Source organism: Chiloscyllium plagiosum, unplaced genomic scaffold (assembly GCF_037043375.1).
Source record: "Chiloscyllium plagiosum isolate Xiang-an unplaced genomic scaffold, Cpla_swu_hap1 HiC_scaffold_31, whole genome shotgun sequence".
NCBI classification, from domain to species: Eukaryota; Metazoa; Chordata; class Chondrichthyes; order Orectolobiformes; family Hemiscylliidae; genus Chiloscyllium; species Chiloscyllium plagiosum.
The window spans coordinates 47,217,457-47,505,814 of NW_028270169.1; the positions used below are offsets into that span (position 1 = coordinate 47,217,457).

Below are 288,358 nucleotides of genomic sequence, written 5' to 3' on the forward strand. Positions count from 1 at the left end.
AGACACAATCCCAATCAACTAATGTAGATCCTCGAGGCTACATCAAAAGGAGTCCTCTCCCGAGTTTCTGTTCTAGTTCCACCCAGCTCTCCCTGACATTAAGAGTATTTGCTGAAACCGGGAAAGGACAGCATTAGATATTAGCTTCAGGAACACGGCTAGGCCATTCAGGCCCCCTTAAGCCTAACTCCGCCAATCAACATAATCAGCTGATCTGATTGGAACCTCAAATCCACATTCCCATCTACTGCCTTACTGAAAGGGAATCAATCTACCTCTGCCTTCAAAATAATCAAGGAGTCTGCTTCCATCACCTTTTCAGGAAGAAAGTTCCAAAGGCGCCTGACCTTCTGAGAGAAAAATAATCACATTGCCATTTTAAAAGGTAACCTCTGACCTTTGAGGCAGTGACCTCTAGATGTGGGATTGTTTTAGATCACCATTGTCAAAAACAAACTGAGGGCCAATGGTGACTTGACTAACATTGGATGGGAGCACACCATTATACTGGGGACGGGCTTAGGACAACAGCCATGAAAACCGATCGTTATTTATAAAGTCCATTACTGCTTATTAAGGTTCTGCCTTAAACCATTCCAGTTTTGACTTTGCCTGTGCATCTGCTCCAGCCAGTTTGGTCAGAAACCAATGCTTGGATTTACAAGTTTTCCTTACAGGACCGCAGCTGGGCACCTCCCTGTGTCGGGGTTCAGTTCATCCAATTTAGGAATACTGAACAAAGTAATAAAATGGAAGCTTGACACTTGAAAAGGATCAGATCCAGTGGTGCTACTTAAAGGGACATTCTCCACGTCCTGCTTCAATGTTTTGGAAGTGGTCATTCAAATTAGCAGCAACGAAAAACTGCAGACGGAGCTGGGAATTTTCCACTCACCTACCTGTTCATTTCTGTTCTTTAAAACAAACAAGCAGGAATTTGAGCCACTGACAGAGCATTGAATTGGGATCCCACCACCCCAAACACCATCTCATGCAGAGCCACAAATTGGCTAGATATCGTGGTGTCAGAGGCTGAGGCGGTGACCTTTTCGATGTTTATATGAGGAGCATGGATAGGGCGAACAGCCAAGAGTACAGGACTTCAAAACTAGAGGGCAAAGGTTGAAGGTGAGAAGGGAAAGATTTAAAAGGGACTCAAGGGGCATCTTTTTCATGCAGAGGTTGGCGAGTGTATAGATTGAGCTGCCAGAGGAAGTGGTTGAGGCTGGTACAATTACAACATTTAAAAGGCATCTGAATGGGTATATGAATAGGAAGGGTTTAGAGGGTTATGGCCAAATGGGACTAAATTAGGTTAGCATATCCGGTTGGCATGGACGAGTTGGACCAAAGGGTCAATTCCCATGCTGTACAACTCTATGACTCTGAATATATGCAGTTATATTCTATCTTACACTACCCCAGGGTATCATAGTGCACTGTTTAGCCAATGATGTAATGCAGTCACTATTGCAATGTAGAAAGCGTTGCATGTACAGATTAGATAACTAAATAATCCCTATTTATGATTTGGAGGACTCATGCTGTCTTCTTTCAGATAGTCCCATTGGGCTAATTTATATTTGACTAGGGCCAAATGAGACAGAGGCTTAACTCAAAAGTTGGCACCTCAGCCAGTGCGGCACTCCCTCCATGTTACATGGGACTGTTAGTCTCGATGGTGAGGCCTGGATTGAAGCTTAAACCCCTATCCTCTGGCTCAGCCAGGCCACCATTACTACTCAGCCAGTGCTGACACTTTGTAGCAAGAATGTAGCTCTGTATGTAGGGTAGTGTAAAACACCAGAATAGTTGTGAAGAGGGTAGCAAGTCATTGCTGAGAAAACACAGGTCCACAGTTTGCTGACACACTCCGCTCTCTAACACAGTCAAGGGAAGAAGTGGATGCAGAGTTGGCCAAAGGTTAACTTTGTGCTGTATTCAAGCACAGAATCAGTGTTTACAAAATGATAAGTTATGAAATACTCTACGACGCTGACAGCAATGAGTCAGTGTATTTACAGGAAATCAAGAGGCAAACAGCAGGTGGTGAGTGTGCCAGGAGACACCATGGTCATTTTGACTAACTTTCCTAAAGTTGGGCCCAAAGGCAGAAAATGAACTCTGATCAAATCACAGACAGTCCTATTTCATTAAAGAGAGTGAATAAATGCCTTGTGTTGAAGCAGTGTCTCTCTGGCAATGAATCTCTGACCAGGTCTGTGTCATTCAGACAAGGCTCTCTGAATTACATACTCTCACCACGAGAAGTGAATTTTCCAAACCATCACGGACCCAAAATGTTCTTCTAATCCTGCGCATGACATTACATTTCTTAAAAACAATGTTTTTATAATTTTTAAAAAATCAACACACTCCACCTTGTGGCCGTTGCAAGAACCTCACACTGTCAGGCTGCTTTTTAAAGCTGGGGTGGAGAGCCATTCTCGACATCTAACAACTAATCCTGCCTGGAAATCCCAAAATTCAGGATTTATGTCGGGTTTCTTCATAATACAAACATGGAAAGCAAGATCAATGCCCAACTAAAGAGGTTAACACAACTAATCAGATTTATTTACACTTCGATTATACAGAAACAGCAGCACACACAGCGAAATGGAGGATGAAACTGTTTAGCAATTTGACCTTTTAGCCTTAAAGGAACATACTCCACCTAATAGAACTTATTGTATATTGCATAGAGTAACACAACTATTGGTTATAGTTCTTTAATAATCATCATGTTGTTCTGACAATATGATGGGGGTGGGTTGGGGGGGGAAAGATCATTGATGAAGCAGCTGAAGGTGATTGGGCTTAGGACACTCACATGGATGCACCAGGCTGAGATGACTGACCTCCAGAAGCCACAACCATCTTCCTGTGTGCTCCCTGATCCTGAATGATTTCAGTTTTGCCCAGGCTCTTTGATGCCACACTCCAGCCTTATCTCAAGGGCTGTCACTCTCAATTCACCTCTGGAATTCAGCTCTTTTGTGGTATCAGGCACTGAGTGGCCCTGGCGGAACTCAAACTGGGCATCAGTGAGCAGGTTGTTGCTAAGTATGTGTAACTTGACAGCACCAATGGAGACACCTTCTGTCGTTTTACTGATGATTGAGAGTAGACTGATTGGGGAGATAATTGGCTGTGTTGGATATTCCAGTTTATTTGTGGACAGGATATACTTGGGCAACATCACATATCGTCAGGTAGATGCGAGTGTTGTGCTAAGTTCTAGAGCATAAATATCCCGTACTATTCAGTATTTCAACATCTCATGGATGCCCATCTTGAGCTGCTTGATCTGTCTGAAGTCTCTTCCACTTATTGTGGTGTTAGTGTGACACGTGTTGGAGGGTAGTCTGTGTGAAGGCTCCACAAGGTCAGTGCGGTGGTCACTCTTACCGAAACCATCATGGATCGATGCATCTTCAGCAAGCAACTTTTTGAGAATGAGGTCATGTATTTTTTCCAATAAATTGAGGAAATTCAGTGCATTTTAAGAGAACGATTGCGATTAGGAAGGCCCTGACAAAGCTATAGGCTGTGAAGGTAAGATGGTATGTAATAAATATGGCATTGAAACCATTAACTTCATGATTAACAGGACTTGAAACATTTTGCACTGTGAACAGCAAATGGAAGGATCTCAATTGCTCATGTGGTTTTTAATAACATTCGGCAGTACAGATATAGTACAGGTTAAGGTGAAAGCACTGGTCAAAGTAATCACGATGCATTTACAGAACAAGGGTTTCTTGGCCAGATTGGGTACTTGAGATTAGATTAGATTAGATTATCTACAGTATGGAAACAGGCCCTTCGGCCCAACAAGTCCACACCGACCCTCTGAAGAGTAACCACCCCAACCCATTTCCCTCTGAACCATGGGAAATTTAGCATGGCCAATTCACCCAACCTGCACATCTTTGGACTGTGAGGAAACCCACACAGACACAGGGAGAATGTGCAAACTCCACACAGACAGTCGCCTGTTCTTCTCTGGCATATTTTTAAGGTGAGAGGAGAAAGATTTAAAAAGGACATGAGGGGTATCTTTTTTCACACAGGGTGGCTCGTATGTGGAATGAGCTGCCAGAGAAAGTGGTGGATTCAGGTACATTTACAAAGTTTAAAAAGACATTTGGATAAGTACATGAATAGAACATAGAACATTACAGTGCAGTACAGGCCCTTCAGCCCTCGATGTTGCGCCGACCTGTTATACCAATCTGAAGCCCATCTAACCTACACTATTCCATGTACATCCATATGCTTGTCCAATGACGACTTAAATGTACTTAAAGTTGGCGAATCTACTACCGTTGCAGGCAAAGCATTCCATACCCTAACTACTCTCTGAGTAAAGAAACTACCTCTGACATCTGTCCTATATCTATCACCCCTCAATTTAAAGCTATGCCCCCTCGTGCTCGCCGTCACCATTCTTGGAAAAAGGCTCTCCCTGTCCACCCTATCTAACCCTCTGATTATCTTATATGTCTCTATTAAGTCACCTCTCAACCTTCTTCTCTCTAATGAAAACAGTCTCAAGTCCCTCAGCCTTTCCTCGTAAGACCTTCCCTCCATACCAGGCAACATCCTAGTAAATCTCCTCTGCACCTTTTCCAACACTTCCACATCCTTCTTATAATGCGGTGACCAGAACTGTACACAATACTCCAAATGCAGCTGCACCAGAGTTTTGTCCAGCTGCAGCATAACCTCATGGTTCCGGAACTCGATCCCTCTGTTAATAAAAGCTAAAACACTATTTGCCTTCTTAACAACCCTGTCAACCCGGGTGGCAACTTTCAAGGATCTGTGTACTTGGACACCGAGATCTCTCTGCTCATTTACACTACCAAGAATCTTACCATTAGCCCAGTACTTTGCATTCCGGTTACTCCGACCAAAGTGAATCACCTCACACTTGTCCGCATTAAACTCCATTTGCCACGTCTCAGCCCAGCTCTGCAGCTTATCTATGTCTCTCTGTAATCTACTACATCCTTCGTCACTATCCACAACTCCACTGACCTTAGTGTCGTCTGCAAATTTACTAACCCACCCTTCTACACCCTCATCCAGGTCGTTTATAAAAATGACGAACAGCAGTGGACCCAACATCGACCCTTGCGGTACACCACTGGTAATGGACTCCAGGATGAACATTTCCCATCAACCACCACCCTCTGTCTTCTTTCAGCAAGCCAATTACTGATCCAAACTGCTATGTCTCCCACAATCCCATTCCTCCACATTTTGTAAAATGGCCTACTGTGGGGAACCTTATCGAACGCCTTGCTGAAATCCATATACACCACATCAACCGATTTACTCTCATCTACCTGTTTGGTCACCTTCTCAAAGAACTCAATAAGGTTTGTGAGGCACGACTTACCCTTCACAAAACCGTGCTGACTATCCCTAATCAAATTATTCTTTTCTAGATGTTTATAAATCCTATCTCTTGTAAACTTTTCCAACACTTTACCAACAACGGAAGTAAGGCTCTCTGGTCTATAATTACCAGGATTGTCTCTACTCCCCTTCTTGAACAGAGGAACCACATTTGCTATCCTCCAGTCTTCTGGCACTATTCCTGTAGACAATGACAATTTAATGATCAATGCCAAAGGCTTGGTAATCTGTTCCCTGGCTTCCCAGAGGATCCTAGGGTAAATCCCATCCCGCCCAGGGGACTTATCTATTTTCACACTCTGCAGGATTTCTAATACCTCTTCCTTGTGAACCTCAATCCCACCTAGTCTAGTAGCCTGTATTCTCCTCGACATCATTGTCGTTTTCTCGAGTGAATACTGTCGAAAAATATTCAATTAGTGCTTCCCCTATCTCCTCTGACTCCACACACAACTTCCCACTACTATCCTTGATTGGACCTAATCTTACTCTGGTCATTCTTTTATTCCTTAAATACCTATAGAAAGCCTTAGGGTTTACCCTGATCCTATCCGCCAACAACTTCTCATGTCTCCTCCTGGCTCTTCTGAGCTCTCTCTTTGGGTCTTTCCTGGCTACCTGGTAACCCTCAAGTGCCTGTACTGAGCCTTCACATCTCATTCTAACTTAAGCCTGCTTCTTCCTCTTGAAGAGAAATTCCACTTCCTTCATAAACCACGGCTCCCGCGCTGTACAGCTTCCTCCCTGCCTGACAGGTACATACGTATCTAGGACACTCAGGAGCTTTTCTTTGAATAAGTTCCATATTTCTAATGTGCATATCTCCTGCAATTTCCTTTCCCATCCTATGCTTCCTAAATCTTGCCTAATCGCATCGTAATTACCTTTCCCCCAGCTGTAACTCTTGCCCAGTGGTATACACCTATCCCTTTCTATCACTAAAGTAAACATAACAGAATTGTGGTCGCTATCACCAAAGTGCTCACCTACTTCCAAGTCTAACATCTGGCCGGGCTCATTACCCAGTACCAAATCTAAAGTGGCTTCGCCCCGTGTTGGCCAGTTTACATACTGTGTCAGGAAGCCCTCCTGCACACACTGGACAAAAACTGACCCATCTATAATACTCGTACTATAGTGCTCCCAGTCAATATTTGGAAAGTTGAAGTCCCCCATGACAACTGCCCTGTCTCTCTCAATCCTATCGAGAATCATCTTTGCTATCCTTTCCTCTACATCTCTGGAACTATTCGGAGGCCTATAGAAAACTCCCAACAGGGTGACCTCTCCTTTCCTGTCTCTAACTTCAGCCCATACTACCTCAGTTGACAAGTCCCCAAACAAGTCCCTTTCTGCAACTGTAATACTGTCCTTGACCAACAATGCCACACCTCCCCCTCTTTTACTATCTTCTCTGTTCCTACTGAAACATCTAAATCCTGGAACCTGCAACAACCATTCCTGTCCCTGCTCTAACCATATCTCTGAAATGGCCACAACATCGAATTCCCAGGTACCAACCCATGCTGCAAGTTCACCCAACTTATTCCGGATGCTCCTGACGTTGAAGTAGACACACTTCAAACCAACTTCTTGCTTGCCGGTGTCATCTTGCGTCCCTGAAACTTGATTTTGGACTTCCCTACTCTCAACCTTTTCTATACTCGAACTACAATTTTGGTTCCCATCCCCCTGCTGGATTAGTTTAAACCCACCCCAATAGCCTTAGCGAATTTCCCCCCCAGGATATTGGTACCCCTCTGGTTCAGATGAAGACCATCCTGCTTGTAGAGGTCCCACCTACCTCAGAAAGAGCCCCAATTATCCAAGAATCCAAAGCCCTCCCTCCTGCGCCATCCCTGTAGCCACGTGTTCAATTCCACAGGCAACAAACTAGAGACAACAACTCTGTTCATCCTAGCTCTAAGCTTCCATCCTCGCTCCCTGAATTTCTTCCTTAAATCCCCATCTCTCTTCCTACCTATGTCGTTGGTGCCTATGTGGACCACGACTTGGGGCTGCACTCCCTCCCCCTTAAGGATCCCAAAAACACGATCAGAGACATCACGAACCCTGGCACCTGGGAGGCAACACACCAACTATGAGTCTCTCTCGTCCCCACAGAACCTCCTATCTTACCCCCTAACAATGGAGTCCCCAATGACTACTGCTCTGCTCCTCTTCCCCTTCTGAGCAGCAGGGACAGACTCTGTGCCAGAGTCCTGTACCACACTACTTTCCCCTGGTAAGTAATCCCCCCCCCCCCCCCCCCCAACAGTATCCAAAACGGTATACTTATTGTTGAGGGGAATGGCCACAGGGGATCCCTGCACTGCAGGTTTGGAGGGATATGGGCCAGGAGCAGGCAGGTGGGACTACTTTAGTTTGGGATTATGTTTGGCATGGACTGGCTGTTTCTGTGCTGTATGACTGGCATTGCTAATGTGGTTTCAGCTCCAGCTACAGGGGAGTTGGCCTGTTCAATGTTCCAGTCCACCCATTCCCAAGGTTTGAAAGGCAGATTGTGCAGTTACTGAATGTCAACAGCACCTTTTTAGTGCACAAGGGTGATTTATTTATCCAAAAAATGTGCCAGGATTAGACTGCCCACCAACTCCCTATGATGGGATGATGGGGCAAAGGACGCAGCCTTTAAACTGGAACCTCACACTAGTTACATAAATGAATGCAAGTTGTTGGTTGTAGCTGCATAAAGACATCTGGCCAACCATACACAGCCATTCACCGTTTAACATCCCCTTGAAAACCACAACTTCATCCATAGCCAAGTCTATAAAGCTTAAACTGAAAACAACAAAATCCAAGGGTCTGATGCACCTGCTTCTGTACAGGCTGTTAAAATTTCCAAGATCTCTCCATCCTGCTACCTCTCTACAAGGAGGGAGGCTGACTCTAACACAGCAGCCACAACATAAAGAGTGGGCTTTGCACATGGACAATGCACTGCCATGTAACTGCTCCTCCGCAATCTTCATCAACGCCATCAAATACATTCACTGCAATAAAACAAAATTCACACACAGCTCTTCTGTTGACAGAAAGTCCAGCCAGGCTTTAATCTGCGTTGTCAAGGTCACCAGTAGAATGCTGGGAGGAAGCAGTTTGAGTGGTCAGTATTCCACAGGAAGTGATGTCAAACTCTGTGCTTATTCTGGTGGGCTGAGGGAAATAAAACACACATATACACACTTGAGATCAGGTTTTGAGATGCTTATGAGACAGAGAGTGAAAGGAGGGGATTGATAATGGAGAAGGGAAAAGCTAAGCTCACACCAATAGCATTTACTTAATGTTAACAATGCTGCTGAGACACCCCTTCCTCTCCAGACGGCAAGCCAGAAGATGCTGAATGGAGGCAGCTCTGGATCATGCAAAGTTTGAGTAGATGTCTGGATCGAGTTATTATCAGGAACAACTCCCCTCCATCCTAATTACACCATCAGGAAATAATCACTCCCTCAATGTTTCTGATAGGGTGTGGTGTCAGTACCATCATCCCTTCCAATCTCGTTCTCCTCATCTAGATCAATGCAGGCCTGTATAGCAAGGTGATCAGAGTCTACCTTCAGCTTCAGTGAATTATAAGGTGGGAGGGAATAACACAGCAGTCGTTTTCATAGTTTGGAGCAGACAATCTTACTAATGTACTGAACACACCCTACTTACTAATGTACAGTGAGCCAATGTCACAAGGGGTTAGTGCACAACTGGAAAAGGAGGCAAAGTGCCACCCATTACCCCAGCTCCCCACACCCATGGATTACTGGCACCCCCTACCTGCCGAGATGACTTCAGTATAGTTGCTGTGCGCTTCGCTGGCTGCACAGCAGCTCCTTCTGTCCCACGCTGGAGCAGGACACGAACGTTAGGAACGTAACTCCATGAGCGTCCCAGAGCTGGCTTCACTCCACCACCACCAGAGTCCTGGACCACACTATTGGTCACCTGGCAAGTGTGGAAAAGTCAATAAAAATCAGTGAACACAATCAGGTCAACAGCTCTTTGCTGTTCACAGAGCTCGCTGTGTGGAAATCAATTGCCACATTTCCCAGGTCAAGTAACTGCATTTCGAAAGTTGTAAAATGCTCTGTACTGTGATTGTGAAAGGTGAAATGATGGGGAACTCTCTCTCTCCCCACCCCCTCTCCTTAGCATAAATCTATGCCTGCAGGAAAGGAACAAATCTAACAACACAAGACTGGATAAGAAATCAATAAGAATCATAATAATTAAGGAACAATGTGTTTCACAGGAGTGTTATACAACAACTCAGGAGACTAAGCGACAAACAGAGATGTATGTGATCAGCTGGCCATCAAAGAGGTAGGTTTTAAGGAATATTCCAGAGGAGGAAAGTGAGGTGGATGGGACGGAAGGCCAGAGTTTAGGGTCGTGACAACCACCATTTGTGGAGGGTTTAAGCTCAGAGTAGGTTCACAATATCAGAATAGGAGGAATGTTGATATGTGGCTGAAGGAGATTGGAGAAAGAGGGAGGGATTTGAAAACAAGGTTGAGATTATTTTTTAATTATGCGCATTGCTTGACCATGATCCACAAAGTTGGGGGCAAGCTTGACAGGCGATCTGAACTCAGTGCGAGTTAAACCAGGGGTTTGGGACCTCCAGCCTAAAGGTTGGAATGTGGGAAATGGAGAAAGTTGTCAACAACAGGGCGGCACAGTGGTTAGCACTGCTGCCTCACAGCTCCAGAGACCCGGGTTCAATTCCCGCCTCAGGCGACTGACTGTGTGGAGTTTGCACGTTCTCCCCGTGTCTGCGTGGGTTTCCTCCGGGTGCTCCGGTTCCTCCCATCATCCAAAGATGTGCAGGTTAGGTGAATTGGCCAAGCTAAATTGTCCGTAGTGTTAGGTAAGGGGTAAATGTAGGGGTATGGGTGGGTTGCGCTTCGGCGGGTCGGTGTGGACTTGTTGGGCCGAAGGGCCTGTTTCCACACTGTAATCTAATCTAATCTAATCTAAACAGGTTGAGGTAGGGGAAGAGAGCACCCAACTGCCTGGCTCTCTTCTGTGGAAACACCTGCACTCGAATATCCATGAGGTGAAGGTGTGGGGTCCACCACCACGAATGAGGTCTTCAGTGATCAGTGGGTACCACACAGGCTGGAGTGTGTCGTCACATCCAGAAAGGACCATAAAATGTTTCCCTTACACATGTCTGTCAACCGTTTTTTGTTCTTAGAAGGCCCTTACAAGGCGGTGTCTAACCTGGTCCATATGTATTTTAATCAAATTAGAATGTGGGAAGCTAGCCTGAAGAGCTTTGGAATGGTCAAGTCTACAAGTAAGAAAGACATAAACCATGGCTTCAGCAGCTGTTGAGGTTAGCAAAGAGTGGAGCCAGGCAATGTTAGTGAGATGGAATCAGACAATCTTTTTGATGGTGTTGATGCACAGATGGATACGCATCTTGGGCTCAAATATGACACGAAGTCGTGTCAGACTGGTTTAATCTCAGATGGTTGTTATGGAGTCAGTCACGAGGGAACGGAGGGGACTAAAAAACAACGGTTTCAGTTATTCCAACATTTAACCGAGAAATTTTCTTCTCATCCAACACTGGTCTGTCCAAACAGCATTGGAGGAGGCCATTTTGCCCAATGTGACAATGCAATCTCTCTGAAAAAGCTATCTAATTCAGCTCAGTGTTCAGCTTTTTTTACCTGTAAAAGAGGATTTTCAGGTACTTATCCAATTGGAAATCGCTGTTAAATATGCTTATATCATCCTTCCAGATAAAGCATTGCAGACCACACTAACTGATTGCAAAAAATAAGTTCCCTTCCTTCTGGTTTTTATATCTGTGCTCCCTCATTACTGAACAAGCTGCCTGTGAAAACAGTTCATTTTCATTTACTCCAACAAAACCATTCATAATTCTGGTCACTTCCATTAAATCTCCACATTAACATTCTCTGGTCAGAGTAACTGAAGTTGCTCATCGTTTGTATCATTCTGATAAATCCTCATACTTTAACAATCAAAGTTTTGTATTAGGCCTTTTTTCCTGTTACACTACAATCCAAATCTATCCACATGTCAGCGGTTCCATTACTCACAATTACAGCAACATTTAGTTCTCTGGCAATTGTCTTCAGTTCCCTCGCAAGTTGCATCATGAGAGACATACCTAACAAAACAAAAATGACAAAGGCACACAAGTTGATTATTCAAAATCGAGGAGGTGCCTTCAGCGTTGAGAGAGAAAGCCGGTCGTGCAGATGTTGAGGGACAATGAATTTGTGCTGCAAAATAGCACCTCCTTACTTGGTAACCTCTCTAAAATAACTCGCTTCCTAAATCCCAGGTGGAATTAGCTCTGTTCAGCACAATTGTTGCAAAACCCCTATGTAGGACCACTGCTGCTGGCTCACATGAAGATTGTTTAATTGAAGCATGGATGGGAACATGCCATTGGACATGTGGCCAAATCTGAGACCCAGGGAGATATGGGGACTCGGTCTCCAGGAAGACAAACCCCAGCTCTTCTTGGTTCTCAATATTAGGAGGACCCAGTCATTATAGTTCGGGGTCTTTTCTCCACTGAAGGGTTTTACTCAAATTCAGTTTATATAAGTCATTTCTTGTTATGAGACATGAATGATCAGATTTTAATGAATTCAATTTTACAACTTGCCACAGCTGAAGTCAAACTCATGAGCTCCAAATTGCTAATTCAGTATTTGAGGAGGTAATGGCCTTGTGGTATTATCGTTGGACTATTAATCCAGAAACTCAGCTAATGTTTTGGAGACCTGGGCTCGAATCCCACCACAGCAGATGGCAAAATTTGAATTCAATTTTTAAAAAAATTTGTAATTAAGAATTGAGCACGAAACTAATGTTGTTTGTCAGAAAACCCATCTGGCTCAATAACGTCCCTCAGGGAAGGAAATTTGCCATCCTCGCCTGGTCTGGCCGACATGTGACTCCAGACCCACAGCAATGTGGCTGACTCTCAACTGCTCTCTGAAATGGCCCAGCAGGACACTCAGTTCAAGGGCAGCTAGAGACTGACCAGCCAGCGATACCCACATCCCAGGAGTGGGGGAAAAACAAAATCTAGGCCTTCTTATTGAACTTCTGACATCTCTGGACCAGATGGGCCAATGGGCTGACGAGTGGCAGAAGACGTTTAATTCAGATAAAATGAGAGGTGCTGCATTTTGGAAAAGGAAATCAGAGCAGGACTTATACACTTAATGGTCAGGTCCTAGGGAGTGTTGCTGAACAAAGAAACCTTGGAGTGCAGGTTCATAGCTCCTTGAAATTGGTGTTCCAGGTAGATAGGATAGTGAAGAAGGCATTTGGTATGCTTTCCTTTATTGGTCAGAGTATTGAGTACAGGAGTTGGGAGGTCATGTTGCGGCTGTACAGGACATTGGTTAGGCCACTGTTGGAATATTGCGTGCAATTCTGGTCTCCTTCCTATCGGAAAGATATTGTGAAACTTGAAAGGGTTCAGGAAAGATTTACAATAATATGCCAAGGTTGGAGGATATGAGCTACAGGGAGAGGCTGAACAGGCTGGGGCTGTTTTCCCTGGAGCGTCGGAGGCTGAGGGGTGACCTTACAGAAATTTAAAAAATAGGGTAGGGCATGGTTAAATAGACAGTCTTTTCCCTGGGGTCGGGGAGTCCAGAATTAGAGGGCATAGGTTTTGGGTGAGAGGGTAAAATTTAAAAGGGACCTAAGGGGAAATTCTTTTCACACAGGTGGTGGCGTGTATATGGAATGAGCTGCCAGAGGAAGTAGTGGAGGCTGGTACAATTACAACATTTAAAAGGCATCTGGATGGGTATATGAATAGGAAGGATTTAGAGGGATAGGGGCTAATTGCTGACAAATGGGACTAAATTAAGTTAGCTGAAAATGTGTTGCTGGAAAAGCGCAGCAGGTCAGGCAGCATCCAGGGAACAGGAGAATCGACGTTTCGGGCATAAGCCCTTCTTCAGGAATCCACTAAATTAAGTTAGGATATCAGGTTGGCATGGACGATTTGGACTGAAGGGTGTGTTTCTGTGCTGTACATCTCTATGACTGACTACAGGATGTCAGTATCACTGGCAATGCCAGCATTTGCTGCACATTCCCCAATTTCCTGAATAGCCTATTTCAGAGGACAATTAAGAGTCAACCCCATTGCTGTGAGCCTTGAGTCACAGGTAGGCCAGGATAGAGGATCTACATCCCCACACGACGTTAGTGAACCAGATGGGCTTTGAACTATCAGTGATAGTTTTGTAGTTGTCCTGACTAACTTTCAATTGCAGATTCCTTTTTATTGCTTGAATTACTTGAGGGTAAATTCCACAAGCTCCCACATTGGGAACTGAACCCATATCCCCAGAATAATTCCTTTCATCTCTGAATCAGTAGTCTAGTGACATTACCATTATGCTGCCACCTCCTCCTGGTTTTCTTCGACTTGTCCACTCAGGGAAAGGTGGAGTATGTAGGCAGCTGGTTACTGAATAGCAATAACCACAATCCTGGCTACTTTACATATACATCAGATTTCTGATTCCAGGCAGAGCATTAAGTGATTTGCAGCCATATTCCCATCATTGGTGTGCCAACTAGGAAGTATATATCCGCCCTCAACAATCACAGAAAGACACACATGACCTAATTGAGTGATCCTTCACTGTCAATTATATATACCTACACTCCTGTCCCGTCAGCAATTAAGAAATGATTAGAAGTGCAATTTATTTAACATTGCTCTGATTTTTCTCACCCCACTATCACTCAAGAATAACCTGGAAACTAATTTGTGACTCCTGGTGACCGCTGGAGTGACAGTAACATTAAATCAGGTCATTCATGGCTAACCATGGGCCCCCTGGCCTCAGCTCACTGCCAGTGCTGTCCCTCACTGTATCTCAACTCCTCCCTACTCCCTTCACCCAAATTCGGAGGAAACAACCTCTTGCTGCCATCACCTCAATTAGCTCGAGGGGCTGCTACCACTTTCCTGGCCAGCATTGTGTGTCCCGTTCACAATCCCGACCGGAAGGGCTCAGTGGCTGACCTGCTCCCGGACTGATGCTGCACCTAACACAGCTGCTAAATACCTGGGAAAGGGGCAGCACAGTGGTTAGCACTGCTGCCTCACAGCACCAGGGACACTGGTTCGATTCCCGCCTCAGGCGACTGTCTGTGTGGAGTTTGCACCTTCTCCCCGTGTCTGTGTGGGTTTCCTCCGGGTGCTCCGGTTTCCTCCCACAATCCAAACATGTGCAGGTCAGGTGAATTGGCCAGGCTAAATTGCCCATAGTTTAGGTCTATTAGTCAGGGGTAAATGTCGGGGAATGGGTCTGGGTGAATTACTCTTCGGAGGGGCAGTGTGGACTTCCTGGGCCGAAGGGCCTGTTTCCACACTTAGGGAATCTAATCTAATCTGGGAGTCGGCCATCCAGCCTATTCGCCAATTTTTCATTTAAGATCTTGACAGCTTTGTATCTCAGTCTCACTTACCTACCATGGATTCATACCCTTGAACAATTGTCGCAAATAAAAATGTATCAGTCTCAGCTTTGAAGTTTCAATGAACTCAGCCCAGCAGCTTTTGAGGAAAAATGTTCCTACTTCCTTCTGAAGTGACACTACACATCACCCCCAATATTAATTTTGAGGTTTTGACACCTTGCTCTGGAAAATAATGGTTCTCTCTCTCTCCCTCTCTTCTAATGATCCCAAACACCTCAAATTTGTGGCTTCTTCAATCTTTTGTACTTGAAAGGATTGTAAGCCAAGTCCAGTCAACCTATTCTCAAGACCCTTTCAGTCCTGGTACATAGGAGCTGTCTCTCCAAACACCCTGGCCCCTGGTGGTGAGTTTGGGAGTGAGCTGCAGGCACAAACCAAGCTCATTTGCCGAGCTTAAACTCATCGAAGCCGGACCCAGCCGAACTTTCGGAGCCTTTGATACGGCATCTCACCTTCGAGTTGATGACCTCCCAAGATGGAGGAGAGCAGAGCAGAGACCGAATCGATCACTACAGCTTTCACTGAGCAGCAAGCACCAGTCACCTGCAGAAACAATAGGAGTGAGCAGTATGGAGTCAGTGGGGTGGGTGGGGAAAGGGGATCTCGGGAATGGCCACCCATGAACGGAAGGGAAACGAGCCTTGGGGAGCTGACGGGGAGATATGTAAAGTTCAATACCCTGATATCCATCCCCCAGCCCTCACCTCTGTTCCCCACCACCTCCAGTACCCTTCCTGCTCCCTACCTGATGTGTGAAGCCTGTCCTGAAGTCCTGCAGTACATCCAGCAGGCGGTACACTTCAAACACACGCACCACTTCAATCCGCTGGAGCGCTTCACTCTGTGAAACAGGGAGGGAGGACAGAGAGGGAGAGGGACACAATTGTCACAAAGGAGAGGTGATGGCAAGGAGGGGAAGGAAGGGGGAAAACCAAACGCTTTGCAATTAAAAAGCACCCACCATGTCCCCAATGTTGTGCCCAGACAACGACATACTTTCTAACTAGAATTAAACATGACGTGGAGGTGAAGGTGCCGGTGTTGGACTGGGATGTACAAAGTTAAAAATCACACAACACCAGGTTATACTCCAACAGGTTTATTTGGAAGCACTAGCTTTCAGAGCGCTGCTCCTTTGTCAGGTAGCTGTGGAGCAGGATCAGAATACACAGAATTTATAGCAAAAGATCCCAGTATCATGCAACTGAAACAAAATCTGGACCAAACCTCAACTGTTGTTAAGTCTTTCATCTTTTAGAATGGGTTGCAGGTTTCACTTCATAAATATGCAAATCCCAGAACTTCCAGTCTCAGTCACAAAATAACTTAAGGTTCTATCATCAGTTCTAAAAAAAGTGTTATCTCAGTTCAGACAATACATTAAAGGCGTGAGTTTAGAGTCTGTCCTTTTTTAATTAAAGAGACTTTTTTTGGAAGGTAAGGGAATGCAGACTCGAACCTGAGTGGAAGTGGAGCCTTCTCCTACCTGTCCTTCCAAGGTGGTCACCTGCTCTTGGATCAGATGCAGAAGGCGAGAGGCACTAAGTCCCCCAGTTGAATCAATGTAGAGCACTCTCTGCTTCAGTTCACACACTATGTTCACCGCCAAGCTGAGGCATACCTTTAACAGTAAGTGACACGAGGGGTGAGGCTGCTGAAACACAAACTCAGTCCCTAAAGCCCAGCTCCCACAAACATTCACTGACATAAGCTCGCAGAGGACTGTGTTCACAAGATACGGTGAACAGGGACCCAGGTTCGATTCTGGTCTCAGGCGACTGACTGTGTGGAGTTTGTACATTCTCCGTGTCTGCGTGGGTTCCTCTGGGTGCTCCAGGTTCCCCCCACAGTCCAAAGATGTGCAGGTCAGGTGAATTGGCCATAGTGTCCAGGGATCAGTTAGGTGGGTTAGTCATGGGAAATGCAGGGTTATAGGGAGAGGGTCAGGGGATTGGGTCTGGATGGCTAGGTCTCTTCGAAGAGTCAGTGTGGACTCGATGGGCCGAATAGCTTCTTTCTGCACTCTATGGATTCTATGACATAGGCTGAAAAGCCATCACACAACCAAGAGATGGCAGGAATCATGAATTATTTTGAAACACTTGCCCGGTTTACCCTCCAATGGAATGGGCATGGTAGGAGGCTAATGTGGAAGGTCATACTGCCAACTGGCAGTGCCAGTTTCTCCAGCTCCATCACACTGCCCTGGGCCATTCTCTCCCCGCTGCTCAGTAGCAGAGGGTGGAGGCAGCTGGGTACTCGGTTTGGCTGGTCACAGTATAATTGGTCCCTGGAAATAAACAGTGTAAGTCTCTGGATCAATATCCGGCCAGCAGAGTGGGGTTGGGGTGACTCCCACAAACAGCTCACCAGGGCCAGATTTTTATTTCAATTTCCAAGATAGTAGAGAGAGAGAGCACCTATGCTTGAAGGGCGCCCTCTCAATCACTCTCCTGCTGCAGAAACCCGCCTGCTCTAGCGCCTTATTAGCCTTCCAAATTCGTGAGCCCAGCAACCTGCCCTTGTCTGAGATGGCAAGCCCACAGTCTGGACCGCTGAACCCTCATTCAAGGTCAACAGTGGGAAGGGTTGGGGGGGGGGGGGGGGGGGGGGGTGGGGAGAACAGGCACTGAAGTCCACAGAGACCATCCCCCCACTTCGGTATGGGCTGGTTGCCAGGGCAACACCTGGCAGTGGGTAATATGGATGGTGGACAGGTCAGCCTCTCTCCCACTCCCACTTACACATGGCTGTACCTCTGGCAGAGACCCCTCACAGAGTAACCTCTCACATATATGAACAGATTTTTGATTCCACAATTGAGATGGTCTGCTCCCTAGGTACAAAGTGGTATCAACAAAAGATGTCAAAAAACTATCTGGAATATCTATCAGTTGTGTCTGTCCACACCTCCCTCTGCCTCCCTTTGAGGCCTACCCTGGGCCATGCCTTGCCCACCAGAAGAAAACAACATAAGAAATACTATTAGGAGAGGAGGGTATTCCAGCTCCCTGACAACAATGATACATTGTGCTAGGGTCTGCACTCAGTCTAGCGTACATTTCAGGGCCAGCCCAGTGGTGGCTACAGCAGGCTGTGATCTTTGCTGGCATTGGCTGTGGAGGTTCAGGGGCAGGTTGGTTTTTAGAGGCCATTGCTGTGTAAGCTGACCCGCAATCACAGCGAGACATCAGTCACACCTTACAGCACGTTTGCTGTTAAAGATTAAATGGTCCTTACCTGTGTCTTACCGCTGCCTGGTGCTCCGACAAACTCCGTTAGCTCTCCAGTGTAAAGGCCCGAGTCCAGGAATGCATCCAGGCTGCAGTCAGCACAGAAAACAAATCACAAGCAGCACTGAACAAAACCAGCCAGAATCACAGCCTTCTTACAGGAGGCCATTCAACCCACCGCATTAGTGCCAGCTTTCCAATGAATATCTCACTTATTTTCCCCACATCACTTTTGCTTCTTTTATTAATTAAAATTAAATCTGTGCCATCTTGTTCTTAATTCTTTCAGGAATTGGAACACCTTATTTACTGAGTTCCAGGCTCTCATGAGTCTGAATTCTTCAGCCAGGAATCCTCTCAGGTTAGAGAAAACCATCTTCATGAAATAAAATTCCTCATTCCTGGACCGTTCTCACGAACCACCCCTGCACTCCCTCCAATCCTCCTCAAATGCAGTGCCAATGAACGGACACAATACTCTAGCTGGGGATCACACGACAGTGTTGCGTTATTCTAACAGAGTGAGTGAGTGAAAGGGAGTTCAATCCAAACTTCTCAATGCAACAGAAAAACAAAGTGGTGCAGGCAAAGCTCTTGTTCAACATGGAGGTGAGGAGTGAACTTACCTAAATTCCATTAGTGCGCAATCTTTTGGCACGGGGTCAGAAAATGAGACCCCAATAGCTGCTAAATCCAGCACCCTGCCCCTCTTCACCTTGCCAAATCCAGCACCCCACCCTGCCAAATCCAGCACCACACCCCGCCCTGCCAAATATAGCACCCTGCCCTCCTCACCCTGCCAAATCCAGCACCCGCCCCTCCTCACCCTGCCAAATCCACCACCCTACCCCGCTTCACCCTGCCAAATCCAGCATTCCATCCCAACCCCTCCCAAACCCGTCCTCAACATGGCCAAGTCATGACCCATTGCTCCAATTGCCTGACCACTTTTGGAAGCTGGCTGAAGCTACTGGACTCCCAGTATTCAAACCTGGCAAAGCCCAGAGGTTCAGCCCGACCATCCCCTGTTCTCTTGGTGTGACTTGTACAGATCAGAGTTAGTTACAGAAGATGGAGACTTTATTCAACTAAAATCAAAATGAAAACCATCTAGATTTCAAGTCCCAATGCGAAAGAAAAAATCCAAAAACCAGAGCCACAGAAAGAGGGGTGCTTAGCTTTGCATTATATCTTGAAAGACAGAGTCAAACGTGAAGCAGAAAGTTACTCAGGTATTAAATTGCGATTTCGCCAAGAACCACACTGTACACACTGAGGTCAGGTAGGTACACATGGGAGGGAAGGAAGGTCATTGGTAGCCTGTGATTGTGGAGTAAATGCAGGGTACATAAGGAACATATAAACAGAATGCTCAATAACTTGTTACCCAGATCCTATACTCTACCTCAGTCCCTCCCAGTCTCAGATCAACACTGCTCACTGACCTAGCTGTACTCTTACATCTCACGATAAATCTGTGCAAAATGACCAGGAGTACCTGGACATTAGCAAGGTAAACCCTAGACTGCCTGTACTGTTGTTTGCTGCTCCTTCGTGCGCCTTTGTGAGAATGAGCAGAAAACAGGATGGGGTTTGCAGTACGTATAGCACAAATGATCCCAGGATTTAAGGAGTTAAATTAGGAGCGCCTGTTACATAAATTTGGCCTAGATTTCCTTCAGAATTTAGCAGCTTGAAGGGTCACCTTATTGCTAATTAAGGATTCAATAGGACATATATGCAGGATAGCTGTTCCCTTTGGTGGTAGAATTCAGTAAGGGGGCATATATTGCTAAAATGGAAGGTAGGTAATTGAAGTGAAACAGGAAGATTTCACAGAATGATTACAGAGCTGAAGGAGACCATTCAGCCCGCTGCATCGGCACTAGCTTTTATTCACAGAAAGGGGCTTTTGTTCACAGAAAAAGGTAGCTGTCTGGAACACCCTTCCAAAGAGATTTTCATGGGACAGGTGAACATTTTGGGACTGAAACTGAAAGCTGTTGGTCAGGTAGAGATTTTAAAGACTATGGAATGAAGACAGATAACCAGAGTTGATCAGCCACAATCTTACTGAATGATGGGACATGCTCAAGGAATCGAGATGGCTCACTCCTGTTCCTAACATACGTCAGTCCAGCTTTCCTTTAAGGTGTGTCGTATCATATCTAACAGTATTTTATGTCTCACAGTCATATACCTTTAAGAAACATGCCATTGCATTATCACTGTATCACAGCAAGTGACCTGATGGCAGATATAAAGGCCCCAGATTCCATCTTATCTTGGATCACTTGAAGCTTGATAGACTACTGAATGCATGTTGTAACTGTACAGCTTAGATATGAGCTCAGACACTATATGCCTGGGATAGTAATGTTTATGTACAAAAGATGGCTGTAGCAAAACATCTGTTGGATTTTTCAACACCACAGTATCTGCACCCAGTTTCTGATATTATGAAAGATTACAAAATATTAGCACATCATGTAAAGTACCCTACTGGAAGCAAATTACATTACCTGCATAGATGTGAACATGTGAATTAGGAGAAGGCCATTCGGGCCTTCAATCCTGCTCTGCTATACAATAAGATGATGGTTGATAGGATCGTTGCCTCGATCCACATTCCTGCTGAACCCACTATACACTTTGCTGCCCTCGTTTGTCAAGAATCTCTCTCCCTCTGTCTTAAAAATATCCAATGACCCACCTCCACCGCTCTCTGGGGAAGAGAGTTTCACAGCCTCTCTGTTAAATAGAAAGCGACTATTTTTAAATTGTATCCTCTAGTTCTAGTCTTTCCCTCAAGCAGAAAGATTATTTCAGCACCCACCAAGCCTAGTCCCCTCAGGATGTGGTACGTCTGAAACCCGTACCTCCGGTTACCAGTTGACAAGATGGCCGTGGAAGCCAGCAGCTCCTCATAGAGATCTGCCCCATTGGAAGGGAAGGGGGAATACTGGGCAAGCAGCACCCGCCTCACAGCGACCAATGTCTGGGAAGACAAAACGTTTCAGTATTAGCAAACACACCACGAGCAGATATCCAGAAACAGCACTGAAAACAAACAACACAACAGTCCACATTCAAACTCCATCCTGGCGGTTAAAGAATTCGATTTCAGTTAAAAACAAACTCTGGGAAGCTCCAAACGACAGGTTGACAGATTGTTGACAACCAAATGACTGCAATAACAACTTATACAGAGCAGTCTCGATTATCCAAACGACACGGACGGGGCGTATTTTGTTCGGATAATTGAATGTTTGGATAATCGAAGGTTCGGATAACAAATCTTTGCCAAGCGTCCGGACCTTGCAGCCGTGTCCGGATAATCCAAAACTCGGATAATCGAGGTTCCTCCTTATTTATATAGTGCCTTTAATGTCTCAATGCGTTTCACAGGAGTATTATAAACAAAGTACTTTTTTGTTTTTACTTCAAAAATATACCTTATGCATAAAAAAATCTTTTATATTATACACACACACACACACACACACACACAGTCACACACAGTCACAAACACACACACAGTCACAAACACACACACAGTCACAAACACACACACAGTCACAAACACAGTTTGGTTTTGTACAGAAGAATAACAAGGAAACAAACAAACATTTGAGTTTGACTCTATCCAAACGACCCAAAGATATCTCTTAATTGAACACATTTACATATATTTGAGGCACTGGAAAGGTCCGATAGCCAAACAGATCCCCATTTAATTTCGCAGAAGGACCTCAGACAGTGGTCCTTGCCCACTGTGCCTTGGCGGCAGTTACCCCAAACTTTACTGTATCGCTCAGCACATAGTCCTGGACCTTGCAATGAGCCAGTCTGCAAAATTCAGTCAAGGTCATCAACTCCTTGTTCTGGAAGACCAACAAGTTTCGGGTAGACCAAAGAACATCTTTCAGAGTTGAATGTTGTCCAAGTACAGTTGATGTTTATCTCAGTGTGTATTAGAAAACAAAGTATGATGTGACACCAAGTCATTGAAGGAGATAGGTCACTGCTATCCTTTGGAGAAGGAAACCTGCACTGTACATGATTATTTTCCCATATCAATGTGGATGATTCTTAACTGCTCTCTGAAAACCTCTACTAATCCACTCAATTCTATCAAGCCCTGACTCAGGGAAACTGAGAGTCAGCAATAAATGCTGGCCTTGCCAGTGATGCCTCAATTGGAAAACCCTTTAAAATGCCAACCTGCTCTAAGCTAGTGCAGTGCTCATTAACTCCAGGTGACAATTCCTTGGTAACTATCAATAAATTATAAGGATTTAACATACGCAGATCTCAAATATTAAACTGGGTGTCTTTATACTATCAAGCTGGTATCAACATTTAAAACAGTGCCCACGGTGACTTGGTACAATGAAAACAACTTTTCTCTCAACACTGGCAAAACTAAATAATTCATCATTGACTTCAGAAAGAAAGAAGGAGAACGCGCCCCTAACTACATCAACAGAGCGGAGGTTGAGTGGACGGAGAGCATCAAGTCCCTCAGAGTGATGATAACCGATGATCTGTCCTGGACTTCCCACGTAGATGCGACGGCCGAGAAGGTATTACACCTCTTCAGGCAGCTCAGGGAATTCAGCATGTCCATAAGGAATCTCACCAACTTCCACAGGTGCACCACTGAAAGCATTCTGACCGGGTTCAGAACGGCCCAGTATGGCAACTGCACTGCCCAGGGCCGTAAGAAACTACAGAAGGTTGTGTGCACAGCCCAGACCATCCACGGACTCTACTCACATGGCTCGTTGCCATGGAAATGCTGCCAACATCATCTAAGACCCATCACATACCGGTAATGCTCTCCTACAACCTCTTCCATCAGGCAGAAGATACAGAAGCCTGAACACATGCACCAACAGGATCTGGAACAGCCTTTTCCCAGCCGTTATTAGACTGATGAATGGACTCTCTAGCCTTGAATAATACCGATCTTGCTAACATTGGTCTCTGTACAATATAATCTATATGACTCTGCCTAAGTCTTTCTACAACCTCTGATCTATACATCTTGCTTACCATGAACTGCCTGTATTGCACATAAACAAAGCTTTTCACTGTACTTCAGAACACATGACAACAAATCAATCAATTACCTTGTAGGAAACAGAACATTTCTGCGCCAGGTCTTCAATATCTGCAGATGCCAATTGCACAACTGAAAAAGATTGAAGTGAGCATGAGTCTCGATTAGAGGGTATCACATCCTTAACCCCAAACTCAGCAGCACCAGTGAGGTACCTTCATGAAGTTAATATACTATTCTTGTCCCCGATCAGCACGAGACAGATCGTGCACTGCTCATTTGTGTGGTCCAGAAGTCATGTGATGGCACACAGTACATCAAAGGGTGGGTGGAGTAGGTCACATCACTCAGCTAATAATCCAGAGAGTCGGCCTAATGTTCTGGGGACATGGTTCAAATCCCATTGTGATCAACAGTGAAATTTCAATCCATTAAAATAAATCTGGAATTAAAAGCTAGTTTAGCAGTGACCATGTATTGAGTATAGGAGTTGGGAGGTTGTGTTGTGGTAGTAGACGACATTGATTAGATTCCCTACAGCGTGGAAACAAGTCAATACCAACCCTCCGAACAGTAACCCACCCAGACCCATTTCCCTCTGACTAATGCACCTAACACTATGGGCAATTTAGCATGGCCAATTCACCTGACCTGCACATCCTTCAATTGTGGGAGGAAACCGGAACACTCGGAGGAAACCCATAGGGAGAATGTGCAAACTCCACACAGGCAGTCGCCTGAGGCTGGAATCGATCCCAGGCCCCTGGCGCTGTAGGCTGCAGTGCTAATCACTGAGCCACAGTGTTGCTCTAAACAGATTGGTTATGCTACACTGAGAACGCTGTGTGCAATTCTAGTCGTTCTTCCAGAGGAAGAATATTGTGAAACTTGAAAGGGTTCAGTAAAGAATTTACATGCATGTGGCCAGGTTGGAAGGATTGAGTTATAGGGAGAGACTGATTAGGCTGGGGCTTTATTCCCTGGAGTGTCAGAGGCTGAAGGGTGACCTTATAATGGTTTATAAAATCATAAGAGGCATGGTTAGGGTAAATAGGCAAGAACTTTTCCCAGTTGGGGGAGTCCAAAACTAGAGTGCAAATGTTTAAGGTGAGAGGGGGAAGATTTAAAACGGATCCAAGGAGCAACTTTGTCACACAGAAGTGGTGGAGGCTGGTACAATTACAACATTTAAAAGGTATTCAGATGGGTATATGAATAGGATGGGTTTAGAGGGATATGGGTCAAATGTTGGCAAAATGGGACTAGATTTGTTTAGGATATCTGGTCGGCATGGACGAGTTGCATCGAAGGGTCTGTGTCTATACTGCACAGCTATATGTAACCACCGGTGACTGTAAAACCCATCTGGTTTATTAATGTCATTTAGGGAGGGAAATCTGCAGTCCTCATCTGATCTACATGTGGCTTCAGACCCACAGCCATGTGGAATCAGGTAGCAGTAATAAATGCTGGCCTAGCTAGTGAGACCTTCATCCTGTGAATCTGAAAAAAAAAACTCAGGTCCTTGAAACTAAAAGAGGTGGACGACTTAATTAACATAATTAAACCAGAACTGAATTGGAAACCAAGCCATGGGATAAACCCTGTTCACGCTCATATTGCATCTTTAAAGAGGATATCGTCCTAAGGCACTGAACGATTAGAAGTCAGGGGCAGGTGAAGATTTCTGTATTTTTACTGGGGGTGGTCTACCTACCTCTGTTCAGGCATATTCCTAAAGTTTTAATTAAATTTTTAATCACCCGCGTTCCCTCATGTCAAACAGCCCTTTCCCGTCCCCGACAAAATGATAAAAGAGAACAGTTTCTTCTGGGTTGCTAACACCGACGGGAAACGGGAAAAAAAGCAACATTGGAGCGCGTCCAATCCTTACTGTCACCAACTGAATTGCAGCGAGCTAAAAGGCTGGCGAGATTCAGCTTGCATGGGGAGTTAAGTTGCAATTCAAGTTGAGGCGTGACAGTCCTTCTACAAAAACACTCCGTGCAGTGTTTATGCTTCAACAGGCCTGTGAGCGGCAAGAGTCTTCCTGAGGCTGTGAAAAGCAACTTAATGTAAGTCTACCTTTGCGTGTATCAGGGATGGGTGGAGAGGGGACATGGTTTCCCGCTCTCCCCTTACCTGTTACTACATTCTGGTCCCTCAAAGCCTGGATGAGTTGAGGGGTGGCTCCAGGACAAATCCCCTCCCGGAGGAGCACCATGAGGGAGGGATCTGTAAAACCAGCAGCACTCCGCTTTCTCGCCACACCCGGTTGAATATCTCTCCTTCCTTCCAGATGTCTCTCCCTCTCACCCCGCTTCCCTCCTATCTATCTATTTCTCTCTCTTCCTCCCAGTTATATTTATCTGTCTTCCCCTCCACCGGGTGTGTGTATCTCTCCCCCCCCCAGTCAGCGCTGGGTGTATGTACCTGTCTCCCGGGGGTGTATGTACCTGTCTCCCAGTCTCCCGGTGGGTGTATGTACCTGTCTCCCGGGTGGGTGTGTATCTATCTCCCGTGTGGGTGTATGTACCAGTCTCCCAGGTGGGTGTATGTACCTGTCTCCAGGTCTCCCGGGTGGGTGTATGTACCAGTCTCCCGGGTGGGTGTGTATCTATCTCCCGTGTGGGTGTATGTACCAGTCTCCCAGGTGGGTGTATGTACCTGTCTCCAGGTCTCCCGGTGGGTGTATGTACCTGTCTCCAGGTCTCCCGGTGGGTGTATGTCCCAGTCTCCCGGTGGGTGTATGTCCCAGTCTCCCGGTGGGTGTATGTATCTATCTCCGGCACTCGCTACATTTTCCCGCCAGAAATTGGCACCGTGTCGAGTTAAGTCACCGAGTGATGTCATCGGTGTAAACAGAAATGAGCCGACTCCGTAAATACTCGCATAAACCGGCCCGCAAAACAAACCACCCACCGTAAATACCCATCACATCCCGCCTCGCAAACTCGTGCTCATTGAAACTTGGCAACAACTGGGGCAGGGGCCAAGCCCAGGGAGTGCAGAACCCAGGGGCAAATCACAGAGTGAATCACCGCCCCCTTCCCGTGGGGTGGGTACATAGCACAGGGTCCACTCCTCCCCAGGGGCAAATAACACTGTGCTGCACCCCCCTCGCAAGGGGCAAATAACACTGTGCTGTAACCCATCTCCGCAGGGGCAAATGACACTGTGCTGCAACCCCCCCTCCTCAGGGGCAAATAACACTGTCCTGCACCCCCCCAGGGGCAAATAACACTGTGCTGCACCCCCCTCCCCAGGGGCAAATAATACTGTGCTGCACCCCCCTCGCAAGGGGCAAATAACACTGTGCTGTAACCCCCCCTCCCCAGGGGCAAATGACACTGTGCTGCAACCCCCCCTCCTCAGGGACAAATAACACTGTCCTGCACCCCCCCAGGGGCAAATAACACTGTGCTGCACACCCCCTCCCCAGGGGCAAATAACACTGTCCTGCAACCCCCCCCCCTCCCCAGGGGCAAATAACACTGTGCTGCACCCCCTTCCCCAGGGGCAAATAACACTGTGCTGCAGCCCCCCTCCCCAGGGGCAAATGACACTGTGCTGCAACCCCCCCTCCTCAGGAGCAAATAACACTGTGCTGCACCCCCCTCCTCAGGGGCAAATAACACTGTCCTGCACCCCCCAGGGGCAAATAACACTGTGCTGCACACCCCCTCCCCAGGGGCAAATAACACTGTCCTGCAACCCTCCCCAGGGGCAAATAACACTGTCCTGCAACCCTCCCCAGGGGCAAATAACACTGTGCTGCACCCCCCTCCCCAGGGGCAAATAATACTGTGCTGCACCCCCCTCGCAAGGGGCAAATAACACTGTGCTGTAACCCCCCCTCCCCAGGGGCAAATGACACTGTGCTGCAAACCCCCCTCCCCAGGGGCAAATGACACTGTGCTGCACACCCCCTCCCCAGGGGCAAATAACACTGTCCTGCAACCCCCCCCCCTCCCCAGGGGCAAATAACACTGTGCTGCACCCCCTTCCCCAGGGGCAAATAACACTGTGCTGCAGCCCCCCTCCCCAGGGGCAAATAACACTGTGCTGCAACCCCCCTCCCCGGGGCAAATAACACTGTCCTGCAACCCCCCCTCCCCAGGGGCAAATAACACTGTGCTGCACCCCCCTCCTCAGGGGCAAATAACACTGTCCTGCACCCCCCAGGGGCAAATAACACTGTGCTGCACCACCTCCCCAGGGGCAAATAACACTGTCCTGCAACACCCTCCCTGGGACAAAGAACACTGTGCTGCACCACCCTCCCCAGGGGCAAATAACACTGTGTTGCAGCCCACCTCCCCAGGGGCAAATAACACTCTGCTGCTCCCCCTCCCCAGGGCAAATAACACTGTCCTGCAACACCCTCCCCAGGGGCAAATAAAACTGTCCTGCAACACCCTCTGGGGCAAATAACACTGTGCTGCACTCCCTCCACAGGGGCAAATAACACTGTGTTGCAGCCCCCCTCCCCAGGGGCAAATAACACTGTGCTGCACCCCCCTCCCCAGGGGCAAATAACACTGTGTGGCAGAACCCTCTGCAGGGGCAATTAACACTATGCTGCACCCCCCTCAACAGGGGCAATTAACACTGTGTGGCAGAACCCTCTGCAGGGGCAAATAACACTGTGCTGCACCCCCCTCCCCAGGGGCAAATAACACTGTGTGGCAGAACCCTCTGCAGGGGCAATTAACACTGTGCTGTAACCCCCCTCCCCAGGGGCAAATAACACCATGCTGCAACCCTTCCCTGGGGCAAATGACACCATGCTGCAAACCCCTCCCCAGGGACAAATAATACTGTGCTGCATCCCCCCCCAGGGGCAAATAACACTGTGCTGCACCCCCTCCCCAGGGGCAAATAACACTGTGCTGCACCCCCTCCCCAGGGGCAAATAACACCATGCTGCAAACCCCTTCCCAGGGACAAATAATACTGTGCTGCATCCTCCCCCCAGGGGCAAATAACACTGTGCTGCAACCCCCCTCCCCGGGGCAAAAAACACTGTGCTGTAACCCCCCCCAGGGGCAAATAACACTGTGCTGCAACCCCCCTCCCCGGGGCAAAAAACACTGTGCTGCAACCCCCCTCCCAGGGGCAAAAAACACTGTGCTGCAACCCCCTCCCCAGGGGCAAAAAACACTGTGCTGCAACCCCCCCTCCCCAGGGGCAAATAACACTGTGCTGCAGCCCCCTCCCCAGGGGCAAAAAACACTGTGCTGTAACCCCCCCCAGGGGCAAATAACACTGTGCTGCAACCCCCCTCCCAGGGGCAAAAAACACTGTGCTGCAACCCCCCCTCCCCAGGGGCAAATAACACTGTGCTGCAGCCCCCTCCCCAGGGGCAAATAACACTGTGCTGCAGCCCCCCTCCCCATGGGCAAATAACACTGTGCTGCAACCCCCCTCCCCAGGGGCAAATAACACTGTGCTGAAACACCCTCCCTGGGGCAAATAAAACTGTCCTGCAACCGCCTTCCCCAGGGGCAAATAAAACTGTCCTGCAACCGCCTTCCCCAGGGGCAAATAACACTGTGCTGCAACCCCCCTCCCCAGGGCAAATAACACTGTCGTGCAAACCCCCCTCCCCAGGGGCAAATAACACTGTGCTGCAACCCCCCTCCCCAGGGCAAATAACACTGTCGTGCAAACCCCCCTCCCCAAGGGCAAATAACACTGTGCTGCACCCCCTCCCCAGGGGCAAATAACACTGTCCTGCAACACCCTCCCAGGGGCAAATAACACTGTCCTGCAACACCCTCCCCAGGGGCAAATAATACTGTGCTGCATTCCCCCCCCCCAGGGGCAAATAACACTGTGCTGCACCCCCTCCCCAGGGGCAAATAACACCATGCTGCAACCCTTCCCTGGGGCAAATGACACCATGCTGCAAACCCCTCCCCAGGGACAAATAATACTGTGCTGCATTCCCCCCCCCCAGGGGCAAATAACACTGTGCTGCACCCCCTCCCCAGGGGCAAATAACACCATGCTGCAACCCTTCCCTGGGGCAAATGACACCATGCTGCAAACCCCTCCCCAGGGACAAATAATACTGTGCTGCATCCTCCCCCCAGGGGCAAATAACACTGTGCTGCAACCCCCCTCCCCGGGGCAAAAAACACTGTGCTGTAACCCCCCCCCAGGGGCAAATAACACTGTGCTGCAACCCCCCTCCCCGGGGCAAAAAACACTGTGCTGCAACCCCCCCTCCCCAGGGGCAAATAACACTGTGCTGCAGCCCCCTCCCCAGGGGCAAATAACACTGTGCTGCAGCCCCCCTCCCCATGGGCAAATAACACTGTGCTGCAACCCCCCTCCCCAGGGGCAAATAACACTGTGCTGAAACACCCTCCCTGGGGCAAATAAAACTGTCCTGCAACCGCCTTCCCCAGGGGCAAATAAAACTGTCCTGCAACCGCCTTCCCCAGGGGCAAATAACACTGTGCTGCAACCCCCCTCCCCAGGGCAAATAACACTGTCGTGCAAACCCCCCTCCCCAGGGGCAAATAACACTGTGCTGCACCCCCTCCCCAGGGGCAAATAACACTGTCCTGCAACACCCTCCCAGGGGCAAATAACACTGTCCTGCAACACCCTCCCCAAGGGCAAATAACACTGTGCTGCAAAAGCCTTCCCCAGGGGCAAATAGCACTGTGCTGCAACCCCCTCCCTGGGGCAACTAACACCATGCTGCACCCCCCTCCCCAGGGGCAAATAACACTGTGCTGCAACCCCCTCCCTGGGGCAACTAACACCATGCTGCACTCCCCTCCCCTGGGGTGAATAACACTGTGCTGCACCCCCCTCCCCAGGGGCAAATAACACCGTGCTGCACTCCCCTCCCCTGGGGCAAACAACATCATGCTGCACCTCCACCTCCCCAGGGGTGAATAACACTGTGCTGCATCCCCTCCCCAGGGGCAAATAACACCATGCTGCAACCCCCCTCCCCACGAGCAATAACACTGTGCTGCACCCCTCTCTGGGGCAAATAACAGCATACTGCAACCCCTTCCCCAGGGGCAAATAACACCGTGCTGCACCCCCTCCCCGGAGTAAATAACACTGTGCTGCAGTCCCCTCCCCAGGGGCAAATAACACTGTGCTGCACCCCCTCCCCTGGGGAAAATAACACCATGCTGCACCCCCACCTTCCTAGGGCAAATAACACTGTGCTGCAACCCCCCTCCCTGGGGCTAATAACACTGTGCTGCAACCCCGCTCCCCAGGGGCAAATAACACCGTGCTATACTCCCCTCCCCAGGGGCAAAGAACACCATGCTGCACCCCCCCTCCCCAGGGGTGAATAACACTGTGCTGCAGCCCCCCTCCCCAGGGGCAATTAAAGCTATGCTGCACCCCCTCCCTGGGTCAAATAACACCATGCTGAAACACTTACCTGGGGCAAATAAAACTATGCTGCACTCCCCACCCCAGTGGCCAATAATACCGTGCTGCACTCCCCTCCCTTGGGGCAAATAACACTGTGCTGTACTCCCCTCCCCTGGGGCAAATAACACCATGCTGCACCTCCCCCTCCCCAGGGGTGAGTAACACTGTACTGCACCCTCTCCCCAGGGGAAAATGACACTGTGCTGCACCCCCCCTCCCCAGGGGCAAATAACCCTGTGCTGCACCCCCCATCCCCTGGGGCAAATAACACTACGCTGCACTCCCACCCCAGGGGCAAATAACACCGTGCTGCAACCCCCTCCCCAGGGGCAAATAACACCATGCTGTAACCCCCCTCCCCAGGGGCAAATAACACTGTGCTGCACCCCTTCCCTGTGGCAAATAACACTATGCTGCAACCCCTCTTCACCGGGGCCAATAACACTGTGCTGCAACCCCACCCTGGGGCAAATAACACTATGCTGCAACCCCTCTTCACCGGGGCCAATAACACTGTGCTGCAACCCCACCCTGGGGCAAATTACACTGTGCTGCACTCCCCTCCCCAGGGGCAAATTACACTGTGCTGCACTCCCCTCCCCAGGTGCAAATAACACTATGCTGCACTCCACTCCCCAGGGGCAAATAACACCATGCTGTAAACCCCTTCCCCAGGTGCAAATAACACCATGCTGCAACCCCCCTCCCCAGGGGTGAATAACACTGTGCTGCACCCCCTCCCCAGGGGCAAATAACACTGTGCTGCACCCCCATCCCCAGGGGCAAATAACACTATGCTGCCCTCCCCTCCCCAGGGGCAAATAACACCGTGCTGCACCCCCTCCCCAGGGGCAAATAACACTGTGCTGCAACCCCTCCCCAGGGGCAAATAACACCATGCTGCAACCCCCTCCTCAGAGGCAAATAACACCGTGCTGCAACCCCCCTCCCCAGGGGCAAATAACACTGTGCTGCACCCCCATCCCCAGGGGCAAATAACACTATGCTGCCCTCCCCTCCCCAGGGGCAAATAACACCGTGCTGCACCCCCTCCCCAGGGGCAAATAACACTGTGCTGCAACCCCTCCCCAGGGGCAAATAACACCGTGCTGCAACCCCCCTCCCCAGGGGCAAATAACACCATGCTGCAACCCCCTCCTCAGAGGCAAATAACACTGTGCTGCAACCCCCCTCCCCAGGGGCAAATAACACCATGCTGCAACCCCCTCCTCAGAGGCAAATAACACCATGCTGCAAACCCCCCCTCCCCAGGGGCAAATAACACTGTGCTGCACCCCCTCCTGGGGCAAATAACACCATACTGCAACCCCCCTCCCCAGGGGCAAATAACACCGTGCTGCACTCCCCTCCCCAGGGGTGAATAACACTGTGCTGCACCCCCCCCCCCTCCCCAGGGGTGAATAACACTGTGCTGCAACCCCCCTCCCTGGGGCAAATAACACTGTGCTGCAACTGCCCTCCCCAGGGGCAAATAACACCATGCTGCACCCCCCTCCCCAGGGGCAAATAACACCGTGCTGCACTCCCCTCCCTTGGGGCAAATAACACCATGCTGCACCCCCCTCCCCAGGGGTGAATAACACTGTGCTGCAACCCCCCTCCCTGGGGCAAATAACACTGTGCTGCAACTCCCCTCCCCAGGGGCAAATAACACCATGCTGCACCATCCCCTCCCCAGAGGTGAATAACACTGTGCTGTACTGCCCTCCCCAGGGGCAAATAACACTGTGCTGCATCCCCCCTCCCCAGGGGTGAATAACACCATGTTGCACCCTCCCCCCTCCCCAGGGGTGAATAACACTGTGCTGCACTCCCCTCCCCAGGGGTGAATAACACTGTGCTGTACCCGCTCCCAGGGGCAAATATTGGCCCACCCCTTCCCCTGTGGCCAATCACACAACTCAGCACTCCTTCCCTGGAGGCAAATCAAGCAGTGGACCCCTTCCCTGCAGCAAATCATATAGTGTGCCGCCCGTTCCCAGGGAAAATCACACTGTGCAATATCTCCTTCCTGAGGGCAAATCACACAGTGCAATACCACCTCCCTGGGGGCAAATCAAACTGTGCCTTCATTTCCTGTGGCAAATGTGGCTCCGTATATATCTTCCTCCAGCACCATCCTCTCCTGATTTCCCTCCATCAATGATGGTCTGATTATCCTTCACCATTTTCTCTGACATTTATCGTAAAAGGTGCTGCCTTCAAACGAAACCTGAAACTAAACAAATGGTCAAATTGTGCCACTTTCGCCAATCCCAATGTCTGCTTTTTCCTAGGTATCGGGTTTGACCTATCCTGGGGCACAGCTCCGACTGCCTCATCTGTTCCCTGTACCTTTCCAAAATCAATCTCATAATTTCTGTGTAATCCCTGTTCCCATTTTTGAAAATAAAACGCTGCTATTGTCCTGTCAACAATCCAGTGTAATACTATGAGAGGATTATTTTTTATCAGATCTTTCCTTTCTGCTAATTTAAATATGGTGTTTCTTCTGATTAGTGATGTTGGTCTTGTTGACCATTCCATTTCTGAACCTCCTGCTTATACTATGTACATCTTAAACCTTACTTGTGACACCTTCGTAATTATTTTCCAATTCAGACTGATTCCTGAGATGGCAGGTTTATTGTATAAGGAGAGGTTGGATTATTGGGACTGTATTCACTGGAGTTTAGAAAGATGAGAGGGGGATCACATTGAAACATATAAAGTTCTGGCAAAGCTGGGAATGTTGGATGCAGGGATAATGTTCTTCCTGTCTTCGGTGGGGCGGGGGGAGTGATCCAGAGCTGAGGAAAGAAGGTCTCAGGATCTCGGGCAGATCATTTCAGAATGAAATGAGGATACATTTCTTCACTGAGAGGGTGATGAACCTGTGGAAATCTCTACCATATAAGACTGTGGTGTCCAAATCATCGAATGAATAAATAGATTTCTAGTCACTAAAGGCATAAAGGGGTATGGGGAAGAATGGCATTGAGACAGTAGATCATTCATGAAATAACGAGAATCCAGAGAAAGCATATTCCTGTCAGGGTGAAAGGAAAGGCTGGTAGGTATAGGGAATGTTGGATGACTAAAGAAATTGAGGGTTTGGTTAAGAAAAAGAAGGAAGCACATGTCAGGTATAGACAGGATAGATTGAGTGAATCCTTGGAAGAGTATAAAGGAAGTAGGAGTATACTTAAGAGGGAAATCAGGAGGGCAAAAAGGGGACATGAAATAGCTTTGGCAAATAGAATTAAGGAGAATCCAAAGAATGTTTACAAATACATTAAGGACAAAAGGGTAACTAGGGAGAGAATAGGGCCCTTCAAAGATCAGCAAGGCGGCCTTTGTGTGGAGCCGCAGGAAATGGGGGAGATACTAAATAAGTGTTTTGCATCAGTATTTAATGTGGAATTGGATATGGAAGATATAGACTGTAGGGAAATAGATGGTGACACCTTGCAAAATGCCCAGATTACAGAGGAGGAAGTGCTGGATGTCTTGAAACGCATCAAGGTGGATAAATCCCCAGGACCTGATCAGGAGTACCCTAGAACTCTGTGGGAAGCTTGGGAAGTGATTGCTGGGCCTCTTGCTGAGATATTTGTATCATTGATAGTCACAGGTGAGGTGCTGGAAGACTAGATGACTCTATTACTCTATCATGTTAAATGGCAGAGTGGGCTTGATGGGTCAAATGGCTTGCTCCTGCTCCTGTTTTTGATGTTTCTAAGGTATTTGACTGTGTCCAGAAGCATTTAGTGAGAACCAAATTAACGTCAACAGCATATTCACACTGTTGCTGTTGCAATCCTTTCACCTTTACTATCCGAAATTGCCAACGCTCTCCCAGTGTGACCCCTTTTCAAATGCATCTCGTGCATAGTTTATGATGAATACTTTTACGTTCATCAACTCAATTCTGTTTGCATCTCTCAGCAATTAGTATGGTCTGGAAAATTAGTGGGCAGAACACACTGGATCAAACACATCATCCTTTGACCTGTTTTGCCTGTTGATATTCCTGGTCCCACAATCACTTCTGCACTCACCAGGCATTCCCACAATTATATATTACTGACGCATTTCCAAGAATTTTGTATTGTATCCAGTGCTTCTCTTCTCAGAAATGAACTGAGCAATAAGATGATCCTCCTCAAGTTTATGTTACGTAGAAACATAGAAGATAGGAGGCCATTTGGCCCTTCGAGCCTGCTCTGCCATTCATCGCAATCATGACTGATTATCCAACTCAGTAACCTAATCCTGTTTTCTCCCCATTATCTTTGATCCTATTCACCCCAAGTGCTATACCTAGCCGCCTCTTGAATACATTCAATGTTTTCCTGTGGTAATGAACTCCACAGACAGGTTCATGTGTTGCCACATCTGGTTCATGTGGGCAGGGACCATTCCATCTGGGACACCCTATTCCAGTCTTCCTTCACTCCCAACAACCCCCCGCAGCCCACGGCACCTTTCCCTGCAACCGCCAAAGGTGTAACACCTGCCCATTTACCTCCTCCCTTCTCAGTATCTAAGGCCCCAAACATAACTTCCAAGTGAAGCAGCACTTTACCTGCGCTTCTCACGATTTTCTCTACTACATTCACTGCTCACAATACGGTCTCTTCTACATTGGGAAAATGAAGCGTAGACTTGGTGACCATTTCGCCGAACATCTACGTGCTCCCTGCAGAAAAGACACTGAGCTCCCAGTTGCCTGCCACTTTAACATGCCACCCTGTTCCCTGGTCTCAGGCTTGCTGCAGTGTTCCAGCGAAACTTAGCACAAGCTGGATGAACACCACCTCATTTTCTGCTTGGGGACCCTGCAGCCCTCCATACTCAATATCAAATTCAATAATTTTAAGGCTTGAACTCTCCCATGTCTTAGCCTCCAACCCCACTCAGCAGACCTTGTTATCACATGGGGTGCCATTGCATACTACCTAATGTTAGCCACTAACAGTCTCCAGATATGCACCTTCCTAGCCAGATCGTTATGTACTCCATTGTCTGTCCAACTGTTCTTCTCTCTCTTTGGGTTTATTCCCAACTATTGTCTACTCCTTAACCTCTTCCCCACCCTATCTTCCTCATATAAACTGACATTTTCCTAGCTACCATCAGTTGTGAGGAAGATCACCACACCCGAAACGTTAACTCTGATTTCTCTTTAGAGATGCTGCCAGACCGGTTGAGCTTTTCCAGCAACTTCTGTTTTTTGTTTCTGATCTACAGCATCCGCAGTTCTTTCGGCTTTTATGGGTCATGTGTGATTGAACTCCACAAATGATTTCTGCCACATATCTCCGAACAACTTTTGGCTTAAATAATATCGTGGAGGAGAAAGTGAGGACTGCAGATGTTGGAGATCAGAGCTGAAAATGTGTTGCTGGAAAAGCGCAGCAGGTCAGGTAGCATCCAAACAGCAGGAGAATCGATGTTTCGGGCATGAGCCCTTCTTCAGGAATCTGCCCATTCCGCCTGTTTCTACCTCCTGCCCCTCCACTCCCTCTGTTCCAACCCCAACCTCACTATCAAACCGGCAGACAAGGGAGTCGCGGTAGTAGTTTGGCGCACCGACCTTTACACTGCTGAGGCTAAACGTCAGCTCGCGGACACCTCCTCCAACTGCCCCCTTGATCATGACCCCACCTCCCACCACCAAACCATCATCTCCCAGACCTTCCATAACCTCATCACCTCAGGGGATCTCCCATCCACCGCCTCCAACCTCATAGTCCCACAACCCCGCACCGCCCGTTTCTACCTCCTGCCCAGTTCTTCAACCAAGATTCTCGCCCACCCTCTGACGACCCCTTCTCCCGCCTCCAAAACACCCCATCCATCTGGACACCCCGTGCTGGCCTCTTACCCGCCCTCGATCTCTTCATAGCCAACTGCCGCCGCGACATTAACTGCCTCAACCTCTCCACCCCTCTCACCAACTCCAATCTCTCACCCTCGGAACGTGCAGCCCTCCACTCCCTCTGTTCCAACCCCAACCTCACTATCAAACCGGCAGACAAGGGAGGCGCGGTACTAGTTTGGCGCACCAACCTTTACACCGCTGAGGCTAAACGCCAGCTCGCGGACACCTCCTCCTACTGCCCCCTTGACCATGACCCCACCTCCCACCACCAAACCATCATCTCCCAGACCATCCATAACCTCATCACCTCAGGGGATCTCCCATCCACCGCCTCCAACCTCATAGTCCCACAACCCCGCACCACCCGTTTCTACCTCCTGCCCATTCCTGAAGAAGGGCTCATGCCCGAAACATCGATTCTCCTGCTCCTTGGATGCTGCCTGACCTGCTGCCCTTTTCCAGCAACACATTTTCAGCTTAAACAATATCGGTCAATCTCAAATAAACAATTGACCTGACATCAAATGTCATTAGTGAAAGAGTTCCAGACCTCTACCACCTTCTGTGTTTAAATTGTTTTTTCACTGAAAGCTTACAGCCTGTGATCCCTAATCCTGGACTCCTCAGCCAGCGGAGTTGGTTTCTCCATAGCTATGTTCCACATGAAACTACATCAGTTGTTGTAAAAACCTGTCTGGTTCACTAATGTTCTTTCAGGAAGGAAATCTGTCATGCTTACCCTCTCTGGCCAAAATGTGATCCCAGTCCCACAGCAATATGGTTGACTTTTAACTGCTCTCTGGATTGGCCTAGCTTGCCACACAGTTCAAGATTCTCATTAAGGATAGGCAACAAATGCTGGCTTTCCTGAGCCCCACTCTGATGAAAGAATTTAAAAAAATGTTATCCCTATGCGATTGAAAGCTTTGAAGAAAACACCCCTTTGCCTTCTGGTTCAAGGAAAGATAAACTTTGACCCTTTCAATTCAGCCACATTTTTAAGCTGAGAAGGAAGATTAAGTGTTGCTGAGATATTAAGAAGATCGAGCGACACAGATATTAATGTGATTTTTGAGAAGATTTGTAGCTCAGGTTGAGGTTCTGGATGTAAGTTTGCTCACTGAGCTGGAAGGCTAGTTTTCAGACGTTTCGTTACCATACTAAGTAACATCATCAGTGAGCCTCTGGTGAAGCATTGGTGGCATGGCCAAGTTTTTATTTATGTGTCTGGGTTTGTTAAGGTGGGTGATATCATTTCCGGTTCTTTTTCTTAGAGGTTGGTAATTGGGGTCCAAATAGATGCATTTATTGATGGAGCTCCTGTGCATGTCTCTTTAATTAGGGGAATTCCTAGAGGCCTGGCATTCAACTCCATCAATGAACACATCAATTTGGACCCATTTACCAACCTCTGAAAAAAACCCAGTAAATGATATCACCCACCTTAATAGACCCAGACACAAAAATAGAAAGCGGGACATAACCCCAGCACTTCACCGGAGACTCACTGATGGATGATGTTACCTAGTATGGTGATGAAATGTCTGAGAACATACCTACCAGCTCAGTGAGCAAACTTACAACCTGAACAGATATTAATAACAGAGTTTTACAGTGATATACTTTTTTTGGAAGCAGTCCAGAGAAGGTTCACTAGATTGGTCACAGTATTGAGGGACTTTCTAACAAGGAGAAGTTGAGTAGGTTGGGCCTGTACTCATTGGAATATAGAAGAATGAGAGGCGACCTTACTTAAACATCCAAGATTCTGCAGACTTGACAGAGTAGAAATGGAAAGATTGTTTCTCCTTGTGGAAGAGTCTAGGACCAGAGGACATATCTCTGAGCACAGGCCACCAATTAAGATGGAGATAAGGAGGAATGTTTTGTCTCTGAGGGAGGTGAATCTGTGGAATTCTTTACTGCAGCGGGCTGTTGGGCTCAGTTGATTCATAGCTGAGATAGATAGATTTTCTAATCAAGGGAAGCAAAGCTTATGGGATAAAGCAGAAAGGTAGACTTGAGGATTATCACATTAGCCATGATCTCATTGAATGGAAGAGCACACATGATGGACCGAATAGTCTATTTGTACTCCTATATCTTATAGAGTCATAGAGTCCGACAGCACCGAGACAGGACCTTTGCCCAAACTGGTCTATGCTGACCAATTATATTAGCAACACACAAGTTTACGGTGATGTTGATTTTATTAGCAATTAGGATGATAAAGATATTAATAAAGTACTGTTAGAGATATTATTAATATGGAATAATAAAGATACTAACACTGAAGGCAATACTGATATTTAGACATAGATTGTTAAACAGTGTTAAAAGTACTGAGGGTGACAGAAATATTAATAAAGATTTGTTTCCTGTTGACAAAGTAGAGAAAGAATTTAGAATTTGACCTGGGATCTTCCAGGGGCATATCACTGAATGGACTCACAAACTCTTAACATTCGCCTGTACCTGTGTTTTAGTTTTTGCCGCTGATTATCTATTATTTACCTATCTATGCTACTTAACTTTGTGATCTGCCTGTATTGCTCGCAAGACAAAGCTTTTCACTGTGCCTCGGTACACGTGACAATAAATTCAGTTCAATTCAATATTGTTGGGAACTGTACCAGTAGAGCCAAAGTGAAATGGGTTTAGTTAACCTCAGTATCATTACTAAGGGGACCAGATTTCAGGTCTAAAACACCTAGAATACAGCATGAACTGGCAGTTAGCATTCTGTGGGCCCATGAGGATTGGAATTAGACTGGTCAAGCTCAGTGAGGTTCCACACAGTGAGGAGATGTTGAATCATCACCCTGCGCTGGGCTGAATTGGATCTCAAGTCTCAGAAGGGATTTTCCATTACCACTATCCAGTGTGGCACCCAGCAGCTCAAACATGTCTCGGTGCTGTAGGATCGCACCTGACAAACTCTGGCAGATATTCGACTGCAGGTTGCATCACAGCTTGAGCCTGAAGTTTGTTGGATGAGACATTAAACCAAAACCCTGCCTGCCCTCTCCAGTGGATGTTGACCCCCCCCAGTGATGCAGTAATAGTTACCCTGCAGTCAGGTGATCTGTTGGTGGGAGCTTGCTTTGTGCAAATTGGCTCCTGGACATGACAGCAGTGACCACACCTCAGCACTACCTGATCTGGGACATCCCCTAGTGGTGAAGGTTTTTTTGGATAGTATAAATGTAAATCTTTCTTTAACATTATAATTCTCGCTGAATGTCTGTTTGTTTACACTTTCCAGCAGGGGTCAGGGTTCGGAGTGAGCAGGAACAAGGACTTTGCCTGATTTCCTCTTCCCAGTTTGGTCACAATTTGAAAGGAAAACGCAAACGTCGGGGGGGCGGTTTACAAATAACAGCAACAACAAAAAAAGGAGGGGTTTGTTTGAAGGGGATCTGGTGTATTCCTTGTGGCTGGAATGTCAGAGTCCCACATGGCAGCTGCCACCAGCCAGACCCTTTGGCACTCCTACCCTCTCTCTCACCACACGATTGCTGTCCTTCTAAGCTGAGGGTCGGCGGTGCTTTCACCAGATTCAAGCTTCCGTCTTTGTTTGCCATTCATTTCCTGCCCCAGCTGCTGCTTCCACACCACACCCCCCACCCCCTCCCTCCCTCCCCACTCTATCACTCCCTTTTGTTCATTTCCTCAGCAGAGAGTCAATCACAGTTGTAAGTAAGTGCCTCCCCGGCTCCTCTGACCGGCGTTTGGGAACATTGCAATCCCGGGGAGCTCTTCCACACAGCGGCTGCTGGCTTGTACCAACCCAGCGTTTGGTTTTGCTCTTTTGTTTTTGCAGAAAGCTGCATTGGACAGCTCCCTGGCATCTCTCCCGTCCTTCCAGTGAAGGGGACTGTGTGTGTGTGTGAACTCCATGTGACCAGGGTTTGCTGTCAGCTCTTTCTCAGCATCTTTCCATCCGAGCAAGGCACAGAGAGAGAGAGAGCTGCAAGAAGACTCCAGTGCAGGGGCCAGGACACTGAACAGCAGGGAGAGAGCTGCAGGAGAGGACAGAGACGGGTAAGGGGGCTGCTGACGCTGCAGTACTGACTCCAAAACACTCCATGCAGATTGCTCCAGACTGTGATGCATTTTCGTCTCATCTTTGTGTATTTTTTTTGTTTCAGATGAGCAGTCGGTTTCTGCAAGGAAGGCAGCAATGATAATCTGGAGGGATGTGTGATCTCCACTCCCAGTCCACTTGAAGAAAGAGCCGTGTCGACTGGTGAGAGAGGAAGAGGCAGCCTGTGGGGAGATGAGCCTGCTGAAACCCAGCGGGTTAAAAGCCCCAGGTCGGGGCAACAAGCACGCTAGCCCAATGGGCCGTGGCTCTGCAGCAGTCGCTGGGCCTAAAGAAGGTAAGGCACAGACAGTGAGAATGAGCTGGGAGGGAAGGAGTCAGTGCGAGACCAGCAGCTCCATTCCCAGATCACTGCAGTGCTCGGGGTTTTTTTGAGACGCACAGATTCTTTGCCTTTGCACCTGCTGAAGGGATGACACACAAGAGCCTTCTTTCTGGGGAAAGGGAAAAATCACGCGAGGCCCTATTGTGTGAGGCATAATTGTAATTATCATTGGAGCATTCTAAACTGCTGTGAAAATTAATTTACCTGTCTTCACACAGTCTTGTGGCGTTCAGCCTCCAATTTTAGTTGATAACATTCCTGTGAAGCTCATTAAGACTTTATGCTATGTAAATGCAAATTGATATTATGAATTAAACATTGTAATAGAGAGGTCTACAGCACAATAAAAACCTTTCAGCTCATGGTGTCTGTGCAGGTCAAAACCAACCACCTAATTATTCTAAGCCCTTTTTCCACCTCAGCCCATAGTCTTGGCGTTGCACATCTAAATGCTTTATAAATGTTATGAGGGTTTCTGCATCTCCCACCCTCACAGGCAGTGAGTTCCAAATTCCCAGACCCCCTGGGTGGAGGATCTTTTGGCATATCCCCTCAAAACCTCCTGCCTCTTATCCATGTCACTGATCCCTCAACTAAGGGGAAAAGTTTCTTCCATAGCTACGCTATCTATATCCTTAGTAATTGTATATATCTCATTCATGTCCCCTCTCAGTCTAAAATGTTCCAAGGAAAATATTCCCAGTCTGTCTAATCTGTCCCCAGAACTATAACTCTCCAGCCCAGGCAGTACCCCAGTAAATTCTTGTATTCTTCACGTTAAATGCTCAGAGACTATCTTTTAATTTTCAAATCCCATTCCTTTTTTAGCGTTCCTTAGAGAATGTGGTGAAAACCACCTTCCCTCAAAGTTGACCTTTTCCTTTTGATGGCTACATTTCTTCAGAGTGTTTTGAATACTTTGAACAATTACTGAATTTACTCCTGTCCCTAAAATTAAGCTTCTGCATTAGCTTCAGTCCTCCAGAAAATGAGCAGAATGACACAGGTTGGGTTGAAAAAAAAGTATATTTATTTCTTGTGAGACTCCCCGGTAATTTGGGAGGTGTCACAGCCTCCCAAAGATTCATAGAAGAAGAAGAATCTGTACAGTATGGAAACAGGTCATTCAGCCCAACAAGTCCACACTGACTCTCCGAAGTCATAGAGATGTACAGCATGGAAACAGACCCTTCAGTCCAACTCGTCCGTGCCAAGCAGATATCCAAACCTAATCCATTTGCAACACTTGGTCCATATCCCTCTAAATCCTTCTGGAGCATCCCACCCAGACTTACGCCCCTACCCTAATCCTGTATTTCCCATGGCTAGTCCACCTAATGTACACAGCCCTGAACACTATGGGCAATTTAGCATGGCCAATCCACCTAACCTGCACACCTTTGGACTCTGGGAGGAAACTGGAACACCCAGAGGAAACCCACGCAGACACAGGGAGATGTACAAACTCCACACAGACAGTCACCCCAGGCTAGAATTGAACCTGGGATCCTGGTGCTATGGAGCAGCAGTGCTGACCACTGTGCTGCCCTAATGTGCCCATCTTTCCTGGAGCTCCATGTTTGAACCTCTCCAATAAGGCCTGCATCCCTTCACAGTATCAAAATGATCCTTAGCCAAAAGAAAGGCATCTTATACGACTGTGCAAAAAGTAAACTGTTTATCTTCTTTCTCAATCTGACTACAGCCTCTTTCGTCACATCACCTTCCTTTATCATCTCTCCACATTTATCTAGCGAGTTGGATGACACCCAGCTGATTCCAGCCTTCTCTCTCACACAAAGCTAGTGAATCACCCGCAATGGATTTTCTTCCCATTTTTTCACTGTTTAAATAATGTTTTCATGATTTCATAGAATCAATATTGGCATGGCACATTTGGCCATGAAGGCCATTTGGTCCATCATTTCAATGCTGGCATTTTGAAGGAGCAATCCACCTCTCACTATCCTCCAATCTCTGTATGCATCCCTGACATTACACCTTTTTGATTATAGAATATTTAGAACGTGTGGAAAAGTTATGGCACAGAAGGAGGCCATAATGCCATTTTGTCGGCACCTGCCAAAAAATGAGCCGCTCCACCTAATCTCATTTTCCAGTATGTGGTGCGCTCCCTGGAATTTATCGGACTTTGGGTGAAGATCCAGTCACCGTTTAAGTGACTTGAGGACTTCTGCCTCCATGACATTTTCAAACAGTGAGTTGCAGACCCCAAGGATTCCCTGTCTGAAAAAGCTTTTCTTCATGTCTGAATAGGGAAGATTTGGAGGGATATGGGCCAAACACAAGCAAGTGGGGCTAGGGTGTTTTGGGAACGTGGTCGATATGGACTAGTTGGACTGAAGGGTCTGTTATCATGCTGTATGACTCTATGACTGTGAATCTCCTCTCTGTGCCTCCCGTTTCTTATCCACATGCTTTCCCCCGGTCATCCCAAAGCACAGAATCTACTTCAACCTGCGTGCTGACCACACCCAATCTTATCACACCACCAGACAAAAGGAACAGAAAGCACTAGAGAAACTCAGTAAGTCTCTTTGGAGAGAAAGCAAAGTCAACATTTTGAGTCCTGTGATGCTGCTTCAGAACAAGTAGTAACTAAGAAAAGTGGCTATGTATTCTGAAGATCAGGGAGAGTTCTTTTGTACTATCGTGCCACTCTCTGGACCCCTCCCACTTAAATCCAGTACTGGATGTGCAGCAATTTCCTCCAAATAATTATTGGGAAGATGAAAGGTGTTCCAAAGGCTATTCCCTAGCCACCGACACCATCCCACAACAGTCACAAATGTCTGAGGCTGAACTGGACTCTCATAGCTGGAGTGTTATAATTGACACAGAAGTGAATTCCCAAGCACCTATCTGTGCCATCAGTACTAACCCTATCCAACTCTGTTGTTGAAATGCTCAGCAATAATTGGAAACATGGAAGTGTCTTTTATTTGTCTTCAAAGTAGAAGACTCAAAATATATCTCAAGAATAGTGGAAAATCAAGAGGATAAAGGGTGGGAAGAATACAAAATGCTTATTGGAGAAAATTTATAGAAAATTAATGGGACCAAGGATTGGGGAGTGTAAGGATGGTCTAAGGCCATGACAAATGTGATTTAAATGCAAGTATTTCTTTCTTCTTACTTGTTTAATATGTAATCAAAGCTGATAATTATTTGATACCAGTAAAAAACTGCAGAAAATTTCCAGTTCCAGCACAGTGGAGAGAAAGACTTTTAAAATGCTTTTTAGATTAAGTGGATAATGTGATGAGGCAAATTAAACAATGACCCTAAATCATGAGATTTAACTGGTTTGAAGTTGGTGTGTTTTCTGGAAATGTTACTATCTCCACCTGGGATTGTCAACACCAATGTAGAGTTGTTTGTTTGTGAGCATGCTGGTGCACTTGATCAGTCTGAGTAAGTTAGAGGGCCTATTATATACAGATTGAAAAGTGTGTGATCTGCTTCATTCAGCAGACACTTGCATTTACTGAGTGGTGCCTGTCTTCCATTACGAGGAAGATTGGAAATTGCATTCCTAAGTAATATATTGATTTTCTTTGTGTGTGTAATGATGGTGAAAGGTTGACTGGTTGCAGACATGTCAGGCTGCAGCGTTGACAATGTTGTCTAGCAACAAGCTACTGACTTGGTAAAATGTCATGCAGTAGAGTTTGCATTCAAAAAATTGGGCAGCATTTGCTATGTGTTACGGAGTCTTGCATGTTAAATTTCCCCTTCCATGCCTCCCTTTTGTAAACTGTTCAACTATTAACGATACTGTTACTTTGCTGTTACTCAGTCTGTAGTATATAATGATATGCTGATACAGTTTGGTGATTATATGAGGGAACGAGACTGGTGGGGAGCAGAAAGGCCAACTTTGAGCAATCGAGCCACTTAATCTGTTTCTTTACAGGAAACGCCACATGCCAACAAGACTTTTGACCACATGGAACATCACAATTTTATCCACTTCTATCTTTATTTAGTGTCTACAAATGCAAACATTTCAGCACAGAAAGCTTAACAGCCATTGAGAGGGGCATCTGATTTCAATTCCTCTTCCTAGCACAGAGTCCATCCATACCCTCCCTTCCAATCTGGCCAAGTTATCGACTTGAGTGCCTGCGGTGTGTTGCATTTACCCATTGATCTGTTGGGGGATCCTTCTTATTGAAGAAAGTGTAGGCATGGAGTAGACTTCACTGAGTCATTGAGACAAGAAAGCGTTCGGTGGTTCATGTTTGTGGAAAGTTACATAGAATGCACTGAGTGACATTTTGTACTTGACAGAAAATGATTAGGGGCAGATGCCCTCTGCGCCAAAGGGCAGTTTCTATAATACATCTCGGCACTGGAAGCATTAATACATGAATGCAAACATTGGTGTCCTTGTATTCATCCAGATGGAGGGGCAGCATTTAATGTAGTGATGGGGATATTGAACTTTGGTTGGAGAGCCAGCGAGAGTCTGGCATCACCTCTTTAAGAAGGCATGGTGGATTGAGTGCCTACTGGGTTCTTAACTGGTCGGTGGTCTATCTTTGTCAGGGTCAGGGAGACTCTGGGGAAGTGGCCCCACCTACTGATGGCCAGAGGGCCACATGAGAGCTGGTGGCTGGTGCTGGTATTACACCCACATGAGTCTCAGCAGCATGAGAGACCAGTGATGGTGTGAGGTTCATTGAAGGGGTGCAGCCAGTGGGGAGAATAGGGTGAAGGGGCTAAGCAGCGAGGGTGGGATGTGGATAGAAGCTGCCGAGCTTCTCTATTAGCCTCAGAGAGCCTTTGAATGAGGATCCTACTCCCACTAGAAGCCCACAAATACCCCCAAGGTTTGCTTTTCATGCTGCCTGTGTGGTGAGACCCCTTTCAATGCCCTTTTAAGAACCTCAGTTAGTGATGGGGCGAGAATGCTGTCCACCAGCCTTTCCACTATGTACATAAGCAACTTCTCAACTCTCTCTTGTTTAAGTGTCCATCCTCCAGCCTGAATAAATAAGAGAATCCATTTTTTCCTACTGTCTCCACAGACAGTACTCAATCAATTCATGTTGTAATCCTCTTGTTGAGACTGGGTTGATTACCATGAGGGCATAGTGCTGGGCACTGCTGCTCTCCAGTTAACCCCAAGGTATTAGTAACTGGCACTACAGTATTAGAAAGCTAACAACCGGGCTTAAATTGGAGTACACAAGACCTTTGAGCTTGTGTTCGGAGAGGGATAGATTCCAACCAGTTTTATATCATATTACAGTTATACAGGGACACTACTGAAGCTTTTGAAGTGATTTTTGAAGTGAGATAAAACTGGCTTTGCATTGGTGCATCTATATTTTGAGAGGATTTTGATTTTCTGGAACATTATGAGGCAGAATTGTCTGAGAGACAAATCACCATTTTAACCCCTTTGAAAAAGGTAAATGGTGAATTTGCCCAGCAATTCCTGAGTTTTGATGAGTTTACCCAGCTGCCTGACATTGGCTGCTAATACAAGCCATTGTCACAGCCACAAATGGACATTCTGTGCTAAATTCAGGCCGTGCAGAAATTATTGCACCTGCTTCCAATTTTCCCTCTTCAGAGTGGCTGGGGTGAGAACAGCCAGCAAGTTATCATCGTCTCTTAGTGAGTACCTCTTGTCCGTCACACCCCTCTATCACACTTCCAAGTGGTGCACTCAACATTCTGTACCACACTTTGATACGGAGCACAGCAACTTGTATTTATTTAGCATCTTTAATGGAATAAAACAGACTGCGGTGCTTCAAGGGGTCATTAGAAAACACAATCTGACACTTAGCTGCAGAAGGCAATATTAAAACAGAGACTAAAAGGTTGGTCAGAGAGGTCAGTTTTAAGAGGGGGAGATGATGGCCTAGAGGTATTATTGCTAGATTGTTAATCCAGAGACCCAGTAAATGTTCCGGGGACCCGTGTTCAAATCTTGCCACGGCAGAGGGGTGGAATTTGAATTCAATAAAAAAAATCTGGAATTAAGCATCTAATGACCATGAATTGATTGTTGGGGGTGAACCCCATCTGGTTCACTAATTACAAGGGAAACTGCCAAGTAACCATCTGCAATTAGATTCACTCTTGGAGAATAAATGCTGGCCTGGCCAGTGATGCCCTCACCAATGAATTTTTAAAAAAATCTCTTAAAGGAGGACAGAGAGAGATTTAGGAAGGAATGCCAGGGCTTCATGTCCAGCCATTGAAAGCATGGCTACCAACGGTGCGGTGATTTTTAAACTTGGGGGTGTTCGAGTCCAGAAATGGACGTAGACCAATATCTTGGAGGTTTGCGGGTCTGGAGGAGATTATAAGGATATGAATGAGGATTTTAAAGTCTGTTTCACCAGGAGCTGGTGCCATTCAGCAAGTGCAGGGGACAAGGGGGAAATGGGATTTGATTTGAGTAAGGGTGCTGTATTTCACATGTACACCCATGGACAATACCAGTGGAAGATTAGCAACGGAAGGATAAGGGGTTGGATTTTCACTAACCAGGCGGTTAGTTTGCACTGACCAATTTCCTAACTCGAGAAGACCTGATGAGTTTAAAGGGTCCCATCACATGCTATTGTTGGACCCTGGGAGGAAGGGGCACGATTGAGCCTATCCTGCAGCCTCTGGAGGCAAATCAGAGAATGCCATGGAGGCAGGTAAGTGCAGGGGTAAGCTGAGTAGAAGACATGCCTCAGACCTTTAAGACTTTGGCCCAGCTGTTGGGTCCTTTAATCCTCTCTCTGTGCCCCTCACCATTCCACCTCAATGGCCACTTTGGTCAGGGGGAGGGGAGGAGGCCTCAGGAGATGAAAAAAAACGTTAGAACATGGTTCAGAAGAAAGCCTCTCACTTGTGGAAACCCATTCAATGAGGTTAACTGCCCTCTAATGGCCAATCAGTTATAAAAGCAAAAATGTCTATTCAGTAATCACTGCAAAAATGACTAATCCTTTAATATATTCTTAAAACTGTCAATTTTAAAAACATTGATGTCAGTACTGTAAACTAATGATATAGAAGTTATGAATTACATGATTTGGAAATTGAGTCATTTTAAACTTGGGGTTACTGTATTTTCAAATTGCATAGCACATTTGCATTTTGCTGCCTATATTTTGCTAAGGAAATCTGTAGCAGCAGATTTAAGTATTGAGGATTGGATGTTTCCATCTGGTTCCCATCCGCCATTTTTAAAGATGGCTGGAGTCACTTGGATGTTAATTTTTCCTGTTTGTTTGTTTAAATTAGTTAATCTGGTTGTGGATTTTCATTTTAAAAAAAAAAAGACTGAGATCAATAATACAAGTCAGGTCCGTGTATCCAGGGACTTCAGCATATAGATGGAGTTGGGATGGAATCAGTAATGACTGAACTGAAGGGCTGATTGGCCTACGCTATTTTTATAATCCTAAAGTGTGGAATGAGTTGAACTTTCACCTGCTTTCTCAACTCAACCTATCAAATTGCAAGCACAAAATGTATTAAAATTGCATCCTGACTCTAAATATAATTTCACATGCCAGAGCTACTCCTAGCCAATAGTATTCATGAAATTCATTTGGTCCACTTGCCTTCCTTTGGCATACCACTCCCAGATCCTCAAATAGTGATCTTTTAAAATTTATTCCAAGTTTAAAATCAAAGTTATCAGCTCTGATTGAAAATATTGAACAACAGGACACAGAGTGGTTTAAGTTGAGAGGCTGTTGCATACCCTTCTTTGGGAGGGGTAAGGAACAGAGAGTTCTATGATTTCAAATCTCATTTAACCAGTGTTAACTTTCCAACATAAGCCCTTGTGAATCATTTCATCAACATTGATGATTTCACACAGCAGTTTAAATCCTTAACGGATCCCCTTCTTGGAACAAAAGTTCTGCAGGTCACATCGCACAACTTCTGTTCTGAAGTTGTTCCTCTTTTAAATCCTCCCAAACATCAACTCCTGTTTAAAATGCCCAGCAAAATCTTCAGTGTCCATCTCTTTATAGACACAGATTGCAACTCCATGTCAGATGCGATCTATCAATCTTGTCAATTTTAGGAGTTTTTGTTTAATAGTTTATATAGTTGCTTACAAAGGAGCAATGTTTTTCTAAAAAAGATTCAGCAAGATGTTGTTAGAAAGGCTACGTTTGACATGTTTGACATTTTATACGGTTGTTTACATCAATAACATTTCCATTTATTTGTCAAGAAGACAACATCACTTGATGAAGATGGTGAATGACCCTTTTAAAGACTCTGTGTATTGAAGTTTCTCCTCTTAAAATGGAGTCAGTATGACGGAGACATGTTTAAAAAAAGTTTTATTTAGTTTGTACTACTTTGGAATGAAACCCTTTCCAAAACATTAATTTCTTCAACCGTACATGCCAAGTGGATGATTCATCCTCCCCTTCTCCCGAGCTCTGCAGCATCATGGATATGCTAGTCTTCACCCAATTTGCTTTACTCCATCTGATGTCAGGAAGCAGCTGAAAGCACAGGATACAGCAAAAGCTATGGTGCCTGAGAATATCCCGGCTGTAGTATTGAAGACTTCTGTACCAGAATTAGCTACAACCCTAGCCAGGCTGTGCAAGCTGCAACATAGGTATCTACTCTGCTCCTGACATTTTTAAAGATTTGGTCAAAACATAGAGAATTACTGAAAGATGACTGTCGTTATGTGAAGGAGCCCTACCAAAACAGAGCTTAATGGGAATCAGATGGGCAACTCTCTATCTGGTTATTGGAGATGAGTCACCTCAGCCCTGGCACATTATTCATTGAAGTCGTGGCCCCAGATGTTGGATTGTATTATCAATAACCTTCCCCTCTTCAAGAGATCAGAAATGGGGGTGTTTGCTGATTGGATAATGTTTAATACCATTTGTGCTTCCTCAAATATTGAAGCAGTCCACAGCTGCACTTGCTGAGGCGTGGACAATATTCAGGATTGGGCTGACAAGTGGATAGAGGATTCACCAACTAATAGACGATAGAGAGATTTGGGATAAAGAGAAACAGTTTCAGGGTAGCAATCTGCAACTTTTGTGCCACAAGGATCAGTGTTGAGGCCATAGTTATTGACAATGTATATTAATGGTTTGGCTGAGGGAAAGGAATATATTATTACTAAGTTTTGGATGAAAACAGGTTGTAAGGCAAATGGTTAAGATAACAGAGTCGGCAGGGGGAAATAGACGGGTAAGCGAGTGGGCAAAACTTGGCAGCTGTGATATAATGTGGGAAAATGTGAGATGTATGTTTGGCAGGAAGAATAGAGAGGCTGAATTACTTATATGAAGAACAAGGTAAAAACAATAACTGCAGATGCTGGAAACCAGATTCTGGATTAGTGGTGCTGGTAACTATAGCAAGCTACAGCACAGAGGGATTTTGGGGTCTTTGTACGTGAATCACAAAAACCTCGGATCCAGGTTTGATCCAAGGGGCAAATTAAAGGCATAGTATTTATATGGCGAGTATAGTTAGGCAATGGTAATCCCGGGATCCTGTTAGTGAGCGATTCAGTGAGGACAACGGCATTGAATATTAAGGGGTGAAGATTAAATTCTTGTTGTAAATGGTCCTGCTTCACATATGTGGTGTGAATGACCAGATCTTGTTGCATTTGAAATGGACTCCTTCAGTATCTGAGGAGTCGTGAATGGTGCTGAACATTGTGCAATCATCAGCAAACATCCCCATTTCAGACCTTGTGGTGGAGGGAAGGTCATTGAATCAGCTGAAGATGGTTGGGTCTTGGACACTATCCTGAAGAACTCCTGCAGAGATGTCCTGGAGCTGAAATGACAGATAATAACAACAATCACAACCATCTTCCTTTCTGCCAGGTATGACTCAAACCAACAGAGAGTTTTGTCTCTGATTCCCATTGACTCCCTTTTTGCAGAGCTCCTTGATGCCACACTTGGTTGAATGTTGCCTTGATGTCAATGGCTGTCACTCTCGCCTCACCTCACCTCATCCCTGGAATTCATCTGGTTTCTCCATGTTTGAACCAAGTTGAGAGTGTGGTGCTGGGAAAGCACAGCCGGTCAGGCAGCATCTGAGGAGCAGGAGAATCAACGTTTCGAACATAAGCCCTTCATCTTTCCTGATGAAGGGCTTATTCCCGAAACGTCAATTCTCCTGCTCCTCAGATGCTGCCTGACCGGCTGTGCTTTTCCAGCACCACACTCTCGACTTCGATCTCCAGCATCTGCAATCCTCACTTTCTCCATGTTTGAACCAAAGCTGGAATGAGGTCAGAAGCTGAGTGCACCTGGTTAAACCCAAACTGGGTGTCACTGGGCAAGTTATTGCTGAGCAGATATTGCTCAATAGCACTGTTTGATGACAACTTCCTTCACTTTACGATTGATTGAGAGTATATTGATAGTGTGGTAATCGGCCAGGTTGGATTTGTCCTGCTTTTTGTGTACATGGCATACAATTTTCCACATTGTCGGATAGTTGTAACTGTACTGGAAGAGCTTGGCAAGTTCTGGAGCATAAGTCCTCAGTGCTATTGCTGAAATGTTGTCAGGGCCCATAGCCTTTGTCATGTCCAGTGCCTCCAACCGTTTCTTGATATCACGTGGAGTGAATGGAATTAGCTAAAAGCTGACATCTGTTATTCTGGGGACCACTACAGGAGGCCAAGATGGATCATCCACTCAGCGGTTCTGGCTGAAGGTTTTTGCAAATGTTGAAGTCAGGACTGTTTTCCTTAAAGAGCATAAAGTGAAAAGAGACTCGATAGAGAGACTGAAAATCATGAGTGGTCAACACAGAGTACAGACTGAAACCATTCCCACTTGAGAGGTTGGAGAATGAGCAGAACCATATATGAAGTATTTTATTTTATAGAAAGCACCAATGAAGTAGGGGAGAAACTGTTCATATAGCAAGTGGTTAAGGTTTGGAATATTCTGCCTGGGAGTGTGGTGGAGTATTTAAAACAGAATTAGACTTAAGTGTGGAGAAGAAGAGTATACAGAATAGTAGGAGAGAAGGCAGGAGAATGGCACTGAGTGCATAATTCATTTGGAGAGCCATCACAGACACAGTGGGATATCTCTGCATTGTAACCATTTTGTCATTCTTCATCGACAAGATGTACCACAGCATTTCACCACGGTTCCTGGGATCTCTACCATGTAGGAGGACAGGGGCAGCAGATACACGGAGATCCCACCATCTGCAAGTTCCCCTCTGAATCCTGACTTGGAAATATATCACCATTTCTTTACAGTTAGTGGAGCAAAAGCTGAAACACTTTTTGCAACAACACTGCAGAGTGCAGTGATGCAAAAAGATAGCTCTTCACCATTACAAGGGAAGTTAGGGATGGGCAACAAGGGTGACATGGTGGCTCAGTGGTTAGCACTGCTGCCTCACAGCGCCAGGGACCCGGATTCGATTCCGGCCTCAGGTGACTATCTGTGTGGAGTTTGCATATTCTCCCCGTGTCTGCGTGGGTTTCCTCCGGGTGCTCCGGTTTCATCCCACAGTCCAAAGATGTGCAGGTTAGGTGAATTAGCCATGCTAAATTGCCCATAGTGTCCAGGGATGTGCAGGTGAGGTGGATTAGCCATGGGAAATGCAAGGTTTACAGGGATAGGGTAAGGGTCTGGGGCTGAGTGGGATGCTCTTTAGAGAGTCAGTACAGACTTGATCTGCTTCTGCATGGTTGGGAATCTGTGAATCATTGGCTTTGCTGGGGTTCCCTTTATCCTGTTAAGTAATTTTCAAAAACGCTTTGAGAGCTTTACATACTTTGCAGCAAAGTGTCTTTGGTTGGATCATTTCCCAAATGTCAGCACAATTTGGAACCATTGGCCTGCAAACAGTCCTTTTTAAAATGTTAGATTTCAGATCAGGCTCTGGACACATTTGGGGCCTCAAGGTATTGTTGAGTTCATTCTTGTCCCTTTTCTACAGCAGCTGTTAGCACTGGTTCAAGGCTGGAACTGCAGCTGCTCACAGTTGTAATGGAGAACCAGTGAGTTTGAGTGTAAACCAATCCCGACCAACAAAAAATACAGTATATGTGCCCTCGGAGTTCAAAACTGTGTCAAAAATACTCTGCGTGATGTTATCGTGTGGGTGTCTAGTGGAGGCAGTTTTCCTTCCAGTTTAATTTTATCATCATTCAGAAAGGACGAAAACTTTCCTTCAAATGATAGAGTAAAGGCTTTGAAAGAAAAGCACTCATTAGTGCCAGAATGTCACTAACAGTCATTTCCTATGCAATGAAGCCTCCGAACAACTCACTGAATCGACATCCCACACTCTTGCCATGCGACAGTAAACTAAGTGAAAACAAATCTGTCTTATTCGGGTCTTTCAACATCTATTATTGTCTGTGCTTTGTTTAACTCCACGTCAGTTAACAAACAGCAAAAAATACTTCGCTAAAATACACCAATTGAGTTGTATGTATCCATCACTAGAGTAAAATCCTTTTCATAAAAAAAACTGAAATAACAAAGTATAAAAATATTGCAACTGCCGATGGAAGAGTATTGACATAATCTACTCAAATGCCTGACTACGCTGCATGACATAATGATAAGTGATGCCTGTGTTGGGATGTCAATGCTGAGGAATTGGAGACTCAGCACTCCCATCTAAGTGGACCGCTGCTGTGATAGATGTTTCCCTGGGCGATTTCAGCATTTCACAAGTGATTTTGCCTGATACCACACAACAACACTCTCTACCCCAAACCCCCAACCTCACTACCTCACTGTGTATTTTGAATGCTGGCCTCATGTCTGTATGTTCAAACTGAAATTAATGTCAGGTCCGTAGCAAGATATTAGTGGGCACAGCCCCAAAACTTGGTCAGAAAGATAGGTTTTAAGAAGGGCCTTAAGAGGAAGGGAAAGCAGCTTAAGGAGGATATTCCAGGGGTTAGGGTCTTGGGAGCTGAGCGCAGAAATACTGATTAAAACCAGAGATAAGCAGGGGGCCTCAATTTGCAGAGATCTGAGGTTTTCAGGGCTGGAGGATTTACTTGACATCTTTGTGCACATTCACTCAAAAAGTGTTTACAAATATAATTAGAATCTCTTTATTTGACTTCCTATTTCTATTTTATCAATGTGTTCATGGGTGTCACAGTGGCTCCATGGTGGCTCAGTGGTTAGCACTGCTGCCTCACAGCACCAGGGACCCAGGTTCAATTCCAGTCTCAGTCTGTGTAGTGTTTACACATTCTCCCCTTGTCTGTGTGGGTTTCCTCCGGGTGCTCCGGTGTCCTCCCACAATCCAAAGATGTGCAGATTTGGTGAATTGGCCATGCTAAATTGCCCATAGTATTCAGGGATGTGTAATCAGTCAGGAGTTAAATGTTGAGTAATAGGGTAGGGAAATAGGTCTGGGTGGGTGATTCTTCCGAGGTTCAGTATGAACTTGTTGGGCCTAAGGGCCTCTTTCCGCAGGGATTCTATGAAGACTGTACGTTTGAGGGTACAGAGGACTTTACAGATCCAAAGATTGATTTAGCTGAGTATATGGACAGAACCCAGCTGAGATAATGGGGCATCAACAGTGGAGAGACGGTGACCATCTCCTGTTGCCTCTTTCTAGAAAGTTCTGTGAAGCCCCAGCTTGAGAGTGTTAGGCTGTTCCCAAGGCCTACCTTCAGCCTTGCTCCCCATGATCCACAATCAGCATTGTAAAATGAATATTTTGTATTAGAATGATTACAGACTTACATACATGGGTAAAGGAGAATGTTCCAACACTGGTTCTGTATTCTCATTGTTCTATACTTTACGCAGGATCTGTACAAGAAGGAATGTGCGTTAGGATATGTTTTGTGAGTCACATGGTCAAATCAGTGTGGCTCCTGCATCAACGATTTAGATGACTTTAATGTGCAATTTACACAATTGATATTCAGGACAATAGAATGGGCTGGATTAAATTATATGCCTTGATTTTATTTAATGGCTCTCAGTTTAGGAATATTCATGAAGATGTACAATTTAAAAAAAAAAAAACTGCTGTATAAATGGACTGCCGTATATAATAAAGTTTTGGGAAGACTACAGTGTAAATACCCGAAAATTTATTTGGCTGTCAGTATATGTGAATGTATGTCTGTGGATTTAGACATTTCATTCTCACTTCATTTGCTTATGTTTTGTTTTCCAAATAGTTCATCCAACTTCTTTCCACCACTCTAATTTTGCCATTGTTGGCACTGCCCCACCCACACCATCTTGTCGCATGCAGGCACTGGGCAAGCCAGCTATATACTATCCCCCAGGATCAAGGACCCCTGGGCTGGAAGGGTGGGGGTTTACCAAGAGCTGAAAGCCAATCAAAAGGTGGGAGTGAAGATGGAAGCCATCTTCCCCCGATTAAATGGCGTAAATCTGAGACAAGTGAGGGCTTTGAGGTTTCAGCCATGTTTGCAGTTGAAGATTTACTTTGTCAGTTGTTTACATCAGGAATTCAGTTTGCTGTTTTCGTATACACTGTCAGCTCAGATACAGTATGGTTAAGGCTATCGCTCCTGGTCATAACCTTGGTAAACCATCCTTCACTTTATTAGTTCATTTCCCCAGTGATCAGAAAATCATTGACCTGATAGAGAATGTAAGCTTAGATTCACTTTATCATTAATTATAGGCGATTCTTTGGGCCAACACCTTTTATACAGTTAATTTATCCATCACTTCTCAGTGCAGTCACAATGATCCTTCCCTCAGTCTGACCTGGGAATCAGAAGCAGCTCTTACAGTGTGCTAGCCAGTGTTAAACGTGGGCTGGAATATTCTGGAATGTTGCACTGCTTCTTGGCAGCGAGACAGAGAGCAAGGCTGGCTGAGAATTTCACTTTCTCAGCTTTTGGCATATGAACAGTGTGAACGTGATCAAATTACATTGAAGCTGCAGCACAGACATGGGCCATTCTGCCCCGCTGGCCTGAACTAGCATTTGCGCTCCACACAAAGCTCCTCCTTCCAGTCTTTAATTGGTGTTCAGATGGCACTGTGGGAAACAACTTTGACCCACTCTTTCAGGCTGATTGGTGGAGTATATACGTCAGGTCTTCATTTTCATCATTTCCACTGAGAATGTAAGCAATTCAGGTCTGCACTTGTACCTGTGGGCTGTTCTCGGATAGAGGGGTGGAAGATGGGAACCTGTCTCCATATTTCCCATTCTTTCACCTCCTGTTCTTCACCTGCTTAGGGGAGACTTGCCACATTTTCATAGAGCAGTTAGGCATGAACCTATAGCACCAATAGCTGTCATATCAGAATGGGTAATGGGTGTATGAATGGACAGTTGGAAATTGCACCCAGCACAGCCTAGGATCAGGCCTGTCTATATTGTATATCTGCTGACATCCCAGTCCACCCCCTCCATTCAATGTGTATATTCTTCAACTTGATTGTCATGTAATGCCTAGAGGATACTTGTCTATTGCATTAAATCTGAGAGCAGTCTTTCACAGAGGAGGAAATTGAAACATAGAATTCCTAGACAGTGGAAAGAGGCCATTCAGCCCATTGGGTCCTCACTGACTCTGTGAGGAGCATCTAATCTTGACCCAGCCTCCTGACCTATCCCTGTTACCCTTCATTTCCCATGGTTAATCCATCTAACCTGCACAATTTCACACTGTTGGTGGAAAGTGGAGCACCTGGAGGAAACCTACACGGACAAGGGGAGAATGTCTGTGTGGAGTTTGCACAATCGTCCAAGGCTGGAATCGAACCCAGTTTCCTGGCACTGTGAGGTAGCAGTGCTAACCACTGAACCACTGTGCCGCCCTAATACTGTTCATGTTGAGTCGAGGTGCCCATGTAAGGGGGCACCCAGATTTGAACCGAAGTCTTCTTGATCTGCAGTCAGTTGTGCTACCATTGAGCCATGGTCCCTGAATATAATGTATAACCCATTGCCCAGATGTTGCTGTTCTTCTCCGTTCCTGTTATTTGAAGAATGGACATGACAGGGTGAACCATCCATTCGCCAAAGTCTCCCTGTGTTGGTGGCGTGTAAAAGGAGTTTCACTCATTCAGCACAACCAAGCCAATCAGCATTCCCTTCACTCCCAGTTATCCAGCCTCACTGAAAGCAGACCCGGAGAAAGAAAAGGGGACAGGAGAAAGGAAGGAAAAAGTACTGAAAACAGAAAAAGGGGAAAGAAACACAAGTGAAGCAAAGGCACAACAGAGCTGCCATATAAAGGAAGCGATGATGTAAGAAGAGAAAGTAGAAAAGAACAGAAAGGAAGAAGCAAACAAACAGAGGGGGTGTAAATTATAACGGTTTGGGAATGCAAATAAAGGAGAAGAGATGGGTTATCAAATAGAAAGGTATGAGTGGGAGAGTAAAGTAAGAAAGAAAACTTACACTCTTTTCACTCCTTGCTGCTTTGTGTTAACTTCATCCCAACATGAGGAGATTTTGGATTGTGTGAGTGTGTCCATGGGCTTTTCTTTGTGCCTTTCTTTATGTTTGACCTTGTGTAGTGACCTTGCAACTTTCTGACACTCCACCCCAATGTTTGCTGTATATGATGAAAGGTGAGGTTTCATAGAAGGAGTTAATTGTCTCTCCCATTTACTCCTGTAGTTGCTGTCTGTAAAGCCTCCTCCTTTTAATTTTGCATTGGTCACAATAAATAGAAACCACAGCTCTATAAAACGCAGTAATCAAACCAAAATAAGTATGTTATTGAGCAGTCGTCAGTCATAGATTTCTATGTCTTGTGCAACGGAGGTATATCAGTGAGGTTCAAAGGTGTGTTTCATGATTTAAAACTCTTACAATAGCATGATTTTCACATCTACCATTGAGCAAAAGGTTTGTTTAGAGATCCAGGCCTTTGCTTTGTGTCTAGTTTCCCATTCAGTATTGTTTAAGTAACTCCTTCGAAATTATCTTTGAAACCAACAAATCTGACTTTACGTAAGATGTAATTTGACAGTTCACAAACATCTCTCTGAAGATCCCACTGCGCACACTTACTGCATGGGTGACATCTTCAGCAGTTTCACTAGAGGCTACTCTATCAGTGCCTCTTATGGGAAAGACAGAAAAGACCAGCAGGTGATGCAGGTGAGATGGAAACCAAGTACTATTCAGAAGAGATTGTTCCTGTACTCTCACCCTGTCCTGAGTCGGCTATGTCATTGTGTTCTGTGCCAGGTAGTTGAAGGGCATTTTGAATAGAATGGTCAATTAAAATCACATGAGGCACGTACCCACTGATATCTCACTGTTTTGCACTGTCATCAAGTTTAACAAGCTTTCCAATGCATGCAGGAAGACATTTGTCAAAACCCCTAGGGTGTCCTCCCTGGTATATCTGATTGTAATGGTGTGGTCTGGGCCTGTTTGCCAATGTAATAACAGACCGGAATGAGCAATCCATTGTGGATTTTCCAGTAGGTCATCCCGGTGGGAAGAGGAACCCAGGGTCAGCAGGTTCTCTGTGGACCCACATGGATAGTCAGTCCCCTTCCCAGAGCTCGATGATTACCTTGTGCTATCAGACATTGGCTTCTGCCTGTTGGCCAGTTTTGGACTAGTAACTAGGTGGTGGTATTGGTGGATGTTCTACCTTCAGCTTTGCCAATCTGACTTCCACCTTGATTTGAAATCATGGCCCTAGTGCTTGGTCAGATAGCCTGATGATCAGCATTGCCTGTCACCTCTCGAAAAATTGAGAGTAATGTTGGAGATTGGGTATAATCCAAATGTCCAGTCAGTGTCTCTTCGTATATTTCCATTGTTTCATTCAGGGTACAGTAATTCAATGTAGATGTAAAAGTACAGTCAGAATCCCCTTTCCCAGAGGGTAACTGCAATGTCTGAATAAGCCCTGAGACAGGCCCCAAGTCTCCAGTCCGTATTGATTTAGTTGACTTTTACCAGAGTTTCAGGAGGGACACTTTGGCTGTCCCTGGTAAAATGAGGAAAGCAGCCAATTAGAATATTCTCAGCTTAATTATCATCATGCAACTTATCTGGAAAGTTCACATTGAAATACTGAGTGCGAAATAAAAGAATAAACTAGCAAGAAACTAAAAATGAAATGTAAAAGCGTCTACAGGTCTGTAAAAGGAGAATATCAATAAAAACGAATGTGGGTCTATTTCAAGTAGAGTCAGGAGAATCTATATTGGGGAATGAGGAAATGGCAGATAAGCTAAACAAAACCTTTGTGTCAGTCTTCATAGAGTAACATATCAAATACTCCTTTGAATTAGTGGAGGCTCCCAGAACTAGTATAAATTAGACACTGCAAGACATTAATGGTACTAGAGAAATTAATGGGACTGAAAGTAGATAAAACCCAACCCCTCAAGCTAATGATCTGCATCCCAGAATGGATGAAAGAGGTGGTTGTAAAGGTGATAAATGCATTAATTGTCATCGAGCGGAACTGTATAGACTAGAATAGTCTTGGAGGATGGGAAGATGGCAAATGTCACCCCAGCATTCAAGAAAGGAGGGAGAGAGAAAACTATTCATCTGTTATCTTGTCAAAAAGACAGAAAATGCTAGGCACTCAAATTCAGGATGTAATGACATGCCAGTTAGAAACCCAAAGTTTAATTGGATGGTTCGATGGATTTAAATCATGTTTGACCAATCTGTTAGAGTTTTCTCATGGAGGAACGAGCAGAGTAGATGTGGTATATTTAGATTTTCAGAAGGCTTTGAAATAGTCCCACACAAGAAGTTGGCAAAAAAATAAATTGGAACACATGGGAGAGGCAAGAATGTACTGGCATGGATTGAGGACTGGTTAACAAACAGAATAGGAATGAGTGTAACATTTTCAAGTTGATTGAGCTGTGACTAGTGAGGTACCATAAGCTTCAGTGCTTGGGCCCCAGCTGGTCACATATATTGATGATTTGAATGTGGGGACTGAATGAATTATGTCTAAGTTTGCAGATAAGACAAAACTGGATGGGCAAATGAGTTGTGAGGAGATTGATTTGATTTATTGTCAGATGTACCAAGATACAGTGAAAAGTTTTGTTTTACGTGCTCTCCAGGCAGATCATACCATGCAAAGTGCATCAGGGTAGCGAACAGAGTGCAGGATACAGCGTTACAGCTGCAGAGAGAGTGATCGGAATTAACATTTGAGAGATCCTTTCAAAAGTCTTATAACAGCGGGGAAGAAGCTGTTCCTGAATCTCTACATGTTTCCAAACTTTTGTATTTTCTGTCCAACGGAAGATGGTGGAAGAGAGTATAACCGGGGTGGGAGGGGACTTTGATTATGTTGGTTGCTTTCCCAAGATGGCGGATAGTATAAATGGAGTCAATGGATGGAAGGCTGGGCTGAGCAGAATGATTATATGATATATAAGAATAAGACCTACTGTAGGTTGAGGGGGATTTGGCGAGGCTAAGTGAGTGGGCCAAAATATGGCAGATGGAATGCAATATGGAGAAATGGGAGCTTCTGTACTTTAGTAGAAAAATGGAAATAAAGAGTATTTCTCAAATGGCGAGAGGCTGGGCAGTGTTGAACCTCAAAGGAGTTGGATGTTCCTGTTCATGAGTCACTGAAAATTAAGACACAGGTAGAGGAAGCAATTAAGATAAATAGAATATTGGCCTTTATTACAAGAAGACTTGAGCACAATAATAAAGGTGCCTTACTGCCATTGTAGAGCATACCTGGAGCATTATGTGTAGTTTTGGTCTCTTTACCTAATAAAAAATCTACTTGCCATATAGGGATTGCAGTAAAAGATCATCAAACCAATATGTGCAATGATGGGATGGTCCTTTGAGGAAATATTAAATAGACTTAGTAATATTCTCTGGAGTTTAGTAGAATGAGAGATGATCTCATTCACACATACAGGGATTGACAAGCAGGAAGGAAGTTCCCCATGGCTGTGAAGTTCAGAACTAGGGATCTCAGCTTCAGAATAATGGACAGGCTGTTTCGGACTGAGATAGAGAGGAATCTCTTCACTTGGGAATCGTGAGCCTTTGGCATTGCCCACTTCAGAGGCCTGTGGAGACGCAGGCTCTGAATAAGTTCAAGACTGAGATCAATAGATTTCTACATCTTAAAAACATAAATGGATATGGGGATTGTGTAGAAAAATGGTGTCGGCGTAGAAAATCAGTTTGAATTTCATGGAATGATAGAGCAATCTTGAAGGTTTGAGTGACCTACGCCTGATCCTAGTTGTTATGTAATGTTCTCAGGGGGACATGTTGGGTTCAGTTTCTTCTACTTTCCCCTTGGGATGTGAATATCACAGGCTGGGCAGCATGAATTGTCCACCCCTAATTGCCCTCAGAAGGTGATAGTGAGGCCCTGCTTTGAAAAACATGCAATCTCTGTGGTGTAGGTACATTCATAGTGTTGATGGAAAAGGAACGCCAGGAGTTTGATTCAGCAACACTGAAGAAATGGCAATGTAACTCCAAGTTAGGATGATCTAGAGCTTGGGGAGGGTGACACGTAAGGATGATGGTGGTCCCATGCATTCACTGACCTTGTCATTCTAGATAGTAGAGCTAATGGGTTTTGAAGATGCTGTTGAAAGAGCCTTTGTGAGTTTCTACAGTGTGTCTTGTAGATGGTACACATTTTCGCCACTACTTCATTGCTGGGTGAGGTAACCATTCAGAGCGATGGTGTCAAGTTTCTTGAGTGTTTTTGGAACTGCTGTCATTCCAGGCAAGTGGGGAGTATTCAATCACACACCTAACTTGTGCCTTGTTGATGGTATATAGGCTTTGGCGAGTTAGGGGATGAATTACTCGCTGCAGTATACCTAGCCTCTGAATACTGATTAGATTCTCTGGTATTGGAGACAGTCATTGTCAGGATCTTGTGTACGTGGATTTGACTTGTCATTAATCAGAGTCGAGAGTGAGGCGCTGGAAAAGCACAGCAGGTCAGGCAGCATCCAAGGAGCAGGAGAATTGACATTTTGGGCATAAGCCCTTCATTAGGAATCTCTTGCTCCTTTTCCAGTACCACGCCCTTGACTGATACTCCAGCACCTGCAGTCCTCACTTTCTCCTCCTTGTCCCTAATCAGCCCAACCCTGAATGTCAGCTTGTTGTTTACAGACATGGACTGCTTCAGCATATCAGAAGTTGCAAATGATACTAAACACACTGTAAATAGTATCCCCACTGCTGACGTTACCATGGAGGGAAAATCACTGAAGAAGTAGCTGGCTCTGAGGCATTGCTCTGAGGAACTCCTGCAGCTATATCCTGGGGTTGAAGTAATTGGTCTCCCTTAACCAGAGCCATCATCCTGTGACCAGTACACCTTGATGTGGTGAAGACAGACTGCTGACATTCACCATCTATTCCAGATTCATCCAGGAGGAATGAGTTCTGACTTGAGGCACCTATATTGTTGCACGATTCTTTGTAATCAAAGAGAAAGATGATTTTGCTTTTAGAAAACAGAACTCCAATGCCTTTTGAGCCATTCAGAGATTGACTGTCTTATCTGCTCTCTTTGATCAATAGAGGTACAAAGAACATGGTTGTATATCTACCTTGCCTTTAAGAGAGCCTACATTCAAGGACTCCATGTGTGGTGTGTTGGCAGTGTCACGACTGCCTACCAGTTAGTGTAGAGGGTTTGTAAGCTCCACATGTAAAACTCCATTCGTTTTCTATAATGTCTGCTTTATAACTTATCAAGCTTTTGACAGTGTTAAATAAATTAACGCACAATGTTAGTAAATCCCTAACCAGTAATTTATTATCAGACCATTTATCATTAACATTACAGAGACCACAGTTTTAGAATTAAGGTTTATTTGAAGAGTAGTGCACTGTGGAGATTGCCTCAACTATTCTGATATCCTGATAGTTGATATCTGAAATGTTGTATTGCAGTTGGGGCTTGTTGGGAATTGGCAATAACTGCATTACTCAAGAAGCTGCAGAACACAGAGTTTACTATTGTTCCACCCATCATCTGTAATTATAGACTATTTGTATTCTGGGTTCTTGTAAGTCACTCACAGCTCCCTAGATCCTCACAGTTTGCCAAGATAGCTCCATAAAATTCCTAGAGCGATCTCAAATCAAACAACCAATTATTAAACTATTCTTAAAGCTGTTGGGTCATTCTCCGATCTTCACAGGAGTTTCCTTGTCTTCAGAATAATGCTTCACTGAGCAGGAATAATTTGAGGCTTTAGCTACCAAATAATTAATTTTATTCAGAGTAATAATAATGCAATAGCCAAGTGTAACAGTTCCTTTGATTGGGTTGCCTGAACACGCAATTGTAATATTTTACATATTAAAGTTAGTCTGCACAGTCTGTATAACTGTAAGAATGTCATGTGGGAGCCAGATTTTGTCGCTCCTATTGTGCAGTCTCTCACTGGGAGCGCACCTCAGAAGTGTGAAACAATGGAGGGAAGGGATGGAAACAAAATTCATCCCATCATAGCCATCACTTAGGATTAATCGGGGAAGGATTTCTACCACATTCCTGGCATATGCTGGAAGAACACATCAGGATGTCTCACATTCCCAATCTGTTAGCTACTGTCTGATTCCTTTTCTCAAGTAGAAACTCTACCCTGACAGTATAGGTACCTCATAGGACTGTGTGACATTGTGCTGTTTCCCAATAGGAATCCTGGCTAAACACATGTATCAAAAACAGATGGGGGTCGAATCTCTGCTGGAACAGCTCCTAACTGTTGGATGCAACTTTGGCAGGATGTCAGTGGAAAGCCAAAGTGCTCTTTCCCCAGTGTTTTTGTGGATCTTAACCTGATATTACACCAGATGATTGAGGGATCCCTTGTTTATTTCTCACAACTCCAGTTTTAGCCAAATGCCAGGGATGTTAATGATTGAAATTCCTTTCTCAACAATATTACATCTGAGATGTTAACTGTTCCCTAGCAAGGGGACAGCTGCTTTCGTTGAAAGAGTGGTTAAGGAGAACATTACACGTTTGCGTAAAACAGTCGTAATTTTTAGTCTGTGCAGAATCTCTGTCACCTGATTGTAAACCTCATCTCTACTCATTCACTTTTTTGTAAAATAGATATTTTTATTGAACTCATTCACTCTTTAATAATTGATAATTCAGTTTCAGAGGTTATCTCTCTATACACTCACTTATATCTGTCCCATCAATTATTCCCTGAATTTTTTTGAAACAATGTGTATTTTTATTGAGTTTTGAGAAGATTTGCAGCTCAGGTTGAGGTTCTGGATGTAGGTTTGCTCGCTGAGCTGGAAGGTTCATTTTCAGACATTTTGTCACCATACTAGATAATATCTTCAGTGAGCCTCCAGTGAAGCACCGATGGCATGGCTCACTTTCTATTTATACATTTGAGTTTTTTTGGGTTGGTGATGTCATTTCATGTGGTGATATCATTTCCTGTTTTTTTTTTCTCAGGGGGTGGTAAATTGCCTTGGATCCCATGTGTTTGTTGATAGAGTTCCGGTAGGAATGCCATGCTTCTAGAAATTCCCGTGCATGTCTCTGTTTGGCTTGTCCTAGGATAGATGTGTTGTCCCAGTCAAAGTGGTAAAGATACTACTGAGAGTGGGTCATGTCTTTTTGTGGCTAGTTGATGTTCATGTGTCCTGGTGGCTAGTTTTCTGCCTGTTTATCCAATGTAGTATTTGTTACAGTTCTTCCAAGGTATTTTGTAAATTACATTAGTTTTGCTTGTTGTCTGTGTAGGGTCTTTCAAGTTCATTAGCTGCTGTTTTAGTGTGTTGGTGGGTTTGTGGGCTACCACAATGCCAAGGGGTCTGAGTAGTCTGGCAGTCATTTCCGAGATGTCTTTGATGTAGAGGAGAGCGGCTAGGGTTTCTGGATGTGTTTTGTCTACTTGTTTGGGTTTGTTGCTGAGAAATTGGCAGATTGTGTTCATTGGGTACCCAATGTATTCAAAAAGACATGACCCACTCTCACTGGTATCCTTACATGCGGAGGAGGAAGGACACCACTTCGACTGGGGCAACGCATCCATCCTAGGACAAGCCAAACAGTGACATGCATGAGAATTCCTAGAAGCATGGCATTCAAACCAGAACTCTACCAACAAACACATTGACTTGGATCCCATTCACCACCCCCTGAGAAAAAGAACAGGAAATTACATCACCATAGGAAATGATGTCACCACAGGAAATGGCATCACCAATCCAAACATATAAATAGAAAGTGGGCTACACCACCAGTGTTTCATTTGGAGACTCACTGAAGATGTTGCCTAGTATGGTGATGAAACGTCTGAAAGCGAACCTTCCAGCTCAGCGAGCAAACCTACATCCAGAAGATATTTTTATGCCAGCTTTATTCCTGACTCTCTTGGAAATGTTGACTGTTGAGGTACAGTTCCATTGATGCCCTCCCCCCATATCCCAACAAGTGCATTGTCTTGGTGTTAGATTCAGTCGTAAATACTGTATTGTCTGTACCAAGCAGAATGGCGCAATCGAATTCTGTGGCCAATTGCCCAAAGGGGCCACTAATTAGTGAGGGGGAGGTGGGTGTGAGGAGGGGAATGCTGGCACTGAAGACAATTGTGGTGTCTCAGCTGTCTCCTCACCGACCAAGAGAGACCAAGGATCAAACTGGGAATTTCCTCATTTGTACGGATCTGTGTACATCGTCTACTGGTTCTTTGGATTCCCTGTGCTGTTCCTGATGTGCTCTGTACCCTAACACAGGAGAGAAACCTGCCAGTGCTTTACCCTAAATCTGTCTCAGGAATCCAACATTAAATCTGATGTAGATGCCAATAAAATCTATTTCAATATCAATACTGTCAGTGAATTAAATGGGACAAGACGTAAATCTCCCAACATTCCTGTCTTCCTCTGTAATATTCTTTCTCCCTCTCAGAGTGCACCTTGTCAGCATGGGCTGCATTATCTCTCTCACTAACTTGGACAATGTAGCAGCCCCCACCCTCTAAGTTTCGAACACCATTCTGCTGCTTGAGTTTAAACTTTCATTCACTCGTCGCCCCTGTGCCCCCTGATCTACCCGAGGCCCCAATTAAGCCACACTAGGACTTGAAAAGTCTCATGTTTAATCTTGGTCTCATCACTCCCTGTCTCTGTTATCCTCTTCAGTCCTAAAGCCTTCCTGCATCTTTGTATTCTCCTCTTCTAATTCCGATCTCCTGTGCCTCCCTGAATTTTACAGCGTCCACTGGTGCCATTTCTTCAATTGCCCGTGCACAAAGTACTTGGAACTTATTCCTTGAACCTCTACACCTCCCACCATTTCTTAAAACTCCTCTTTCTCACCAAGATTTTGGTAACTTGTATTAATAGTTCCTGATGTAGTTTGGTGCCAGTTTCTCTCGATTTGCGTGCCCAATATGATCATCAAATGCACCTTCAGGTTTAGTAAATTCCCTCCATTCAACCCAAATTACACATCTCTCCATAAGTTTGCGAGTAGACCTCCAGAAATCTCTACAAAAGGAAATGCAGCACACTTATGTGCCCCACCCCCCTATCCCTCCCTGCTCCCATGGCTTGTGGAGACAGGGGGGAATTACTTTGATTGAAAATGGCTTTCAGGTAGCTCGGGTTAGAATCAAAGGCTCACTAATAACATGAACCTGAATCTATGTATTTTACCTCCATTTCCACCTGACTAGCCAGTGGTATTCTGAAAGTGGGCAGAAGGGATAGCCAGTCAGTCACTGATGTTGGGAAATGGTCAACTCCAAGGCATGCTGCTAAATTATGGGGAATGGCCCTCTTTAGGATGCTGTCTGTTGTGGTTGTGAGGAAAGCTGAGGCAACAAAGACCCAGGCTTCCTCCTTCAGAGACAATCAATAGGCCATTTGCGGAGTGGGGATGAGATAACTGGGCTCAGGATGAGCTGGTTCAGTGCGCCCCATAGTTTAAAGGCATGCAGTCTGCCATCTTTTATTTAAATTTTGATCTGAACTTGAAAAGGTTCAGAAAAGATTTACAAGAATGTTGCCAGGGTTTGAGCTTTAGGGAGAGGCTGAATAGGCTGGGACTGTTTTCCCTGGAGTGTCGGAGACTGGGGGGTGACCTGATAGAGGTTTATAAAATCATGAGGGGCATGGATAGGATAAATAGACAAAAGTCTTTCCCCAGGGTAGGGGATTCCAAACCTAGAGGGCATAGGTTTAAGATGAGAGGGGCAAGATTTAAAAGGGACCTAAGGGACAATCTTCTCACACACAGCTTGGTGCGTGTATGGAATGAGCTGCCAGAGGAAGTGGTGGAGGCTGGTACAATTACAACATTTAAAAGACATTTGGATGGAAATATGAATAGGAGGTTGTTGAGATGGATATGGGCCAAATGCTAGCAAATGGGACTAGATCAAATTAAGATATCTGGTCACCATGGACGAGTTGGATCGAAGAATCTGTTTCTGTGCTGTACATCTCTGGCTGTATGATCATCTTTTAAATGAACTTTTACTCCCTAAACCCTTGAATCTGTCTTTTCTCTTTATTTCAATTTATTTCCTAATTTTTCAGTTTTAAAACTACCCAGCAGTGCATGTACACATTTTGTCTGAAGTTCAGACTCTGAATGATTGAGAGTTGTGCAATTCCAAGTGGGATTAATTAACTTGACAATGGAAGATTTTTCTTCAAGCTTCTACCAGTACAAGATTCCAGATGAAGATGGACTATACCACCCCAGCATTTTGTCAAATGTCACTCGACCCTTTATTCATTCACTGATCAATACATCAATCGAAGAGAGTTTCCCCACGAGAGGAATCTCTCTGTGAAAGAAATAAAATGCACTTCTGTCGCTGAATGTTGCGGAGGGACTGGGCCTGGAGAATTTAATCAGCTGGGTGTTTGTGAGGAATTGAACTGCGAGCCTGGAAATAAGCAGTCATTGTTCAGCTGAATCCGGGTTCTTGTCTGAATCCTTGCTGTTGTTGAACTGAGATGGAGTGCTGAATTCTACAACCCCCCTTTCTCCGTCACCATGGAAACCTGGCAGGAGCTTTGACAGTAAAAGCGCTTGTCAGCTGCGGTTTTGTTCTTGTCCTACCAATCAGTCCACTTCCACAGTTCTGCAGTGAGAGGGTTGGAATTGAAAAGGATTACATCGAGCAGTAAAACTGCTTCATTTAGCTGGGACACTCGCTGTCTAGCGACGGTTATTAATAAATGATCGAGGCCTAGTTTACACAGGGCTTTAGATTCCAAAGCCACTTACATTTGTTAAATAGGGACCCTGAACCTTGTCTGACCCCAACTAAACTTTCTGGAACATATCACATGAGCTATATATGTTGTGAGGTCCGTTTTTGGGTGTCACACTTGTGTGACATTGCTTTGGAAGCACAGAACAATAACAGTATAGGATGAGCCCATGTAGCTTGTCTATACCGAATATCTGCATAAGCTACTTAGCTAGTCGCATTTGAGTGCAACCATGCAAATTTCTTATCTCCACAAAATTTATCCCATTCCCTTTTGAAGGTCATAATTCAATCTATTACACCATTGGACAGACTGTTCCAAATCTGAGAATTGATCCAAAGAATCTGGAATTAAGTGTCTCCTGATGACCACAGTTGATTGTCAGGAAAAAGCCATCTGGTCCTTAAAGGAAGGAAACTGCCATCCTTATCTGCTCTGGCCTACACGTGGCTCCAGACGCAAGGCAATGTAGCTGATTCTTAACAACCCTCTGGGCAATGAGGGATGGGCAATAACTACTGACCTAGCCCTCATCCTGTGAGTAAAATAAAAAAAAAACCCAAGCATTTCCCCAGAAAAAAACAGTTTCGATGTGTGGCCTCTGATTTTTGCTTTGCCAGTCACCTTAAACTGGTACACTCCAGTTCTCGCACTCCGACCAATGGGATAGTGTCTCCTGAGCTGCTTTGTCTGGACTCCTGGTGATTTTGAGAGCACTCCATTATGAGGCACCAGGTGACACGCTTTTGTAAGAGGAAGCTCTCTGAAGTTTCCCGACATTGCGTAAAATTGTCAGCAAACCTGAGCAGTAAGAGCAAGAAAAAGCTGATGTTTCATGAGGGTTGCTGATGAGCAGTTCATGCAGGTCCAGCAGCTGCAGAGTTAAACTGAAAAGTGAGCAAATATTTTAGTATTAGTCACCTGTAGGACTCGAGTGTCACTGGCTGGGTCAGCATTTATTGCCCGTTCCTAGTTGCTGTTGAGAAAATGGTGGTGAGCTGCCTTCTTGAACCGCTGCAGTTCACACAGAGCCATAGAGTAATAGAGATGTACAGCATGGAACCTGACCCTTTGGCCCATGCCGACCAAATATCCAAAAGAAATCGAGTCGCATTTGCCAGCATTTGGCCCATATCCCTCTAAACCATTCCTGTTCACATACCCATCCAAATGCCTTTTAAATGTTGCAATTGTACCAGCCTCTACCACTTCCTCTGGCAGCTCATTCCATACACGTACCACCCTCTGTTTGAAAAAATTGTCCCTTACGTCTCTTCTATATCTTTCCCCTCCCACTCTAAACCAATGTCTTCTAGTTCTGGACTCTCCAGTCCCAGGGAAAAGACCTTGTCTATTTATCCTATCCATGCCCCTCATAATTTTGTAAACCTCTATAATGTCACCCCTCAGCCTCTGACACTCCAGGGAAAACAGCCCCAGCCTGTTCAGCCTCTCCCTGTAGCTCAAACCCTGGCAACATCCTTGTAAATCTTTTCTGAACCCTTCCAAATTTCACACAATCCTGTAGCATGCAATATTCCAAAGATGGCCTAACCAATGTCCTGTACAGCCGTGACATGACCTCCCAACTCTTATTCTCAGTGCTCTGATCAATAAAGGAAAGCATACCAAACGCCACCTTCAGAATCCTATCTATCTGTCCACTTTTAACATGCTGTAGTTTGGAGCTCACATAAGAGAGTTTAATGATTGGGATTACAGTAATGTGCTTGAGCAATGACAAAGGTGGGAGGGAAGATGTACTGGCTATTGATGTACATGTTAAAGTAAACATCCATCTCTCTCTCTCTCTCTCTTTCTCTCTCTCTCTCTCTCTCTACATCTCTTTCCATCTCTTTCCTCCTTTATGACGGTCCTGAAAATCTCTCCATTTCTCTGGGCTTTTGGATTCCCTGGTCTGTACAGCTCCATTCATGTTAAATTAGTCTGACTGTGTTCCGGTACAGTACCTTGGGATATTTGTTTGCTAAAGGCTTTTCAGAAATACAAGTTGTTGGCTAGTAAATTAAGCCATCAACATCAGTAATCACTCACTAATAAGTATGATTGTCCACCAAGGAAACTCCATATCAATCGCCACAGATTCTGTGGGTCATTGTGTGGCTGATGATCCTAATCCTAGAGTCACACCTCACATTTGGCATTCCTTTCTCCGGTTTCTTTTCCCATGCTTCCTCTTGCTGCCAGGTGTTCTGAAGGAATTGCGTCCCTCTTGCAGGATTTTACTCCAAGTCGATGTCTTCTGAGTGAGAATCTCCCCTTCATTGACATCAGTGTTAGATCGCTAGAGGGAAGCTTCCTGGACGCTTCCTTTGTCCAACTCTTGCTCGAGTTGGGTGGTTTGTTTTGGAAATCGGAAATTCAGCATCCTGAGCAATTGGCCGGCCCAGTGGAGTTGGTTTCAGATGGTCACGGCCTCAATACTGGTGCTACTGACTCCTTCAGGAACGCTGATGTTAATATGGCTGACCTCCCAACTGATGTGGAGAATCCATTTCAAACAGCATTGATGGTACTTTTCAAGGCCCCTGAAGTGGTGTCCATACATACTCCACGTTTCAGAGCCGTATAGAAGAGCCTGAAGAATGACTATCTTAACCACGAGGATGTTGGTATCATGGCCATTGAAAGAAAGTGAGGGCTGGATGCTGGAGATCAGAGCTGAAAATGTGTTGCTGGAAAAGCGCAGCAGGTCAGGCAGCATCCAAGGAACAGGAGAATCAACATTTCGGGCATAAGCCCTTCTTCAGGAATCAGGGCTGAAGAAGGGCTTATGCCCGAAACGTCGATTCTCCTGTTCCTTGGATGCTGCCTGACCTGCTACGCTTTTCCACCAACACATTTTCATCATGGCCATTGAAGTGGGTGGCACGGTGGCACAGTGGTTAGCACTGCTGCCTCACAGCGCCTGAGACCCAGGTTCAATTCCCGCCTCAGGCGACTGACTGTGTGGAGTTTGCACGTTCTCCCCGTGTCTGCGTGGGTTTCCTCCGGGTGCTCCGGTTTCCTCCCACAGTCCAAAGATGTGCAGGTTAGGTGAATTGGCCATGCTAAATTGCCCGCAGCCTTAGGTAAGGGGTAAATGTAGGGGCATGGGTGGGTTGCGCTTCGGCGGGTCGGTGTGGACTTGTTGGGCCGAAGGGCCTGTTTCCACACTGTAATGTAATCTAATGTAATGTAATCTAATCTAAGACCCTCATCCTTAGGCCTCCGAGGGAGGAGCTCGCAGATTGGGTCTGATGTTGACTCTCTCCTTCAATGAGACGTAGCTTCCCAAGTAAGGGAAACATTCCATGTTTGGCAGGTTTTCTCCATTGATTTAAATGGACATATGGACCAAACCTTGACCTGGGATGGCTTGGTAATGGATTGAAGTTGTCTTGAGGTTGAGACTGAACCTTTGAGATAGTGAGGACTGTAGTCGCTGGAATTCAGAGTCTATAAAATTTGGACCTGGAAAAGGCACAGCAAGTCAAACAGCACCAGAGGAGCAGGAGAGTTGACATTTTGGGAAGGGCCCTTCATCAGGATTGGGAAGGGGCTGAGAAATAAGTCGGGATGGGTTGGGGCTGGGGGATGGCGATAGGTGGATCTAGGTAGAAGGTGATTATGATTGGTCAGTGGGAAGGGTGGAGTGGATAGGTGGGAAAGAAGATGGACAGGTCAGGTCAGGTCAAGGGGTGGGGCTGAGTGGGAGGGATGAGGTGGAGGGGGTGGGGAGATTTGAAAGCTGGTGAATTCTATGTTAAGGCTGTATGGTTGTAAGCTCCTCAGATGGAAGATGAGGTGTTCTTCCTCCAGTTTGCATGTGGCCTTGTTTTGATGGTGGAGGAGACCCAGGATAGATACGTCGGGGGAGTGGGAGTGGGAATTGAAATGGCTGGCAACGGGAAGGTTTGGTTGATTGGAGCGTATGGATCACAGATGTTCCCTGAACTGTTTCCCAAGTTTGTGCTCAGTCTCGTTGATATATAGGAGACCACATCGGGAGCAATGGATGCAATAAATCAGATTAGACAAAATGCAGGTGAATCTCTGCTGTACTTGGATTGATTCTTTGGAGCCTTGGACAGAGGGAAGAGAGGAGGTATGAGGGCAGGTTTTGCACGTCCTGCTGCTGCAGGGAAAGGTGCCAGATGTGGAGGAGAGGTTGGTGGGGAGTGTGGACCTAACGAGGGAAATATCATTATGGCAATGGGGTCAGACCGCAGGTAGCAGAAATAGAGGAGGATGATGTGCTGGATTTGGAGATTAGTGGGTTGGAATGTGAGAACCAGGAAGACTCTATCCTTGTTGCGGTTGGGGAAGGGGGGTTTGAGGGCAGAGGTGTGACACACAGAGGAGATGCGATTGAGGGCATTGTTGATCGCGGGGAAGAGGAAATTACAGTCCTTGAAGTAGGAGGACTTCTGGGATGCCCTGGAGTGGAATTTCTCATCCTGGGAGCAGATACAGCAGAAGCAGAGGAATTGGGAGTATGGAATCACATTTTTGCAGAAGATGGGTTGGGAGGAGGTGTAGTCAAGGTAGCTGTGGGAGTCGGTGACTTTGAAAGAGATGGCGATGCCGGAGCTGGAGATGGAGAGGTCCAGAAAAGGGAGGGAGGTGTCAAAGATGGTCCAGGTGAATTTGAGGTCAGGGTGGAAGGTGTGGGTGAACTAGATGAACTGATCGAGCTCCTTGTGAGAGCATAAGGTGGTGCTGATATAGCAGCGGTAAAGGTGGGGGATGGTGCCGGTGTAGCTGCGGAAGAGGGACTGTTCTATGTGTCCTACGAAGAGGCAGGCATATCTGGGACCCATGCAGGTACCCATAGCCACTGCTCTGGTTTGTAAGAAATGGAAGGATTCGAAGGAGAGGTTGTTAAGGGTGAGGACCAGTTCCGCCAAGCGAATGTGTGTCGGTGGAGGGGGACTAGTTGGGTCTGCGGGAGAGAAAGAAGGGGAGGGCTTTTTCAATTCTTTGGTGTGGACTCTGTGAAGGATTAGGCAAGGTTTGACGATTCCCATCTGAGAGAACAGAGATGACATTGTCCTTCACATACTGAAGTTCCACAAACGAGCTCAGTGTTGTTTTCCTCTTTGATTTCAACTGGCTGAGATTGAGAAGTGTTCTGTCCATCCTGTAGACAATGACCAGCTCCATGGAAAACTTGTTAATGACAAGACAAGAGTGGAGAAAAGGACAGGGCCAATGACTTGCAGCAGAATAGTGGGTACGTGCACACAGCAGAGGAGCTGCACACGAGGAGACTGTGATATTCAGGCTTGGACTGAAAATCCTGGAAGGACACCCTGCCAACTGCAATGCAATCCAAATGACCATGCAAGTAAACATAGTCTTCATTTATCCCCACCAGCCAACTTGTAGGTCACCCGCTGGTTTTGCCTCCCCAGTTGACTGGTGTGCTGGATTCTAGGCAGACTCTTCCAGTGTTGTACTGAGGAGGTGCTGTGTTGTTGGAGGTGTTGTGTTTCAGATGAGCTGTTAGGATCCCCCATCAGTAAATCAGCTCTAAATTACCCATGGCACTTTGGAGACGAGGAGCAGATTCTCCCTGGTGTGCAGAGTAATGCTTACCCTTCATCAATATCTGTTTAAACATGATCAGGTTATCATTGCATTGAGTTTGTGGGAACTTGCTGTGTGCAAATTGGCTTCATAAAATGTAACAGAGGCTACACGTCAAAACATTTTGCAATGACTAGATTACTTTGGGACATTCAGTGGCTTGAAAAGCACAAGAGAAACTCAGAAAATCAGCTCTTAACTGGTAATCAAGAGAGAGTACAAAGACTCATAACCATCCTGTTTAATGTAATGCTGATTGATCTGTGTCAGTGACAGCCACTTTCCCTTGCTGCAGTCATTCAACAGCAACAAACTGACATTGATACAGTCCTTTGATTCAGTGAAACATGGCAAGATTTTCACAGAACATAATGAAAATTAACACTGCGCCAAAGATTCAGGGTGCTGTCTTACTGCATTGCCATTTGGATTTAGTGAGACCACTGAGGCATCTACCCGAACCCCGTGCTACTCTCAAAGGCATCTTTCACAAAGTTCGCCAGACCATTTCAGCATTGACCTGTCTAATCCATGACCCCTTCTGGATCTGGAGATCTCTTGCTCACGATTTGCTGGATCCATTCTCCATGTGAACTGAAGCTGACCGTGACTGGCTCCCCAGATTCACAAAAGATGATCTGACGGTGTCTATGGATCACTTGCTGCAGATGGACAGCATTACCTAGGCTAACTCACGATGAACAAACATCGATGCAAGAACATTGCTTCACTCACATGGGGACAGGGTGCACAAATCTATGAGTGGTCTCTTCCGACGCAACCCGAACCACTTTCCAATCTGAATCACAAAGTATCAGCCTCTGTGTGACAGCATATCACTGAGACCAGTGCACGACGTATCTATGAAGAGCTGCATCTCCTGATAATCTGCCAGATTTACCTATCAAGCAGATACTGGAATGGACACTACTGTACTGTCCATGCAAATTCTATTTTATTGTGTATTCTCTACCATTTCTAATATATTTGCATATATTTGCCTCCACTGTCTTGATTACGACATCCTTGTTAATAACTGCCCTTTAGATGTATGCGCCCTTTGTCTTATAATCTCTTACATCTTCAGGTCTCCACCCTTCATACACTATTGAAACACATGGAATCAGGTCATCAGTGGCATTATCTTGCACATTCAGAAGCAAAATACTGCAGAGTTTGGAGACCTGACTTGACAAATCGACCAGAAATGTTAGAGGTACTCAGCAGGTCAGACAGCACCTGTGGAGGGAGGAAACCAGTTCATGTTTAAGATTGACGACCTTTTGGCAGAAATGGAAAAGGTCAGAGAAGGAACAAGCACAGAGAATGCTGGAGGAACTCAACCAGTCTGGGAGCATCTGAGGAAAGAGAAACCCAGTTAACGTTTCGAGTCTGATATGATGACAAATCTTTCAGTTCAGAAGAGTCTCACTGAACTGGAGATAGTAACTCTATTTCTCTCTCCACAGAAGCTGAGATTCTCCAGCATTCCGTGTTTGTTTCAGATTTCCATCATCCACTGTATTTTGCTTTTAATTGAAGGTTAGAGAAGAAGCAGGATTGCAGCCAGTGTATGGGGGAGCGGGGGAAGGGGGTGGAGGTGGGGTTGGTGGGGGAGCGGGGGACGGAGGGGAGAACAGACTTCTCTGTGTCGATGGAACACAACACCAACTTATCATGTCTCTCTTCATAGTTGAGTCGCTCCAACTGTGATAGGCTGGACTGTTTAAAGAATAAAAGGGGTGATGGTACCAGCCAATGGGACAAGATAAATTTTTCTTTACTTGGCGAGGTGTGACAGACAACAGCAGAATCATTACCAACAGCAACTATCTGACATGAGGGGAGCGGTGATTACAATCAGAAATTGTCAAATTCAATACTAAGCCTGACTTTATTGTCAACATTTATTCAGTTTCTCTCTCAACCACAGCAACATATCTATAGAGCGTCTTTGACAGAATGAAACATCCCAAGGTCTTGCATTGGAGCATTGTGACCCTGGATGATATGTGGTGATATGAGGTCACATAAGGTCAAAGGAGTTAATTAAAGAAGGAAACGTAGGAGCAGCAGTAGGCCATTCAGCCCCTCGAGTCTGTTATGCTATTCAATGAGATTATGGCTGATCTGTGGCCTAACTCCATATGCCTGCCTTTGGCCCATATCCCTACAAAGGTTTGCTTAACAAAACTTTATCTCAAATTTAAAATTCACAACTGATCCAGGACCCACTGCCATTTGTAGAAGAGGGTTCCAAACCTGCACTACTGTGTGTGTGTAAAAGTGCTTCCTAATATTAGTCCTGAACAGTCTATCCCCAATTCTCAGACTAGGTTCGAGGTAATGAAGTAAGGAGACTGAGGGGTGTTCCCAAGCTTAAGGCCTTGATAACTTAAGGCACAGCCACCAATGGGGCGTGAGTAAGTCAGGGATGTTCGAGAGATCAGAGTTAGAGGAAAGCAGAGATCTGAGGGTTGTAGTCTGGAGGGGGTCACAGAGCCAAGGAGACCGTGGAATGATTTTAAAATAAGGAAGAACGTTTCAGATTTCTATCATCCACTGTATTTTGCTTTTAATTGAAGATTAGAGAAGGAGCAGGATTGCAGCCATTGTTTGGGGGAGCAGGGGAAGGGGGTGGGGGTGGGGTTGGGGGTGTGGTGGGGTGGGGGAGGGAGGGGAGAACAGACTTCTCTGTGTCGATGGAACACAACCCCAACTTATCATGTCTCTCTTCATAGTAGGTCTCACCAATGTAGGTCTTCGAGTCGGGAGGAGAATTAGAGTTGGTGTGAGTTAGGAGATTGCAGCAGAGTTTTCAATAGGCTCAAACCTCTTCAGTGTGTAGGAGATTCGCCAGAGTGTTGCCCTGGTTGGAGCGATTAAACTATGAGGAGAGACTTGATAGGTGGGGGTTGTTTTCCTTTGAGCAGAGAAGGCTGAGGTTGGGGTGGGAGTGATTGAGGTGTATAAGTTCTGAAGAGCAGAGACAGGGCGGATGATGTGGATGTTTGCCCCTTAGTTAGAGAGGTTATTTCCAGACAGCACAATTTCAAGGCCAGGAGTAGGAGGTTTAGAGTGGTTTTGAGTAAAATGGTTTCTTCACCCAGAGCGTAGCAAGTATCTGGAAGTTGCTGCCTAAAAGAGGGGCAGAGGCAGTAACCACCAGCAAGACATTTGAGAAGTAGTTAGATGCCACTTGAAATGCCACAAGGCGAAGGGCCAACTGCTGGAAAATTGGGTTAAAATAGATGGATGCTGAAAGACTCGCATGGACGCAATGGGCTGAAGGGTGTCAATCATCCATTTGACCCCCTTCCCTATCCCCACCCTCCCATCATGAAGGCTTTTACAGATAGGATAGCCTGGTGGACATTATCCTTGCCAGTGTGCAGCCTGGCACAGAGATACATGCCCTAATTTATCGTGTAAATTTGGGGTGCGCATTCTCCATAAACTCATTATAATTTTCTATTTACATCCTCGCAAGGAAAAAAAAAAGAAACCTCCATTCAGGATTAAGGAGTGACAGAGAATGACACTCAGTAACCTTAATATTTGCCTGACAATTTAGCTTAGCAACAGAAGCAGCAAGAATTCAAATGAACAAGATTGGCTACATGAACCTCACCTAAAATTAACCTTCCTTTGTAAAGTAATTGTCTGCATCTTTTGTCTTGAGGAAAACTGTTTTTAATAAGAAGGACTCTTTGGGGCCCATTTGTCTCTTTATGTTTGAATGAATGTGCAGGAGATTTAGTGCCTCTAATGGCAGCATTTTGTTATCTTGCTGAATCCTCTCAACACTGCACATCACTGATCACTCATCTTGTGCATTGTTTTATCATTGGAGAGTACGCTGAAGGCGGGTGGAGGGGGGGTGTTGGTCACTGGGGTTGGCTACAATTGAAGCTTTGCTACTGAGTTAGCAATATGCAGCTGTTTGGGGCGTTCCAGTTCAGTTCCATGGGACTGGGAGCTACTATTAGATGCAGATTAGTTGTTCTGCACAAAGCCCTACTCTCGCAAAGGACTGACCTGATGATGTTCACTTGTTCGGTTGGACTGTTGCAGGATTCAGTTCCCCTAAAGGGAACACAATTCTGTGGCCGCACTACTGCATATTCCTGCCATATCACACTGCTTCCCTCTCAATGGAACCTCCCTGCCTGGTCCTTGCATCTGATGACATAGAAAGGGAACGGAGAGGATTCCCTGCACGGAATTGTTAACGCAGTCGGAAATGCCCCTCATACAGTTAGAGACAAAAATACTGCAGATGCTGGAATCCAAAGTGGATGCCACTGTTTTGGCAAATGAGAATTCAACATTTTTCTTGAGGAGGGTCAATTTCCAGTGTGAGACAGAGCCCAGGAGGCTACAGAACAAAGCCGAAATAAAGGACAAAGTAATTGTGTGGCAATGCCAAGCGTGGGCAGAGCGCAGACTAACCGAGAGAAAATGTGATGATGCTGTTAGCTAGAACACTGGCACGCTGTGAAGGGATTCCGTTCAGTTTTTAACTGTGAAAATTTAACATTTGTCACTCACTTTAGGTCAATCATCGAAGTGATATTGCTATGGGGAGCAGGATTCCACAAACCATTAATGCATTGCTGTGAGTGCTAGTGATGTGTTGCTGGGTCACCTGGTGCAGGAGGCAACACTGCAGGATGATCGGTGGAGGCAGCATGGCTGAGTGATCTGGTGGAGGGGGTGCTGTCGGTGATCTGGTGGAAGGGTGTATGGCTGCAGGGTGATCTGATTGAGGGGTATATGGCTTCAGGGTAATCTGACAGAGATGTGGCTGCTGAGTGATCTTGTGGAGGAGCTGCTGCTGGGTGATCTGGTGGAAGGGATGTGTGGCTGCAGGGTGATCTGGTGGAAGGGATGTGTGGCTGCAGGGTGATCTGGTGGAAGGGGTGTGTGGCTGCAGGGTGATCTGGTGGAAGGGGTGTGTGGCTGCAGGGTGATGTGGTGGAAGGGGTGTGTGACTGCAGGGTGATCTGGTGGTAGGGTGTATGGCTACAGGGTGATCTGGTGGAAGGGGGGGGCTGCTGGGTGATCTGGTGGCAGGGGGTTGGATGCTGGTTGATCTGGTGGAAAGGGTGTGTGGTTGCAGGGTGATCTCTTGGAAGGGGTGTGTGGCTGCATGGTGATCTGGTGGAAGGGGTGTGTGGCTGCAGGGTGATCTGGTGGAAGGGGTGTGTGGCTGCTGGGTGATCTGGTGGAAGGGGTGTGTGGCTGCATGGTGATCTGGTGGAAGGGGTGTGTGGCTGCAGGGTGATCTAGTGGAAGGGGTGTGTGGCTGCTGGGTGATCTGGTGGAAGGGGTGTGTGGCTGCAGGATGATCTGGTGGAAGGGTGTGTGGCTGACAGCGTGATCTGGTGGAAGGGGGTGTGGCTGTGGGTGATCTGGTGGAAGGGTGTATGGTTGTAGGGTGATCTGGTGGAAGGGTGCATGGCTGCAGGGTGATCTGGCAGAGATGTGGCTGCTGAGTGATCTCGTGGTGGAGGAGATGCAACTGGGTGATCTGGTGGAAGGGGGTGTGGCTGCAGGGTGATCTGGTGGAAGCGGGGTTGCTGGGTGATCTGGTGGAAGGGGGTGTGGCTGCAGGGTGATCTGGTGGAGGCGGGGGTGCTGGGTGATCTGGTGGAAGCAGGGTTGCAGGGTGATCTGGTGGAAGGAGGTGTGGCTGCAGGGTGATCTGACAGATGTGGCTGCTGAGTGATCTTGTGGAGGAGCTGCTGCTGGGTGATCTGGTGGAAGAGGGTGTGGCTGCTGGGTGATCTGGTGGAAGCGGGGCTGCAGGGTGATCTGGTGGAAGGAGGTGTGGCTTCAGGGTGATCTGACAGAGATGTGGCTGCTGAGTGATCTTGTGGAGGAGCTGCTGCTGGGTGATCTGGTGGAAGGGGGTGTGGCTGCTGGGTGATCTGGTGGAAAGGGTGTGTGGTTGCAGGGTGACCTGGTGGAAGGGGTGTGTGGGTGCATGGTGATCTGGTGGAAGGGGTGTGTGGCTGCAGGGTGATCTGGTGGAAGGGGTTTATGGCTGCAGGGTGATCTGGTGGTAGGGTGTATGGCTACAGGGTGATCTGGTGGAAGGGGTGGCTGCTGGGTGATCTGGTGGAAGGGGGGCTGCTAGGTGATCTGGTGGAAGCGGGGTTGCTGGGTGATCTGGTGGAAGGGGGTGTGGCTGCAGGGTGATCTGGTGGAGGCGGGGGTGCTGGGTGATCTGGTGGAAGCAGGGTTGCAGGGTGATCTGGTGGAAGGAGGTGTGGCTGCAGGGTGATCTGACAGATGTGGCTGCTGAGTGATCTTGTGGAGGAGCTGCTGCTGGGTGATCTGGTGGAAGAGGGTGTGGCTGCTGGGTGATCTGGTGGAAGCGGGGCTGCAGGGTGATCTGGTGGAAGGAGGTGTGGCTTCAGGGTGATCTGACAGAGATGTGGCTGCTGAGTGATCTTGTGGAGGAGCTGCTGCTGGGTGATCTGGTGGAAGGGGGTGTGGCTGCTGGGTGATCTGGTGGAAAGGGTGTGTGGTTGCAGGGTGACCTGGTGGAAGGGGTGTGTGGCTGCATGGTGATCTGGTGGAAGGGGTGTGTGGCTGCATGGTGATCTGGTGGAAGGGGTGTGTGGCTGCAGGGTGATCTGGTGGAAGGGGTGTATGGCTACAGGGTGATCTGGTGGAAGGGGGGCTGCTGGGTGATCTGGTGGAAGGGGGGCTGCTAGGTGATCTGGTGGAAGGGTGTGTGGATGCTGGGTGATCTGGTGGAAAGGGTGTGTGGTTGCAGGGTGACCTGGTGGAAAGGGTGTGTGGCTGCAGGTTGATCTGGTGGAAGGGGTGTGTGGCTGCAGGATGATCTGGTGGAAGGGGTGTGTGGCTGACAGCGTGATCTGGTGGAAGGGGGTGTGGCTGTGGGTGATCTGGTGGAAGGGGGTGTGGCTGCAGGGTGATCTGGTGGAAGCGGGGCTGCAGGGTGATCTGGTGGAAGGGGGTGTGGCTGACAGCATGATCTGGTGGAAGGGGATGTGGCTGTGGGTGATATGGTGGAAGGGGGTGTGGCTGCAGGGTGATCTGCTGGAAGGGTGTATGGCTGTAGGGTGATCTGGCAGAGATGTGGCTGCTGAGTGATCTCATGGTGGAGGAGCTGCAACTGGGTGATCTGGTGGAAGGGTGTGTGACTGCAGGGTGATCTGGTGGAAGCGGGGCTGCAGGGTGATCTGGTGGAAGCGGGGCTGCAGGGTGATCTGGTGGAAGGAGGTGTGGCTTCAGGGTGATCTGACAGAAATGTGGCTGCTGAGTGATCTTGTGGAGGAGCTGCTGCTGGGTGATCTGTTGGAAGGGGGTGTGGCTGCTGGGTGATCTGGTGGAAAGGGTGTGTGGTTGCAGGGTGACCTGGTGGAAGGGATGTGTGGCTGCAGGATGATCTGTTGGAAGGGGTGTGTGGCTGCAGGGTGATCTGGTGGAAGGGGGTGTGGCTGACAGCATGATCTGGTGGAAGGGGGTGTGGCAGTGGGTGATCTGGTGGAAGGGGGTGTGGCTGCAGGGTGATCTGTTGGAAGGGTGTATGGCTGCAGGGTGATCTGGCAGAGATGTGGCTGCTGAGTGATCTCATGGTGGAGGAGCTGCAACCGGGTGATCTGGTGGAAGGGGGTGTGACTGCAGGGTGATCTGGTGGAAGCGGGGCTGCAGGGTGATCTGGTGGAAGGGGGTGTGGCTGCAGGGTGATCTGGTGGAAGCGGGGCTGCAGGGTGATCTGGTGGAAGGAGGTGTGGCTTCAGGGTGATCTGACAGAGATGTGGCTGCTGAGTGATCTTGTGGAGGAGCTGCTGCTGGGTGATCTGGTGGAAGGGGGTGTGGCTGCTGGGTGATCTGGTGGAAAGGGTGTGTGGTTGCAGGGTGACCTGGTGGAAGGGGTGTGTGGCTGCATGGTGATCTGGTGGAAGGGGTGTGTGGCTGCAGGGTGATCTGGTGGAAGGGGTGTGTGGCTGCAGGGTGATCTGGTGGTAGGGTGTATGGCTACAGGGTGATCTGGTGGAAGGGGGGCTGCTGGGTGATCTGGTGGAAGGGGGGCTGCTAGGTGATCTGGTGGAAGGGTGTGTGGCTGCAGGTTGATCTGGTGGAAGGGGTGTGTGGCTGCAGGATGATCTGGTGGAAGGTGTGTGGCTGCAGGATGATCTGGTGGAAGGGGTGTGTGGCTGACAGCGTGATCTGGTGGAAGGGGGTGTGGCTGTGGGTGATCTGGTGGAAGGGGGTGTGGCTGCTGGGTGATCTGGTGGAAGGGGGTGTGGCTGCAGGGTGATCTGTTGGAAGGGGTGTGTGGCTGCAGGGTGATCTGGTGGAAGGGGGTGTGGCTGCTGGGTGATCTGGTGGAAGGGGTGTGTGGCTGCAGGATGATATGTTGGAAGGGGTGTGTGGCTGCAGGGTGATCTGGTGGAAGCGGGGCAGCAGGGTGATCTGGTGGAAGGGGGTGTGGCTGACAGCATGATCTGGTGGAAGGGGATGTGTCTGTGGGTGATATGGTGGAAGGGGGTGTGGCTGCAGGGTGATCTGACAGAGATGTGGCTGCTGAGTGATCTTGTGGAGGAGCTGCTGCTGGGTGATCTGGTGGAAGAGGGTGTGGCTGCTGGGTGATCTGCTGGAAGGGTGTATGGCTGTAGGGTGATCTGGTGGAAGGGTGCATGACTGCAGGGAGATCTGGCAGAGATGTGGCTGCTGAGTGATCTCATGGTGGAGGAGCTGCAACCGGGTGATCTGGTGGAAGGGTGTGTGACTGCAGGGTGATCTGGTGGAAGCAGGGCTGCAGGGTGATCTGGTGGAAGGGGGTGTGGCTGCAGGGTGATCTGGTGGAAGCGGGGCTGCAGGGTGATCTGGTGGAAGGAGGTGTGGCTTCAGGGTGATCTGACAGAAATGTGGCTGCTGAGTGATCTTGTGGAGGAGCTGCTGCTGGGTGATCTGGTGGAAGGGGGTGTGGCTGCTGGGTGATCTGGTGGAAAGGGTGTGTGGTTGCAGGGTGACCTGGTGGAAGGGGTGTGTGGCTGCAGGATGATCTGTTGGAAGGGGTGTGTGGCTGCAGGGTGATCTGGTGGAAGGGGGTGTGGCTGACAGCATGATCTGGTGGAAGGGGGTGTGGCTGTGGGTGATCTGGTGGAAGGGGGTGTGGCTGCAGGTTGATCTGTTGGAAGGGTGTATGGCTGCAGGGTGATCTGGCAGAGATGTGGCTGCTGAGTGATCTCATGGTGGAGGAGCTGCAACTGGGTGATCTGGTGGAAGGGTGCATGGCTGCAGGGTGATCTGGCAGAGATGTGGCTGCAGGTTGATCTCATGGTGGAGGAGCTGCAACCGGGTGATCTGGTGGAAGGGGGTGTGACTGCAGGGTGATCTGGTCGAAGCGGGGCTGCAGGGTGATCTGGTGGAAGGGGGTGTGGTTGCAGGGTGATCTGGTGGAAGCGGGGCTGCAGGGTGATCTGGTGGAAGGAGGTGTGGCTTCAGGGTGATCTGACAGAAATGTGGCTGCTGAGTGATCTTGTGGAGGAGCTGCTGCTGGGTGATCTGGTGGAAGGGGGTGTGGCTGCTGGGTGATCTGGTGGAAAGGGTGTGTGGTTGCAGGGTGACCTGGTGGAAGGGGTGTGTGGCTGCAGGATGATCTGTTGGAAGGGGTGTGTGGCTGCAGGGTGATCTGGTGGAAGGGGGTGTGGCTGCTGGGTGATCTGGTGGAAGGGGTGTGTGGCTGCAGGATGATCTGTTGGAAGGGGTGTGTGGCTGCAGGGTGATCTGGTGGAAGGGGGTGTGGCTGACAGCATGATCTGGTGGAAGGGGGTGTGGCTGTGGGTGATCTGGTGGAAGGGGGTGTGGCTGCAGGGTGATCTGTTGAAAGGGTCTATGGCTGCAGGGTGATCTGGCAGAGATGTGGCTGCTGAGTGATCTCATGGTGGAGGAGCTGCAACTGGGTGATCTGGTGGAAGGGTGCATGGCTGCAGGGAGATCTGGCAGAGATGTGGCTGCTGAGTGATCTCATGGTGGAGGAGCTGCAACCAGGGTGACCTGGTGGAAGGGGTGTGTGGCTGCAGGATGATCTGTTGGAAGGGGTGTGTGGCTGCAGGGTGATCTGGTGGAAGGGGGTGTGGCTGCTGGGTGATCTGGTGGAAGGGGGTGTGGCTGCTGGGTGATCTGGTGGAAGGGGTGTGTGGCTGCAGGGTGATCTGGTGGAAGGGGGTGTGGCTGCAGGATGATCTGGTGGAAGGGGGTGTGGCTGACAGCGTGATGTGTTGGAAGGGGGTGTGGCTGTGAGGTGGTCTGGTGGAAGGGGGTGTGGCTGCAGGGTGATCTGGTGGAAGAGGGTGTGGCTGCAGGGTGATCTGGTGATGCCTGGAGAAGTGTGTTCTGCCATACCTGGGCACCATTACCCAATTCATTTCAGTTCCAGAAAAGATGCCCCACTGTAGCGAGGAGGAATTGTCTGCCCTGCTTTATTCACCTGCCCACATGGTTAGTTGTCACAAAATCAGTTTTTAAAAATCTCTACCCTTATGGATACCTTTTCTCCCAGAACAAATTAACTTGCGTTTAAAAGGAGTCAATTTAATCAGGCTTTCTTTAGTTAATGAAACCAAAAGTTTTTTTTCTGTTACTAAGTGTGAGATGGAACAATAACACATTACCCAGATTAGAAATTAGAAGCAAATTCAGAAAAAGATAAAAGTGCAGTCTGGGTATCAGCCTCTGGGTTATTCACAAACATAGATAATTGAGCATTGAAAGCCAAGCAGTTGATTTTGAGGTTATTGGCTTTCCAGGCTAGCTGTAATTCCTTTGTCCTATTTCCTATTGTTGGCTGGCTTCCAGCAATGAGTGAGAGTGTCCTTTACCTGCAGTGCAGTGATGCTTTTAAATGTGACCTTCACAGCACGCTTGCACTGAAACCCAGGCTAGCACATACAAGTACTGCAGCCCACTCGTACGTACAGACCAGGTTTTGAACTTGGTCCCTGTATATTCTTGAAGGAGAAAACACAAACATACTTCTTGCCCAGACTGCTGTCTTTTATTCCATCCTGTCAGTAATCTGAGATGCTCACAGAGGTTACTGTTTAGTTTATAGTCTTTTCTCCCATTGACGCTTTCTCGACACTTTTGGGTACAATATTCCAAGGTTCCTTCCCAGAGAGCTACTGAACTAACATCCATAGTTGTCATATGGTTATATTTCCTCTTTTAATTGCAACATTTAAAGCACAGTTTGTCTAAACACGATACGGGGTTCTGATCAATAGTCATGAGAATACTGAGCGATGCACTAACATAGGTAGCTTCATCTGATATTCCGAGTGAACAGGATGCTCTTCCGAAAGAAACTCTCTGAATGAGCAAAAGAAAGTTGTCCTGCCTCTCTGCTCAATGGCACAAAGGGGCCAGAGGTTGGTAATACCCAAGGACTCGGGCACAGGGTGGGGGCAATATTCCTGCTCCTTTTCTATAAAAGGTATTTTTAAAAAAAAATGTGCATTTGCTTGGCAGCCAAATGAACGTTGGAATGTACAGAGCCATCAACATTGTGTGTTGTGCAGCGTTTCTTCAGCATGATTCATGCTGCTAGCTAACAATTGCAAGGAGCCCAGCACATGCTTTACCTCATTGTCTGCCTTGATGGGTCTGACAGCTTTATCTGTGGGCCCCAATACCTGCCATTCCCTGCTTTTTGCAGAGGACATAGCCATCTCACTGTTACATTGTTCTGCTCTGTCCATGTTTTGTACCCCAACTGGGTATAATGCCCTCCAATCTGTAACTCTGCAAGATGGTGAACATTCTGAGGAGAGAGCTGATGAGTTTGTCTCTCTATTTCCAAGCCAACTCCAGTAGTCAGATTCAATCACCGGTGTATCCGGCTGAATGGAACTTAGCGGAGTTCATTTGTTCCTCCTAGCTTAACCCTCTCTCCCCCCTTATTGTTTTACAGCCTTACCTACCACACGAGTTTTCAGGATGTTGGCTCCTCCCTAGTCTAAATGGATTTCATCACAAAGAAGAGTCCCCTCTTTATCCAGTGTCCCATGAAGTGATGCCAGATCACTGTGTTAGCCATATTCGTAAACCTCCAGCCTGTCTGGCCTTTGCCAGTTTGTGCTCCCGACATTAGGTCTGAGGTTTTGTCGGATCTTCAGGCTCCCTCAGCAGAACTTCAATCCTTGTTTCCTCTGTTAACCAGAGCCACAGGGTCACCCATTTCCTTCTCCATACTCTCTTCAGGAGGTAATACCTGTCACCAGCAGTGTACCTCGCCTTAACTGAATGATCATAGTTGGTTATAGCCCAAGGTTAGTCCTCTTTCCTCTGCTATTTTCCTCGACTTTCAACTACTTAAAGGGGGAAGAGGGCTTAGCAAAGTTTATTAAAGTTTCCAGAACAAGTAATAGGACAGGGAGTGTGGAAAGGATCAGGAATCTAACTTCAGGCCCAGCCAATAAGGGGACAACTATGAGAAGGGAGGTGAGGTCAATACAGGACTGAGGGTGTTTTACTTAAATGCATGCAGCATATGAAACAAGGTAAATGAGCTCGTAGTGTAAATTGAAATTGGCATGTATGATATTGTGATATCAAGAGGGCTAGAATACAATAGCAGGGATGTACTGCTGAGGCTATAAGAGGCTCTGGTCAGATTGCATTTCGAATACTGAGGGCAAATTTGGGTCCCACATCCAAGGAAGGATGTGCTGCCCTTGAGGGGGTCCAGAGAAGATTTACAGGAATGATTCTAGTGATCAAAGGCTTGTCATATGAGGAGCGATTGAGGACTCTGGATCTGTACTTGAAGGATGAGGGGGCTTCTGATTGAAGCTTACAGAATGCTGAGAGGTCTGACTAGAGTGGACGTGGGGAAGATGTTTCCACGAGTGGAAGAGACTAGGATCTGAGGGCACAGTCTCAGAGTGAAGAGACGACCTTTTAGAACTGAGATGAGGAGGAATTTCTACAGCCAGAGGATGGTTAATCTGTGGAACTCATTGCTACCAAAGGCTGTGGAGGTTGGGTTATGGAGTGCATCTGATAGATTGATAGATTCTTGATTTGGAAGGGGATCAAGGGTTACAGGGAGAAGGCAGGAGAATGGGGTTGAGAAACATTTGAATCATGGTTGAATAGCGGGACAGTCTTGAATGGCCAAATGGCCTAATGTTGCTCCTATATCATATGGTCTACTTCTCCCAATACGCACTCACTTCTTTCACTCTTGCTGGTAGGATATTCCATGGCCTAACATTTTGCCTCATTGCAAAAAATGTTGTTAAACTCTTTTATGCATTTGGCGATGATTTGAAATCCTGATGAATTGTTATTGATTAATGGAAATAGTTTTTCATGATTTACCGTATCAAAAATCTCTCTTTGTTTTGAACACAATTATAAGCTATCCCCTCAAAATGAGAAATGTCCCAGGATCTCAGGACTCCAGTCTCTGATCACTATGCGTTAGCTCAATGCAACTTCTCCATGGAAGATACCCTGGATATGGGACTCTAGCTGCCAGTTATCTAGAGACAGAGTTTTTACAGCATGGAAAGAGACACTTTGGCCCATCATGTCTGTGCCAGTCACCAAACATCCATCCACTCTAATCCCATTTCCAGCACTTGGTCTGTAGCCTTGTATTCTATGATATTCCATGTGCTCATTGAAATATTTAAATGCCTTGAAGGTTCCTGCTTCCACTATCCTTTTTTTAGTCAAGATACTCATCTGGGGAAAAAATGTTTTCTCAGATCCCCTCTACATCTCCTGCTCCTTACCTTCAGGTCGGATCTGTATTCTTCATTTGTAGGTATTTCACCATTTCTGACAGGACCTTGTATGTTTCTTCCCCCATTTCAAGATTTGTGTATCTGAATCCTAGAACTTCTTTAATACCTAACTTCAGTCCTTGTTCATTCTGTAGCATAATGTCTCATTGTGTAACTCTTTACATTAAATTTCATCTGGTATTTATCTGATGGGCTTGTTAGTGGGTGAACATTTTGGTGATGGTGACCACAATTCTGTGACTTTCACCTTGGTTATGGAGAGAGATAGGTGCGTGCAACAGGGTAGGTTTTACAATTGGGGGAAGGGTAATTACGATGCTGTAAGACAGGATCTGAGGAGCATAAGTTGGGAGCATAGGCTGTCAGGGAAGGATGTCGTGGAAATGTGGAACTTTTTCAAGGAACAGATACGACGTGTCCTTAATATGTATGTACCAGTCAGGCAGGAAAGAGATGGTCGTGTGAGGGAACCTTGGTTGATGAGGGAGGTTGAATGTCTTGTAAAGAGGAAGAAGGAGGCTTACATAAGGTTGAGGAAACAGGGTTCAGACAGAGCAGTGGAGGGATACAGGATAGCCAGAAGGGACCTGAAGAAAGGGATGAGGAGAGCTAAGAGAGGGCATGAAAAATCTTTGGCGGATAGGATCAAGGATAACCCAAAGGCATTTTATGCGTATGTGAGAAACATGAGAATGACAAGAACGAGGGTAGGTCCGATCATGCACAGTAGTGGGAGAGTGTGTATTGAGTCGGAAGAGATAGGAGAGGTCTTGAATGAGTACTTTTCTTCAGTATTTACGACTGAGAGGGACCGTATTGTTGAGGAGGAGAGTGTGAAACGGACTGGTAAGCTAGAGGAGATACTTGTTAGGAAGGAAGATGTGTTGGACATTTTGAACAACTTGAGGATAGACAAGTCCCCCGGGCCTGACGGGATATATCCTAGGATTATGTGGGAAGCAAGAGAGAAAATTGCAGTACCGTTGGCAATGATCTTTTCGTCTTCACTGTCAACGGGAGTGGTACCAGGGGACTGGAGAGTGGCGAATGTTGTGCCCCTGGTCAAAAAAGGGAATAGGGCTAACCCCGGGAATTACAGGCCAGTTAGTCTTACTTCGGTGGTAGGCAAAGTAATGGAAAGGGTACTGAGGGATAGGATTTATGAGTATCTGCTTGATTAGGGACAGCCAGCATGGATTTGTGAAGGGTAGGTCTTGCCTTACAAGTCTTATTGAATTCTTTGAGGAGGTGACCAAGCATGTGGATGAGGGTAGAGCAGTGGATGTAGTATACATGGATTTTAGTAAGGCATTTGATAAGGTTCCCCATGGTAGGCTTATGCGGAAAGTCAGGAGGCATGGGATAGCGGGAAATTTGGCCAATTGGATAGAAAACTGGCTAACCGGTCAAAGTCAGAGAGTGGTGGTAGATGGTAAATATTCAGCCTGGAGCCCAGTTACAAGTGGAGTTCCGCAGGGATCAGTTCTGGGTCCTCTGCTGTTTGTAATTTTTATTAATGACTTGGATGAGGGAGTCGAAGGGTGGGTCAGTAAATTTGCAGATGATACGAAGATTGGTGGAATTGTGGATAGTGAGGAGGGCTGTTGTCGGCTGCAAAGGGACTTAGATATGATGCAGAGCTGGGCTGAGGAGTGGCAGATGGAGTTCAACCCTGCCAAGTGTGAGGTTGTCCATTTTGGAAAGACAAATAAGAATGCGGAATACAGGGTTAACGGTAGGGTTCTGAGTGAGGTGGAGGAACAGAGGGATCTTGGGGTCTATGCTCATAGATCTTTGAAAGTTGCCACTCAGGTGGATAGAGCTTGTAAGAAGGCCTATGGTGTATTAGCGTTCATTAGCAGAGTGATTGAATTCAAGAGTCGTGAAGTGATGTTGCAACTGTACAGGACTTTGGTTAGGCCACATTTGGAGTACTGTGTGCAGTTCTGGTCGCCTCACTTTAGGAAAGATGTGGAAGCTTTGGAGAGGGTACAGAGAAGATTTACCAGGATGTTGCCTGGAATGGAGAATAGGTCGTACGAGGATAGGTTGAGAGTGCTAGGCCTTTTCTCGTTGGAACGGCGAAGGATGAGGGGTGACTTTATAGAGGTTTATAAGATGATCAGGGGAATAGATAGAGTAGACAGTCAGAAACTTTTTCCCCGGGTACAACAGAGTGTTACAAGGGGACATAAATTTAAGGTGAAGGGTGGAAGGTATAGGGGAGATGTCAGGGGTGGGTTCTTTACCCAGAGAGTGGTAGGGGCATGGAATGCGCTGCCTGTGGGAGTGGTAGAGTCAGAATCTTTGGTGACCTTTAAGCGGTAATTGGATAGGTACATGGATGGGTGCTTAAGCTAGGACAAATGTTCGGCACAACATCGTGGGCCGAAGGGCCTGTTCTGTGCTGTATTGTTCTATGTTCTATAATATATGAACCTGTTGAGATCCGGAGTGGATCAAACAAAGGTTGTCTTCTTGCACTGACACATGTTGGCATACTCGTCTCTCTCTGCTGCTGTCACAGGGCCTCAGGTCATGACAGAAGTGTATCTGCTTACATTCCAGAACTGACAGAAAACTGTTCATCCTTGCTCACATCCTTTATCCAAGATAAAAATACACCAAGTCCTTATCAGAAAGCTTCTTTATGTTGAGGATATTGCGCTGAGGCACCCTCGCAGTGGTCAATGGATTGACACTCTCCCATCCATAAAGAGTTGATTTGATTGTCATAGCCCATAAGACACTGGACATTATCAGCATTAACAAGGTGAGTGTTCACAGAGATTCACATACCTAGGCTGCACAATCACCAGCAATCTATTATTTGATGTTGACATCAACATACATCACAAAAACTGCCATGTGCCAAATTGAGTGAGAGAGTGGGAGACCTCAGTAACCTGACTGTGAACACCAAACTCAGATCCTACTGAGTTTGTGATGGCAGCACACCCCTCAACAGTAGGCCCTCAACAACCGTCTACAATTAACACTACAGCAATTCAGCCATGTTCCTTCGACAGCATCTTCCAAACTCATGACCCCTACCACCCAAAGGACAAGAGCAGCGGTTACCATAGGAAACCACCACCTGCAAGTTCCTCCCCAACTCTCACACCCATCCAGACTTGGAAATTTATCACTGTTGCTGGGTCAAGGTCCTGGAACTCCCTCTTTAACAGTACCTTGGGCGTGCCCAGACCAGAGAGACTGTCGCAGTTCCAGAATGCAGTTCACCATCACTTTCTCCAAGGAAATTAAGGATGGGCCATAAATGCTGGCTTCATCATCAACCCCCCGCATCCTTTCAACAAATATGAGGAATCATCGACTGGGCAAGAGAAAATGCTGAACAATTTCCACCTTCATCATCTCATACTTATCCACAGCAGATCATAATCACCAACTTGGGAGTACAAATTCCATAAGTGCATACTCACTGCTATTGTCAATGATGTCTTTGTGAGTTTGCCTCATGTTCATTTTATGGATGATTGCCATATTTCCAAATAGCTTCTATACAGTGAACTGTACATTGGGTTGCAACCTCCTGACTGTCCACAGCTCTGATTCAGGGGCATCAACTAGTGGGTTATGAAAATGGTGGACAATGACAAGTGGGGAGATGGTTGCTGGGGGTTATGTCCTTGGATTTTGGAAAAGGCAAGAAGAAACAAAAAGCTGTGGTCAAGAAGAAGGCCCAGAGAAACTGAAGCAAAGAAAATCCTGCACCTACTCAGCCCACTGTCTGTTGTGGAGAGAATGTGGCAGAGACTGTCACAGCTGAGTGGACTTCAGAGCCAAACTGGGTGATGCCAAAGTGCAAACCCATCGTCTTATGAAGTAGAAGGATGAATTACTAACCGATTAGAATTTACTAACTGGAGTTAGATCTTGGGAGTTTGTGAATACTTAATATAGGCAGTCACCATTTGTAAGAAATGTTCAGATGGTTTTATAAACTTTATTAAGAATCAGCAGTTTAGATATGATGCATTCGTTAATTAGACAAAGTAAATGGCCCATGATGATTGAGCACGGTTCACTGATACCAGAGGACAAACAGGCAGTTGGCATAGAGTGTGTCGAGCTCATTAAAGTTGTGAAGGCAGTGTTCTGCAGTGTTAGAGAGCTTTCCCTTGGGTCTCGAATCAATCTGTACAGACCCACCTTCCATCTGAAGAACACAGCTTCCTAAAACCTGTTGGAATATTGCGTACAATTCTGATCTCCTTCGAATCAAAAGATGTGAAACTTGAAAGGGTTCAGAAAAAATTTACAAGGATGTTGCCAGAGTTGGAGGATTTGAGCTACAGGGAGAGGCTGAACAGGCTGGGGCTGTTTTCTCTGGAGCGTCAGAGGCTGAGGGGTGACCTTGTAGAGGTTTATAAAATCATGATGGGAATGGATAGGATAAATAGACAAAGTCTTTTCCCTGGGGTGGGGGAGTCCAGAACTAGAGGGCATAGGTTTAGGGTGAGAGGGGAAAGATATAAAAGAGACCTAAGGGGCAACTTTTTCACACAGAGGGTGGTATGTGTATGGAATGAGCTGCCAGAGGATGTGGTGGAGGCTGGTACAATTGCAACATTTAAAAGGCATTTGAATGGGTATATGAATAGGAAGGGTTTGGAGGGATATGGGCCTGTGTGCTGGCAGGTGGGACTAGATTTGGTTGGGATATCTGGTCGGCATGGACGGGTTGGACCGAAGGGTCTGTTTCCGTGCTGGACATCTCTGTGACTCTAAGTGGACTGTACTCTACAAGGACTCAACTTACCATGTCAAAATAATGGTACGTGCCCCATTTCCAGTGTACATTCAGTTTTCATTCTTCCTAAATAACTTGAACGCCAAGTGTCATTGGTCTGGTAGCCTTTGTAATCATTATCTTTTAAGTTGCCTTTGCCATTGTTTAAGGAAGGAAAGACTAGAAAATATCCATTTTAAAGGGACTTCAATGTCTAACACCCATTGACTGTATTTTACAATATTCACTTTTATTGTGTAAATGAGATGTGACTGGGCCAGCAAGTATTGCCCTTGAAAAGGTGATGATGACCTGTCTTCGTGAACTGCTGTTGTCCTTGTTTTCTGGAGTACACACTGTGACTTTAAGAAGGCATTTTCAGCATTTTGACCCAGAAACAACCAAAGAAAGGTGTAACAGTTCAATCTGATGTTATTACTCGACAAGGCAATCCCAGACTGAAGTCTGGCTTGATAGATCATAATTTGTGCCTTTTGTTTTTAACAGGTGGTCTCATAGAGATGTACAGCACAGAAACAGACCCTTCAGTCCAACCTGTCCATGCCGACCAGATATCCTAATCTAATCTAGTCCCATTTGCCAGCACTTGGCCCATATCCCTGTAAACCCTTCCTATTCATATATCCATCCAGATGCCTTTAAATGCTGTAATTGTACCAGCCTCCACCACATCCTCTGGCAGCTCATTCCATACACACGTACCACCCTCTGCGTGAAAAGGTTGCCCCTGAGGTCCATTGTAAATCTTTCCCCTCTCACACTAAAGCTATGCTTTCTAATTCTGGATTCCCTCACCCCATGGAAAAGACCTTGTCTATTTACTCTATCCATGCCCCTCATGATCTTATAAACCTCCATAAGGTCACCCCTCAGCCTCTAATGCTCCAGGGAAAACAGCCCCATCCTGTTCAGCCTCTCCCTATAGCTCAAACCCTCCAACCCTGGCAACATCCTTGTAAATCCTTTCTGAACCCTTTCAAGTTTCACATCCTTCCTATAGCAGGGAGACCAGAGTTGCACACAATATTCCAAAAGTGGCCTATACCAATGTCCTGTACATACGGCACCTGTGAAGTCAAACTCTTTCAATACCTGCTTCTGAGAATCTGGTAGCCTCTTCCTTGAGTCATCATATAACTGAACATGGATTTTCTCGGCTTCAAATAACATTTCAGGGTTTTAACCAAACACTTCTGATTTTTCAAACGTTCAAACTAAATTCCTGACACTAAGGTAGCCTATTTCTTAACCACTCTAAACCATTTTTTTTCAGGAACAACTGTGTTGCTCATCTGGCTTCTGCCCAGACTTCTGCAAAATTTGAAATTAAGAGCTATGGGTATTTCTCCAGGCCAAAAATAAAGCAATTCCTTTCTGGAAAGTTCTGCCTAAAACATTAATGCACAACTGCTCTATTTGCTCATAAAACTTACTCAATGAAAAGAATACCCCATTACTGTCTAGGAGACCTTTCTCTTCTATTGTGTTTTAAAAGAAATCATGTAGCTACAGAATTACTTACAAGTTCATCATGAAACCCCTTCATCCTCACAGATGAAACTCACTTGTCACTAGTTCAAAATCCAAATTCTAAAATAAATAGTATTAAAATCTATTCAAATCATACACCTTGCATCACAAAAGTGATATGTTTCCAAGTCAAGGTGGTGAGTGACTTGAAGGGGAACTTGTAGGGGTAGTGTTCCCATTTATCTGCTGCCCTTGTCCTTCTAGATGGAAGTGGTCATGAGTTTGGAAGGTTCTGTCAGAGGAGACTTGCTGAGTACCTGCAGTGCATTTTGTAGGTGGTACACACACTGATGCCACTGAAGGTCATTGGTGGAGGGAGTGGATGTCTGTGAATGTGCCAGTCAAAACGGTGGCTTTGGGTGTTGAGCTTCTTAAGCATTGTCAAAGCCTCATTCATCCAAGCAAGAGTAGAATATTCCTTCACAGTCCTGACTTGTGCCTTATAAATGATCAACAGGCTTTGGGACTCAGGTGAGTTACTCAGTCCAGAATTTCCAGCTTCTCGTTCATTGTATAGCCGGTGTATTTTTATGGCTGGTTCAGTACAGTTTCTGATGTTATAATGGTAACCCCCATGATGTAGATAGTAGGAGATTCAGTGAGGGTAATGCCATTGAATATCAAGGGATGATGCATACCTTGCCTCTGGACCCATATCCCAAAATCATTTTTAAAAATTTAAAAAGAAATAGACTTGAATTATATAGCACCTTTCACATTCTCAGGATGTCTCAAAATCAGTGGATTCATTTTGAAGTTTAGTTATATTGGTAACAGTTGAGCATTGCTGTCTGGGTGACACCTACATTGTTTATTCTTGCAATTCCATACAAAACCATTAACAACTACACTGAGTCCTGTCTTATACACAACTTTCTACACATAGTCACAGAGCTCTACAGCATGGAAACAGGCCCTTCAGCCCAACTTCCCCATGCTGCTCAGTTTTCACAATTTAAACTAATCCCATTTTCCTGCATTTAGTCCATATCCCTTCCATACCTATCCCATCCATGTACCTGTCTAAATATTTCTTAAATGAGAAAATTGTACACGTTTCCACCACTACCTCTGGCAGCCTATTTCAGACATTGTCACTGTATGAAAAAATTGCCCCTCTGGAACTTTTTGTATCTTACACCTTACACCTATGCCGTCTAGTTTTAGACTCCACTACCATGTGGAAAAGCTGTCGGCTATCTACCTTATCTATGCCTCTCATGGTCTCTCTAAGGTCACTCCTCAGTCCCCTATGCTCCAGGGAAAAAGGTCTCAGCTTATCCAACACATTACCATGCTCCCTTCAATATCCACGAGCAATATCTGTCAGACCTATTAGCAGGTTATTATTGTTGAATGATGTCAGTAACCCTGGGTGAGAGACACCAGTAGACAGTTGTCCACAGTGAGTGACACCAGAAAACAATAGTCTTTAGCATGTGACTCCCGCTGATGATAGCCTTGAGTCCCAGTAAATGATACAGCACAAGAGGGACCACAGTCTGACTTCACCAAGCACAAACCTGCCTCTAACAGTGTTAAATATGTCAGATGAGTCATGTCTCACTCTTGGTGTATTCAGTGCTCGTGGGTGACCGTGTCACGTGATGGGACTAGAAAGTGAGGTGATGGACAGCCTGGATACTGGCAGGGATGGACAGTACTGCCTGAAACTTTCGCCACGGAAATGTCCTGGTGCTCATCTTCAGGCAGCTTGAAACATCCGGAAAAAAAGTGTTGCACTCGACCTCACGTTGTCACTGGCAAGTGAACAGAGGGAGTTCTGGGAATCTTAGCTGCTGACTGACCCGTGCACCGCAGACTCCTTGTGGGCACTTTGACATTCTGTGGTCTTTCAGAAATTTGATCACTGTGGGTGAGTTTGCTGCGATTGTTGCCAATGTCTCACTTCCTCTGAGATCCTTTTGAACTACCAATGCTGTCCACTTGGTTGTTGCCCTTGGACTCGGTGGTGGTCACTTAATCCTTTAATGTGTTCTGGTTGCCTCCTTTTAACTGGAGGTTGCCTCCCATTGCCTGTCTCTGGTAACACCGGAGCGTAGCTGTAAATATCTCTCTGTTTTGGGGATTAGCTAATTGTGTCTCACATGTACACTGATGTAATATGTCCAACTGCAGAGAGAAGTAGCGTGAGATGAAATTGTTCTTGATTCGGTTTGTAATTAACTTTAGTCCACAAAAGTATCTTGGTCATGCATGGGCAGGCACACGTGTGGGGTTAAACACCAAAGCAGGCTCTCTGTGAACGACCACAGCATGCGCAGGAATTGACCCCGCGCCAGTGGCCTCATTCGTCAGTGGTTCCAAATCTGCCCCCCCCCCCCCCCCAGTCAACCCCCCTGGTTAGTTTGTAAGATGCTTTATTTCACAGAAGGCAAAACGCTAGAGACAATCGGTGCAGTTAGTATAACTTCTCCTTTCTTTTCAGTTGATGTTGAGACATGAACTCTCCCTCACTGCACTTTGGTGTCTCTGTTCTGATTCTCTTTCAGTCATTTGTCTCCCTGGCCAACAAAAGGTCAAAGCAATTTGTTGACACCAAGATAGTGATGGCTTGAACAGCCAGATATTGCTGGCGAATGGGCCATTGTTCAAGATCTCTGCAAAATGACATCGCAGTCCACATGCAAATGAAGTCGCTCTTTGTGTGTGTACTGTATACTGTATGTGTGGATGTGTATGCGGGTGTGTGCGTGTGTTAGTTACTGATTTTAAGGGCAAGGCTACACATAAGATCTTGCTTCAGTTCCCTGCTTGTGTCTGCCGGCCATAGTTGGGCTGGGCTGGGCTGTGTTGTACTGAGAAGTCAGGCTGGAGGTAATGGGTGGAGAGCAGTTATTACTGAGGAAGGGAGAGAGAGCCCATGTTTGGCAGCATGGACGCTGAAGGCTTCCTGGACAGGCTGAGGGAGCACTTTTGTTCCACGCTGAAGGACTTGTATTTCTTAAAACAAAAACACCAGAGATTGCTATGAATACTGAGCAGGTCCAGCAGCATCTACGGAGGGAGAAACTGTCAGTGTTTCAGGTCATTGACCTTATTTCTAGAACTGATCAGAATCTTACATTCTTGAATTTTTCTCCCTTTGAGTGCCAAGATTTTGGAGAGACCTGTATTGCAGACAGTACATTTTTCAATCAAGTTCCCAATTACACAGTGGCCATCTGATTTGAATGTGACAATAATAATCATAGAATCCTAGAGCACAGAGACAGGCCCTTTAGCCCTAACTGGTCCATACCAACCAAATATCCATCCATGCTAACCCCGTTTCCCTGCACTTGGCCCATATCCTTCTAATCCTTTCCTGTCCATGTATTTGTCCAAATGCCTTTCAAATGTTGTTCATGTACCCACCTCAACCATTTCCACTGACAGCTTATTCAATATGTGTACCACCCTTTGTGTTAAAAAAAAGTTGCCCCTCAGGTCCCTTTCATTCTTTTCCCTCTAACCTTAAACTGATACCCTCTCGTCCTCAAGTTCCTAACCCTGGGGAAAAAACTGAGTGTTTTCACCCTCTCCATGCCTCTCATGATCTAATACACCTGTATAAGGTGCCCCCTCAGTCTCCTACAGTCTTAAAGAAAGGTCCTAGCTTGTCCAACTTCTCCCTACAACTCAGACCATTGAGTCCAGGCAACATCCTTGTGACTTTCTCCTGCACTCTTTCCAGTTTAATAACATCCTTCCTAGAACAAGGTGACCAAATTGTCCAGGTGCAGCTTCACCAACATCCTGTATAACTGCAAGATAACTTCCCAAGTTCTATACTCAGTGCCCTGACTGATGAAGGCCAGTGTGCCAAAAGCCTTCTTCATTGCCCTGTCTACCTGTGACTCCACTTTCAGAGAACTATGCACCTGAACTCCAAGGTCCCTCTGTTCCGTTACACTCCATCAGGCTCTGCCATTCACCATGAAACTCCTACCTTGATTTGGCTTTCCCAAATGCAAGACCTCACACTTATCTGTATTAAACTGCATTTGCCATTTCTTGGCCCAGTTCTCCAGCTGATCAAGGCCCTGCTGCAGTTTCTGACAACCTTCCTCACTGTCCATGATACCGCCAATTTTCGTGTCATCAGAAACTTACTAATTATGCCTTGTACATTCTCATCCAAATCATGGATATAGATAACAAACAGCAATGGGCCCAGCACTGACGCCTGAAGCAGTCCACTAGTTACAGGCCTCCTGTCCAACAAGCATCCTTCCACTATTACTCTCTATTTCTACCATCAAGCCAATTTTGTATTCAGTTTGCCAGCTCCTCCTGGATATGATAATGCTTTGCCTCTTAAAGTCGCACACTCACCCAGTGTGATATCAGGCACTGTAAGGACATCTGTAGGGTGAGTGGGATGTGAGACCCTCACTTTTAAATCTATTTTAAAATCCCCTTGACTCTCCTCCTCTCTCCCATTGTCCAGGGGTTACTGTTAGGCCATTAGGGCAGTTTATTTTGCTCCTGTTCCCCGTGTGAAATGATTGAAATGTGATGTACAGTGAGCGATGCTTGGGATGTCTGTGCTTCTGGTTGACCTACATGTTTGCCCTGGACAATTAGGACTAACAGGAAAAAGCACTTCCTTTCTGTTCCAGGATCTGACCTAACCCACTGTCCATAGATCCCTGCATACCATGGGGAGAACATGTCTAACTGCTTGTCCCTGTTCCAATCATTGATATGTGCCAAGGTAGGCAGGAGTGTCCAGCTTACATGAAGCCTTTATCTCCACCAGTACATTTTCACTGGTAGGCTGGATGTGGAACTCACTGGCATGTCCTCTTAGTTTGTATGAGTTGGCTGTTCTTGCTGATATCATCGTTTTCCAGGTGGTCTAGCAAGATTAGATTTTTTAGATTAGATTAGATTCCCTACAGTGTGAAATCAGCCCCTTCGGCCCAACAAGTCCACACTGACCCTCCAAAGAGTAAACCACTCCCCTCTTACTGCTTGCAGTTTGTTTCCTGAAAGTATCAGGTCACTCAGTGAGTCATTAAACCCCATGGTATAGAAGAGGAAAGTGGATGCCCACAAGCAGTGAAACCAGTCTCTACAGAGCTGCCTAATTCCATATCTTTCCCTGGATCAGGTCCGTTCTGTTAAATAACTGCGGTTTGACTTTACTATTCATTTCCTGCTAATAATTACCACTGGTGGATCACAATGCATCAGTTTTCCATTTATTGCACTCCCTTTCTCAGTTTTGTTAAAGGAAGTCACATGACACACCGAAATGAGTAATAAAGCTTTCAGGCTGCAAGGTTGAAGATTGTCGCTGGTTAAGAACAATGTTCACTCTGTGATCATCCCCCTTTTTAGATTGCACGCAAGACAGCACTGCCTATTACTGAACTCAGTGAAAGCGATTCAAATGGCTGCCTATAAATTCAGGGTTATAGTGACCAGCTGACAGCTTTAATAAAGAGCATTCAATTGCTTTTTAAAGACAGTTAGACATTGTTAAATTCCAAAGCCTCTTTATAATAATTTATAGTGGCTTAGACAGGTCTGTCCCTTTGATGTAAGGCAACAGACCTGGATGATGCTGTGGATTGGAAGGAATTATTTCAGCCTTGTGATCCTGTCTGATTTGAGCCCAGACTACAGAGTTGGAAATCACTACTGTCTGCTCATTCCAACAGCAATGTGAGATGAGTACAGGAAATTGTTTCAAATGGCCCACATCCCTACTTTGACACAATTGTCAATCTCCGAGAGATCACCAAGCTGTAATGACCAAATTAATGTAATAGATGGCCACTATGATGAGCAGGCAGATGCATCTTTGAAATGAGTGGTTCCAGAAACTGGGGAGGTGGGGGTGGGGGGGAGGGCGCGAATGGGCGTGGAATTGCTACATAATGTAGAGTTGCGCGGGCAGCACTCTGACTAATCTCCCACTCATTGATGGGAGACAGTGTTCCTCTAACCAAAACTGTACTTGAGCTGAGGGAGCTTGATGCTAATGTGGGATACCTCCAAAAAAAAAAGGCTCCTTTCCCAGACCTAATATTCCACAAGCGAGAAATCAGAAAATTTGCCAAAAGAAACTTGATTTGTAAAACAAGGAATTCTGTGGAGCTGTAATATAAGTCAGTGTTGTGTGGTTTACAGCCAAGTTCAGTGTGAAGGAGGAACGGTGAAGTGTGCTGTACCCTGGGTGATGCCAGTCAAACTGAGGCCCCACTTGCTTGCTTGGATAGATGGCAAGATCCCATGATGTTCTTTTGAAGAAGTGGGGAATTCTCACAATGTCCCGGCCAATATTTGTCCCTCAATCAATATCACAGTGAGCAAAAATAAATAACAGATTATCTGCTCATTATCACATTGCTGATGTGGGAGTGCCAATTGGTTGCTGTTTCCCACATTTCCAACAGCGACTGCTGGTGAAAGGCGCTACATAAATGCAAATCTTTCATGTGAGCACTCCACTCTTTGATCTTCCTGTTTAACTTAACTGAGTTTTGTAATCCTTTTGAATCCTTCTATAAGAAGCAAGTTGCTTGACTTTTTTTCTTCTTCCTCCCCCACATGTTTTGCTTCTAACATTGAACGATTTCCAATATGACACAAGGCAGTGGAATCTGAAAAAGGAACTGGCGCGGTGTCTTGGAATATTTTGTTTTGATATGAAATTACAGCCGAGTAATGAGTAGGTTTTCTTTGTGGCATTTGAGTGCGGGATGTTGAACTTAACTCTTGTTCGTGTACCCTGTGGAACGAGTCACAGACGCAGCCTCACGGCACAATGCACAGCAAGACCAACTTACCACTTGCTGCAGGTAAGGCCTTTCTGTTAGCTCAGCTTTCCTCAGGGCTACACTGAGTATTGTGTGCACAGCTTATAGAGAAGTAATCTGAAAGTTAGTTATTGTCGAGGGAAGGAGGTGGGTAAATATCACTGGATTTCTACACACTTGGAAACTTGAATTCTGCTGATTTCATTTACTCTTGTGATGCTTTCTCATTAGAGAGGAGTTTACCATGCCTCAGGCAAGGTTGAGGAGAGTCCTCCCTGGTAACCTCAGCTAGTGATGGAATCGAACCCACGCTGCTGGTATCGCTCTGGCTCATAAATCAACCGTTCAGGCCACTGAGCTAACCGACCTGGATTGGTGGAGAGTGGAACTGCTCCCCTCCCTATCACTTCCCGATGACAAAAGATGAGAACTGGAGTCAGTCTGGCTCTGACCCCTGTCTGGATTGAGCCTCCCAGTGCCCATGGCAAGAGTTAGCACTGTAGAAAGTGCTGGGGCAGGGGCAACTTAAGAAGTAAGACAGGAGCTGCCTGTTTTAAACCTGAAAGCCGGCGCAGTGAATATTCCACTTGAATAAAACCAGTTTCTGCAGCTCGATTCAGTACTACAGCCAGGGGGCGGGAGGAGCCCTAATGCAGACATTGAGGAATGGAGTTCCATCAGACAGGAAGTGTCTTTTTTTTAAAAAAAAAATTTGAATCAGGATTTGGTGCTGGGCGAACAGTAGAAACCCATTTGAAATTCTTCCCTTTCAGCCAAAGAGATGGATACTGAGGAATGATTCTCAGAACTGCTGTTTCTCCTCAGTGACTCAGTCCTGAGAGAATAAGCAGCAGTTTTCTGATTCAGATGTTTTGCTCTGCCCCAGCCCCTGACGTTGCTGTGGTTACCAAGTCGGGGAGAGATGCTATTTTTAGAAGCTAGTTCGACATCCTCAATGACCGCCTGTCTGTCTGCTTCAGGCTGCACGACTTATTCAATTCTTTTGCCTCAGCTGAGGTGCTCCAGATCAAGAAGACTGGTTCTGCCATTCTCCCAAAGGGTTGACCGTTTGCTGCTGCTGTTGTTGAAGAGTTGGCAGCAGGGCAGGTGAAGTGGGGGCTCAGTGATAACTGATGTTGCTTTCCACTAGGGTCTGTGCTGACGTGCACACTGGACAGGAAGTGATTAGCAGCTCCCAGTGAGTTGTAAGCCTGAAATGCTTCAGAAGTTCCAGATGTGATTACGTAAGCCTCAGAAGCAACACTCAATGGATTTATTATCTAGAGGAAAATCATGAGTGGTGACTGTTGGAAACAGATTTCAATGTGTACGTGTGTAGACAGGAAAAGGATTTTCCCTCTCTTACAAATAGAACAGAGGAGGAGGAAATGAATTTGATTGTGGTAAGTAATTCAGTGGTGATATTAGTGTAGTACAAGGTATGTAGTGCCTCTCTAAAACCCCTCAACCTCCCCACCTAGATCTCCTTCCCTGACACTCATCTCTTAGGCTGAGAGTCTGACCGTTCCTCCTGATCAATTATCCTATATTTCCTCTCATTAAGCCCCTAGGGATATTGCTCAAAGTTAAAACCCTCCTGGAAAGAATTTAGAGAAGCAAAAGATCCTTGATATTTCCTCATGTTTCCTAAGATTGAAGAGAAGGGGACAATGAGGCGGCAGTTCTACTTGCTTGGTGCAAGACCATCTAGTATCATTACCCCCTCAGCAGGCCAATATCCATTTTCCCCTTCCAACTATCATTTTATTGCCACCATCTCTTTCATCTAATGTGTCCTCGATTCCCAAATATACACCCCATTTCTTCCATTTGAATTTCATTTGTGTGACTGTCACTGTTGCCCAAATTAAATTGAATGGGTTTCCTCCATGTTGTAACTGTCCCTCTATGATTTTTGTTCTTTACTTTGTTGTGGACCAGGCCAGACCCCCTCAAAATATTCCAAGGAAGTAGCCCAGACCCTCACTTTGCTAGTTGTTTTAAGCAGATGGAAAGTGGATATTCCAGGAGAGATGCAGCTGGTCAAAGCAGTTAGTTTTAAACAAAACAGAATTTATTTGCAAGATTACCAAATGAAACACAAACAAAAGAAAACAGAATACCAAATAACTTATCCGAAAACCGACATATTATCCCGACTTAAGGATGCTGTTCCAAATTCCTGCCAACAGTCTTCTTAAATACTCCTTGGCAAAAAAAAGGAAAAATCAAACATAGGAGAGATGTCAGAGAGAGGATCAATGTGGAGCTGCCTCTTTGGGTTCAGCAACTTCACAACTGACTGATTGCTAAAACCGAACTGGAGAAAAGCTGAGCTGGGAGAAATAGCCACTCCCCCTTCATTGTCCAAGTTTTGTTTGAACTTGAAAGCCTTTTTGCCTGATGCAGTATCTTTTAGCTATAATCAAACTGGCTCTAGAACCTATTCAAGCCAGACTTTTTGGAATTGTTGCTTTTACAACCTCTCTGGAAAAAAAAGCCAAGGAGAACCTAACCTTGTTAAAGGAGCAGCATCATCACAACTTCACCTGATGAAGGGGCAGTGCTCCGAAAGCTTGTGATTTCAAATAAACCTGTTGGACTATACCCTGGTGTCATGTCACTTCTGATTTTTGTTCTTGCATGCCATGCCACCATCCTCCAACACCTCCCTGTTGTGGTGCTCCACTGAATGTTTCCACTCCTACCTCCACCTCCTCAGGCAGTGAGTTTCTCACACTCTCTTTGTGGTCCATCTCTGGAATGATCCAGGGCTCTGTTCTTGGCTGTTTCTCTCCCTCATCAAGACATTTCTGTTCATGAAGATACTTGCACTTGCTTTTCCTGTCAGCACCAGGACTCTTCGCCATGTCTCTTGATGTTTGGATTGCCACCACTGATGGACTGCTCAACCAGCATCAAGTTATGGATGAGATGCTGCTTACAGTAGCACATCGTTGAATAACCATTGTCTGTGTTCCTTGTATGATGCCCTAATCATTCCCTCAGGTTGGAGCCATTGACAATTTTGGCATTTTGTTTGGCCATAAACTTACTTTAAACCTTGCCCATTGCCAAAACTATTTGTTTATTTGTAGCTATAGAGATTTGATCCCTTGAAGCTCACATACATGTCAGCATTCATTCCAGCTCCGCTGTCCAATCAAAGACCTGCTTACCCATTTGGAATCGAAGTCTCGGCTCCATAATAGTGACCATGAAACTAACGTCAATTGTTGTAAAATATCATCTGGTCCTCTAATGTGCCTTAAGGAAGGAAATCTGTCACTCTTCTCTGGCCTACATGTGACTCCAGACCCACAGCAATGTTGTTGACTCATAACTGCCCTCAGAAATGGTCTTAGCAAGTCTCTCCATTGAAGGGACACTCAGGATGGACAATACATGTCAGTCTTACTGAGACACCCACATCACATAAAAGAATAAAGAAAACTTTCTCCCTGAGTTTGCTATCAGTATTGGCTTCCTGTGAGCCAATTCTCTCTGTCTCCACATCTCTATCTCAAGCACTGTAATGTCTTACTCCCCTCCTAAATACTCTTATTCTGCCCCCTTAGGGGTTTTGCCCTACTCGTGCTGCTGTTCTCTGCCAGCCCTGTCAGGGGAATATCCTCCAGACTACTCTCAGGAATTCCCTTCTTCCAATTCTCATTGGACATCAGTGGATCTTGATTTTGAAGGCAAGGTTAAAACCTGAGGCAGATCACTGCATGTACACTGATAGATAGATAGGTTCATTGTGCACTGTCAAAAGGGCAAGAAATGGAATCAGTTTGGATGGAGCTAAGAAATAGTAAAGATTAAAAAGCCACTTGTGCAAGTTGTTTAGCAGCATCCTCAGTAGTTACACTATAGGACAAAATCTATAGGACAAAATCTACAGGAAGGGATAGATGGGACAGGTAAGAAATGTATCACAATAATCATGAGTGACTTGATGTGGATGGGCAAATCAGATTGACAAAGTCAATATGGAAAATAAGTTCATGGACTGTGTTCAGGACAGTTTCTTCAAATAGGAAAGGTTTAGAAGGATATGGGCCAAACTCGGGCAAATGGGGCTAGTATAGTTTGGGAAACTTGCATAGGTGAGTTGGACAAAGAGTCTGTTTCCATCGGTAACTATTACTCAATGTGCTGGAGTTAACTGGGGAGCAGACTACTTTAGACTGGTAATGAATGGGATTGAGGAATAACCTCCTGGCAAAGGAATCACTAAATGATAATGATTACAACATGGTAGATTGTTGCATTCAGTTTGTAGGGGGGGGGGGGGGGGGAGTGCAGGCATCAGACAAGTGTTTAAACCTGAACTAAATCATGATAACAGCATGAAGGCAGAGTTAGTGAAACTAAACTGGAAAATTAGGTAGAACAGTAGTGTTACAGTGGTAGACCTTCGAGGAGACACTTAATAACTGTTGGCAAAAATTTATTCCAGCAAGAAAGAAAGATAAATTGAGAGGAATGCATTGGAAGAAACACTGCACAAATTAGAAAACACTAGCGGCAAGTCAGAGGATTGGTCAGGTTTTAATAACCAGCAAAAAAAAGAGAACAAGTAGAGTATGAGAGAAAGCTAGTAAATTATAGGAAAATGTATAATAATACATTTACATAAATATTTAAAGTGGAAATGTGTATCTAAAGTTCAGTCCTCTGGAGAACGAGTCAGGGGAATAGACAATGGAAAATACCTGGGTGTTGATCAGATATTTTACTCTCTTCACTGGGGAAGACTTGGAAAATTTCCCAAATGTACTTGGTGGATAATAGAAAGGAACTTAAATAAGGTGCTTGAAAAATCTATCAGACCCAGAACTGTACGGCCTGTGTCCTGAGGGGCCATGGAACAGAGAACTTTCCAAAATTCCTTAGTTTCTGGAATTAGTCCCAGTGACCAGGAAAATTGCCAAAGCAATTCAAGAAAGGAAGAAGAAAGCAGAAAACTAAAGGCAAGTCAGCCTAACATCTGTTATTGAGAAATTGCTAGAATCCATTAGTAAGGAGGACACTTAGCGAATTATAATGTTATCAGGCAGAGTCAACATGGCTTTGTGAAAGAAGAATTATGTTTAACTAATTTATTTTTTGAGGAAGTAACACACTAAGTTAGCGAGAACAGAGGAAAATCACCTCTACCGTGTATTCAACAAGAACGGGTACCCAATGGACACAGTCTGCGGATTTCTGAGGAACAAACCCAAACAAGCAGACAAAAGATGCCCAGAAACTCTAGCCACTCTCCCCTACAGCAAAGACATCTCGGAAATGACTGCCAGCCTACTCAGACCTCTTGGCATTATGGTAGCCCACAAACCCACCAACACACTAAAACAGCAGCCAATGAACTTGAAAGACCCTATACAGACAACAAAAAAACTAAAATCATCTACAAAATACCTTGCAAGAACTGTAACAAACACTACATTGGACAAACAGGCAGAAAGCTAGCCACCAGGATGCATGAACATCAACTAGCCACAAAATGACATGACCCTCTCTCACTAGTATCCTTACATAAAGAGGAGGAAGAACACCACTTCAACTGGGACAACACATCCATCCTTGGACAATTCAAACAGAGACACACGCGAGAATTCCTAGAACCATAGCATTCCAACTGAAAAATCTATCAACAGGCACATTGACTTGGATCCCATTTACCACCCTCTAAGAAAAAGAACAGGAAATTACATCACCATAGGGAATGATGTCACCACAGGAAATGACATCACTAACCCACGGAAAACCAAACATATAAATAGAAAGCGGGCTACACCACCAATGCTTCATTCGGAGGCTCACTGAAGATGTTACCTAGTATGGCGATGTAACGTCTGGAAACGAACCTTCCAGCTTAGCAAACAAACCTACATCTATAACACACTAAGTGATAAAGAAGAAATGTTCTTCATTTGGATTTCTAAAAAAGCATTTGATAAACTGATCCAAGATTGCTGTACCAGCTGCTTTATGTGCTATCATATTAGTATGGAAAAAGAATTGGCAAACAGGGTAGGATGGGGATAAATGGGTCTTTTTCAGATTGACAAGCTGTATTTAATGGCGTGTCAAAAGGATCACTGCACTATTTGCAATCTACATTGATTACATTGATGCAGGGCCTGATTGTGTGGTAGCTAAATTTGCTGATGATGCTAAGATAGGTAGGAAAGTAAGTTGTCAAGAGGAGGTAAATCATCTCCAAAGGGGTATGGATAGGTTAAGTAAATCAGCAAAAAATTTGGGAGGAAGTATAATGTAGAAAAAGATGACCTGTCCATTTTGGCAGGAAAAACAGAAACATTATTACATTATTTAAATGGAGAGGGAGAGAGATTGCAAAAGTCTGAGGTAAAGGTCATGGGAACAAATTCCTAAACATTACTTCGCAAGTACAGCAATTTAAATGCAAATGGCATTTAGCACAAGGGGAATAATATGTAAAAATAGAGAAGTTACACTACAGCTGTAAAAAGCCTTGGCGAGACCAATATTGTGTATGGGTTTAGTCTCTGTATTTAAAAAAAAATGGAATTGTGTTAGAAACAGTTCAGAGAAGATACATTTGACTCGTTCCCTGGAAGAGGGAGTTATCCTATAAACAAGGGTTGGACAGACTAGACCTGTAACCATTGGAGTTTAGAGTAATCAGGTGATCTTATTAGAACATAAAAGTATGATAATAAGAGTGTGGTTTATATAAACTTTACTATAATTTAGTTTGAGTTTGGATTTTGAATTTGTAGTAAGTGGGTTTTGGTCTAGATGTATAAGGGGTTTTAAATGGTTGAATTGTCAGTATTTTTGTGGCCACTTTTTTTAAATCCAGTGTGAGTGAGAATCCTTCTGGAGAGCAATGGGAGTTTGTTTGCAGTTTGCATTGGGAAATCTTTAAGATTTGACAGAATAAACATTGAAGGGTATTAGCTAGCTTTTAGTTAGAAGGATTGGGAATGGATTCTTTTTATCGTTAAAGAAAAGCCTAGAACTTAGAAAGTTTCTGGCTTCAGTTCTCAGATGTTCCGGTTGAAGTTAGATATATGAAACAGTCATCCAGGAACTTTATTTCAGAAGAGTTAGAAATAGGTCACCGCAGTTACAAAGATTTAATTTGAAATTCCAGAACAGAAGTGTTGTTTGGGTTGTTTGAAGCGGGGGCAAAGTCTAAGCTCAGTTGTTTGAAAAGTCACGGAACAGATTATCTAACATTCAAGACAGGGAATTGAAAGCAATAGGAGAAAGTGAGGTCTGCAGATGCTGGAGATCAGAGCTGAAAATGTGTTGCTGGAGAAGCGCAGCAGGTCAGGCAGCATCCAGGGAGCAGGAGAATCGACGTGTCGGGCATAAGCCCTTCTTCAGGAATGAGGAAAGTTTGTCCAGCAGGCTAAGATAAAAGGTAGGGAGGAGGGACCTGGGGGAGGGGTGTCGGAAATGCGATAGGTGGAAAAAGGTCAAGGTGAGGGTGATAGGTCAGACTGGGGTGGGGGCGGAGAGGTCAGGAAGAAGATTGCAGATTAGGAAGGTGGTGCTGAGTTTGATGGATTTGACTGAGACAAGAATAGTTAATTTAAACTTATAGATGGAATAGAATAGGGAATTCTCTCAGCTGTTTGAGTATTGTAAAGCATTACTGTTGGGATAAGCGGAATATTGTATCCTTACTGTGTCTTTCATATTGTGTTATATGTAAATAGCTTGGTTTATTCTAATTTATCTTAATTTTATTTGCATAACAAACTTCTGTTTTATTATTAAAAGCAAACCTGATGCATCATATGCCTGTTCTCCAGTGGAAGACCAACTTGTTTAAATAATTTTAAAAAATCTATCAAGCCAGTTTTCAGCTTGAGATCTGTAAAAACACCCAAAAACATCTGGCATCAGAACATAAGATGGCTGAAGGAACTTGATTGGGAGGATACTGGGAAGAAAATTACTCAAGTGTGAGGGAGATTTGAACTAGAAGGCACAACTAAGATTAAGAGATTTTTCATTAAAATGGGAATGTTTTTGCTCGTCTATGGAATTCTCTTCCCCAGAAAGTAGTGGAGGCTCTGTCACTGAATTTATTCAAGGCTGAATTGGTAGGTTTTCAATAGACAAGGAAGTTAAGGATTATGGACAGCAGATAGGAAAATGAGGTCAAGATCATCACCAGATCGGCCATCATGTTATTGAATGGTACAGCAGGCTCATCTGGCTGAATGGCCTGATCATTCTCCAAAGTGCCATGCTCCTATTACATTATCAAGATGTGTCATGGATGTTGAAATCATGTCCTCTAGATTCTAGTTCTCTTGTCTTTTGTGCTATTGCATTAAATGAAACAAAGTAAATTAGACTTTCCATTTAAAATGAGCAGGATATTCCCACACAGCTCCTGAAAATACAGTTGAGAAGTTGCTATCCAAACACTAAGGATGTTTGGATGAGCATTTACACTTCACATTTATCCCACTCGCTTCAGAAGAGGCAAACATATGTCGACACAAGCTACAAGAAAATCTAGTCCAAAATTCACCCCTGAAAAGTTTTTAAATTGGGGTCTAGAGAGATATAAATAGTCAGTTACACTTGAGGACATTTATCTCCAGTATTCTCCATCAGAGAATAATGCCAAGAGCACCATCTGTGAGGGAAAGATGGCACCTTAGAAGAGACCTGATAAAAGTTACGAGAGGCGGAGATAGGGTGGATAGTCAGAAGCTTTTTCCCAGGGTTGAAGTTTCGATTACAAGGAGGAACAGGTTCAAGGTGAGAGGGGAAAAGTTTAAGGGAGATGTGCGAGGAAACATTTTCACGCAGAAAGTGGTAGGAGCCTGGAACACACTGCCAGAAGACCTGGTGGAAGCAGGCACATTGGCAACATTCGAGAGGCATCTGAGTGGTTACATGAACAGGGAGGGAACAGAGAGATACAGACCAAATAAGGGTAGAAGGTTTGTTTTTTTTAGTTTAGATAGGGCGTGATGATCGGCACAGGCTTGGAGGGCCGAAGAGCCTGCCCCTGTGCTGTAGTTTACTTTTGTTCTTTTAATCAGCGTACATTGTGATTATCCCTGAAATATTTCACAAAGCAAATGTTATGAAATCAATGAGGTGACATGTTCGACATAAGGTGTTTTGTGCAAGAAATCCTTTATAAATTGAGATGATGTGTCTTTCTATTTCAGTATTGCAGAATTATAGAATAGAAGGCTGCTATTCTGACTGCTTCATTTGTCCTGGTGAGAGTCAGCAACCCGGTTTTGCATATTTCCTTCTATTAACTGCTTGCAAATCTCCAACTGTCGCCTAATCCGTGTACATTTGGACATCAGTTGCCTTCTTTACTCTTGTGCTTCCATCCAAATCATTTCTCCATAAATGAACAATGAAAGAACTTCACGAAAGCACAGATTGTAGATCATTATGCACACATTGTCTGTGTGAAAAGTTGCTGACTTACCCCAACTGTCTGCTTTTTGCTCACCAGCTATTCACTTAAAATCCACACAGTTCTGCCAATATAATCTGCATCAAGCTCAATAAAAAGTTACATGGAACTTAAACACTTCTTGAATATCCACATTAGCAACATCCACTGCATTCTCTCAATTTGCCAATTTTCTGATGTCCTTAAAGAGTTGAATTATATTAGTCAAATATGACTTGCCCTTTTCCAAAGTCATGATGACAGAAGATGCATGAGGCACTAAGTGTTGAGGATTTTAGAGGTTAATGGTTCGACTGCTATTACGTTAAGAAATTTCAAACACAAATTAAATCCAGTGTAGTTTCCAAGGTCTTTGCTCGTCCAGAAAGTATTGTGTATTCTAGTATGTTGTAAATTATCAATGTATATCATAGAATATTTTAATGCAAAAATAAAAAGTATTTTCTGAAATGCTGCCCTGTATTTCATGAAGGATATTATGGTGGACAATAAGCAATGTGGTAATTATTTTGTTTGTGGAATCTTGCTGCGAACAATTTGCTGCCATGTTTCCAACTTCACAACAGTAACTATACTTTGAAGGCACTTTATTGGCTTTGGAACACTGTGTAATTTGTGACAGATCTATCTTTGGATATGTATCTCCAGTTGTGTTATTTCTCTATCCTCCTTGAGTACCTCAGTCACCTTCCATAAATATTGATTCAAAATACTAAACAAAGATCTTTTTATATTCCTTCATTCTCATTCATTCTTGTCATTCTATCTGCTCTTTGCTATTTCCTTTTATTTCAACTTCTTTCTTGCTCACATGTAGGTTTCCTAGCCTCCGATTTTTATTTATCTTCTATCTACGTTTTTCTAACTCACTCTTTTGCATCATTGTCTTTTTATCCACTGCAACCTAGTTTTAGCAGCTTTCTACTCTTGTAAACCCAAGGTCACTGCAGTCCAGATGTTTTTATTGGAGCGTTTTCAGCACGCTATAAGCTTGCTGGTAATTCACTCCCTACCTATTGAACAGCTTGGAGAGTCTGGCCTGGATTGATCCACTATTCTGGCTCCCTAGCAATTGGCAAAACGTGAGTCTCCAAAACTTAGTCCTAACCTCGAGTGACTTTCCCTTCCTGAATGTCATCTGCAACTTGCCTCTTCCTTAGTGCTCTGCTTTATACTTCTTCAAGCTTCTCTTAGTCCTTCTCTTTTGTGCTTCTCTGTCATTTATCTCTTCATGTCCTTGGCACCTTTAATGTTGCGTTGGTAGTATAATACTGTGGGAGTGAATCCATTATTGGAATCCAGCACATTGGGACTTCTATTTACTGTTTGTTGTTCGGTGCATGTTGTGCAATAATGGGGAAATAAAGATATCAGCTGCACTTAACCATTTCCTAATTTTAAGTGATTGCTATTGACCTTTTTGTATATGAATTCTGAAATGGAACTGGCTCGGCCCTCAAATTGATCAGCATTTTCCCTCTGTTGGTTTTCAGGTTCTCCATTGCACAAGCAAGCTGCAATCCCTGTACCTAGTGACAAATTGCCCTCGAAGAGTGCTGAGGTGGGCGATGACTGCATCGGAGATTTTGCCATCGGGGATCGTATCTGGGTGAATGGTGTGAAGCCTGGCGTCATACAGTTTCTTGGGGAAACGCAATTTGCTCCCGGAAAATGGGCAGGAGTTGTCCTCGATGAACCTGTGGGGAAAAACGATGGGTCTGTCGGGGGCGTGCGGTACTTTGAATGTGGAGCTTTACAAGGCATTTTCACTAGGCCCTCGAAGCTGGCACTCCGTCCCTCGAGTGATGGCGCTGGGAGTGATGCCCATTCTGGGGACTCTGTTACATTTCCAGCCCCAGCCTCACATCATGGTACTGCCACCCCGCCACCCTCAAGCCAACGCATCAACTGCACAATCCCACTGAGGGAAAGCATCTTGAACAGTTCCATGAAGACGGGGAATGAGTCTGGATCAAACCTGTCTGATAGCGGATCTGTAAAGAAAGGGGACAAGGATTTGAGATGTGGGGATCGTGTTCTGGTAAGTTCCTTCATTCCTGAGGGGGTTTTTATTGATGGACCCCACAGTGTGGATTGTGTACGTTGTTGAACACAGCTTTGGCCACCAGGCTGAGTTTAACTGTGCAGTGTGGAGATTTAAAGCAAGTCCTCCAGTGTCAAAACCAGGCAGAAAAATCTCCAATTCTAAAGCTGTGCTGATTTCTTTCTCAAAGCAAAATCTGCTTTCATTTCCTTTTACTTTTATTTCTAACCCCACTGCAATGTAATCATTTACATTGATTGTCCAAACTGTAGGAAGCTATTTAGCCCTAATTGAATGAGATCGTGATTAGTTCATGATGCTGTCCATTGTCCCATTTCCCTTTTAATACCTTGGGATAGCAAACATCTATCTCTGTTTAAAATGGCCAGTCAACTTAGCCTCAGTGGTTACTTGCAGAACAGCGTATCAAATCTCTCCATCTTCGTGTGTGTAGAAGTGGTTCCAAATTTCACTTCTACTGTTTTGTTTTGTAAGCCCAACAAGGCCACGTGGTTTACATCAGACATTGACAGGAATTGATAAGTGGTTTGGTTGATTGCTTTCTAACTGATAAAGATTGAGACACAATGGATGTGCAAAGTTATTTAGGGGCTCGCGCGCCTGGATGATGAGGGAAGGTTGTTTGTTACATGGTGAGGAATGGAATATCCAACAGGCCTGTCTTCAGTTTTTGTACACCGTCCTTTAGTTCCACACTGCTCAAAGAGCAAAGTCTCTCTGTTCCTCTAATATCTTGGAAATTTCGATCAAGTCATGCCTTGAGCTTGTAAATTCCAACCAACACAACCCTAGTGTGTGTAATCCCTCCTCTTACCTTGACCCTTGGAGATTAGATTTCATTTTAGTAAATGGTAGCTGACTTTTCTCCACTATGTCCCTCCTAAAATTGTGGGGTCCAGAAGTGAACACAGTCCTCCAGGTAGACATAGAGTCATAGAGATATGCAGCGCGGAAACAGACCCTTCGGTCTAACACATCCATGCCGACCAGATATCCCAACCTAATCTAGTCTCATTTGCCAGCAGTTGGTGCATAGCCCTCTAAATCCTTCTTATTCATAGCCCATCCATTGATAAGCCAGGCTTTGAGTCGCTATGACATGATTTCACTCCCATTGTATTCCACTCCTCAATGTAATCATTTACATGTTTCTCATTACTTTCTAAATGATAAAAAAATCAGCCAAAAGAACACTACCTGACAATTCCCTTCAATGACTGGTGTAAACCACAGGACTTCGTTAGGGAATAAACAATCATTTTTGTTCACATTTGGTTTAATGGGCATATTATTTCACTAGTACCCTCCGCCTACAGAAACAAATGTTTCAGTGACGTTGATCAAAGTGAACGTTGTGTCAGGCAGGATCCCAGATATAATTTGCAAATTGTGATCCTATCACACAATTGGCACCAGGACACACATTTGAGGTATGCAGTACTCATTGGCACCACATGAAAGGATTGTGCATTGGTAATTCGCTCAACATCGTTATCAAGACTTTTAAAATATTTGTTCATGGGATACAGGTATCAATGGCTGGGCAAGCATTTACTGGCCATCTGTAGTTACCCTGGAGATGATGGTGTAGAGCTATCTTCTTGAATTTGGGCTGCTGCAGTACTTGGGGTGTAGGGACCCTTAGTTTTGTAAGGGTGGGAGTTCCAGGATTTTGACCCAGCAACAATGAAGGGACAGCGATACATTTCCAAGTCAGGATGGTGATTAGTTTGAAGAAGGAAATGTACAGGAGGTGGTGTTCCCATGTATCTGCTGCTCTTGTCCCTGGTGGTAAAGATACTGGGTTCAGAAGCTGCTGTTGAGGAGCCTTGTAGAGGCTATGGTTTATATTGTCAATGATTCATATTTTTAGCACTGAGCATCAGTGCTGAAGGGAGTGAATATTGAAGGTAGTGGATGGCGTGCCAATCAAATGGGCTGCTTTGTCACTAATGTGTTAACCAGTTTTTGATGATTTAATTGCACTGGATAATGTCAAGCTACTTGAGCACTGTTCAAGTTGTGCTAATCTAGGAAAGTGTGGAACGTCCTAGCACAGTCCTGATTTGTGCTTTGTACATAGCGGACAGGCTTTGGGGAGACGGGAGTTAATCACTGAAGGAATCTTGGCTGCTGATCTGTTCTTGTAGCCTCTGTATTTATGTAGCTGGTCTAGTTCAGTTTCAATGGTAACAACACCCACAGTTTAGATTAGGTACAAAGCATTCTTTATTTAGACAGTGAAAGGAAATGTATGACCTGTGATAATTGAGATGTTTCACTGATGCCATAGGCTGAGCAGTTGGCACAGAACGTCATAGAGTCATACAGCAGGGAAACAGGCCCTTTGGCTCACTATGTCTATGCCTACAGAAACAACAGAAAAATGTGAACTTGATTTAACCGTGTGACCATTCTGTGGAATATGAGGTCGGCATGAATTTGTGGACTGATGGGAATGGTGTCCCCTTTCCCTAAACAAATGAGAAGTTCTCTCTATGGATGGGTGATGGGTGACTTCACATCCTGGGTTGGTCAAGGAAGCCAGCACATTATTCCAGTAATGGGCACAAGACTGAGAAAAGCTGAACTAACCTGAAACCTCTTAAATACAACCACTCAGACACAGCAAAACCTGACCCTGAAGATTGCCAACATCATCAAGGACCCCTCCCACTCTCTTCCAACCCCTCCCATCAGGCAGAAGATACAGAAGCCTGAACACATGCACCAATAGATTCAAGAACAGCTTCTTCACTGCCGTTATTAGTCTGCTGAGTGGACCTCTCTGACATCAAATAATGTTGACCTTGCTTTGCATATCCCCAGTGCTGTTGTAACCTTGTATGCCTCGTTCTGTTTAAACCCCCTCTGATCTGTACGTACTTGTTTGCTGTGATCTGCCTGCACTGCTCGCAGAACAAAACTTTTCACTGTACTTAGAGACATATGACTACAATAAATCAAATCAAATCACTTTTAACAGCTTGTCAAAAATCTCCTTCCCTATGTTTGCAGCACGGACTTTTACCAGAGAAAGAAAGCTAATGCCTGAGATTGCAGATGCCACACAGAGCATTAATACACAACGTAAGGACTTCTAGACTTTGCGGGTGATATATAGAAATTAAAGAGGGTACTTGTGGCACAATATCCCTGCCTCTGGACCAGGAGGCCCGGGTTCAAGTCTCACCTGCTGTGAAGATGTGTAACGTCCCTGAACAGGTTGATCAGAAAATATCTATCGAAGTTAGTGGATAGAAAGCGGTTGTAGGGATAAATGGATATTTTCAAATCAGCAGGCTGTAACTAATGACGTGCCACAAGGGCCTTGGTTATTTATAAACTGTATCAGTGACTGAGACAGAGAATAATATATTCAAGTTTGCTGATGGACCATCCTCTCAGGAGGATGCAGTGAGGCCGCAAAGAAATATAGACAGGTTACATAAATTAAAACAAGGAACTGGAGATCTGAAACAAAACAGAAATTGCTGGAGAAACCCGACAAGTCTAGCAGCATCTATGGGGACAAAGCAGAATTAATGTTCTGAGGGCCTTCTGAAGTTCGGACATAAACATTACCTCTGCTTTCGCCCCACAGATGCTACCAAACCTGCTGTGTTTAGCCAGTAATTTCCATTTTTGTTGTAGACAGGTTACCTGACCAGATAAGAAGGTGACAGATGGATAATGTGGGGTGGTGTGTTATTATTCACTTTGGTTTGTAAAAATAGAAAAACATAAAATTTCATACTTTTTTTTAACAAAACGTTTAAATGTTGATGTTCCTTGGATAAAGACAGCGGAGAACCAAAGGGTTAGCAAACAGATGCAGCAAGCAGTAAGAGCAGTTAGGGTGGCACGGTGTCCTAGTGGTTAGCACTGCTGTCTCACAGCACCAGGGACCTGGGTTTGATTCCTGCCTTGGGTGACTGTGTGGAGTTTGCACATTCTCCCTGTGTCTGCGTGGGTTTCCTCTGGGTGTTCTGGTTTCATCCCATAATCCAAAGATGTGCAGGTTAGGTGGCTTGGCCATGCTAAATTGCCCCTAGTGTTTAGGGATGTGTAGGGTAGGTGTGTTAGTCAGGGGAAATTTAGAGCAATAGGTTCAGGGAATGGGTCTGGGTGGGATACTCTTTGGAGGGTTGGTGTGGACTTGTTGGGCTGAAGGTCCGGTTTCCACACTGTAGGGATTCTATTCTAAGTGACTTGTTGGTCATTATTGCAGTAGGATTGGAGTACAAGACTAAATAAATCTTGCTTTAATAGTACAGACTGTTGGTGTAGTTTGGGTCTCCATATTTTAGGAAATTGACACTCACTTTGGAGACGGCGTGGAAAGGTTTATTAACTTTAGTCCCAGGGATGAAAGAGTTGTGCCAAGATGGATTTCAAAACTAGGGGGCACATGTTTAAGGTAAGGGGAGAGAGATTTTAAAAAAGACATGGGGGCAAATTTTTTTTTACACAGAGTGGTTCACATGTGGAATCATGTAGGCACAATTACAACTTTTAAGAGACATTTGAATAAGTACATGAGTAGGAAAAGTTTGGAGGGATATGGGCCGGGAGCAGGCAGGTGGGACTAGTTTAATTTGGGATTGTGGTTGACATGGACTAGTTGGACCGAAGGGTCTGTTTACATGCTGCTTGACTCTATGAGAATAAGTTGCACCTATATCCTCTGCAATTTAGAAGAAATTGAGAATGGCAGTTATGATGAAAGATTTGGGATTCTGCAGTCTTCGGCAGAGTAGGCGCAGAAAAATTCTATAACATGGAAACAATCAACACAAGAAAGATCGAGGAAACTCTGTATTCTCCAGAGTTTTGAAGAATGAGAGGTGACCTGATTGAAACTGACAGAATTCCTACAGGATGTGATGGGTTAGATCTAGATCCACGTAGAAACATAGCCTGTGGACCTCTTGAGCGTGCTCCACCATTCAATAGACCACGGCTGATCATTGAGCTCAATACCCTAATCCCACCCTCTCCATATCCCTTGATCCCTTTCGCCACAAAAACTATATGCACCTCCCTCTTGAAAATACATGATGTCTTGACCTCAACTCCGTCTTGTGGCAGTGAGTTCCATCGGCTCACCACTCTCTGAGTGAAGAAATTTCTCCTCATCTCATGCCTTAAAAGACTTGCCCTTTTTTAACTATTACCTTTAGTTCTGGACTCCCCCACTATTGGGATCATCCGTCCTGCATCAAACCTGTCTAGTCCTGTTAGAAGTTTATAGGTTTTGATGAGATCACACCCCCCCCCCCATTCTTCTAAACTCCAGTGACTATAATCCTAACTGACTCAATCTCTCCTCATATATCAGACCTGCCATCCCAGGAATTAACTTGGTAAACCTTTTGTTGCATCCACTTTCCAACAAGCTCATCCTCCCTCAGATAAGGAGACCAAAACTGCAAGCAGCATTGCAGAGGGGGCCTCACCAATACCCTATATAACTGCAGCAAGACGTCCTTGTTCCTGTACTCGAAGCCTCTCACTCTGAAGGCCAACATACTGTTTGGCTTCTTTACTGCCTGCTGCACCTGCACACTTACTTTCAGCAACTGGTGCGCAAGGACACCCAGATTTCCCTGAACATTTCCCATCTCTCAATTTACTGCCATTCATATAATAATCTGCCTTCATATTTTTGCTGCCAAAATGGATAACCTAATATTTATCCACATTACACTGCATCTTCCATGTATTTGCCGACTCACACAGCCTATCTAAATCACACTGCAACATCTCCGCATCCTCATAGCTCACACCCTTCCACCCTGTCACCTGCAAAGTTGAAAATATTACATTGAGTTCCCTGATCTATAACATTAACATGTAAATGTGAATAGGTGGGAATGTAATACTGATCCCTGCAGTACCCCACTAGTCACTGCCTGCCATTCAAACAAAGACCCATTTATATCTACTTTGTTTCCTGTCTGCTCTCCAATCTTCTGCCCATCTCAATGTAAAAGCCCCTATCCCATATGCTTTAATGTTACACATTAATCTCTTCTGTGAGACTTTGTCAAAAACCTTCTGAAAGTCCAAATAAAGCACATCCACTGGCTTCGCCTGATCAACTCTACTTGTTGCATCCTGGAAGAATTCCAGTGCATTTGTCAAGCTTGATTTCCCTATTTTAAATCCACGCTGACTGTCTCTGATACTGCCGCTGCTTAATAATGTTGGGGGCCGGCCCGGAAAGTGGGCTCTCCTCCCAGAGGGCAGTTGATGCGATGTCTGCATTCTGGACCAACGAGCAGCTGGAAAACCCCAGTCCGTTTTCAATTGCAAAAGCTTGGGCCAGAATCAGGGCAGAGTACCTGTTCTGGAAAAGGGATGGCGAGATGGAAAACGTAATCGCTGAAAGGAAAGTTTGGAATGGATGGCACGAGAATGTCCCTCCCTCGTTGATGGGCAGAAAGGAATGCACGGCTCTCGAGTTGCTGTACATCATGGTGACTTCTACATATTCGTCGTTATTCTTTAAAACTGCAGATACTTTTTGGTTTCTGCATTACTCTTGCGGGTGATGGCCAGAAATAACGAAGACTGAAGCTCCAGTTGTTCAACTTTCCAATAGGTTCCTTAATTTCCCTTCCCTTCATTGTAGTAAGTTGTTCTGTCTCAAATGAGCCCTGAGTTTTTTTTTAATCTCCTTTAACTAATTATGGAAATGCATTCCATGCATTGATCACCATTGGAGTGATTCACATAAATATTATCTTTTACCACTTTGGACATGGGTATCTCCTCTCACAGTTTATTGGCTGTATTTACCCATTCTAACACTGGCACCATGTATCATGTGCCAATTGCTTGCCCACAAGTGGAGCTTTACTTTCTTGTCCCAGGTCCTGCCCCACCCCACATCTGCCCAAGCTGTCACTCAACCTCTATCTGAAGTTAGATTGTTTTCCCACCAGTCAACTATTATAAAACTGCAAGGTATGTGCTTTACCACAGATTACATTCACTTTTGAACCACAGCCAAAGGGCTGCAGTCTTTGACGTACAGATACAGCCACAATGCTTCTGGGGAGGGAATTCCAAATCTTTGGGCCAACCGGTGGTGTGTGGACAGGAGAGTAACTTGCAGGTTGGGTTGTCCCATACATCTGCTCTTTCTGCTTGTGCTGCTTGTAAAGGTTGTGGGTGTAGTAAAATCAGACTTGTGAACATGTACGGAATTTAGTAAACAAAATATTTACATTAGAGAGGGTAGGACAAAGTCTGTCTGAGACTCTGCACACTTAGGTTCTGATTCTATCGTGTTCAGACATTGCTAAGGCATTCCACCTTATTAGTGACTATTTGAGTGAAGGATAGTTAATCCTTTACTCCACAGTGCTGTCAAAGGTGCCATGGTGAGTTGCTGCAGTGCATCTTGTAGATGGTAGACAGTGCTGTGGACCCTGGTAATGGGTGGGCTGCTGATCAAGTGGACTACTTTGTCCTGGATGGTGTTGAACATCCCGAGTGTTGGAGCTTGACGGAAAGCTTTGGACCTGAAATGTTTACCTTGCTTCAGTCTCCATAGACCCTGCAGAGCTTTTCTTGGGTGCTTTCAGCTTATGTTTGAGTTTGGCCTGTATTGATGTACAAGTGCAAAAATGAATTCTGCACCATATCAGCTGTTGTGAGTTCTGTTCCACTGTGTGCTGCATGGACTTGTTTACTGCATTAAAATTGACTCTGTTCAGTTTTATTCTTCCCAGATAACTGAGCAAGGCGATCGTTCAATACGCAATCCTTATCCTTTAACCTGCCATTTACCTGACAGGGCCACTATTAGCAGCAGTGCCTTGCCAAAGTGTTGGCCATCACTCATGGCCCTCAGAAATCTGTGCCAAGGAAAATAAAATTTGAGAGAACATAGGACACTCCCACTGTCACAAGCCCCCCCCCCCCTCACCATAACTGAGTTGTATGTCCAAACGCCTCCTTAAAATACCTCCTCTCCATAAAGCCCACAATTTCATTATTCTTTGTGATAGCATTGTTTCACGTTCTCGCCTTAACTTTAACCTTGAGCCAGTTTTTTTCAATCCCAACACCTAATCATTGAAATTTCAATTTACTCACTTCAACAGACTCAACCTCTTGATCTTCGTCACTTCTCTTCCACTGTAAATGACCTGAAGGATTGGTTTTGGAGGTTGTTCACCATTGTTCGTAACGGCAGGGGAAATCAAAGGTTATTGAATGAGATGGGAAAGTGGAGACACAAACAGATCCTATCGAATGGTAGAACAGCCGGGGAGGGTCAGAATGTCTACTCCTGCTAATTCATCTGTTCACCGCCTGCTCAGGACAGCTCGGGGCATGTGACTCTTCCCAGAAATGTTCAGCTCCTGGGAAAGAAAGAAGGAAAGACCAGGTCGTAAGAACATTGCAAAGTGGTCATTGATGTGTTACCCCAGCAAACCTGACAATGGCGCCCTCTGTTCCTGCCAAATGGGAGTGGGCAAGTGGCAGGTTGAACCTTCATTCCTGCTGTTAACTTGCTGAACTCCTGATCGTAGCCACTCTGCTGCAGTCCCTTTCAAATCAGGCGAAGGCAACGCCAGGGAGGCCACTGTTCACCTGAACATTCTGATAGCTGGCCTCAGAGTCACATTTCTGAAAGGAAGCCCATAGATTTCTCACAAAGTGCTCACAGCCGGTGCGGAAATAAGGTAGTGGCCACGTCTGGGCCTCCACTTGGGATTCTAGGTAGCTGGAGTCTGAGCTCAGCATGGTAAATGGTCTGTCTTTTCAAGGACAATCCTGAAATTACCAGCTCAGCAGCTGGACAGCAGTCCCCTCCCAGGCTGCCTTGGCAGCTCAGGCTAATCCAACTATCCATGTCTGGCTAACCAAGACAATAGGAAGTGCAGTGAAGATCTACAGCTTAATCCGTCATATTGGGATCCAGGTAAAGAGGAAAGGTGAGAGAAAGGCAGGCATTTAGGCTTGGAATGGAGGTCCTGCACGGTGGTTAAGGAAACAGGAACAGTAAATTCCGAATATTGTTTTGAATTGAACTGAGGGGGCAAAACAAAGGAATTCTCATATGCACAAGTGAAAAGGAAATCGAAGACTTGTTTTGCAAGGATGAGGACTCAATGTACGGAGTGGTCTTTGAGAGTGAGTAGTGGAGCAGAAGAAATCTTTTAGGTAATTGAGGAAATGATTAACTGCTCTGGCGGCTGGCAATGGAGGACTGTTCTGGATGGATGGGTCACTGAGATTGACCGAATGCCCTTTCAGATCAGTGATTATCAGGTCATCTTGTGAGCATGTGTGCACAGATAACCAGGCACTAAATCTTAACCTGTTTCGAACAGCCCTTGTCGGCTGCAGGGCTTCTGCCTGGTCTGACCTGTCAGCTGCGATTTATTAAAAATACCCTGTTCCCTCACAAATCATCTGCTAATGGGGTTAATTAAATTCGTGACCCTGTTGAGAGGGCATGGATCAGCTATTTTTTTAAAAAGTGGTCTGGTTGGAGCATTTCCTATGTCAAATATACTTGATTTTTTCCAAGTCTTATTCAACCTACAACAGCAACCTGGGGTTATCACAGAATCCCTACAGTGTGGAAGCAGGCTATTTAGCCTATCAAGTCCACACTGACCCTCTGGTGCAGCCAGAGGGAATTGGTGGGGTGTTGAACCAATACTTTACATCCGTTTTCACTCAAAAGAATGAGGATGGAAGTATGGAGCCCAGTGGGAGATACTATGGGGTGCTTGGGCAAATTGGCATAGGGAAGGACGAGGCATTGAGGGTGTGGTTGGCTTAAAGTGGACAAATCTCCAGGTCTGGATGAATTGTATTCCAGGCTGCTGTGGGAGGCAAGGAAGAAGATTGCAGAGGGGCACCGACCCAAATTTTTAATTCTTGTCGGACCACAGGGGAGGTGACAAAGGACTGGAGAATAGCTCATGTAGTCCCAATATTTAGAAGAGGGTTGTAGAGTTAAGCCCAAGAACTACAAAGCAGTGATTCTGTTGTCAGTGGTGGGGAAACTATTGGAGAAAATTCTGAAGGAGAGCATCTATCTCCATTTGTCGAGGCAAGGCTTAATCAGGGATAGTCAGCATGGCTTTGGCAGAGAGAGGTCTTGCCTAACAAATTTGAAGTTTTTGAGAAGCTGATTAGGCATGTAGATGAGGTTAGTGCAGTTGATGTATGTAATTTGTATGGATTTCAGCAAAGCCTTTGACAGGGTCCCGTGTAGGAGACTTATCAAGAAGGCAAATGCACATGGGATACAGGGTAACTTGATAAAGTGGATTCAGAATTGGCTCAGTTGGAGGAGACAGAGGGTGATGACTGAGGGCTGCTTTACTGACTGGAAAGCAATGTCCAGTGACATGCCCCAGGGAACTGTGCTGGATCGCCTGTTATTCATCATTTATATCAATGACATAGAAGACTATGGGAGGAGTTGGATTAGTAAATCTGCAGATGACACAACGATTGGTTGGCTGATTTACAGTGAGGTTGAGTCTCTTGGGCTACAGAAAGATATAACAAGATATAACAAGATGGTCAATGGCCGATGGAATTTAACCCTGAAATGTGTGAGATGATACACTTTCAATGAAGTAATTGGACAAGAAAGTATTCAGTGAACAGCCTAATACTTGGAATTCTGCGGAACGAGGGGACCTTGGAGCGTTTGTCCATGGATCTCTGAAGGTGCAAGAGCATGTTAGGGTGGTGAAAAAGGCCTTTGGGACACAGCTTTATTAATCAAGGCATAGATTTCAAAAGCAGGGAAGTCATGTTGGAGCTGTCCAGAACTTTGGTGAGACCACAGCTGGAGTACTGTGGGTCATTCTGGTCACCACATCACGGGAAGGATGAGATTGCACTGGAGGGAGTGCAGAGGAGATTCACCAGGATGGGATGGAAAATTGAAGTTATAAAGGAAGGTTGGATAGGCTTGGGTTGTTTTTATTGGAGCAGAGAAGACTGAGGGATGGTCTGATTGAGGTGAACAAGATTCTGAGGGGCATGGACAGAGTGGGTAAGGAGCAGCTGCTCCTCTGAGTTGGAGGGTCAGTCATGAGGGGTCACAGGTTAAAGGTGAGGGGAAGAGGTTTAGGGGAATGTGAGGAAAAACCTCTAACCAGAGTGTGGTCATTAACTGGAATGTGCTGCATGGGAGGGTGTTAGAGGCAAGTTGCCTCACCTCCTGGATAAGGCACTTGGCACATCATAACATTCAAGGCTATGGGCCAAGCTGGTCAATGGGATTAGGTTGAAGGCCAGGTATCTTCACGTATCAATGCAGTCTCGATGGGCTGAAGCACCTCTTCTGCACTGTATGATTCTATAATAAGCAGCACAGGTAATTGGTACTGAGCAGGAAGGCGAAAGGAAATAGATAATTAAGATATGAGGAAATACAAGGGTTTTTGAAATAACTTCAGAGGCTGGTGTCCCGTCACCCAGCCACCCTTCATTCACACATGGAAAGTCCTTGATTCTGGTTCAGTCTTGACAGAGTCAACTCTGAGAGTCAGGATATCTGACACTAGTGACTTTTGAGAAGATTTGTAGCTCAGCTTGAGTTCTGGATGTAGGTTTGCTCGCTGATGGACCTTCCAGCTCAGCGAGCAAACCTACATTAATGTCTGACACTCCTGTTTATGTCTGTCAGCCAGGGCTCCCTGATCAGACCAGATTAATGGCCCCAATCAGTGAACTCATATTAGTTTGAGGTGAAAGTGAGGACTGCAGATGCTGGAGATTAGAATCAAGAATGTGGTGCTGGAAAAGCACAGCAGGTTTCTGCTGAAGGGTTTTTGCCCAAAACATCAAGTCCCCTGCTTCTCGGATGCTGCCTGACCTGCCGTGCTTTTCCAGCATCACACTCTCAACTCATATTCTTTGGAACAAGCTCAGCCAGATGGACCCCAATCACTAGAGCCTTGAGAACATTTCTTTTAAGGGCAGCAAAAGTGATGGCAGAACAGAGAGCACTGGAAGGAGATTCCAGAAGACAGGAATGTAGCATTCCTTCACATATGTGTGTGTGTGTACGTACAATTTAAATAACATTTCATTCAATGCTGACTATAATGACTCAATGTAACGTGCTTCATCATATTTCCAGGCAGTGCATTCTAGACCTTAACTACTTGCTCATGAAAAGGTTTCTCTCTCCATTTCGCTATTGCTTCTTTTGCACATCACTTTATATTTGTAAGCTCTTGTTCCTTTTACAAGTGAGAACAGTTTCTCCCTCTCTACTTTGTCCAGCTCACTGATGACTTTGAAACCCTCTAACAGATCCCTCTATCTTAACCTCCTTCTCTCCAGGGAGAAGCGTCCCATCTTTCTCCAGTCTATCCTCATTTGTGAAGTTCCTTGTCCTTTAGACCATTCTCAGAAACTGCCTCTGTACTCTCTCCAATGTGTTCACAACCTTCCTATAATCTGGCACCCAGAATAGTCAGTACACAGTACCCCAGCTGAGGTCTAACCAGTGTTGTATATGAGTTCAACATCACCTCTTAGCTCCTTGAAAATGGAGACAGGATAGTGAAGAAGGCCTTTGGTATGGTTGCCTTTATTGGTCAGTGCATTGAGTATAGAAGTTGGGAGGTCATATTGTGACAGTACAGGACATTGGTTAGGCAACTTTTGGAATACTGTGCACAATTCTGGTCTACCTCCTACAGGAAGGATGTTGTGAAACTTTGAACGGGTTCAGAAAAGACCGGAGAGTTTGAGATATTGGGAGAGGCTGAATAAGCTGGAGTTATTTTCTCTGGGGTGTCGGAGGCTGAGGGGTGACCTTACAGAGGTTTATAAAATCATAAGGGGCATGGATAGGGTAAATAGACAAGGTCTTTTCCCTGGTGTGGAAGAGTCCAAAACTAAAGGGCGTAGCTTTAAGGTCAGAGGGGAAAGCTTTGAAAGGGACTTAAGGGGCAACTTTTTCATGCAGAGGGTGGAGTGTGTATGGAATGAGCTGCCAGAGGAAGTGGTGGAGGCTGATACAATTACAACATTTAAAAGGCATTCGGATGGGTATATGAATAGGAAGGGTTCAGAGGGATTATGGGCCATAAGCTGGCAAATGGAACAAAATTCACTTAGGATATCTGGTCAGCATGGACGAGTTGGACCGAAGGGTCTATTTCCGTGCTGTACATCACTATGACTCTTGCTCCTGTATACTTCTCCTAATAAAGCTGAGGATTCTGTATGCTTCATTTACTGCTGTCTGCAGCCATCTAGCCACCTTCAGTAACCTGTGTGCCGATACACTGTGCTCCTACCTCCCCGTTCGATTTGCACACCCTATTTTACATTGTCTTTCAGTGTTCTTCCTAACAAAATGCCTCGCCTCACTTCACTGAACAACTCAGGAATGTGTTGCTCATTCTTTTCTGTGTCACTGTATTTAAAAGAAGTCTGAGAGGGTTGCCAGTGTTGACTGGATGTACTGCGATTCTCTAGTTCCTGTGGGAGATGCTGGGCTTCAGTGATCCTAGGAGGAGAAAGTGAGGTCTGCAGATGCTGGAGATCAGAGCTGGAAATGTGTTGCTGGAAAAGCGCAGCAGGTCAGGCAGCATCCAGGGAACAGGAGAATCGACGTTTCGGGCATAAGCCCTTCCTGAAGAAGGGCTTATGCCCGAAACGTCGATTCTCCTGTTCCCTGGATGCTGCCTGACCTGCTGCGCTTTTCCAGCAACACATTTCCAGCTTCAGTGATCCTAAAACAGCAGTCTAGGTGGGAGTTTTAATTTGTTTCAAAGGTTGGGAAGAGTCATTCCTGAAAGAAGTCGGTGTTAATCCTGTTTTTATTAGAGTTATTGAACATAATTTATCATAGTGGGCTGTGAACTTGTGATCTCTTCATTGTGAGTCTGTGGTGATAATTATGGTATCACTGCACCCTGTCATTGCCACTTCCCATTGGCTCAGTTCCATTGCAGTTGTACAGTCTGAAGCTTTTACTACTGAGTCTTCCAACATTGAATCGACCTGGTTTTCCAAAGGAAGAAAAATCAACTTTGAATAAACAAATTACCTGATGCTGCACATTATGGTCTGTGTAAACTGCATGTTACAGTCTGTATAAATTGCATGTTACAGTCTGTGTAAACTGCATGTTACAGTCTGTATAAACTGCGTGTTATGGTCTGTGTAAACTGCATGTTACAGTCTGTATAAACTGCATGTTACAGTCTGTATAAACTGCGTGTTATGGTCTGTGTAAACTGCATGTTACAGTCTGTATAAACTGCATGTTACAGTCTGTATAAACTGCGTGTTATGGTCTGTGTAAACTGCATGTTACAGTCTGTATAAACTGCATGTTACAGTCTGTATAAACTGCGTGTTATGGTCTGTGTAAACTGCATGTTACAGTCTGTATAAACTGCGTGTTATGGTCTGTGTAAACTGCATGTTATGGTCTGTGTAAACTGCATGTTACAGTCTGTATAAACTGCGTGTTATGGTCTGTGTAAACTGAGTGTTATGGTCCATGTAAACTGTATGTTACAGTCTGTGTAAACTGTATATTACGATCTGTATAAACTGCATGTTATGGTCTGTGCAAACTGCATGTTATAGTGTGTGGCCCAATTTTCAAAGCCTTTGCACACCTTATAATGAAATCATTATCATTTTGGACAGTCACATGAACAGGCAGGAAATTGAGAGCTCGGGACCGTGTGCAGGCAGGTGGGATTAGTTTAGAATGGCATCATGTTTGGCACAGACATAGTGGGCAGACATCCTGTGCCATACTGTTCCATATTTATGTTTTGTTTCTGTGAATTTACAGTATACAAGTTGGCAGGTATGCTTTTGTCATTGCAACAATGACAGTACTGTACTTTGGATGTGCTGCATTGGCTGTAACACACCTTAGGACACATGGTAGTCATGAAGGGCACTATATCAATGCAAATCAACACAGTATTTGGCATCTATTTCAGTTGCATTTTTATTCTTTTGTGGCTTGTTCTCCTTGCTGGGAAGATTGGATTAGATTAGATTCCCTACAGTGTAGAAACAGCCCAACAAGTCCACACCAACCCTCCGAAGAGCAACCCACCCAGACCCATTCCCCTATATTCACCCCTGACTAATTCACCTAACACTACGGGCAATTTAGCATGGCCAGTTCACCTGAACTGCACATTTTTGGATTGTGGGAGGAAACCTGGAGGAAACCCACGCAGATACGGGGAGAATGTGCAAACTCCGCACAGACAGTTGCCCGAGGGGGGAATTGAACCCGGGTCTCTGGCGCTGTGAGACAGCAGTGCTAACCACTGTGCCACCGTGCCGCCCCTATCATCAATATTGTTAACCTTGATTAGCATCAAGTTGCTGGATCAATTAGCTTTGAGGAATTCTAAATAATATATCATAGTGTTCACATACAAAACACCTTTGCACGCGTGTGTGTGTGTGTGTGTGTGTAATAGAAGTATATTTTCATGGCTGTACTCACTTCTCAATTTCAGTAACTTTTCTTGGATAAACTCCGAGTTTATGTTGGCGTGTGACTGGTCACAGCTAGGGACAGTGGCTTTCCCATGCTCTGGTTAACAACCCTCTGGTTATTAGTGAGTTGCTCCTTTGTACCATACAGAGCAGAACTGCTTGTTCTCACACCCTTGATTTATGGTCTGCTAGTCTTTGATACTCTTTACACTGACCCTGCTGGTCCTTCATTTCTCCAGGAATTTGTTTTCTGCAAGGCTGAATTGGTCCACAGGATACTAATGCTACTTTGTCAAATATTTCATGAATTAAGCTGCAATCTTGACTCTGAAAGAATGATTTGGTTGCTCAGCTCTGTTTTGGTTTGCCCTGACACTTCAGAACCTTCTAGAAAGTTCATTGAGCAGAGTTCTGCAGTTCTGTTGGGCACAAGGAAAACTGCTAATGAATGTGATATCTGCACGCTAGGCAGTTTCACCGCCCTTCAGTGAGCTCTGCTTTCCTTGTTATAAACCACTGAGCCTACACTGCGCAGCTTGAGGGTGAGGCAAGTGTTGCTCAGCAGTTCATTGCCCTTTCCTCTCTGTGATGGGGGATCTCAAAGCAGTTTCTCAGAGATGCAGCTGTGTTGTTTATCTGTCAACTCTCTGAGCAGCTCCCTGCCCTCCAGGTTCCCATTTTTGCCAGCAAGCATCAACACATTGAGTATTTTACCATTTTCAGACTCTATTCCGTTTTTCTGATCACTCACCAAACAATCTGGGCCACTGAGAGTCATAGCATAAGTGATACCACTCTCTGAATCATCTCAAGTTCAGTGGGTTGGCTATGCTAAATTGTGCGTAGTGTCCAGGGATGTGCAGACTAGGTAGATTAGCCATGGGAAATGCAGGGTTCCAAGGATAAAGTAGCGGGGGCTGGGTCTGTGTGGGATGTTCTTCGGTGGGGCAGAGCGGACTTGATCGGCTGAATGGCATGCTTCCATACTGTATGATCTCATGATTTAAAGCCCCTCTCCAAAGACACAGGGATGTCATCTAGATTCACAAATCAGCACATGTTTGAGGGAGTGTTGCACTGGGAGCAGTGATATTGTCTTTAGCATAAGAATTCTACAACAGGAGTGACCTTGATTTAAGAACAGCAGAGGAGATCTCTGCTCCAGCTTGGTGTTTTACCTGCTGTGGCAAAGCTTGCATTATCTCCTGCAAAGTAAGAAACCGGGTGTGGATATTGAAGAATCTAATAGATGGTTATTACACCTGCCATTACGTACAAACATTACATTTCTCACACTCTTAGTAGTACGTTGATAGGTTATAACAGGGCAATGTGGTTTCAATAGCATGTCATGCTTCAGGTGATCCTGGGGTAAGATGGAGTATGAGACTTCAGAACCCACAGTTCATATGATAACATCAACACGTTTCCTAAACAGAGACATAACTCTGTTTGAGGTGAGTAGAGAAATTCTCCCTGGTTTACTGGTCAGTATCTATCTTTTAAGCAACATCACTAAACCATGTTACTTGTTGGTTGTCACACTCCTGTTTGTATGAGTTTGCTGTGCACAAATGGCAGCCTACATTGCAACATGTCTGTACCTCACGACTACTCCACTGGTGGTAAAACACATTCGGATGCTGTAGTGGCATGAAAGGTGCTAGATAAATGTAAGTCTTTAAAGAGATTATTTCAAGAAAAACAACCATCCAGGACTTTAACAGTCTTCATTAGTTACTTTGATAAAGCAATGGAAGAGAGGTTTTATTTGGCTCTGTGAATTTGATGTGAATAGATTAATTCAATCATTGTCATTGGTGGGAGAGAGACATGGAGTTTTGTTCATTCCACCATTAAGGGAGGGAGTGGAATGGTGAGGATGTCAACATTAACACCAATGCTATTGGTGCTGGGTACGAGGGCATAGCTGCTCCCTTTATCCTTCTGCCAGTATGTGGCTGCTAAGCAATTCCTGTCAGATTGAAAGACTTGTGGATAAATTATTACTTTAACTGATTTCCATGGATTAGCTGACAGCAACAGAGTATATGCTGCTTTTAAGAGGCACCCTGATAGATGTTAAAAAAAAAATGCATTTTTGTTTCATTTGTAATCTAGCCTGATCCTTTACGGTATAAATTTACAAATGGGTGCCACCCTATTCACTTTCTAAACTAAACTTGACACATTAAAACAACCTCTTTTCAATCCAAAAGGCATATGCCAGCGCCATCACTGTTGGGAGGGTGTAATTACAGTGTAAACTGTTTGTAGGCAGTTTTCATTATAAATGTGAACATAGGATCCTTTTTATAAATTTATGCTTGTGACATGGGTAGCTCTGATAAGGCAGTATTTATTACCTATTACTTGGAGAGTATTGAGTCAATTACAGGGTCAGAATTTGCTGTCAAAATAACTGCAGAGCTAATGGTGCGAGTTGCTATTAATCAGTAAATAGGTGCAGCAATGTCAGAGCGGCGCTGATGTACCGATAATTGTGGTTGTCCAAAAGTTTCTGTCTGTGTTGTGCTGCTTCATTGTTAGCCTCATTAAAATCCACATCTGGCCCTGAGCTTCCCTATTTGTTTTAAGAAATGTATTTGCCAATTTATTGCTCCTTAATCTCATCATACAGTTAAGATATACACGAGTACCCTTTTAATAACTAATGTCAATGACTGGTAATTAACCTTTTATACCAAAAGAAAATTTCTGTAGCTATGGAGTTTTATTCCATATATTTTAAACTCCTAAGGGAGATTGTTCAAAACAGTTTTGGTTTTTCTATTTGTTTTTCTTTTCTCCCACTTACTCACATTTCTCTTTCTGTCTATTTCCCTTTCTGCACCTGACTTGACATTGAATTCACTCCCTTTAATTTATCCCTTTCTCAGTGCTGCCTTGATTTATTTCTCAAATTCTGAATCTGATTGTTAGGGGGGTGTCTTGCTAGGTTTCCTGTTTCCTTTGCTCCCTGCAGTTTAGTGAGCAAGCTTTTTTGAGCTGCAAGGTTTAGAGCCAAGAGTTGAAGGGTGTGACGCTGAAAAAACTCAGCAGGTCAGGCAGCATCCGAGGAGCAGGAGAGTCGACATTCTTGGCCTGATGAAGGGCTTATGCCCAAAACGTCGATTCTCCTGCTTCTTCGATGCTGCCTGACCTGCTGTGCTTTTCCAGCGCCACATTTTTCAACCCAGTTCTCCAGCATCCACAATGTTCACTAGGTGTCCTGGCACAAACTATTCTATGTCGTGCTATAGCAGTACCTGACTTACGATGAGATGCCAGGGTCACTTGAGCCAAGCCAGGTCAGGGCTTGAAAAAGATTAGTGAACACTGTTTAAGAAGGGTGGTAAGGACAAGCCAGGGGACTATAGACCAGTGAGCCTGACCTCGGTGGTGGGCAAGTTGTTGGAGGGAACAGGATATACATGCATTTGAAAAGGCAAGGACTCATTAGGGATAGTCAACATGGCTTTGTGCGTGGGAAATAATGTCTCTCAAACATTATTTGAGTTTTTTGATGAAGTAACAAAGAGGATTGATGAGGGCAGAGTGGTAGATGTGATCTATATGGACTTCAGTAAGGCGTTCGACAAGGTTCCCGATGGGAGACTGATTAGCAAGCTCAGATCTCACGGAATACAGGGAGAACTAGCTATTTGGATACAGAACTGGCTCAAAGGTAGAAGACAGAGGGTGGTGGTAGAGGGTTGTTTTTCAGACTGGAGGCCTGTGACCAGTGGAGTGCCACAAGGATCGGTGCTGGGTCCTCTACTTTTTGTCATTTACAAAAATGATTGTGATGCGAGCATAAGAGGTACAGTTAGTAAGTTTGCAGATGACACTAAAATTGGAGGAGTAGTGGTCAGGGAAGAGGGTTACCTCAGATTACAACAGGATTTTGACCAGATGGGCCAATGGGCTGAGAAGTGGCAGATGGAGTTTAATTCAGATAAATGCGAGGTGCTGCATTTTGGGAAAGCAAATCTTAGCAGGACTTATACAGTTAATGGTAAGGTCCTAGGGAGTGTTGCTGAACAAAGAGACCTTGGAGTGCAGGTTAATAGTTCCTTGAAAGTGGAGTTGCAGGTAGACCGGATAGTGAAGGCGGCGTTTGGTATGCTTTCCTTTATTGGTCAGAGTATTGAGTACAGGAGTTGGGAGGTCATGTTGCGGCTGTACAGGACATTGGTTAGGCCACTGTTGGAATATTGCGTACAATTCTGGTCTTCCTATCGGAAAGATTTTGCGAAACTTGAAAGGGTTCAGAAAAGATTCACAAGGATGTTGCCAGGGTTGGAGGATTTGAGCTATAGGGGCTGAACAGGCTGGAGCTGTTTTCCCTGGAGCATTGGAGGCTGAGGGGTGACCTTATAGAGGTTTACAAAATTATGAGGGGCATAGATAGGGTAAATAGACAAAGTCTTTTCCCTGGGGTTGGGGAGTCCAGAACTAGAGGGCATAGGTTTAGGGTGAGAGGGGAAAGATATAAAAGAGACCTAAGGGGCAACTTTTTCATGTAGAGGGTGGTACGAGTATGGAATGAGCTGCCAGAGGAAGTGGTGGAGGCTGGTACAATTGCAACATTTATGAGGCATTTGAATGGGTATATGAATAGGAAGGGTTTGGAGGGATATGGGCCGGGTGCTGGCAGCTGGGACTAGATTGGGTTGGGATATCTGGTCGGCATGGACGGGTTGGACTGAAGGGTCTGTTTCCATGCTGTACATCTCTATGACTCTATACTCCACCCTGACCTGCACATCTTTGGACCATGGGAAGAAACTAGGAGGTAACCTTACTGAAACATGTAGGATTCTGAGGGGACTTGTCCAGTAAATGTGGAAAGTGGTTTCCCCTTGTGGGAGAGTCTAGGACAAGAGGGCATTATCTCAGAATAAAGGATCTCCCTTTTAAGATTTGATTCAGAGGGTTGTGAATCTGTGCAATTCTTTACCACAGACGGCTGTCAAGGCTCAGTCATCACGTATATTCAGGGCTGAGATGGACCCATTTTTAATCAGCTAGAGAATCCCAGGCTAGGAGGGGAAAAGGCAGGAAAGTGGAGTTGAGGTATATCAAATCGGCCATGATCTCATTGAATGGTGGAACAGACTCGATGGGCTGAACAATCTACTTCTGCTTTGACATCTGATTGCCTTACTGTCTGTGGTGAAGATGATGCACAATGCTCACCTTCTGTCAGGCCAGCTCTCACTTTATTAACTTTGTTTAAAAAATCTACAGAAATCCTTACTATCGCTTTTTATATTTCTAGGTTGCTTTCTCTCATACTGTAATTTTCCACCTTTATATGTATTTAGTCAGCCTGTGCTGATGTTCATATTGTATCCAGTCTTCTGACCTGCCACCCTTCTTTATGCATTCATTGGGCCTTTAAATCTGATTTAGTCTGTAACGTTTCTCATTGACCATGGAGGGTAGGTCCATCTCTTGGAACTTTTCTTTCTCATTGGAATGTATCTATTCCTGTATTCAAAGATATTAAATATTTCAATGTTTGACCCTTAAATGGTTACTCTTCTGACCACTTCCTTAACCTAATTTGCAAGTTCAGTTCTGCTTTCAGGCCCTTATTTAAGTTGAAAACACTAGATTGTTCAACAGTCGCCTTTCTTAATATTTATCAAATTGAGGTTTCCCTGTGCTGCTACATTTTCCTGTCCAGGACAAGAACTAACTGGGTCAGTGGGGTCTGCAAATGCCACCATTTCCTTCTGTCCCTCCCACCTACAAACCAAGCTTTACAACACAGTGATGGTGTACGGAGAGCCCAGTAATGCTCCCTTGAAGCTGCCCTCACTCCCTGCCTCAGAGGGTCCCTCTCATTGTTGAGCTCTGGAGTCAGGCCAGGACCAGGCACTGGAGTTTAACAGGTTCGGTGGTGAGCAGAAATCAAACTACAGCAACAAGATAAATGAGAGGTTACATTGCCAAGTGTTATAGGCGACTGCTAGATTTCAGCTACTGAATGTTCTCTAGGAGTTGGCTTATGTGCAGGAACCTAGTCTTGAGAAGGCTCTGAAGGGCAAAGGGAATCTGTGCAAATAGGATCTAGCCCCATCCTTCAGAGGCCTTTGCCCAGTATACCCTGCCAGGGTGACCACTCGGTGCCAGTCTTTTCTGTCACTAGTGGCTATACATTGGTTGAATGATGGGGCAGACATTGGGACCTGTGCCAGGATGGGACATGTGCCAGGATGGGACACCCATTTGGCAGACACATTGATGCTGTGATGACTGAGATCATACTGACACAGCATTTTACTTATACCTAGGTTCCTTTTATCTTTTGTTTTACAGGTGGGTGGCACTAAAACTGGAGTTGTAAAGTATGTCGGAGAGACGGATTTTGCAAAGGGCGAGTGGTGTGGAGTTGAACTGGATGAACCACTGGGAAAAAATGATGGTGCTGTCGCTGGCACAAGGTAATGAATCCCCTCATTAACCTCACGACTCGCATGAGTGGGTACGTTGGGCCTTTGACATTACCCTGGCGCCCCAGCCCCACCTAATGTCAGTGCCCCACCACTCGGGTGAGAGGGGAGAAATTTAAAAGGGACCTAAGGGCAAGGTTTTCACGCAGAGGGTGATGCGTGTACGGAATGAGCTGCCAGAGGAAGTGGTGGAGGTGGATACAATTACAACATTTAAAAGGCATCTGGATGGGTATATGAATAGGAAGGGTTTAGAGGGAGATAGGTCAAGTATAGGGGAGGCCAATGCCTAGTGGTATTATCACTGGACTGTCGATCCAGAGACCCAGGTAATGTTCTGGGGACTCAGGTTGAAATCCTGCCATGGCAGATGGTGGAATTTGAATTCAATAAAAATATCTGGAATTAATAATCTAATGATGACCACAAGACCATTGCCAATTGTTGGGAAAAACCCATCTGGTTCACTAATGTGCTTTAGGGAAGGAATCTGCCATCCTTTCCTGGTCTGGCTTACAGTGACTCCAGATCTACAGCAATGTGCTTGATTCTTAACTGCCCTCTGAGCAATTAGGGATGGGCAATAAATTCTGCCTAGTCAGTGATGCCCTCATCCCATGAATAAATAAACAAAAGAGTGCTGGCAGGTGGGACTAGATTGGGTTGGGATATCTGGTCGGCATGGACAAGTTGGACCGAAGGGTCTGTTTCTGTGCTGTATATCTCTATGCCCCTATGACTAATTAAGGTATGCTTGAACAAATAAGTGGTTGATCTTATAACATACCTCTTTACAAATACAATCACACCTTTATCATGAGGATGATGCCAAAGGGATGGAGGACACTGGCTGGATAGGTAATGGAGAAAAGAACAGGATAGTGCAGAAGGTAGCTCATCTCAAGCATAAACCATAGCTGCTACCAGTTTGATGAAAGGCTGTACATTTGATCGAATTCTTTTTAATTATTTGTCCCATTATATTTGAACCTGTCTCCCATTGTTGAGATCCGACAGTGGGTTAGTTTCTCTGATGGTTTAATTTTGTTAAGATTGAATTATTTTGTTAATCAAGGAAGTGTTTTAATTTTGTAAATAAGTCAAGACCTCACTGGTCCCATGAACTTCAGTTCCACCTTCAAGTTGAACTGCAGCATCCAATTCATGTTGAGATGTCCAAAGCAAAGACATTGGAGTCTAGACTCATGGATCACTTTTCTGCACCTCTCCAAGGACAACCACAGGAATTGTTAGTTGGACTGTTTACAGTTCATGGGAGCTTTTGATCTCTAAAATGATCACTGAGTGACCTATCTGATTCTTAGTGATCACATTGGATCACACTTAGTGATCTCCCTCCTGATTCGAAGGTGGTGAGCAGCGTTTTTTGTGCCTTACTCCTCAGGAGGTCAAGTCTTTCTAAAGGATTGAAAGTACATAATAGTGAAGATATCCTTAGGAAAAGGCTGCCTTTGGCTGGAATTCCCTGAGTTTTGGCCTGAAGATGTGTGGATACCCCCTGTGTGTGACGCTTTGTATCAGGTCAGTTTCCTGGGCTTTTGAACAGAGAATTGTTGAAATCCACCCCAGTAGTAGCTCCTCCACAACAGGTTAACCTTATCACTCCTGCAGGTGGGGAGTGCAGTACGCCAATGGCTGCATTTCAGCCGTGTTCCTGACACATTTCCTCTGACCACACCCCACCCTTGTTTCTATCTCTCGCAGATACTTCCAGTGCCCACCCAAGTTTGGTCTCTTTGCTCCCATTCACAAGGTGATGAGGATTGGCTTCCCGTCGACCACACCAGCCAAAACCAAGAAGAGTAAAAGGATGGCCATGGGGGTCTCTGCCTTGACTCAGAGTCCGAGCAGCTCCTCGATAAGTTCAGTCAGCTCCGTGGCTTCATCTGTCGGGGGGAGACCAAGCCGCACCGGACTGGTAAGGAAACAAAATACCAAGAACTGTGGATGCTGCTAATACAGAAACTGCAGGAAAAATCCAGCAGGTCTGGCAGCATCTGTAGAGAAACAGCAGAGCTTACGCTTCAGGTCCAGTGACCATTCCGTTCTGCAGAAGGTTTACCAGACTCTAGACTGAGATAACACCACAGAGGCCGGTATCCCATCACCAAGTCACTCTTTATTTGCAGGTGAACAGTCCTTGACTCTGGCATTGCCTAATTCAGAGTCAGGTACCAAAGAATCAGTACCTCTGACACTCCTGTTTTTCTCTGTCAGCCAGGGCTCCCTAATTGGACTAGATTAACAGCCCCAATCAGGGAGCTCCTATGAGGGCCACCTGGCTGACCCTGTTACAATCACTAGATAAATGTTATCTCTGCTTTCTCTCTACAGATGTTTCTGGTTTCAGCACTGTTAAAATCTTGCTTACATTTGGTGTCTAAAATTTTGGAGCAGGTAGCTCTTGCTTTTAGTGAAGTTTAGCCTTCCACTGCTGCCTGTGCTGCTGCTTTCTCTGTGTTTGAGTGCTCCATTGAGACGTCCTGACACATGTCAGAATGGTGTTGGTCTTTCACCAGATGGCTCTAGGCTTATCCCAGCCTTCATCATGACCTGATCTGCATTTAATGGGCCTCCTTCCCCATCATCACTACCCTCCATTGGATGCCTGTCACTCCCTCCTCCAACTCCAGATGCACAACCTTCCACTCCCAGCCCTCCCACACCTGCTATCCCAAGGTATGTGCGCGTGTGCACACACAGCACACCCCTACCATGCCCCCAAACACACAGCTCCCCCTCCCCACCCTCTGACAGAAACACCCTCCGCCCCCAGGCACACACAGGTATGTGACCCTCCCTATGACACACCAACCTGTTGCTGTCTGTCTGATTTTGGATCTTCAGGCGTTGATCCCCAGTTACTAGATGAGTGACTATCACACAGCCTGAGAGTGTGTACAACCGCCATTAATGTCTCTCTCTCTCTCTCTCTCTCTCTCTCTCTGTGTCTCTCTCTCCCTCTGTCTCTCTCTGTCTGTCTCTCTCTGTATCAGCTGACCGAGACATCCTCTCGCTACGCCCGGAAGATCTCAGGCACCACCGCCCTGCAGGAAGCCCTGAAGGAGAAGCAGCAGCACATTGAACAGCTGCTGGCCGAGCGAGACCTGGAGCGAGCCGAGGTCGCCAAGGCAACTAGCCATATCTGTGAGGTGGAGAAAGAGCTGGCTCTTCTGAAGGCCACACATGCACAGGTACAGACTGAGGCAAAAGTGTAACAAAAAGGACAGGACCCTTTGAAACCAACATCTTTCATAACACTGGCCTGGACTTCATGGAGTGACACAGGCTGCTGTCACCAGGGCAACAGGAACATGAGCAATAGGAGCTTGAGTGGCCATTCAGTCCCTTCAGCCCTACTATATCATTCAACATGATCATGGTTCATTCACATTCCTGCATTACCTCGATATCCCTTTGTTCCAATAGTACCCTGGTATTTATCTGTCTTGAATATCACGGGATTACAGAATTGTTACACTGCAAAAGGAGGCCCATTCAGTCCATCGTGCCTGCAACTGTTCATTATATGAGCATCATTAACTTATCTATAGCTCTCTGAGAATTCCAAAAATGCACCACTCTTTAGCCAAAGCAAAAGTAGAACAACCATGCAGTTTTATTTTTGTTAGAGATTTCGATTAACACACTAGTTTTGCAAAGCACCTCTTCATTTTGAGTTAAATTCACTGTTTCTAAAATAGGATTTGCAAAATCATTAACTGGTTTGTATTTCGAATCATAGTTTATGTCAGTATTGAGCATTTTCAGCTGTTTCTGCCAGAGTTCTTTCTTTTTTTCTACTGTTTCAGTGAAGATTTTAATCCATTTTAAATTGGTTGCAATCTCTTCTCACCAGTGTAGTCATTTTGTACCTGTCATTGAAATGTTATTGAAGAGTTCTATTCAAATTCTTTTAACACTGAAAATCAATCATTTCCATGTCATAGTTGATGAGGTTTGTTTGAAGTTTTAAGAAGAACTTCATTGATTTGAAGTTAATTTTAACTGACCTGTATTTACACAAGTGAACCACCAACAAAGTGACTAACTGATCGTGTGGGTTCGACATGGCTATGGTTTTTAGTTGAAAAATGGGATTGACCATTTTTGAGGTGAAATAGTTGGCAAAATAGTCTAAATATCCAGCTGGAGAAAGTGAGGACTGCAGATGCTGGAGATCAGACCTGAAAATGTGTTGCTGGAAAAGCGCAGCAGGTCAGGCAGCATCCAAGGAGCAGGAGAATCGACGTTTCGGGCATGAGCCCTTCTTCAGGAATGAGGCCTCATTCCTGAAGAAGGGCTCATGTCCGAAACGTTGATTCTCCTGCTCCTTGGATGCTGCCTGACCTGCTGCGCTTTTCCAGCAACACATTTTCAGTAAATATCCAGCTAGTTACATTACTTTGAGCTCAATCACAAGACTGTTTTTTTATTCATTCATGGGATGTGGGTGCTACTAGCTGGGCCAGCATTTAATCCCCATCCTTATTTTCCCAGCTGGTAGTTAGAGTCAGTCACACTGGGAGTCACATGTAGGCCACAGGCCTGCTAAGGATGGCAGACTTTCTTCCTTAAATGACATTTAATGGAAACCCCTAAAGTGAATCGGATAGATTTTTACAAAAATCGAGAATGATGTCGTGGTGTTATGGACCAGACCAAACCTCCTCAAAATATATTAAGAAGGTAGTTTAGATCCTAACTTTTTCTTATTTTAAAGGTAAGTGTAAGGGGTTGCATTCCAGGTGCAATTCGATTGTTCAAACTACTCAACACACTTTATTCACACACTATAGTTAAAATACAACAAAAGAAAGAAGAATTTGGAATAACTTAACTCTATTGGAAAACTTAACAGAATAGTAGATTATTTAATGACTGAACAGTAACTGTTCCAATATAGTAACAGCGTTGGCAAAAGGCAAATTCAATATAACAGATTGTCTCACTGGCAGTTCTAGCAGCTGGAAGAGAACCTGAGCTTTTAGCTGGAACAGACAGAGGAAACCCAGCTTTCACATCCAGCTTCAGGATCCCAGCAGCAGCTGCTACTGAAAAACTAAAGCTACAAATCCTGGTTCTGTGGGAGCTCGACCCACCTATTCAGGCTGCTTCTGTTGTACCTACATTAAAAAGGAAATCCCCAAGGCTCTGTCTTATAACCTCCTTCAAAATAAAATCTAATGTCAAGAAAGTGGTTACCATTAGACCAACTTTTTAATCCAAGAATTTTATTGAATTCAGATTTCATTCACCATTATTTGAACCCACATCCTCAGAATGTCTGCCTAGGGCTCTGACTTCCTAGTGCCGTGACCTTACCGCAGACTGCTCCTTGTCAATCCTCACAGATTTACAGCTCCAGAATGGGATGGAATGGCTCACTCTCTTTGTTATGTAACTAACACAGTATGACTACAGGAGAATGACCAACCAATGCTAATAGACTTTCCTAGACGTGACTTCTTTGTGTCGTGGATTAGATTTGCATTATCAGCTATTTTCTCATTTACCACCAGTTCAGTATGTTGGCTGTTTGACTGAACAGAGTACCAGACATTGCTTGTTCGAGTTTAGTTAGACTGTGCACGTTCTGTTGAGATCAATGACAGAGGACTCTCCCAAAACTAAACTCCAGGAATGGATAAGGGAACCTTTAAGAGCAGCTGAGATGGGAGTGGCGTGTTTGGAGAGGCACTGTTTGCATTCCCAACACTTTGGAATTCTAGAGATTTCCTAAGCAACATTTTCAGAGATGTTATTTTACACCTCAGGGGAAGGTGGGACTTGAGCCTGGGCATCCTGGCCCAGAGGGAGCGACACTACCATGGTGCTGCAAGAGTTCTATTTTGAGGAATGGAGTGTGAAGGATGGTCTTTCCATTCAGAAGCCATTTAAGTGCCTTCTCCTACTACGGTGAGCATTCTGCCAGCAGCAGGTGAACCCTCTGACGTGTCTCCAGTGATACCTGGTGGCCACCATGCAAGTTCACTCTGTAGGAGATGGAAAGTCAATCAAAACAATGTCATCCCCTGCAGAAACCTCCTTCCCTCCCCAGCATCCTGACTAGCCTCAGTGATATCAATCCCCACTTTCCTTCTTCAGAGAATACCGTCCATGCTGCTTTCCCCTAAATTGGATGCAGTTCCAGCGGTGGCCACCACTCCCAGTGGTGCTGTTTCAGTTGGAGGAACTGCTGGCACACAATCAGTCTTTGATCTTGGATCTCCCCTTAAAGGGACTGAAGTCTTGAAGGCAACTCATTAGCAATTGGGTGGCTACGTGATCCCGCCGGAGGTTCCTAAAAGCTGTTGAAGTGATTTGACCCTAACTTTCCAGCCTCTCTACCATCCCAATAAAATCAGCTCCATTGCATCTCCTGTTTATGTCAGACAGTAACACGGCACAGGGTTTACTGCAATGAACCCTGAGAGCACGCAGGACATCTCCATCCCAGTGAAAATCCAGTAGGTTAAAAGCTGTTCAGATAAGGAGTGACCACCTGCCTTTTCTCCCTGCAGTACGCGACAGAGGCTGAGATGAACCTCCAGCTTGTACGAACCAGGCTGAACAATGCTGAGAAACAAAAACTGGAACTGTTAAACACACTGGAAGAGGAGAAAAGGTAATGGGAATTTTAAAATCGGGGGGGAGGAAAAGAGAAAAGGGGAAGGGGAAGGAGAAAGGGGAAGGAGACTTGGTAAGTCCAGGAAGCAGCAGGAATGAAGAAAATGGAGAGTTTAGAGTTAGTGAGTCCATTATAAGTCCTGAAACCTCTCGTCCAAATAGGGTGGTGTCTCATCAGCCTCCATTCAAAGGTAAGGATTTATGTGAATATCGGTTCAAAGAACCAGGTAGAAGAAGAGATACTTGACTAAGGAGTGGGAGATATGTTCCATGTTGAAATGGTGCTGTAAGGGCGGCACGGTGGCTCAGTGGTTAGCACTGCTGCTTCACAGCGCAAGGGATCTGGGGTTTGACTCCCGCCTCAGGTGACTGTCTGTGTGGAGTTTGCACATTCTCCCTGTGTCTGTGTGGATTTCCTCCGGGTGCTCCGGTTTCCTCCCACTGTCCAAAGATGTGCAGGTCAGGTGAATTGGCCACGCTAAATTGTCCATAATATTAGGTGCATTAGTTAGGATAGGATAGGGGAATGGGTGTGGGTGGGCTACTCTTCGGAGGGTCGGTGTGGACTTGTTAGGCCGAAGGGCCTGTTTCCATACTGTAGGGAATCTAATATATGACAGCCACTGAATCCCAACAGAGTGCATTTGTTTAGAGATGAATAACAAAGTGGAAATACCTTCCCAGACTTGATCTGGATGTCATTTGTTCTGATGAGCACATTAAGATCAAAGAATTGATGATCAACCTGTCTAGTTTGGTGCTGCTTTAATACAGTTTCTGGTTTCACCACATTAATTCCAGAGTTGAAAAATGTGGTGCTGGAAAAACACAGCAGGCCAGGCAGCATCCGAGGAGCAGGAGAATCGACGTTTCCGGCATAAACCCTTCTTATGCCCGAAACGTCGATTCTCCTGCTCCTCGGATGCTGCCTGGCCTGCTGTGTTTTTCCAGCACCACATTTTTCAACTCTGGTACTCCAGCACCTGCAGTCCTCACTTTCTCCACATTAATTCCAGTCAGGATGACTTGTGCTTATACAGTGGGTTTATAGAATGTCTTCCAATTAATACATCCACTTTAATGAGGTGTAAAAAAGCTGAGAAAGAAATTTTAAAAAGAGTTTGTAGAGAAGTTCGAAGTAGACAGAGATGACTTTAAAAGTTGTGAAGAAAGTTTTGGTGAGGGTGTAGGGCTCAGTGTATTCAGGAGATTAGAGGGACAAGAAACCAGAACTGGCAAATCAAAGCACGAGAATCAAAATGGTGGGTCAAAAAGAGTCGGTGGATCTTGCAGCTACTCCTGAGATTGCAAGTTTACTTCGAGATTTCTTTCAGTTATTACATTTCAGTAGTATAAGATTTTTATTTTGATTATTTTTTGATTCAGTTTTGGAAGCAGGCCATTCAGCCGATCCACACTGACCCTCTGCAGAGCACCCCACCCAGCCCCAGCCCCATACCCTATCCCTGTAACTCTACATTTCCCAAGGCTAACCCAGCTAGCCTGCACATCCTTGGACACTATGGGCAATTTAGCATATCAAATTCACCTGACCTGCACATCTTTCTACTGTGGGGGGAAACCGGAGCACCCGGAGGAAATCCGTGCAGACATTGGGAGAATGTGCAGATTCCACACTGACAATCATTTAAGGCTGGAATGGAACCCAGGTCCTTTGATGGTGTGAGGCAGCAGCGCTAACCACTGAGTCAGTGTGGGTTTTTTTATAATCAAGGATGACATTTGGATAAGTACATGAATAGGAAAGATTGGGAGGGATATGGGCCAAGTGCAGGCAGGTGGGACTAGTTTGGGTTGGGAACATCAATGGCATGGACTGGTTGGACTGGAGGTTCTGTTTCTGTGTTGTTTAACTCTATGAATCTGTAAGACCTGGATTTGGGCCTACAGTGAGGCTGAAAAGGATTCAGACGTAGCTCTTTCAGTCCCTCTCGCCATTTCTGCCATTTGATTAAATCATCTTTGGTCTGTACCTCAGCTCCATCTATTGCCTTATCTCAGTATCACTGATTCATTGACATCCTTGCCCAGCAAAACCCTATTGATCTCACACTTTAAAAAATTCAATTGATTCTTGACATCTACAGCTATTTCACATCTCAAAGCCAAGGTCTTATCTCTTCAGTTTTTCCAGAATAAAATGCCACTCATTTCTAGAAAATCAAATCAAAATATTGGGACCTATGTTCCTATAGCAGGCGTAATGTCTCTGAAGATTTAACGTTCATTTTTATACCTTTGCTTTTATGGTTCAACAGGAAAATCGAGGATCTCCAGTTCCGAGTGGAAGAAGAATCAATTACCAAAGGAGATTTAGAGGTAAAAGTATTGAATGCAGATAATGTGATCAGTACCTCTATTGATGAAACACATTGGGCTCATCAACAATACACCCAAGCTGAGATACACGCCTTTTCCAGCATTGTGTTCCCACAGTTTTCTTGGCACTACAGACAGTGCTGCTTGTCAGGAGCACGTCGGTCAAGCAAACTGTTGGTGTTTCAGAAAATGTCTTCAGGTGAACGTATTCTGCTCTTCCCTCCACAGAAATTGCTCCAAGCCTGGCCACCGAGACATATAGAAAGATTCTTGTTTTTATTACCGGACAGTTTCTGAGTTCCCCTCTATGGCCTTTCAGTGCCAAACAGTTTGAAAAACAAACTGTTAAACGAGGGATCCATCACCATGGAACTTTCAATACCAAAGCCAGTCATTCAGAAATAACATGACTGAGAAACCACTGTTTCTCATTCGTTTTCACATGCTTTCAACAAAAATGCTTAACTCATTGTAATATGATGGACCTGCAAATGGTTTTGTCACTCGGTAGGTTATAGCTTTTGTTGCTGAGTTTGGAAAGGAACAGCCTTCCCAGTTTTCACCATGGGACAGAGGACTTCCACGCAAGGCCAGAATTATTAATTATCACTGTCTTGCTGTGGCAGGGTGGATTGGAAAGAATAAAGATAACCATGTACACACACGTGACCGCTTGGATTTGGAGCAAGAGTAGGCTCCTCAAGCCTGTTCCATGATTCCAACAAAATCATGGCGGTTCTGAACACTTCACATTCCAAAACCCTTTCAGCCGCTTGCTTTAAAATGCCTCAAAGGCTCCACTTCCATTGCCTTTTCAGGAGGAAAGACTTATCCTCTGTGAGAAAAAAACTCTCCTCATCCCCGTCTTAAATGGATAACCCATTATTTCTAAACAGTGATCCCTAGTTCTGGATTCTCGCACTGGAGAAAACCTACTTTCCACATCCCACCCTGTCAAGTCCACTCAGGTTCAGTCAGGTCACCTCTTACTCAACCTGTCCAGCTCAACCTGACCAGTTTTCTTCAGAAGGCAGCCCAGTTATTCCTCTTCAGTGGGCTGCTTCTAATGCATTTACATCCTTCCATAAGTAATGAGACCGGTGCTACTAACCAGCCAATCTTCTATGCATTACCAGCAAGTTACTGCCTGCACCAGTTTTTAAATCTTCTGCAATAATCTTTGATGTGACACCTTATCAAATGCTTACTAGAAGTTTATGTCCAGTACACTGTTTCCTCTTTATCCACATCACATATTACTGACTCAAAGAATTCCAATAAATTGTAATTTCCATTTCACAAAGCCATGGTAACTCTTCCTGATGACCTTGAATATCTTCAAGTGCCCTATTGTTACAGCTTTAATAATGGCTTCCAACATTTTCCCAAACAGATGTTAAGTTATCCTGACTTATTTTTAATCTCCTTTCCTCTCCTTTTTGAATAAAGGAGTTATATTCACTATTTTCCAATCAAAGGGAATCTTCCCTGAATCTGTGAATTTTGGAAATCTAGGACCAATGCCTCAACTATCTCACTAGCCATTTCTTAAGATAAAGTCTAGCAGGGTCTGGTGACATGTCACCCCAAAGCTCCAAGAATTTGCTGAGTCCCACTTCCCTGGTGATTGTAATTTGTTTGAGTTCCTCCTTCCCTTCCGATTGCTGATGTACAGCTATTTCTGGGGTGTTACTTGTTTCCTGTGAAGTGAAAATTGATGCAAAGTACCTGTTCTACTCATCCAATTTATTTCCCATTACTAATTTTCCAAGCTCACTTTCCATAGGAACAAAACACATTTTGTTACTTGTAAAAAAAAATTTAGAAATCTTTACTGTCTGTTTTTATAAGTAAATTAGTTTTCTCTGTACTTTCATTTCCCCTCTTTGTTACCTCTTTCAGTCATTCTTTACTTTATATCAAAATATATCTAATCTTCTAATATGCCATTCATTTGTGTGCAATGATATGTTTTTCCTTTAAATTTTACAGTATCTATAACTTTTCTACCAACTATGGTACGTGGGTACTCTGCTTTGAATTTTTCGTGCTCATTACAATGTATCCATTTTCTGTATTCTAACACATCCCCTTCAGTATCTTCCACTGTGTCTCTATTGACCTTGAGCTACATTGCAAGTTCACTTAACTCTGCTTTCATATCCTAATAATTTTCTTTATTTAAATTTAAAATACTGGTCTTAGATTCACCCTTCTCTCCCTCAAACCAAATGTAAAGTTCAGTAATATTATGATCACTGCTACTTAGGAGTGTCTTTCAGTATGATATCATTAGTTCGTCCTATCTCATTTTGTGGTACCAGGTTTAGTATAAATTGCTGTCTGGTTGGCTTCAGAACATGGTGTTCAAAGGAACCTTCCAAAAGCAATCTATGAACTCCTCATCTGGGCTCCTTTTCCCTGTCTGATTTTTCCAGTGTATACGTAGATTAGAGCCCTTCACAATTATTGGCATACATTTCTGACAAATTCTTCCTTTCTGCTCTGTTGTACTCCTACAAGTAACTTCTTGCATTTATCATTTCTCTATTTTCACCCAAATTGCTTGTACGTCCTGCTTTCCTGAACTTAGGTCACTCCTGTCTATTGAGCTAATACTGTTGTTGCTTAACAGAGCCATCCTTCACCTTTTCCTCACTCTTGTCCTTCCTACCTGTCATATACTCTTCAATATGAGCTCCCAATCAATGTCATCCTGCAGCTATGTCTTTCCCTTTTTTTAACAAATGTGATCTTGACCATAGTGCTTCAATGACATTTGCAATTATAAACTTGTCAATCTTGTATTTTGTTTCCTATGTAGCATGCACTTTTGCCACATGCTTCTTTTGTCTGTAGATGCATGAAGTTCCTCTTGATTGTCTATTTGAGCTATTTCTTTTTCCATTGTCAAAGTGTATTACAGAAGATTCCTGTGTTTAATAACCTGTTGAGTACAATGAGCAACCTGTTAAATACAATGAGTTCATGCTGTTGAGTTCAGTTTCTATAGAAGTAGCTAATTGGCTTCTATTTGAGGACCTTCATTGAATGAGCTTGTCTGGAACAGGCACTCACTTATTAAAATGAAACTCAATCGTGAAGTCTGATAAAACACAACCCAAGGTCTTTCCTGCTGGAGTTTTGTTCATCAACCAGCACAGAATGACCATCTCAGGACATTCTAAATGAATCAGGCAGTGAAGAAAATGTTTCTCATTGTGGGCTTGATTTTATTTTTAAACATCCACTTTGCGCATTTCTCTCTGGCTTGCTGCCAGTTCCTTATTTAAGTCATTGGGTCATGCAGTTTCAGGGGCACTTTAATATCCAAGCTACATTTTTGATTTTGCCCATTTGGATAACAAAGTTCTACAGTGTAAATAAGCCAAGGACTTGCGATGGTATGGGGAAAACTCTTGCCTTATCCAAGGTGAGATTCCTTACTCTTAATACACTCCTCACATCCCTGATACTAAAAGTGCGGGAGTAGTGGATTTGTGTTGTCCATGCAGACACAATGGGCCGAAGGGCCTATTCTGTGCTGTACAGTTGTATGAACTGCGCTCGAAATCGAAGGTCTAACGTCACAGTCTTTTTGTTGAAAATGATGCTCCAACACCCCCACCACCATTTTGAATTTGATGACACTGATCCCTCTTGAGAGTCCAAGTATGATATAACTGCCTTTTTTAATGATCCATTGCAATGAGCTGCCCTGGATCCAGCAGTATTGAGGCTGTGCCCCATCATTGCAAAGAAACAAAGTTTTAAAATATTTAAGATAAAAATCTACTGGAGAGTGAAGATTTTCCAAGGAGCTGAGAGCCAGCCAGTTTGACTCAGAAGTAATTCAAGATGAAAAGCTCAGCCAGAAGTATAGGTGATTAGTCCTTTATCGGATAGTATTGTACTAGCAGAAAATATAAGACTGTCTGCGTAAAAAGTTTTAAAACTGTCACTTGGGCCAAATGTGAAATAATGTGGACAGTGCAAAAGATGACCATTAACTGTGGAACGTCAGTTCATCGGTAATAAAATTCTCCAGGTAATCTCATTTTCATTTTACCATAAAGAGATAAGCATTTTTCATTTGCGTAGATTTGTAGTTCTGGTCACTATTTCTCCCCACTTCCATTATTTTCTGAAACTTACAAGAACAGTGTGCAAAAACACACCCTGTTTTAATCCAAGCAACCCATGAGCCTGAAGGCTATAGGGAACGGATGCAACACAGTCCATGATTCGGGGTCTTTTGAAAAGAATTCCGCTGCTTTTGTTACTCCTGCAACAGAGGAAAGCAGGAGGGCTCTCCTCTGAGTGTTCCTTCTCGATGTAATGACGTGGTACTGTCTTATAAACTGTTAGCCCGAATCGTGGCCTTGCTACTGTGAGAAACTGCAGAATGCAAGTCCATCCCCTGCCAAAGATGGGAAGATGAGTAAGCTTTGTGTGCTGCCCTCGTATGCATGACTAACCTGGAAGCTCAACCCTTAGTGTTGAGCTGCTCGACATGAAATGTAATAGCCTCTTTGGATTTGCTCTGAATGCTTGATGCACAAAGTGTAAAATCAGCAGGTTCATTCAGGAGAAATCTTGCCATCAGTCTGAATGTTTGACTTTGTAAACTTTTTTGTATTTGCCTCCCTCCTTATGATTTTATTGTGCTGAGCTGTTACAGTGTCTTTGTGTCTCTTTTTTCTCTCTCTCTCTCTCTTTCTCTCTCCCTCTCTCTGTTACTTTCTCATCTTCTTCCCTCGGGACTAACAGACACAGACAAAGTTAGAGCATGCCCGTATTCGGGAGCTAGAGCACAGCCTGCTGTTTGAAAGGACTAAAGCTGGAAAACTCCAGAAGGAGTTTGAAGACACTCGGGTAAAACGATGTGCCAACCCCTCCCCAACCCTCCTCAGTGCTTTTCCCTCAGTCAGTCTCATAGCTTGCCTGAGAATGGCTTGGCATCACAAAAGCTTTGTTTCATTTGCAAGCACATTGGCTTTGTTCATGATCTCGCTCCTCATGTCAGAAAGGAGAACACGGTGGGACTGATTTTCTTTTGACATTTGTGTTTTTAAAGCCCTTTTTTTTCTGCTTGGTGTATTGGTCTGCTAAACATTGCTTGGCACATCATCTAATCCATCGAGTGTGTCTCAGGAAGCTGAGCTTTCTGGTGAATGCACAGAAAAACAGCTTTCTGATACGCCCTCTCCTCATCTCCCATCCCCCCTCTCCTCTCCCCTTGCTCTATCTGTGCCATCAGCTGCATGTGAAGCAACTGGCCAGACTATTTTGTGCTGAATTACTGGAAATGCTGGGCAGTGACCATGGACTCGAATCTTAAATCAGATTAAAATAATACTAAATGATGAATTTGTATTAATAATATGGTATTTCAGGCTCATTGGCCACTGTCCCCTCAACTCTTGTTCTCAATATTAACTGCAGCTATGACTAAACATGGTAGCAGAGATGAAAACAACAAATGCTGGAGATCACAGTGGGTCAGACAGCATCCATGGAGAGACAGCAAGCTAATGTTTCATCAGAGCTGAAGAGCTCTGATGAAGAGTCATCTGGATTCAAAACATTAGCTTGCTGTCTCTCCAAGGATGCTGTCTGACCTAGTGTGATCTCCAGCATTTGTTGTTTTCAGTACACATTCCAGCATCTTGCAGTAATTTGCTCTTACATGGTAGCAGAGATAGTTGGTCAACTCTCTCTCTCTCTGGCATGACAGGTAGCACTACTGGCATTTATTGCTGGTTAGTGGGTGCTGGTGAGAACGTGGTGGTGAGGGTAATTCCATCATGCCGCTTGGTGGAAAGTACCAAGATTTTAACATAGTGATAATGAATGATGATGTATGTCCAAATCAGGATGGTGTGTAACTTGGAAGAAATCCGGTCCCCTTATCTTGCTAAATGGAAGTGTTGTTTTAGATGTTATAAAGGAAATGTTGCAAAGGGGCATTATGATGAATACAATGGGACAGGAAGATAAAAGTTGGCAGAAGTTGGAATGAAAGCTCCCTTCAGACATTAAACTATAAATCTGCTCTCATTTGTAAAACGTAAGAACATAAGAACCAGGAGCAGGACTAGGCCGTCTGGCCCCTCCAACCTGCTCCGCCATTCAATAAGATCATGGCTGATCTTTTCATGGACTCGCCTCCATTTACCTGCCCTCTCACCGTAACCCTTAATTCATTTTCTGTTCAAAAAAACTATCTATCTTTGCCTTAAAAATCATTCAATCAGGTCGCCTCAAATACTTCACTGGGCAGGGAATTCCACAGATTCACAACCCTCTGGGTGGAGAGCTTCCTCCTCAACTCCGTCCTAAATCTGCTTCCCCTTACTTTGAGGCTATGTTCCCTAGTTTTAGTTTCACCCGCCATAAGATCCCCTCTCATTCTTCTGAATTCCAGTGAATATAATCCCAGTCTACTCAGTCTGTCCTCAAGCCAACCCCCCAACCCCGAAATCAACCTTTTCTGCACCCCCTCTAGTGGCAGTACATCCTTTCTCAAGTAAGGAGACCAAAACTGCACACAGTACTCCAGGTGCGCCTCAGCAGCACCCTATACTGCTGCAGCATAACCTCTCTGTTTTTAAACTCCATCCCTCTCGCAATGAAGGACAATATTCCATTTGCCTTTTTAATTACTTGCTGAACCTGCAAACCACCTTTTTGTGAAAATGTTGAAGCATTGATGATGTCCAAAGTGGCAGATGATCAGCTTGCTTATTCTTCCAACGCTTCCCCATTGTTCTCCAAAGGGAAAAATCTAATGAAAATATGAAACAATGCAACAAAAATGGCCAATTATTAAGATAAAATGGCATAAAAGTTATGGGGAAGAGATTACTTAGATAGATTACTTACAGTATGGAAACAGGCCCTTCAGCCCAACAAGTCCACACCGACCCGCAACCCACCCAGACCCATTCCCTACATTTACCCCTTCACCTAACACTATGGCCAATTTAGCATGGCCAATTTAGCATGGCCAATTCACCTGCACATTTTTGGATTGTGGGAGGAAACCGGAGCACCCGGAGGAAACCCACGCAGACACGGGGAGAATGTGCAAACTCCACACAGAGAGTCGCCTGAGGATGCAGATGTCTGCAGGATGTAGTATGAAGGATCAAGTTTATCTGAATAGAACTAAATGCCACATGTTGAAATTGTCCAGGAAAATTATAGTTTTAACATGCATAAATATAGAATATAGTCATCATTTTTCTTCAGTCATGGGACGCAGGATTGGCTGGCTAAGCCAGCGTTTATTATTCACCTCTAATCGGTTTGGGTCTAGATTCATATTTAGGCTAGACCAGGTAGAGATGGCAAATTAGTAATGCATTGGAGTTTTTACAAGAACCATCAGTGGTTACATGGCCTCAATTTGGTTACCTTTTAATTCCCAAACTTTTTATTTATTTTAAGTTTCACACACCCATGGTGGGATTTATGTCCCAGGTCACATTAGCTTGGGACTTTGGTTTATTAGTCCAATGACATTACCACTACACCATCGTCATCTCCCCTCAATCAGTGGACTGTATAACAGTTTCCTGACAAGGGATTAGTGAATCGGACATAGACTCAGGATAATGATAATGAAGTGGGACTACGTTGTTGGAACAAATACCCTTTTGTTACTCCTCTCAAATGCACCCCTTCGCTGACTGAGTGGGAACCAAAAACAAAAGACTCCTCCATGTCATCATTTTAATGTGAATGGACAGGAATTTATAACCTTAGATTTCCCGAGGTTAGGTCCAGTGTGAAAGTTTTGAGAATGTTTGAGAAATGGCAGTATCATGTAAATGTTGAAAGCAGTGTTGTGCCTTGGTTGGAGTGATTTTCAGCACTTTCCCATCATGGTTCTAACTTCGAATGAGTTCCAATCCCAGTCTACTCAGTCTCTTCTCATAAGCCAACCCCCTCAACTCCGGAATCAACCTCGTGAACCTCCTCTGCACCCCCTGCAGTGCCAGTACACCCTTTCCCAAGTAAGGACACCACATCTGAGGGTTCCATGAAGCATGGCACAGACTAGGCTTCATATACAAAGCAAATTGACTTGCTGTTGTGACACCATGATGTTGTAGGTGTGCTTTTGTTTTGTCAGCCAGACTGAATCTGAATGAAAATTGTATTTCTGCTGCATCTTAAAATTAAAGATATGGAACAGCAACTTTGCAACAAATAATGTAGAGGAGCTATTATGTCCCACTGGCATTCTATTAATAGGAACCATCTGAGCAGCAAATCATTGAGTACTAACTGCGTTTTCTTTGATTTTCTGACTGCAGCTCACGACGGTAGCTGAAAAGTCCAGGATTGTCCAGCTGGAGGATGAACTGAATTTGAAGACCAGCGAAATTGAGGAACTGCAGCAGAGATTGAGAAACTCGGACAAATCAGACACACCTGAGCAGAGCCTCAGTCTGCAGTCAGAGGTCCTCAAGTTACGAGAACAGCTGTCAGCGGTCAACAAAGAGCATCAAAGTGAGAATGTCTTACTGAAGGAGAAATATGAGGCCAGGTTGCAGGAGTATCAAGAGGAAATGGAAAAGTTGAAGACCACCAATGAGAAGTACTCGCAGGATATCAGTGACCTTCGACAGAAACTGCACCAAGCAACTAAGGAAAACATGGAGATGATGGACAATTGGAAGAACAAACTGGACACTTTAGTATCTGACCATCAGAAGTCTCTAGAGGAACTTAAAGTCTCATTGATTGCAGGTAGTGATGTTCAGAACAGTGAGCTAGTGGAGCTAAGAGCCACCTTAGAAAGCCTGAAGATGGAGCACCAACTCGAATGGGAGAATCTGAAAGCCAAGCACGAGATTGAGATGGCACTGCACATCAAGGAGAAAGAGGACTTCAGAGTTAAGCTGCAGGAAGCCAAATACGAACTGGAGGAGTGCAATGCAAACTGGCGGAACAAGTTGGAGGTTACAACCTGTCAGCACAGGGAAGAGCTCCAGGTGACCATCGATCAGCTCCGAAACGCTGAGCTGAGACTCAGTGAGCAGGAGAAACTTCATGCTGATTACAAAGACCAAGCGCAGGCCATCAGCTTCTTAAAGGAGCAGATAGCTGCAGCTGAGAGAAAAATGACAGACTACGAGGCGCTCCAGAAATCTGAGATCCAACACAAGCAGGAGTTCAGGAACCTACAGGAGAAGCTTCAGGCACTGGAAGCTCGTCATTCTTCTGAAGTATGAGAATACACACTAAAAAACCCATTAAATATATCTCTGGTCTGTCTGTGGTAGGAGAAATCATGTTAGTCTTACTGTGCTCTGGTTAAAATCAACTTCAACAATATAGAACAAAAATAAATAACAATTTTAATAAGTTGGAAATAATTTGATCATAATTAAATGTTAAATAGGCAATGTCATGGGTATAACTTTATGTGCTATTATATACATTGAGTTTAAGACCAATGTTACTGTTCCACTGAAGGGCAGGGGAATATAATGTATTTGCTTATGTGGAATGTAATTTAATGGTTCAATAATTTTGAGCACAGCTGCTGCATATTTGAGTTCTTATTGCTGCAAATCACAGCCAAATACACAGGAGGCAAGGGCCAACAAAACTGCAGGAGGTTTAACCAGGTGTTTTCCAGGGTCTGTCCATGTCTCAGAAAATGTACGCAGTGAGTATTGGAGCCAAGACTCCGCCTTCACTCTGAGGAAGAGTTAACACTTTAGCAGGCAGTGAGAGGACTTTCTGTCCTTGCCCCGGGTGACCGTGTTTGAGGGAGGACATTGGCCAGAGTTCCTATTTCTAATCACAGTCCGATGGAGGTCCCTGTGCCAGATTCTGATGGCAGTCAGTGATCTAGGATTATACCCCAACAGATAGTAGACAGCTTCACAGGAATTAAGCAATGAATATGCTAGCAGCCCATTTAATATCCAAGTGAGAAAGACAAAGAAGGGGTTTTAATTTTAAACAGAGACATAGGGCCTGGTTATCAGCTGGAAACATACGTCCTCCCCACTCTGACCTCCCCCACCCACATCCTTACCTTTCCCCAACCTCACCTCCCCCATATCTCACCTTCCCCCACCCTCACCTCCCCCATACCCTCACCTTCCCCCACCCTCACTCCCCCCACACCCTCCCACATCCCCACCACCCTCATACCCTCACCTTCCCCCACCCTCACCTCTCCACACACCCTCACCACCCCCATACTCTCACCTTCCCCCACCCTCACTCCCCCCACACCCTCCCACATCCCCACCACCCCATACCCTCACCTTCCCCATCCTCACTCCCCCCACACCCTTCCACATCCTCACCTCCCCTATACACTCACCTTCCCCCATCCTCACCTCACATCCTCCCACATCCCCAACACCCCCATAACCTCACCTTCCCCCACCCTCACTCCCCCCACACCCTCCCACATCCCCACCACCCCATAACCTCACCTTCTCCCATCCTCACTCCCCCCATACCCTCCCACATCCTCACCTCCCCCATCCACTCACCTTCCCCCATCCTCACCTCACCACACACCCTCCCACATCCCCACCACCCCCATACCCTCACCTTCCCCCACCCTCACCTCTCCACACACCCTTCCACATCCCCACCACCCCCATACCCTCACCTTCCCCCACCCTCACTTCCCCATACCCTCACCTTCCCCCACCCTCACTTTCCTCACCTCCCCCATACACTCACCTTCCTCCATCCTCACCTCACCACACACCCTCCCACATCCCCACCACCGCCATACCCTCACCTTCCCCCACCCTCACCTCTCCACACACCCTTCCACATCCCCACCACCCCCATACCCTCACCTTCCCCCACCCTCACTTCCCCATACCCTCATCTTCCCCCACCATCCCCTTCCCCCCCCCTCACCTCCCCATACCCTCACCTTCCCCTACCCTCACCTCTCCACACTCTCTCCCACATCTCCACCTTCCCTCACCATCCCCTTCCCACACCCTCACCTCCCCATACCCTCACCTTCTACCCTCACCTCTCCGCCCTCCCTCCCACATCCTCACCTCCCCATACCCTCACCTTCCCCCACTCTCACCTCCCCCACTCCCTCCCACATCCCTCACCTTTCCCCACTCTCACCTCTCCACACACCCTCCCATGTCCTTACCACCCCATACCCTCCCCTTCCACCACCCCTACCTCTCCTCACCCCTTCCCAAATTCTCACCTCCCCCAAAGCCTCACCTTCCCCCACCCTCATCTCTCCACACCTCCTCCCATACCCTCAGCTCTCCCCAGCATCCCCTTCCTCCACCCCCACTTCCCCATTCCCGTACCCTGGTTGGCTGAAATCCAGGCTACTGCCCCCATGAGGGTAGATGTCCACCTCCAAGAATTCTTGCCCGTTGACAGTGGTGAGCAAGCCAGGCTGGCAGTAAGCCCCTCGGTAAGCAGCCGCGGAGTAGGCCAGGCTGGATGAGTTGATTGCAAAGGTCTCACTGGAGCTGGCTAGGTAGGCCTGACGAAGTCGAGGTGAGGTGTTGAGGGGGTGGGGGGAGAGTGGGGCAACGTTTCCATGCTGGTGGGGGGAGGGAACCACTGTGGGAGACTGTCTGCCCAGCATCAGGGGGAAGCTTGAATGTGCCCTACCCCAGAACCCTCAGCCAGCTGCCAGGGTATATCTGGTAGCCTTGATGAGTGACCAAACTCTGCAGGTAAAGTATCAGTGGCAGCAGGAATTATCCCATGGGTTGGAGGCCTGGCATCTACTGGTATGGCCAAAGTGATTCACAACCTATCAATAGTTTTGATGGTGCAGCCAATTTGCAAATTGTAAGATGCCTTGAGCTGCAAATAAGGAATTTTCAGTCTTGTTGACCAGGAAGATATATGACGTTAATGTCTCACTTGTATCGATTGTCATGAACACACCGTGATGCCTAAGAAAGGGTCTGACCATCAGCTGAATCCCACTGTGGCCTGGACTTGGTCGGCTAAATTGCCAACTCATTCCAGATGCATTGTGGTCCCTGTTTATTGCAGCCTGCTCTTAATGACGTCAGTGCTTGAAAGTTATAGCCACCACTTTGCTGCAGTCCCAGGCCAACAGCTCGAGAGCCAAACGTAAAGCATGAGGCTTTTATCAATGTAGCGAGCCTGTGATCCTGCAGTGAAGTGTCATTGTGGATTACACTGCTTACATTTGCAGTGAGCTTTGAACCCAGATCTCAGTGGCCCTTCCCCAAGCCAGCACTGACCTACCAGACAATGGAGAATACCAGCAGCAACTTGGAGGTTCTCCATCAGTTACAGATTGGAGCAGGAATCTTTGTCCTGGAAATGATAGTACCTTCTGGTTAAGAAAGTTTGAAAGGTCTTGATATAAAGTTGCGAGCTTGGTTGGTGCACAGTGGCACTGAGCTGGGGTTAAACAAGTTTAGGCTTCTTTCAATAGACTGTCTCCCAAGGTGTGCTGTCTAACCATGCTGCCTATGCCAGGCTGTGCTGCACATTGAAGGTGTGATGCCAGCTGCAACATCCTCCCTATTTATGCCAAAGATTCTTGTGGCATTACCCCTAAGCTTTACAACAGTCTGGATGAATGGGTATTTGTCGGGCTATTCTAGCTTTCTTCCCTAACATTGCCTGAAGACCATGATTATTTGTTCACCATGAGAGCAGAGGAGTACTCTCTGAAACCAAGGGTCTACATTAAAGTGTTTCAGAATCTTAAAGTTATCTCATTTCCAGGCCTACTTGGTAGGAAGGTCAGAGTGGAGGAGAGGGTATGCGTCGTGCAACGTGCTGCATTATACACAAAGAAGCATCAACTCACAGGCTATACTTGCCTTCCTCTCCCCTTCACCTATTAACCCTCGGCAAACTAAGACACTGATCTCTTACTTACAATCACCAACTTGGACCCACGTATTTGTTTCATAAGTTTCAGTGCTGCAAAGTCTCTTCTTTTTCAATGAGAAAATGAATGCACTCAATTTTAACACGATTGTTTGATTTGTTTTGGACTGAGCTGGATTTGGAGATGAGGCAGATTTCTTCATGTGGATGGCGAAAAGAATGCACAGGCCCAAATCAGTCAAGGGAAAAGCATGTATTCACATGAAGAAACATTGTCGAGAAGTTGCAGCTTGCATACTAACTTTATTAGGCTTCTGGAACTTTCCTTTCTTGATGTCGGTTTCAGATTCTTTCAATGTATCACTGATGCTGCCACTCGTTTTTTTTTATTTAAGCCCCTCACTGTCTTATCGTTAACTGTGGCAGGAGGGGACAAGAAGCACAATGGTGAGATTCCACACGCTTGCCAAATAACACTGCATGTTATATTGTGTGCATGGCTTTGCTGCAGTGCTCCTGCCTTTGGACAGTTCTGGGGTGCATTGCTGACAGCGTGTTCCTCTTGGTCAGTGTAGCAGTGAGGCTGCCTCACAGTTGAGTGGGGCTGATGGTTTCGCTCGTGCTATACAACAGGCTGCGACCTTGTTTAACTCTGCAGCAGCACTGATGGTGTTATCTCTTGCTTGCTTTTAGAAAACTAACCGTCTTCCTCACTGTAAGGATCTACATGTGCCAGGAACAGTATAGCACACAATGCTGACTATAGAGGACATGCAGGTGGGAATGTGTGCCAAGGTGAGGGGTACTTAATGAGAAATGTATTAATATTACCTTGTGCTTTCCTTCTTTGGCTTCCACTCCTCCTTGAAGTCACTGCTTTGCCTCTATCACGATGGAGCTCCCCAGCCCAAGTGTGTAATTGTCACATTATCTACAAGCTGAGCGCTGCTTAATGAAGACAGTTAATGACTTTAATGTACAAACAAGCCTGAAGACTTTAGACATTCTTGACCACAGAGGATGCAGTGATTCAGAGTTCTGTCATTAAGCCTCTTATCATCTCATTGGCTGCCCAGGAACCTAGTCTTCAGGAGGGCCAGTTGTTACATCCTGCGTATGAACACGAGTCGTAAATTAGAAGCCTCCTGCAAATAGTTGGATGTGTATCAACAGAGACCTTTACAATTGAATATGCTCCCTCAGACTAGACTGAATGGTTTCCTGCAATCTAGTAACCAAAACACCCAGTATAATTAGGCTGGGGCTCAGGCTCCACATATTACAGCCCTGTGCCCTCCAAGATTCATGGTGCTCCATTGTTTTGGCCATTTGGCTTCTATTGGTGAGTGCGAGAGTGATGCATTCCTGCAGTGCATGCAGACATCCATAATTACTGCCCTCAAAGGATCTGCCAAACAGTCTTCAATAGTCAGAAACACAGGATTGACAACAATGGAAAGAACCTCCTGCCCTCCCTAATAACTGTGCTGGATGACTTCTTGTGCGCTTTGCTAGGCCTCTGTGTTGTTACTGTGAAAATGGGTCCTTGAGGAATACTTGGTGGTCCGAGAGAACGATTATGTTGCAGGCTTCCTGTGCCAATCATGAACGGCCTTTATCTGTGGAGGGGGCATCAGGATACACGTTGTCTGATTGGGGCCTACAAACTCTGCCAACCACATGATGGATCCAAAACACCAGGATATCTTGCTTCATTGATTCTTTCCAGAATACGACATATTTTTCAAACCGGTATTATCCCTGACAACAAGAATACGATAAAATGTAATTTTACAGCAATCGAGCAGAGCAATTTATTCAGTAACCAAATAGAGGAAAGACCAGAGACAACAGGATATTGTCTTTCTCGATGGAAGGTAACATTTGTTGAAAGAACTTCTAAAAAGGATTTGGGATTCCTTCAGAAATTTACTTGGTGAGAGGCTGTCAGACCAGGTACACCTGAGTGAACGATTTCATTTTTTTTGGTTCACCTCATTTAACTCTTTTGTTAGGTGTCTTCTGAGCATCAAGATGTGCAATTGCATAAAATATAGATGCTTTCTAAAGACTCTTAAGTTGGCTGTGTTATGGTTACAGAAGAAGATTACAGTATCGAGTTAGAGTATTGCTTCCCATGTACATTACATTCTTCCAATAAACAACTCCTAGTTTAGCCGTAAACACCTGGTCTGTCTGCATGATGTTTTCTGATCAATGTATAAACAGAAATCCAGCAGTGCGTCACTCACTGGGTCTAGCTCAGAGGGATGGTGGAGAGTCAGCACTGCATGTTCTTACAGAGCCATGCCTGGCCTTTGCTCATTGGAGTGGGGCTCCCTTGGTGAAAGCATTAGATCTACTCTGGGCATTTACAATAGGATTGATATTCTCTTCAATTTATTCAAGCAGCGATAGCTGAGGTTGTTAAAATGTCAGGTATGTGAATCCCATTCACCATGCCCGCAAAGTTACATCGCGAGATATAAATCTATTTATGGAAATTAGATCTCACAAACCTTTTCCTGGGATTGTAGTCCTCTGAAGAAATTCGAATCCAAGTGGCTCTTCCTCCACTTTTTGACAGCAGCCATGAGATGGGGTCATAATTAGCAGTATTTTAAGGGTTACTATGTTGCCCACCTAGTGCTGGCTAAAATATATAGGACGTGTTTGAGAGAAGCAGATGATTCATAACTGGATCTGCAATAAAAGGAGTTGAGGCTGGAACAACTTATTGATGTTGTTCTACTCTGAATGCTTATGGAATTTCTCTGTGGTTCATACCCGTGCTAAATTAATGCAGAGGAATTTCACATGAGTGGCAAGTGTTTGCATGAAGAACACCAGTTGTAATTTCCACTCTATAATCAGGACCGAGTGAGCATTGAGGGAATACTGAGAGTTCGAATCTCGACCATTACACCTCAATAATATTACTGATATGTTTACAGGCCATTGACAGCAATAACATCCTGAAAGAGAAAATGAAGATGAAACAGTCAATAGAAGGTAATTTCCAAAGTAACTTGAAGTTTTACTTGACGATATTTTTATACAACCTATGAGCTCAATTCTTACTTGTTTTGCCACCTTTTAGACTTAATAGACAAACTTGGTAAAAGGGAAAAGGATGTTTCTTCAATGTCTTCACAGATTGAGTTATTAAAGACACAGATTGTCGGTAAGTCAGTTGAAGACAGAAGTCATTTTGTATCACTGTAATGAAAAAATGCAGAGATCTGCTTTCTACATTACGTAAAAAATGAGCAAACTTTGGGAAGGGATGTCTAAAATTTTGATAAAAAGCAATGTCTTCCTCTCTCCTTTTTACATCATATTCTCCAGTACAGAAAGAATGACAATTCATGAAAATGAAGAGATATAAATATTGAATAAGAGCTTGTTATGCACTCTTTTGTGTGTAGAATATACTTGCTGAACTTATTTAGGTAGAAGCGGCCAGTTTGTTTCTCAAGGCACAGTGGCTCAGTAGTTAGCACTGCTGCCTCATAATGCCAGGGACTTGGGTTCAATTCTAGCCTTGGGTGACTGTGTGTGTGGAGTCTGCATGTTCTCCCTGTGTCTGTGTGGATTTCCTCTGGGGGCTCTGCTTTCCTCCTGTATTCCAAACATGTGAAGGTTAGGTGGATTGGTCATGTGAAATTGTCTTTAGTTTTGCAGGCTAGATGGATTAGCTATCAGGAAGGCAGGCTGACAGGGATAGAGTGGGTGTGGGTGGGAAGCTCTTTGGAGGACCAGTGTGGATTTGATGGGCTGAATGGCCTGCTTCCACACTGTCAGGATTCTATGATTCACAATAAGTTTGAAGTGATTTCATATTAAAATCCTTTCATGGTCTCATTATTCTGTGTCTCTGTAATCTTCTTCAGCCCTATAACCATCTGAGATCTGTGTTCCTGCTCTTGTACACCATACATTTTTTTTGCCCAATCATTGATGGTTGTGCCTAAATGGCAACACGCTCTTTGACCCACCCAGAACCCACTCCCCAAATCCCCTTAACTCTCCACCTTCCTCTTGCTGCCTTTTAAGGTACCATTGCCACATTCCACTGAATACCTGTGGTTGAAATAGAACTTTGCATTCGGGAATGACCTAGCTGAGCTAGTGGAAAATAATGAAAGATAAGGGAAACTGGAACTGTATTTATTTGCAAACCCTCGATTATAATCAGCTAATAACTTGTCGGGGTTTCGCACGGTGGATTTGACTGGGTGTGTAGTTTCCCAGATATAGAACTTTCTACATTCTGTCAGATTAGTAACCACACCTTTTACTTCCGCAGCTCTAGAACACAAGTCAAAATCTTCCGAGAGAAAAGCCGATGCAACAACAAAGGAGAAAGCCAAGCTGGAAATGGAGCTGGAGGCCCTGACCCGTAAATCCCATGATGCTTCAGGACAGCTGGTCATCATTAGTCAAGAGCTGCTGAAGAAGGAACGGTGAGAATTCCCCGTCTTTTAAAGGCTGGAGATGCCATCCTTAAAGTCTGTACGTGGTGGGGAGGGGCAGCAAGTAACCTTAAGGACCAGAGAGGCACGATTGAAAATGGGGCTAGAGAGGCAGACAGCTGTGAGAATTTTTACAAATGTGATTCAGTAACCAGGGAAGGAATAATACATCTGTATAAATACCGGTCCCGCTAATTACTCAGCAAAGAGTTCACACCAGATGTCGGAAAATTGTCTTGTGTTTGAGGCAGGTTGTTTTGGCGGATTATAAAACAAATGCTATTTTTGGATCCTGTTGAGCAGTTTATATCAACAATGAAGTGAAATATTGCCTTAGGCTGAACAACGTGGCTTGAAGTTAGACTCATTCTGTGAAGCTGAATTTAAAAGCTGTTTCACCTTCCCTCTGACTGATCTGAACTCTTTAAATAGCTGCACCTAACTTACTGTCACCAATCAAAGCAGAGTCCTAAAATCTCTGGCTAGTGTGATAATTAAACATTACAACTGTGTTGGACCCAACCAAATAATGTGTGATGGCCAACAGTTTTCACACTGTTTATAAACCATTCGCTGTTTTTTTTTTATTCTCAGTAATAGCGAAGCAGTTCTTCCAAAGAGCAGCAGCATTCACATCTGCAAACTCAACGCTGGCCTTTAAAACATTGCACCCTGCAAAATGCATCTGGTCCTTGGATATCCTGCATGATTGTCCTTAAGAAAGTGAAGAGTTAGGTTTGAATTGTTCTGGGTTAGCCACAGGCTGACTGGTCCTGTTCAGTAATTGTTGTGTACACAATCACTCACACAAACATTGGCTATCCCTCTGTTCAAGGCTGATGTCTGTTCAAGGATACGGGTTTACATGTGACTGAACATGTGGCTGCAGACCTTTGACCAGAGTGCCTCTCAGGTAATTGAGCATGCAGTGCAGGATTCAGTCACCCACTTTATAAAGTTCACACTTTAACACACTTTCATTATTACTCCTCAGCTTTGCCATCTCCAGTTTAAATCATAACAATAAAATGGTCTCCAATTTCCAAACATCCGACTTACAAACATTTGTACTTGTGAACACGATTCCATACAGGGGTGTAATTTCAAAGATCTGACATATGAACATTTCCTGTATTTACAGCTGCTGTATGTTGGCCTGCATTGTTTTCCAACTTGTGCACATATCGACTTGCTAATGGACTCAGGAACTGTCACAACCCGGGCACTGCGTGGATGTGTAATGGCACGGGTCTGATTGGTTACAAATGCCCTAAACACCTACCCATTGGGACAGCCTTCGCCTTTCTCTAATCTCTTTGCTATTCCATACCTTTATCTCATCTTCTCTTCTGCCCTGTTTGCCTCTGTTACTTATTGGCTTTCTTGTTCCTTTTTCAGCCAAAGGACTCCCTCTCCTATGTGTCGACTAATAAATATTTTAATACAGTCAAGAATAGCTTCTTCCCCGCTGATACCAGACTTTTGAATAGATCTCTTTACTATTAATGTTGATCTCTCTCTCTGCACCTTTTGGGCAGCTGTAACACTGTGTTCTGTTACTCTGATGTATTTGTAAAGTGTGATCTGCCTGTAAAGTGTATAAGACAATACTTTTCACTGTACCTCAATAAATCAAATCAAATCAAATCAAACACCTACCAAGGTCCCATTTCCAAGAGCCCCTGGGAATGCTGAAATTCACAAATGTGGAGCTCATCAAAACTATGGTTAAAAATATCATGTGATTTTTTTGTACGCGGATATTGATTTTTGTTACTTATTTTTTGACGCAGATCGGTGTATTCACGGTTTGGACACGGGATTTACTGTACAGTGTTTTTACTGTTTAAATCGATCCTGCTCAATTTGGCTGGGATCTACTCAATTAATATGGAACAAGCTCATACCATACTCTATAAACTATTAATATTGATACCAACCAATGAATTATAGCATTTTTCTCCAGGAGAATTTTGTAAAGGTTAATTAAAAATTTAACAAACCCTTTTCTGTAAAATTACTAAGTCTTAGCAGCAAGGTCCCAGAATAATTTGGTTATTTTTGAGATGTTGGCTGAATTCTAATAGTTTCCTAATGGAAGAAAAACCCATTTATTTCATTCCGTTTGCTGTTTATAAGACAACGTTGCAGACAACAAATATTTGACTTTTATTGATGAAATATGCCCTCCCCTCTCATACAAAAATCAATCCTGCTTCAAATAAAAAGATATTAAGAAAGATGATTGGGGATTTATGAGGAACTGGAGGTGGCAGGATTTTAGAATAGAATTCCAGAGCTGAGTGACATAGGGAGGGAATATCCAACAGACTAGATTCCAAGAAATACCAGGATTAGGGAGGGTGTAGAGCTTGTGATGTTATAGGAATTGAGAGGGACGAGATCCTAAAGGTATTTAGAATTAGAATTATGTTTTATTGTCATGTGTACTGCAGTACAAAAGTACAGGAGTACAGTGGAAAGTGTACAATGTTGCCATATGCAGCATCACCTTAGGTACGAACTACCTAGTTAGACATCTTAGGTATTAAAATAGAGAAATAAAGAAAGAAACTAAAAGTTCAAGTACTGGGATGAGTATTTTGAATTTGATGTGTTTGGTAAGCAGGAGCTCATGTAGAGCACCAGGGAGAACAGCAAGTGGGACATGGTGCAGGTTATGACACAATTGGAAGGACTTCTGCTGAACTGAAGCAAACAGGAAATTCAAAGCCAGTCAACAGTTAATTTGAATGAAGTCCAAAGCTGAAATATGCCGATGTATGAACCAAATGAGAGTGTTGTGGAGGTGAAAGGAGGTCTTGAAGGAGGAAAAGGACATGGAATTGGACATAAAGTTATGGTTAAATAGGGTGACTGAGATGCGTATAGTCTGGATTGACCTATCACAGACTAGGAAGGGAGAAGCAATTGGAGATGAGGAAGAGGAAGATGGAGCAGAGGCCAAAGAGGAAAGTATCTCTTATCCCAAACAAGCTGTTGAATAAGCTATCTGAACATGGAGGCAGTGCACAGTTTGCGAGGTTCTGATGAGGCAAAATTGAATCCATGATGAACCAAGATTTCTGCTACACTCCGACGAAGTTATAGTAGATGGAGGGACAGAAGGTCTGAGGAACTCTGGGGCACTTGTTTTTCGATGAGATTGTAACATCTAGGTCAGAAATAGAAGAGTAGATGATTGAAGAACTCCAAAGGACCTCTGTGCAGGGAGCAAAGAGCTGCTCAGATGCTGCAGCTATGATGGGAGAGATAGGAAGGAAACCAGCTGAAGGCAGTTGGACTGAACTGGATAATGGTACAGAGGAATGAAAGGCAAGTATTATGATGAGCCATAACAAAGTCAAAATAGAAAAGGCCATGTCAAGAAAGCCTGACTGGATAGAGTGAACCTCAGAGCTGTGAGAAAAATGGGTTCAAATTTGGAAAATAATAATCTTCAAGGAATAAAAACAGACTGGAAATGTTAGCAGAGAGATAAACAGGATTAACCTTCCGGATCGATGGTCTGTGCTGCTGAATGTTCCTGTTTTAATATCAAATTTCCAGTATGTTGCATTCATTCTCTGCACTGGAGCACTGAGGAGAGAAGAGAGCAATAAACAGGAGGCTAGTGTTTCACAAGTACAGAAGGGTTTTGGTCAGGATTTAAGAAGGGGAAATGTGAGGCTAAAGAGGGAAGGCATAATAGCTGAAGAGAGGGAAAACGTTTACAATATCAAGTAGCATGGGGACCAGGAAAGACAATCTATGACTGAAACGAGGGGATTGAAGGTATGGTAGTTACATTTGTAAATGACACAAAGCTAGGTGGGAAAGCTAGAAGGAAAGCAGAGTTCACATTTCGGGTCCAGACAGACATAGATAGGTTGAGTGAGTGGGCAAAAGTCTGGAAAATATCAAGTTGCCTTTACAGGAAGAATAAAAAAAAGCAAAATATAATGAATGGAAAACAACCGCAGAATTCACATTCTCCCCGTGTCTGCGTGGGTTCCCTCCGGGTGATCTGGTTTCCTCCCACAGTCTAAAGATGTGCAGGTCAGGTGCATTGGCCATGCTAAATTGCCCGTAGTGTTAGGTGCATTAGTCAGGGGTGAATATAGGGTAGGGGAATGGGTCTGGGTGGGCTACACTTCAGAGGGTCAGTGTGGACTTGTTGGGCCAAAGGGCCTGTTCCCATACTGTAGGGAATCTAATCTAATCTAATTCCAAGGTGCAGCAGGATCTAGCTGTTTGTGTCCATGAGTCGCAAAAGTTAGTGTACGGGTGCAGCAAGTAATTAAGGAGGTAATGGCATACTACCCTTTATTAAAGGAGGAATTGAACAGGTATACATGGTTTTGATGGGAGTATATTTTGAATGTTTTGCAGTAATTGGGTCTCATTTAAGGAAGAAAATAATGCACTGGAAGTGGTTCAGAGGAGGTTTACCAGATTAATGTTCAAAATGAGCAAGTTGTCTTATGAGGATGGACTGGGCTGACTGGGTTTGTGTCCTCTGGAGTGGAGGAGAGTGAGGGCTGATTGGCTGATCTTTATAAGATACAGTGCACTCTTGGGACAAGGTGGATGTGGGAAGAATGTTTCCTCTTCTGGGCAAATCCAAAAACATGGTGTTTAAGAGTTAAAGGCCACCCTTTTAGAATGAAGATAATAATTTTTCTTTTCTCTGAGAGGATCATGTGACTTTGGAACTCACTGCCTCAGAACACATGAAGGTGGAATCATTGAATATTTTTAAGGTAGAGAGAGAGAGAGATTCTTGGTGGGTACAGGATCAAAAGTTATTGGTGGGGTGGCAAGTTTTGAGTTTAGTTTAGTAAATGGAATTAATTTTCCAATAGCTGTTCATTTCATAATGAATCAATTGGATTTATCAGCATGGATGAATGTTTATTTGAATCAATTATAGTTTATAATGGGCAGCACGGTGGCTCAGTGGCTAGCAGTGCTGCCTCACAGAGCTAGGGACCTAGGTTCGATTCCAGCCTCTGGTGACTATCTGTGTGGAGTTTGCACATTCTCCCCTGTGTCTGCGTGGGTTTCCTCCAGGTGCTCCACTTTCCTTCCACAATCCAAAGATGTGCAGGTTAGGTGAATTGGCCATGGTAGATTGCCTATAGTGTCCAGGGATGTGCAGGCTATGTGGGTTAGGGTAGGGGAGGTGGGTCTGGGTGGGATGCTGTTCAGAGGGTCAGCATGGACATGATGGGTTGAGCAGTCTGCTTCCACATTGTAGGGATACTATTTGACATATTTTCAGGGAATTTTCTCAGTAATACTCTCACCTGCATCCATAATTTCAGCAGACGTCCCAGAGAAAGCAAATGGACAGAATTATAGTCGGCCTTCCCTCATTACAGAGACCCTTTGTTGAAAATCCACATGAAGTTTCTAGCCACGTTCTTTTCAAGTGAGACATCTTTTGAGATGTGACACTTTAGGTGTGTTGCTATAAGTGTTGTAATGTTAGAAAAATGCAAGACTTCTAGTGAGATGATGAGGAATTTTCCTCAACGATAAATGTTTGGAAGAACACAGTGGTCGTGGTTGCGAGTGTGTCGGGGGTGGGGGGGCTTTCGGTTGGTCAGTCCTCCCTCCGGGATAACCTGGTGCTGTGGCTGCATTGAGCCAGGCTTGGAGAGCAACTTCTCAAGCACCAGGCCTCTCAGTCTGGCTTTGAGCTCTCATAAAGGAAATTACAGTCCGCCTCCTTAAATTAACCTTAAGCAGTCCTTGTAGAGCCAACTCAGCTACCGATTGCCCCCATCCTGCCTCAATGGAATTGGCCTGGGGTCTTGCTGGAGCCAGAAATCTAGCTGATTGGGATGCTGTTAGACCAAGCACAAACCTACCTGGGGCTTCAAATCAAACTATTTCTCTTCGATTTCAAAATTCAGTCGAACTAACAATATCATGGTCACTAAGCATTCGATCTGCACTGGATTGAGATACTTGCACATGATGATCATTTGTACTTCTCCCTTCCTCCCACTCCCACTGGTTTGCGTCTGACTCATTACCAAATCTTTCAATTATTCATGAAACCAGGAACCTCAATGAACTGCGCTCTTTGCTGTTGGAGACCAATCGTCACCCCTGCGGAGGGGAAAAGGACCTCAGCCGGGAAGTTCACAAAGCTGAGTGGAGAATGAAGGAGCAGAAACTACAGGAAGACATCAAAGTTCTCCGAGAGAAACTGTATGGTCTGGTAAGTAAAGAGCAGCTCTTTTAACCATTGCATATTTTGCACAATTTGACAGCAGCATAAGTGAACTGAGCAGTTGATTAAGTTTACCTTCATAGATTCACAGAGACATAGAGATGTACAGCACAGAAACAGACCCTTTGGTCCAACTCGTCCATGCCTACCAGATATTCCAATCCAATCTAGTCCCATTTACCAACACTTGGCCCATCTCCCTCTAAACCCTTCCTATTTCTATACCCATCCAGATGCCTTTTGAATGCTGTAATTGTATCAGCCTCAACCATTTCTTCTGGCAGCTCTTTCCATACATGCACCACCCTCTGTGTGAAAAAGTTGCCCCTTAGCTCCCTTTTTTTCCCCCTCTCATCCTAAACCTATGCCCTCTTGTTCTGGACTCCCCCACCCCAGGGAAAAGAATTTGTCTATTTACCCTATCCATGCCCGTCATGATTTTATAAACCTCTATAAAGTCACCCCTCAGTCTCCGACGCTCCAGGGAAAACAGCCCCAGCTTATTCAGCCTCTCCCTGTAGCTCAAACCCTCCAACCCTGGCCATCACATTAAGTTAATTATCTTTTGACGAAAATGTTCAGATTAACTTTTCTGTAATTTCTATAGTCTGAATCTGGCTCTATTTTTGTTGGATGTTAGTGAGCTATAAAAGAGAAAGAATCAGTCATAGTTTGATTGTGAAGCCTGGTCAATGACTATTGGGTGTCATTATACAGGTTTGTTATTGACAGACTATAGACTGTTTTGTTAAACCTTGGAATGCAAGAGTACAACAGAACTGACATAGAGAGGAAAGCACAGTTATTCAAGGTTTAGATCCAAGCTAATCAGCGAGAGAGAACCAAAACCACTTTCTTTCTCAGTAGTTTATTTGTGACGCAGTGTCACAGCTCCTTATACATCTCAGTCCTATCAGTTTCCCCTCTGCAAGGACCCAGTTAATCAATTAATCATTGACTTTTGACTTCCATTTTGACTTTGTTGGGAATTGTCAATGATGTTGCCTGAAACTTTTAAGTTGATGTTGTTGTATCAAATCAGGTGGCTGCTGCATTGCAAGGACACAGGCAGTGACTAAAGGTCCTCTTTGCAGTTTATACAGACTGTATGATATTGAACAGTTAAAAATAAGAAATCAATCCATAGTTTGTTGAATGTATAATTACTGATTATTTAAATCAACGTTTGTGCAGTTCGAGAGACAGCACTGTCGATACAAGTCCTTTCCAGTTTATGCTTATGACTGGAGTCTTTTGGAGGTGATGGACCTGAGCTCATGGCTGGAAAGCCCATCGGGAGCCCCTTGTTACCTCTTTCCAGGAAGGCCTTCCCCTGTTAGGTGCCACTCCAGCATTTCATTGGCCGGGATCAAGGAGTTTGGGATCAGAAGCCCCATCCTCTCAGCTGCTGGCCAATTAGGGGTCAGCAGCTGAATTGAATCAGCAGCGCCACTGGGAGACAGTGGCTACTCCCAATATAACACCCACTTGAGACCAAGGTTCATTGCTGGATCCCAGGCCTCAGGAGGGCGATGGTGAGAGGTGAGTATGTGAGCGATTGATAAAGGGACAAGGGAAAGGTTCTCAGAAGGCACTTTCCTTCTACTGCCAGGTCCCAGGGATCCAAATCCTCTCAGCCTCCTCTGTCCCTGACCAGACCATAATGCCCTATGCACCAGTTTGTTTGGCATGTAGTGAGCCTTTCTCCCGCCCCTTGGTTAATAGGAGCATTTAGTCTCCAGTGGCCTGCATGCCTTGGACTTAATTGAGGTGGAAGCCACTATCCATCCACATTGAGTATTACCACCCCACCCAAACAGGGGAAGGCACAAAATTCAGCCCCTTATTTCGAGGTATATATACATATACTGAGGCTGGGATTGTTTCTAATTGATGAAACTGAATAAGCTGGGCTACATAATGTTAGGACATTAAAGGTTATTTGCGCCACAACTTCAATGCTATATATTATTCTTGACATTGAACTAGGACAAAAAACTCTTGTGTTATATTATTATCTAGATCAGCTTCATAACAGAGAGAGACAAAGAGAAACAGAGGACAGCCCATGTTGCCAAGGTATATTTAAATGATGCAATCGGGTTAATTCTGGAATCTAGAGCTAATTAATGGATCACCGTTGAATGCCTTAATTAACTCAGTGTTCCAAAATTATAAATCCTGCCCGATATTCACTTTGTGCATCAGGAATATTCCTTAAAGAGGCTGAGCTTGGGCTGAAACACTTTTCTTCCTTCTGCTTTTTTGTGTTACCTCATTGGCTGCAAAGTGCTTTGGGTTGTCCCGAGATTGTGAAAGGCATTACATCAATGCAAGTGTATCCTTTCTCCAGGGAGGGAAACTTTGAGTTTGTTTTAAAGCCAGCACTTTGTTCTGCTTTTTTGCTCCTTTGCCTTTTCTTTTGACAAATTTTCGCAAAGCAACTGCTTCTGATAAAAGGTGACTGCTGTCCCCCATTGGGTATTGCTCCACCATATATTGACAGGATTAGGTATTCCAAGTTGTAACCCAGAGATATATTTAAACCGACTAGACCCAGAATTCTGCAATCCATATCAGTCACGATCTAATCTAAATTGAATGGTGGTGGAGTAATGTCTAATTCCTCCCAATGGAAGCAGACCTCACTTTTGCTGAGAAGATATGTAATCATTATAGAGTGGCTGCACTCTTGCTGAGCATTATGGGTAAGCTCTGCCTCCATTTGTACATGACTGACTGACTTCCTTTCTCCTGCTCTGTCTGCCGTAAAGGGAGAAAGGCAGATCTATTGAGAAATAACTGAAAAAAGAAGAAACACTGAAAGGGGAAGCAAGGAGAATACCTCACACGCTGGATGATAGCTCCCAGAACCCAGTGAAGCTGCCTTTACACCTCACTGAAACCATCATGATATGCTGCTTTTCAGTTCACCATTTAGCACCTGTATACTAAAGCAGCTGGAGTGAAATAGATTGTTTCTATTTTAAATATCTATCTAGTTATTCATCCCCTCTCTCTCTCTCTCTCTTTTCCCCACACCACTCCCCCCCTCGCTAGGGTACTGAAAAGTACAAACCCGATCAAAAGCGGCGCCCATCCTCGCTGCAGGACACGGAAACTGACACTGAGATTTGCAAATTGCAGCAGAGGCTGGTTAACACTGAGGAAGCCCTGCGGAGTGCACTGGAGCAGAACCAACAAATGGAGAGACTGATGGAAGCCATGCAGGTAAGATCCGAACCCCAGATTAACCCTTTCCACCCCTGTCTCCATCACTCCCCTTCGTTCCTTGAAAGCTTTCTGCTTGATTAAACACTTCTGTCACGGTAACACTGATTTGTGTGCCTAGATTCCTGATCACCTGTTGGTAGTTGCTGATGCTCTGTGTTGAAGTTGTAAAATGGCTCCAGTGTAAAAGAGATTAGCTTGCACCTCCAGTCTCTGGGCATTTGGAAACCGAACAAGATCTGCATCGGGACTTCTCAGTTGTGCTGATGCAGGGACTCAGCAGGAGTTACCCTGGAAGTTTAAAGTGGAATTACTTAGCATCTGGGATCCTCTGCAAAGCATCCTGATCCTGATTTTGTGCTGGATACTTTAGGGTCTACTGATTTACTTTCCTCAACAAGAAATGTGAAATGAGAAAACAGTTTGATCTCCCAGGCAACTATTCGACTGCCCATTCACTCCCTCCCCAGCTACGACCCGAAGTACGACCTTTGACCCCCAACTATCCCTCCACAGCCGTGACTCCCAATGACACCCTGACCCTCTGAATCACCTTCCCAAACCCCGACTATACCCTCTGAGCTTCAACCTCCAGCTCGACGCTTTGAATTCCCAATCGGATCATTTGATTACAGCATTCTAATTGGACACACTGCCCCACCACCTCACTATCCTACACCTACCTTCCTGTCCCCTCTGATCCCTCACCTACCCTCCTGTCCCATCACACACCCTCCTACCCATCACCGAGCCTCCTACCCCTCCTCACCCACCCTCCTACTCCCTCACTACCTCATCCATATACGTCACAAACTTGCCTTCCCTAACTCGCTTCTCATAGAAGCTTTGGGACATTAAAACGCAATAATTGGTGTAATATAGGGGCAGCACAGTGGCTCAGTGCTTAGCACTGCTGCCTCACAGTGCCAGGGACCCAGGTTCAATTCCCGCCTCAGGCAACTGTCTGTGTGGAGTTTGCACATTCTCCCCATGTCTGCGTGGGTTTCCTCCGGGTGCTTCGGTTTCCTCCCACAGTCCAAAGATGTGCAGGTTAGGTGAATTGGCCATGCTAAATTGCCCATAGTGTTAGGTGCATTAGTCAGAGGGAAATGGGTCTGGGTGGATTACTCTTCGGAGGGTCGGTGTGGACTTGTTGGACCGAAGGGCCTGTTTCCACACTGTAGGGAATCTAATCATATACAGCAGCGAGTGGCATTTGTAGAAGGGGGTGAGACTCTGACAGAGATTCCCTCTGCTGCTTCCTGAGTCCCAAGAAGAAGGATGGGCCCGAAAACAGTGAGTAAGTCACTGTGGAACTTTGTTCGATCCAGATTGGAAGCTGGCATTCCGAGCTGGATCAGGAGATTTGAGCCCGTGGAAGCGGTTTTCCTTGATGTGTAGAAATATTGGTCAGAATTGTGTAGAACCTTATTTGCTGCCTGCCTGACCATCACAGTGATTATTGATCATTCTCTTAACCAGTGATATACCTAACTTTTTAATAAAACTGCTGGCTTTTGCAGTTTTTCTTTTAAATGACACCACGTTTGATGTTTGCTTTTTTTTGTGGTATGGATTAGATGTTACTGATGGTAGTTTTCCCCTGCTGTTGTTCTCGGTTTAATAGACACTCGATAGCGCAGGCTCTGCCAATGGAGTCCATCAGCGAGGCCAGCACGAAGCAATGACCGACGGCAGATGCTTCAAGCAAGAGGTGAGCAACAAGCTCGGCATTTTAACGCGTTCAAACAAATATCTTCACAAGTTTATATTTTTTAAAAAGTGAACACATCAAATAAACAACCGTAAAGCATAGAACATGGGTCGATATGAAACCATTCTGGCTGACAGGCCTACTCTGTGTACAGGCTAAGGTACAGCTGCACCGAGACAAGCCCCAATGCCAAACTTCTGAAAGTTACTCACAATCAATGGGAGTGGGAATGTGGATGGGGTCAGGGTTAATATAAGTTTCCTTAAATCCCACCTCCCCTCCAGAAGCTGGGGTTTCTCTCAGTTGTTGGGTTACCTGAGAGACAAGTCTAATTTTCTGAATTTGCCTATTTGCCAAGGGGTGTGTTTATGGGATGTTGCTATATTAAAACAGTTACTTAGCAATACTTACTGTACCTATTATTCTGCTAAATTCTGTTAACTTATTCTACACTTATTAGTGTATTTTAACTATAGTACTGAAATAAGTTGTATTTTGAGGGGGTCTGGACCATAACAATATGCAAACTGTTCCCGCTCATCAAAGGTTGGAGAACGTTATTATCAAAAGTAGTATATGTGATGCGAGAGAAAAACCACATAGTTAGGGTGTGGAATGCACTGCCTGGAACTGTGGTGGTGGCAGGTTCAATTGTGGCATTCAGGAGGGCACAGGATAATAATTTTAACTTGAAACAACGAGCAGGGTTTATGGGGAAAAGGCAGGAGAGTAGCACTACGTCCTGATGCTTTTCTCGAGAGCTGGTACAGAGTGAAAACTGAAAGGCCTCCTCCTGTGCTACCACACTTTGGTGATACACTGCATGTGGTTTTCCACCAGATTACTGCCAAGATACCAGACATGATTCACAGTGTCTGGTCACACACCAGCTTGAGCTTAAAGGAAGTGGCACCCCTTTCAGCTGCAGCATATGGCACAGTTGGCAAGCAGCATCCACAAACACAGCGGGTATACAGTCATTGGCAGGCGACACAATGGGGAAAGCTGCACTCCTAGTGAAGCAACATACTCGGTCTCTGGAAACAGCGAATGAAACGTAGTCATCTCTCAATTCATAAAAACTGTCAGTGACCTCCCCCACACACAGTGGATGGTGAACTGTGTAGTGGATAAAATAATGAGATGGGGTGGTCCCCAGACTGGAACCTACTTGCAATATGGTCCTCCCAGTCCTGCCTTGGGCTAGTGGCAAATTTCTGTTTGGACATCCTTTCATCTCTCACATTATTCCTCAGTCAGGCTCAGGGAAGTAGAATTGCTCCCTAAACAACCCTGAGTGGTTATGGCCTCCTCCTTTTGATGACGGCCTGAAACGTCGATTCTCCTGCTTCTCGGAAGCTGCCTGACCTGCTGTGCTTTTCCAGCAGCTCCTCCTTTTGAGTTTGTTTCCCTGTTCTTTTCCTCCTCCTCCTCCTTCCAGTAGCTGGTCCTGTTCTGGGTGACCTCTGCTTATTCTGCAAGTCATACTTTAATTCGAGGGGCAGTCCAATGGTGCACCCATGGCTGCAAACGACTGGGGTTTGATCAGAAGCCCTGAAGCCAGGACAATGTTTCACTGCCTGCCACATCCATCCTGACAGAGCTACACAATTCGAAATAGCTGGAGAAAACTCTAACCACATGTAGAATTGTAGCAGTAAGGAGAAGGCAGAAGTTCCATGCTCTGATAAGGCAACATGTCTGGCAGCATCTGTGGAGAGAAATCAGAGTTAACGTTTCGGGTTCAGTGACCCTTCCTCAGAACTGATGGTAGCTAGGCATAAGTTGTTTTTTTTATATACAGAAGATAGGATAGGGGAGGGGCTAAAGAGTCAACAATAGGTGGAGTTAGAGCCGAAAGTTAAAGAAGAACAGTTGGACAGACAAAGGAGTGGATAATGATCAGCCTGGGAGGATGAATAGCTACTGATGGAGACTGTTAGTGGCTAACAGTGTATAGACTGGGTGACCCCTACATTCTGCCTGCAAAAAAGACCCTGAGCTTCCAGTTGCCTGCCACTTTAATACATCCCCCTGTTCCCTGGCCAACATCTCTGACTCAGACTTGCTGCAGTGCTCCAGCGGAGCTCAGTGCAAGCAATCTCATTTTCTGCTTGAGAAACCCTACAGCCTTCTGGACTTAATATCGAGTTCAACAATTTTAGGGTTTGAGGCACCTTTTCCCGTGTCCTTACCTCAACCCCCACACACCGGGCCTTGTTATCACATGGTCAGCTATGACACATCACCCATTGTTAGCCACTCACAGTCCCCATCAGTAGCTATTCACTCTCCCAGGCTGATCATTATCCACTCCTTTGTCTGTCCAACTGTTCTCTCTGTTTGTTTGGGTCTATCTTCACCTTTTGTTTACTCCTTACTCCCAACCCTGCCATCCCCCCACCCCATCTTCTGCATAAAAAAACATTTTCCCAGCTACCATCAGTTCTGAGGTAGGGTTACTCGACCTGAAATGTTAACTCTGATTTCTCTCCACAGATGCTGCCAGACCTGCTGAGCTTTTCCAGCAATTTCTGATTTTTGTTTCTGACTTCCAGCAGCTGCAGTTCTTCCAGTTTTTGTTTTGAAGCAGGGACACACTGCTTTCTGCACGATGGCTGGTGCTGTAAATACAGCCTGCCAGTAGATGGCACTATTATAGCATTATCCATCTCTGCAAATTCAAAAGAACATTTCATCGTGTTGAATAAACAAGAACAATCAACTCATGTAACATGTTTGGAGGATTTCCACTTCAGAAACTCGACTGAGATGGCAAAATCTATTTTGTGTGGGCCCTTTGATAGAAAGAGCATGTCTTTTATCCCATCAGTATAGGTTAGAGTTACTATCTTTACAGCAATGTGTTTGAGACCAGAATGTAGGGATTTGATTCCTGGACACTGGATTAAGCAACATGAGAGAAACCTTAAGGACATTTAAACAGTTTTTAAAAATTCTTCTTTTATTTTCCTTTGATTTAGTTCAATGGGAATAGAAGTTTGCCTGAGTGGGTGATTGGAATATGGATGTTATGTGACATATGCTCCAGGATTAACTCTAATCCGAGTTGGTAATCTCAGTGCAGACTGGTTTTAACTGAGTCTGAAGATGAAAGTCTAGCACCTAACCTACTGTCCAATTAATAAATAGTTTTTTTTTAAATTGAAGTTTCTTGTCTCAATCTAGCCATGCACTAACGATAATCTAGGACAGAATATTTAAGGCCACATATTTTTGAGAGTATCAGAGATGATTCGAGACAACGGATTGCTCACAAACTTGTTTCTATCAGACTGTACATGGAGGTGAAATAGGAGAAGTGACTCTATCTCCCAATCTTCTGTGTCTTCACAGGATTTCTCGAGGTCTCGTTCTCCGCAGCGCCATTCTGACTCCAGTCGTGCGAAACAGTTATTGGTCACAGAAAACAGAAGAATTGAAAAGCTCTTCAAGGAAATGTGCGGGTCTCTCTGCATTTCATCTCTCGCCTGATAGCGGTGGTAGCAACACAGATACTGAGAAACTTGTTGAGCTACCAAAGGTTGCACTGTGATGTGTTTAGATATCCCTTGTCATGCCCCTTCATGTCACTGAGTCCCAACCTGAGCCAGATTGTGTGCTCTGGAAAGGCAAAGTACATGGGTGACGTGGTGGCTCAGTGGTTAGCACTGCTGCCTCACAGCACCAGGGTCCCAGGTTCGATTCCAGCCTCGGGCGACTGTCTGTGTGCAGTGTGCACACTCTCCCCGTGTCTGCGTGGACTTCCTCCGGGTGCTCTGGTTTCCTCCCACAGTCCAAAGATGTACAGGTTAGGTGAATTGGCCACGCTAAATTGCCCATAGTGTTAGGTGCATTAGAGGGAAATGAGTCTGGGTGGGTTACTCTTCGGAAGGTCGGTGTGGACTGGTTGGGCCAAAGGGCCTGTTTCCATACTGTAGGGAATCTAAATGGGCTCAGGAAAAGGAGCATGTTCAGAGTCATGGTAACCCTAGTCTGTCCCAATGTGTGTCTAATGGCCAGCACAGCAAGCTTGATAGAGCTTTGGGTTTGAGCTGCCCTGTGTCTCTTCACCTCGACCTGTAGTTGACATAATTTATTCCAATCTGTAAAGACACCGGTACATTTTAAAAACATCTTCAAACTTTTAGTTAATAATGAAAGAATAATACAAGAAAAGGTCATGCCCTTTGACTTTTATTGCAATGAAAGATGCAAAGCACCATTGACTAAACAAACCACCTTCAGTTCTGAAGAAAGCTCGCTGGACCTGAAACCTATCATTTACTCCTAAACACCTTCCCCACCCCCCTTCCCCATCCTATCTTCTGCATGAAAACCAACATTTTTCTAGCTACTATCAGTTCTGAAGAAGGGTCACTGGACCTGAAATGTTAACTCTGCTTCTCTCTCCAGAGGTGCAGCCAGACCTGCTGAGCTTTTCCAGTAATTTCTGTTTTTGTGTTCGATTTCCAGCATCTGCAGTTCTTTGGTGTTTTGACTATTGACTAAAAATTTCATGGAGGCAACTTGTGGAGTGGTATAGCTCAGAAACAGTCCCTTCCATCTGAATCATCCATGCAGACCACAGATCCTAAATTAATCTAGTCCCATTTGCCAGCATTTGGCCTATATCCCTCTAAACCCTTTCTATTTATATATCCATCCAGATGCCTTTTAACCAGCCTCCCATCACTTCATCTGGCAGCTCATTCCATCCACTCACCATCCTCTATGTGAAAAGGTTGCCCCTTACATCCCTTTTAAATCTTTCCCCTCTCACCTTAAACCTATGCCTTCTAGTCTGGACTCCCCATCCTATTCATCCAATCCATGCCCTTTCATGATTTTATAAGCCTCATTCAGATCACTCCTCAGCCTCTGATACTCCAGGGATGAAAATCCCATCCTATCCAGCCTTTCCTTATCATTCAAACCTTCCACTCTCAGTAACATCTTTATAAATCTTTTTTGCACCCTTCCCAGTGTAAAAAAACATCCTTCCTACAGCAGGGTGACCACACTTTAAACCACAAAACGAAATATTCCCTATTTTCTATTAACACAACGGAAAACACAGCACCTCGCAGATTAACTTTGCAGTGTTCTTTCAATAGATGTTCAATTCTCCCAGAAACAATTCAAGATGATTCTTAGCTCCTGAGGATTTATTTCTGTTCTTGCTGTTTGTAAGTTTTGAGACTTATAATTTCAGATGTCTGTCACATGATTTCTTTCCCTGAAGATTGTCTCTCCAGTTCAAGCTAGATAAACCTTCCAGCTTTCAGTCTTCCCAATCTGAGATTGTGTTTGCGTTCACCTTCCTGCCTGATAAGCCACAGTGTATTATCACTTGCAACACTCTCACTCTCCCAGATCCTTACAGACTAACCACCTTTGAGTTTTCAAGGATATCTTAGACACTTGCCTCTCCAAAGTCCATTTCCATGGCAACATGAATCGTATGGGCTTTGGATCCAGGTAGAGATGCTGATTAGCTTTCTTTAAGACTCGAATTCCGTTTTATCGTGGAAGTAAACAAGCATCATCAATACTTTTCAGTGATTTTGGAGATTTTTAGATGATCCTATTGTTAGCACATAGGCTGCTGCCATGGTCTCCAAGTGTAAAACCTTATACTCACTTCCTTATAAAAAAACCGAATCCCTTTTTAATCTCTAACAGTCAAACTGTCAGGGCCTTCTATCAAGCAGACAGAGAACAGGGTTTATGACTGTCTTAATTTTATCTTAAATTAAAGTCTCAGTCCCAAAATATAACAATTTCATAAGTTGTAAGCAATTGGACAAGGACATCAGAGAGACAACTCTCCCTCAAAAATAATAATGCTAATTAATAAAAACAAATAGTGATGTTCTGTTATGAATTACCTTGTTCCAGATCCTGTTTATTTGACCTATTTGATTTTGATTTGCAGTGGGACAGAACAGTTCCTATTTTTACCATGACCTCACTTCCTTAGATTCAATATTTCGGAATGTGTGTTTTGAGGTTCCATTCCACCAACTTTGTCTGCTCCCATTTTTCTGGGGTAAGATATAGGTTTAAAATGTTCCCTCAGCCTTCTGTTATCAAAGCAATTGTAAGAGCTGATTGTTTTTTACTCCAGCCTATATGTTGAGGATTTCAAACGGGGGTAACTTCTAACCAAAACAAATAACTTAAAAGTTAACTTCTGTCTCTCTTTACAGAGAAGAGATGAGTGTTTGTGCTTCTCCAGAGTCACTACAGCTAAAAGGTTCAGGAGACGTGTCCAATAGACAGTCCACATCAACAGATCGAGGCGAGTCGACAGAAAAGGTCAGTAACTCTCTTTGAAAACTCTTACATCATCAGGGCAATCCTCCCGGGAATTGCCAGGTTTTGAAGAGAATCAGGAACATGCTGGAAAAATGTTGGGGATATTGACAAGTAATGGTCGCAGGATATCAAGTTTCATTGTTGGAAACTCTTTGTTGCTGGAGAAAGAGAAGATTGCTGGCAAGGGTGAAGAGTTCCACAGTTTGAGGTATTAGGAAAGAGAGAGTCCTGGTGGTAAATGCTGCAATGATGCGGCTGGAGTTAGAACAGATTTCAGATATCAGAAAGAAGGAGGCTTAGCAAGTTCAGAAGCTCAACGATCATTGTGAGCATAAAGAAGATGGATAAGAAATGGATAGGATGGAGTGAGAGAGATAGAGACAGAATAAAGGACTGGGCTGAAAGGAGGTCAAAAGGTCAGCCAGCTCATCATCCAAATGTCGATGGAAAATGTTTTACTTCTGAGATTAGAATCAATTTTATTTTGTTGGATTTCTCCCTCTGCTTATCTGTATAGAAGACCTTTCATTCCTCTTTTGTTTTATGTTACAACTGCTGAAAGTTCTAAAACTGCTAAAGAATGATACACTGAGCCAGTCAGTGAGCAGCACCCATATAGATGGTGCATTCTTCCTCATTCCTCACCTTAGTCCAGTCTCTTCAATGCTAGGTCGCTTTGCCATCACTTGTGTTTCACTGACATTCTCAGAACAAACTTGTTGAGCTGCATTTTCTGGTGATTAGTGAGCGCTGGGCGATTTAAAAAGATGAGGAGATAGTGAGGACTGCAGATGCTGGTGAGTCAGAATCGATTAAAGTGTGGTGCTAGGAAAGGTACAGCAAGTCAGGCAGCATCTAAGAAGCAAGGGAGCCACACTTTATCGGTATAAAAAGATTAACACTGTCCTCTCTTCGGTCAGAATCTCAGCCTAATTTCAGGTTTAGATTTGGACAATTTAAAGAGCTCACAAATGGTATGAGAGGAAAATTGTGCATAAGGAAGGAATAGCGAAGAAGAAACGTGCACATCTCCAGTGCTGATGCACCAAGCTCTGAAATCATGTGCTCTCGTGGTGGCAAATTCCTGCCCACAGCAGTTTTTATTTTACTCCTCATCTCTCCTATTCTCATCAAACCGTGGCTATTCCCTGGAATAGTGTTTTTGTGCAGTTCACTGTTATAGAGTCATACGGCATGGAAATAGACCCTTCAGTCCATGCTGACCATGTACCCAAACTAAGCTAGTCCCACCTGCCTGTACTTGGCCCATATCCATCCAAACCTTCCCTATTCATGTCCTTACCTAAATGTCTTTTAAATGTTGTATTGCACCTGCATTTGCCACATCCTCTGGCAGTTCATTACCCACACAAACTACTCACTGTGTAAAATAAATTGCCCTCATGTCTTTTTTTTTAAAACTTTCACCATTCACCTTAAAAATATGCCCCTTAGTTTTGAACTCCCCCACCCTTGGGAAAAGACCTGTCATTCACCCTGTCAATGCCCCTCATGATTTTAAAAGCCTCCATAAGGTCACCCCACAGCCTCCTATGCTCCAGTGAAAAACGTTCCAGACTATCCAGTCTATTTTGACAACTCAAACCCTTCACTCCCAGTGGTAAATCCATTCTGAGCCCTCTCCAGTTTAACAATATCCTTCCTATAGCACGATGACCAGAACCCCACACAGTACTCTTGAAGAGGCTTCATCAACATTCTGTACAACCTCAACATGACATCTCAACTCCTATACTCAAACGCCTGAGTAATAAAGGCAAGCGTGATAAATGCCTTCTTAACCATCCTGTGTGTCACAAACTTCAAAGGATTATATACCTGCACCCCTGGGGCCCTACCATGAATTGTCCTGCCCTTGTTTGTTTTACCTCACATTGATCCAAATTAAACTCTATCTGCCACTCCTTACTGTTCCAACACAATATGGTTAATTAAAATTACAAAGAGAAAATAAATGGTGATTGTTACAAACCAGTAGAAGCAAATGGGAAAACAAAATACCCAGTTTTGTTCATGTGCCTGTGTGTGTCTGAATCATTAATTCCCAGAGTGTTGGGAAACTTGCATTTGGACTTGTGCATATAGGAGTGGTTTCAGGGAGCAGTATTCTCGGGAGGAGGAGATGGGAGAGAATTTAGACTGAATGAAGGTGAGGCAAATTTGTCTTGGGAGGGATGAACGCAGCAGCAGACCATATTCCAGAGAGCTGGAGTTTCTGGGAATGGGGATGAAGCTACCTCTGAGGGTAGGCCTGAAGAAGATTTGAAGTGGTAGCCAATCATTTTGAACAAGACCAGGACATTGCTTCACTGGTGCTGCCGGTAGCCAGAGAGGATGATACTGGGTTTCGCTGGTCTTACGCTCGTTTACAGCTTATTTGTTTACAATAAGTTCACTCTGCACACTTTCACTTCAAATCCTTTATAATCTTTCTGCCCAAATCTAGTGGATCTGATGGACTCTAATCGCTACAACCCAGGATCGGTAAACACAAACAGAAATGGCTAGAAAAGCTCAGCAGGCCCGGCAGCATCTGTGAAGAGAAATCAGATTTAATGTTTCGGGTCCAGTGACCCTTCCTCAGATCTCCAGATCAAAACTACAGTGACAGTGGGTGGTGTGCCTGTAGTACTGAGTCACTGACACTAGATGGCAGGAAGGGGCCCTGTGATAACACTTGACTGAACTGGAAAGGACATTAAAATTATTCCTAATTTCGTGGTTTGGATGTCAGGAGGGATGTTGGATCTGACACTGGGTTGTGTGGGATGAAGGAAACTTGCAAATCAATAATAATTTTGACAGCTACCAGCTCCTGTGGCTTATTAAGAGTAATGTGCTGTGAAAAGAAAGTTACCATTGGCTTTCCCCACTCACGACAGCCAGTAGCTGCCACACCCCAAAGATCCTGTAAAAGGTAAACTGGGACATCGCTGTGTGTTTGCACCAACAATGACAAGCCTCACCTAGGCAAAGAGTTTCCCTAAACCTGTCCACAGAGTAAGCCCTTCTTCATAATAGGAACATCCTTGTCAGGGCATACCTTCCACACCTGCATGGGGGCATTGACTCCATCCATCCATCAATTCATCCGTCAACAAATAACACATACCCCTCCCCATCACCTGTCCACCCCTCAGTGTTTTCCTCTCGTCCATCTCCACATCTCTCTCTCCCCTTCTCCTTTCCCTTCCATGACCTATCCCCCAGCTCCTTTCTCCTCCCTGCCCTCCCTTTTCTTCCCTTTCTTCCCCCTTCCCTCCCCTCTCCTCCCCAACAGCCAATCCTCAAACAGGGTAACACCCCCCCCCCCTTCCCACAGAGAAATATCTATATTATCTGACACACAGGGACCTAGGATCTAACATTGTGACTGGTTTTTAACTCAGCTTGAGCAGGAAGGGCCAGATTCTCCATTGATCATTGGTGAAATGAAGTGCATTTTCCCCTGAGATTGCAAATCCAGAGATGATGCGTTCCTTTCCCTGTGTATTGCTTTCTCTTCACTTCTGTATCTTTCTCTCTCTCTCTCCCACGCCATCCCTAGGCCCAGCACTGATGCCAGAGGTGTGTGTGAATAGGACAAGTCCATCGTTTACTAGTTACCCTCTTGTGCACTTGAAAACGGCTGGCCCTGCTTGAAGACTTGTGTTATTTTGACTGCATTCTGTCATTGATGGAGCTCGGAGTTCCAAAGCCCTGGTGCCATCCCTGCCCCCATGTAAGGAGAACGGTGCATCAGGACTCGGCCACTTTGGCCAGTTTATCTACTCGACTGCAAGGCAGATGCATGAAAGAGTGAACATCACCCAAAGCGTGGGATAATATTTTCCTGGTGACTGACCATTTGTTTTTCTTGCAAGCAGAACAGGAGATGACACTGGGTTCTAAGAAGAACTGCTTTGGTTCAATGGGTTTGCAAAAATGGTATTTAATATCCAAGAACAAAACTGCATAATATCCGTATTCATTCAGGTTGGAAGTCTGTTTTTGATCACAACCCATCAGTCTGTGTGCCCAAGTGTTGAAATATTAGAGGGACAATCACAAAGTTGAGGTTGAGACACACTGTTCAGAACAGTGGGAGAGACAGAACCCTACTGAAACACTGATGAGATCCAAAACTGGTCGATATTTTCCTGCCTCCTGTTTCAGATTGCAAACATTAAGGCTGTTTGGCTGTCTGCGTAAACTGCAAATAAAATCCCTTCTTAGTTTAGGAGCATGGATTTGCGACATTTTGTTGGGTTACAGCAGCCCTTTAAGCTCCATTCAGTAAGAGCATTGCTGATCTAATAACTCCACCTTCCCGTCCGACTGATAACCTTTCACCCCTTTGCTTGTCAAGAGTATTTCTGTGTCAACGTTAAAAGTATTTGAGTACACTTTTTTTTCTACCATTTTTTGGCGAACAGAGTTCTAAGAAATCTTGCCCTCTGTGAGAAAAAGAATTCTCTTCATCTCTGTTTTAGCTAATGCCCAGTGTTCAGGGTCTGATTGTGGGGAGAGCTCACAATCTGTCCTGATGTTAAAAAACTTGGTTGTTTAAAGCAGAACGCTGACTTGCCCTTCACGTTCAGACTTGACATGTGACAGCAAGAAAGCGGTAAACTCTTAACTTCTAAAGAATGTGATGTAATAGTAAATAGGAGGAAAAGAGTTACTTTATTTATTTCTTATTTGAAATCCTGTTTGATACTTAAAACACTGTGTGCTACCTACCCCTGTTCTCCCACACTAAGGATTAAGCTCAGAGCCTTCACCAGGCATCGAAATAATGAATCACTGTGGGACAAACCAAGATCCTGGGAAATTTATGCTTCCCTCAGTCAGTGGCATATTTTTAAAAAAATATTTTCAAGTATTTTCACTCCATGTAGCATTGAGACAAGCTCCCCTGTCTCAGATGCCCGGGGTGAAGGATCACATTAGTAGTTTAATATTAAAATTAGACACTAAACAAAAATACCCAACAATGCAAAGTTGCTTAAATGTTTCAGCTTAGCTTCAGTCAAAGTTCAAATACGATCCTTGCCTCAAACCGTTGCCAAAATTGCAGGAACCCTGGATCCAGCTAATTCACTACGCTATAGAGTTATTTAATATTATTTAAAAGTAGCTTTCAGAATTGTATTATTTAAGAATATTGACACTCGTTTTCCTTTTTCTCGGAAATATTCCCTTTTTCGGTCTGACCTTTGTGCTGGTCATGGCGGGGAGTAGTAGTATTGGAGAAAAATGAACTGTTTACATTGTTATTGTCAAGTGCTCAAATGTCAAATGTAGCTGACTTAAATCCAGAGTAAAGCGCCCTCAACACTGCCCCTGAGAATTGTGCCTCAAAATGGTGCCCGTGAAATTGGCCATTCTTCTAAACTGAGTAAGACTGCCAATTTGATATTGGGGATTGATGAAAGTATGCTTTAACTTCTCTTTGAATCTTTTTGCTATGTATCATCCTTTAAGCAAGATGGGAGGCAACTCCCTGTTCTTTTACCTGCCCTGATGTACTAGAATACTGTACCCTCCCCCATATTTTGCCTGAAGACCTATTTTGTCCTTCCTTCTTTCTCCCAATAATGTGACAGAGATTCATAGAATCCTTACAGTGTGGAAGCAGGCCTTTTGGTCCATCCATTCCACACAAACCTTCTGAAGAGCATCTCACTCAGACCCAGCCCTCCTACTCCTCTATTTCCCATGGATGATCCACCTAGCCTGCACATCCTGGGCAATCTAGCATTGCCAATCCACCTTAATCTGCACATCTTTGGACTGTGGGAGGAAACCGCAACACCCAAAGGAAGCCTGCATGGACACAGGGAGAGCATGCAAACTCCACACAGACATGGTCCAAGGCTGGAATTGAACCTGGGTCCCTGGCACTGTGAGGTCACAGTGCTAACCACTGAGCCACCGTGCCATCCTGATAGAAACTCATTGAAAGTCATGGCAGTGAATCTGCCTCCTCTTAGTTTTGCTCTTCCAGTGAAAAGCGGGTCTTAATGAGGAAATATGGAGACAATTCCCTGTGTCAAACTGCTACAGCTTATACTGGTAGAGATGCGGAATTAAATCCTTTGATGCGTACTTCTTTAGCAAGGATTCTGAACGTGATTCAGTTAAAAACAGAATTTAAAAGTAATGACTTCATTTGAAACAAAAGTTAAATTTTGAAGAATAATTTTAATCTTAAGTTTACAAAATTAACCTCATCTCAATGGCCTTTGGTGGGAGAGATTCTAATTTTCATGACCTTACTTTATGAACAACTGCAGATCATCACCCTTGCTGTAAATGTAACATTGTTCTGGGCTCCCTTGTGGAGGTAAAGATTTATTTCCATCTATCCTTCTGTTCATCACAAACAAAAACAGAAGTTGCTGGAAAGGCCCAGCAGATCTGGCAGCATCTGTGAAGAGAAATCAGAGTTAACGTTTCACCTTAAACATCTCCTGAGGTATTGAGGGGTCCAGGATGTTTTTAAGCAGTTTATTGCAACTTTGGGTTATATCCACCTGTCAGCTTTTTCCATGATTCGAGCCAGGGCACTGGCTGTAAATTGGTTCTAAATTATTGAAACCTCTACAATCAGCAATAATGAAATCTTATTCATAATTAGAATTATTAATTATTCATAATTAGAATCCTGGCCATATTCCACACATTTCCCGAAGGATAGTAATCCACAATGAGTGGAGTGTTCTGTAGGTTTAATTCAATGATACGGATGTAAGATTTATTTTGATTGCCTTTCCAGTCAAAATGTGAATTAGTTAACTAGAGTAAACTGAAGAGCATTAATCGGAGTAGACCTCGTAAATATTACATTAGCAAAGTAACTGTAGGAAAATGGCTCCTATTTCTCTCTTGCCTTATATGTGACTTTTCCAGGGTATCAGGCCTCTAGCTGCTTCTTCACCTGCTATTCCCCACTCATAATACAAAGCACTAAGAAACTGGTTGCATTGTCCTCTCTCATTTCAAATGTTGCACTCCCACACATACAAGTATATATATAGATATACATATATATGTATATAAAATATAAAACTCTGTATAAAATCAATCTGTTATGTGACTATTCAGTTCTCCGTAATGTAACAAACATCAAATACTTCCAGTGTGCAGGCTGCAAGCAATAGCTTACTGAGAGAGATTATTGAGTGGCAGAGTGAGCTGGTACAGGTTGGTTAGTTATCAGGTTCTGTGGCCTGAACCATGTGGATTGGGCGGATTGATTCCAGGATCATTCAGAACCAATATTGTAGTCTCGCATGAAATATCTAATTCTATTCTGAATTGATTATCTGTAATAACAATAAAAGCCAGCAAATAGGAATATACAGTGAGGAACTGTGGGTTACTGATTTGGTCATTCATTACTGTAACTGTAAAGATGGCTTTTCTGCCATTTTCCTCCCTGTAGGTGCCATTTTATATTGCAAACCAACACCTTTTTTTGTAATGAGGTTATGAAATCTTTCTCTTGCCCTCCCCTTCCCTCTGCCTTGGTTCCATTTTCATCCCCCATTGGATCTTGACAACCTGCATCTCCCTGGCAGCTGTAAGGGAGGATCATTATGTGTCTCAGTAGAAAGGTACTCCTATCCAGTTCTTGGCAGGGGAGGGGAGGCAGAACTGTAACTGGAAACTGTGCCTCCCACACTTCACCCACTGCACACCACTTACTGTAGAAGGTGAGGAGGCACCCACTCTAAGCTGTGGTACCCACGTGTGGCTGAGATTGGAAGATCAGGTCAGGGAGAGTTTGAAATGTCATCCCTCCACTCCCATCTCAGTTGTAGTCTTCTAACTCATCAGAAGAGCAAATCAATGCCAACATGGGCTTTTGCAACATTGACAGGATGATGAATTGTGTTCTGAGCCCATTCCACGTAGTTCATCTGTCTGCAGCTATTCCCAGAACTTATTTGCACCTGTTCTGACATTACCATCTTGAATAAGCTTTACAGTGAGGCTGCTTGATCGAACCAACATAATTAAACTTCCAAAAGGGATTACAGCTACACCATAATGAATAAAATGGTCTGTGACTAATGTTTGATTCCTAGGTGAATGTGTACATAACCTTCTTGCACCTGGAGCATTTTTCCCGAGTCTGTGTAGTGGGGCTGTTGAATGAATAAATGGTGCCCAAAGGTGCAATGCATTGTGGGCATATCCCTCGTCTGTGTGTGGTATAGTGCAAGCAATATAGCTTTGTTAACCCATCAGATTTCCACACTGTATATAGGAAGTACGAAATGGTCCCCTTGTACTCTGGTACCTGTGATGCAGATTATAGTCAAAACCCAGCCCGAATTCCCATTTGTCGTCTTAATGTGTGGAACTGGTTGTGAATATTTAATCTTTTAACAGTCTGTTATGACTATTGCTGTACCCATTACAGTAAACTGCATGAAGATGTACATGTGTTAACCTTGTTTTCAGAATAAAATTAATGCTGTTTTCTTTGGCTACTTTCTTACATTGATAAGAGGCAAAGGACATTCTGCCCCATTACCCAGGAAAAGTAATGACCTGGTGGTACTATCGCTGGACAGTTAATCTAGAGACCCAAATAATGCTTTGGGGAACTTGGGTTCAAATCCTGCTGGAACATCTTTAACTCTGGCATCCCTGATTACACTAGAATATTGTGAATCAAATCTTTGTGTAACAGTTTGACTAACAACTAGTATCAAAGGTCTTTTTCATGGTGTATGTCTGAAACACTTAGAAAGGCAGTAGCCAAGAGTTAAGACTTACCACAGCAAATGACTGAGCGGCCTACGTGAGATGCAGCCTCCTTACAGAGATGCAGCACATTCTCCTAAACCCAGCAAAACTAATGATAGGTTAGACACGAATTGAGGCATGAGGACTTAGAGTCATAGAGATGTACAGCATGGAAACAGACCTTTCGGTCCAACCCGTCCATGCCGACCAGATATCCCAACCCAATATAGTCCCACCTGCCAGCACCCGGCCCGTATCCCTCCCAATCCTTCCTATTCGTATACCCATCCAAATGCCTCTTAAATGTCGCAATTATTCCAGCCTCCACCACTTCCTCTGGCAGCTCAATCCATACACGTACCACCCTCTGCGTGAAAAAGTTGCCCCTTAGGTCTCTTTTATATCTTTCCCCTCTCACCCTAAACCTATTCCCTCTAGTTCTGGACTCCCCGATCCCAGGGAAAAGACTTTGTCTATTTATCCTATCCATGCCCCTCATGGTTTTGTAAATCTCTATAAGGTCACCCCAGCCTCCGGCGCTCCAGGGAAAACAGCCCCAGTCTGTTGAGCCTCTCCCTATAGCTCAAATCCTCCAACCCTGGCAACATCCTTGTAAATCTTTTCTGAACCCTTTCAAGTTTCATAACATCTTTCCGATAGGAATGAGACCAGAATTGCACGCAATATTCCAACAGTGGCCTAACCAATGTCCTGTACAGCCGCAACATGACCTCCCAACTACTGTAGGAGAAAGTGAGGACTGCAGATGCTGGAGATCAGAGCTGAAAATGTGTTGCTGGAAAAGCGCAGCAGGTCAGGCAGCATCCAAGGAACAGGAGAATCGACGTTTCAGGCATGAGCCCTTCAGGTCACACTTTCCTCATTCCTGAAGAAGGGCTCACTAGAGTCAGAGAAGGTCCAAGAGCGACTGGAAAATAGCTAATGTAACACCTCTGTTTATGAAGGAAGGAGGCAGAAGTTAGGAAGCTATAGGATGTTTAGCTTGACCTTGGTTGATGGTAAGATTTTAGAGTCTATTATTGAGGATGAGATTCGAAGTGCGTGGTAAAATAGGGTTGAGTCAGCATAGCTTCATCAAGGGGACATCATACCCCTGATGAATCTGTTAGAATTCTTTTGAGGAGGTAATGAGCAAGTTCAACAAAGGAGAGCCAGTGGGTGTGATGTATTTGGATTTCCAAAAGGCTGACAAAGTGCCACTCAGGATGCTGCTAAGTAAGACAAGAGGCCATGGTGTTAGAGGCAAGGTTCTGGAATGGACAGAGGATTGGCTGACTGGCAGACAGATGGGATAAACGAGCCTTTTTCAGGATGACAGCCAGTGACTAGTTGAGTTCCAAAAGGGTCTGTGTCGAGACCACAACTATTCATGTTCTACATCAACAACCTGGATGAAGGAACTGAGGGTGATGTTGCTAAGTTTTCAGATGACACAAAGATAAGTGGAGGGACAGGTATTGTAAGGAAATGGAAGCTATAGGAGGACTTGGACAAAAAAGTGACATATGGAATACAATGTGGGGAAATGTGAGGTTATGCACTTTGGGTGGAAAAATAGAGGCACAAACCTGTTTCTAAATACGAAAGGCTTTGGAAATCTAACGCACAAAGGAGTCCTAATTCTGGATTCTCTTAAGGTTACCATGTAAGTTCAGTTGGTAGTTTGGAAGGCAAATGAAATATTAGCATTCATTTCAAGAGGGCTAGAGTACAAGAGCAGGGATGTGCTGCTGAGGCTGTATAAGGCTCTGATCAGACCATATTTGGAATATTGTGGGCAGTTTTGGGCCCTGTATCTAAGGAAGGATAGACTGGCATTGCGAGGGGTCTGGAGGAGTTTAACAAGAATAATCCCAGGGATGAAGGGCTTGTTATATGAGGTGCAGTTGAGGACTCTGGATATGTACTTGATGGAGTTTAGAAGGATGAGGGGCTCTCTAATTGAAACTTACAGAATAATGAAAGAGTTGGATAGAGTGGACATGGAGAAGATGCTTCCCCCAGTAGGAGAGACTAGAACCTGAGGGCACAGCTTCACAGTAAAAGGACAACCCTTTCAAACTGGTCCTGGGTTTGGAAGGCGCTGCAAAGGATCTTTAGTGAATCTCTGCAGTGGGTCTTGTAGATAATACACACTGCTGCTACTGAGTGTTAGTGGTGGAGGGGGTGGATGTTTCTGGATTTCATGCCAATCAAGCGGGCTGCTTTGACCTTGATGGTGTCAAGCTTCTTGAGTGTTGATGGAGCTGCACCCATCCAGGCAAGTGGGGAGTGTTCCATCACCCTCCTGACTTGTGCCATTGGGGAGTCAGGAGGTGTGATACTGCAGGATTTCTAGCCTCTCACCTGTTCTTGTAGCCACTGCATTTATTGAGTTTCTGGTCAATAGTAACTCCATGGATATTGATAATTGAAGGTTCAGTGATTGTAACACTGTCAAGGGGTAGTGATTAGATTGTTTCTTATTGGAGGTGGTCATTACCTGGCATTTGTGTGGCTTGAACATTATGTTGCTTAACAGAGGTTTACAGTGATGCCATTTTCTTCCACATTTACAAATTCACTAGCCAGCTGAACATCCTTAAACATCATTTTGCTTCGAGCTCTGCTGTTTCCCATTCACGTGAAGGGTAAAACCAGCAAGAGGACTCAAACACAGAGATACTATAAACGAGGAGAAGCAGTCAAAACTGGGGACAGGGCTAAGGATTTGCACAAAGATGTGAAGTATTAAGAAAATGAGGAAAGATCAAAGAAATACTAAATACAAAATCCTCAAAATCGTGAAGAATGTGTAGAATAATCTACAACATCAGCAAGTAATGGAACCAAACTCGTACAGAACGTCCCCGGACTCTGTCCATTTACCTGCAAAATTAAAACAGCCTGACTCTGGAAAACAAAAATGATGCTGGTAGAAATCTGAAACTGAAATGCCACTGTAGAGGTCAGTGCTTTGTGTTCAAAGAGAGCAAACAGATTGATATTTTGGGTGTGGTTTGTTTTCTGTTTTTGACTCTGGATTGTAGGTGAGAGCCAATATCAACATCTACTTCATCTACTGTGACAAATGATAATAAAGAGGATGCATGATGTGCCAATAACCTAAAGGTAAGGAGCGCCTTTATGTCCCAGGAAGCAAAGTGGTCAGTAAGTGCAGGATGGAAATAGGAAGGTGATTAGGAGGGAAGGTGACCATTCAATCATATAATCAGACATGGTTAGCATTTGCCTGAATTTCCAATATGTACCTTCAATGGATAAGGCTTCCTGTTGAGAACAAGAATTTGGAAAATATCCATACACAGTAGATCATTATCGAAGTAAAAAGAGATGACTTCTCAACATTCACTAATATTAACTTCTTAAATGCATCGACTAGTACAATCATGCCCATAACTTCACTCTCTGCTTATAATTTAATTTTCACTTCACCCTCTTTCTCTATGAACACTGATGCAAACCTCTTGCTTTTAACCGTAAGCCTACAAGAGAAGCGTGGCAACTACAGAGCTGCGAGTCTGGCATCAGTGGTGGATAGGTGTTGGTGTTTCTGACAGGTAGGACTTATGTGCACTTGGAGAGGCAAGGAATGATTAGGGATAGCATGATGTGTGAGGAAAATCATGACTCACAAACTTGGAAGTTTCTGAGGAAATTACCAGAAAGATTGATGAGGTTAGAGTGATAAACATTGTTTACTTGGGCTTTAGTAAAGCCCTCGACAAGGTTCTGCATGGTAGACTAGTTAGAAAAGTTCGATCACATGGGATTTGGGGAGAACTTGTCAAGTGGATATACAATTGGCTTTACAGTAGGAGACAGAGGGTGGTGTTGGAAGGGTGTTTTTCAGACTGGAGGCCTGTGACTAGGAGTGTTCCACAGGGATTGGTGCTAGGTCCTGTTTTGGTTGTCATTTATGAGTGGTTTGAATGTGAATATAGGAGGCATGGTGAGTAAGTTTGCAGATGACATGAAGATTGGTGGCAATGTGGACAATGAAGAAGGTTATCTAATATTACAAAGAGATCTTGATCAATAGGGTCAATGGGCTGAGCAGTGGCAGATAGAGTTTAATTTGGATAAATGCAAGGTATTGCATTTTGGTAAAACAAACAGGGGCAGAATTTATATAATTAATGGTAGAGCCCTGAATAGTGTTGTAGAACAGAGAGACCTAGGGAGTCAGGTATATATTCTTTGAAATTTGTGTCACAGGGAGACATGGTGGTTAAGAAGGCATTTAGCATGCTTGCCTTCATTGCTCAGATCTTTCTGTATAGGAATTGGAACATCATATTGAAGTTGTGTAGGACATTGGTGATGCCTCTTCTAGAATGCTGTGTGCAGTTCTGGTCACCCTGTTATAGGAAGGATATTATTAAACTGGAGAGGATTCAGAAAGACTTTCGGGGTTTTACCCGGAATGGAGGGTTTAAGTTATAAAAATAGACTGGGACATTTTTCACTGGAGCATAGGAGGTTGAGGGGTGACCTTATAAAGGTTTATAAAACCATGAGGGGCATGGGATAAGGTGAATAGCAAAGGTCTTTTCCCTAAAGTGGGGGATTTCAAAACAAGGAGGCAGAGTTTTAAGGTGAGAAGAGTGGTACATGAGGGGCAACTTTTTGACACACAGTGGTTCAAATGTGTAATGAACTGCAAGAGATGGATGCAGGTACAGTTATAACGTTTAAAAGATATTTGGATAGGTATGTGAACAGGAAAGGTTTGGAGGGATATGGACCAGGAGCAGGCAGGTGGGACTAGTTTAGTTTGGGAACATGCTCAGTGTGGACTAGTTGGACCGAAGGGTCTGTTTCCATGCCGTATGATTCTATGACTCTATATCTTCTGTCTCGATATGAAGATTGCCTTTTGGCTCCTGCCGAAGGTTACCTTTCTCCCTAACTAGCTGGGGAATTAACAAATTTCTCATTGCAGGAATCCCTGCCCCCGACCTGCTCTCATCCTCACGAGTGCTCCAGGTTTTGGTCAATGGTCATCTCCCAGGATGTAGGTGGGATGAGTTCAGGGGGTGGCAATGGCGTTGAATGTCATGGAGTAATGGATAGATTCTGTCTACTTGGCGATGGTTATTGCCTGAGTAGTTGAATGGCGGGAATACTACATGCCACTTACCAGCCCAAGCCTGAAAACATATGGGCATAGCCTGTTACAGGAAGCACGGGTGGTGATGAATCATATGTAATCGTTAATAAACAGCCCCACTTCTGACCTAACAAATATAAACGTTTACACACATTTACGATTTGGAGATGCCGGTATTGGACTGGGGTGTACAAAGTGAAAAATCACACAACACCAGGTTATAGTCCAACAGGTTTAATTGGAAGCACTAACTTTCGGAGCGTCGCTCCTTCATCAGGTGGTAGTGGAGGGCTCAATCCTAACACACAGAATTTATAGCAAAAACTTACAGTGTGATGTAACTGAAATTATACATTGAAAAATTGATTGTCTGTTGAGCCTTTCATCTGTTAGAATACCATGACAGTTTCACTTTTTTCATGTGTAAATCACAAACCTTTTTTTAAAAAAGTTGCATTCTCAGGTTAGTTGTTAACAATGGTGATAACTAGACAATATGTGGAAGGTGTTAGCCCCCTGTGTTCTCTGACTATGCCATGATGTTTAGATTAATTCTAATCATGTTCTTCGTGACCTGCAACTCATTATCAATGAGGATGAGCACCTCACCAAGAGAGTGGTGGCTGTGTGGAATGCTCTGCCCCAGAAGGCAGTGGAGGCCCAGTCTCTGGATTCATTTAAGAAAGAGTTGGATAGAGCTCTCAAGGATAGTGGAATCAAGGGTTATGGAGACAAGGCAGGAACAGGATACTGATTAAGGATGATCAGCCATGATCATATTGAATGGTGGTGCAGGCTCGAAGGGCAGAATGGCCTACTCTTGCATCTGTTGTCCATTGTCTATTCCCCACACCTCTAGTACTTGCTTTTAAACAACCACCAAACCTCAAACAGATTGTTTGGTCAATGTAACCATTGAAATTTGTTCTTCCCCAGATTAGTGGTTTTAACATTTTCTGTGCTCCTTCTATAATTAATCCACAGTATAGCGATCCACTTGTCCTATTTCACAAAAGAGTCATACAGCACAGATTCAGACCAGTCCATGCTGAACATAATCCTAAACTAAACTAGTCCCACCTGCTTACTCCTGACCCATGTCCCTCCCTTTACTGTTCATGTACTTATCCAAGTGTCTTTTAAACATTGGAACTGTGCCCACATCCACCACTTCTTCAGGAAGTTCATTCCACACATGAACCACCCTCTGCATAAAATACGCAATTGACAGGGTGCTGATTGATTCGAGAGTAACTTACACAGGGGCACGAGATACATACTTGGAAATTTTTTGTCGGACTTTGCAGTAAGGAGCAGCAGTTGGATAGTGATGGGCCAAATGGCCTAGTCTGGGCTATATTATTCCACGTTAAAGGAGATCCATTTATCAATGAATTGAAACTGTTTGCCACTGTCCACAATGTTTGTTTGTCTGACTACAACAATAGAACATGTTTAGAATAGCACCTTTAACATAGAATGTTCTCACCTGCTTCCCGAAATCGAACATTTCAAACTGAGTTACGCAAGGCGTTACGAGGATTGGTAACCAGAAACGTGATCAACGAGGATTTAAAAGGAGAGTCTCCTAAGAAGGAAGGAAGGCAGCAAGGTTTGAGAGAGAACTCCAGAGTTTAAGGCCTTACCAACTGAGGGCACAGTTGCCAAAGATGGAGAGTGGAAAATTGAGGATGCTTAAGTGGCCAGAATTGGAGATATGCCAAAACTGTTGGAACGTTTTAGACTGGAGCAAGTTATAGAGAGAAGGATGGTTGAGGTCATAATGGGATTTGAAAACAAGAACAAACATTTAAATATCAAGGTACTGCAGAATGGAGCCAATGTAATCCAGACAGTGCACAATAAGTACAAGTGCAAAACTTAGTGCAAGTTAGGATGCTGGCAGTAGAGTTTTGCATGGTGGCAGATAGGAAAGCATCCGAATAGCTGAGTCTAAAAGTAGCAAAGAGTAGATGAGACATTTTATAATGCCACTTAAGCTCACCAGGTGTCTCAATGTACTTTATAGTCACTGAAGACTTTTCAAATATTGTTACTGTTGTAATGGAGGAAATGCATGGAGGACGTAAATAAAGTGAACTGGGGCAGGGTAAAGTTGATGATGTTACGAAGGTGAATGTGGGATACCTTGCCAATGGAGTGGATCAGAGCTAGAAGTTCATCTCAGAACCAAACAGAATGGCAACGCTACTAACAGTCTGCTTCAGGCTTTGGCGTTGCCAGGAAATGGGATAGAGTCAGTAGACAGACAGCAAATTTAGTCTCAGGGACTGAAGGCAATGAGTATGTCCTTTCCAATATTTAGTTGGAGGAAATCTCTCCTCATTCAGCATATCCTCTGGGTGGTGTGGAACAGTTCTAACCACAGAGTTGTGTGCTGTCTGTCTCAGTGGTGCCTGTATGACTGATGACCTACCTTTCCCTTTGTCTGGGGAACACCCTGCACCACTTATTGATTTTCACCCAGTCATTTGAGCTAATTGCAATATGATAAATCTTCCAGCCAAATACCAAAGCCATTTGCAAATTTTCCTTTAATCCCAGGGGAACTGACATTGTAGTTCCAACATTCCAAAGTCCACATCCACTAAACTTCCATGGAAAATCAGACAATTTGCAGCATCGTAGAGGTTGTGCCCCAAATGCAGGCTTTGAGCTGCCTGATTATCATTGTGTAGGTGTGAAACTCTCGATAGCACCCTCATGGATGGGAATAAGTCTGAAATCTGCCACTATCTTATGGTGGTGTGAATATGCCTGAAGCGGTAAAGTTAGTGTTATTCCTTTTAACATTGGGAAACTGGATGTGGATATCACAGTAGTAAAGATACAACACACATTTATTACAGCTGAGATTATGTCACATTCTTCACACATGTAAGTGACTGGGCTAACAATAAGGTATTTAGCTACAATAGAGAAGCATGCTTTACAGAAAATAAAAAGCATGAAAGCATGGGAAATGTTAAAGCATGAAGACCACTGGCGATTTGTTGCAAGGGGTCTGTGGTATGCAGGGTGGGGTAAGAACAGTGGAATGCTCTTACACCAATGAGCAGAGTAAGGTTGAGGCTGAAAGGTCACTATGACGAGATGAGATAACAACTAGTAAAGGTAGTCTCCCTGTTAAGTGTCATTATGACAAGATTGGGACCATAAATATTTGGGACATGACATTAAATATCTAATTAATAGTTATTAGAGTCAGCTTGAGACAGGAGACTATTGTAATAGATGGAATAGCTAAATATCTAATCATGACAGGTTAGTCTGAAATGGAAGATCACTGTAGCAGAAGTGATAATAAATAGAAAGCCGGCAGATTGGTAGTGGATGATTAAAAGTAAAATAGCAGGGAACGGTCATTGTGTTAAAGTGTTACTAGACTGTTGAATATTTTGCACAAGGCCTGTAGGATAATTAAACTGTACTTTTGGAAATGAACAAAGGGTCTGTTTAAGTAAGGCTCTGGCTGAGAGAGAGAGCAGTTGTAGTTTGCAGAATGTTTTTTGTGTGTGTGTGTTTGTGAGAGAGAGATTTTATAGGTTAATCATTGTGATCTAGTTTGTATGCATAATTGTTTGTTGGTGGTTAAATGTTTGTGTTTTGTTTCCCTGGAGCTCGAGATCCAGGGGTATTTTGATTTTATTTTGCACTGTAAGAATTTAAGATAGTTTTTTTGAGAAAGCGATTTTTCAAGAAACCGTTAGTGGTTGGTGCATTTTGAAGATGCAGTGTTAGATTGGTTTAGGCTGAACTAATGAGAATAGATTGTTTGTATTGACCAGCTGCAATTGGTAAGGGACAATTGCAAGTTATAAAGTTAGGGATTGCTTATACTGTTCACAAAGCCCTAACAGACTTGAATGGTATGAGGAAGTGATTTGTGAGAGCAAAGATAATATATTAGCTGGACTGAAATATATGTTAGGATGGATAAAGGGACTGCAGTTGAGATACTGAGTAAGAAATTTCCAGTGGCAAGAAATGATATTGTAAAAATGTCTGAGAAATGGGAAAAAAGAACTCAGGACTTATTGACTAAACGTCTAAAAGAAGGTACCTTTGATATACACATGTGCAATGAGATGGAAGGACTAATTAAGAACTATAGCCAAAAGATATATCTAAAAATAGAAACCAAAAGAGGAATCAGGAGATGGAAATACTGAAACTTTTCAGGAAAGAGGGTGAGGAACTGAAGGTAGCTTGTCAGGCACCTGTGGTGACTAGAAAAGCTGCAAAAGAACAAGCTGAGCAGTTACGGGAAACAGAAAAGCAGGAATCAGCCCCCCCTCTGTACCTAGATGTGGAGGAGTTGAATAGACCTTCTCCCTACTCGAATGAAGAGGCATTGAATCAGTGTCCAGTAATAAAGGCAACAGTAGAAATACAGGGACAGTTAGAATCGGATGTAAGTGCAGAAGTCAAAAATGAACTGAAGGGAAGAAGAGAAAGAGAGAAGAGGGACAGGTAGGAGCAAATAGAAACCATACAATAAGAGCAAGAAAAGCTGAAACATGAGATTAGTGTGCTACGTGGGCTAAGGGAACAAAAAGCAATTGAGGAATACTCATGGTGAAATGAAAGGAGGGCTGAAGAGAAAAGCAGTGAAGGTGATCCAGAGGAAGCGGAAAGGGATGATGAGAGACAAGGAAAGAAAAAGGCCCCAGTACCTAAAGAATGGGAGGAACTAGAAATAGCATCGGACTCAGAGCCCGAGGGGGATTTATTGAGAAGTAGTGTCGGTAAAGGGAAAAAGGGCCAACATGGAAGGATGCTACCACTCCTTATAAAAGAGGGGAGAAACCGACAATACATTCCTTGGGAAACTCAGGATCTGGAAGGGCTGAAGAATACACTGCCCAGTTTACATGAGGGAGCAGGAAAGTGGATCAAGGTTTTTGAAGATAAAACCACAGGGTGATTGCTGGCTATGGGAGACTTGAAGGCACTGCTGGTGAGGTTGGTAGGGCTCCCGAAGTTAAAGGAAATAATGGTCCGAGCCCGTTTGAAAAATGCGGCAGACAATCCAATGATTAATGGGGTCAGGCTTGATCAATTGAGACAAAACGTATGGCAGGCCTTAAGAGACTGTTATCCACCCAATATGGACCCCCAGGCTCTGAGAGGGGATCCACTCGGAGAAAGTGAAAACCCGGCTGCCTACTTGGAGAAATAGTTAAAGAAGTGGAGGCTGGAAACAGAGCAAGATATAGAGACTAATCAGTTGCTGACCACAACATTGTGAAATTCTATCATTGAGGCAATGCCCTCCCAAGTCAGGTCAAGGCTGGAGGAGGTAGGGGATCTGACATCATCAATGAGCCACCAGGAATTTAGACATCATGTAGCTCATGCAGTTGAAAGGTTTTGAAAAGACAAAGAGAAACTGTCTGAACAGCAGGAGGAGGTGCAAAGGAAGCTGGTGCAAATGCAGCACGAAGAGCTTAAAAAGAAAGAAAAAGAGAAGACTAAAAAGGTGTTGCCAGTAAGAACCGACACAGTAATCAACACTGGCATGAACCAAGTGCTGGCGCAAGGTGGGGGGGGTCCTATCAGGAAGCCAGACAGGGGCCAGAAAGTCCCATGCCAGCAATGGAGGTTTTTAGAGAAGCTTTCCCACAGATGATGTATCGGGGCAGGGCAGATTTAAACCAACAGTCTAAACAGAACTGGGGTCCCCAAGGACAGGGACGTAGGAATGGGGGACTAAGGTACATGATAAATAATCAGGTTCAAGGCAGACCAGCAATGATGTGCTGGGGATGCCATCAACCAGGCCACTTTAGGAGGAATTGCCCTTATTGGACCGGGCCCTCTCTGTCCTACGGCGGGCCTAGTTGGCAGGAGTCCCCAGTGGCCACTTCCCAGACACCTACAGGCCCACGCAGGACCTGTTAACCCGTGTGGGATGTGTTAGTGATGCCCTGAGAACCTGGGTGGGAAGGGGCACTACCCTGTAGTAGCACGGGAGGCTGATCAGAAACCAGTAGCACAAGTTAATATAGAAGGGCAGCAGATACCGGTGATGATAGATACTGGAGCTACATACACTTGTGTACAGCCTCTCACCTTCTCATGTCAAGTAAATTTGTTAAAACTGTAGGGTTCTCAGGGAAACCACAGTTAACTCGATTTACAGCTCCAATAAGGTTAGAAATGGAAGGTAGGGAGATAGTTCTGCCAATATTAGTGTCTAAAGAGATGCCAATTAATTTGTTAGGTAGGGATGCTTTACTACAGTTAGAAGTAAGATTGGAGTGCGCACAGCAGGGCTTGGTTGTAGAAAAGGCCAATACACAATTAGTGATGCAAGAAGTTAGAGATGTTGATGTTTATTGGATAGGGGGTATAGCAAGTGATATTCAAGACATTTGGGGGATGTGGGAAGCAGAAGTGTTGACGATGTTGACTAAAGCAAGACCACCTAAGTCTGATCTGCACTGTACAGTGATATTTGATGAGTCTCAGGATGAGGTATTAGAGAGGCAGTGGCAGCAGGAAGTCACCGCTCCACAACATTTGAGAAGTGAAGCAATAGCATTAGGAGAGCAAGGAGTGATCCTGCAAATAGAGAGAAATGCGTTCCTGGAAAAGTGGGATAGAGTACCAGGCGCCACACCACATGTAACCTTACCGGGAAATAAGGGATATCAATCTAAAGACTTAGGACCTATGGCCAGGCATGTAGAAGCAGTCAGGGAATGGCATATGCTCACAACAGGTGTTTGGGAATCTGGGGATGGCAGCGATATTAAAATCCTGGCATGCTGCAACTTGACAGGGAATGCGAAGAAAGTCAAGGTAACACCCCAGCTGAGCATGCCAGTGACAGTGAAGGAAGGTGATTAATTTGGTAATGAGCAATTGTGGATGTGCAGGTTGTTTGAAGATGCTGGAATGAGCCGAAGAGAGAGGGACCTTTTGTAGTGACTAAGGCATCACCTACCGCCATCCAAGTGGAAGGATGACACATATGGTACCACCTTAATCATTGTACTAAAGCTCTGGCACAAACTAACTCTAACACTGAGGTAAGTGGAGCTGAGGCTGAGGAACTTGGACACAGGCAGGGCACACAAGAGGCGATTACCCCTCAGTAGGGTTCCAAACAAGGTACAGGTGAAGTTCTTGGGGATACTGATCATTCCAGAAATGATAGTGATAGAGATGTGGAGCATAGTTCTCCTGGCAGTGGGGATGGGGAAGACATGGGGGATGCCCTTGATATTCCGCTCTCTGATGCCAAGTCTGCATATTCAGACTTGGAGACCATTAACTTGGCAGACCTGGACTGGTAATGCCAGGGTCACTCAGGCTGGGAGGCAAAGATGTATTAGAAGTGTAGACCTTGCTGCCCTAACATAGGTACGCGCATGTGACAATCACTGGTATCAATGGGCAAACTATATGGCCGTAATGATGGTTAGACAGGATTGTTCCTTGTGTACTAAGGCAACCCCCTCATACTATGTTGTCCCTATGCCTTATAACTCAACCACCTGTACTCAATGGCGTTTGCAGCACTCTAGCCGACTTCTTAACCCAGATGATTCATCAACTTACAGGCAATACCACTACCGTTTTGGTGCCTCCTACTTCAGGCCTCTATGTTCTCTCAGCAGGATGACGTGGGCAGGCAGCAACTCCAATAATGGTGTAGTTATAGTACCCCGTGGTCCACCAGTAAGACTAATTACACGTTCCCTGTGGCTGGTTTCAGGATACGGGAAGGGGTGAATTTTGAATGCTTTAAGCGAAATGGCTCCATACCAGTCGGCTATTTTAAGGGTCTTTGTAGGAATATGATTGAACTAGAGGTGGCCACCACATTTGGGGCTGTTTTAAATTCTCAACGCGTCCCACTGGCAAATACTTGGTGGCTGTGTAGTGAGAAAGGAGGGTTGCGCCCAACGCTGCCTGCTGACTGGAGTAGCAGCTGTGCCCATGTAATACTCCTACACGAGGTAATTATATCGCCACACGCGCAGCTTGATGCTATGTCACAGTCAGCTTTGCGCCGAACTAAGCAGCGATATGTCCCTGATCCAACGTTTCAGGTTGATAGCATAGGACAGCCAAGAATATCCCTAAAGAGATTAAGGCCCGCAATGAGATTGTCGCAGGCTGGGAGGCTCTCATCCCAGTGATAGGGGTTAGCAAGAATGCTGAATGGATTAATTACATTTATTACAACCAGCAAGGATTTATCAATTATAATGACAATGCCTTTGTGGCCTTGGGAGAACAATTGGATGCTACTACCAAAATAACATGGCAAAACAGACAGGCCTTAGATTGGATACTGGCAGAAAAAGACAGGGTTTATGTGATGTTTGGGGAGCATTGCTGTACCTTTATACCTAACAACACTAGCCCTGGGGGATCTTTTACCAAAGCAATGGAAAAATTAAAGAATCTAAGATGGGAGCTAAAAGACAATGTGGGGTTTGGTCATCAGGCTTTTGATTGGTTGAATAATATATGAGGGTCTTGGGGAGCATGGTCTGTCAAGATTGGTGCAGTTTTACTTGTTGTCACCTTCATCTTTTGTTGTGCCTTACCTTTTATTAAGTCCTTTTTAGTTCACGTCACTACACGGCAACTTGTGGTCATTTCAGCTTACCCAGGAAGTGCTTACTCCTCTGACGGAACCCCACCGCTCTACAATTATGATCTGACAACTGCCACAGTGCAAGGTATATGTCCATATGGGGACGTCAATGATACTTCTGAAGAACGTGAGGGTCCTAGATAGTGAGGGATCTTCGGTCTTTTTTCCTGTTCTGGTTATTGGAGTACAGGTCTTTGGCCCAAGGGGCCCAAGGGACTCCAGGAACGGAGGAAGAACCTTTAAGTCTCAGACTCCAAAAATTATTTAGTCCGTGTTGGGACCGACATTGTTTGTATTGAGCACAAGAGGGGCTGAGCCAATTGTCTTCTTTCTCTAGGTGAGACCAGTAGGTCTCAAAAGGGGGGAATATGGAAAATCAAGGGCATGAAAGCATGGGAAATGTTAAAGCATGAAGACCACTGGTGATTTGTTGCAAGGGGTCTGTGGTATGCAGGATGGGGTAAGAACAGTGGAATGCTCTTACACCAATGAGCAGAATAAGGTTGAGGCTGAAAGATCACTATGGCAAGATGAGATAACAGTTAGTAAAGGTAGTCTCCCTGTTAAGTGTCATTATGACAAGATTGGGACCATAAATATTTGGGACATGACATTAAATATCTAATTAATAGTTATTAGAGTCAGCTTGAGGCAGCAGACTATTGTAATAGATGGAGTAGCTAAATATCTAATCATGACAGGTTAGTCTGGAATGGAAGATCACTGTAGCAGAGGTGATAATAAATATCTAACCATAACATTAGAATAACATTCAGTAGAAAGTACAACTAAAGAGATAATGGGAACTAACATCACTGGATGTTTATTGTGTAGCTAGAGTGAGGTACTTTGATTAATATAGTTGGGCATGCTGATAAGCTAACAGAAACATGATTTAAAAAAATTTAAAAAAAACCACAGACCCTGAGGTTCATGGGCATTCGAGAATCTGCTTTTTCAGTTGATTTTTTGTTTGAAAATAAAAGACCTAATGCTTGAAGAACTCTCTGCATCTCCTGCTGATTCTCTACATTTTCTCCACCACAGCTTCCACTAATATACCATGCTTCAAGTGATCCAAGATAAGATGGAGTATGAGATCGTCATCTCAGGTCACATGGTCTGATGCAGTGATGATATAGTGAGCACGCCCCTTAAAGGGATACACTGAGCAAGAGACACATCACAACAGGGGCAGTGTTGACCAGGCCTGCTCTTTTCAGGAAATCAGGATGGGTTGGTTTTGCTGTTTCCACTCAGCAGCTTTCCTGACTCCAAATTATTTAGCTTCCTTTCGTAACTCCTGTTTACCTCGAGAGGCAAGACATTGTGAAGTAGGGTTTGCCACATGTCAACCGCTGGTATTTTTCTTGGAGAGCTTTGGCTTGTGAAGAAAGATTTATGACATCATATATCATGACCTCTGGATGACCCAAGACCTTCAGCAAACAATGAAATACTCCTGCAGGGTGATGTGCAGCAGTCAATTGACACACAAGTTCCCACAAAACAAATCTGCTTCCGTGATGTTACTGAAGGATAAATATTGCACTAGATGCTTCAGAGAATACCATCGTTCCTCTATAAAATAATATCTCAGGACCTTTTGCATCCACTTGAGAAGATAGGGTGGGGACTTTGTTTAATGTCTTGGCTGTCACATTTCATACATATGATAACAGAGGATACATAGCACAGTAACAGGCCATTCAGCCCAACTGGTCGGTGCTGTAATTGATGCTCCACTGGATTCTCCTGTCATCTTTCATTCTAGAAGTTTCCCCTCTACTCCCTTTTCCCTCAGATAACGGTCAAGATTCCCCTTAAATGCATTCATGCCATCAACTCTTTGTTATAGTCTGTATCACAGTCTTACCACTCATGGGATATGGATGTTTCCTGATCAGATTTCTTGGTGACCATTCTATTGAAAGCCTTCGGTTATCCTCTTCCTCATAAGGAAAAACATGCTCTCTTTCATAATTTTAAGGATCACTATTACATCACCTCTTGATCTTTTCTCAATCTGTTCATCGTTTCCTGAGGTATGTACCCAACTGTTCTGGTTTCCTCCTTGTAATATCCTCACCTGTGTCTCCATGCTATTTTTGTTATGCTGACCAGAACTCCACGCAAGATCCTCGTTGACATATAATTTGTCACCCCGACAGACCTATCTCAGTTTAAAGAGCCTGGGGACACCCAGGGGAAAAGGGGAGATGGGATAGAGTTGGATCTATCCAGCCTGAAAGCAGACGGTAAAAGTGCCAAGGTGGGCCAGTTAGGAAGCCTGCTCTGGTTCTCCAGGTCTTTGGCCTAATTGTTATTAAATGCTGTAAGGCTAACTCAGCCTTCACACCCACTCAGCCCCACCCAATCCCATTTCCCTTTACACCCCCATGCCATCTCTCTGGGCAGCACAATGGCTCAGTGGTTAGCACTGCTACCTCACAGCGCCAGGGACCCAGGTTTGATTCCCACCTCAGGCGACTGTCTGTGTGGAGTTTGCACATTCTCCCCGTGTCTGCGTGGGTTTCCTCCGGGTGTTCCGGTTTCTTCCCACAATCCAAAGATGCACAGGTCAGGTGAATTGACCATGCTAAATTGGCCATAGTGTTAGGTTCATTAGTCAGGGGTAAATGTATGGTGGGGAAATGGGTCTGGGTAGGTTACTTTTCAGAGGCTCATTGTGGACTTGTTGGGCCAAAGGGCCTGTTTCCATACTGTCGGGAATCTAATCTAATCTATAGCCACTTAGAATTAGAACTAGCTTTATTGTCACATGTACTAAAATGAGTCCAGTGAACAGTTTATAAATTGCTGCTTATGGCACCATCTTTGGTACAAAGCTACCAAGGTTCACATTCTTAAGTATGAAGTTTTAGGGGAAAACAAATTAGAAAAATAAAGAAATGAAAAGTTCAAAATAACAGTCCCTCTATTTAATCCACACTGGCACCTAGCCTCTAGTCCGTGCCAGGCCTTGACTCCAGACTGTGCCCGGCTTCACCTCGAAGTTCTTGAGGTTGAGAGACTGTTCTCGAATCATCTCAAGGTCTGATGTCCACACTGAGCCCACACCAGGCTGAGAGACCACTATGCCAGGTAGAGAGACCACCACACCAGGCTGAGAGAGAATGCCATGCCGGGCCGAGAGACTGCCGCACCAGGCCGAGAGAGACTGTCGCACCAGGCGTAGGCCAAGAGAGAATGCCACACCAGGCTGAGAGACATTGCCGTGTCGGGCCATGAGAGAATGCAACGTCGGGCCAAGAGAGACGGTCATACTGGGCCATTAGCATCCACTTTAGGTAGAAATCAAGAACCTCATGGAGGTGAAATAAGAAATATCTAACCAAGACACAAAAATAGTTGAACCATCAGAAAACTCCAATTTATTAAATCCTTACAAAGTGTTTAAGTTCCCTCCGATTTTCATTTTAAAAAACTAGTTTCTATTCACTAAACCACACCATAAATGTCTGAGATTTTGATAGCCTCTTTAAAGTGTCAATAAAAATGTCAACTCAGCCCCTCTGCTCAATGTTCTTATAGCCTTTAAAACGTAGTTAAGCATTCAGAGCAATCTCCATTAGAAAAACAGTCATTGGGAAATTTTCTAAACTATACCAGATGGTCTGTCAATCAAAACAAGCCAATATAGGATTTTTTAAAATAATTCTAACTAGAAGTCTTAGTCTGTTTTTTTAATGCTTTAAGATTAGATTTTATTTTAAACTTAAGATCATGGCATTTAAATCTTATCTACCCTGCACAAATGTTTAGGTATACTTCATAATCTGGAATTCTGTTCACACTGATGTTTAAGGCCCTGTTGCATTGAAAAAAGGGGTCTCTATTAATTTCAAATATTCCTCCCAAATTTTGGTGTGGTTCCTGCCCAACCTTTACCCCTACACCAAAATGGAATCTGTCAGAAATGGGGTAAGAACCTTAGGCATCCAGTTCCTGCTCATCAATATTACAGGTTCCAGGGATCGGCTAAAATCCAGCCTTAAGTGATCTAGAAACCCTATAGTGTAGAAGCAGGCCATTCAGCCCATCATGTCCACACTGCCCTTCCGAAGAGCAACCCACCCAATCCCTGTAAACCTGCAATTCCCATGGCTAATCCACCTCGCCTGCACATCCCTAGACACTATGGGGTAATTTAGTGTAGCCAATTCATCTAAGCTGCACATCTTTGGACTGTGGGAGGAAACCAGAGCAAATCCACACAGACACAGGGAGATCATGCAAACTCCCCACAGACAGTTGCCTGAAGGTGGAATTGAACCTGGGTCCCTGGTGGTATGAGGTAGCAGTTACAAACACTGAGCCACCATGCTGTCTAACCAGCGTTCAAACAGGTTTAGCAAAGTTTCCCTAGATTTCAATTCCATCCCTCAGGAATGTTTGGTTTGTTTTTTCTATGGACTTTCTAACCTGTGGTGCAACTCCTAATGATTGATGTATTTGTACAGTGAGATCCTTTTGTTCCTTGACCGGCCCAGACCTGCATTTGTGAGTAATAAGTGCCTATTCTTCCTATAAAAACATTCTGTGTGTTAAACTTCATATTGTAATTATTTACCATGCTTTAACTTTATTAATGTTCTGTGATTTGTCAGTCGTCCACAGGCTGACTAACATGCCTCTCCCTCCCCAATTGTTTGATGTCATCCAAGGGTTTTTGATGTTCCATTTAGATGTCCAAAGACCAAATTATTAAAGCATGTTGTGAACAGTACTTTCCACCTTCAAAATGACCATTTGCTCCCATCCTATGCTATCTGAGCCCATTACAAAGTAGTTAATGAAGTGACATTACCCATAGAGTACAGCATTCCCGCACCACTGCACAGAAGTGTTAGCCCGGCCCTTGTGTTCGAGTCTCTCAAGTGGGACTTGAACCCACAAATACCAGAGTCCAAGGTGACAATGCCAAGACTGAACCACAGCTGACGCCCAAATGTACCCAGTCTCCTGGAGAAGTTCTTGAGATGGAGTGGCAGCATCCCTATCTCTGAGCCAAGAGGCCAGGAGTTCCAGTTCACTTGCATTCGAGTTCTGTCATAACATATTGGATTAGGCTGATTGAAAAACAATATCTACCCAGGGCCCTGTTCTGTTTCATGGTAAGTCTTCCTTAGGCTTGACAATACTGGACAATTGTCACTGTGGTATCCAAACCAAAAGCCATTATAAAGTCATACGCAGACCCTTCGGTCCAACTAGTCCATGCCAACCATAATACCAAACTAAACTAGTCCCATCCTCTGCACTTGGCCCATATCTTCCAACATTTCTTATTCATGTCCTTAAACATTGTAACTGTACCTGCATCCAACATTTCATCTGGATGTTCATTCAACTTACTTTCCAACTAGAGTTTTCTGGGGACTAAACTGAACCAGACCAGGGGGGTGGCAGTTTTACTGGAATATTTTGTAAGCATTCTCATATTTTGGTTTCCCCTTAGCCAACCGGATATGGAAGGATTTGAGAAACTGTTTAGCATCACTTACACAACTAATAAAAGCAGCTATGCGAGGTGTGAAAGAAGCAAAATCCATGATGTAAAAGCTTCTGTGTTTCTTTTTTTTCATTACAAAGGGTGCTACAGTAAAATAAAAGTGGGTGGACGAATGGTATTGTTGACAAAGCTTAAAACAACATTAGAATTCACAGATGACACAAGACTTAAGTGGAAGTGTTTTTGAACTGTGAGAGGCCCTGAACGGACAAGCTGGTGGCATGGGCAGACAGACGGAGGTGGATATAATGCAATATTAGGATGTGTGAAGTAATACATTTTGATAGGAAAAATGAGGGAGTTGTTCTTAAGGTGTGTCGGAACCAAGGGATAGTGAGTGTATGAAGGTGCTAGAGCAGATTGAGAAATTATCTAAAAAGGCAAGTGGGATCTGAGACTTTATAGATAGGACAGAGAGTTAAAACAAGGATGTTATGGTACAGTATTACAAAGCCCTGATTTTTCTCAACAGGAATGTTGTGCCTCAATCTAAGCCCCATGTCAGGAAGGATGTGAAGCTTTTAACAGAAAAAGAAAGATTTGCAAGGGTAGTTTCAGAAACTTAAAGTTATGTGGACAGATTGAACAAACAAAGCCTGTTCTCCTTGGCATGGAGAAGATTACATGGCAATTAGCTACAAGTGCTCCAAGCCATGAAGGTTTGGACTGTGTCGAAGGAGAAATTTCTTATTATAATGAAGATAGAAATCTACAGGACACAGATTTAAGGTGATGAAAACAAAAGAAATTAGAACTACAGGAAAATCTGTTTTTTGCAGTGAGTGATTAGGATCAGGAATGTGCTACTTGAAAAGAGGCAGATCCAATCCTGACTTTCAACTGGGGATCGGAGATAAAACATGAAGAAGAAAATAAAAACTCCAGGGTTGAAAAGTGGGAGGAATGGCACTAGTTTAATGACACTGCCAGCAGGTGGAGCTGCAAGTTGCTTCTCGGTACATTAGCAAGGTTAGAACCCACTCCTAATTTCGGAAACAGAATGCTCACAATCCTTTCATTTATTAGCTGTGGCAATATTCCTGAAGGCAAATCATTCCAGAATATTATCAGTGAAACGGTACCCACAGCACAGAGTGCTGAGCACGAATGACCACTTCCTTAGTGTTCACAAGAGAGAAAGAACTGGTATTCCTAACATTCTTTAGATATCCCAAAGTGCCAATAAAGTGTATTTCTTGTTATAATTTGGACAAAGAACTGATTTGACTGTCCAAGGCCCATAAAAAACAACCCATAGAAATATGTGCATTCAACAGCAATGAAGAATTTTTCCATTGCCTCAGGAAATCAGGAAGGAGACCAATTGTTCACTGTCTGAGTTGATGTTGATGTTACACCAAATCTTAATTTGCAGATCTAATGGCAAACGTTACATCAAAAGCCACTTGGAGACAGGTGGAGAAGGCCACTGGTTTCTCACTCACTCTTGTATGGACTTGCCTTTGTTCTTCTCAAATACACAGCTCCCTTGAGAACAGAGACTTTTCCATTTGGATCTGCCCTTGATGGATTCTCCTGCCATGGTGTGGAGTCTGATTAACAGACTCTGAGGTGGGGTTTGTACCTGAGTTTAGAATGTGCTGTGAAGCAGTTTCCCATGCTCAGCTGGCTTTAGAGTCATGGAAACAGACCCTTCGGTCCAACTCGTCCATGCCAACCATGTGTCCGAACCTAATCTGGTCCCATTTGCCAACACTTGGCCTATATCCCTCTAAACCTTCCTTATTCATTTACCCATCCAGATACCTTTTAAATGTTGTAATTGGAGCATCCTCCTTCCCTTCTTCTGGCAGCTCATTCCATACACGCACCAAAGTCTATGTGAAAAGATTGCCCCATAAGTCCCTTTCATACCTTTCCCCTCACCCTAAACCTATGCCCTTCCCTACCCTGGGGAACAAAGACCTTGTCTATTTATCCTACCCATAGTTAAAATCACACAACATCAGGTTATACTATAACAAGCTTGTTTGGAAGCACCAGCTTTTGCAGCCAGCTCCTTCATCAGGTGGTTGTGGAGTACAGGTTCCTTTATCCAACATCCCGAAATCCGAAAAGCTCTGAAATCCGAAGGATTTTTTGTGAATTTTTTTCTCATTAACAAGGTTGTTTGGCATACAAACAGTTAACCCAACTCCATGCTCACTCAATGCATTGGCGGGGGGGGGGGGGGGGGGGGGTGGCCCAACACTGACAGACCTCAATTCTGTTTCAGGGCCCGTTACTCACAGAGAGTCTGCTGTTAGGTAAGTTTTTTTTTAATTTCACCATCAAACTGTCACTTATTCTGAAATTCATAAAAGTTCTGAATTCCGAAAACCAGCTGGTCCCGATCATTTCGGATAAAGGATTGTGCACCTGTACTGTATTACTCCATATACAAAATGTATTATTTCACAACCACCTGATGAAGGAGCAGCGCTCCAAAAGCTAGTGCTTCCAAATAAAGCTGTTGGACTAGAACCTGATGTTGTGTGATTTTTAACTTTGTCCACCCCAGTCTAACACCGGCTCCTCCACATCATATCCTATCAATGCCCCTCAGGATTTTATAAACCTCTATAAAGTCACCCCTCAGCCTCCTACACCAGAAAAAACAACTCCAGCCTATTCAACCTCTCCCTATAGCTCAAACCCTCCAATCGAAACTGTCATGAGAATGTGGAATCCTCTATTTTGACCTACATAGTAACCCAGTGTTGCTTTCCACAGCAATACCAGACTAGAGCTTCCTGCTTATAATCTCTAAGAGAAACTGTATCAGCAAATCCAAGTCTGGGGCAGCAATGGATAACCTGGCAGTAAAATTAAAAACAATTATTTCGAGAATGGCTGTGACACTGACTGATACAAGAGTGCAGAGGATATAGGAAATGCTCATTTCTCTGGATCAGACTGACTTCCGTGTGGCAACAGAAATGACAGAGCAGAACTGTTGACTCCTCCTAAGATCAACAGGAGACTTTGCGGCTGTTCTCCTTGGAGTATAGAAAGCTGAGAGGAGATCTAATGGAGGTGATAAATCTGAGCCTTCAGGATCTGAACAATGAAGGAGCGACCTTATAGAAACACATAAGGTTCTGTGGAAGCATGACAAGTTGGTTATTCACACCAGCAGGAGATCTCGAACCACAGTATTCACTTACAGAATAAGGGGACACTCATTTAAAACTGATATGCAAAGGAACATCTCTCACTGGATAGTGAATGTTTGCAGTTCTGTACCCCCAGAGGGCTGTGGAGGCTAGATCACTGAAAATATTTAAGGAGGAGTTGCATAGATGTATGAAATCTCAGGGAGTTGAGAGTTATGAGTAGTTGACATGAAAAAGCAGTAAGGCCTGGGCAATTCTTTGGAATTCTTCTTTGGATAATCGTTGGAATGGTTTCACCATCTGTAATCAACTAAGAAGGTTAAAGAGAGTATCAAGCTAAAGGAAGAAGCATAACATTGTGCATAGACAGCTGGCAGGCCAGAGGATTGGACAGAATATAAAATACAATGAAAAAAAAGTGACCAAAAAATTAGTAAGGAGGGAAAAAAATCACAATGCTCAAGAAAGCTAGCCAGAAATATAAAAACAGATAATGAGCATTTCTATAAATGTTTTTAAAGGGAAAAAGTTAATAAAGTGAACATTGGTCTGTTAGAAAGTGACGCCTCCCTTATAGATGATGGACAGACTTTGGGGAATTAGGAGGTGAGTTAGTCACTGCAGGATTCCTGGGGTCTGACCTGCTCTTGTGATCGCAGTGTTCATATGGTTGGTCCAATTCAGACTGGGTGCCGTCAGAGTGCTGAAATGGATGTTGTCAAGAACTTGGGTTCTGATGGATTTCATCATAGGATCTTAACTGAAGTGCTGGTGAGATTGTTCATGCATTGGTTTTAATTTTTTAAAACCTCCCTTGATTCATTAGATTAGAAGATAGCAAAGATAACTCCTGTATTCAAAATGGGAGGGAGACACAAAACAGGAAATTTACAGGCTTAATGTCTGTCAAAGGAGAAGTGATAGAAGCTATTATTAAAGAAATCACACAAGGGCACTTAGACAACTTCTAACTAATTGTGAAGCACTTATGTGGTTTTGTGGAAAGGAAATTATTTTTAACCGATCTATTGAAGCTCATTGTATTGGTAAAAGTGAACCAGTACTGGTGAAAAGAAAAAACTCATGCTGTAGGAGGCAGCATATTGGCATAGGTAGGAGATTTGGCTGGCTAACAAGGAACAGAGAATTGGCAGAAACATATATTTTTCACGTTGATGCTATCTAATGGGTGATGTGCCACAATCATTAGTGCGAGGACCTCAACAGTTTACAAATTATATGAATGACTTAGATGAAGGGCCAGGGGATATGGTTGCCGAAATTGCTGATGACGCAAAGATAAGTATGAAAGTAAGTTCTGAAGAAGTCATAAGGAGGCAGAAAAAAAACGTGGATAGGTTAAAAGTGTGTGGGCAATGATGTGGCTCATTGAGTGTAACGTGGGAAAATGTGAAATTGTGGGCAGGAACAATGAAAAAGAAACAAATCATCAAAATCACCTCAATAGGTGAGAGATTGCAGAGCAGTGAGATGGAGAGAGATATGTGTGATCCCGGGGATGAATCTCAAAAGTATCACCCAGCTAGTAATGAAGAAAGTTAACAGAACGTTATAATTTACCACAAAGAGAACTGAATACAAAGGGAAGTTATCCTTCAGTTATACAGTTATTAATCATTTTATTTAAGTAAGGATGTCATGTTTTGGAAGGCAGATCCGAGAGACTGATAACTGGAATGAGGACTATCTAATGAGGAAAGGTTGGATAAAGTTGGCGTATATATGCTGGAGTTTAGAAGATTAAAGACAACTTGATTGAAGCATATCAAACTCTGAGTGGTCTTGAATTGGTGGATATGGAAAGCATGCAACCTGTTGTGATAGAATCCAGAACTAGAAGTCACTGTTTAAAAAAATTGGGACTTGCCCATTTAAACAGTGATATTTTCTCTCAGAAAGTTGTGGATCTTTGGAACTCTCTTTTGAACGCTTTTAAGGAAGAAATAGATAAGATAGTTGATAAGCAAGGGAGTGAAAGTTATCAGGGAATGCAGGCTTGAGGCTACAGTCAGGTTAGCCATGGTCAGACTGAATGGTGAAGGCAGGCTTGAGGCCTGTGTGGGGGCTCAGGTCTGTGATTTGGACAGGTTTAGACAGATTGAGACTTAACACCTGCTCCTAAACACAAGGAAACAGGGAAGAATTTTGTCACAGGTTGAGATACAATAGTCCAGCGCCCACAGAAAAAATAAAGAAAAACAAGCAGATATAGCCCAAAACAAAGAGCACAATCTTCCCTGTCCCTGGGCACTGGTGAGAAAGTCACATGAAGTGGGCAATCAGGAGATACTTGACATGGAGTGCAAAAGAAATTTATTTTTCCAAACAAATGTTGAGCAGCGAGATGTGAATCGTGAATAGTGAGAGGCTTATTTCTGTGTGTTAACATCTTGTTATTGGTGAGACAGCCTTCAATCAGAGGGTAATAAGTCCAGGGCTGTGTCCCCTGTCCATCCAGGGACTTGTACATGGTCAGTTGCTGCTTAGAGATGTCAGGGCCAGGTGGTCTGTATCACTACAGTCTGGGAAGCGAACCACAGTCAGTGCTATAGTTCTAGTTCAACCAGCCTGAGGATTGGTGGTAAGTCGACCAAGGGTCAACTCATCAGTTGAACTGTCTGTTCAAGTCAGTTGTGGGTTGGAACATGGTCAGTCTCAGGGTGGGTGGGGTGGAGGGTCAGCTCATTGAAAATCAAAGAGTGTCATCAGGGGCCACTGACGTGGTAGGGAGTTTGGGAAATCAATTCTTTGGATTGGATGCAGAGGGAACAATAATGTGAAGGAGGAGAACAAATTCATAAGGGAGGGAGTGAGTCAAGAATGCATTGGCATTCAAATGCAGCATATTGAAATGAAATAAATAAATCAGTTTCATGTTTGCAACCTCAGAAGTGGGGAGAGAAGAGATGAAAAGATGAGTTATGCAAATTTTATGTTTGTTTGGAAAGATGTCATAGAAAGGGTGGGGATGTTGAGAGTCACATTCTTGCTAGCCTTTTGTGAATGATAGAACTAGAGCCAAGTCTTTTGTGATGACTCAGGGTAAACACTCCTGCTTAATTTAAAACCAGCAACACAGAAAAGATTTACACTGTGCAGTAATGTGTGAAAATTCATGAGGCCAAGAACTAGTTCAAGTAAAAATTAAAACTTTATTTCTTAAAGTGTAACAGACAATAATTAACTAAAAACTATTTACCATTCCTTCCTCTAACTTATCTTTTACCTTCCCTTCTATAATACTTGTCTGATAAAACTCCCAATTAAGATTTACAAAACAACACTTCTTATCTGAAAACCAGGCCACTTTCAGTTTTCTCTGTAATCCTGTCTTCTTCTTCTTGGGAAGTTTGCTTCATGAGTTACTGATCAATTAAGGTATCTTTTAAGAGAGCTATTTTCTGGGCAGTGTGCAGATGTCATTAGCTTGGCAGTACTCCTCCCAACCATTCAATTTTCCCCAGCCTTATACCCCAAAGCATCGGATTGTGTCATTGGCTTTTAAGATCGTCAATATACTCAATAAACTTGTTTGGAATTTGGGATTTTTCAGGGTATAATTTAAATTGATTGGCCTAATTCAAATCTGTTTTGTCATTTCCAGGCAACCAGCTATCCCACTAGCTGGAGCACATTTACTGAATTGAACTGAATTGAATTGAATTGAATTTATTGTCATGTGTACCGAGGCACAGTGAAAAGCTTTGTCTTGCGAGCAATACAGGCAGATCACAGAGTTAAGTAGCATAGATAGTAAATAATAGGTAAACAGCAACAAAAACAAAAATACAGGTACAGGCGAATGTTAAGAGTTTGTGAGAACATTCGGTATTCTAACAACAGTAGGGTAGAAACTGTTACGAAACTAGCTGGAAGAAGAGACGGTGTTGTGCCTTTGTACCCAGTGCATCCACATGAAGAGTCCAAGAAAGCTTGTTGTGGATGACCACTCCCAGGAGCTTGACATCTCCACTTGTTCCACCTCTGTGCTGTTAATGTGCGGGGGGGGGGGACATGAGTAACATTCCGCCGAAAGTCAACAATGAGTTCCTTGGTTTTGCTGGCATTGAGAGCTAGGTTGTTCTCAGGGCACCATTTTTCCAGGTCTTCCAAATCCCGTCTGTAGTCTGTTTCTTCGCCATCTAAGATTTGACCAATTATGGTGGTGTCATTAGCGTGCTTGTAAATGGCATTAGTCTGGTACTTGGCGAGGTATTCAGGGGTTTACAGTGAGTACAGTAGGGGGCTGAGTATGCACTCCTAGGGGGCTCCAGTGTTTAGTGTTAGTGACGATGAAATATTGTCCACAATCTTCACTGATTGTGGCCTGTGGGTCAGGAAACTGAGAATGGTGGGGCTTTGTCCGAGATCACTAAGTTTAGTAATCAGTCTTGAGGGGATAATAGTATTGAAGGCTGAAGTGTAGTCAATGAGTAGGATTCTTACGTAGCTGTTCTTGGTGTCAAGATGTTCTAGGAAGGAGTGAAGGGCAAGTGATACGGCTTCTGACGTGGAGCTGTTGGTCCGATAGGCAAATTGGAATGGGTCAAGAGTAGTGGGGAGGCTGGAGTTGATTAATGCCATGACCAGCCTTTCAAAGCATTTCATGACCACTGAAGTTAGGGCCACTGAGCAGTAGTCATTGAGACATGCTGCATGTGCCTACTTAGGCACCGGTATGATGTTGGCCCTCTTGAAACAGGCAGGGACAGTGGCCTGCTGCAGGGAGAGGTTGAAGATGTCTGAGAAGACCTCTGCACATGCTGTGAGTGCACGGCCTGGTACTCCGACTGGTCCCATCGCTTTCCTAGGATTCACACAAAGGAAAACTGATCTGACCTCTGATGCAGTGACTGTTCGGATAGGTTCATCAGGACTTGTTGGAATAGGGGTTACCGAATAGGTGTTAAGTTGTGTCTTATTGAGAACACTTGGTGCTGTCACTGCTAGCTTTTACTCTCCTAAAGGCATAGTACATCCACATCTTCATAACACTTTACACACTTGTAAATTACTATTTACAAAGGACACACATTGCATTACACCTCCAAAGCTCAACAATCACAGTTTCAGCCAGCCTCTCTATATAAATAGGAGCACAAATGAATCTAATCGTTCAAACTAAACATGCAGTTTATATAAAAATGATGCTGCTGTGATTGAGGAGTAGACCAGGGTGTCAAAGAGGGAATGGTTCTTTCAGAATAGGTGACAGCAATGGTAGAGGAGCCTCTGTTGAAGCTGAAGGCTGGTTGCAGACAATGGAACCTTATCATGATTCTCAGAAGGAGGTGGAAGGGTGAGAGCAGAAGGTGGGAAATGGATCAGACCCAGTTCAGGATCTTAAACACAGCAGAGAGGAATCGTCAACTGCGGGAAATGGAAGACAGAGCAGCAACACTGATATTGAGGATAGTACCTTCAGAATAGATAAAAGGGACAGAAAAATGGGAAAACAAGAATAAAATACTTGTAGAAAGCAGGTTGAGAGGAAGGGTAATTGAAGTTGCTTTGACCTTTAAAGAGTTTCTAATAGATATTTGTTGATCACCTTTCCTCAGAACTGGTGGGAGAGAAAGCGAGGGAGGGAAGAACCTGAGACAGATCATGTGAAGGTGAGGGAGAAGTAGAATTTGGATGGAGCACTGAGTAGATTTTCCAGTTCAGTGTGAGACCAGCAAATGACATTGACATAGTCATCAGTGTGCTGGAAAAAGAGTTGGGGGTGGGTGTCCATATCCGATTAAACCATGGAATCTTCCATGTGGTTCACAAAAAGGTAGATGGGAAGAAATAAACTCTGAAGGAAGAAGAGTGTGAAACAATGGGACCACCAGAATGATCGCGTTTGTGATTGGAAAGTAACTAGATTAGATTAGATTACTTACAGTGTGGAAACAGGCCCTTCGGCCCAACAAGTCCACACCGACCCGCCGAAGCGTAACCCACCCATACCCCTACATTTACCCCTTTACCTAACACTACGGGCAATTTAGCATGGCCAATTCACCTGACTTGCACATCTTTGGACTGTGGGAGGAAACCGGAGCTCCTGGAGGAAACCCACGCAGACACGGGGAGAACGTGCAAACTCCACACAGTCAGTCGCCTGAGTCGGGAATTGAACCCGGGTCTCTGGCGCTGCGAGGCAGCAGTGCTAACCACTGTGCCACCGTGCCGCTCAACTAGAATTGAGTTAAACTGTGGTTTAATGAGGTTGGAGGAGAACAAGAAAGATTTCAGTGACAATCAGTGACAACTTGAAAAATATGTTTATCTCATTCCTATTGCAGGATCTAACAGTATGTAAATTGTTTCCCTCTATGCTTTAAAAGCACTTGAATCTAAGGTGTTTTGAAACATTTTGAGATCCTGAGGGCTACTATTTAAAGGCAAATCCTAATCTGTACCTTATACTGCTGAATATTTAGAAGCATGGAAAAAAATTTTAAGGCATATTATTCATCATTTGTTGTTCTTTATTGGTTGTGAAAACACTTGTTTTTAATAAAGTCTGTGTTTTAGTTGTCAAATCGCTTTAGAAGCTTAGACAACCACCTGATGAAGGAGCAGCGCTCCGAAAGTGAGTACTTCCAAATAAACCTGTTGGACTATACCCTGGTGTTGTGTGATTTTTAACTTTGACCACCCCAGTCCAACACTGGCTCCTCCAAATCATTTTAGAAGCAACTTTGTTTTTAACTTCACTGTTAATTAAATAGTTAGAAAGAGAGACCATTGGGAAAGAAAAGCAACAAGACCTAATAAATAATGCAAAATCTGCACTAGAAAGATTCAAACTCAGAGTAAGAAGTCAAACATCTAATCCCCTGATGTAAACATCAACAAATGAGATATTAACAATTTTTTTAAAAAACTAACAGAACCATTGATGGGTCATTCTACTGTTAACTGGTTCTCCTGGAATAACTAATTTGCTGGTGAAATGTATGAATGGACAATTTATTTTTAAAAGTATTGATAGATGTTTAATAAATCACATGTTGATTAAAAAGTATACCTTTGCACTGGAAGAAACTGATATCCTGCAAAAGCTTCTGCTTTGTATTATGCCACGGGTCTATTCAATTCTTTCACAGCTGAAATGTATGGTACATGTTAAGGTGCTTTCATACAGTCCTAGGGAGTTACAGCACTGAGAGAGGCCATTTGACCCATTGTGGCTGCGCTGGTTAAAAAAAAAACAACCGCCTAACTATTCTAATCCCAATTTCTAGCACTTGCTCCACAGTCCTGTATTCCTTGGTACATCAGCTTTAATGCAGGAGGACTTCAAAGAATGAAGACTAAACATCCAGCATTCATAGTTCAATTCCTCTTCCTGGGTTTGACTGGACTGGTAAATGCTCAACAGATACTGAAAGAAATTGTTGGTCATCAATCTCCAAAGATATGGTTAATATTCCAATCTTCTTTGTAAGCGAAAGAAAGAATGAACTAATTCGCATTTCTATAACATCTTTCACTAACCACAGGACAAACCTTTCCTTTCATACTGTACTGAAACAGCAACTTAGATTTGGTGTTCGGAGGCTGCAGGTGGGTACTGCCTGTGCATGTCCCGGAGGCAGCAGGAGGAGATCAAAGGTGGCAGCATCAGCAGCAACAGCATCACGGCTTCATTGGGTGCAGAGCATGGACTTTGTTCAGTGTCGAGCCCAGTGCAGGAAGAATGAGCAGTGAGGGAAGTCGAGGAGAAAGTGAGGACTGCAGATGCTGCATGTCAGAGTTGAGAGTATGGTGCTGGAAAAGCACAGCAGATCAGGCAGCATCCGAGGAGATGGGGAATGGGCGGTTCGGGCATAAGCCCTTCATCATCCTGATGAGCGAGGGAGGTCCCTCAGTATCTGAGGTGGCATCGCCGAAGCGGGAAGGAAATGGCTAGTGGCAATATCATTAGACTATTGATTCAGAAACTCAGCTAATGTTCTGGGGACCCTGGTTCAAATCCCACGACAGCAGTTGGTGGAATTTGTATTCCATAAGAAAGAATCTGAAATTAAAGGACTAATGATGACCATGAATTGATTGTTGGAAAATCCCATCTGGTTCACTAATGTCCTTTAGGGAAGGAAACTGCCATCCTTACCAGGTCTGGCCTACATGTGTCTCCAGACCCACAGCAATGTGGTTGACTCTTAACTGCCCTCTGGGCACGTAGGGATGGGCAATAAATGCTGGTCTAGCCAGTGATGCCCTCGTCCTGTGAGTGAGTAAAAAAACACAGACGGCTTAGGTCCCCTGGGAGAGCGAGCTAAGTAAAGGAGACTGGGGCCCCATGATGGCTAGGTTTTGTAACACAGTCATCAGCCATGATTGGAGAGGGGAGCCCGTGTTTCTCAGTAACCATTCTTATCAAGCATCCAGCCCTCGTAATGGAGCAGGAACTTCAAGGATATAGACAGCTGTCCAGATCCCTGTGCAAGCCTCTGAGATGTGGTACTAATGATCACAGATAACTTTTACATTTCTCGAAGTAAACTCTTTTCTCTTGATGAAGTCAGCCGGATTATGATATGGCCCTCTTGCTCTGACGTGTGTACAGTCTATGGCACCTTGCATTTGAGAAAAGCCAGTGACATTGCAAAGCTTATTATAGCACTGACCTCATCACTGGGCAATGAGATGGAGCAGGGTGATCCGGCACAAATCGCCATCGGTTACAGCATTGATACTACTGCAATGTTTGCAACTGTGTCGTGAAGGATTCCATCAACCTCCTGGATCACATCAATGGCAAAAAGCACCAACAGAATTTGGGGATGTTAGTGAAGGTGGAACGCTCAACTCTGGACCAAGTAAAGAAACATTTTGAGGTCAATAAAAAGAAAATGGAGGAAAAGCAAAAGGAATACAAAGGGTAGGGTGAAGATTGAGAGATTTTAGAGACAGGTCCTCAGTAGCATCCAGTTGCATGAAACTGTCACCTTGATGACCACTGGGATTGGATGGCCACCCACCTCCTCAGTTCACAAGTCCCTGCTCCAGCAGGTGACACAGTTCTGTGACAGTGTCCTGGAACATTCTCAGTCTGGGATTTTCTTTATTCATTTGTGGGATGTGGGCATCGCTGGTGCTGGGGGGAGTGGATACTTGTGGATGTGGTGCCAATCAAGCAGGTTGCTTTGTCCTGGATGGTGTCAAGCTTCTTGAGTGTTGTTACAGCTGCACCCATCCAGGGAAGTGGGGATTATTCCAACATACTCCTGACTTGTGCCTTGTAGATGGTGAACAGGCTTTGGGGAGTCAGGAGGTGAGTTACTCGCTGCAGTATTCTTTGCCTCTGATCTGCTCTTGTAGCCACTGTGGCTAGTCCAGTTGAGTTTCTGGACAATGGGAACCCCCAAGATGTTGATAGTAGGGGATTCAGTGATGGTAACACTATTCAATGTCAAGGGGCAGTGTTTGATTGACTCTTCTTGGTGATGGTTATAGTCTGGCATTTGTATGGCGCAAATGTTGCTTGTCACTTGTCAGCCCAAGCCTGGATATTGTCCAGATCTTGTTGCATTTGAACATGGACTGCTTCACTATCTCAGGAGTCACAAATGGTGCTGAACATTATGTAATCATTGGTGAACATCCCCACTTCAGATCTTATTATGGAAGGAAGATCATTGATGAAGCAGCTGAAGATGGTTGGGCCTAGGAGACTACCCTTGAGGAACTCCTGCAGAGATGTCCTGGAGCTGTGATGACTAACCTCCAATAACCACAACTATCTTCCTATGTGCCAGGTATGACTCTAACCAATGGAAAGTTTGCCCCCTGGTACCCATTGATTCCAGTTTTGCTGTCACTCTCACCTCACCTGTAGAATTCAGCTCTTTTGTTCATGTTTGAACCAAGGCTGTAATGAGGTCAGGAACTGAGTGACCTTGGCGGAACCCAAACTGGGCGTCACTGAGCTGTTTGCTGCTGAGCAGGTGCTGCTTGATAGCACTGTTGATGATCCCTTCCATCACTTTACTGATGATTGAGAGTAGACTGATGGGGTGGTAATTGGTCAGGTTGGATTTGTCCAACTTTTTGCGTACAGGACACACCTGGGCAATTTTCCACATTGTTGGGTAAATGCCAGTGTTGTAACTGTGCTGCACCAACCTGGCTGGTGTGGAGGCACGTTCTGGAGCACAGCTCTTTAGTGCTATTGCTGAAATGTTGTCAGGGCCCATTGCCTTCGCAGCATCCAGTGCCTTCAACCATTTCTTGACATCACTTGGAGTGAATTGAATTGGCTGAAGATGAATATCTGTGATGCTGGGAACTACTGGATGAGGCCAAGATGGATCATCCACTCAGCACTTCTGGCTGAACATTGCTGCGAAAGCCACAACCTTATCTTTTGCACTGATGTGCTGGGTTCTTCCATCATTAAGCACAGGCATATTTGTGGACCTTCCTCCTCCAGGGCTTTGTTTAATTGTCCACCACTGGATGTGGCAGGACTGCAGAGCTTAAATCTGATCCATTGTTTGTGGGATCACTTAGCTCTCTCTGTCACCTTTTGTTTATGCTGTTTGGCACGCAAGTAGTTCTTATTGGTGGTTTCAGCAGGTTGTCAATTCATCTTCAGCTATGCCTGGTCCTGCTTCTGGCATACCCTTCTTCACTCTCCGTTGAACCAGGGTTGATCCCCTGGCTTGATGGTAATGGCTGAGTGGGGGATATGCTGGGCCATTAGGTTACAGATTCTGCTGGAGTACATTTCTGCTGCTATTGATGGCCCACACACCTCATGGATGCCCTACATCTGTCCCATTTAGCACGGTGATAGTGCCACACAACATGATGGAGGTTATTTTCAATGTGAAGGCGGGAATTTGTCTCCACAAGGACTGTGCAGTGGTCACTCTTACTGAAACTGTCATGAACTGCAGCTGGCAGATTGGTAAGAATGAAGTCAAGTATGTTTTTCCCTCAGCGGTTCCCTCACCATCTGCCACAGACCCAGTCGAGCAGTTATGTCCTTTAGGGCCCGACCATCTTGGTGGTGGACATTGAAATCCCCCACCCCGAGTACATTTTGTGTCCTAGCCACCCTCAGTGCTTCCTCAAAGTGCTGTTCAACATGGAAGAGTATTGATTCATCAGCCAAGGGAGGATGGTATGAGGCAATCAGCAGGAGGATTCTTTGCCTGCGTTTAACCTGAAGCCATGAGACTTCCCAGTTGCGGGTTCCCAGTGCAGCTCCCTCCCAACTGTATACCACTGTGCCTCCAATAGCATTGAGCATCACTCATCAGGAGGAAACAGCAGTGGACTCTGGGTCTTCTGTACCTCCTCACATCCTGAGGGGTCTTTCTGCTGCAACATCTTCATGTGGAAGCTGTTCAGATGGACATTGGTGCTGGTCCTGGGATTGATGGCACATCTATTGCTACTCAATTTCTCTCGACCATATTTCCCCATGGGTATAATGATGATAACCCTAACTGTGGTTGGGTGGTCATGGTTCCAATCAAATGTATGGGGCTTATCAGGAACGGTGAGTGATCCCTCTTTATTTTCGCCAACTACTTTACCAGTAATGCCCAGCTGGTTGCATTGGAGATGCAGGACTGACCATGGCCCAGTCCCAGGACTGTAATGATACAGGCTCTTTGACTCTCAATGCCACAAACACCTGATTAACCATGTCCATATTGAGATTGAGATTGGACAATGCCCTTGGATGCTATGTGTTTGCCACATAAGCTGCTGGTACTTGCAATAGGTGCGACATTGATGTAACACACTGCTGTACACCAACATGAGTTGGGCAGCATGGTGGTTCAGTGGTTAGTACTGCTGCCTCACAGTGCCAGGGTGCCAGGTTTGATTCCACCCTTGGGCAATAATCTGCGTGGAGTTTGCAATTCTACCCGTGTCTGCCAGGTTTCCTCCAGGTGCTCTGGTTTCATCCCACAAACTAAAGATGTGCAGATTTGGTGATTGGCCACACTGTATTGCTCATAATATGCAAGCTAGGTGGATTAGCCATGCAAAATTCAGGGTTAGAGTCATGGGATAGGGGGGGGGTGGTTTGGGTAGGATGCTCCTTAAAGGGTTGGTGTGGACTTGATGGGCTGAATGGCCTTTTTCAGCACTATAGGACATCTGTGGTTCTACGTCTGCTCTCTTGACAAATTACCTTTGGTAACCATGGGAGGATAGAAGTGCTGTGATTCTGTAAGTTCAGAACGATGTGACAATGCACAAAAAGGCGAGGCACAGATGCAGTGAGCATCCACGTGAATGCAGAGTAAGCTAGCTGAAAGCCCTGAAGGGCACCATGTTCTGATGCTGCCTATCCCATCATGCAATGTGACCTGGCATCAGCACTGAAAGAATTGTGTCAGGTAAGCTCCAAAGCATTGAAGTGATGAAGCCATTATCAGTGAATCATAGATGTGGCCTAACAATGTGGTGAGGCTGCTTCTGGCCTGATGCCTATGTCCTTGGATGAAGGATACAGGAGGCCACTGGAACATACCCTGAGGTATTGCAGAATGTTGGCTGAAATTGAGACCTAGAAGAGCAAGCATTGAGCTGTACATTCCAGATATCTGCTCAGACATTCATGGTGGGAATTGTCACATCAGATTTCTATTCACTACCTGGGAAAATAGCAAACGACGTGGAAATGAGGTGAGATTAGAAAATTAGCAGATGCTAATACATGGAAATATGACTTTAGCCACAGCCCAGTGAGATTCTATCTTACACCTTTGGTAGAATATTGCTTTTTTCTTCCTCAATGTTGTATATTTGGATTTTCAGTATGCATTCAATAAGGCACCAGAAGAGAGAATGCCAGACAAGACTAGGGATAATAGAATGGGGGTAATACATCAGCATACATTGAGAATTGGTTAATGCACTGAAACTAGAATAGGGAAAAAATGATAATTTTGGAATAACAGAGTGTAACTCCACTCTCTATAGTAATGTTGGCTTTTCCCTTAAATTGGTATTCTTGTGAATTGTCCTGATGAGGACAAGATGAAATAATGCCAGTATTTGCCCAATGACTTGTGGCAGGCTGTCTGCCCTGTGTGCAAGTCACAATACATTGTTACAAACTGAGAACTTGAAGTTTGATGATGGCTTTAAGGAGTGTATTTTGTCCTTTGTTTTATGAAGAAAGGTTAAGACAGAGGTATCAAGCAATCTACTCCAAGCCAATAAAGTAAACAGTTTATGAGGCCTTGTGTTTTTTTTTAAGTTGGAACAATTGAAACAGCCTGAATCGGTGCTATCAAGCTCTTCCAGAACCAGGCTGGGGTTGCTGGGGTCTTGAAGATGTATGCTGAAGCTCTTATTCCTCTCTCTATTACAGTTAAAAGCTGGGGTTCTCTTCCTGCTGCTGGAATTGCATGTGAGACAATCTGTTTTACTGAATTTGCCTTTGCCAAGGGATGTGACTAAATTGGAACGGTTAATTAATAGTAGTTAACGTGTATTATTTTATTAAGCATTTCGATAGAGTTAGAGTTAAGACAATATTTTTATTTTAGTTTATATTATCTGTGTTTTGACTGTAGTGCAAAAATAAAGATGTGTTTTGCTTAAAGTCGAGTAGTTTGACCAATCAAATTGTATCTGGAGCACAACACTAATCTTTAAAATACGAAAAACTTAGACTATCTTCTAGGGTCTTGGCTATCTTCTTAATATATTTTGAGGGAGTTTGGCCTGATCCATAACCAGGTTCTGAAGTGGATACATGATGTATAGCTTGAAGTTTGATATATATTTTAATCATGCATGATCAGAATGGGGAGACATAGTAATGGCCTCATTTGGGAGTCCTCTCAGTGGTAATATGGTGTCTAAACATTTGTTTATTTAACCCTTGAGGTGAGCAGTTCAGTGCTCTAGGGGAAACATGTATTTGTTTTAAAAAAGCTGATTTTGCCCAGTAACAAGTGTCCAGTATCATAGAAAGACAGAATCATCCGAAAGTAGTCAGGTAGTGCATAACCTTCGATCAGAGAAAAGAGCTCCAACCAAAGCAGAAATGTAGTTAATAGCCATCTCTTTAGGAGGCAGGAATGCACAGAAAAAAGCGTTGCAGTGTTTTGAAGAAAATTCTAGAAGCAGAAATGTTAAATAATTAAGTGAACCAGGGTAACAATTTGTTTAAGGGTCTCAGGAAGAGGTATTAACTAAGAGAAATTCAGTTGGGTGAATGCAGAAATTTGCCAAACATAAATTAATTATAGTCATGTCAACCTGAGGAAGTTAGAAAGCCACAAGGGATCAGTTCCATGTTTTACTTCTCCTTCAAGGCACATTGGGGACTCAAGGGTTAAACATTCCACTGCCAAAAAGACTCACTGAAGCATCAATTGGAAGCCTGTCCTCTCACAATATAGACAGAACATCTCAGTAGGGGAGAGGCTGACTGTAGCCCAGAAGAGGAGTCTAGTGGAGCCACACATGTGGATTCCTCTGTAGCCTCACATAGCAGTATTTGTCCTTCCCAGACAAGACTGATAGCCTTGGTCACACCCCTGTTAAACTGCCTCCTGCTCCCATGGTCCCATTTCCCCTCCATATTAGCATAGGTATGTGAATCCCCCATTTACAGCAGGCAATACCCTTCTACCTTAATCTCTTCCCATCAACATATAATCATGAAGAATACGATAATCAGTTCCTGTAATCCATTCACATGTTATCACAGGACATTGACATTCATCGGGCTTTGTAAATCCATAATTACCAACTTTAAACTATGTAATGACAGTCAACCATGTCACTAATAAACCTTTTCTTTAATCCCTATAAAAACTACTGTCTGTATGAGTAGGGCAGAAGTGTCATGACAAGTGGCCACACGACTACTTTTGGGGACATTGAGAATCTCTCGCCAGCTGTCCGATAATATAGCATCTACTTTAGAGCAGAAACTTGTGTCGTCTGGATTTGTGGAAAATAGACATCAAGAAACTGAACAAGAACTTTTGAAAGTAATTATTCACAGAGATTTCAGTGGTTGTAAGCTTGTTGTTGAGGGTAAAATAGTTAAATCTTTTGTTCTGATATTTATAATAGGACCGTTTGAAAAGTAAATTGTCGAATAGGAGTTTTTTTACCTGACCTTTTTTTTTGTTGTTTTTTGTATAATAAACGTTTATGTTATTTTGTTAAATGTACATTGTCAGCCTCTTGGGTTCAGTGACTGACTTCCACAGTAGCAATTTGCAAAAATAAAAGTTGTGGTCTAACAAACTAAGTTTCATTCTGGAACAGAGACAGAAATTACTGGAAAAGCTCAACGGGTCTGGCAGCATCGGTGGGGAGAAGTCAGAGTTAACATTTCGGGTCCAATGACCCTTCCTCAGAACTTCATTCTGAGACCTGGTCTCTCGACACCTGTGTACCATCAGCTGAATCATGCAGCAACTTTCTCTCTTCCCCTTTATTGAAAAGCTGTATTGCACTTAACTTCCAATCAGAGGGCCATCTAAAAAGAATGACTAGTGCATTCACTGTCCCTGCAAGGACCACTTTTAAACTCCCAGCAACTCAGCCATCCAATCCTAAAGGTTTGTTGGCCTTTGGCCCCTTAGGTTCTTCAAGAACTTTTCCGCTGCCGATACTTGGGATGTAATTTGAGTCTTCCTGTAAAAAGAGACATAAAATATTAGGTAAACATCTCTACCATTTCCTCATTCCCTTTGATCATTGTTCCTGTCTCTCCCTCAAAGGGACCAATATTTTCTTAAGATAATCTTTTTTTTGTACTCAAGACAGTTTTTACAGTCAGTTTTTAAACTCTGTCTAGTTTACTCTCATATTATCTATTCCCCATTTATCAACTTTTTACTGATTTCTAAAACACTCCCAATTGTCAAGCTTCTACTGCTCTTTGCAATATTATTAACTTATTTTTAATCAATTATCCTTAACTTAACGAGTTTTGAAAAGATTTGTAGCTCAGATTGAGATTCTGGATGTAGTTAGCTCGCTGAGCTGGAATTTTCATTTTCAGATGTTTCGTCACCATGCTAGGTAACATCATCTAGGTAGCTTCTGGTAAAGCATTGGTATTATGTCCTGCTTTCTATTTATGTATTTGGGTTTCCTTGGATTGATGATGTCATTTCCTGTGGTGATGTCATTTCCTGTTTTTTTTCTTTCAGAGGGTAATAAATGGGGTCCAGGTCAATGTGTTTGTTGAGAGAGTTGGAATGCCAGCTTCTAAGAATTCTCGTGCATGTCTCTGTTTCGCTTGTCCTAGGATGGATGTGTCGTCCCAGTCGACATGGTGTCCTTCCTCATCTGTATGTAAGATTATTAGTGATAATGGGTCATGTCTTTTTGTGGCTAGTTGATGTTCATGTATCCTGGTGGCCGGTTTTCTGCCTGTTTGTCCAATGTAGTGTTTGTTACAGTTCTTGCAAGGTATTTTGTAGATGATGTTCGTTTTGATTGTTGTCTGTGTAGGATCTTTCAAGTTCATTAGCTGCTGTTTTAGTGTGTTAGTGGGTTTGTTGGTCACCATGATGCCAAGAGGTCAGAGCAGCCTGACAGTCATTTCTGAGATGTCTTTGATGTAAGGGAAAGTGGCTAAGGTTTCTGAATGTGTTTTGTCTGCTTGTTTTCATTTGTTGCTAAGAAATCGATGGACTGTGTCCATTGGGTACCTGTTCTTTTTGAATACACTGTGTAGGTAATTTTCCTCTGCTCTTCATAGTTCTTCTGTGTTGCAGAATGTGGTGGCTTATTGAAATAATGCTCTGATGTAGCTTTGTTTGTAGGGGTTGGGATGATTGCTCCTGTAGTTCAGTATTTGGTCAGTATGTGTTGTTTTCCTGTAGACGCTGGTTTGAAGTTGCCCATTGGCTGTTTGCTCGACTGCGACATCTAGGAATGGCAGTTTGTTGTTGTTTTCCTCCTCTTTAGTGAATTTTATACCAATAAGGATATTATTGATGGTCTTGAAGGTTTCCTCCAATTTGTTTTGTTTTGTGATGACAAACCACTTCCTTAACTTCTCCAATTAGCCAAGATCTTCCTCACTGTATTTTTGATTTTTTATGGAAAACACTTCTATTGAACATTGCCAATTGTTTCTTTAAATATTTGTTTCCTGCAATTTGTTTTAATCTTATTCTACCTATGCAATTAACATGAGTCAGCTCCCCCTGCCATACCTATACTTCCAAAGGGGTAGATACTGTCTTTGACAACAGTATTGCCCCTCACTAAGTCAGGCATTCATGCACTCAATATCCCTGACATTCATCCTTTTATATCAGCCAGGGTTCCCTGATTGGACCAGATTAACAGCCCCAATCAAGGAACTCATATTCTATAAGGTTCAGCTGACTGACTTCCTTACGTAGAATCATAGAATTCTGACAGTGTGGAAACAGGCCATTTGGTCCAACAAGTCCACACTGACACTCTGAAAAGTATCCCACCCAGACCCATTCCCCTACCCTATTGCTTGACTAATGTAGCTAACCTACGCGTCCTTGGGCAATTTAGCATGGCCAATTCACCTAACCTACACATCTTTGGACTGTGGGAGGAAATCAGAGTTCCTGGAGGAAACCCACTCAGACACGGGGAGAATGTGCAAACTCCACGCAGACAGTCATAGAGTCATAGAGATGTACTGCATGGAAACAGACCCTTCGGTCCAACTCGTGCATGCTGACCAGATATCTCAACCTAATCTAGTCCCATTTGCCAACACTTGGCCCATATCCCTCTAAACCTTTCCTATTCATATACTCATCCAAAAGCCTTTTAAATGCTGTAATTGTACCAGCCTCCACCACTTCCTCTGGCAGCTCATTCCATACACGCACCACCCTCTGTGAAAAAGTTGCCCTTAAGTCCCTTTTATACCTTTCCCCTCTCACCATAAATCTATGCCCTCTAGTTCTCCCAACTCTAGGGAAAAAACTTTGGCTATTTATCCTATCCATGCCCCTCATAATTTTGTAAACCTCTATAAAGTCACCCCTCAGCCTCCAACGCTCCAGGGAAAACAGCCCCAGCGTGTTCAGCCTCTTCCTGTAGCTCAAACCCTCCAACCCTGTCAACATCCTTGTAAATCTTTTCTGACCCCTTTCAAGTTTCACAACATCCGTCTGATAGGAAGGAGACCAGAATTGCACACAATATTCCAAAAGTGGCCTAACCAATGTCCTGTATGGCTGCAACATGACCTCCCAACTCCTATACTCAATGCTTTGACCAATAAAGGAAAAAATTCCAAATGACTTCTTGACTAAGTATCTACCTGTACACCACTTTCAAGGAACTATGAACCTGCACTCCAAGGTCTCTTTTTTTAACCACACTCATCAGGACCTTACCATTAAGTGTATAAGTCCAGCTCTGATTTGCTTTTCCAAAATGCAGCACCTCACACTTATTTAATTAAACTTCATCTGCCACTCCTCGGCCCATTGGCCCATCTGGTCAAGATCCCGTTGTACACTGAGGTAACCTCCTTCACTGTCCACTGCATCTCCAATTTTGGTACCATCTGCAAACTTACTAACTATACCTCCTATGATCACATCCAAATCATTGATAAATGACAAAAAGTAGTGGGCCCAGCACCGATCCTTGTGGCACACCACTGGTCACAGGCCTCCAGTCTTAAAAGCAACCCTGCACCACCACTCTCTATCTTCTATCTTCGAGCCAGTTCTGTATCAAAATGGCTAGTGCTCCCTGTATTCTCTGTGATCTAACCTTGCTAGCCAGTCTCCCTTGGGGAACTTTATCAAACGCCTTACTAAAGTCCATATAGATCATGTCCACAGCTCTGCCCACATCACTCCTCTTCGTTACTTCTTCAAAACACTCAATCAAGTTGCCCGAAGCCAGAATCAAACCCGAACCCCTGGCGCTGTGGGGCCTCAGTGCTAACCACTGAGCCTTGGTCTGCTCAGTTCACAACCAGTCCTGAGGCCAATAGTTTTTGGGGCAGCACTGTGGATCAGTGCTTAGCAATGCTGCCTCACAATGCCAGGGAACAAGGTTCAATTTCACCCTCGGGCGACCATCTGTTTGGGGTTTGCACATTCTCCCTGGGGAGGTTTGCACATTCAGCGTGGGTTTGCACATTCTCCCTGGGGAGGTTTGCACATTCAGCGTGGGTTTGCACATTCTCCCTGGGATGCTTTGCACATTCTGCGTGGGTTTGCACATTCTCTATGGGGCAGTTTGCACATTGTACATGGGTTTTGCACATTCACCCTGGGGTGGTTTGCACATTCTGCATGGGTTTGAACATTCTCCCTGGGGTGTTTGCACATTCTCCATGGGGCGGTTTGCATATTCTGCATGAGGTTTGCGCATTCCCAGGGATGATTTACACATTCTGCGTGGGTTTGCAAATTCTTCCTGGGACAGTTTGCACATTCTGCTTGGGATTTGCACATTCTCCTTGGGGTGGTTTGCACATTCTACGTGGGTTTGCACATTCTCCCTGGGGCAGTTTGCACATTCTCCTTGGGACATTTTGCACATTCTCCATGGGGTGGTTTGCGCATTCTCCCTGGAGCAGTTTGCACATTTTACGTGGGTTTTGCACATTCTCCCTGTGGTGGTTTGCACATTCTGTGTGGGTTTGCACATTCTCCCTGGGGCAGTTTGCACATTCTCCTTGGGACATTTTGCACATTCTCCATGGGGTGGTTTGCGCATTCTCCCTGGAGCAGTTTGCACATTTTACGTGGGTTTTGCACATTCTCCCTGCGGCAGTTTGCACATTCTACATGGGAATTGCACATTCTGCCGGGCGCCGTTTGCACTTTGTCCATGGGGCAGTTTTGCACATTGTACGTGGTTTTTGCACATTATCCCTGGGGCAGTTTACACATTCTACGTGGGTTTTGCACATATTCCCAAGGATGGTTTACACATTCTGCGTGAGTTTGCACATTCTACCTGGGTTTTGCACATTCACCCTGGGATGGTTTGCACATTCTGCATAGGGTTTGCACATTCTCCCTGGGGCGGTTTGCACATTCTGCGTGGGTTTGCACATTCTGCTAGGCGCTGTTTGCACATTATCCCTGGGGCAGTTTGCACATTGTACGTGGGTTTTGCACATTCTCGATGGGGCAGTTTGCACATTCTGCGTGAGGTTTGCACATTCTCCCTGGGGTGGTTTGCACATTCTCCCTGAGGCAGTTTGCACATTCTACGTGGGTTTTGCACATTAACCCTGGGGTGGTTTGCACATTCTGTGTGGGTTTGAACATTCTCCCTGGGGTGTTTGCACATTCTCCATGGGGCGGTTTGCATATACTGCATTGGGTTTGCGCACTCTCCCTGGGACGGTTTGCACACTCTCCCTGGGGCGGTTTGCACATTCTGCATGGGACAGTTTGCACATTCTCCCTGGGGTGGTTTGCACATTCTCCCTGGTGCAGTATGCACATTCTACGTGGGTTTGAACATTCTCCCTGGGGTAGTTTGCACATTCTGCGTGGGTTTGAACATTCTCCCTGGGGTGGTTTGCACATTCTGCGTGGGTTTGCACATTCTGCCTGGGATGGTTTGCACATTCTGCGTGGGTTTCGCACATTCTCCCTGGGGCTGTTTGCACATTCTCCCTGGGGCTGTATGCACATTCTCCCTGGGGCAGTTTGCCCATTCTCCATGGGGCAGTTTGCACATACTCCATGGGTGTTTGCACCCTCTCCATTCTGCACGGGGTTTGCACATTCTGCACGGGGTTTGCTCATTCTCCCTGGGGCGGTTTGCATATTCTGAATGGGGTTTGCACACTCTCCCTGGGACGGTTTGCACACTCTCCCTGGGACGGTTTGCACACTCTCCCTGGGACGGTTTGCACACTCTCCCTGGGACAGTTTGCACATTCTCTCTGGTGCGGTTTGCACATTCTCCCTGGTACGGTTTGCACATTCTCCCTGGGGCGGTTTGCATATACTGCATTGGGTTTGCGCACTCTCCCTGGGACGGTTTGCACACTCTCCCTGGGACGGTTTGCACACTCTCCCTGGGACAGTTTGCACATTCATCCTGGGGCAGTTTGCACATTCTGCATGGGGTTTGCACATTCTCCCTGGGACGGTTTGCACAATCTCCCTGGGGCAGTTTGCACATTCTGTGTGGGGCGGTTTGCACATTCTCCCTGGGTGGTTTGCACATTCTCCCTGGGACGATTTGCACACTCTCCCTGGGGCAGTTTGCACATTCTGCCTGGGGCAGTTTGCACATTCTCCCTGGGGCAGTTTGCACATTCTCCCTGGGGCGGTTTGCACATTCTCCCTGGGGCGGTTTGCACATTCTCCCTGGGGCGGTTTGCACATTCTGCATGGGACAGTTTGCACATTCTGCATGGGGTTTGCACATTCTCCCTGGGGTGGTTTGCACATTCTCCCTGGTGCAGTTTGCACATTCTATGTGGGTTTGAACATTCTCCCTGGGGTAGTTTGCACATTCTGCGTGGGTTTGAACATTCTCCGTGGGGTGGTTTGCATATTCTGCGTGGGTTTGCACATTCTGCCTGGGATGGTTTGCACATTCTGCGTGGGTTTCGCACATTCTCCCTGGGGCTGTTTGCACATTCTCCCTGGGGCTGTATGCACATTCTCCCTGGGGCAGTTTGCCCATTCTCCATGGGGCAGTTTGCACATACTCCATGGGTGTTTGCACCCTCTCCATTCTGCACGGGGTTTGCACATTCTGCACGGGGTTTGCTCATTCTCCCTGGGGCGGTTTGCATATTCTGAATGGGGTTTGCACACTCTCCCTGGGACGGTTTGCACACTCTCCCTGGGACGGTTTGCACACTCTCCCTGGGACGGTTTGCACACTCTCCCTGGGACAGTTTGCACATTCATCCTGGGGCAGTTTGCACATTCTGCATGGGGTTTGCACAATCTCCCTGGGACGGTTTGCACATTCTCCCTGGGGCAGTTTGCACATTCTCCCTGGGGCAGTTTGCACATTCTCCCTGGGGCAGTTTGCACATTCTCCCTGGGGCGGTTTGCACATTCTCCCTGGGGCGGTTTGCACATTCTCCCTGGGGCGGTTTGCACATTCTCCCTGGGGCGGTTTGCACATTCTGCATGGGACAGTTTGCACATTCTGCATGGGGTTTGCACATTCTCCCTGGGGTGGTTTGCACATTCTCCCTGGTGCAGTTTGCACATTCTATGTGGGTTTGAACATTCTCCCTGGGGTAGTTTGCACATTCTGCGTGGGTTTGAACATTCTCCCTGGGGTGGTTTGCACATTCTGCGTGGGTTTGCACATTCTGCCTGGGATGGTTTGCACATTCTGCCTGGGTTTGCACATTCTGCCTGGGATGGTTTGCACATTCTGCGTGGGTTTGCACATTCTGCCTGGGGTGGTTTGCACATTCTGCGTGGGTTTGCACATTCTGCCTGGGATGGTTTGCACATTCTGCGTGGGTTTCGCACATTCTCCCTGGGGCTGTATGCCCATTCTCCCTGGGGCTGTATGCCCATTCTCCCTGGGGCTGTATGCCCATTCTCCCTGGGGCAGTTTGCCCATTCTCCATGGGGCAGTTTGCACATACTCCATGGGTGTTTGCACCCTCTCCATTCTGCACGGGGTTTGCACATTCTGCACGGGGTTTGCTCATTCTCCCTGGGGCGGTTTGCATATTCTGAATGAGGTTTGCACACTCTCCCTGGGACGGTTTGCACACTCTCCCTGGGACGGTTTGCACACTCTCCCTGGGACGGTTTGCACATTCTCCCTGGGACGGTTTGCACATTCTCCCTGGTGCGGTTTGCACATTCTCCCTGGGGCGGTTTGCATATACTGCATTGGGTTTGCACACTCTCCCTGGGACGGTTTGCACACTCTCCCTGGGACAGTTTGCACATTCTCCCTGGTGCGGTTTGCACATTCTCCCTGGGACGGTTTGCATATACTGCATTGGGTTTGCGCACTCTCCCTGGGACGGTTTGCACACTCTCCCTGGGACGGTTTGCACACTCTCCCTGGGACAGTTTGCACATTCATCCTGGGGCAGTTTGCACATTCTGCATGGGGTTTGCACAATCTCCCTGGGACGGTTTGCACAATCTCCCTGGGACAGTTTGCACATTCTCCTTGGGGCAGTTTGCACATTCTCCCTGGGGCAGTTTGCACATTCTCCCTGGGGCGGTTTGCACATTCTCCCTGGTGCGGTTTGCACATTCTCCCTGGTGCGGTTTGCACATTCTCCCTGGGGCGGTTTGCATATACTGCATTGGGTTTGCGCACTCTCCCTGGGACGGTTTGCACACTCTCCCTGGGATGGTTTGCACACTCTCCCTGGGACAGTTTGCACATTCATCCTGGGGCAGTTTGCATATTCTGCATGGGGTTTGCACATTCTCCCTGGGACGGTTTGCACAATCTCCCTGGGACAGTTTGCACATTCTACGTGGGTTTGAATATTCTCCCTGGGGCGGTTTGCACATCCTGCGTGGGTTTGAATGTTTTCCCTGGGGCAGTATGCACACATTTTGTGCGTTTGCACCTTCGCTGTGGGGTTTGCACATTCTCCCTGGTGCAGTTTGCACATTCTACGTGGGTTTGAACATTCTCCCCGGGGTAATTTGCACATTCTGCATTGGGTTTGCACATTCTGCCTGGGATGGTTTGCACATTCTGCGTGGGTTTCGCACATTCTCCCTGGGGCTGTTTGCACATTCTCCCTGGGGCAGTTTGCCCATTCTCCCTGGGGCAGTTTGCCCATTCTCCCTGGGGCAGTTTGCCCATTCTCTCTGGGGTGGTTTGCCCATTCTCCATGGGGCGTTTTGCACATACTCCATGGGTGTTTGCACCCTCTCCATGGGGCGTGGGTTTGCACATTCTGCATGGGGTTTGCACATTCTCCCTGGGACGGTTTGCACACTCTCCCTGGGACATTTTGCACATTCTCTCTGGAGCGGTTTGCATATTCTGCATGGGGTTTGCGCACTCATCCCTGGGACAGTTTGCACATTCCACGTGGGTTTGCACATTCTCCCTGGAGCAGTTTGCACATTCTACCTGGGTTTTGCACATTCACCCTGGGATGGTTTGCACATTCTGCATAGGGTTTGCACATTCTCCCTGGGGCAGTTTGCACATTCTGCGTGGGTTTACACATTCTGCTAGGTGCTGTTTGCACATTATCCCTGGGGCAGTTTGCACATTGTACGTGGTTTTTGCACATTATCCCTGGGGCAGTTTGCACATTCTACGTGGGTTTTGCACATATTCCCAAGGATGGTTTACACATTCTGCGTGAGTTTGCACATTCTACCTGGGTTTTGCACATTCACCCTGGGATGGTTTGCACATTCTGCGTGGGTTTGCACATTCTGCTAGGCGCTGTTTGCACATTCTCCCTGGGGCAGTTTGCACATTGTACGTGGTTTTTGCACATTATCCCTGGGGCAGTTTGCACATTCTACGTGGGTTTTGCACATATTCCCAAGGATGGTTTACACATTCTGCGTGAGTTTGCACATTCTACCTGGGTTTTGCACATTCACCCTGGGATGGTTTGCACATTCTGCGTGGGTTTGCACATTCTGCTAGGCGCTGTTTGCACATTCTCCCTGGGGCAGTTTGCACATTGTACGTGGGTTTTGCACATTCTCCCTGGGGCAGTTTGCACATTGTACGTGGGTTTTGCACATTCTCCATGGGGCAGTTTGCACATTCTGCGTGAGGTTTGCACATTCTCCCTGGGGTGGTTTGCACATTCTCCCTGAGGCAGTTTGCACATTCTACGTGGGTTTTGCACATTTACCCTGGGGTGGTTTGCACATTCTGCGTAGGTTTGAACATTCTCCCTGGGGCGGTTTGCACATTCTCCCTGGGGCGGTTTGCACATTCTCCCTGGGGCGGTTTGCACATTCTCCCTGGGGCGGTTTGCACATTCTGCATGGGACAGTTTGCACATTCTCCATGGGGCAGTTTGCACATTCTCCCTGGGGTGGTTTGCACATTCTCCCTGGTGCAGTTTGCACATTCTATGTGGGTTTGAACATTCTCCCTGGGGTAGTTTGCACATTCTGCGTGGGTTTGAACATTCTCCCTGGGGTGGTTTGCACATTCTGCGTGGGTTTGCACATTCTGCCTGGGATGGTTTGCACATTCTGCCTGGGTTTGCACATTCTGCCTGGGATGGTTTGCACATTCTGCGTGGGTTTGCACATTCTGCCTGGGGTGGTTTGCACATTCTGCGTGGGTTTGCACATTCTGCCTGGGATGGTTTGCACATTCTGCGTGGGTTTCGCACATTCTCCCTGGGGCTGTATGCCCATTCTCCCTGGGGCTGTATGCCCATTCTCCCTGGGGCTGTATGCCCATTCTCCCTGGGGCAATTTGCCCATTCTCCATGGGGCAGTTTGCACATACTCCATGGGTGTTTGCACCCTCTCCATTCTGCACGGGGTTTGCACATTCTGCACGGGGTTTGCTCATTCTCCCTGGGGCGGTTTGCATATTCTGAATGAGGTTTGCACACTCTCCCTGGGACGGTTTGCACACTCTCCCTGGGACGGTTTGCACACTCTCCCTGGGACGGTTTGCACACTCTCCCTGGGACAGTTTGCACACTCTCCCTGGGACGGTTTGCACACTCTCCCTGGGACAGTTTGCACACTCTCCCTGGGACGGTTTGCACACTCTCCCTGGGACAGTTTGCACATTCTCCCTGGGACGGTTTGCACATTCTCCCTGGTGCGGTTTGCACATTCTCCCTGGGGCGGTTTGCATATACTGCATTGGGTTTGCACACTCTCCCTGGGACGGTTTGCACACTCTCCCTGGGACAGTTTGCACATTCTCCCTGGTGCGGTTTGCACATTCTCCCTGGGACGGTTTGCATATACTGCATTGGGTTTGCGCACTCTCCCTGGGACGGTTTGCACACTCTCCCTGGGACGGTTTGCACACTCTCCCTGGGACAGTTTGCACATTCATCCTGGGGCAGTTTGCACATTCTGCATGGGGTTTGCACAATCTCCCTGGGACGGTTTGCACAATCTCCCTGGGGCAGTTTGCACATTCTCCCTGGGGCAGTTTGCACATTCTCCCTGGGGCGGTTTGCACATTCTCCCTGGTGCGGTTTGCACATTCTCCCTGGTGCGGTTTGCACATTCTCCCTGGGGCGGTTTGCATATACTGCATTGGGTTTGCGCACTCTCCCTGGGACGGTTTGCACACTCTCCCTGGGATGGTTTGCACACTCTCCCTGGGACAGTTTGCACATTCATCCTGGGGCAGTTTGCATATTCTGCATGGGGTTTGCACATTCTCCCTGGGACGGTTTGCACAATCTCCCTGGGACAGTTTGCACATTCTACGTGGGTTTGAATATTCTCCCTGGGGCGGTTTGCACATCCTGCGTGGGTTTGAATGTTTTCCCTGGGGCAGTATGCACACATTTTGTGCGTTTGCACCTTCGCTGTGGGGTTTGCACATTCTCCCTGGTGCAGTTTGCACATTCTACGTGGGTTTGAACATTCTCCCCGGGGTAATTTGCACATTCTGCATTGGGTTTGCACATTCTGCCTGGGATGGTTTGCACATTCTGCGTGGGTTTCGCACATTCTCCCTGGGGCTGTTTGCACATTCTCCCTGGGGCAGTTTGCCCATTCTCCCTGGGGCAGTTTGCCCATTCTCCCTGGGGCAGTTTGCCCATTCTCTCTGGGGTGGTTTGCCCATTCTCCATGGGGCGTTTTGCACATACTCCATGGGTGTTTGCACCCTCTCCATGGGGCGTGGGTTTGCACATTCTGCATGGGGTTTGCACATTCTCCCTGGGACGGTTTGCACACTCTCCCTGGGACATTTTGCACATTCTCTCTGGAGCGGTTTGCATATTCTGCATGGGGTTTGCGCACTCATCCCTGGGACAGTTTGCACATTCCACGTGGGTTTGCACATTCTCCCTGGAGCAGTTTGCACATTCTACCTGGGTTTTGCACATTCACCCTGGGATGGTTTGCACATTCTGCATAGGGTTTGCACATTCTCCCTGGGGCAGTTTGCACATTCTGCGTGGGTTTACACATTCTGCTAGGTGCTGTTTGCACATTATCCCTGGGGCAGTTTGCACATTGTACGTGGTTTTTGCACATTATCCCTGGGGCAGTTTGCACATTCTACGTGGGTTTTGCACATATTCCCAAGGATGGTTTACACATTCTGCGTGAGTTTGCACATTCTACCTGGGTTTTGCACATTCACCCTGGGATGGTTTGCACATTCTGCATAGGGTTTGCACATTCTCCCTGGGGCAGTTTGCACATTCTGCGTGGGTTTACACATTCTGCTAGGTGCTGTTTGCACATTATCCCTGGGGCAGTTTGCACATTGTACGTGGTTTTTGCACATTATCCCTGGGGCAGTTTGCACATTCTACGTGGGTTTTGCACATATTCCCAAGGATGGTTTACACATTCTGCGTGAGTTTGCACATTCTACCTGGGTTTTGCACATTCACCCTGGGATGGTTTGCACATTCTGCGTGGGTTTGCACATTCTGCTAGGCGCTGTTTGCACATTCTCCCTGGGGCAGTTTGCACATTGTACGTGGTTTTTGCACATTATCCCTGGGGCAGTTTGCACATTCTACGTGGGTTTTGCACATATTCCCAAGGATGGTTTACACATTCTGCGTGAGTTTGCACATTCTACCTGGGTTTTGCACATTCACCCTGGGATGGTTTGCACATTCTGCGTGGGTTTGCACATTCTGCTAGGCGCTGTTTGCACATTCTCCCTGGGGCAGTTTGCACATTGTACGTGGGTTTTGCACATTCTCCCTGGGGCAGTTTGCACATTGTACGTGGGTTTTGCACATTCTCCATGGGGCAGTTTGCACATTCTGCGTGAGGTTTGCACATTCTCCCTGGGGTGGTTTGCACATTCTCCCTGAGGCAGTTTGCACATTCTACATGGGTTTTGCACATTTACCCTGGGGTGGTTTGCACATTCTGCGTAGGTTTGCACATTCTCCCTGGGGCGGTTTGCACATTCTCCCTGGGGCGGTTTGCACATTCTCCCTGGGGCGGTTTGCACATTCTCCCTGGGGCGGTTTGCACATTCTGCATGGGACAGTTTGCACATTCTGCATGGGGTTTGCACATTCTCCCTGGGGTGGTTTGCACATTCTCCCTGGTGCAGTTTGCACATTCTATGTGGGTTTGAACATTCTCCCTGGGGTAGTTTGCACATTCTGCGTGGGTTTGAACATTCTCCCTGGGGTGGTTTGCACATTCTGCGTGGGTTTGCACATTCTGCCTGGGATGGTTTGCACATTCTGCCTGGGTTTGCACATTCTGCCTGGGATGGTTTGCACATTCTGCGTGGGTTTGCACATTCTGCCTGGGGTGGTTTGCACATTCTGCGTGGGTTTGCACATTCTGCCTGGGATGGTTTGCACATTCTGCGTGGGTTTCGCACATTCTCCCTGGGGCTGTATGCCCATTCTCCCTGGGGCTGTATGCCCATTCTCCCTGGGGCTGTATGCCCATTCTCCCTGGGGCAGTTTGCCCATTCTCCATGGGGCAGTTTGCACATACTCCATGGGTGTTTGCACCCTCTCCATTCTGCACGGGGTTTGCACATTCTACACGGGGTTTGCTCATTCTCCCTGGGGCGGTTTGCATATTCTGAATGAGGTTTGCACACTCTCCCTGGGACGGTTTGCACACTCTCCCTGGGACAGTTTGCACACTCTCCCTGGGACGGTTTGCACACTCTCCCTGGGACAGTTTGCACACTCTCCCTGGGACGGTTTGCACATTCTCCCTGGTGCGGTTTGCACATTCTCCCTGGGGCGGTTTGCATATACTGCATTGGGTTTGCACACTCTCCCTGGGACGGTTTGCACACTCTCCCTGGGACAGTTTGCACATTCTCCCTGGTGCGGTTTGCACATTCTCCCTGGGACGGTTTGCATATACTGCATTGGGTTTGCGCACTCTCCCTGGGACGGTTTGCACACTCTCCCTGGGACGGTTTGCACACTCTCCCTGGGACAGTTTGCACATTCATCCTGGGGCAGTTTGCACATTCTGCATGGGGTTTGCACAATCTCCCTGGGACGGTTTGCACAATCTCCCTGGGGCAGTTTGCACATTCTCCCTGGGGCAGTTTGCACATTCTCCCTGGGGCAGTTTGCACATTCTCCCTGGGGCGGTTTGCACATTCTCCCTGGTGCGGTTTGCACATTCTCCCTGGTGCGGTTTGCACATTCTCCCTGGGGCGGTTTGCATATACTGCATTGGGTTTGCGCACTCTCCCTGGGACGGTTTGCACACTCTCCCTGGGATGGTTTGCACACTCTCCCTGGGACAGTTTGCACATTCATCCTGGGGCAGTTTGCATATTCTGCATGGGGTTTGCACATTCTCCCTGGGACGGTTTGCACAATCTCCCTGGGACAGTTTGCACATTCTACGTGGGTTTGAATATTCTCCCTGGGGCGGTTTGCACATCCTGCGTGGGTTTGAATGTTTTCCCTGGGGCAGTATGCACACATTTTGTGCGTTTGCACCTTCGCTGTGGGGTTTGCACATTCTCCCTGGTGCAGTATGCACATTCTACGTGGGTTTGAACATTCTCCCCGGGGTAATTTGCACATTCTGCATTGGGTTTGCACATTCTGCCTGGGATGGTTTGCACATTCTGCGTGGGTTTCGCACATTCTCCCTGGGGCTGTTTGCACATTCTCCCTGGGGCAGTTTGCCCATTCTCCCTGGGGCAGTTTGCCCATTCTCCCTGGGGCAGTTTGCCCATTCTCTCTGGGGTGGTTTGCCCATTCTCCATGGGGCGTTTTGCACATACTCCATGGGTGTTTGCACCCTCTCCATGGGGCGTGGGTTTGCACATTCTGCATGGGGTTTGCACATTCTCCCTGGGACGGTTTGCACACTCTCCCTGGGACATTTTGCACATTCTCTCTGGAGCGGTTTGCATATTCTGCATGGGGTTTGCGCACTCATCCCTGGGACAGTTTGCACATTCCACGTGGGTTTGCACATTCTCCCTGGAGCAGTTTGCACATTCTACCTGGGTTTTGCACATTCACCCTGGGATGGTTTGCACATTCTGCATAGGGTTTGCACATTCTCCCTGGGGCAGTTTGCACATTCTGCGTGGGTTTACACATTCTGCTAGGTGCTGTTTGCACATTATCCCTGGGGCAGTTTGCACATTGTACGTGGTTTTTGCACATTATCCCTGGGGCAGTTTGCACATTCTACGTGGGTTTTGCACATATTCCCAAGGATGGTTTACACATTCTGCGTGAGTTTGCACATTCTACCTGGGTTTTGCACATTCACCCTGGGATGGTTTGCACATTCTGCATAGGGTTTGCACATTCTCCCTGGGGCAGTTTGCACATTCTGCGTGGGTTTACACATTCTGCTAGGTGCTGTTTGCACATTATCCCTGGGGCAGTTTGCACATTGTACGTGGTTTTTGCACATTATCCCTGGGGCAGTTTGCACATTCTACGTGGGTTTTGCACATATTCCCAAGGATGGTTTACACATTCTGCGTGAGTTTGCACATTCTACCTGGGTTTTGCACATTCACCCTGGGATGGTTTGCACATTCTGCGTGGGTTTGCACATTCTGCTAGGCGCTGTTTGCACATTCTCCCTGGGGCAGTTTGCACATTGTACGTGGTTTTTGCACATTATCCCTGGGGCAGTTTGCACATTCTACGTGGGTTTTGCACATATTCCCAAGGATGGTTTACACATTCTGCGTGAGTTTGCACATTCTACCTGGGTTTTGCACATTCACCCTGGGATGGTTTGCACATTCTGCGTGGGTTTGCACATTCTGCTAGGCGCTGTTTGCACATTCTCCCTGGGGCAGTTTGCACATTGTACGTGGGTTTTGCACATTCTCCCTGGGGCAGTTTGCACATTGTACGTGGGTTTTGCACATTCTCCATGGGGCAGTTTGCACATTCTGCGTGAGGTTTGCACATTCTCCCTGGGGTGGTTTGCACATTCTCCCTGAGGCAGTTTGCACATTCTACGTGGGTTTTGCACATTTACCCTGGGGTGGTTTGCACATTCTGCATAGGTTTGCACATTCTCCCTGGGGCGGTTTGCACATTCTCCCTGGGGCGGTTTGCACATTCTCCCTGGGGCGGTTTGCACATTCTGCATGGGACAGTTTGCACATTCTGCATGGGGTTTGCACATTCTCCCTGGGGTGGTTTGCACATTCTCCCTGGTGCAGTTTGCACATTCTATGTGGGTTTGAACATTCTCCCTGGGGTAGTTTGCACATTCTGCGTGGGTTTGAACATTCTCCCTGGGGTGGTTTGCACATTCTGCGTGGGTTTGCACATTCTGCCTGGGATGGTTTGCACATTCTGCCTGGGTTTGCACATTCTGCCTGGGATGGTTTGCACATTCTGCGTGGGTTTGCACATTCTGCGTGGGTTTGCACATTCTGCCTGGGATGGTTTGCACATTCTCCCTGGGGCTGTATGCCCATTCTCCCTGGGGCTGTATGCCCATTCTCCCTGGGGCTGTATGCCCATTCTCCCTGGGGCTGTATGCCCATTCTCCCTGGGGCAGTTTGCCCATTCTCCATGGGGCAGTTTGCACATACTCCATGGGTGTTTGCACCCTCTCCATTCTGCACGGGGTTTGCACATTCTGCACGGGGTTTGCTCATTCTCCCTGGGGCGGTTTGCATATTCTGAATGAGGTTTGCACACTCTCCCTGGGACGGTTTGCACACTCTCCCTGGGACGGTTTGCACACTCTCCCTGGGACGGTTTGCACACTCTCCCTGGGACAGTTTGCACACTCTCCCTGGGACGGTTTGCACACTCTCCCTGGGACAGTTTGCACACTCTCCCTGGTGCGGTTTGCACATTCTCCCTGGGGCGGTTTGCATATACTGCATTGGGTTTGCACACTCTCCCTGGGACGGTTTGCACACTCTCCCTGGGACAGTTTGCACATTCTCCCTGGTGCGGTTTGCACATTCTCCCTGGGACGGTTTGCATATACTGCATTGGGTTTGCGCACTCTCCCTGGGACGGTTTGCACACTCTCCCTGGGACGGTTTGCACACTCTCCCTGGGACAGTTTGCACATTCATCCTGGGGCAGTTTGCACATTCTGCATGGGGTTTGCACAATCTCCCTGGGACGGTTTGCACAATCTCCCTGGGACAGTTTGCACATTCTCCCTGGGGCAGTTTGCACATTCTCCCTGGGGCAGTTTGCACATTCTCCCTGGGGCGGTTTGCACATTCTCCCTGGTGCGGTTTGCACATTCTCCCTGGTGCGGTTTGCACATTCTCCCTGGGGCGGTTTGCATATACTGCATTGGGTTTGCGCACTCTCCCTGGGACGGTTTGCACACTCTCCCTGGGATGGTTTGCACACTCTCCCTGGGACAGTTTGCACATTCATCCTGGGGCAGTTTGCATATTCTGCATGGGGTTTGCACATTCTCCCTGGGACGGTTTGCACAATCTCCCTGGGACAGTTTGCACATTCTACGTGGGTTTGAATATTCTCCCTGGGGCGGTTTGCACATCCTGCGTTGGTTTGAATGTTTTCCCTGGGGCAGTATGCACACATTTTGTGCGTTTGCACCTTCGCTGTGGGGTTTGCACATTCTCCCTGGTGCAGTTTGCACATTCTACGTGGGTTTGAACATTCTCCCAGGGGTAATTTGCACATTCTGCATTGGGTTTGCACATTCTGCCTGGGATGGTTTGCACATTCTGCGTGGGTTTCGCACATTCTCCCTGGGGCTGTTTGCACATTCTCCCTGGGGCAGTTTGCCCATTCTCCCTGGGGCAGTTTGCCCATTCTCCCTGGGGCAGTTTGCCCATTCTCTCTGGGGTGGTTTGCCCATTCTCCATGGGGCGTTTTGCACATACTCCATGGGTGTTTGCACCCTCTCCATGGGGCGTGGGTTTGCACATTCTGCATGGGGTTTGCACATTCTCCCTGGGACGGTTTGCACACTCTCCCTGGGACATTTTGCACATTCTCTCTGGAGCGGTTTGCATATTCTGCATGGGGTTTGCGCACTCATCCCTGGGACAGTTTGCACATTCCACGTGGGTTTGCACATTCTCCCTGGAGCAGTTTGCACATTCTACCTGGGTTTTGCACATTCACCCTGGGATGGTTTGCACATTCTGCATAGGGTTTGCACATTCTCCCTGGGGCAGTTTGCACATTCTGCGTGGGTTTACACATTCTGCTAGGTGCTGTTTGCACATTATCCCTGGGGCAGTTTGCACATTGTACGTGGTTTTTGCACATTATCCCTGGGGCAGTTTGCACATTCTACGTGGGTTTTGCACATATTCCCAAGGATGGTTTACACATTCTGCGTGAGTTTGCACATTCTACCTGGGTTTTGCACATTCACCCTGGGATGGTTTGCACATTCTGCGTGGGTTTGCACATTCTGCTAGGCGCTGTTTGCACATTCTCCCTGGGGCAGTTTGCACATTGTACGTGGTTTTTGCACATTATCCCTGGGGCAGTTTGCACATTCTACGTGGGTTTTGCACATATTCCCAAGGATGGTTTACACATTCTGCGTGAGTTTGCACATTCTACCTGGGTTTTGCACATTCACCCTGGGATGGTTTGCACATTCTGCGTGGGTTTGCACATTCTGCTAGGCGCTGTTTGCACATTCTCCCTGGGGCAGTTTGCACATTGTACGTGGGTTTTGCACATTCTCCCTGGGGCAGTTTGCACATTGTACGTGGGTTTTGCACATTCTCCATGGGGCAGTTTGCACATTCTGCGTGAGGTTTGCACATTCTCCCTGGGGTGGTTTGCACATTCTCCCTGAGGCAGTTTGCACATTCTACGTGGGTTTTGCACATTTACCCTGGGGTGGTTTGCACATTCTGCGTAGGTTTGAACATTCTCCCTGGGGTGTTTGCACATTCTCCATGGGGCGGTTTGCATATTCTCCCTGGGGCGATTTGCACATTCTCCCTGGGGCAGTTTGCACATTCTCCCTGGGGTGGTTTGCACATTCTCCCTGGGGCGGTTTGCACATTCTCCCTGGGGTGGTTTGCACATTCTCCCTGGGACAGTTTGCACATTCTACGTGGGTTTGAATATTCTCCCTGGGGCGGTTTGCACATCCTGCGTGGGTTTGAATGTTTTCCCTGGGGCAGTGTGCACACATTTTGTGCGTTTGCACCTTCGCTGTGGGGTTTGCACATTCTCCCTGGTGCAGTTTGCACATTCTACGTGGGTTTGAACATTCTCCCTGGGGTAATTTGCACATTCTGCGTGGGTTTGAACATTCTCCCTGGGGCACTTTGCACATTCTGCATGGGGTTTGTACATTCTGCCTGGGATGGTTTGCACATTCTGCGTGGGTTTCGCACATTCTCCCTGGGGCTGTACACACATTCTCCCTGGGGCTGTACACACATTCTCCCTGGGGCAGTTTGCCCATTCTCCCTGGGCGGTTTGCCCATTCTCCCTGGGGCGGTTTGCCCATTCTCCATGGGGTGGTTTGCACATACTCCATGGGTGTTTGCACCCTCTCCATGGGGCGGTTTGCACATTCTGCATGAGGTTTGCTCATTCTCCCTGGGGCGGTTAGCACACTCTCCCTGGGACATTTTGCACATTCTCTCTGGAGCGGTTTGCACATTCTGCATGGGGTTTGCACATTCTGCCTGGGATGGTTTGCACATTCTGCGTGGGTTTCGCACATTCTCCCTGGGGCTGTACACACATTCTCCCTGGGGCTGTACACACATTCTCCCTGGGGCGGTTTGCCCATTCTCTCTGGGGTGGTTTGCCCATTCTCCATGGGGTGGTTTGCACATACTCCATGGGTGTTTGCACCCTCTCCATGGGGCGGTTTGCACATTCTGCATGGGGTTTGCTCATTCTCCCTGGGGCGGTTTGCACACTCTCCCTGGGACATTTTGCACATTCTCTCTGGAGCGGTTTGCATATTCTGCATGGGGTTTGCGCACTCATCCCTGGGACAGTTTGCACATTCCACGTGGGTTTGCACATTCTCCCTGGAGCAGTTTGCACATTCTACCTGGGTTTTGCACATTCACCCTGGGATGGTTTGCACATTCTGCATAGGGTTTGCACATTCTCCTTGGGGCGGTTTGCACATTCTGCGTGGGTTTGCACATTCTGCTAGGCGCTGTTTGCACATTATCCCTGGGGCAGTTTGCACATTGTACGTGGTTTTTGCACATTATCCCTGGGGCAGTTTGCACATTCTACGTGGGTTTTGCACATATTCCCAAGGATGGTTTACACATTCTGCGTGAGTTTGCACATTCTCCCTGGAGCAGTTTGCACATTCTACCTGGGTTTTGCACATTCACCCTGGGATGGTTTGCACATTCTGCATAGGGTTTGCACATTCTCCCTGGGGCGGTTTGCACATTCTGCGTGGGTTTGCACATTCTGCTAGGCGCTGTTTGCACATTCTCCCTGGGGCAGTTTGCACATTGTACGTGGGTTTTGCACATTCTCCATGGGGCAGTTTCCACATTCTGTGTGAGGTTTGCACATTCTCCCTGGGGTGGTTTGCACATTCTCCCTGAGGCAGTTTGCACATTCTACTTGGGTTTTGCACATTTACCCTGGGGTGGTTTGCACATTCTGCGTAGGTTTGCACATTCTCCCTGGGGTGTTTGCACATTCTCCATGGGGCGGTTTGCACATTCTCCCTGGGGTGATTTGCACATTCTCCCTGGGGCAGTTTGCACATTCTCCCTGGGGCGGTTTGCACATTCTCCCTGGGGTGGTTTGCACATTCTCCCTGGGGTGGTTTGCACATTCTCCCTGGGGCGGTTTGCACATTCTCCCTGGGGTGGTTTGCACATTCTCCCTGGGATGGTATGCACATTCTCCCTGGGGCGGTTTGCACATTCTCCCTGGGGCGGTTTGCACATTCTCCATGGGGCGGTTTGCACATTCTCCCTGGGGCGGTTTGCACACTCTCCCTGGGGCGGTTTGCACACTCTCCCTGGGGCGGTTTGCACACTCTCCCTGGGACGATTTGCACACTCTCCCTGGGACGATTTGCACACTCTCCCTGGGACGATTTGCACATTCTCCCTGGGGCGGTTTGCACATTCTGCATGGGACAGTTTGCACATTCTGCATGGGGTTTGCACATTCTGCATGGGGTTTGCACATTCTACATGGGGTTTGCACATTCTCCCTGGGGTGGTTTGCACATTCTCCCTGGTGCAGTTTGCACATTCTACGTGGGTTTGAACATTCTCCCTGGGGTAGTTTGCACATTCTGCGTGGGTTTGAACATTCTCCCTGGGGCGGTTTGCACATTCTGCGTGGGTTTCCACATTCTCCCTGGGGCAGTTTGCACTTTCTACATGGGGTTTGCACATTCTGCCTGGGATGGTTTGCACATTCTGCGTGGGGCTGTATGCACATTCTCCCTGGGGCTGTATGCACATTCTCCCTGGGGCAGTTTGCCCATTCTCCATGGGGCAGTTTGCACATACTCCATGGGTGTTTGCACCCTCTCCATTCTGCACGGGGTTTGCACATTCTACACGGGGTTTGCTCATTCTCCCTGGGGCGGTTTGCATATTCTGAATGGGGTTTGCACATTCTCCCTGGGACGGTTTGCACACTCTCCCTGGGATGGTTTGCACACTCTCCCTGGGACGGTTTGCACACTCTCCCTGGGACAGTTTGCACATTCTCCCTGGTGCGGTTTGCACATTCTCCCTGGTGCGGTTTGCACATTCTCCCTGGTGCGGTTTGCACATTCTCCCTGGGGCGGTTTGCATATACTGCATTGGGTTTGCGCACTCTCCCTGGGACGGTTTGCACACTCTCCCTGGGACAGTTTGCACATTCATCCTGGGGCAGTTTGCATATTCTGCATGGGGTTTGCACATTCTCCCTGGGACGGTTTGCACAATCTCCCTGGGACAGTTTGCACATTCTACGTGGGTTTGAATATTCTCCCTGGGGCGGTTTGCACATCCTGCGTGGGTTTGAATGTTTTCCCTGGGGCAGTGTGCACACAGTTTGTGCGTTTGCACCTTCGCTGTGGGGTTTGCACATTCTCCCTGGTGCAGTTTGCACATTCTACGTGGGTTTGAACATTCTCCCTGGGGTAATTTGCACATTCTGCATTGGGTTTGCACATTCTGCCTGGGATGGTTTGCACATTCTGCGTGGGTTTCGCACATTCTCCCTGGGGCTGTACACACATTCTCCCTGGGGCGGTTTGCCCATTCTCCCTGGGGCGGTTTGCCCATTCTCCCTGGGGTGGTTTGCCCATTCTCCATGGGGCGTTTTGCACATACTCCATGGGTGTTTGCACCCTCTCCATGGGGCGTGGGTTTGCACATTCTGCATGGGGTTTGCTCATTCTCCCTGGGGCGGTTTGCATATTCTGCATGGGGTTTGCACACTCTTCCTGGGACGGTTTGCACACTCTTCCTGGGACGGTTTGCACACTCACCCTGGGACATTTTGCACATTCTTTCTGGAGCGGTTTGCATATTCTGCATGGGGTTTGCGCACTCATCCCTGGGACAGTTTGCACATTCCACGTGGGTTTGAATATTCTCCCTGGGGGGATTTGCACATCCTGCGTGGGTTTGAACATTTTCCCTGGGGCGGTGTGCACACATTGTGTGGGTTTGCACATTCGCTGTGGGGTTTGCACATTCTCCCTGGTGCGGTTTGCACATTCTCCACGGGTTTGCATATTCTCCCTTGGGCAGTTTGCACATTCTACGTGGATTTTGCACATTCACCCTGGGGCAGTTTGCACATCCTGCATGAGTTTTGCACATTCTCCCTGGATTGGTTTACACATTCTGCGTGGGTTTGCACATGCTCCCTGGGGCAGTTTGCACATTCTGCCTGGGTTTTGCACATTCTCCCTGGGATGGTTTGCACATTCTGTGTGCGATTCGCACATTCTCCGTGGGGCTGTTTGCACATTCTCCGTGGGGCTGTTCGCACATTCTCCATGGGCTGTTTGCTCTTTCTCCCTCCGGCAGTTTGCACATTCCACATGGGATTTGCACATTCTCCCTGGGGCGGTTTGCACATTCTCCCTGGGGCAGTTTGCACATTCTGCATGGGGCGGTTTGCACATTCTGCATGGGGCGGTTTGCACATTCTGCATGGGGCAGATTGCACATTCTGTGTGAGTTTGCACATTCTCCCTAGGAAGGTTTGCAAATTCTGCGTGGGTTTGAACATTCTGCATGGGGCTGTTTGCACATTCTTCATTAGGCAGTTTACATATTGTACATGGGATTTGCACATTCTCCCTGGGGCTGTTCGCACATTCTCCCTGGGGCAGTTTGCACATTTTGTGTCTGGTTCGCACATTCTCCCTGGGGCTGTTCGCACATTCTCCCTGGGGCTGTTTGCACATTCTCCAGGGGGGGTTTGCACAATTTATGTGGATTTGCATATTCTCCCTGGGATTGTTCGCACATTCTGCGTTGGTTTGCACATTCTCCCTGGGGGAATTTGCACAGTCTGCATGGGTTTGCACATTCTCGCTGTGGCAGTTTGCACATTCTCCCTGGGGCTGTTCACATATTGTCCCTGGGGCTGTTCGCACATTCTCCATGGGATGTTTGCACATTCTCCCTGCAGCAGTTTGCACAATCCACATGGGATTTGCATATTCTGCCTGGGGTGGTTTGCACATTCTGCGTGGGTTTCGCACATTCTCCCTGGGGCTGTTTGCACATTCTCCCTGGGGCTGTACACACATTCTCCCTGGAGCAGTTTGCCCATTCTCCCTCCAGCAGTTTGCACAATCCACATGGGATTTGCACATTCTCCCTGGGGCAGTTTGCACATTCTACGTGGATTTTGCACATTCTCCCTGGGGCAGTTTGCACATTCTGCGTGGGGCTTTTTGCACATTCTGCATGGGGTTTGCACATTCTGCGTGGGTTTGCACATTCTCCCTGGGGTAGTTTGCACATTCTGCGTGGGTTTGAACATTCTCCCTGGGGCACTTTGCACATTCTGCATGGGGTTTGCACATTCTGCCTGGGATGGTTTGCACATTCTGCGTGGGTTTCGCACATTCTCCCTGGGGCTGTACACACATTCTCCCTGGGACAGTTTGCCCATTCTCCCTGGGGCGGTTTGCACATACTGCATGGGTGTTTGCACCCTCTCCATGGGGCGGTTTGCACATTCTGCATGGGGTTTGCTCATTCTCCCTGGGGCGGTTTGTATATTCTGCATGGGGTTTGCACATTCTCTCTGGGACGGTTTGCACACTCTCCCTGTGACATTTTGCACATTCTCTCTGGGGCGGTTTGCATATTCTGCATGGGGTTTGCGCACTCATCCCTGGGACAGTTTGCACATTCTACGTGGGTTTGAATATTCTCCCTGGGGCGGTTTGCACATCCTGCGTGGGTTTGAACATTTTCCCTGGGGCGGTGTGCACACATTGTGTGGGTTTGCACATTCGCTGTGGGGTTTGCACATTCTCCCTGGTGCGGTTTGCACATTCTCCACGGGTTTGCATATTCTCCCTTGGGCAGTTTGCACATTCTACGTGGATTTTGCACATTCACCCTGGGGCAGTTTGCACATTCTGCATGAGTTTTGCACATTCTCCCTGGGATGGTTTACACATTCTACGTGGGTTTGCACATGCTCCCTGGGGCAGTTTGCACATTCTGCCTGGGTTTTGCACATTCTCCCTGGGATGGTTTGCACATTCTGTGTGCGATTCGCACATTCTCCGTGGGGCTGTTCGCACATTCTCCATGGGCTGTTTGCTCTTTCTCCCTCCAGCAGTTTGCACATTCCACATGGGATTTGCACATTCTCCCTGGGGCGGTTTGCACATTCTCCCTGGGGCGGTTTGCACATTCTCCCTGGGGCAGTTTGCACATTCTGCATGGGGCGGTTTGCACATTCTGCATGGGGCAGATTGCACATTCTGTGTGAGTTGCACATTCTCCCTAGGAAGGTTTGCAAATTCTGCGTGGGTTTTGCACATTTGCCTTGGGGAAGTTTGTACATTCTGCATGGGTTTGTACATTCTCGCTGGGGCGGTTTGCACATTCTGCGTGGGTTTGCACATTCTCCCTGGGGCAGTTTGCACATTCTATGTGGGTTTGAACATTCTCCCTGGGGCTGTTTGCACATTCTCCCTGGGGCTGTTTGCACATTCTCCCTGGGGCTGTTTGCACATTCTCCCTGGGGCTGTTTGCACATTCTCCCTGCGGCAGTTTGCACATTCCGCATGGGATTTGCACATTCTGCATGGGGCTGTTTGCACATTCTTCATTAGGCAGTTTACATATTGTACATGGGATTTGCACATTCTCCCTGGGGCTGTTCGCACATTCTCCCTGGGGCGGTTTGCACATTCTCAATGGGGCGGTTTGCACATTCTCCATGGTGCGGTTTGCACATTCTCCCTGAGGCGGTTTGCACATTCTCCCTGAGGCGGTTTGCACATTCTCCAGCGGGGGTTTGCACAATTTATGTGGATTTGCATATTCTCCCTGGGATTGTTCGCACATTCTGCGTTGGTTTGCACATTCTCCCTGGGGAATTTGCACAGTCTGCATGGGTTTGCACATTCTCGCTGTGGCAGTTTGCACATTCTCCCTAGGGCTGTTCGCACATTCTCAATGGGATGTTTGCACATTCACCCTGCGACAGTTTGCACATTCCACATGGGATTTGCATATTCTGCCTGGGCCTGTTTGCACATTCACCGTTAGGCACTTTGCATATTGTATGTGGGTTTTGCACATTCTCCCTAGGGCAGTTTGTACATTATCCATGGGGCAGTTTGCACATTCTCCCTCCAGCAGAGGGTTTTGCACATTCCACATGGGATTTGCACATTCTGCCTGGGATGGTTTGCACATTCTCCCTCCAGCAGTTTGCACATTCCACATGGGATTTGCACATTCTGTCTGGGGTGGTTTGCACATTCTCCCTGGAGCAGTTTGCACATTCTACGTGGATTTTGCACATTCTCCCTGGGGCAGTTTGCACATTCTGCGTGGGGCGGTTTGCACATTCTGCATGGGGTTTGCACATTCTGCGTGGGTTTGCACATTCTGCATGGGGCAGATTGCACATTCTGTGTGAGTTTGCACATTCTCCCTAGGAAGGTTTGCAAATTCTGCGTGGGTTTTGCACATTTTCCTTGGGGCAGTTTGTACATTCTGCAAGGGTTTGTATATTCTCCCTGGCGGGGTTTGCGCACTTTCCCTGGCACCGTTTGCACATTCTCCCTGGGGCGGTTTGCACATTCTGCATGGGTTTGCACATTCTCCCTGGAATGGTTTGCACCTTCTCCCTGGGGCAGTTTGCACATTCTATGTGGGTTTGAACATTCTCCCTGGGGCGGTTTGCACATTCTGCGTGGGTTTGCACATTCTCCCTGGGGTGGTTTACACATTCTGCGTGGAGTTTGCACATTCTCCCTGGGGCAGTTTGCACATTCTGCGTGGGGTTTGCACATTCTCCCTGGGGTGGTTTACACATTCTATGTGGGGTTTGCACATTCTCCCTGGGGCTGTTTGCACATGCTCCCTGTGGCTGTTTGCACATGCTCCCTGGGGCTGTTCACACATTCTCCCTGCGGCAGTTTGCACATTCCACATGGGATTTGCACATTCTGCCTGGGGCTGTTTGCACTTTCACCATTAGGCAGTTTGCATATTGTACGTGGGGTTTGCAGATTCTCCCTGGGGCTGTTTGCACATTCTCCCTGGGGCTGTTCACACATTCTCCCTGCGGCAGTATGCACATTCCACATGGGATTTGCACATTCTCCCTGGGGCAGTTTGCACATTCTCCTTGGGGCGGTATGCACATTCTCCATGGGGTGTTCGCACATTCTCCATGGGGTGTTTGCACAATCTATGTGGATTTGCATATTCTCCCTGGGATTGTTCGCACATTCTGCGTCGGTTTGCACATTCTCGCTGGGGCAGTTTGCACATTCTCGCTGGGGCAGTTTGCACATTCTCGCTGGGGCAGTTTGCACATTCTATGTCTGGTTCGCATTCTCCCTGGGCCTGTTCGCACATTCTCCCTGGGGCAATTTGCACATTCTGCATTGGGTTTACACATTCTGTGTGGGTTTGAACATTCTCCCTGGGGCAGTTTGCACATTCTGCATGGGGTTTGCACATTCTGCCTGGGATGGTTTGCACATTCTGCGTGGGTTTCGCACATTCTCCCTGGGGCAGTTTACACATTCTCCCTGGGGCTGTACACACATTCTCCATGGGGCGGTTTGCACATTCTGCATGGGGTTTGCACATACTCCCTGGGGCTGTTCGCACATTCTCCCAGAGGCGGTTTGCACACTCCCTGGGGTGGTTTGCACATTCTGCATGGGATTTGCACACTCTCCCTGGGGCAGTTTGCACATTCTGCATGGGGCGGTTTGCACAATTCTGTGTGGGTTTGAACTTTCTCCCTGGGGTGGTTTGCACATTCTACGTAGGATTTGCACATTCTCCCTGGGGCTGTTTGCACATGCTCCCTGGGGCTGTTCACACATTCTCCCTGGGGCAGTTTGCACATTCCACATGGGATTTGCACATTCTGCATAGGGCTGTTTGCACATTCTCCCTGCGGCAGTTTGCACATTCCACATGGGATTTGCACATTCTGCCTGGGGCTGTTTGCACTTTCACCATTAGGTAGTTTGCATATTGTACGTGGGGTTTGCACATTCTCCCTGGGGCTGTTTGCACTTTCTCCCTGCGGCAGTATGCACATTCCACATGGGATTTGCACATTCTGCCTGGGGCTGTTTGCACTTTCACCATTAGGCAGTTTACATATTGTACGTGGGTTTTGCACATTCTCCCTGGGGCACATTGCATATTCTCCTTGGGGCGGTTTGCACATTCTCCATGGGGTGTTTGCACATTCTCCATGGGGTGTTTGCACATTCTCCAAGGGGTGTTCGCACATTCTCCATGGGGGGTTTGCACAGTCTGCATGGGTTTACACATTCTCGCTGTGGCTGTTCGCACATTCTCCCTGGGGCTATTCGCACATTCTCCATGGGATGTTTGCACATTCTTCCTGCGGCAGTTTGCACATTCCACATGGGATTTGCACATTCTGCCTGGGGCTGTTTGCACTTTCACCAATAGACAGTTTGCACACATTGTACGTGGGTTTTGGACATTCTCCCTGGGGCAGTTTGCACATTCTACGTGGATTTTGCTCTTTCTGCATGGGGCAGTTTGCACATTCTGCATGGGGTTTGCACATTCTGCGTGGGTTTGCACATTCTCCCTGGGGCAGATTGCACATTCTCCCTGGGAAGGTTTGCAAATTCTGCATGGGTTTTGCACATTTTCCTTGGGGCAGTTTGTACATTCTGCATGGGTTTGCGCACTCTCCCTGGAACGGTTTGCACCTTCTCCCTGGGGCAGTTTGCACATTCTACTTGGGTTTGAACATTCTCCCTGGGGCAGTTTGCACATTCTGCGTGGGGTTTGCATATTCCCCCTGGGGCGGTTCGCACATTCCCCCTGGGGCGGTTCGCACATTCTCCCTGGGGCTGTTCGCACATTCTCCCTGGGGCTGTTCGCACATTCTCCCTGGGGCTGTTTGCACTTTCACCATTAGGCAGTTTACATATTGTACGTGGGTTTTGCACATTCTCCCTGGGGGGTTTGCACAATCTATGTGGATTTGCATATTCTCCCTGGGATTGTTCGCACATTCTACATTGGTTTGCACATTCTCCCTGGGGGAATTTGCACATTCTGCCTGGGGCTGTTCGCACATTCTCCATGGGATGTTTGCACATTCTCCCTGGGGCTGTTCGCACATTCTCGATGGGATGTTTGCACATTCTCCCTGCGGCAGTTTGCACATTCTCCATGGGATTTGCACATTCTGCCTGGGGCAGTTTGCACTTTCACCAATGGGCATTTTGCACACATTGTATGTGGGTTTTGCACATTCTCCCTGGGGCTGTTCACACATTGTCACTGGGGCTGTTCGCACATTCTCCCTGCAGCAGTTTGCACAATCCATATGGGATTTGCATATTCTGCCTGGGGTGGTTTGCACATTCTCCCTGGAGCAGTTTGCACATTCTACGTGGATTTTGCACATTCTCCCTGGGGCAGTTTGCACATTCTCCCTGGGGCAGTTTGCACATTCTGCGTGGGGCGGTTTGCACATTCTGCATGGGGTTTGCACATTCTGCGTGTGTTTGCACATTCTCCCTGGTGCAGTTTGCACATTCTACGTGGGTTTGCACATTCTCCCTGATGGTTTACACATTCTGTGTGGGTTTGCATATTCTCCCTGGGACGATTCACACATTCTGCGTGGGTTTGCACATTCTCCCTGGGGCAGTTTGCACATTCTGCGTGGGTTTTGGACATTCTCCCTGGAATGGTTTGCACATTCTGCGTGGGGTTTGCACACTTTCCCTGGGACAGTTTGCATGTTCTCCCTGGGGTGTTTGTAAATTTCGCATGGGGTGTTTGCACATTCTCCCTGGGGCAGTTTGCACATTCTGCATGGGTTTGCACATTCTCCCTGGGACTGTTAGCACATTCTCCCTGGGGCTGTTCACACATTCTCCCTGGTGCGGTTTGCACATTCTGCATGGGGTTTGCACACTCTCCCTGGGACGGTTTGCATATTCTCCCTCGGGCAGTTTGCATGTTCTATGTGGGTTTGCGCATTCTCCCTGGGGCAGTTTGCACATTCTGCATGGTTTGCACATTCTCCCTGGGGCAGTTTGCACATTCTGCGTGGGGTTTGCACATTCTCCCTGGGGTGATTTGCACATTCTGTGTGGGTTTGCGCATTCTCCCTGGGGCAGTTTTCACAGTCTGCATGGGTTTGCACATTCTCCATGTTGTGTTTACACATTCGCCCTGCGACTGTTTGTACATTCTTCCTGTGGCTGTTTGTACATTCTTCTTGGGACGTTTAGCACATTCTCCATGGAGTGTTTGCACATTCTCCCTGGGGAAGTTTGCACATTCTACGTGGATTTTGCACATTCTCCCTGGGGCAGTTTGCACATTCTCCATGGGGCGGTTTGCACATTCTGCGTGGGGTTTGCATATTCACCCTGGGGCAGTTTGCACGGCCTGTGTGGGTTTGCACATTCTCCCTGGGGCAGTTTGCACGGTCTGTGTGGGTTTGCGCATTCTCCCTGGGGCAGTTTGCACATTCTGCATGGTTTGCACATTCTCCCTGGGGCAGTTTGCACGTTCTGCGTGGGGTTTGCACATTCTCCCTGCGGTGATTTGCACATTCTGTGTGGGTTTGCGCATTCTCCCTGGGGCAGTTTGCACAGTCTGCATGGGTTTGCACATTCTCCATGTTGTGTTTACACATTCGCCCTGCGACTGTTTGTACATTCTTCCTGTGGCTGTTTGTACATTCTTCTTGGGACTTTTAGCACATTCTCCATGGAGTGTTTGCACATTCTCCTTGGGGAAGTTTACACATTCTACGTGGGTTTTGCACATTCTCCCTGGGGCAGTTTGCACATTCTCCATGGGGCAGTTTGCACATTCTGCGTGGGGTTTGCACATTCTCCCTGGGGCAGTTTGCACATTCTACGTGGATTTTGCACATGATCCCTGGAGCAGTTTGCACATTCTACGTGGATTTTGCACATTATCCCTGGAATGGTTTGGACATTCTGCGTGGGATTTGTACATTCTCCCTGGGATGGTTTACACATTATATGTGCGTGTTGCATATTCTCCCTGGGATGGTATGCACATTCTGCATGTGGTTTGCACATTCTCCCTGGAATGGTTTGGACATTCTGCGTGAGGTTTGCACATTCTCCCTGGGGCAGTTTGCACATTCTGTGTGAGTTTGCATTTTCTCTCTAGGATGGTTTGCATATTCTGCGTGGGTTTGCACATTTTCCTTGGGGCAGTTTGTACATTCTGCAGGCATTTTGCACATTCACACTGAGATGGTTTGCACATTCTACATAGGATTTGCACATTCTCCATGGGGTGTTTGTACATTCTCCATGGGGTGTTTGCACATTCTCCATGGGGCAGTTTGCACATTCTATGTGGATTTTGCACATTATCCCTGGGGCAGTTTGCACATTCTCCCTGAGGTGGTTCGCACATTCTCCCTGGGGCAGTTTGCTCATTCTGCGTGGGTTTGCACATTCTCCCTGGGGCAGTTTGCACATTCTGCGTGGGGTTTGCACATTCTCCCTGATGGTTTACACATTCTGTGTGCGTTTGCATATTCTCCCTGGGACGATTCACACATTCTGCGTGGGTTTGCACATTCTCCCTGGGGCAGTTTGCACATTCTCCATGGGGCAGTTTGCACATTCTCCATGGGGTAGTTTGCACATTCTATGTGGATTTTGCACATTATCCCTGGGACAGTTTGCACATTCTCCCTGAGGTGGTTCGCACATTCTCCCTGGGGCAATTTGCTCATTCTGCGTGGGTTTGCACATTCTCCCTGGGGCAGTTTGCACATTCTGCGTGGGTTTTGCACATTCTCCCTGATGGTTTGCACATTCTGCGTGGGGTTTGCACACTGTTCCTGGGACAGTTTGCATATTCTCCCTGGGGTGTTTGTAAATTTCACATGGGGTGTTTGCACATTCTCGCTGGGGCAGTTTGCACATTCTGCATGGGTTTGCACACTGTTCCTGGGACAGTTTGCATATTCCCCCTGGGGTGTTTGTAAATTTCACATGGGGTGTTTGCACATTCACCCTGGGGCTGTTCACACATTCTCCCTGGTGCGGTTTGCACATTCTGCATGGGGTTTGCACACTCTCCCTGGGACAGTTTGCACATTCTCCCTGGGACAGTTTGCACATTCTCCCTGGGACAGTTTGCACATTCTGCGTGGGTTTGCACATTCTCCCTGGGACGGTTTGCACATTCTCCATGGGGCAGTTTGCACATTCACACTGAGATGGTTTGCACATTCTGCATGGGATTTGCACATTCTCCCTGGCGCGTTTGTACATTCTCCATGGGGCATTTGCACATTCTCCATGGGGCAGTTAGCACATTCTCCATGGGGTAGTTTGCACATTCTGCGTGGGTTTTGCACATTCTCCCTGGGGCAGTTTGCCCATTCTCCCTGAGGTGGTTCGCACATTCTCCCTGGGGCAGTTTGCTCATTCTGCCTGGGGTTTGCACATTCTCCCTGATGGTTTACACATTCTGTGTTGGTTTACATATTCTCCCTGGGACGATTCACACATTCTGCGTGGGTTTGCACATTCTCCCTGGGGCAGTTTACACATTCTGCGTGGGTTTTGCACATTCTCCCTGGGGCAGTTTGCACATTCTCCATGGGGCGTTTGCACATTCTCCATGGGGCAGTTTGCACATTCTCCATGGGGTAGTTTGCACATTCTATGTGGATTTTGCACATTATCCCTGGGACAGTTTGCACATTCTCCCTGAGGTGGTTCGCACATTCTCCCTGGGGCAATTTGCTCATTCTGCGTGGGTTTGCACATTCTCCCTGGGGCAGTTTGCACATTCTGCGTGGGTTTTGCACATTCTCCCTGATGGTTTGCACATTCTGCGTGGGGTTTGCACACTGTTCCTGGGACAGTTTGCATATTCTCCCTGGGGTGTTTGTAAATTTCACATGGGGTGTTTGCACATTCTCGCTGGGGCAGTTTGCACATTCTGCATGGGTTTGCACACTGTTCCTGGGACAGTTTGCATATTCTCCCTGGGGTGTTTGTAAATTTCACATGGGGTGTTTGCACATTCACCCTGGGGCTGTTCACACATTCTCCCTGGTGCGGGTTGCACATTCTGCATGGGGTTTGCACACTCTCCCTGGGACAGTTTGCACATTCTCCCTGGGACAGTTTGCACATTCTCCCTGGGACAGTTTGCACATTCTGCGTGGGTTTGCACATTCTCCCTGGGACGGTTTGCACATTCTGTGTGGGTTTGCGCATTCTCCCTGGGGCAGTTTGCACATTCTGCGTGGGTTTGCACATTCTCCCCTGGGCAGTTTGCACATTTTACGTGGATTTTGCACATTATCCCTGGAATGGTTTGGACATTCTGCGTGGGTTTTTTACATTCTCCCTGGGATGGTTTACACATTCTACGTGCGTGTTGCATATTCTCCCTGGGATGGTTTGCACATTCTGCATGTGGTTTGCACATTCTCCCTGGAATGGTTTGGACATTCTGCGTGGGGTTTGCACATTCTCCCTCGGGCAGTTTGCACATTCTGTGTGAGTTTGCATTTTCTCTCTAGGATGGTTTGCATACTCTGCATGGGTTTGCACATTTTCCTTGGGGCAGTTTGTACATTCTGCATGGGTTTGCACATTCTCCCTGCGGCATTTTGCACATTCACACTGAGATGGTTTGCACATTCTGCATAGGATTTGCACATTCTCCATGGGGCGTTTGTACATTCTCCATGGGGAGTTTCCACATTCTCCATTGGGCAGTTTGCACATTCTATGTGGATTTTGCACATTATCCCTGGGGCAGTTTGCCCATTCTCCCTGAGGTGGTTCGCACATTCTCCCTGGGGCAGTTTGCTCATTCTGCGTGGGGTTTGCACATTCTCCCTGATGGTTTACACATTCTGTGTGGGTTTACATATTCTCCCTGGGACGATTCACACATTCTGCGTGGGTTTGCACATTCTCCCTGGGGCAGTTTACACATTCTGCGTGGGTTTTGCACATTCTCCCTGGGGCAGTTTGCACATTCTCCATGTGGCGGTTTGCACATTCTGCGTGGGGTTTGCACATTTTCCCTGGGGCAGTTTGCACATTCTCCATGGGGCGGTTTGCACATTCTGCATGGGGTTTGCACATTCTGCGTGGGGTTTGCACATTCTCCCTGGGGCAGTTTGCACATTCTGTGTGAGTTTGCACATTCTCCCTAGAAAGGATTGCATATTCTGCGTGGGTTTGCACATTTTCCTTGGGGCAGTTTGTGCATTCTGCATGGGTTTGCACATTTTCCCTGGTGGGGTTTGCGCACTCTCCCAGGCACGGTTTGCACACTCCCCCTGGGGCAATTTGCATATTCTGTGTGGGTTTGCACATTCTCCCTGGGGCTGTTTGCACATTCTCCCTGGGGCTGTTTGCACATTCTCCCTGGGGCTGTTCGCACATTCTCCATGGGATGTTTGCACATTCTCCTTGTGGCAGTTTGCACATTCCACATGGGATTTGCAAATTCTGCCTGGGGCTGTATGCACTTTCACCAATAGGCAGTTTGCACACATTGTACGTGGGTTTTGCACATTCTCCCTGGGGCAGTTTGCACATTCTCCCTGGAGCAGTTTGCATATTCTACGTGGGTTATGCACATTCTCCCTGGGACGGTTTGCACATTCTCCCTGGGGCAGTGTGCACATTCTGCATGGTTTGCACATTCTCCCTGGGGCAGTTTGCACATTCTGCGTGGGGTTTGCACATTCTCCCTGGGGTGATTTGCACATTCTGTGTGGGTTTGCGCATTCTCCCTGGGGCAGTTTGCAGATTCTCCCTGGAGCAGTTTGCATATTCTACGTGGGTTATGCACATTCTCCCTGGGACGGTTTGCACATTCTCCCTGGGGCAGTGTGCACATTCTGCATGGTTTGCACATTCTCCCTGGGGCAGTTTGCACATTCTGCGTGGGGTTTGCACATTCTCCCTGGGGTGATTTGCACATTCTGTGTGGGTTTGCGCATTCTCCCTGGGGCAGTTTGCACATTCTCCCTGGAGCAGTTTGCATATTCTATGTGGGTTATGCACATTCTCCCTGGGACGGTTTGCACATTCTCCCTGGGGCAGTGTGCACATTCTGCATGGTTTGCACATTCTCCCTGGGGCAGTTTGCACATTCTGCGTGGGGTTTGCACATTCTCCCTGGGGTGATTTGCACATTCTGTGTGGGTTTGCGCATTCTCTCTGGGGCAGTTTGCACAGTCTGCATGGGTTTGTACATTCTCCAAGTTGTGTTTACACATTCGCCCTGCGACTGTTTGTACATTCTTCCTGTGGCTGTTTGTACATTCTTCTTGGGACGTTTAGCACATTCTCCATGGAGTGTTTGCACATTCTCCCTGGGGAAGTTTGCACATTCTACGTGGATTTTGCACATTCTCCCTCGGGCAGTTTGCACATTCTCCATGGGGCGGTTTGCACATTCTGCGTGGGGTTTGCACATTCTCCCTGGGGCAGTTTGCACGGTCTGTGTGGGTTTGCACATGATCCCTGGGGCAGTTTGCACGGTCTGTGTGGGTTTGCGCATTCTCCCTGGGGCAGTTTGCACATTCTGCATGGTTTGCACATTCTCCCTGGGGCAGTTTGCACATTCTGCGTGGGGTTTGCACATTCTGTGTGGGGTTTGCACATTCTCCCTGCGGTGATTTGCACATTCTGTGTGGGTTTGCGCATTCTCCCTGGGGCAGTTTGCACAGTCTGCATGGGTTTGCGCATTCTCCCTGGGGCAGTTTGCACAGTCTGCATGGGTTTGCACATTCTCCATGTTATGTTTACACATTCGACCTGCGACTGTTTGTACATTCTTCCTGTGGCTGTTTGTACATTCTTCTTGGGACTTTTAGCACATTCTCCATGGAGTGTTTGCACATTCTCCCTGGGGAAGTTTACACATTCTACGTGGGTTTTGCACATTCTCCCTGAGGCAGTTTGCACATTCTCCATGGGGCAGTTTGCACATTCTGCGTGGGGTTTGCACATTCTCCCTGGGGCAGTTTGCACATTCTACGTGGATTTTGCACATGATCCCTGGAGCAGTTTGCACATTCTACGTGGATTTTGCACATTATCCCTGGAATAGTTTGGACATTCTGCGTGGGTTTTGTACATTCTCCCTGGGGCAGTTTACACATTATACGTGCGTGTTGCATATTCTCCCTGGGATGGTTTGCACATTCTGCATGTGGTTTGCACATTCTCCCTGGAATGGTTTGGACATTCTGCGTGGGGTTTGCACATTCTCCCTGGGGCAGTTTGCACATTCTGTGTGAGTTTGCATTTTCTCTCTAGGATGGTTTGCATATTCTGCGTGGGTTTGCACATTTTCCTTGGGGCAGTTTATACATTCTGCATGGGTTTGCACATTCTCCCTGGGGCGTTTGTACATTCTCCATGGGGTGTTTGCACATTCTCCATGGGGCAGTTTGCACATTCTATGTGGATTTTGCACATTATCCCTGGGGCAGTTTGCACATTCTCCCTGAGGTGGTTCGCACATTCTCCCTGATGGTTTACACATTCTGTGTGGGATGATTCACACATTCTGCGTGGGTTTGCACATTCTCCCTGGGGCAGTTTGCACATTCTGCGTGGGGTTTGCACACTTTCCCTGGGGTGGTTTGCGCACTCTCCCCAGGATGGTTTTCATATTCTGCATGGGATTTGCACACTTTCCCTGGGACAGTTTGCATGTTCTCCCTGGGGTGTTTGCACATTCTCCCTGGGGCAGTTTGCACATTCTGCATGGGTTTGCACATTCACCCTAGGATGGTTTGCACATTCTGCGTGGGTTTGCACATTCTCCCTGGGGTGGTTTGCACATTCTCCCTGGGGTGGTTTGCGCACTCTCCCCAGGATGGTTTTCATATTCTGCATGGGATTTGCACATTCTCCCTGGGATGGTTTGCACATTCTCCCTGGGATGGTTTGCACATTCTCCCTGGGGCAGTACGCACACTCTGCGTGGGTTTGCACATTCGGTTGTGGGGGTGTGCACAATCTCCCTGCAGCTGTTTGCACATTTTCTCTGGGGCTGTTCGCACATTCTCCCTGGGGTGGTTTGCACATTCTCCCTGGGGCGGTTTGCACATTCTGCACGGGGTTTGCACATTCTCCCTGGGGCGGTTTGCACATTCTCCCTGGGGTGGTTTGCACATTCTGCCTGGTTTTGACCATTTTCCCTGGGGCAGTACGCACACTCTGCGTGGGTTTGCACATTCGGTGTCGGGGTTTGCACATTCTGCCTGGGGCGGTTTGCACATTCTGCGTGGGTCTGCATATTCTCCCTTCGGCAGTTTGCACATTCTCCATGGGGCAGTTTGCACATTCTATGTGAGTTTTACACATTCTCCCTGGGATGGTTTACACATTCTGTGTGGGTTTGCACATTATCCATGGGGCAGTTTGCACATTCTGTGTGAGTTTGCACATTCTCCCTAGGATGGATTGCATATTCTGCGTGGGTTTGCACATTTTCCTTGGGGCAGTTTGTGCATTCTGCATGGGTTTGCACATTCTCCCTGGTGGGGTTTACGCATTCTCCCAGGCACGGTTTGCACATTCCCCCTGGGGCAGTTTGCATATTCTGTGTGGGTTTGCACATTCTCCCTGGGGCTGTTTGCACATTCTCCCTGGGGCTGTTCACACATTTTCCCTGGGGCTGTTCACACATTTTCCCTGGGGCTGTTCGCACATTCTCCCTGGGGCTGTTTGCACATTCTACCTGCGGCAGTTTGCATATTCTGTGTGGGTTTGCACATTCTCCCTGCGTCAGTTTGCACATTCCACATGGGATTTGCACATTCTGCCTGGGGCAGTTTGCACATTCTGTGTGGGGTTCGCACATTCTCCATGGGGCGGTTTGCACATTCTGCATGGGGTTTGCACATTCTCTCTGGGGCTGTTCGCACAGTCTGCATGGGTTTGCACATTCTCCAAGTTGTGTTTACACATTCACCCTGCGACTGTTTGTACATTCTTCCTGTGGCTGTTTGTACATTCTTCTTGGGATGTTTAGCACATTCTCCATGGAGTGTTTGCACATTCTCCCTGGGGAAGTTTGCACATTCTACGTGGGTTTTGCACATTCTCCCCGGGACGGTTTGCACATTCACCTTGGGACGGTTTGCATGTTCTGCATGGGATTTGCACATTCTCCCTGGGGCGGTTTGATCATTCTTCGTGGGTTTGAACATTCCCCCTGGGACGCTTTGCACATTCTGCATGGGGTGGTTTGCACATTCTACGTGGGTTTGAACATTCCTCCTGGGACGCTTTGCACATTTTGCATGGGGCAGTTTGCACATTCTACGTGGGTTTGAACATTGCCCCTGGGATGCTTTGCACATTCTGCATGGGGCAGTTTGCACATTCTGTGTGGGTTTGCACATTCTCCCTAGGATGGTTTGCACATTCTGCATGGGTTTGCACATTCTCCCTAGGATGGTTTGCACATTCTGCGTGGGTTTGCACATTCTCCCTGGGGTGGTTTGCACATTCTCCCTGGGGTGGTTTGCGCACTCTCCCCAGGATGGTTTTCATATTCTGCATGGGATTTGCACATTCTCCCTGGGATGGTTTGCACATTCTCCCTGGGATGGTTTGCACATTCTCCCTGGGGCAGTACGCACACTCTGCGTGGGTTTGCACATTCGGTTGTGGGGGTTGCACAATCTCCCTGCAGCTGTTTGCACATTTTCTCTGGGGCTGTTCGCACATTCTCCCTGGAGTGGTTTGCACATTCTCCCTGGGGCGGTTTGCACATTCTGCACGGGGTTTGCACATTCTCCCTGGGGCGGTTTGCACATTCTCCCTGGGGTGGTTTGCACATTCTGCCTGGGTTTGACCATTTTCCCTGGGGCGGTACGCACACTCTGCGTGGGTTTGCACATTCGGTGTCGGGGTTTGCACATTCTGCCTGGGGCGGTTTGCACATTCTGCGTGGGTCTGCATATTCTCCCTTCGGCAGTTTGCACATTCTCCATGGGGCAGTTTGCACATTCTATGTGAGTTTTACACATTCTCCCTGGGATGGTTTACACATTCTGTGTGGGTTTGCACATTATCCATGGGGCAGTTTGCACATTCTGTGTGAGTTTGCACATTCTCCCTAGGATGGATTGCATATTCTGCGTGGGTTTGCACATTTTCCTTGGGGCAGTTTGTGCATTCTGCATGGGTTTGCACATTCTCCCTGGTGGGGTTTACGCACTCTCCCAGGCACGGTTTGCACATTCCCCCTGGGGCAGTTTGCATATTCTGTGTGGGTTTGCACATTCTCCCTGGGGCTGTTTGCACATTCTCCCTGGGGCTGTTTGCACATTCTCCCTGGGGCTGATTGCACATTCTCCCTGGGGCTGTTCACACATTTTCCCTGGGGCTGTTCACACATTTTCCCTGGGGCTGTTCGCACATTCTCCCTGGGGCTGTTTGCACATTCTCCCTGCGGCAGTTTGCATTTTCTGTGTGGGTTTGCACATTCTCCCTGCGTCAGTTTGCACATTCCACATGGGATTTGCACTTTCTGCCTGGGGCAGTTTGCACATTCTGTGTGGGGTTCGCACATTCTCCATGTGGCGGTTTGCACATTCTGCATGGGGTTTGCACATTCTCTCTGGGGCTGTTCGCACATTCTCCATGGGATGTTTGCACATTCTCCCTGCGGCAGTTTGCACATTCCACATGGGATTTGCACATTCTGCCTGGGGCTGTATGCATTTTCACCATTAGGCAGTTTACATAATGTACGTGGGTTTTGCACATTCTCCCTGGGGCAGTTTGCACATTCTCCCTGGAGCAGTTTGCACATTCTGTGTGGGTTTGCACATTCTCTGTGGGTTTGCACATTCTCCTGGGGCAGTTTGCACATTCTATGTGGGTTTGCGCATTCTCCCTGGGGCAGTTTGCACATTCTGCATGTGTTTGCACATTCTCCCTGGGGCAGTTCGCACATTCTGCGTGGGGTTTGCACATTTTCCCTGGGGTAATTTGCACATTCTGTGTGGGTTTGTGCATTCTCTCTGGGGCAGTTTGCACAGTCTGCATGGGTTTGCGCATTCTCCCTGGGGCAGTTTGCACAGTCTGCATGGGTTTGCACATTCTCCATGTTGTGTTTACACATTCACCCTGCGACTGTTTGTACATTCTTCCTGTGGCTGTTTGTACATTCTTCGTGGGTTTGAACATTTCCCCTGGGACGCTTTGCACATTCTGCATGGGGTGGTTTGCACATTCTACGTGGGTTTGAACATTCCTCAGGGGACGCTTTGCACATTTTGCATGGGGCAGTTTGCACATTCTACGTGGGTTTGAACATTGCCCCTGAGACGCTTTGCACATTTTGCATGGGGCAGTTTGCACATTCTGTGTGGGTTTGCACATTCTCCCTAGGATGGTTTGCACATTCTGCATGGGTTTGCACATTCTCCCTAGGATGGTTTGCACATTCTGCGTGGGTTTGCACATTCTCCCTGGGGTGGTTTGCACATTCTCCCTGGGGTGGTTTGCACATTCTCCCTGGGGCAGTACGCACACTCTGCGTGGGTTTGCACATTCGGTTGTGGGGGTTTGCACAATCTCCCTGCAGCTGTTTGCACATTTTCTCTGGGGCTGTTCGCACATTCTCCCTGGGGTGGTTTGCACATTCTCCCTGGGGCGGTTTGCACATTCTGCACGGGGTTTGCACATTCTCCCTGGGGCGGTTTGCACATTCTCCCTGGGGTGGTTTGCACATTCTGCCTGGGTTTGACCATTTTCCCTGGGGCGGTACGCACACTCTGCGTGGGTTTGCACATTCGGTGTTGGGGTTTGCACATTCTCCCTGGGATGGTTTGCACATTCTGTGTGGGTTTGCACATTATCCATGGGGCAGTTTGCGCATTTTGCGTGGATTTTGCACATTCTCCCTTGGATGATTTGCACATTCTCCCTGGGACTGTTTGCACATTCTCCATGGGACAGTTTGCACACTCTCCCTGGGGTGGTTTGCACACTCTCCCTGGGGCGGTTTGCACATTCTGCATGGGGTTTGCACAGTCTGCGTGGGTTTGCACATTCACCCTGGGACAGTTTGCACGTTCTGCATGGGATTTGCACATTCTCCCTGGGGTGGTTTGATCATTCTACGTGGGTTTACACATTTCCCTGGGCTGCTTTGCACATTCTGCATGGGGCGGTTTGAACATTTTGTGTGGGTTTGAACATTCTGCCTGGGGCAGTTTGCACATTCTGTGTGGGTTTTCACATTCTCCCTAGGATGGTTTGCACATTCTGTGTGGGTTTGCACATTCTCCATATGGCAGTTTGCACATTCTACGTGGGTTTTGCACATTCTCCCTGGGGCAGTTTGCACATTCTGCGTGGGTTTTGCACATTCTCCCTGGGGCAGTTTGCACATTCTCCATGGGGCGGTGTGCACATTCTGCGTGGTTTGCACATTCTCGCTGGGGCAGTTTGCACATTCTCCATGGGGCGGTTTGCACATTCTGCATGGCGTTTGCACATTCTGCGTGGGGTTTGCACATTCTCCCTGTGGCAGTTTGCACATTCTACGTGGATTTTGCACATGATCCCTGGGGCGGTTTGCACATTCTATGTGGATTTTGCACATTATCCCTGGGGCAGTTTGCTCATTCTGTGTGGGTTTTGCACATTCTCCCTGGGGCGGTTTGCACATTCTGCATGGGTTTGCACATTCTCCCCTGGGCAGTTTGCACATTCTACGTGGATTTTGCACATTATCCCTGGAAGTGTTTGGACATTCTGCATGGGTTTTGCACATTATCCTTGGGATGGTTTACACATTCTGCATGGGATTTGCACATTCTCCCTGGGGCATTTGTACATTTCCATGGGGTGTTTGCACATTCTCCCTCGGGCAGTTTGCACATTCTGCGTGGTTTGCACATTCTCCCTGGGACGGTTTGCACATTCTCCCTGGGGCAGTTTGTACGTTCTGTGTGGGTTTGCGCATTGTCCCTGGGGCAGTTTGCACATTCTGCATGGGTTTGCACATTCTCCCTGGGGCAGTTTGCACATTCTGCATGGGGTTTGCACATTTTCCCTGGGGTGATTTGCACATTCTGTGTGGGTTTGCGCATTCTCCCTGGGGCAGTTTGCACATTCTGCATGGGTTTGCACATTCTCCCTGGGGCAGTTTGCACATTCTGCATGGGGTTTGCACATTTTCCCTGGGGTGATTTGCACATTCTGTGTGGGTTTGCGCATTCTCCCTGGGGCAGTTTGCACAGTCTGCATGGGTTTGCGCATTCTCCCTGGGGCAGTTTGCACAGTCTGCATGGGTTTGCGCATTCTCCCTGGGGCAGTTTGCACAGTCTGCATGGGTTTGCACATTCTCCTTGTTGTGTTTACACATTCCCCCTGCGACTGTTTGTATGTTCTTCCTGTAGCTGTTTGTACATTCTTCTTGGGACCTTTAGCACATTCTCCATGGAGTGTTTGCACATTCTCCCTGGGGACGTTTGCACATTCTCCCTGGGGAAGTTTGCACATTCTACCTGGGGAAGTTTGCACATTCTACCTGGGGCAGTTTGCACATTCTCCATGGGGCGGTTTGCACATTCTGCGTGGGGTTTGCACATTCTCCCTGGGGCAGATTGCACATACTGTGTGAGTTTGCACATTCTCCCTCGGAAAGATTGCATATTCTGCGTGGGTTTGCACATTTGCCTTGGGGCAGTTTGTGCATTCTGCATGGGTTTGCACATTCTCCCTGGTGGGGTTTACGCACTCTCCCAGGCACGGTTTGCACATTCCCCCTGGGGCAGTTTGCATATTCTGTGTGGGTTTGCACATTCTCCCTGGGGCTGTTTGCACATTCTCCCTGGGGCAGTTTACATATTCTGTGTGGGTTTTGCACATTCTCTCTGGGGCAGTTCGCACATTCTACGTGGATTTTGCACATTATCCCTGGAATGGTTTGGACATTCTGCATGGGTTTTGCACATTATCCCTGGAATGGTTTGGACATTCTGCATGGGATTTGCACATTCTCCCTGGGATGGTTTACACATTCTGCATGGGATTTGCACATTCTCCCTGGGGCGTTTGTACATTCTCCATGGGGTGTTTGCACATTCTCCCTCGGGCAGTTTGCACATTCTGCGTGGTTTGCACATTGTCCCTGGGATGGTTTGCACATTCTCCCTGGGGCAGTTTGCACGTTCTGTGTGGGTTTGCGCATTGTCCCTGGGGCAGTTTGCACATTCTGCATGGGTTTGCACATTCTCCCTGGGGCAGTTTGCACATTCTGTGTGGGGTTCGCACATTCTCCATGGGGCGGTTTGCACATTCTGCATGGGGTTTGCACATTCTCTCTGGGGCTGTTTGCACATTCTGTGTGGGGTTTGCACATTTTCCCTGTGGTGATTTGCACATTCTGTGTGGGTTTGCACATTCTCCCTAGAATGGTTTGCACATTCTGCACGGGATTTGCACATTCTCCCTGGGGCTGTTTGCACATTCTCCCTGGGGCAGTTTGCACATTCTGCATTGGGTTTGCACATTCTCCCCGGGACGGTTTGCACATTCACCTTGGGACGGTTTGCACGTTCTGCATGGGATTTGCACATTCTCCTTGGGATGGTTTGCACACTCTCCCTGGGACGGTTTGCACATTCACCCAGGGACGGTTTGCACATTCTGCATGGGGTTTGCACATTCTCTCTGGGGCTGTTCGCACAGTCTGCATGGGTTTGCACATTCTCCAAGTTGTGTTTACACATTCACCCTGCGACTGTTTGTACATTCTTCCTGTGGCTGTTTGTACATTCTTCTTGGGATGTTTAGCACATTCTCCATGGAGTGTTTGCACATTCTCCCTGGGGAAGTTTGCACATTCTACGTGGGTTTTGCACATTCTCCCCGGGACGGTTTGCACATTCACCTTGGGACGGTTTGCATGTTCTGCATGGGATTTGCACATTCTCCCTGGGGCGGTTTGATCATTCTTCGTGGGTTTGAACATTCCCCCTGGGACGCTTTGCACATTCTGCATGGGGTGGTTTGCACATTCTACGTGGGTTTGAACATTCCTCCTGGGACGCTTTGCACATTTTGCATGGGGCAGTTTGCACATTCTACGTGGGTTTGAACATTGCCCCTGGGATGCTTTGCACATTCTGCATGGGGCAGTTTGCACATTCTGTGTGGGTTTGCACATTCTCCCTAGGATGGTTTGCACATTCTGCATGGGTTTGCACATTCTCCCTAGGATGGTTTGCACATTCTGCGTGGGTTTGCACATTCTCCCTGGGGTGGTTTGCACATTCTCCCTGGGGTGGTTTGCGCACTCTCCCCAGGATGGTTTTCATATTCTGCATGGGATTTGCACATTCTCCCTGGGATGGTTTGCACATTCTCCCTGGGGTGGTTTGCACATTCTCCCTGGGGCAGTACGCACACTCTGCGTGGGTTTGCACATTCGGTTGTGGGGGTTGCACAATCTCCCTGCAGCTGTTTGCACATTTTCTCTGGGGCTGTTCGCACATTCTCCCTGGAGTGGTTTGCACATTCTCCCTGGGGCGGTTTGCACATTCTGCACGGGGTTTGCACATTCTCCCTGGGGCGGTTTGCACATTCTCCCTGGGGTGGTTTGCACATTCTGCCTGGGTTTGACCATTTTCCCTGGGGCGGTACGCACACTCTGCGTGGGTTTGCACATTCGGTGTCGGGGTTTGCACATTCTGCCTGGGGCGGTTTGCACATTCTGCGTGGGTCTGCATATTCTCCCTTCGGCAGTTTGCACATTCTCCATGGGGCAGTTTGCACATTCTATGTGAGTTTTACACATTCTCCCTGGGATGGTTTACACATTCTGTGTGGGTTTGCACATTATCCATGGGGCAGTTTGCACATTCTGTGTGAGTTTGCACATTCTCCCTAGGATGGATTGCATATTCTGCGTGGGTTTGCACATTTTCCTTGGGGCAGTTTGTGCATTCTGCATGGGTTTGCACATTCTCCCTGGTGGGGTTTACGCACTCTCCCAGGCACGGTTTGCACATTCCCCCTGGGGCAGTTTGCATATTCTGTGTGGGTTTGCACATTCTCCCTGGGGCTGTTTGCACATTCTCCCTGGGGCTGATTGCACATTCTCCCTGGGGCTGTTCACACATTTTCCCTGGGGCTGTTCACACATTTTCCCTGGGGCTGTTCGCACATTCTCCCTGGGGCTGTTTGCACATTCTCCCTGCGGCAGTTTGCATATTCTGTGTGGGTTTGCACATTCTCCCTGCGTCAGTTTGCACATTCCACATGGGATTTGCACTTTCTGCCTGGGGCAGTTTGCACATTCTGTGTGGGGTTCGCACATTCTCCATGTGGCGGTTTGCACATTCTGCATGGGGTTTGCACATTCTCTCTGGGGCTGTTCGCACATTCTCCATGGGATGTTTGCACATTCTCCCTGTGGCAGTTTGCACATTCCACATGGGATTTGCACATTCTGCCTGGGGCTGTATGCATTTTCACCATTAGGCAGTTTACATAATGTACGTGGGTTTTGCACATTCTCCCTGGGGCAGTTTGCACATTCTCCCTGGAGCAGTTTGCACATTCTGTGTGGGTTTGCACATTCTCTGTGGGTTTGCACATTCTCCTGGGGCAGTTTGCACATTCTATGTGGGTTTGCGCATTCTCCCTGGGGCAGTTTGCACATTCTGCATGTGTTTGCACATTCTCCCTGGGGCAGTTCGCACATTCTGCGTGGGGTTTGCACATTTTCCCTGGGGTAATTTGCACATTCTGTGTGGGTTTGTGCATTCTCTCTGGGGCAGTTTGCACAGTCTGCATGGGTTTGCGCATTCTCCCTGGGGCAGTTTGCACAGTCTGCATGGGTTTGCACATTCTCCAAGTTGTGTTTACACATTCACCCTGCGACTGTTTGTACATTCTTCCTGTGGCTGTTTGTACATTCTTCGTGGGTTTGAACATTTCCCCTGGGACGCTTTGCACATTCTGCATGGGGTGGTTTGCACATTCTACGTGGGTTTGAACATTCCTCAGGGGACGCTTTGCACATTTTGCATGGGGCAGTTTGCACATTCTACGTGGGTTTGAACATTGCCCCTGAGACGCTTTGCACATTCTGCATGGGGCAGTTTGCACATTCTGTGTGGGTTTGCACATTCTCCCTAGGATGGTTTGCACATTCTGCATGGGTTTGCACATTCTCCCTAGGATGGTTTGCACATTCTGCGTGGGTTTGCACATTCTCCCTGGGGTGGTTTGCACATTCTCCCTGGGGTGGTTTGCACATTCTCCCTGGGGCAGTACGCACACTCTGCGTGGGTTTGCACATTCGGTTGTGGGGGTTTGCACAATCTCCCTGCAGCTGTTTGCACATTTTCTCTGGGGCTGTTCGCACATTCTCCCTGGGGTGGTTTGCACATTCTCCCTGGGGCGGTTTGCACATTCTGCACGGGGTTTGCACATTCTCCCTGGGGCGGTTTGCACATTCTCCCTGGGGTGGTTTGCACATTCTGCCTGGGTTTGACCATTTTCCCTGGGGCGGTACGCACACTCTGCGTGGGTTTGCACATTCGGTGTTGGGGTTTGCACATTCTCCCTGGGATGGTTTGCACATTCTGTGTGGGTTTGCACATTATCCATGGGGCAGTTTGCGCATTTTGCGTGGATTTTGCACATTCTCCCTTGGATGATTTGCACATTCTCCCTGGGACTGTTTGCACATTCTCCATGGGACAGTTTGCACACTCTCCCTGGGGTGGTTTGCACACTCTCCCTGGGGCGGTTTGCACATTCTGCATGGGGTTTGCACAGTCTGCGTGGGTTTGCACATTCACCCTGGGACAGTTTGCACGTTCTGCATGGGATTTGCACATTCTCCCTGGGGTGGTTTGATCATTCTACGTGGGTTTACACATTTCCCTGGGCTGCTTTGCACATTCTGCATGGGGCGGTTTGAACATTTTGTGTGGGTTTGAACATTCTGCCTGGGGCAGTTTGCACATTCTGTGTGGGTTTTCACATTCTCCCTAGGATGGTTTGCACATTCTGTGTGGGTTTGCACATTCTCCATATGGCAGTTTGCACATTCTACGTGGGTTTTGCACATTCTCCCTGGGGCAGTTTGCACATTCTGCGTGGGTTTTGCACATTCTCCCTGGGGCAGTTTGCACATTCTCCATGGGGCGGTGTGCACATTCTGCGTGGTTTGCACATTCTCGCTGGGGCAGTTTGCACATTCTCCATGGGGCGGTTTGCACATTCTGCATGGCGTTTGCACATTCTGCGTGGGGTTTGCACATTCTCCCTGTGGCAGTTTGCACATTCTACGTGGATTTTGCACATGATCCCTGGGGCGGTTTGCACATTCTATGTGGATTTTGCACATTATCCCTGGGGCAGTTTGCTCATTCTGTGTGGGTTTTGCACATTCTCCCTGGGGCGGTTTGCACATTCTGCATGGGTTTGCACATTCTCCCCTGGGCAGTTTGCACATTCTACGTGGATTTTGCACATTATCCCTGGAAGTGTTTGGACATTCTGCATGGGTTTTGCACATTATCCTTGGGATGGTTTACACATTCTGCATGGGATTTGCACATTCTCCCTGGGGCATTTGTACATTTCCATGGGGTGTTTGCACATTCTCCCTCGGGCAGTTTGCACATTCTGCGTGGTTTGCACATTCTCCCTGGGACGGTTTGCACATTCTCCCTGGGGCAGTTTGTACGTTCTGTGTGGGTTTGCGCATTGTCCCTGGGGTGATTTGCACATTCTGTGTGGGTTTGCGCATTCTCCCTGGGGCAGTTTGCACATTCTGCATGGGTTTGCACATTCTCCCTGGGGCAGTTTGCACATTCTGCATGGGGTTTGCACATTTTCCCTGGGGTGATTTGCACATTCTGTGTGGGTTTGCGCATTCTCCCTGGGGCAGTTTGCACAGTCTGCATGGGTTTGCGCATTCTCCCTGGGGCAGTTTGCACAGTCTGCATGGGTTTGCGCATTCTCCCTGGGGCAGTTTGCACAGTCTGCATGGGTTTGCACATTCTCCTTGTTGTGTTTACACATTCCCCCTGCGACTGTTTGTATGTTCTTCCTGTAGCTGTTTGTACATTCTTCTTGGGACCTTTAGCACATTCTCCATGGAGTGTTTGCACATTCTCCCTGGGGACGTTTGCACATTCTCCCTGGGGAAGTTTGCACATTCTACCTGGGGAAGTTTGCACATTCTACCTGGGGCAGTTTGCACATTCTCCATGGGGCGGTTTGCACATTCTGCGTGGGGTTTGCACATTCTCCCTGGGGCAGATTGCACATACTGTGTGAGTTTGCACATTCTCCCTCGGAAAGATTGCATATTCTGCGTGGGTTTGCACATTTTCCTTGGGGCAGTTTGTGCATTCTGCATGGGTTTGCACATTCTCCCTGGTGGGGTTTACGCACTCTCCCAGGCACGGTTTGCACATTCCCCCTGGGGCAGTTTGCATATTCTGTGTGGGTTTGCACATTCTCCCTGGGGCTGTTTGCACATTCTCCCTGGGGCAGTTTACATATTCTGTGTGGGTTTTGCACATTCTCTCTGGGGCAGTTCGCACATTCTACGTGGATTTTGCACATTATCCCTGGAATGGTTTGGACATTCTGCATGGGTTTTGCACATTATCCCTGGAATGGTTTGGACATTCTGCATGGGATTTGCACATTCTCCCTGGGATGGTTTACACATTCTGCATGGGATTTGCACATTCTCCCTGGGGCGTTTGTACATTCTCCATGGGGTGTTTGCACATTCTCCCTCGGGCAGTTTGCACATTCTGCGTGGTTTGCACATTGTCCCTGGGATGGTTTGCACATTCTCCCTGGGGCAGTTTGCACGTTCTGTGTGGGTTTGCGCATTGTCCCTGGGGCAGTTTGCACATTCTGCATGGGTTTGCACATTCTCCCTGGGGCAGTTTGCACATTCTGTGTGGGGTTCGCACATTCTCCATGGGGCGGTTTGCACATTCTGCATGGGGTTTGCACATTCTCTCTGGGGCTGTTTGCACATTCTGTGTGGGGTTTGCACATTTTCCCTGTGGTGATTTGCACATTCTGTGTGGGTTTGCACATTCTCCCTAGAATGGTTTGCACATTCTGCACGGGATTTGCACATTCTCCCTGGGGCTGTTTGCACATTCTCCCTGGGGCAGTTTGCACATTCTGCATTGGGTTTGCACATTCTCCCCGGGACGGTTTGCACATTCACCTTGGGACGGTTTGCACGTTCTGCATGGGATTTGCACATTCTCCTTGGGATGGTTTGCACACTCTCCCTGGGACGGTTTGCACATTCACCCAGGGACGGTTTGCATGTTCTGCATGGGATTTGCACATTCTCCCTGGGGCGGTTTGAACATTCTACGTGGGTTTGAACATTCTCCCTGGGGCAGTTTTCACATTCTGTGTGGGTTTGCACATTCTCCCTAGGATGGTTTGCACATTCGGCGTGGGTGTGCACATTCTCTGTGGGGTGGTTTGCACATTCTCCCTGGGGCGGTTTGCGCACTCTCCCTGGGGCGGTTTGCACACTCTCCCTGTGGCAGTTTGCACATTCTGCATGGGATTTGCACATTCTCCCTGGGGTGGTTTGATCATTCTACGTGGGTTTACACATTTCCCTTGGCCGCTTTGCACATTCTGCATGGGGCGGTTTGAACATTTTGTGTGGGTTTGAACATTCTGCCTGGGGCAGTTTGCACATTCTGTGTGGGTTTGCACATTCTCCATATGGCAGTTTGCACATTCTACGTGGGTTTTGCACATTCTCCCTGGGGCAGTTTGCACATTCTCCATGGGGCGGTGTGCACATTCTGCGTGTGGTTTGCACATTCTCGCTGGGGCAGTTTGCACATTCTCCATGGGGCGGTTTGCACATTCTGCATGGGGTTTGCACATTCTGCGTGGGGTTTGCACATTCTCCCTGGGGCAGTTTGCACATTCTATGTGGATTTTGCACATTATCCCTGGGGCGGTTTGCACATTCTGCATGGGTTTGCACATTCTCCATGTTGTGTTTACACATTCGCCCTGCAACTGTTTGTACATTCTTCCTGTGGCTGTTTGTACATTCTTCTTGGGACGTTTAGCACATTCTCCATGGAGTGTTTGCACATTCTCCTTGGGGACATTTGCACATTCTCCATGGGGCGGTTTGCACATTCTGCATGTGGTTTGCACATTTTCCCTGGGGCAGTTTGCACATTCTCGATGGGGCGGTTTGCACATTCTGCGTGTGGTTTGCACATTTTCCCTGGGTCAGTTTGCACATTCTCCATGGGGCGGTTTGCACATTCTGCATGGGGTTTGCACATTCTGCGTGGGGTTTGCACATTCTCCCTGGGGCAGATTGCACATTCTGTGTGAGTTTGCACATTCTCCCTAGGAAGGATTGCATATTCTGCGTGGGTTTGCACATTATCCATGGGGCAGTTTGCGCATTTTGCGTGGATTTTGCACATTCTCCCTTGGATGATTTGCACATTCTCCCTGGGACTGTTTGCACATTCTCCATGGGACAGTTTGCACACTCTCCCTGGGGTGGTTTGCACACTCTCCCTGGGGCGGTTTGCACATTCTGCATGGGGTTTGCACAGTCTGCGTGGGTTTGCACATTCACCCTGGGACAGTTTGCACGTTCTGCATGGGATTTGCACATTCTCCCTGGGGTGGTTTGATCATTCTACGTGGGTTTACACATTTCCCTGGGCTGCTTTGCACATTCTGCATGGGGCGGTTTGAACATTTTGTGTGGGTTTGAACATTCTGCCTGGGGCAGTTTGCACATTCTGTGTGGGTTTTCACATTCTCCCTAGGATGGTTTGCACATTCTGTGTGGGTTTGCACATTCTCCATATGGCAGTTTGCACATTCTACGTGGGTTTTGCACATTCTCCCTGGGGCAGTTTGCACATTCTGCGTGGGTTTTGCACATTCTCCCTGGGGCAGTTTGCACATTCTCCATGGGGCGGTGTGCACATTCTGCGTGGTTTGCACATTCTCGCTGGGGCAGTTTGCACATTCTCCATGGGGCGGTTTGCACATTCTGCATGGCGTTTGCACATTCTGCGTGGGGTTTGCACATTCTCCCTGTGGCAGTTTGCACATTCTACGTGGATTTTGCACATGATCCCTGGGGCGGTTTGCACATTCTATGTGGATTTTGCACATTATCCCTGGGGCAGTTTGCTCATTCTGTGTGGGTTTTGCACATTCTCCCTGGGGCGGTTTGCACATTCTGCATGGGTTTGCACATTCTCCCCTGGGCAGTTTGCACATTCTACGTGGATTTTGCACATTATCCCTGGAAGTGTTTGGACATTCTGCATGGGTTTTGCACATTATCCTTGGGATGGTTTACACATTCTGCATGGGATTTGCACATTCTCCCTGGGGCATTTGTACATTTCCATGGGGTGTTTGCACATTCTCCCTCGGGCAGTTTGCACATTCTGCGTGGTTTGCACATTCTCCCTGGGACGGTTTGCACATTCTCCCTGGGGCAGTTTGTACGTTCTGTGTGGGTTTGCGCATTGTCCCTGGGGCAGTTTGCACATTCTGCATGGGTTTGCACATTCTCCCTGGGGCAGTTTGCACATTCTGCATGGGGTTTGCACATTTTCCCTGGGGTGATTTGCACATTCTGTGTGGGTTTGCGCATTCTCCCTGGGGCAGTTTGCACATTCTGCATGGGTTTGCACATTCTCCCTGGGGCAGTTTGCACATTCTGCATGGGGTTTGCACATTTTCCCTGGGGTGATTTGCACATTCTGTGTGGGTTTGCGCATTCTCCCTGGGGCAGTTTGCACAGTCTGCATGGGTTTGCGCATTCTCCCTGGGGCAGTTTGCACAGTCTGCATGGGTTTGCGCATTCTCCCTGGGGCAGTTTGCACAGTCTGCATGGGTTTGCGCATTCTCCCTGGGGCAGTTTGCACAGTCTGCATGGGTTTGCACATTCTCCTTGTTGTGTTTACACATTCCCCCTGCGACTGTTTGTATGTTCTTCCTGTAGCTGTTTGTACATTCTTCTTGGGACCTTTAGCACATTCTCCATGGAGTGTTTGCACATTCTCCCTGGGGACGTTTGCACATTCTCCCTGGGGAAGTTTGCACATTCTCCCTGGGGAAGTTTGCACATTCTACCTGGGGCAGTTTGCACATTCTCCATGGGGCGGTTTGCACATTCTGCGTGGGGTTTGCACATTCTCCCTGGGGCAGATTGCACATACTGTGTGAGTTTGCACATTCTCCCTCAGAAGGATTGCATATTCTGCGTGGGTTTGCACATTTTCCTTGGGGCAGTTTGTGCATTCTGCATGGGTTTGCACATTCTCCCTGGTGGGGTTTACGCACTCTCCCAGGCACGGTTTGCACATTCCCCCTGGGGCAGTTTGCATATTCTGTGTGGGTTTGCACATTCTCCCTGGGGCTGTTTGCACATTCTCCCTGGGGCAGTTTACATATTCTGTGTGGGTTTTGCACATTCTCTCTGGGGCAGTTCGCACATTCTACGTGGATTTTGCACATTATCCCTGGAATGGTTTGGACATTCTGCATGGGTTTTGCACATTATCCCTGGAATGGTTTGGACATTCTGCATGGGATTTGCACATTCTCCCTGGGATGGTTTACACATTCTGCATGGGATTTGCACATTCTCCCTGGGGCGTTTGTACATTCTCCATGGGGTGTTTGCACATTCTCCCTCGGGCAGTTTGCACGTTCTGTGTGGGTTTGCGCATTGTCCCTGGGGCAGTTTGCACATTCTGCATGGGTTTGCACATTCTCCCTGGGGCAGTTTGCACATTCTGTGTGGGGTTCGCACATTCTCCATGGGGCGGTTTGCACATTCTGCATGGGGTTTGCACATTCTCTCTGGGGCTGTTTGCACATTCTGTGTGGGGTTTGCACATTTTCCCTGTGGTGATTTGCACATTCTGTGTGGGTTTGCACATTCTCCCTGGGGTGGTTTGCGCACTCTCCCCAGGATGGTTTTCATATTCTGCATGGGATTTGCACATTCTCCCTGGGATGGTTTGCACATTCTCCCTGGGATGGTTTGCACATTCTCCCTGGGGCAGTACGCACACTCTGCGTGGGTTTGCACATTCGGTTGTGGGGGTGTGCACAATCTCCCTGCAGCTGTTTGCACATTTTCTCTGGGGCTGTTCGCACATTCTCCCTGGGGTGGTTTGCACATTCTCCCTGGGGCGGTTTGCACATTCTGCACGGGGTTTGCACATTCTCCCTGGGGCGGTTTGCACATTCTCCCTGGGGTGGTTTGCACATTCTGCCTGGTTTTGACCATTTTCCCTGGGGCAGTACGCACACTCTGCGTGGGTTTGCACATTCGGTGTCGGGGTTTGCACATTCTGCCTGGGGCGGTTTGCACATTCTGCGTGGGTCTGCATATTCTCCCTTCGGCAGTTTGCACATTCTCCATGGGGCAGTTTGCACATTCTATGTGAGTTTTACACATTCTCCCTGGGATGGTTTACACATTCTGTGTGGGTTTGCACATTATCCATGGGGCAGTTTGCACATTCTGTGTGAGTTTGCACATTCTCCCTAGGATGGATTGCATATTCTGCGTGGGTTTGCACATTTTCCTTGGGGCAGTTTGTGCATTCTGCATGGGTTTGCACATTCTCCCTGGTGGGGTTTACGCATTCTCCCAGGCACGGTTTGCACATTCCCCCTGGGGCAGTTTGCATATTCTGTGTGGGTTTGCACATTCTCCCTGGGGCTGTTTGCACATTCTCCCTGGGGCTGTTCACACATTTTCCCTGGGGCTGTTCACACATTTTCCCTGGGGCTGTTCGCACATTCTCCCTGGGGCTGTTTGCACATTCTACCTGCGGCAGTTTGCATATTCTGTGTGGGTTTGCACATTCTCCCTGCGTCAGTTTGCACATTCCACATGGGATTTGCACATTCTGCCTGGGGCAGTTTGCACATTCTGTGTGGGGTTCGCACATTCTCCATGGGGCGGTTTGCACATTCTGCATGGGGTTTGCACATTCTCTCTGGGGCTGTTCGCACAGTCTGCATGGGTTTGCACATTCTCCAAGTTGTGTTTACACATTCACCCTGCGACTGTTTGTACATTCTTCCTGTGGCTGTTTGTACATTCTTCTTGGGATGTTTAGCACATTCTCCATGGAGTGTTTGCACATTCTCCCTGGGGAAGTTTTCACATTCTACGTGGGTTTTGCACATTCTCCCCGGGACGGTTTGCACATTCACCTTGGGACGGTTTGCATGTTCTGCATGGGATTTGCACATTCTCCTTGGGGCGGTTTGATCATTCTTCGTGGGTTTGAACATTCCCCCTGGGACGCTTTGCACATTCTGCATGGGGTGGTTTGCACATTCTACGTGGGTTTGAACATTCCTCCTGGGACGCTTTGCACATTTTGCATGGGGCAGTTTGCACATTCTACGTGGGTTTGAACATTGCCCCTGGGATGCTTTGCACATTCTGCATGGGGCAGTTTGCACATTCTGTGTGGGTTTGCACATTCTCCCTAGGATGGTTTGCACATTCTGCATGGGTTTGCACATTCTCCCTAGGATGGTTTGCACATTCTGCGTGGGTTTGCACATTCTCCCTGGGGTGGTTTGCACATTCTCCCTGGGGTGGTTTGCGCACTCTCCCCAGGATGGTTTTCATATTCTGCATGGGATTTGCACATTCTCCCTGGGATGGTTTGCACATTCTCCCTGGGATGGTTTGCACATTCTCCCTGGGGCAGTACGCACACTCTGCGTGGGTTTGCACATTCGGTTGTGGGGGTTGCACAATCTCCCTGCAGCTGTTTGCACATTTTCTCTGGGGCTGTTCGCACATTCTCCCTGGAGTGGTTTGCACATTCTCCCTGGGGCGGTTTGCACATTCTGCACGGGGTTTGCACATTCTCCCTGGGGCGGTTTGCACATTCTCCCTGGGGTGGTTTGCACATTCTGCCTGGGTTTGACCATTTTCCCTGGGGCGGTACGCACACTCTGCGTGGGTTTGCACATTCGGTGTCGGGGTTTGCACATTCTGCCTGGGGCGGTTTGCACATTCTGCGTGGGTCTGCATATTCTCCCTTCGGCAGTTTGCACATTCTCCATGGGGCAGTTTGCACATTCTATGTGAGTTTTACACATTCTCCCTGGGATGGTTTACACATTCTGTGTGGGTTTGCACATTATCCATGGGGCAGTTTGCACATTCTGTGTGAGTTTGCACATTCTCCCTAGGATGGATTGCATATTCTGCGTGGGTTTGCACATTTTCCTTGGGGCAGTTTGTGCATTCTGCATGGGTTTGCACATTCTCCCTGGTGGGGTTTACGCACTCTCCCAGGCACGGTTTGCACATTCCCCCTGGGGCAGTTTGCATATTCTGTGTGGGTTTGCACATTCTCCCTGGGGCTGTTTGCACATTCTCCCTGGGGCTGATTGCACATTCTCCCTGGGGCTGTTCACACATTTTCCCTGGGGCTGTTCACACATTTTCCCTGGGGCTGTTCGCACATTCTCCCTGGGGCTGTTTGCACATTCTCCCTGCGGCAGTTTGCATATTCTGTGTGGGTTTGCACATTCTCCCTGCGTCAGTTTGCACATTCCACATGGGATTTGCATTTTCTGCCTGGGGCAGTTTGCACATTCTGTGTGGGGTTCGCACATTCTCCATGTGGCGGTTTGCACATTCTGCATGGGGTTTGCACATTCTCTCTGGGGCTGTTCGCACATTCTCCATGGGATGTTTGCACATTCTCCCTGCGGCAGTTTGCACATTCCACATGGGATTTGCACATTCTGCCTGGGGCTGTATGCATTTTCACCATTAGGCAGTTTACATAATGTACGTGGGTTTTGCACATTCTCCCTGGGGCAGTTTGCACATTCTCCCTGGAGCAGTTTGCACATTCTGTGTGGGTTTGCACATTCTCTGTGGGTTTGCACATTCTCCTGGGGCAGTTTGCACATTCTATGTGGGTTTGCGCATTCTCCCTGGGGCAGTTTGCACATTCTGCATGTGTTTGCACATTCTCCCTGGGGCAGTTCGCACATTCTGCGTGGGGTTTGCACATTTTCCCTGGGGTAATTTGCACATTCTGTGTGGGTTTGTGCATTCTCTCTGGGGCAGTTTGCACAGTCTGCATGGGTTTGCGCATTCTCCCTGGGGCAGTTTGCACAGTCTGCATGGGTTTGCACATTCTCCAAGTTGTGTTTACACATTCACCCTGCGACTGTTTGTACATTCTTCCTGTGGCTGTTTGTACATTCTTCGTGGGTTTGAACATTTCCCCTGGGACGCTTTGCACATTCTGCATGGGGTGGTTTGCACATTCTACGTGGGTTTGAACATTCCTCAGGGGACGCTTTGCACATTTTGCATGGGGCAGTTTGCACATTCTACGTGGGTTTGAACATTGCCCCTGAGACGCTTTGCACATTCTGCATGGGGCAGTTTGCACATTCTGTGTGGGTTTGCACATTCTCCCTAGGATGGTTTGCACATTCTGCATGGGTTTGCACATTCTCCCTAGGATGGTTTGCACATTCTGCGTGGGTTTGCACATTCTCCCTGGGGTGGTTTGCACATTCTCCCTGGGGTGGTTTGCACATTCTCCCTGGGGCAGTACGCACACTCTGCGTGGGTTTGCACATTCGGTTGTGGGGGTTTGCACAATCTCCCTGCAGCTGTTTGCACATTTTCTCTGGGGCTGTTCGCACATTCTCCCTGGGGTGGTTTGCACATTCTCCCTGGGGCGGTTTGCACATTCTGCACGGGGTTTGCACATTCTCCCTGGGGCGGTTTGCACATTCTCCCTGGGGTGGTTTGCACATTCTGCCTGGGTTTGACCATTTTCCCTGGGGCGGTACGCACACTCTGCGTGGGTTTGCACATTCGGTGTTGGGGTTTGCACATTCTCCCTGGGATGGTTTGCACATTCTGTGTGGGTTTGCACATTATCCATGGGGCAGTTTGCGCATTTTGCGTGGATTTTGCACATTCTCCCTTGGATGATTTGCACATTCTCCCTGGGACTGTTTGCACATTCTCCATGGGACAGTTTGCACACTCTCCCTGGGGTGGTTTGCACACTCTCCCTGGGGCGGTTTGCACATTCTGCATGGGGTTTGCACAGTCTGCGTGGGTTTGCACATTCACCCTGGGACAGTTTGCACGTTCTGCATGGGATTTGCACATTCTCCCTGGGGTGGTTTGATCATTCTACGTGGGTTTACACATTTCCCTGGGCTGCTTTGCACATTCTGCATGGGGCGGTTTGAACATTTTGTGTGGGTTTGAACATTCTGCCTGGGGCAGTTTGCACATTCTGTGTGGGTTTTCACATTCTCCCTAGGATGGTTTGCACATTCTGTGTGGGTTTGCACATTCTCCATATGGCAGTTTGCACATTCTACGTGGGTTTTGCACATTCTCCCTGGGGCAGTTTGCACATTCTGCGTGGGTTTTGCACATTCTCCCTGGGGCAGTTTGCACATTCTCCATGGGGCGGTGTGCACATTCTGCGTGGTTTGCACATTCTCGCTGGGGCAGTTTGCACATTCTCCATGGGGCGGTTTGCACATTCTGCATGGCGTTTGCACATTCTGCGTGGGGTTTGCACATTCTCCCTGTGGCAGTTTGCACATTCTACGTGGATTTTGCACATGATCCCTGGGGCGGTTTGCACATTCTATGTGGATTTTGCACATTATCCCTGGGGCAGTTTGCTCATTCTGTGTGGGTTTTGCACATTCTCCCTGGGGCGGTTTGCACATTCTGCATGGGTTTGCACATTCTCCCCTGGGCAGTTTGCACATTCTACGTGGATTTTGCACATTATCCCTGGAAGTGTTTGGACATTCTGCATGGGTTTTGCACATTATCCTTGGGATGGTTTACACATTCTGCATGGGATTTGCACATTCTCCCTGGGGCATTTGTACATTTCCATGGGGTGTTTGCACATTCTCCCTCGGGCAGTTTGCACATTCTGCGTGGTTTGCACATTCTCCCTGGGACGGTTTGCACATTCTCCCTGGGGCAGTTTGTACGTTCTGTGTGGGTTTGCGCATTGTCCCTGGGGCAGTTTGCACATTCTGCATGGGTTTGCACATTCTCCCTGGGGCAGTTTGCACATTCTGCATGGGGTTTGCACATTTTCCCTGGGGTGATTTGCACATTCTGTGTGGGTTTGCGCATTCTCCCTGGGGCAGTTTGCACGTTCTGTGTGGGTTTGCGCATTGTCCCTGGGGCAGTTTGCACATTCTGCATGGGGTTTGCACATTTTCCCTGGGGCAGTTTGCACATTCTGTGTGGGGTTCGCACATTCTCCATGGGGCGGTTTGCACATTCTGCATGGGGTTTGCACATTTTCCCTGGGGTGATTTGCACATTCTGTGTGGGTTTGCGCATTCTCCCTGGGGCAGTTTGCACATTCTGCATGGGTTTGCACATTCTCCCTGGGGCAGTTTGCACATTCTGCATGGGGTTTGCACATTTTCCCTGGGGTGATTTGCACATTCTGTGTGGGTTTGCGCATTCTCCCTGGGGCAGTTTGCACAGTCTGCATGGGTTTGCGCATTCTCCCTGGGGCAGTTTGCACAGTCTGCATGGGTTTGCGCATTCTCCCTGGGGCAGTTTGCACAGTCTGCATGGGTTTGCACATTCTCCTTGTTGTGTTTACACATTCCCCCTGCGACTGTTTGTATGTTCTTCCTGTAGCTGTTTGTACATTCTTCTTGGGACCTTTAGCACATTCTCCATGGAGTGTTTGCACATTCTCCCTGGGGACGTTTGCACATTCTCCCTGGGGAAGTTTGCACATTCTCCCTGGGGAAGTTTGCACATTCTACCTGGGGCAGTTTGCACATTCTACCTGGGGCAGTTTGCACATTCTCCCTGGGGCAGATTGCACATACTGTGTGAGTTTGCACATTCTCCCTCGGAAAGATTGCATATTCTGCGTGGGTTTGCACATTTTCCTTGGGGCAGTTTGTGCATTCTGCATGGGTTTGCACATTCTCCCTGGTGGGGTTTACGCACTCTCCCAGGCACGGTTTGCACATTCCCCCTGGGGCAGTTTGCATATTCTGTGTGGGTTTGCACATTCTCCCTGGGGCTGTTTGCACATTCTCCCTGGGGCAGTTTACATATTCTGTGTGGGTTTTGCACATTCTCTCTGGGGCAGTTCGCACATTCTACGTGGATTTTGCACATTATCCCTGGAATGGTTTGGACATTCTGCATGGGTTTTGCACATTATCCCTGGAATGGTTTGGACATTCTGCATGGGATTTGCACATTCTCCCTGGGATGGTTTACACATTCTGCATGGGATTTGCACATTCTCCCTGGGGCGTTTGTACATTCTCCATGGGGTGTTTGCACATTCTCCCTCGGGCAGTTTGCACGTTCTGTGTGGGTTTGCGCATTGTCCCTGGGGCAGTTTGCACATTCTGCATGGGTTTGCACATTCTCCCTGGGGCAGTTTGCACATTCTGTGTGGGGTTCGCACATTCTCCATGGGGCGGTTTGCACATTCTGCATGGGGTTTGCACATTCTCTCTGGGGCTGTTTGCACATTCTGTGTGGGGTTTGCACATTTTCCCTGTGGTGATTTGCACATTCTGTGTGGGTTTGCACATTCTCCCTAGAATGGTTTGCACATTCTGCACGGGATTTGCACATTCTCCCTGGGGCTGTTTGCACATTCTCCCTGGGGCAGTTTGCACATTCTGCATTGGGTTTGCACATTCTCCCCGGGACGGTTTGCACATTCACCTTGGGACGGTTTGCACGTTCTGCATGGGATTTGCACATTCTCCCTGGGATGGTTTGCACACTCTCCCTGGGACGGTTTGCACATTCACCCAGGGACGGTTTGCATGTTCTGCATGGGATTTGCACATTCTCCCTGGGGCGGTTTGAACATTCTACGTGGGTTTGAACATTCTCCCTGGGGCAGTTTGCACATTCTGCATGGGGCAGTTTGCACATTCTGTGTGGGTTTGCACATTCTCCCTAGGATGGTTTGCACATTCGGCGTGGGTGTGCACATTCTCTGTGGGGTGGTTTGCACATTCTCCCTGGGGCGGTTTGCGCACTCTCCCTGGGGCGGTTTGCACACTCTCCCTGGGGCGGTTTGCACATTCTGCATGGGGTTTGCACAGTCTGCGTGGGTTTGCACATTCACCCTGGGACAGTTTGCACGTTCTGCATGGGATTTGCACATTCTCCCTGTGGCAGTTTGCACATTCTGCATGGGATTTGCACATTCTCCCTGGGGTGGTTTGATCATTCTACGTGGGTTTACACATTTCCCTTGGCCGCTTTGCACATTCTGCATGGGGCGGTTTGAACATTTTGTGTGGGTTTGAACATTCTGCCTGGGGCAGTTTGCACATTCTGTGTGGGTTTGCACATTCTCCATATGGCAGTTTGCACATTCTACGTGGGTTTTGCACATTCTCCCTGGGGCAGTTTGCACATTCTCCATGGGGCGGTGTGCACATTCTGCGTGTGGTTTGCACATTCTCGCTGGGGCAGTTTGCACATTCTCCATGGGGCGGTTTGCACATTCTGCATGGGGTTTGCACATTCGGCGTGGGGTTTGCACATTCTCCCTGGGGCAGTTTGCACATTCTATGTGGATTTTGCACATTATCCCTGGGGCGGTTTGCACATTCTGCATGGGTTTGCACATTCTCCATGTTGTGTTTACACATTCGCCCTGCAACTGTTTGTACATTCTTCCTGTGGCTGTTTGTACATTCTTCTTGGGACGTTTAGCACATTCTCCATGGAGTGTTTGCACATTCTCCTTGGGGACGTTTGCACATTCTCCATGGGGCGGTTTGCACATTCTGCATGTGGTTTGCACATTTTCCCTGGGGCAGTTTGCACATTCTCGATGGGGCGGTTTGCACATTCTGCGTGTGGTTTGCACATTTTCCCTGGGTCAGTTTGCACATTCTCCATGGGGCGGTTTGCACATTCTGCATGGGGTTTGCACATTCTGCGTGGGGTTTGCACATTCTCCCTGGGGCAGATTGCACATTCTGTGTGAGTTTGCACATTCTCCCTAGGAAGGATTGCATATTCTGCGTGGGTTTGCACATTTTCCTTGGGGCAGTTTGTGCATTCTGCATGGATTTGCACATTCTCCCTGGTGGGGTTTACGCACTCTCCCAGGCACGGTTTGCACATTCCCCCTGGGGCAGTTTGCATATTCTGTGTGGGTTTGCACATTCTCCCTGGGGCTGTTTGCACATTCTCCCTGGGGCTGTTCACACATTCTCCCTGGGGCTGTTCGCACATTCTCCATGGGATGTTTGCACATTCTCCCTGCGGCAGTTTGCATTATCTGTGTGGGTTTGCACATTCTCCCTGTGGCAGTTTGCACATTCTGCATGGGATTTGCACATTCTCCCTGGGGTGGTTTGATCATTCTACGTGGGTTTACACATTTCCCTTGGCCGCTTTGCACATTCTGCATGGTGCGGTTTTGAACATTTTGTGTGGGTTTGAACATTCTGCCTGGGGCAGTTTGCACATTCTGTGTGGGTTTGCACATTCTCCATATGGCAGTTTGCACATTCTACGTGGGTTTTGCACATTCTCCCTGGGGCAGTTTGCACATTCTGCGTGGGTTTTGCACATTCTCCCTGGGGCAGTTTGCACATTCTCCATGGGGCGGTGTGCACATTCTGCGTGTGGTTTGCACATTCTCGCTGGGGCAGTTTGCACATTCTCCATGGGGCGGTTTGCACATTCTGCATGGGGCAGTTTGCACATTCTATGTGGATTTTGCACATTCTCCCTGGGGCAGCTTGCACATTCTCCATGGGGCGGTGTGCACATTCTGCGTGTGGTTTGCACATTCTCGCTGGGGCAGTTTGCACATTCTCCATGGGGCGGTTTGCACATTCTGCATGGGGCAGTTTGCACATTCTATGTGGATTTTGCACATTCTCCCTGGGGCAGTTTGCACATTCTGCATGGGTTTGCACATTCTCCCTGGGGCAGTTTGCACATTCTGCGTGGGGTTTACACACTTTACCTGGGGTGATTTGTACATTCTGTGTGGGTTTGCGCATTCTCCCTGGGGCAGTTTGCACAGTCTGCATGGGTTTGCGCATTCTCCCTGGGGCAGTTTGCACAGTCTGCATGGGTTTGCACATTCTCCATGTTGTGTTTACACATTCGCCCTGCGACTGTTTGTACATTCTTCCTGTGGCTGTTTGTACATTCTTCTTGGGACGTTTAGCACATTCTCCATGGAGTGTTTGCACATTCTCCTTGGGGAGGTTTGCACATTCTCCATGGGGCGGTTTGCACATTCTGCGTGTGGTTTGCACATTTTCCCTGGGGCAGTTTGCACATTCTCCATGGGGCGGTTTGCACATTCTGCGTGTGGTTTGCACATTTTCCCTGGGGCAGTTTGCACATTCTCCATGGGGCGGTTTGCACATTCTGCATGGGGTTTGCACATTCTGCGTGGGGTTTGCACATTCTCCCTGGTGGGGTTTACGCACTCTCCCAGGCACGGTTTGCACATTCCCCCTGGGGCAGTTTGCGTATTCTGTGTGGGTTTGCACATTCTCCCTGGGGCTGTTTGCACATTCTCCCTGGGGCTGTTTGCACATTCTCCCTGGGGCTGTTTGCACATTCTCCCTGGGGCTGTTCACACATTCTCCCTGGGGCTGTTCGCACATTCTCCATGGGATGTTTGCACATTCTCCCTGCGGCAGTTTGCATTATCTGTGTGGGTTTGCACATTCTCCCTGTGGCAGTTTGCACATTCCACATGGGATTTGCACTTTCTGCCTGGGGCAGTTTGCACATTCTGTGTGGGGTTCGCACATTCTCCATGGGGCGGTTTGCCCATTCTGCATGGGGTTTGCACATTCTCTCTGGGGCTGTTCGCACATTCTCCATGGGATGTTTGCACATTCTCCCTGCGGCAGTTTGCACATTCCACATGGGATTTGCACATTCTGCCTGGGGCTGTATGCACTTTCACCATTAGGCAGTTTACATAATGTACGTGGGTTTTGCACATTCTCCCTGGGGCAGTTTGCACATTCTCCCTGGAGCAGTTTGCACATTCTGCATGGGTTTGCACATTCTCTGTGGGTTTGCACATTCTCCCTGGGGCAGTTTGCACATTCTGTGTGGGTTTGCGCATTCTCCCTGGGACAGTTTGCACAGTCTGCATGGGTTTGTGCATTCTCCCTGGGGCAGTTCGCACAGTCTGCATGGGTTTGCACATTCTCCAAGTTGTGTTTACACATTCACCCTGCGACTGTTTGTGCATTCTTCCTGTGGCTGTTTGTACATTCTTCTTGGGACGTTTCGCACATTCTCCATGGAGTGTTTGCACATTCTTCCTGGGGAAGTTTGCATATTCTACGTGGGTTTTGCACATTCTCCATGGGGCGGTTTGCACATTCTGCGTGTGGTTAGCACATTCTGCGTGGGGTTTGCACATTCACCCTAGGGCAGTTTGCACATTCTACGTGGATTTTGCACATGATCCCTGGGGCAGTTTGCACATTCTCCCTGGGGCAGTTTGCTCATTCTGCGTGGGTTTTGCACATTCTCCCTGGGGCGGTTTGCACATTCTGCGTGGGTTTGCACATTCTCCCCTGGGCAGTTTGCACATTCTACGTGGATTTTGCACATTATCCCTGGAATGGTTTGGATATTCTGCATGGGTTTTGCACATTATCCCTGGGATGGTTTACACATTCTGCAAGGGATTTGCACATTCTCCCTGGGGCGTTTGTACATTCTCCATGGGGTGTTTGCACATTCACCCTCGGGCAGTTTGCACATTCTGCGTGGTTTGCACATTCTCCCTGGGATGGTTTGCACATTCTCCCTGGGGCAGTTTGCACATTCTGCATGGGTTTGCACATTCTCCCTGGGGCAGTTTGCACATTCTGCGTGGGGTTTGCACATTTTCCCTGGGGTTATTTGCACATTCTGTGTGGGTTTGCGCATTCTCCCTGGGGCAGTTTGCACATTCTGTGTGGGGTTCGCACATTCTCCATGGGTCCGGTTGCACATTCTGCATGGGGTTTGCACATTCTCTCTGGGGCTGTTTGCACATTCTGTGTGGGGTTTGCACATTTTCCCTGTGGTGATTTGCATATTCTGTGTGGGTTTGCACATTCTCCCTAGAATGGTTTGCACATTCTGCACGTGATTTGCACATTCTCCCTGGGGCTGTTTGCACATTCTCCCTGGGGCAGTTTGCACATTCTGCATTGGGTTTGCACATTCTCCCTGGGACGGTTTGCACATTCACCTTGGGACGGTTTGCACGTTCTGCATGGGATTTGCACATTCTCCCTGGGATGGTTTGCAC

At 46.0% G+C, this 288,358-nt stretch overlaps 2 protein-coding genes across 8 annotated transcripts; one reads left to right on the top strand and one right to left on the bottom strand.

Moving 5' to 3' along the window:
* Positions 1-3,647: 3,647 nt before the first annotated feature.
* On the bottom strand, positions 3,648-25,652 carry rad51d (RAD51 paralog D). The gene is made up of 10 exons (XM_043718732.2): positions 25,402-25,652; positions 23,330-23,391; positions 21,074-21,192; positions 18,202-18,283; positions 16,448-16,582; positions 15,707-15,802; positions 15,414-15,504; positions 11,529-11,599; positions 9,229-9,396; positions 3,648-8,610 (listed from the first exon to the last, which is right to left on the bottom strand). The coding sequence occupies exons 1-10, from the start codon at positions 25,481-25,483 to the stop codon at positions 8,506-8,508; spliced, it is 1,011 nt and encodes a 336-aa protein (XP_043574667.2). The 5' UTR covers positions 25,484-25,652; the 3' UTR covers positions 3,648-8,505.
* clip2 (CAP-GLY domain containing linker protein 2) lies at positions 25,247-186,497 on the top strand. Of its 7 annotated transcripts, none has more exons than XM_087977496.1 (20): positions 25,247-25,334; positions 40,386-40,606; positions 40,714-40,944; positions 111,645-112,192; positions 134,039-134,163; positions 135,898-136,111; positions 137,190-137,387; positions 140,718-140,821; positions 143,103-143,163; positions 147,934-148,038; positions 151,488-152,402; positions 158,973-159,030; positions 159,119-159,202; positions 160,328-160,484; positions 166,566-166,725; positions 169,798-169,968; positions 171,596-171,682; positions 175,040-175,143; positions 177,895-178,003; positions 181,572-186,497. In XM_087977496.1, the coding sequence occupies exons 3-20, from the start codon at positions 40,842-40,844 to the stop codon at positions 181,581-181,583; spliced, it is 3,315 nt and encodes a 1,104-aa protein (XP_087833622.1). In that variant the 5' UTR covers positions 25,247-25,334; positions 40,386-40,606; positions 40,714-40,841; the 3' UTR covers positions 181,584-186,497. The 7 variants fall into 7 exon arrangements, with proteins under 7 accessions (XP_087833622.1, XP_087833624.1, XP_087833623.1 ...); XM_087977497.1 differs by lacking the exon at positions 25,247-25,334 and adding an exon at positions 39,958-40,261; XM_087977498.1 differs by lacking the exon at positions 40,386-40,606 and having other exon boundaries at positions 25,262-25,334.
* The last annotated feature ends 101,861 nt before the right edge of the window (positions 186,498-288,358 follow it).

Excerpts from the sequence above, each read along its gene's own strand:
- rad51d (XM_043718732.2), bottom strand. The coding sequence starts at position 25,483 with ATGGTGCTCCTCCGGGAGGGGATTTGTCCTGGAGCCACCCCTCAACTC. Across the intron at positions 21,193-23,329 it reads AATGTTCTGTTTCCTACAAG|ACATTGGTCGCTGTGAGGCG; the intron begins GTAATTGATTGA and ends TTGTCTTCCCAG. Across the intron at positions 11,600-15,413 it reads GGGAGGTCATCAACTCGAAG|GTATGTCTCTCATGATGCAA; the intron begins GTGAGATGCCGT and ends TTGTTTTGTTAG.
- clip2 (XM_087977496.1), top strand. The coding sequence starts at position 40,842 with ATGAGCCTGCTGAAACCCAGCGGGTTAAAAGCCCCAGGTCGGGGCAAC. Across the intron at positions 134,164-135,897 it reads GGTGCTGTCGCTGGCACAAG|ATACTTCCAGTGCCCACCCA; the intron begins GTAATGAATCCC and ends TATCTCTCGCAG. Across the intron at positions 136,112-137,189 it reads GACCAAGCCGCACCGGACTG|CTGACCGAGACATCCTCTCG; the intron begins GTAAGGAAACAA and ends TCTCTGTATCAG.